This window comes from Myotis myotis, unplaced genomic scaffold, assembly GCF_014108235.1.
Source record: "Myotis myotis isolate mMyoMyo1 unplaced genomic scaffold, mMyoMyo1.p scaffold_m19_p_5, whole genome shotgun sequence".
Classification (NCBI taxonomy): Eukaryota; Metazoa; Chordata; class Mammalia; order Chiroptera; family Vespertilionidae; genus Myotis; species Myotis myotis.
The window spans coordinates 73,777,238-74,065,595 of NW_023416357.1; the positions used below are offsets into that span (position 1 = coordinate 73,777,238).

The 288,358-nt window shown below is 41.4% G+C and overlaps 1 protein-coding gene across 3 annotated transcripts; it reads left to right on the forward strand.

The window, feature by feature from the left end:
• Positions 1-4,264: 4,264 nt before the first annotated feature.
• LOC118656960 (synuclein alpha interacting protein) lies at positions 4,265-145,426 on the forward strand. 3 transcript variants are annotated; one of them, XM_036310781.1, is made up of 12 exons: positions 4,265-4,348; positions 76,576-76,678; positions 90,594-90,666; positions 109,557-110,431; positions 112,199-112,378; positions 117,791-117,904; positions 125,888-126,013; positions 130,184-130,353; positions 134,054-134,146; positions 134,736-135,801; positions 137,041-137,111; positions 144,903-145,426. In XM_036310781.1, the coding sequence occupies exons 2-12, from the start codon at positions 76,622-76,624 to the stop codon at positions 144,985-144,987; spliced, it is 2,910 nt and encodes a 969-aa protein (XP_036166674.1). In that variant the 5' UTR covers positions 4,265-4,348; positions 76,576-76,621; the 3' UTR covers positions 144,988-145,426. The 3 variants fall into 3 exon arrangements, with proteins under 3 accessions (XP_036166674.1, XP_036166676.1, XP_036166675.1); XM_036310783.1 differs by lacking the exon at positions 137,041-137,111; XM_036310782.1 differs by lacking the exon at positions 134,054-134,146.
• The last annotated feature ends 142,932 nt before the right edge of the window (positions 145,427-288,358 follow it).

Here is a 288,358-nt window from a genome sequence, read left to right on the forward strand (position 1 = left end):
AGGGGAACGTGAAAACGAGGGAGGAGTGTGCGTGGAAAAAGGAGGTGGAGAGAACATGTGAGCATGTCCTATTACCACGTGAAAAACTGGTTAAACCATATACCTCTATAATCAGTCCTTTCTCTGTGAAACTCAAAAATGTTCAAAAACTGGGTTCCTAATATTCTTTGTCAGTCACATTTTTTTAGTCTTGTTTATGTGCTTATTTCAGAATGTAAAACTGCTATAGCATTTATATTTCTGTCCAGCCTCTATTTCCATACTTAAGCTCTACAGCTTTCATGTAAAATATCAAAATGCTCTCTGTTTCATAAGATCTAGAGTGACATGTAATATGTTCATGCTTCCTCAGCCTATTATTTGCTGAACTAGAGGCCTGGGGCACAAAAATTCATGCACTTGAGGGGGGTGGTCCTTAAGCCCTGCCTGTGCCCTCTGGCAGACCAGGAGCCATTGGGGGATGTCCGACTGATGGCTTAGGCCTGTGCCCTGCGGGGAGTGGGCCTAAGCAGCAGTCTGGCCTCCCTCTGCAGGAGGCAACCCATGGGCTGATCAGGGGACAGCACCAGCCAGCGAGTGGCTAGCCCCGCCCCTGATCGCCCCTCCACCACCACCCCCTGATCGCCTTCCCCTCTCTGTGCCCGCTGGCACTTGCCTTGGCTGGCCTGGTGCCGCCCACTCGCCAGCCCCGCCCCCGGCCGACCAGTAGTTCCGCTGTTTGGTGGATTTGCATATTAGGCTTTTATTATATAGGATATTCTGGGTATATTGTAGGATGCACTTCCTTGTCCTCTTGTGATTGGTGGAGCCACATGACTGGTTCGGACTAATGAGTTGAGAGCAGAAGTGACATAGATAAGTACTGAGCTGGAGGATTTAATTCCGGTATGAGACCCTCCAGAGTTCTCTTTCCCTCACTGGAGTGACCAACAATATTGCTGCCAGTGGCTGCTCCATTAGGCCAGCCTGTTAAAGTGAAAAAGACATGAAGCAGGGTTGTAGGTGACCTGAAATTGTGATATAGTGAGAGTAAGACATTTTCATTCATCTATAGAAGTTTGGGGTTGTTGTTGTTTGTTACCACAGCATAACCTAACCTATCTTGACTGATACAATCACATTTACATACGAAGTGTGATCTGAGTCTTGATAAAAATACCTTATAATTACTTACATACATTCGCACAAGCAAAGGAAACAAATGACTCCAGAATAAAATATTAGTCTGGCCCAAATAAACTATATAGCTCCCAACCAGAAATCAGAACTTCAATGGCAATAAACAATCCGAGCCTTTAATATCGAGTGGGGTATTTTCTTACGCAAAATCGATACTTAAAGAATAGGAAAAAAAGATCTGCCTGACCACTGGCAGTGTTATAGCAGGTTTATCCAATTTTTGTAGCACCATAAAGATATATTATGGAAACTGGGTAAAATGGTGGAGGCAGATGTTTAATTGTAATAATTGAAAGAACCATTATATGACAGCTCTTTGGCAGATGATAAACAGTGACATGCACTGCTGTACTAATTATTTTCAGTAGTTAACTCTTGAGTTTAAAAATGTGCTCAGTGTTGGAAATCTAAATATAAGTACTATGAATTCCCTTGGCATCTTGATGGGATCCGACAACTGAATAGTAGGGGATAAGAAATGGACATGAAGTGGAAATATGCTAAGTGCTCTAAGAGGTGCACACTGCCTGGTGTGGTAGGCATGAGTGGGGGGTATTCTAAAAGGGGGTAAGAGGTCCAACAGCTGTGGCTGCTAAAGCATTTCATTGTTACTAAGATACAGTTGCTTGATTAGAAAACTGATGATCAGAAACTGATTGGTAGTAAGAAGCCCCTGGACCAGGCAGGGCAGTTTTGTTAGCTTGAGCAAAAGCCAGGAAGCTGGCTTTCTTACTATCCAATCTATAAATCTAGTGGCCAGTGTGGCCCACATGGTTGAGCATTGGCCTGTGAACCAGGAGATCTCAGTTCCATTCCCAGTCAGGGCGCATGCCTGGGTTGGGGCTCGGTTCCCAGGCGTGCGGGAGGCAGCTGATGGAGGATGCTCTGTCATCATTGATGTTTCTGTCTCTCCCTCTCCATTCCTCTCTGAAATCAATAAAAATGTATTTTTTGAAAAAATAAAATCTAGCAGCTCTGTTTCAACCCAAGTACTGGTATATCAATTTGTAGCTTATTATTTGGCAAGAGTTTGCATAAGGAGAAGCAAACCAACAAACAGTCCAAGCAAAAGCGGTCCAAGCCTGTGTAGGAGAGTGGATATAAGCATTTAAATCACAGTGTAAAAATAATCATGGAAACAATGATAAATACTGTAATCAAAAACATGTTAGAAACAGAATAAACCATAACAAAAGAACTGTAAAAAATGGGAAAATATCTGAAATAGCATCTCAGAGGTTGCTCTTTAATTCTACGGCATGCCATTCCTTTGGCTATGCAGACACAGACCTTTCCTTCCAGGGACCACCCATTTTCTGTAGATGCAGTATAATTGGGTCCCTTCTTGTTAAACCATTTAAATTAACACCTGGCTCATTGTCAGAGCTCATATCCATTTCTAATTCTCCAATAAGTTACTCTTTTAATAAATGAAAATTTGATTTTTAAAAAGCTGGCTGTCAAAATATTTAAGAGGATGACAATGAAAGTATGTTGTGTATACAACATACCAACGGTGACACCAATTCTATGCATATCTATTGTATGGAAGCAAGATGTGCTTTTCTCAGAGTTTACACTAGGCAAAAAAAAAAAAAAAAAAAAGCATTTTTATTTTAACCAGATGTGAACAAATTAAACCCAATATTTTCGAGTATTTTTAGTGCCATATGATGTCATCTGACTTTATATTTTCTACTGAGGGATAATGTGTGTTTTTAAAATTGTGAAGCCACTTCCCATGTATGTGCTTAAAATGTTACATATGATAAATTGCAATAAACAAATTACAACACTGCAGGACATGCTCTTGGCTGTTTATGTCAAAAAAGCAGAGAGAGAGAAATTCACTTTCTCAATAGGAAATGGAATTAAAAGCATGTGAATGTCTTTTTGCTGGCCTTCCAGGTAGTCCCCTCATTTCAGTGACTGAGTAACACTGGCTCATGATTATCTTGTCCAAATAGGTCCAGGGCAAGGATGACTCCCCAGCCATGCCCTCCTAATAGTACAACTGCCTCTTTCCTGAAAAAAACAAAAGAGCAGCCAGTGGAGTCCAGAGCCACTGCTTACATTAAATAGTACACTCACTACTCATCCAGGGACCCCCCAGATTTTAAACAACCAATCCTTTCTTTTTTATAAGTGACATATTTTCAATGACAGACTCACACACGATGCTCGTCCCCACTGTCCCTAATCCAGGTAGTGCTGAGTTTCCCAGGCGCCCCTCTGGTCCTCTGGAATGGGCCAGGAAAGGCGGGCGCCCCTAAACAGAAGGGCCAGAACTTGCTTCCTCACTCTGTTCTCTGGGGCAGCACCAGGCAAACAGCCACGTCCTGGAGCTCCGGTGTCGCCCTCCATGGCTTTGCTAAGTGAACTTCCACCGAGTCATCTCTCCTGGGAAAGAGATTTCTTACAAACCATTCAAAGCTTTCCAAAGGGCAAAAGCGAGATGGTCGCGAGCCAGTGTTACCATGCATGCTTCCACTCTCCCTCAACTCATTTCGGAAATAAGGAAGGAAAGAGACGGTCACCACTGCTGGCTTCGTCGCCTCACCCAGCGCGCCCCCGCTCCCGCCCTAATTAAGAAAGACGCTAAAAGTAAAGTTAATGAAGTGACGTTTTAAGCGTTGTTGAATTAAAAAGCCATCCTTTCAGACCAAAGCCTTCTCCATCATCCCCCAACACTTGAGCACAAAACCTTCCGGGCAGAACCCCTTGCCCTTCACTCCTTGGCCAGGTCCTCGGGGATGGGTGGGCGAGCTGGGGGTGGGGGAGAGGAGGGGAGGGGCAAGAGTGGGGGCTGGAGGCCGCGTGCCCACGGAAACCCTCTGCCAGGAGCTGGGCAGCCCAGCCGTTTCCCAGGACCTTGCCCACGCCCGTTCCCCCCCTTGCCCATCTCTCTCCCCGGTGCAGGCTGCCAGCCTGGAATGGTCTAGGGACCAATGAGGTGGCAGCGGTTGGCGCACGGATCCCGGTGAGGGGCGATTGCATTGCCAGGGGGCGAGGCCGCCAAGTGGGGAGGGTGGGGGCGGAGGGAAGCGGGGAAAGTGGGAGGGAGGGGACACGCAGCCGAGGAGAAGCAGGGGCGGCGGAGGCGGGCGCGGAAGGTGGAGAAGAAAGGGCAGGTTCGCGGACAGGCGCGGCGGGCTGGCCGGGGGTCGCGGTGAGGAGGCGGCGGGGAGGGGGGCGGGGGCCGCGCCGGGGGCGGGCGGGAGGGCGCTGTCAGGAGGGGGCTCGCCGGCGGGGGGCGGGCGCCGGGCGCGCGGAGCTGGGTGGGCGCAGTGGCTTCTACAGCCGGGGAGGCAGCGGCGGCCGCGCCCCCGTCCCCGGTGCGCTCGGCTCGGCGTCCTCCGCGCGGGCTCGGGTTCGGCCGCCTCGGGACGGCCCCCGCCCGCGCGCCCTTGGGGGGGCCCGGGGAGCGGCGCCGGCGGCCGGCCGCATTGTGACGTAGCGGGTCCGCGGCTGCGCCCCCACCGCCTGCTGCTGCCGCGGCGGTTCCGGCTCCCGCCGCCGCCGTCCGTCCGTCAGTCTGTCCGCGCTCGGGAGCCGCGGGCGTGCCGGGCGGCCCGGTGAGTCCGAGTGCGGGGTGGGCGCCGCAGGAGGCAGGGGCGGCGGCGCGGGCGGCCGAGCCTCTCCAAGTTTGCAGCGGGCGGGCGAGTCCGCGAGTGTCGCCCCTGCCTCCCAGCCCACGGGCCCCTTTGTGCCGCGAGTCCCGGCTGCTCCGGGAGCGGCGGCGACTCTGCAGGAAGGGTTGGGGGGGGGGGGGGGGGGGGGGGGGAGGAGAGGTGTCTCTATAGTAACGGCGGCGGCGGCTGTCCTGGGGGAATGGGGACAGAGCCCCCGCCTGGGTTTCCAGAGGATTGTTCTTCTCATTTGCCCGTTTCCTCTGCTCATTATTCTCGCTGCCACCTCGGACCGCATCCGAGGCAGGGTGGGCAGTGCCGCAGCTCCCGGGAGCCGAGAGGAGGACGGGTGCACGCCTAGTCCTGACGACAGACCCCACAAGAGTAATAGCCGCCAAAGGGACACCCGGGGCTGCCGCCGCCCGGGGGTAGCCCCTCGCCCGTCAGCACCGCGCGCCCCGTGTGCCCGTCCAGCCCGCGTTCTGACCGCATCCCTCCGCGCGGTCCTGCGTCCAGGCCGGTCCGCGTCCGTTTCTCTTTCTCCCGTGGCCTTCCCTGGTGATGACTTTCCTCCGCAGGTGGTAAGTGAGGTGAGCCGGTATACTGGCCGTCGTCCAAAGCCATGCTTTGTTTACCGCGTTTTGTATGAAAAGAAAAGAGGGAAAATTAGGAGCCACTCCTGGCAGCCATACAGTTTCCACAGGAAATACTAGCATTCTTTGAGGAACACGCTACTGCTTGCAAAGAAGAAAGTCTCGAGGAAACAAAAAGGCAGGAGCATTGTTGCTCATTTCCAGTGGGCCGCTAGGAGAGGAGAAACGGGGTTGTTTTTTCCTGTGGGAACATTGCTTTCCTTGGGAAAGTTAATTAAGGGAGCTCCCTGTCGGTGCCCGTTTCTCGCGTGCTGGTAGCTGGGCTCCACGCCTCTTGGCTGTTACTGACAGGTGTCCATCAAAGAGCCCGGAGGAAGGGAGCCCCCCCCCCCGCAGGACAGCCTCCGCGCACTGCACGTGTTGTGGAGCCCGGCCAGGGTGCAGTTTGCAAAATGAAGTAAGGGCTGTCTGGGGAGGTTTATGAGGATTACATGTGCAGAGTCTGTCAATTCTCCAAGGTGTCACTCTAAACACGTAATTTCCAAGCACCACTTTCCTTGCTGAATCCGCAGGAAGGCAAAAACCCATTTCTCTCACTGGACAGCTGACATCCCAGTTGGGAATGGGTTGAAATCTGTATTTCATTTGTAAATATTGAAATTTTAAAAGGCAAAGAAAAAGAACAAGGTGTAGGAAAGCAGTTATGCTAACGTGCTCACATCTTAGGAGAGAACGTCTACTGGGAATTTCTGATGCATCTCCATGTTAAATTACATGCGGCATGGTTAGAGTGCAGGGAGACCCCGTAAAGATGTCCTTAAAACTATTAGGAAAAGATGTGACACTTTGGTACCAATCGCAGAAGCTTCTCCGGAAGGCCATCCTAACTGAAGATTACTCCTGATCAAACCTGTAGGAATTCCCAGGTCTACAATCGGAAAGAAAAAGATGGGTGCTTGGCTCCCTCAGTTAGAAATAAGATATAAAAAAGGGATATAATTTTGAATATAAACTTCATTTTCTCCGTAGCAAGCATTTCATGAGAAAAGATGACAAGTTAGTGGATTTGAAATGACGATGCCTTTGTTTGGACATTGACCGTGTGTTGCCATCCAGAAGGTAGCGAGGAAAGCAAATGAATGTCTCTGTCTACTATGTCACAGCTTAGCCAATTCCAGGCGGTCGGTCGCTCTGGTGCAGGTGTACGGTGGAAATGTGGAACAGAGGCCAAGAAACTGTGTGTGCTGTTGTTTTGGAAGGAATCATAGCAGTGCTTTACTGCTCCTAAGGGGAGGGAAACCCACACAAACATCTAAAACAAACAAATGTCTTCGATATTATCAGAGAAAGCCTGGAGCTGTTTTTTCTTGCCAGACTCAAGGCATTTCTTGTCAAAAGAGGAAATCTCCCAAGGAGCAGGTGCACCATTATGAGAAACACAAGGGGATTTCTCTATTAAATGCAAAATGTAATTGAACAGTAAGGAGAGAGTCAGTGACATTCTTAGGATAGAAGCCTTGTTTTTGGCAGTCTGTCAGATTAGGGTTGTGAACCACATAGGAGAAATTTGTGTCTTGGGAGAAAAATAATATCCTGGTGAAAATCAAACAGTTGCTTCTGTGAAACTTTTACCCATAGTACATGCTTGCTTCTTCGTGCCCCTTTTTATTGGTATGCAGGTTCACTTGCAAGAAGTAATCGTCTGAAAATGAATCAATAAAATGGTTTCTAGGATGATATCTGCTATGCATGGTTTTTCACTTTATAGGTTAGATGACTAGATTTTGTATTCTATGGTTTGCATCTTATCAGATCCTTTTTAAGCTTGTAAAATTAATGATCGAAATATGCTTTGAAATGATGAATGTTAATTGATATGCTTGATGGAAAATACTGATTCCTAACTAGCCATTGTGTATTCACTTTGTGCCTAGGTGAGATATAAAAATATAAAGTACACAGTCTCCTTACAAGAAACTTAAAAGGGGGGAAATAGAACACATAAAAAATTAAATAATGGTACAAAACATGAAAGAAGGTATTTTAGGATTGAGTGCCCAAGACAGTAAGTAGTAATTGAAAGGAATTCCTAGGAGAAAGTGACCAAATCAGCTTAGATGTTTTATCAATCATCCTTGACTGCATAACAAATCACCCCAAAAGTTGTTGCTTAAAATAATGACTATAGGCCATCATTCTGTGGTCAGCAATGTGGGCTGGCTTCAGCTGGGTGGTTCTTCTGCTGGTCTCCGTTGGAGTCCCTCAGGCATCTTCAGTCAGCTGGTGGGTTCGCTGGTGGCAGGATGATCTAGGATGGCCTCGCTTATATCTGGCAGTTACTAGGTGTTGGCCAGGTTAACAGGTGACTGGGACATGTACCTCCCATTCCCTAGCCTACTAGCCTGGGCATCTTTACATGGCAACGAAGCAGTGTTCCAAGAGCAGCAATTCAAAAATGATTGTTAAGCCTCTGTTTGTATTGCATTTGCTCTTCTCCCATTGACCAAATCAAGTCACAAGGTCACCTCAGATTCAAGGGGTGTCCAAAGACCCCACTTATGATGAGAAAGAGCTGCATAAAATTATAGCCTTTTTTTTTTTCAATCCACTACATGTTTGAAAACACTTGTTCCAGCAAAAGCTTTCTGCTGAAGATAGTGTACTGTGAGATAGAAGAGAGAAGTGGAGCCTGCTTGTAGATAGCCCAGCATTGAGGTTAGGGAATTGCCCTGTAAATCATTGTCCTGTAATCTTTGTTCCGCAAGCCATGGGTAGGAGAGGAGTGACACAGTGATGATAAAATGGTAGCCATATCCTTCTGCTTGTGGCACCAGGTTGGCTTGGAGATGGTTGACTAGTGTCAGTCAGCAGACCATTGTTGGGAGGTGACGAAGGCTCTGACAGTTAGAGGCAGAGAGAATGGGAAGGAAGGGATGGATCCGGGAGATCCCATAGTTAGGATTAGGTGACTGATTATAGGGGGTTAGTGAAAGCCTAGAGTCAAAGTCATTCTGATATTTAAAAAAGCTTATGTGACTGAAAGAATGATTGTGCTGTTGTGAGAAATCAGTAAGTGATTTATTTGGGGGGAGGAGAAATATTGGGTTTCAAAAAGGTCGATTAAAAGATAAATTGGATGTGAAAGTACTTTATAAGCTGCAGAGTATGCTATGAATGTTAGCTATCGCTTAGTGATTAAATCCCAGTGGATTGTGTGTAGATAAGTTCCTCTATTTGTCAAGCAACAGAAAATGCAATGCCATGTGGAGGATATCCTGAGGGTCAAAGGAAGTCAGAGGAACTGTTCTCAGGATGGAAAGGGAAGTACTCTGGGCAGCTGGGGAGCAGGCACTGATGTTCTTTTTCCTGAGGCACCGCTGGGGGTTTGCCCTTGGAGTGCTCTGCCCTTGGACTTAGCACAGAAGGAAAGAGAACACTTGGGCGTAGTTTGAGTGGCATGCACACTGCTGAGCCCGAAGCACTGATTGACAGCACCACCGAGACAGCACACAATGGGGAGTAGGTAGCTACTTCCTCAGAGGACATGGGAGCACTATTGTCAGAGTGAGAACGGAAGTATGGTGGGGTGGCAAAACCACCAAACCCCTACCGGCGATGGACACGTGAAGATTTATTTGAGCCTAGACACTGGGAAGTATACAGGGTAGGAGGTGACAATTTAAGCGTATTTGGATAGATAGAGGTGTGGGTGCATTAATAAAGGTTAAATCGTGCTAGTGGGGGGTTTTTCTCATGGGGAGAAAGTAAAGAAAGAAAAGAGGGCCCAGCACAATGTGTCGTCCAGGCTCCTCCATAAATGTCAGTAGATATTTTGTTAGAGGGGAAGAGAAATTCAAATCATGTTCTGCTTTTTCCCCCAAGGGCTCAGTTGAAGTGCTGCTTCACCAGCATTGTTTTTTAGATGGCCAGTCTGAAATTCAGGTGGTGTCCTCAACATCCAGGACAGCTGTGGGGCCAGACAGAAACACCTGGCCTCTCTGACATGACACAATTAGGCTGAACAGCATACACAGCTGCTCTTTATGGAAGGGCCATGGATGGATCAGCTCAAACCAAGCACAGAGCTTTATAATTCCTATTGTATAAGTCTGAGAACCCTGAAGATATTCAGGAAATGTTAACTTAATGAGTGAATGTGCCATTGTTGGTGCGGTAACATTTTCTAAGGCAGCCTGGCTTGGCTTTTCATTATTCACGGTGGAATTTGCTATAAAGTCCCTACATGCCTTGTGCAGATTTAAATGTTTTAAGGTACTATTATCACAGTAATGTAGGCTTTTCAATCCACCACTCACAAAAATAGGCTCTTTTTTTTAATCATTTTTTGAAACACAATTGTCTTCACTTTTTGTCAGGACTCTTGGCAGCAGGTCACAGAAACCCAGTTTGTACTTGCTCAAGTAGGAAGGGCTATATCCTGGCTTCTGTATTGGAAAAGTTCAGGAAGGTTCCACTTCTTATTTCCTCTAATCTTCATGGTGGTAAAATGGTCCTCAGCAGCTTCAGGCTTAAACCCTTGCAGGAAAAGGGAATAATTCAGGATTAACTTAATTAGACCACTTTGATCCTGTGCGCATGCCTGAACCAGTTCCTTTGGCCAGAGGTGGAGCCTTTGGGAATGGGAGGGTGGTCTGTGTGCTGAGTGGCTTGGGAGGTGGACAAGGTGCACGGGAGTGTGGTCAGCAACCCTCTTAAACCAGTTGACCTGAGTGCAGGAGAGGCTGGTTTTAAAAGGAAATATTGGAAGGAGAGAGTGGATGCTGGGCAAGTAGAAACCACAGATACTCTTTCATCTGTCTCTCCTGGAGGGTATTCATCCTCACTAAGCCGCTGGGGCTTAAACCTGGGACTGATCCTGATCTCACCTGCTACCTTTCCTCCTCCACCTAACCCAGTGGTTCTCAACCTTCCTAATGCCGTGACCCTTTAATACAGTTCCTCATGTTGTGGTGACCCCCAATTTCATTGTTACAAATTGAACATAATTAAAGCATAGTGATTAATCACAAAAACAATATGTAATTATATATGTGTTTTCCGATGGTCTTAGGCGACCCCTGTGAAAGGGTCATTCAACCCCCAAAGGGGTTGCAACCCACAGGTTGAGAACCGCTGATAATCAATCTGCTGATTGACCGGGCCCCCTATGTAGCTCTCAGTCTTACTCTATTTCTCCTTTCCCTTAGACCCGCCCTGTTTTACTCTTTACAAGTCGTCTGTAAAATGCTCCCTCCGGCCTCCTGGCTTCCAGGCCATCCTCCTCACCACTGCCTGAGTGCTCTTTCTAAAGAACAGATGAAATGGAATCATGAATCCGTGGTCAGAAGGTACAAACCTCCAATTATGAATAAATAAGTCACGATGTGACACACAGTGTGGCCACTGTAGTTAATAATACTGTGTTGCATATTTGGAAAGTTGCTAAGAAAATAGATCTTAGAAGTTCTCTTCACAAGAAAAAAAAAAGTAACTGTGTGGGGTAAGAGATGTTCCATTCAAAACGTCATAGAGAGAACTAGAGAGAAGCTCACAGAACTGTTCCAAACCTCAAAGCCTTGGGGAAAGGGGCGCAGTCCAGGCTCCTGCCCTGAGATCGAGGACCCTCTGCCTCCTCCTGTGGACTAGGCAGATGGAGAGGAGGGAGGATGTCCAGCGAAGGCTTCTTCTTGTTGCCCACACTATCCCTGTGCTATGCCGACCAATACAACACCAGGATCCCCAGATGCTCTCATTTTTAAGCTTTTGCATGTGCTGTTATCTCTAGAATATTGTTTCTCATTTTTGGAACTAGTGAACATCTACTCCTCCTTCCAAACTAAACCCAAGTGTTGTTTTTTCAAGAAGCTTTGCGGAACACCCCCTCCTACCTAGCCCCTGCACCAGACTTGACCCTGTGGTGCAGTGCTGGCTGTACTTGTCTGCCTCTCCTGCTGCTCTGATCTCTCTTCTTTGTATATCCCTGTGCCTCTCACATCATATATGCTCAGTAACTTTTAAAAAAATATGTTTTTATTGATTTCAGAGAGAGGAAGGGAGGGAGAGAAACATCAATGAGGGGAGAGAGCCATCAACCGGCTGCCTCCTGCACACCCCACACTGGGGATGGAGTCTGCAACCTGGGCATGTGCCATGACCGGGAATCGAACCATGACCTCCCACTCAACCATGAACCACACCAACCAGTCTATTTTAAATGAATGAATGAAAAGATGTGCACGGAATCACTCATCTTTAGGGTTTGAAGTGATTGCTTTGTAGGGTTATGCTGTTTCTTTTAACTTGATTCTCACATTTGTAGCTCAGTGTTGGACATGATGATAGGTGCTCTTTGAAGTTACTGCTCAGACACTTTCAGGTGGTGTGTGCTCTTTTCCTCCTTGGTCACTAAGAGATGCCTTAGGAAAGAAACTGAGATGTTTTAGTGGCCAAACTCAATCTCGAGTCTAGAATCTGTGGCTCAGAAATCAGGTGAGGAATACTTTGTCTTCCTACCATAGAAGATATTTAATAGTTAATATTTATGAAGTGTTTATTCTGTGTTGGTTGCTTACCAGATGCCTTACAATTATATTCTTATTTAATTCTCACAGCAGTCCCAGGAAAGAGGGATTGTCCCTATCATTCCTTCTCTCCATATGAGGAGACTATGATTTAAATGTTGAAGTAGCTCTCTTGCCACCAAGCGTCCCCTTGCCAGAGACTGTCTAGCCCAGCCGTGGGCAAACTACGGCCCGCGGGCCGGATCCGGCCCGTTTGAAATGAATAAAACTAAAAAAAAAAAAAAAAACCATACCCTTTTATGTAATGATGTTTACTTTGAATTTATATTAGTTCACACAAACACTCCATCCATGCTTTTGTTCCGGCCCTCCGGTCCAGTTTAAGAACCCATTGTGGCCCTCGAGTCAAAAAGTTTGCCCACCCCTGGTCTAGCCACTTGACAGTCATCTGGGTTGATGAGTAGAATAATCAATCTTTGACTGGGCTCATCTATTTCATTCATTACGAATTTTTTTTGTTTTTCTCTTAAAATGAAGTGACCACATTCTAAGAATAAAACATTCCAGCTGCCTCCCTTGGCCATTGATTATGTCAAAAAGGCTATGAAAAAGATGCAGTTAAAGAGGTAAGAGCTGGAGTACAATTGTTGAAATTAGGTTGAATTTTTTCTTTAGAAATTCCAGTCCTATTCCTTTCATTCTGCTGTTCCAGATGTAAGAGCGTCTTACGAAGGTCGTGCTGCAGTGTATAACATGCAGGCCCCTTGAACAGCCACAGAAAAGTGAGTTCGGAGGGGGACTCAGACAGTTGTTCTGTAGATACGTAAAATGAGCTACGCACTTTGGAAGGCACAGAAGCTCAGTTGCTTTTTACCTGCTTTCAGTCTGAGAGTCTTTTGAGGTTGTGATAAAAGTTATGGATTCTTTCCTTCGAGAAGAAAAGGTGTGTACACACACACACACACACACACACACACACACACGTGCACACGCCACTTTGAATGAGTTCAGGGTGTTTCTGGGATCTGTGGAAGCCCATCTATGGATTTTCTGGGGCTCCAGGTTGAAAGCTTTGTTTGAAAACTATGGTCGAAAAGAAACATAGCCATTGTTGAGTGTTTACCATGTGTCACATGTAACCATTTATTGAGTGTTTACCATGTGCCGGTCCTTTGTGAAAAGTACTGTATGGCTAACAACCCTCTAAGACAGTGGTTCTCAACCTTGGCTGCACATTAGAATCACCTGGGAATCTTTTTAAAATCCTGATTTCTGGGCCTCATCCTCCGGAAATTCTGTTTCTTTGTTATGGGGTGAAGCCACATTAGTAACAAAGAAACAGAATTTCTGGAGGATGAGGCCCAGAAATCAGGATTTTAAAAAGATTCCCAGGTGATTCTAATGTGCAGCCAAGGTTGAGAACCACTGCTCTAAGACATGCATTATGAGCCATTTGAAGCTGTGGAGAATGAGGTTCAGAGAAGGAAGTGAGTCTCCCAGCTGCCAAGTGGTGAAAGGGGAATGAATCACAGAACCCAGATCTGCATCACTGCTACTTCCTGCTGCCTCCACGTTCTTTCATCTTACCACGCTGGGCAGGAGACCTGAGCCAGTGAAATTCTGAGCCTGTGTTAGTCCTGACTCCCCTCAGCCGTCAACTTCCTTGTTTAAAGGGTCTGCTTCTGCCAGAAAAGCCTCCTGGCAGCTTTCCAGCTCACTGTCCTTCACCTGGCACAACCTGCCACAGGTAGATAACATCATTAGAGCAATCCAGCACCAAGCGTGACCATTCCTGGTGGGCCCCTGGCTTGTTCCTGAGTGCAGTCTATATACCTGGAAACTTTAACCCAACAGTTGGATTCTCAACAACAAAAATGACTGCAATGTCTCTCCTGGGACCTGCCCAGAGGTGTTTATTTGGGACCCGCTGTATTTTGAGTTCTGCCCTGGAATCTGTGGTCAGAGCAGTGAGCACACAGTGTGGTGCCTGAGCTCATGGCACTTTCATCTAGCTTATATCTAGCAGACAAGGGGGCTAATTCAACTTCAATGAAATGCAATACATTGCATGAAAAAGGAAATATAAAGGATGTGTTCTGTGCACGTTTCTGTTCCTTGTGCAGCTCCAAAGTTCTAGCGACAAACCTCCCCCCTTCTCTATCCCTTTCCTCCCTCCCTCAGGCTGTTTAGAGCACTACAGATTTCCGGAAACTTGGCTGACAGAGGAAGGGGAACACACCTGCAGAGCCTAAACCTTAGCCCCCCCCTTTACAGATGAGAAGGCAGAGTGACCAAATGACTGGCCTCGGATGGGGTGAAGATAGGCCTAACTAGGTAGTCTGATCTCAGGCAGAGATGGCTCACTGTAAACCACAGGCTGCTGCTAAACTATTCGCAATGTGCTTATTGTCACTGTTTTTGGCTTTTATGTTGTGGCCTCTCTGCAGCAATGAATGGCAGGCAAGCACTCTTCAGGAAGCAGAGCGTGCCAGGTCTACCCCCTCTTCCAGGTCTGCCCTCCTTCGCAGCCCATGAGAGGTTCCCATGATGTTGTGTCTTTTCTCACTGTGGTCTTGCCTGCCCTAGACCGCCTCCCAGGTGTCCTCCCCACAGTGTTGTCCTGTGACTGCTTAGACCAGAACTGGCTGGTAGAATAATAAGATCCAGGAAAGTGAGCCACATAGGTCATTTCAGATGTTCTAATAGACATGTTAAGAAAAGTAAAAGGAAATGGATAAAGTTTTAATAATGTATTTAAATTAGCCCAATACATCCAAATTATTAGCATTTCCCCATGCAATCTATATTTAAGAATCACTAATCAGATTCTTTGCATTTTTTTTCAAACTCTTTAAAATTTGGGCTGTACTTTATTCTTAACTCAGATAGCCACTCTTGGAATTCTCAGTAACCACATTAGGCTAGTGGCTCCCATAGTGGTGGACTGTGGGCTTGGGCTCTGAGGAGGACCTGGGAGTCCCAGGGGCAACTCCGTCTCCCTCAGCTCTTTGCTTGCACTGTCACTGTTGCTCATGCAGAAGGTGTTGTAAATGGTAGTCTGTGCTCTTAAACCTGGCTCGTGAGGGTAGAGAATGTGTCTGTCATCTTTCTGTCTTCATTGTAGAGTGCAGTGTTCAGTAGGCCCTCATCTGGCATTTAGAACATTGGAAATGCATGAATAAGAGGGAGGATTCATTGGCAACCCCAGCTTCTGAAGGGATCAGCTTGTGGGGCTCACCTCACCAGCCCTGGCACCCATCTTTTAATCCCTGATGCTGCCCAGTGCTACAGAACTACATTTGAATCAGACTGAATGGAGGGGGGGGGGGGCTCTATTGTCAAAAGGAATACTCTAGTCTAGAATTGTACTGAATCTCTATGGGTCTTGTTTAGCTTTAGGTTTTACCTCTTCTAATATTGAATACTAAAGAAATTTATCTGCAATTTGGTAAGTTAAATCATATGGTCTTATTTAACAGGATGACAATAAAAAAAGACCAAACACCAAAACTAAACTCATCCACTGAACAACCCTTCTACTGAGCTTACATAAAAGACCAACTGACACCTAGAACATTAAATATACAAAGAAGGAAGAGCCTGCACCGGGAGCTGTTGGAGTCATCATGATATGCTTTCTCCATTTCCAGTGGTTTTAGATCATCACTATCCCCTTCCCCCCAAAGGGAGATTTATATCCCCGAGTAAATTTGCCCTTGCACATACAGTATTTAAATTTTGCAAGTGTTTCTAACCAACTAATGTGTATGTGCTTGCTTGTCTACTTTACCCCTAATGATAAATGTCACTTAAAATAATTCATACAACCGCGTCTGAAAGATTGGAACTCCCATAAAACCATACTAACCACATATTCAAATAAATTCAAAGTTTGGAAATAGAAGAAAATATGAGTGTTTGATCTGTGAAGTCATATACACATTTTTAGAAGGGATTCTTGTCTCAGAAAAAGAGTATGGTTACCTCAGGCCCACTTACAGAGCGCACTGAAAGAGAAAATGGACTGAGGTCTAGCCTCCCTGTTACCATGGTTTACCAGTTTTAACCTGGGAAGTTCATTGACCTGCTTGGGGTTTCTGTTTCCCGGAGTGCATACAGCTGTCGCACATTGTATAGGAGGACGATGAACGAAGTCTAGAAAATGTTTTGAACAGCTCCTCCAAAAACTCGTTGGAACAGTTGGAGGGCAAGGTAGCTTGCCAATATTTTTGCAAAGTCTAAAAAGTTAGAAAAATCATAGCATACATCATACAGTAGATAACTAAACACTAGCCATGTATACGTAACTTGTAGATCTCTTCTTTAGTAAGTCAAGACGGTACAAGACAGACAAAGCTTTGCATCTGTTGGCTCCACTGTTGGGAATGCTGCTTTCATTTTCGAGTCTCTTAAAAAAGAACCCGTGCCTCTCTGCAACTGTAATATACTTCTTCCAACACGACGGCTCTGGTGTGCTGTGTTGGTGTAATTGAAAACCTATAAAAAGGCTGAGAGCTACTTTTGAATTGGCTCAGTGAACTTGGACTGGATTTGTCAAAGTGGTGAAAGGTTTAAAGGAATTTTCATAAATGAGGTCTCCAAGCTGTGTTTTAACCAGAGAATTCCAATGAACTCCAAGGCCCGTGAACTTGGAGAATAGCGCCTCAGAGAAGAGCAGTCATATCAAGATGGAAATAGATGATTCATTTTCATTCCCCGAGTTCTGCCGACATAGGCACACTTAGCCGCTGATCATCGTAATTTAGCAGTACTGTTGTGCACTAAAAATACAATTTAAAAGTCTAATCTTTAATTAAGTTGAGTACTCTCAGATTAACATGGTTACAAATCTTGGGCACTGGATCGAGCACAATGTTTACTCATGTTGCTAGGAAATAGCAGAGCTCTTAGCGAGTCACAGATTGATTTGGGAAGAGGAGGGATGTGAACTACTCCCGGTAATGTACTGGATCGTTTCTTCTTTGTTTTGTTATAGGGTGTATGTAAATGCGTTTCATGCAGCAAAAGTCTTGCACATGCAGAGCTTTTGTTGGCAACAGAAGGCACAGTTGTGGGTACCTAAGTGAACCTTTGGAGGGTATTTGAAATAGTGATTTTTACCTAGAGCTCTTGGGTGCAATAAGCATTATGAAGTATTTGAGTTTTTAATTAAATGAATTTTTCCATGTGTTAGAATTATCAAGAAAATAGATTATTCCTTAAAATATAATTATAATGAGGCTGATAGTTTTACATTCTTGCCATTAGTGGCAAACTGTCCAGTGAGTATAGAAATTTGATCCAGGTTGATGGTTTTCCAAAATCATTTAAGCTTGCCTGTAGGAAATCAACTTTGCTATTCTTTTTTTCCTTTCCCTCCCTTTGGCAAACCTCGCTACATGACACATTGTACAATCGTTTTTTAAAATGCAAAGCTAGTGCGCGGCATGAAAGGCAGTAGCGATGCCAGCTCGTTTGCCTTGTCCCTGAAAAAGATGAAAGATTTCTATGTGCTGTTTCCGTCAGGACCAGGCATGAAGGAGTGCCTCTCCACGCTCAAAACAGAACTGAGAAAAAACCTGCAGGGACAAATTCCTATTTGATCTGTTTGAGGCTGGCCCTTGTACATGGGGCTGGTATTTCAAAGCAGAGGCCTTTCCTAAGAGATGGAAACGAGCGGAATACTTGATTATCTTGAGGCACACCACCAGGCTTGGGCTGGCTTATGCTTCTTAGAGGACTTTACCCTGTGTTCAAGCTCAGAACAACCTGGGGATAAGTAGGAGAGAGTGCTACTGAAGGGCAGGATCATGACTGCACTCCAGGATACATGCCCATGACCTCTCTTGGTAATTAGTATACTTTTAACTTCCCTCTGGATAATTATCAACTCCTTCCTGTAGAAAGCCAGTTGTTGATTTTGGTAAGAATTACTTTCTCAATCTTACCCAGCACAGCTCCAGGTATAGACTGCATGATCAATATTTGTTGGTTGAATAAATGAATCCTTCAACAGGTCTTGCAAGCAAATCTATTAATAATATAAGACCCAAGGCTTACTCTATTGAATTAAATGGAGGTTAAGGCCTTGGCTTGTCTTCTAAAAGATATCAGCATGTTACCTGTGTTATTTATATTCAGAACACCCTCAGAGGCAAGATACTGCCAAACAAGTGGGCAAAATGCCACATGATGGAAGGTTTCACTGCTTAGCTGCTAGATGGAATAGGTGATGGAATTGTACGAGGACTAAGACCTGCTTTTATAGAACTATTGATGCTGGAAGGGAATTGGAGATATGACAATAATGAGGTGGAAAGATAGAATAACTAAACTGGTACACAGATTGTAAGCTTTCCTGTCATTTCACTGTCTCCCAAGACATCCATCAGCATGTTTATAAAGGGTGTGGTATAAAGATGGTGGGTAGGGGGCAAAATACCATATTGGTTATGAGCATGGACTTGAACCTCAGAGCAAGGCTTACCTTAGCTTCTTCCTACGCTTGTGACCAGGGCAGCTTACGGAACCTCTTGATGTTTTGATTTACTTTTTCTTTCGCTAATAAATATTTAGTAATTGCCATATTTATTCAAGGAAAGTTTTGGATGCTTGGGATAAAATGGGAGTAGTGGATGTCAGATCCACTCTCTTCCTTTCTGCACCTTCTCTGTGTGCTGATATATTTGGACTGAATCAGCAGGATCCTTTCTTCTTTGGCTTCTGGTTGGGTTTGGCCAATGGGAGGCATTAGCAGGAGGTACAGAAAGAGAGTTTGAGCTGTTTATTTCCTGGGTTCCCTACTTACCAGGTCACCTCCCACTTCTGTAGGCTCTTGGCATGCAGCCAGCTCCCTAAGACTGCTTTATGAATTCTGGTGACTGTACTCTCCTCCAGATATTTCATGCTGATGACTCTTTCCTTTAGTCTTACTAGCTCACTATATCATCCCTTATAGTTTTTCCAAACCCTGCCCACACCTTTGCAAATGTCTCTTTATTAAACTACCCTCAGATTGCATTTGAATGTGTCTCCTTTTGGGAGCCCCACACAAGTGATGACCTCTCTGAGATCATGTTCAGAATGACATGATCGAATTTAGTACAATGATTGGCTCATAGGTTAAGTGTTATCAGTTTGTTTGTTTTTTACAAAGTATTGGATTTGCCACATTTGTTGTATTTCTTTAAAGTTTTAAAAATATGAGAAGAAACATATCATCTTGCAAATTTTAAAAATGGAAAAAGTGAAACATACACTCAAGGGCTAAAGTTGCAGTGCTTCAGTGGCAAAACTAAAAAGATATTTACCTTGTTTCTTTGCGCAGGGTATATAGTTACAACATGTCTGCAAAAGAAATTTATAGCATTAAAGTATTTAATAAATTAAAACATAGCCTACTGGTATAATTGGGTATACCTAATGTTATAAACGAATCTGTTCATGACCACTGAATAATAATTGGTTTGAATCACGGACAGTTCAGCATCTTCATTTCATTACTGTAAGGGGGAGGGCTAAGCATTTTCATATTTATACCCTCTTGGTAGTTTCAAGGCAGATGATTCCTAGGCCTGAATTTTTTGTGGGCTCTTGAGGGTAGATCTGTTTGTTTATAATCAAAGCTGAATAGGATACAGCACCATGGTGCTTGTATGGTAGATTTTCTGCACATAACACATTTTTCTAACTTCTGTCTTAAAAGTTCTCATTCTTTAGTCCCACAAAATAGGTCACTCTGTTATATTTAGAGTCATCTTGTCTATAACTTATAGTACACTCATGAAACTGTCGAGAATGAAAACTAATGAATTCCTGAAGAAGTAGTGGTTGGTTTGAAAAATGAAACATCCAGCAACTTATTTCCATTTTTTAATAAATTCGTCATAGTTGTTGAAATTTCAGACCATATCAATGTATCTTTCAATGTCTTGGAAAAATTGTATAAGTATTTTCTAACTAGAAAACAAATGAATTTCAGAAATGTCTTCTTTTTACAATTTAAGTAGAGTCAAGGGAGGAATAGCAACTTGGAAGGCCTTTTGATGTCAGTCCAAATAAGGATTTATAGATTGTCCCTTTCTATTCAAGGAGCTGAGTAGGCAAAAACAAATATCCTGTTGCTAGAAGAGTTGATGCTTCTAGAAGGAATGTTTGTCATTTGAACATTTGGATCTCTTTTTATTCTTTAGCATTTTCCTTAAAAGTCAACTCAGGTACGGCTCCTGTCTTCTTTTATTGTAAAGAATATGCTTATCATGTATTGGGCACTTATATGTATCTATCACCTATCTGTCTACCTATCTACCTACCTACCGATCTATCATCTATCATCTTTGAATTGTCCTTTCTGGAGATAGTACACCAAAGTGCCATAACGATCTCCTAATTGATCCTAGTGAATCGCCCTATTGCTTTGTTCCAGCCCTCTACTTCTGTTTAGATTTCATCTCTTCTTATTTTTGCCTTAGTGAAATACAGTGGCATTTTCGCTTAGAGGAACTAGTGTATTCATAGTAATTATTATTCTAAATGATTACACTATTTTCACCACATTAGTTATTTTGGCATGAGTTCTAACCTCATGGGATTAGAAACACTTCTTAGTAGAGCACACTGAAAATAGCACATTATATGCCTAAAAACCTTCTGTGGTTGCGCACCAAGCAGACGTCCTCATAGGTTTTTTAAAGTAGGGTAATTGGTGGTGTTTGCAGATAGAAGACACATCATGCAGTCATTCTATAACCATGCGTTGGTACCATTTACTGTGTAGATGCAGTCTTTTATTTCTAGGAAGGAACGTGTTCCTATCTAGTGGAGGAGAAAAGTTGTATATTAGCAGTACAGGCATGGATCGAGTGCAATATAGTAGGAAGGAGGAGGGAGCTATGAACTTCACCTGGAATTGAGAGGAAGGTGGTGAGATTATCAAGAAAAGGTGGTCAGATTCTCAGGAAAAGTAACATTTGATTGAGAGTGGAAGGCCAAGTGAGAGTTTACCAGGTAGAAAATTTAGGGGAGGGCATTAGATTCTGACAGACTTGGAAAATCGTATTTTGATGTGACTTCACAGTAAGATATATGGCATGGTGTTGCAGGAGATAATGTTAAAAGGACAACTGGAGCCAAATCTTGATCCATTTCCCACTACAGAAAGAAGGGAGCTTATAAATCGTTTACAATGAGTGATATTAATAAATAACCCTGCATAGATTCTTGTGTCATCCATTCTCAAGGCTTATGCTATCACCTGACCTCCAATTTTTATTTCTAGCCCTGGGCTAGAGATCCTTTCTGTCTTCTGGGTGTCCACATTTTGATGGTTCATCAGTTCTCACAGAGTCTACACCCCAGAAAATAAATTTATCACCTCTCCCTCAAAATCTTGGCTCTGTCCCAATTTCTTAGTTTAGTGAATGACCCCAATTTTCAAGGATATCATCCATAGTACTTCCTTCTCTTAAATCCCTCCTCTCAAAATTGCCTTATTTATTCATTTACTCTAAACATTATTGTTTTCTTTCCATTCCCTTTTTTAGTGTCTTTATTCAGATTGTCATATTTTCCCTTTGATTATTGCAGCAACCTATTTACCCAACTCCACCCATTTTTTATCAATTCCCTCACTGCTACCAAGTTGATCTTTCTAAGATTGATTGCATTAATGACCGTGCTAATATATTTTTAGTGAGTTTTCATTGCCTGTGGATAAAATCCAAAATCCTTAGCATAAAGCCCTTATGATTTGGGCCCTGCCCATCTGTCCAGCCTCCTGGATCCCATGACTTATCCTCTCCACTTCTCCAGACTCATGAAACAACTTGAAGCTCCCTGCAATTCCTACTAGTAGTGTACTAGTGTCCTGGGAAATTTCCTGTTCATATTCGCAGCCTTGTTACCCTGTCACCTCACTCCTCCTGACCTCTGCCTCCACTCACATTAGGATAAGGTGTTTCCACAACTGTGTGGTGATAGACTGTTTACTTTTCTCTGTTTCCACTAGACTTCAGGCTCCTCAGTGCCAGTTACCATGTCTTATTCATGTGCTTAGCTTCATGTCTGGAACAGAGGTATAGCAAAAATAATCGTTTTTTACAAAGCACTTATTACAGATGAGGCAAGGTGCTAAATTATTTCCATGCATTATCTCCTTTAAAGGTGAAAAACAGAATCAAGCCAAAATTAGGCAAGAGAAATGTTACATGGAGTTCAGTCAAGACAGTATTTTAGCAAAGCAAGTGACAATTTAAGAGATCTATACTAAGGTAGAGACAGTAGAAACCAAGTAAGAATTCATTATAATGATTTCTAGAGATGATGGATGGATAGATGGATGGATGGATGGATGGGTGAAAGGGAGGGATGGAGGGAAGGGGGGAGGGAGGGAGGGAGGGAAGGAGGGAGGGAGGGAGGGAGACTAGAAAGCCCAGCATGTGTTTTTTAGAATTTGCTGTAGAACTTACTGTATTTAACTTACAAATCTTAATAACTTCAGTGCAACAAGTTTATTGGACTAGAGGACCAACTATCTAGGCGAAACAAACCTTTGGAAGCTTAGGGATTGTAGGTAGAGAGTAATGGTTAAAAGTGTGACTCTGGAATCACAGTGCCTAGTTTGAATTCTTGCTCAGCCATTAACTAGCTATAGGACCTGGGACAAATTATGTAACCTTTAACATGGAGGCACCTTCATTGTTGGGGTGTGTTCATGATTAAATGAAAAAGAAAAGCATGTGCTACTGTAGCATAGTGGGATATAGCAAGCATTCAGTGAAATATGGGTTACCTCCATGTTCAGCTTCATTCCTTAGCAATAGTGGGAAAGGGAGCACTTACTGTGTTTGTCCTTCAGCTCATATTTTCGATTGGCCTTCATCGTTTTTGCAGATGTGTTATAACAGGAGAAATTTTGCTTTGTTTTATATTAAAAATGACAATTGTGTATACTAAAATCCACTGTAAGGAATTTGGTTAGGGTGCAGCCTAAGGGCATTGGGTCCCCCCCCCCCCCCACACACACACACACACAATTTCTGTAAAAGTTAGTGAGGAGAACAAATAAATGTTAGAATGTTAGTGGTGAACATTCACTTAATGCATACAGTGTATTAAAATATGGTACCTAGTTAATTCCTTTTTGGTTGGGATTCTCAAGTTCATTTGTTTTGAATGTTCATTAAGTAGTTCTTTTTACTAGTCATTATTTTAGCTATATAGTCAAACATCTTACCAGGAAGAACCCTTAAAATATGCTATTTTCCAAATGCTCAGAACATATCATTAATCCCTATGTATTTCAAGGTAAAAGTATTGTGTCCTTAAGGAGAATTGTCCAGAAATGAAAATAAAAACAAAAATAAAATTGTTGGCTTAATGGCTGCCCAACCAATAATAAACACTGAGTAAGCATGATAGTGAAGCTTTTATAGCTTCTTTGACTTCTCTGTTTTTTTTGTTTTGTTTTTTTATGGATACAGACTCAGTACATTTGGTGTCTCCTCTCAGTCTGCTGTCATTCTCTTTACTTTTACCTCATGTTATTTTTTTTCTGTCATAGCTCCTACCCCAGCTTAACATAGCCTATGTTTATTTGCTTATTTATTGTCTAACTCCCCCCACTGCTTGTAAGCTGATATGAGGACTTTTCTTTGTTCACTACTATATTCCCCAAACTTAGCACAACACCTGGCCCATAGCAGAAATTGAGTAAATATTTGTTGAATGAATAATGTACAAATATAAGCCTGTGCTTAGTAGAGAGTCCTAAATGGGCTGTGCTGCCAGAAGAGTGCATTTTGTGCACATTGTTTGCTGAACATAATGTAACACTTGTCTGAAAACAAAAAAACTTGGAAACTACAAGGAAGTATCAATAGAAAAATGTGAAATCACTCTTCAACTCTGAGACAGTGAGTTAACATTTTGGTGTGTTATCCCTTCTTGTATTTGATATCATAATTATGTGTCATCTGGATAGATTATTTTGTAGCCTGCATTTTTTCACTTAGTATTGTATGATCAGCATCTTTCTATATTTTTACAGAAGTTATACACTCATATTTTTAAATGTTGGAGTAAAAATATATTTCTTCTGCCTTTCACATAACAACAAAATAATGAAAAGCAGAGAAGAAAATCCATCTATAATGCAACAAGTCATTAGCAACAACCCTAAAGCACAAACCTTGGCATACACCTGCCAAGTCAGTAATGTTCACTTATAGGAGAAGGAAGACATAAGAACCTAGTCTCATATATTGGGCCTTGAGCAAGACCACAGATTTCCTCCTGTCAACTGATGGTCATGAGTGCCATTTCAAGCCAATAGGAATCCCCAATTTAGGGTGCGAAGAGGGAAATTGTACTCAGTGCAAAACAGCTCACTTGTGATACAGCAAGTCTGTGAAAACAGCATAGCTGTGAGGCAGTCCTGGGGCCAGGCAGCCCAGAGGCCAGGCCCCTTTCTGGCTAGGCAGCTCTGCTCTGCTCCTTTCAGGCCCCTTCGCGCTCCGCTGGTCTGCTCCACTGTGCTCTCCTGCAAGACGTCTTCTGTGTTTCAGCTCCAGCCAGGAAACAAAGTCTTCTGTGGGAAGGGAAAGTGCATTCTTAGAGCCAGAGGGTAGTGGCTGTTATGGACAGAAGTTCCCACCCCTGGTCTCTGATTGCTTTGTCCTCATGCAAATGAGGACTCCAAATTCTCGCAGTTTAATTGGTTCAAAAGGCACTGCTACCCTCATTGGTCAGAAAAGAACGGCTCTGGTTGGGTGGAGCTACACAGCTCCAATTGGATGGGGAAAGTCTCAGTCCTGTTGGTTGAAAGAGGATTCCAGGAACTCCTTAACAAGGGCTCGCTCAGAGGGTAGAAACACAGTACAGGCAGGCAGTTCACTGCAGAGGCAGGCAGTTCAGTGCAGGCTTCTCCCTGAAGGGCAGTTTGCTTGAGAGGCCATGTATAGAAATGGCTGCTCGGCTCTGTGTGTGTGTGTGTGTGTGTGTGTGTGTGTGTGTGTGTTTTGTAATTTGAGCCCAGTTAGCCACCAGGAACCCTTTTTAGTAGGTGTCTTCTTTCTCAGGGTTCACACTTCAAATTACATGCATTGCCATAAAAGACATCTCCAGTGTTCCCTGACTTGTGTGACAAGACCTAGAGCTGTAGATAGACTGTGGGTGAAGTTGGGAGTGACTCTAACCATCCAAGTGTTGCAGCTGAAAGGCAGACGAAATGGAACTGGAGGAGAAACCATCCTCCTGTGCCATTTTAATTTGCTGCTGCCTAGCCTGCTGGCTGTGGGAGCCTGGCGAAAAGAGGGAGAGCAGGCAGCACTGCCTTGAAGGCTTGCTGTGAGGCACGCTAGAGCAAGCCAGGAGAGGGACAGGGCCAGAAGGGAAGGGCTTTCTGGAAGAGCTAGCCAGGGAAATGCACTACTTATTTCAGACCCTGAGAACACAAAGACACCGACTAGTATTTGGTAAATTGAAAGAGTAATTTCTCTCTAACCTTTTTGGTAGAGAGACATGGCCACTAGGGAGAAAATAACCCATTAAGATTAGAAATAAGAATGAAATAGCTGAGCTCGTACAACTTTGTGTAGTTTACAGAAAGGGGTTAGAGCCTAAAGATAGGAGCTATAAATCAAAGATTAAGCAACATGGCACACAAGGGCATGTGTTTCTGTAATTGTAAAATGAGCTTTGCAGCAGAAGGTGATGCTGAGCTGTTCAAATTGCTGGGATGTCACTGTTTATTTATGAGCCAAGATAAAACTCACTTTTAGATAAATGACTAAATTGAAATACTATAATGCATCCCATTGAAGTGCTGCTATGGTTAACAAATGTGGCTATAAAAATGTCAAATTATTATGGAACCTCTTTGCGGGTTAGGCATTTTCTGGGGCCTGTCTCCTCAGTTTGTTGAGTCCCACTAGGCTTTGCTACAACCTGCCTTGTGTGGCCAATACACAGGAGTTACTGTAAAAACAAGACCTAGGGCTTTCTACTTCACACAGCCCTAAAGAACCTCTGGAACTCTTAAAACCAGAACTGTTATTGTCAATGATATTATTAATTAGATGAAGTAGGTATAAAAACACTCTGTTGACAGGGACCATACCTGATTGCCAGAAAAACAGTGGCTCTTCAAAATTCAAGTGCATATTTAATTTGCATCTTTACATCCTACATTCTAGTTGGTCTACCATTTCCCTTGAGCATGCAAACTATGGTATCTCTCTGCCAAATTTAACCAAGGCAGTGCTTTTATGATACTGGGTGGGGCAAAGCAGGTTTACAGTTGTTCATATGGGGAATAATATAATAATAAATAATAATACAAGGATAAACTGTGTTTCACGTACTCACAAGTGTAAACCTATGTTGGCTCGACCCTGTATAACTCATGAAAAAAGCCAGTGCAAGATGGCACAAGAGCAGCAGTCCTGCCTTTTGTATGTCTTGCAGGTTACAAATGGAAATCTACCAATGTTAGAAAATCACATTTTACATTTTATAGGCCACAGTGGGAGACAGATGATGATAATTCAGAAACAAGGGGGCAATGGAATATATGCTACGGTGGCTATGGAGGAGGTGGCAGCCACAAGAGAAAGTAGATCCATACAGAAACTGAGCTTTGTAAAGAAGAGAGAAGTTAATCAAGAGAATGGGTTAGGTAGCAATGTCAGAGGATGCTGTAGCGGGCTAGCATTCTCCAGAGAGGTTGTAAGAAGAGGAACTCAAGGAAAATGAACATAGAATGGCACACTGATTCTAGAGAACACAAACTTACCATGTGCAGGCACTGCCCTAAATGCTGTACGTAAGTCAACTCATTGAATTTTCACAATAACCCAGTGAGATAGGAATGATTAACATCACCACTGTACTGACGGGGGGAAAAAAAGAAGAAGCATAGAAAGTTTTTAAGTGACTTAAGTCACATAGCTAACAAGAGGCCCAGCTGGGAACTGAACCTGGAGACCTCAGACCCAAGCCCACACTCTTGATCATGACACTGTATTGTCTCTTTCAGACATGGGTTACAAATTAAGATGATTTGTCGGAGTATATTGTATAAAAAAGTGAGTTAGTCAAGTCTTTGCTTAAGATCAATACCTGAGTAATTGATACCAAGACAGATACAGCAGAGGTGACAAGTAAAAGGGCACACAGGTTCATGTTCGTGGACATCAGGTAGTAAAATTGAATGAGGGAAAATAATAGCAAAGGCCTCATCTAGGAATTTTGGATTTATATTAGGAAAATCCTTTTAAAAGTTTTATTCTGCAATTGAAAAGTATCTTTTTAGATATGCAACTTTACAGAGATTAAATAGAGTTTAAAATACTTTATTGTCACAATATACAAATGAATAAATCACTGATTTTGAGTAAGTGTCCAGTGAATGATTCTTTCAACTTATGCCCCTTGGTCAAAGTGATGTTGACCCTATAGGTGTTGATGTAGTGTCTGCAGTTTTCAGGAAATGTTATTGAATTGCCAGAGATGTCATTAAATCAGTGTAGATTTGGCTGGAAGATGCTTTCAAATGCATTTGGCAAAGCTCCTTCCCTTGTAACAACTATCATCATTGAAAAGGTGGGAGGAAGACTGAGGCAACATAAGTACATATTTTTAAGAAATTTTCCTTGTTTCTTTTTTATTGAAAATGAAGATTATGTATTATCTTATTTTAAAAAGAAACAAACCTAATGTTTTAGCATTCATCTTTAGTGAAATATAGTTGTTAAGGGGAAAACGTGTTTTATAGAGAAGATTGAGTTGAACAATTTCCAAGGACCCAAAAGAAAGGCTACTTCATCTGCCATATCTGAGCCATTGTCTCTACAATGTCCAAAACTGTTTAATTCAATTAACCACTCAATTCCCTGATCAACTGGGGAAAACTAACCATGTGGCTAAATTAACCTGTTTTTATTTTTTTTCTCTCATCTTCCTCAATTAAAAGTACCTATTTGTAGTTGTAGAGAAAGCAGATGCATCAGCTCTTATGAACAATAAAATGTGTTTTAGTTATGATGGTACAGGAAGCCAGACCTTAGTAACCTTTAAAGTGCAATGAGTTCGGGCAGATGGTTTTACTGTTGTACATCAGGTTCCCTAGGAAACAGACTCTGGAGGAAGTTAGAGAGTTTTTTGGGGTCAACACCTGTGGAAGGAGGAGAAGGAAGCAGATATGGGCAGAAGTTGGGCTCTGATTCTTTGTCACCAAAGGCCTCAGGTGACCTGTAGAGGGTGCTCCTCAGCAGTGTACTGAGTTGGGGCAAGAGGACCTGGCCTGTGCAAGCCCATGCCAGCCAGTCATTGGATACAGTGGGCCTCTAGAGCAGTGGTTCTCAACCTTCCTAATGCTGTGACCCTTTAATACAGTTCCTCATGTTGTGGTGACTCCCAATTTCATAGTGATTAATCACAAAAACAATATGTAATTATATGTGTTTTCTGATGGTCTTAGGTGACCCCTGTGAAAGAGTTGTTCGACCCCCAAAGGGGTCGCGACCCACAGGTTGAGAACCGCTGCTCTACAGGCTCTCTCTAGCTAAGGGCAATTCCCAGCGGAAGGTGCTCCTTCCCAGCAGCTGAGGGAATAATTTCTTTGGTCTTGAAAGGGAATCTGGGTAACACACAGCAGTATTTTCTATAGTAACCGACTAAAATGTTTTGACATTTTAAGAAAAAAATCGAAATAATAAAAAAATAATTTCTCCATTTTATTGTAGACATTTAAGTTATACTATATTCAGTTGTCACAGTTGTCTCATTTGTACAAAGGCAATAAGGCTAAAAGAAATTTTGTTACCTGAATAAGCCTTTTTTGTATAGAAAAGAGAAAGAGGTCATATATTTAGTTATGTACTGGTTATCAAGAGAAAATATGTGCTGTATAATAGATAAAGTGATTCAACTAATAATAGATAAATAAAGTGAGCCAGTTTTAGTCTTATGCACTGTATTAGTCTTTTTTTTATGAACTTAACATATAATTTAGTCTGTATTACTCCCCTGTGAGGACAGTACTGTTGTCCTGATTCTACTGGTAAATATACCAACTCAGAGAGGCTAAGTGACTTGTCCAAGATCACACAGCTACTTAGTGGTGTAGCCATGACTCTAAGCCAAGCCTGTCCAAATATAAGTTCTTTTTCTTGGTCCTATACCGTGTTGTTGGTTCTGACCCTTGAACCTTAGCCAAAGATTTTCTGTTTCAATAGAAAACTTTTCACCCTAGTTTTACCTGTTTCCTTATCCAGCATTTTGTCCTTAAAAAACTCAGAGATTTTACTTTAAATTTAGAGTATACTGCATTTGACCCTTGCCACAATTTCTATAGGTAAGAGGCATGTATTTTTATCTCCACTTAAGCAGGACTGTAGTGCTGATGACAAGAACCCAGCATCCTATGAAAATAGGTCTGTTCTGAGATGACTTTTGCCCTATACCTCTTCCCCCATCTAATAGATGATTTGGCAGGGAACAGAAGCTCCTGCTGCTAAAATGTGCTGGGAGACAGAGGTGAAACTGATTCCACGTCCCATGCTTACTTCCCCTTCGGTGAGATTAACATGCGGAAAGAAAAGTGTGTGTGTGTGTGTGTGTGTGTGTGTGTGTGTGTGTGTGTGTGTGTATTAAGTACAGAAACAAACTAGCCTTTGAATGACCCTCCATTATAATGATCTTATTTATTATGAGCAAATTCTGGAACCAGTAGAAAGAAACCATTTGAGTGGCTATTAGGAAAAATATAAGTAGATACACTTGAAGTATGTGACATTTGAAATGAATGTATACCTCATTTAGATTAGAATAACTTCCTGTGGGCTTCTCATTTGATTAAAATGCCTGAACTATACTGTGTTCTATATTCTGAGAGAGAATATGGTTGACTGACCCCCCCCCCCCCACCCAGTTGACTCAGGTTACAAATGATACAACACTTCCATTGCTCTGCATGTTGGCTTCCTCTGGTTTGCTGTTGACAGCACAATTGAAATAGACAAGGTTCTCTTGTTCCTTTGTTTATTTTAATAGGGTACTGCTTGTGGTGGATAACCCAGGAGAATTTAGAGATATTTGTCAGATTTTCAGATAATATTTTACCTTCTGTAGTAAAATATGGACTAAGGAGAGGCATTGTAGTATATGTAGTCACATGCATTTTTTTATATAATGAAGTAAATGTCAAATAATTACCATCTGAAGTATTTTATAAGCCTTTTCTCAAGCAGCTATTACTTTATTCTTATGTCTTTGGTTTTAGCTCAATATTAATTTAATGGGGGATTTTGAGAACAGTTGGGCGGAACAGATATTTCTGCGTCGTTGATTAGGTATATTAATGTATACATATATATATTGTATAGCTGCATTATAAATTATTTGGGACTTTAGTATTAAAAACAGATGACAGTATGTTTGCTTTTCAAAATGTAGAAATAAGGATATCATTATATAAACAAAGATTTTAATACATCATGAACACATATGCATGCGTGAGTGTTCATTAACAAGTCACTCAGCTTAAAAATACATATTCACAATTTATCAGCATTAATCTAAACATCTATAAACTAGATTATACCACTCGTGCTACAGTTGAGACCAACTAAGCATTTGTTATTTTTATTGTTCTGGGTATTAAAATGGCCACAGGCCATTTCGTATCTATGCTTACATATATTAGCTATGCTGACACTGACAATTATAACGGAGTGAAAACCACACTAAAGATGCCTTTGAGTTCTCTGTTTTCCTACAGTGAAGTCAGAAATCAAGTACTAATATCAGATCTTGAGAACTCATAACTGTAGAACGATTTAATAAAGACTTTCAGGTTTCAACGTTATTTTAGATCCCCACAGTATTGGAATGAGGTTTTGTGTGTTATTCGAGTCTGTTGGCCCAAGTCTTCCAGGGAATGCTCATTTCCTAAAACCTCTTTATGGGCTAAACATAAGCGTTTATAGCAGGATTCACACGCACCTCTGCTTCGAGGGCAGGGATCCTACAGTCCTGTGCGTACCGAGGCAGGAAGTACTTGGATACCAGCGGGGGACTTGGCTGTTACGACGACGTGGGGAGTGGTGGAAACTGGCACCAGCTGAATGGGTAGGCCTAGTCTGGAGGAAGCAGCTGCATTTGTGATCATTTGGGAAGGTAGTGCCACATTCTCCACATCTGATTTTCAAGAGGAGACAAAACTATGGATGTTTTTGTAAAATTCCTTATTTTTAGAACAAGTGGGCCACATCCATCCCGTATGTGTGCTCCATGTGGCCCAAAGGCCTCCCATGTTCACCTTTCCCTCTGAGTCATGGGAAACTGGAGTTCTGGGTCGTCTTCCATTTTACGTGCTTGGGTTTACGTAGTTTGAGTAGGAAACTGATGAACTTAATAGAGTCCTCAGAATAAAATCACACTTTGGTAAGCTTAAATTTTCTTCTTCAAGTGTGAAAAATATAGTGACCCTCCAGTTTTCTAGTTTAAACCATGTATATGTACTTTTAGCCAAAAGAGGGTGGGGCGGGGGGGTAGTTTGGAATCCTGTTTCATTTGGAATATTGTGTTTTATTATTGATGGTTCAAAATTGGATACTGAATTTCCCCTTTCCCACTTCTATCTCACGATGAGATTTCCTGTCCTGATTCAAGCCTTTGTGGCCAGTTTTTATCTGATCATTTGTCCGTCTGATATTCTTGATATGTTTTTATAACATTTTAAACAGAAAGGGTAAGTGCTATTTATGGAAAGCAAGCCGGTTGGCGGTGAAGGGTCTCCTGTGACTTCTCGAGTTGTTTTCACATTCGACTGATACTGGCTTCTAGAACAGAAGTCTGGGAACTAGCACTGACTGTTAGACCACGGAACATAGGTTTCTTTCCTTTCCAGGTCTGTCTGCAGGGGCAGAGAGGAAAGACGAATGAGAATGGAAAATAGATGCTTGCAGCTGAGCAGGAGGCTAATTATATTAATTTCAGACTCAACCCAGCTTGAAGACAATATAATAATCTATAAAAAATGGAATGCCAACAAGGAGCCAAACTACTATTACCGTGTTTTTCTTTTTTTCTTTTTAAGAGCACAATATGTTATAGCAATCAGGAGCTCATAAATTGCCCTTACAAGCAGTTTAGAAAAAGACACTGTGTAAAACCTGCTTAGAATTGGAAACTGTGGGGAGATTCTTTTCCCAGTTGCACCCGAGGTAATCTTTCCATGTGTTGATTTCTCAGTGGAGAACATGGGAATTCTGCTATGCTTTTTGAACATGGGATAGGTGAGGAGGGGTCAAGATGCAACTGAGTTATTTTAAATACAGGGGAGGCAAATGTAAGTAGTACCCTGTAGTTATGGTCCCTTATTGTATATGTGAGTACAGAGAAGCATGGTGTTTCCCCTCATTTGTACTAAGATACCTGGTATTAAGAAGTGAGATGAAGATGGGGATAAGTTAGAAGGGAGTCATGAAACATTCCAGTTTTCTCCAACACATACTTCTCCCTTCGTTCACTAGGAAAGCTTCGGTTCCTCTCATTCATCAAAAATACTAAGAATCACCCAGCTGGTGTTGCTCAGTGGTTGAGTGTCGACCTATGAACCAGGAGGTCATCATCTTTTGATTCCTGAACAGGGCACATGCCCGGGTTATGGGCTCAATCCCCAGTAGGAGGTGTGCAGGAGGCAGCCTATCAGTGATTCTCATCATTGATGTTTCTATCTCTCTCTCCCTCTTCTTCACCCTTCCTCTCGGAAGTCAATAAACATATTTCTAAAACATACTAAGAATCATCAGGCAAAAAGACCGATGAGAACTGTTGACACCTTGAAACAAAGGAATATTCTTCAAAATATTTACAGCAGCCATGAAAATCGTCTAGAAAGTAGATTTGTCCTTAAAGTATTCAACTTAGCAAAAATTGTGCAGGATATTCTTTATATTCAGTATGATTTTGTCCTGCAAACATACAAAATCATGTCAACGACTCCTTTTATTAAATGACTAGAGGCCCGGTGCACAAAAATTTGTGCACTTGGGGGTAGGGGGGTCCCTCAGCCCGGCCTGTGCCCTCTCGCAGTCTGGGACCCCTCGGGAGATAACGACCTGCTGGCTTAGGCCTGCTCCCGGGTGGCAGAGGGCAGGCCCAATCCCTAGGTGCAGCCCCTGCTAGGGCTCAGAGCAGGGCCAATTGGGGAGTTGGGGCGCCTTCCCCTGTCATGCACAGAGCAGGGCAGATTGGGAGGTTGCGATGCCACCCTCAGTCTCACTCAGGGTAGGGCCGATTGGGGGGTTGGAGCACCGCCCCCTGTCACACTCAAGGCAGGGTCGATGGGGAGGTTGTGGCACCACCCCCTGTCACGCACAGAGCAGGGCCTATCAGGGGGTTGGGGCTCCGTACCCTGTCACGCACAGAGCAGGGTCAGTCAGGGGGTTGAGGAGCTCCCCCCCTGTCACTCACAGAGTAGGGCCGATAGGGGAGTCGGGGCACTGCCCCCTGTCACACTCAGGGCAGGGCGGATCAGGGGGTTGGGGCGCCGCCACTGTCACACTCAGGGCAGGGCCGATGGGGAGGTTATGGCTCTGCCCCATCACACACAGAGCAGGGCCCGTGGGGGGGGGGGGGGGGGTTGGGGCGCCGCCCTCTATCACCCACAGAGCAGGGCTGATCAGGTGGTTGGGCGCCGCCACTCTCACACTCAGGGCAGGGCCGAAGGGGAGGTTATGGCTCTGCCCCGTCACACACAGAGCAGGGCCCGTGGGGGGAGGGGGGTTGGGGCGCCACACCCTGTCACACACAGAGCCACAGGGCGATCAGGGGGTTGGAGAGCTCCCCCCTATCAGGCACAGAGCAGGGCTGATCAGGGGGTTGGGGCGCCTTCCCCTGTCATGAACAGAGCAGGGTGGATAGGGAGGTTGTGGCCCCACCCCCTGTCACACACAGAGTCACAGGGCGATCAGGGGGTTTGGGCGCTGCCCCCTGTCACGCTGATCCTGGTGCCGGGAGGCCTCGCGGCTCCGCTGATCCCGGTGCTGGGAGGCATATTACCCTTTTACTATATAGGATAGAGGCCTGGTGCACGTGTGGGGGCCGGCTGGTTTGCCCTGAAGGGTGTCCTGGATCAGGGTGGGGGTCCCCACGGGGGTGCCTGGCCAGCCTGGGTGAGGGGCTGAGGGCTGTTTTCAGGCCGACTGAAGCTCCCAACTGCTCCTTTTTTTCTTTTCTTTTTTATTCTGGGCCAGCTTTAGCTCTGGCTCCAGCTCTGAGGCCTCTGTTGCTGAAAGAAGGTATCTGGTTTGTTTTGGTTCTATAATCGAAACTCTGTATCAACTCCAGTTCTGAGATCCCAGGCTAGCTGAAAGCAGGTTTCTGGGGTTTTGTTTAGCTTCTATATTTGTTACAATGTTTCTTAAACTGCAGGCTCAGAGGCCGGCAAGGCAGGCGGGGAATGTTGGAGTCCTCCGTCACTGAAGCAAGCAAGCCTCATGTTAGTTTCAAGCTGCCTGGCTGTCGGCCGCCATCTTGGCTGGCAGTTAATTTGCATATCTCGCTGATTAGCCAATGGGAAGGGTAGCGGTCGTACACCAATTACCATGTTTCTCTTTTATTAGATAGGATGTGAACACTTCTATTTCATTACTGCAAAGAAGCACATGATCCTACAAGTCCATGGAAATTTTCAAGTAGATTTTATTACCTCTTCACCTGTGTTCAGACAAATTTATTAGGTACTTGCTGATGGTGAGTAATACCTGTTTATTAAGCTGGTTTTCAGGCTGCTTACATGAGAGCTTTCATAAATTAGCTTTAGTACCTTAGGATTTAAGCTTAAACAGAGATTGGGCATCCATAAATTGAATCAAGTGATCGTGGACTAAGAGGGAAGAAAAATGTTTGTTAATGCATTTTTGGACCGCCACCCCTCCCTTTCCTTTAGCCCCAGGAGCTTCACCATAAGGAAGCACATATTTAGAGTTAGAACCTCTAGTGCCAGAAATTTCTACTTCATGTCTTGGCTAACCAGTGAGGATAATCAGCACCTTGTCTCTCTTAAAACTGGTGGGGCACATTTTTAAAGTGTTGAAAGGGAAGTATACAGAGCTTACAGGTTGAGCAGTCTCAATTCCCTGGCCTCCTGAAGATTGTGAACTTAAGTTGTTTTCAGTTGTCAGGGTAAATGAATTGGCTACTTTAGTCATTGAAATTTTCTAGCTAATACATACAAATTGGAAGTGCATACCTTGAAACATAAAAATTGGCATTATTCATAGCAACGTTCATTTTGTATAGTTTTATGGTATCTTTACTAAAAGAAAAATAAAATCTCCCAGTTTGGTAAGCCTATCAGCTGTTCAGTATATTAATGTTAAAAAGGCAATCCACCCTGGCCAGAGTGGCTCCATTGGTTGGACATCATCCCGTGCACTGAAATGTTGCCAGTTCGTTTCCAGGTCAGGGCACATTCCTGGGGTTTCAGGCTTGATCTCTGGTAGGGAGTATGTAGGAGGCAGCCTATTGACGTTTCACTTTCACATGGATGTCTCTCTCTTTCCTCCTCTCCCTTCTCTCTAAAAAATCAATAAACTATTTTTTTTAAAAAGGAATAGCTAAAGTTTACTTAAAAAAAGCAAGCCATTTAAACACTCAGATTTAAATTGATTAGAAAATAACCCAATCCCAGGTTTTAAATTAACTGCCTAAATTCAAACAACTGCAGTGAACCTCTAGTTTATTTTGCACTTTTAGTTGGAAAATAATAGGATTGTTTATGCCTTATGTCACTGTTGAAAACTGTGGTCCCTCCAGTATCTCCTCAGATGATCGGTAAGAGCTTCACCTTTTGGGGTTCTGTCGGAAACTCCATTGTCTTTGTACAGGCTCAATTTGAAATCTAACCTTAGTATCTTGGAAATGCTCAATGGGAGGAGATACTTTGGGGTATGGTGGGAATAACAGCACTTAATAAGCAAGACCCCATCCTAATTTAGCTGCTTCGAACATTCCTTGTTGCTCATAAATTTGCTTCTTGGTTATGTCATAAGATCAATAGTTAAAGAAGTATAAAATACACTTTAAGACAGTTTCTCTAGTGCACTTAAATAAAAATATGCTTTTTGTCTTCAAGCTACCTCTCTTTCTAGGAGAGTGGAACTGACAGTTCTGTGGATGGTACACTTGGGATGTTTTGGATTTTAGCTGTGGTTGCCCATCAGCTGTGTGTTTGCACACAGATCAGGCTGTAGATCGCCAGCCACTGATGGTAATATACCCAAGCCTTTAATATTTTTTTGTTATTTCCTTTCTTCCACCTCTCCCTTCTCCTCAATGGTTGGTCCATTATCATCTTGTTACCCAAGTACTTAGGTCAGAGGGCAGAGAAGCCTGAGCAGGGTGGTGTGGGGAATGGAAGAACGGAACCAGCATTGCTCTGCGCCTTCCCAGCAGTCACTGCTCCCAGTGCAAAGATCCTCAGGTAATGTCCAGGGAAGACAACTGCAGGTTTTCAGGGGCCTTTGGCAAGCAAAGATCTGAGATCTCTTTACCATGATTCAGATCGTTGGATATGGATTTTGATGCTGAAGAAAAGGCAGAATCATTTCAATCCGCATGCAGCTAATGACAGCACTAATAGCTGTCAGTCATTATTGAAACCTTATGCAGCACCCAGTGAAGTGCAAGTACTCTCAGATGTTGCCTTGTTTAATCCTGATGACAGTCCTAGGGGGAACTTTGATGACCATTACCCCCAACTGACAGATGAAGAAGCTGGCGCTTATGGAGAGCTTAAGGAACTTGCCCATGGTTATTCTTCAGGCAATGGGTGGTAAAAAGGACTCAACCTTGGCTCTAAAACTCATGCCCTTAACTTGGCCATGTGTCCTCCCAACTGTCTAATCCACTCACCATTATGTACAATGCATTCCACAATGTTAGCTTCTGCATCCTGTCACTCACTAGTTTTCATGGTGACAGTGTGATAAGCAGGCATTGCTCTTTTTCCAGTGGCAGAATGTTTAAGATATATTGCTCTTAGATGGTGTATAAGAGATTTTTGCAATTGATATGTGAAAGTCTATCTCCATGTTTGCCTTAAGTAAGAAACAAATAGAATGTCTTTTTCTCTCTCTCCTCTTAAACTTGTGATTACACTTGTATTGGAAGAGATGTTATGACAGATGGGATTTTAAAATAGTTTTCACAAATCTGTTCATGAGTTAAAATTATAGAAGTCCTTAATACCAACCAGATTTTTCAATGACACATTACAAACTGAATGTTAGTGTTGAAAACTACTTAGGTGCTTCGCTTTCAGACTAAATTAACCAGGTGCTATTTTCTGCTTGTTTCTTAGTGGTGTACAGCTAAGTATTTGCACAGGGAACTAAACTCTTGCCAGTCAAGTAGTTTTCTCATGGTCTCCCTTCTTCTCGCTATCCTAACAGTCATCACTGTCTGAAATCTTTCATTCAAACTGCTCATTAGAGCAGGAACACATTTTAAAAATTCAATGATTTGAACTGGGGACTCTTGAAGTTAGTGCACATTTTAATTACAGGATATTTGAAATAGCAATGATAGGGCTTTTACATGTAAGCAGTTATTTAAACTGAAGTAATAAAATATTTGTGAATATATCTTGCTTTAATGAATCACTGAGACATTTAAAAATAAGCTCTGCATAGATATCTTAGAGGATGAGATGCCCTTGTTTGTTTTCTCTGAGGGAGTTGTGGAGGGTTTGGGAGAGGCCAGGCATGCCTCGTCCTCTGTGGCAGGGTTTCTTTCTAAACCTTGTCCTATTGACATCTTGGGCGACATAATTTGTTGTTGTGGGGACTGTCCCTGTGCATTGCAGGATATTTAGCAGTATGCAAATAGCAACTTCCGTCCAGTTGTGACAATCTCGGGGCGGGAGTTGGGGGTGGGGTGGGGGTGGCAACAGAAAGAGATTAACCAAAGTGCATATATACATATACACATAGCCTGTGGACACAGGGCTGGGTGGGTGGGTGGGGCTGGGTAAAGTGGGGCAAAGGAGGGCGGGGAATGGGGGACATTTGTAATATTGTCAACAATAAAAAGAAAAAGAAAAGAAATGCTCAGACATTGACCAATACCTCCTAGGGGCAAAATCACTTGAGGTTGAGAACCACTGCTCTCTGGTTCTTCAGATGAGAAACCAGAGTTAGAGATGGATCAAAATATTAGCTCTGTTGATGGCGAAGCTAATGTGGGGAATATGGCTAAGGTCTAAGGCCAAAATGGGTTTGTTTTTTATTTTATTTTCACATGCATCTGCCCAGATGTTATTTTACCAAGTCTTCCATAACCACTCTATTCAAAAACAGCATAACCCTGTGACCGGCACTCTCGCCATGCTCTGTTTATCTGCCCAGCCCCCTTCTCAACCTAAAGTTGTGTATTTAACTGTGTATTATCTTCTTCCCCCATCAAAACATAAGCTAAATGAGAGCAGGAAATTTGTGTTTTATTTAATACTATAAACCCAGATCATAGATCAATGCCTGGCATGTAATTTGTAATGCATGAATAATTATTGACTAAATGAGTCGATTAGAGACACTTGCTATAAAAAGGTAAAGAGTGAAGATATTAAAGATCGCAAATATAGCTTAAAATAAATTGTTGAATGAAGAAGCACTGCTTCAAGTATGATCATTCTACCTAATGGTTTTAAAATTAATGATTCCATAATTGAGATTTAGGTTTTTCCTTCATCTGATGTAATTAGTTTTACTAGAGCCTATTTTTTCATGTCAAGCAAACAATGGCTTCAGATGAGAAAAAGCTTTGAGCTGTAAAGAAATGAGGGAAAGCCCAGATGATGTATGAAGTGAGAAAGCAATAGGAAAATACCAACACTTCTTATAAAAGCAACAACTGAAAATGTGTCAGTAAGCAAAAGCTTATCATTAGGTGGTTTCCCTGGAAGGTATGGAAGAACAAGCATCCTTTGAATGCTTGTTTTGTCATTTCAGAACTAACAACTGAAGTTTGGGATTTTAAGCAAATAATTTATGCATTGAGAATTAAATTTTTTTTATTTTAATTTTTTACTTGTTTTGTACTGGGTTTTCTTAGATCTCTAAATTTAATCCATTACAAATATTTTAAGTAGTTTCACACTTTTGAACTGAAGTAGTAAAACTATTTAAATAGGAACTATTTAATAGGAAATTGCATTTTATTATATAAAGATAGAACACAAAATCCTTCACTTAATTATAAGGCCCAGAAATGATTGGGTTAATACACTGTAAGCTTAGCAAATATACATTCTACCAAATGTGTTTTGGTCTTGAAAAGTTATGGACATGTGTAGTGGTAAGGTGAAGAATGCAGCACTTGCAGGCTGTGTACTGAACACCACTGAAATTTTACATGACAAGAATTACCAACCTGGCCATGGGAAGGTGCCATAATTCATTGGTATCATTAACAAAAAGGGCTGTGACAATTTATTTTTCAAAATATTAATATCAAATTCGTTGTTGTTGGTTGACTAGAGTGCCCTCATGTATTTCTTAATTACAATGCCTATGTAGCTGTTTCGGAGAACATAATGTTTCTTACTTTTAAACATAGGAGCAGCCGAAACCGGTTTGGCTCAGTGGATAGAGCGTCGGCCTGCGGACTGAAAGGTCCCAGGTTCGATTCCGGTCAAGGGCATGTACCTGGGTTGCGGGCATATCCCCAGTAGGAGATGTGCAGGAGGCAGCTGATCGATGTTTCTCTCTCATCGATGTTTCTAACTCTCTATCTCTCTCCCTTCCTCTCTGTAAAAAATCAATAAAATATATTTTAAAAAAAGTAAAAATAAATTAAGCACTAAACTTTAAAAAAAAAAAAAAACTTAGGAGCAATATATAGTTAATAAAAATACCGGATTTGGTTTTTTATTTCTCTTTTCCCCATACCTGCTTCCTGAGATATACATAAAATATGTCTGAAAAGTGTAAGACAGCCCCAGGGCTGTGGATTGGCATTTGTTTATTACAGATTTGTAACAAAACTGGAAGAATCAAAGTAAACATTCTATTATATTCCTTTATTTGCTGTGGCTGAGAGCAGTTGACTCACCCAGTCTCACCCAGTGCATTAGTGATAGATTCTTGATGGAGACCTAGACCTCATGGCCTCTGTTATTCTCATCTTCTGATTATGGCATAATATGACTTTATCTTATCCTTTGTGGAGCATAACATTGGCCAACACCTAGAGTCAGGGGTTTTTGCATAGTTTCATAATAATAATAATGGGATGAGTGGAGGTGACAGGGAACAAAGAAATTTCAGGGAGCCATTCTCTGAAATTCTGTTTGATAGGACATTTTAGAAATATGTTTAATCAGTAGACATGTTAAGTTGCTAAATATAAAACGTCATATAAGGTGGTATGGGGGATACAAAGATGAGTATGATCTGGCCAGGCCCTCCAGGAAAACACGCCCTCTAATGATTTCTTCCTTGAGATGGTCTAGTGCAGCCCATAGCTGCAGATCTTTCTGGAATGTTAGAGATTGAAGAAAAGCATGCTCCTGTGACTTTTGGATACTCAACAGGATGGCTTACACTGTGTGGTTTGGCTTGTAGTGTTTTTGTCGTTCTTTAGAATTCATCCTCTCAGAGACCTTTCCAAAAAAGTCAGACGTGTATTTCATTTATTCCATGATTTGTTCTGTGTGGCTTTATATTTTCTAAGTACATTAACATCACTAAAAGAGGTTAAAAGTAGGATTCCAATGTCAGAGATGAGGGAATAGAGCTTGTCTCAAGTAGCTGATGATTTTTCCAAAGATGAAATAAAACTTTTTTTCTTTTCATTCAAGTAGAAGGCAATGTGACCAGTATATTCAATGATAGCCTATCTTCTGCAAAGCATAGATTCATGGACTGATAGGGTTTTAGGTTGTAAAATTATTAGAGACTAGAGGCCTGGTGCACGGGATTCGTGCACTGGTGGGGGGGGCGTGGCCTGTGGGGATCAGCCTGCTGTGGGAGTGCCACTCATCCTGGTCAGCCGAGCGGTGTTGCACACTGACCACCAGGGGGCAGCTCCTTCGTTGAGCATCTGCCCCTTGGTGGTCAGTGCGCATCATAGTGACTGCTCGACCAGTTCTGGTCGTTCGCCATTCGGTTGCTGGGCTTTTATTATATAGGATACTCTCCTGGACAGCTGAATCAGTAGACACTTAAATATACATCTTCCTTTAAGTCATTGAATAATAGGACTTTCACAGTCTTCTCTAACTTATCGGAATTTGGGCAAATCAATTAGGGTTGAAATGATGTATTTGATCTATTTTGACATGTCCAGTTCATGGTAGTGTAAAGCTGAGAAATCAATTTTAAAACCTTTTAGTGGCCATATAGAAGCAATCATTTTATTGACTATTGAGCTATTTGAACTACAGACTTGTAATAGAAACTAACGATATGGATATAATTATGGATATAATGAAAGCAGTTGTCAATGGATTGTGTAGGGTTTTTTTCAATCATATTAACTATGGTACCACATCATTAGAGCAGAGTTAGAGGCAGGTTTTCCAGGAATGATTCCCAGATGTGAATGAGCTCATTCTTATCATGTGATTAGAGATAACCCAATGTTTTAATACTGCTGGAGCAAGAAACATGTCCCTCAGTAGAGACTTCAAGAAGCTAGTGTTATTTAATTTTCTTCATTTTATCCGAAAATTATTTGAAGAGGTAGACTATGAATTTTTTGTCATCCATAACATATTAAGCTCTCTGGAAGGCCTGTGTGAGAAATGCTTTTCAAAGCTTGCTGGGATAAAGTGGCAATCACAGCATCTGAACCGCAAAGAACATCTGTTTGCCAGCTCTGCTTTCTTTGACGGCTTGTAGGAGCGCTTTAGGGAATGATTCTTTCTGTCTCTTGACAGGCTTCTGTGCTTGAGGCCAGACTGCAAAGATAACAATAGGGTGTGTGTGTGTGTGTGTGTGTGTGTAGATCATAAGCATAGCCACATAAGACTATGTTCTGTTTCTGCAGATAATTTGAAAGTTCTTGGTACTTTCACATATGTGTAGATACCCTCAATTTGAAAAATTACTTATTTGTCTCTCCTTAGAATATTAATTTAGCACAGTAATTCTCAATTCTGGTCACACTTAAAAATACCTGAGGAGTCTTTAAAAATACTGATGCCTGCATTCCACTCCCAGAACAATTAAATCAGAATCTCTGAGGGGTGGAGATTGAACTATTTTTGAAGCTTCCCATGAGATTCTAGTGAGTACCACTCATAGTACATCAAAAAGGTATTAAAGCTTCCAATAATTAGCTTTACAACAAATAAATGAATACAGTTATGATTTTTCTCCTAGTCATATATTGAAAACATTCAAGGTTTTTCCCTTATATAAGTCAAATTAAAAAAATAATAATAGCATAGTAGGTCTTTAGTGACAAGAAATAATATTCTTAAGCAGACAACTCATTTCTGTATTTCTTCAAATTTTTTCTATTATTTCTTCTTTTAAATTTATCTTCATTGTTGAATATATTATAGCTGTCCCCATGTTTCCTCCCATTCACCTCCCTCCACCTGGTCCTGTGTGCTTCCCTCCCCCGGCCCCCTCCCCTCTGCAGGTCTTCACCACACTATTGTCTGTGTCCATGAGTTATGCATGTATGCATGTCAGTTCTTTGGTTAATCTCTTCCTATCATCCCCTCCCCACTTCCCTCTGAGATTCCCAGGTCTGCCCATGTTATTTCTTCTCTTTAGAGAAAACGTCATACATAGTACTACTTATGTTTCTGAGAGGTCAAGGACCTGCCAGGCAGGACCTCATCACACCTCACTCTTCCAATCTTCTCTGTTGTCCCCTCTCATTATGGATCCTACTCTAGCCACATGGTGTGCCCTTTATTTCCCAAGCCTGTGTAATGCTTTGGATGGAGCATTGCCCTGCTTATGGCTGGGCTGCTGGACTACCTGTCACAGCCCCTTGCCCCAAGTCTGTAGACTACCTCCCAGCTTCCACAGTCCTTTGCTCCCCTATCAGCTGAGTTTTCTTTAGAAAGAACAACTTTGTTGTATTCCTCCCTACCTGGATACTTTAATTTGCTCATGGTAGAAAGACACTCAGTATGTTCTTATTACTTTAGGAAATAGTGGAAAAGGAAATAATGGGGAAAATCCCAAAGTTTCATTCAACTGTAATAAAAGTTTACTCTGTAGATTTGTTTCAAGAATTGCATTTTCTTGGTCATGTCACATTTCTACATCTGAAGTAAGTTATGCATGATAATATCTGAATTCAGGGGTTCATCCCAGCTGTAAATCCATAGATAAGTTGCTGATGTTTATGTTTTAGAGGAAAGAGATATCAGAGGAAGTTAAATTTCTTTCAAATATGTAAGATAATTTCTTCTTTTCTACTAATTATTTAAATTATCAACTAATGGAATTATTTCTTTTAATTGGGATGACAGTTTTTAAATATTATTATGTTTTTTCCATAAATGGTAAATAGCTATTGTAATTTAGATTTGTGCATTTCTTTCATGCACAAAGAATAATGCCTCACAAAGGGCTTACAAGGATTAAAGAGTTTTGCCTGAATCATTGTTGATTACTAGGAAAATCTTATAAACTGTCTTACCATATTTTAGCTCAGACTCTGACTCATAGCTCATCACTGACCAACCTTAATTGCAAGGGTTTTTGGGCAACAACCATGTTATTTTAGGTTTTCTTTGTGCTGATGTATGCAATGAAGCCTGGAGGTCACATAATGTGTACAACGAGGTCATTAGACAAGTATCCAAACCACTCTCGGGCTGCTTCCTGACAAAAGCCTGACAAAAAAGGTGCATCCCAGTTGGGAAGATGGGATGAAAAGAAGCTACAAGATGAGTTTGGGGTGTTCACAGTGAAGTAGAGAGAATAGGTTAAGGTGGTAAAAAGGGATTTTTTTAGGCTTAACAAAAGCCAGACACCAAAGACCATGTAACAGTAAAGGTTCAGTATTTATTCTTGCTTACAGTATTGAGTGCTGTTTTCTTTCTCTAACCCTAAAGAGCTTTGTTAGAAACATTAACTCTGTGTCTACCACATCAGTCATTGTCACCCAGATCTTACTGCATTCTATCTCTGCTATAGCGCCAACATTTTTCTGTCGATTCAGCATCTTTTCTTTTTGTTCTCTTGGATATAAAAGTGTTACACTTTTTCATGCTTTTGTTACCCTGTCTAAGTTCTGTTCTGTGGTATCTTCTCTCTTCAGTTTACATCTGTTTCCCCCGTTAATAGGTATACTTTTTGACTCCAGAGGAAAATTAAGAATGTAAACTGATTAAAGACATATTATTTCTTCTGTAATAGTTGTGCACTGAGCATACCAGTAAGCAGGTTTTTGTGTTTTTCGTTTAATGTCATTAGGACTCAGGCCCGAACAAAGGGCAGTAATCAGCAACATCTACATCTTCTCTCTGTGTTTGGACTCAGCTGTAACTAGGATTTTTGTACTGACCTCATCGGGGAAAGCTGGCTGTTCAGCAAATTTGGCCAACTCTACCCTGAACCAAAGGAGTTTGTATAAAATATGTCGGCTGTGTACCAGAAGACCAGATGATTGCCTGGCCCAGAAGGAAGGATTGTTAGCAATGATGACCTCCTGTTTCCCAAAAAGCCGATGGTATGACCTCCCCTACTGCTATCCTCCGGCCATATCTGATTCATCTAATGGTTGTGTTGGAAACAACAATGCTAATGGACCGTAGGCAAAGTGCAGTTTTCAAAATCATGGATGCTTATTGTTTGTCAATGATGTTTTCACAAATGTATTGAATTGGTAACATGCCATATTTTCAGTGAAGTCACTTATTATCCTTCTGTCTCTGTTCCTCTCATTAGATTTCATCCAGACATTCCTAGAAAAAGGAGTTCCTTGTATATCAGCTCTGCATTGTCATCAAAGATTTACCATGTTCACCATGGTTTACATAGAAATCTCGAAGGTCTTTTCAAAGTTTCCAATGATTTCTTTTATAAGTATATGTTTTTAATACACCTTCTTTAAAAAAATTCCACAGATTTCATAGCTTCTTTTAAATTATTGAAGATTCTATTGAGCTCTCATTAATAGGGTTAAAATCTACTTTTTTGTTGTCTTCTCTGATTACTACATTTTCTACGTCTCTTACTGAAGGACAAAGTGTAAAAATGCCAGTGATTTTTTATTTTATTTTCAAGATTCTGATACCATAAATGTTAGAAACCTCTCTTTATGGTTTTATGTAGGGCTAGAAAAATAATTCCTCAATACAAAAAGAGGTTCATGGAGATTTTCTTAAATATATCTTTTAACCTCTTTAAAATTTTATATAGCTTTTTAAAAGTATTTATTGATTTAATATTAATGCACTGCATATTAATATAAACAACATATACTATTGTTTTGAGGTAAGATTAGACCTCCTGGACCTCCTGAGTCATTCTAATGATGGACAAAACATGGAAATTAAATATTATGTGCTCTGGCTTATATCTGGGTCTGAAAACAAAGTATGAGATTTTTTTTAAACCTTGGAAGTTTGCCCAATTTTGATGGTATTATTTACTTGGTTTACTAATTAACACTCACATATACAAAATCAAAGATTGTTCTTTACTTCTTTGTGATTTTCCTAGGTAGCAAAACTTTTTTGTCTAAGAAGCAGTTTATTTTGACATTAATATATATTGATTATTTAAGGGGAAAAAAGTTTCTCATTTATGAAATAGTTGTTTCTTAATTTTATTAATCATGTTTGATTATTTTAAAATGTTTTCTTGTTACTTTGATTAAAAAAGAAATCAAATATTGTTTGAAAGTCATCCATGACCCAGTCTTAATGATCATTTCTACATTTCTCTGAAAACGTATTTATTTTTTAATGGTTTTATTGATTTCAAAGAAGAAAGGAGAGAGAGAGAGAGAGAGAGAGAGAGAAAGAAACATCAATGATAAGAGAATCATAGATTGACTGCCTTCTGCATGCCTCCTACTGGGGATCGAGCCCGCAACCTGGGCATGTGCCCTGACCAGGAATCAAACTGTGACCTCCTGATTCATAGGTCGAAGCTCTACCACTGAGTCACACTAGCCAGGCTGAAAACTTTTTGAATTTTCCCTTTCCAAATTCATATCCTAAATACAGAAAAAAAATATATTTTTTTTGAGATTTCACACAGAGCCACTGGAAATATCACAGAGATTTATACTTTCATATTATGAAAAGAGAAGTTTGAAATGTTACTACAGTAGTTTTCCCTTATCCATTGGGTTTATCTATTCCAAGACCTTCAATGGATGCCTGAAACCACCCATAGTATCAAACCATATATATTCTGTTTTTCCTGCACATATCTATGATGAAGTTTAATTTATATATGAGGCATATACATACCTATGATAAAGTTTAATTTATAAATTAGGCACAATAAGAGGTTAACACATAACCAATGATAAAATAGAATAATTATAACAACATACTATAATAATTATGTGAATGTGGTCTTTTAAAATACTTTGTTATGCTCTATTCATCCTTCTTCTTATGATGATGTGAAATGATACAATGCCCACAAAATGAGGTAAAGTGAGGTGAATAATATAAACATTATGATGCAGCTTTAGACTATTTATTGTAAGGGTTGCTTGAACACAAGCATTGCAGCACCTCAAAAGTTGATCTGCTAACTGAAACAGCTAAGGGACTAAATGGCAGGTAGTGTATATAGCATAGACAAAGGGATGATTCATGTTTTGGGAAAGATGGAGTGGATTGCTGTGAGATTTTATCATTATATTCAGAACTACACTCAATATAAAACTTATGAATTGTTGATTTCTGGAAATTTCCATTTAATGTTTTCAGACCAGGGGTAACTGAAACCTTGGAAGGTGAAACCTGGGATAAGGGGGAGGGCTACTGTATGGTAAAAGTTCTTGGAAAAAGTTGCCTAATAAGAATAGTCTCTCAGCCTTCCCTATGCTATCTGTGTACATTTATTTTGATATAAGTATTTCAGAAATTATATCCTTTATGGGAAGTCCCTGGATATTTGTCAGTTCCCCATTTTCTATAATATTTTAATAGACTTCATTTTTTTAGAGCTGTTTTAGATTCACAGAAAATTGAAAGGAAGATACTGAGATTTCTCAAATACTTCTTGTCTTCACACATGATAGCCTCCCCCATTATCAACACGCGCCCCCCCCCCCCCAATCAGAGTGGAATATTTGTTACATTTGGTAAGCCCTCAGTGACACATCATTATCGTCAAAGTCAGTAGTTTTCATTAGGATTCATTCAAGAGGGGGCAGTGACTGAAATGGGGCAAGAGGAAGATGGCTTCAGTTTGTGAAAATTCATTATGCTGTACAGTTATGAGTTGTGTACTTTTTAACCAAAAGCTTAAAATAATTGAGCTGTTTTAAGGGAAAGACAACTGTTGTAGTTGAAGCAGGGATAGTTCTGAGCGCCCAAGATGGAGTGGGGTGAGGATGAGCCAATGTGAAAACGACTGCTGTAACCCAACCACCACATTTATAGCTAAGGGGTTGACCAAATTACACAGCTACCTGATGAAAAATAAATAAATAAATAAATATTCCCCCAAATGTATACACACTTATCATACATTATTAATCCCAATGGGTTAAATCTGGAAAGAATGGAACATCAATTGGTCTATCAGTTGTTAAAGTGTGTTTATATTTGGGGGGGATATATATGCCAGGATATACATGGGAACCAGAATGATGCAGCCAGATCCTGCCCTCACACAGTTTAGAATTCAGGTTTTCCAGCCAACTCATTTGCATGACCTGCCACACTCCAGTGACATTTACACTTCCTTGATTCACATTAATCTTCCTGTTTCAGAAAACTGGGTATTTCATTTTGGTAAGGTACAGACTAGCATTTCCTTTCCCTTTCTTGTGACATGTTTCATTGTGTTCAAGGAAGGATGTTTTGAGAATTGAGTGCAGTTTAATATTCCTTTATAAGGGATACTCTTCCAGATTGGCCGTGATGAGAGCAGAGAATTCTTGTTGTCCTCCTCTGGGCTTGAAAACTCTGGTCCCATCATTACTGTGCTGGCAAACTCCTTCACAGCACTGGACTCCCAGGCTTGTCATTTGATCAGGCTCTCATCTGCATGTCAATGAGGCTTAAAGCCCATGGAAAGAATTAACTGGTCTGGGATGTTTATGCAACTTTTCAGCAAAGGCAATTGAAAGGAAAGTTGCTCTGACTGAGCTGATTGTCTTGGAGCAGATATATAGTGAAGTAATCATGTTAATATTTTGTGACTCGGGTTATATGATATTTTCAATAATCAGCCTAGTAGGAGTTTAAACACGAGCAAAAACACAAACTAATCAAAAACAGTAAATGCAACATCCCTTTTAAAGCAGATCAACTGGCCTTTTATTTATTTTTTTATACTTTCATTCCAATTAAAGCATAGGGCAACTTCAGCTTTTTTTCAGTGTTTATGAACCATGTTTTCTATTGCATTATTAAACCAACAATATTAATTTTCAGTTGTATTTCTTTTCCTTTAGGACTAATTAAAGAAAATGTGTTTGTTTTTCTAGGCATCACTCCCAAATCAGAAAGTGCCAGGATATAAATTCTGGTTTTATGTTCCAAAAGGATGTTTAAGTTTTGAGATCATATAATCTTTAGTAGAAAATAAAATCTTTAGTGTGTGTGTGTGTATGTGTGTGTGTGTCTGTAGAGGGTCATATGTTTTTTGCTCAAGAGTAGCTTCTTAACATAGCCATTTCTAGAGAGGTAATCAAATTTCACGCAAAGACTTTCCTGTACTTCTCCTGAACACACAACAAATTCAACTTAGATTTAAAACTAAGTTTCAGGGGCCATAAATTTAATAGCTATAATCCCTCAAAATTTGTATATTCTCTTTTGTTTGTGTTAATGTCCTTCGTATAAGGATAGATTTCCCAAAAAAAACAAACAACCCACAAAACAACAACAAAAACTTGAGGAAGCTTGGTTTTCAAGTTCTTTCTAACTGAAAGGTAGTAATATTAGACCCTTTATGATTTTCCTTCTGAGAAAAGTCGAAGCCACTCTGTGCTAATAATGGTACACAGTGGACCCGCATCCCATAAATGGATCAGGTTAGAAACTCCGGGCATGAGGCAAAAATCATGTCTAGTCAAAATGACCCCTGATTGCCCATTAAATTGCCCATAAAATCCACTTTCCCACAAGCCCAGAGCTGCCAGTTTTCCCTCCAGCACTGGAAACAGTGCTTTGTCTTTGAGCATCAGATGAGGTGAGGCCATGTTATAGGAAAAAGTAACACTAGAAGGGCACCCGGCTTGGTAAGCTCTCCACACCATGAAATAAATGGGAACCAACTCAACGGGTGGAACGGCTAATTTCCTGCTAAGGCCCATGTTCATGATCAGGCCTATACACTCATTGAGGGAAATGGTGAATGGAATTTCCTATACTCTGTCAATTGCTTTCCCTTCTTTCTCCCCGACTCTGTAGCATTGAATTTAAGTTAAGTGCATGTGTGTAGTGATACCACCTTATTTATGAAACCCTTATAGGGCTTTTCTGTGCATAACACATCAGTGGACACAGGGAAATATGTTGTCAACTCCAGAGTTAAATGCTCGGAAACAACACCTGCAACGAGAGATGTAAGTGGTCTGCACCCTGCTGCTCCTGTAGCATTTGATGGTGGTTTAGAATGACTGGTTTTGAAGGTGGGTGGCATGTACCCTTGTTTAAATATATGTACATGGTGTTTAATGCTAAGCCAAAGTGCATTTTGGCAACAAAATGCTGCAAGAGTTGGCTTCCTTTTAAAAAGTTCATTACACAGTTTATATGCCTTAGATTAAATAAGTTCTTTTTGATCAGACTGAAATAATTGGGTACATTTTACTTAAAATTTTACACACACACACTCACGAATGGGCTTCCTCACATATGGATAAGGACTTTTCTGGTTTGACTACTTCTGGAAATTTACGCACCTTTTTTCCCCCTCTTACACTGTTCGAGGGTTCAAAGGTCATTCCCTCCCCAGAGTCTAATGATGTTGGGATAAGCTCTACAACTGACTTTGGAGTCATCCTCCTCGATCTCTCCCTTTTCCTGCTCGCACGCAGACATACTCTCACCACATGTCATCCATCACAGGCCTGCTGGCTCTGCCCTCGTAATACATCCCGAGTCTGGCACTGCTGTGGCCCTAGACAAGCCCCTGGAGCATCAGGCCTGACGAGGCAGTTCCCTCCTCACTGACCGCCGTTTCCACTCTTGCTGTCTGGTCTCCAACTAGCTGTTTGTCTGATCTTATTAAACATAAATCAGCTCATGATAATCTCCCACTCGAAGCCATTCACTGGCTTCCCTCCACATCAGAGTAAATTCCAGGCTCCTCATGGCCCGTAAGGCCCTGCCTGCTCACACTCTGCCGCTGCTCTCTCACTTGGCCTCCTCGTATCCGAGCCCTTCTCTCCGCCACACTGGCCTGGCTGTGTCTCTCTTCTAAGCTTCCTCTCACCTCAGGCCTTTGCACTTGGCAGTTCCCTCTTCCCCCACATTTTGTATGGCTTGAAGCCTTTTCTTGTGTAGAAAGAGGCCTTTCTTGACCCACTGAAATTTAAAAAGCCCAGCCTGCTTTCCCCCAGTCACGCTCAGCCTCTTCCCGTACCCCCCCCCCCATTATTGCACTTCTCCAAACCTGAAAAATTTTATATACTGTTTATTTAGTTGTTTTTGTTTATTCATCCATTGGTATTATGCTGTCCAATACAGTAGCCACTAGCCACAGGTGGCTATTTAAATTTAAATGCAATAAATGAAAATGGAATGAAATGTAAAATCTAGTTCCTCCATTGTACTAGCTCCCTTACAAGCTCTCAATAGCCTCTGTAGCTAGTGGCTACCACATCAGACAGTGCAGATAGAAACTTTCCCATCATCACAGAAAGGTGCATGGCACTGGAATAAAACAGGAGCTCCCGGAGTCAGCGAGCCTGTGTTGCTTGTTCACTGCTCAATGGTCAGTGGCCATGGTGCTCAACAAATATGAGTGGAAGGAGGGAAGGAGGGAGGAGAAGAGTAAAGAGTAAAGGGAGGGTGGGAAGGGAAGAGGGAAGAAAGGAAGAGGCCCTATATTTTTCAGGAAGAGATATCTTCATCACTCTAAAATTTATTTCCAGTCCTTCCATACCCCTAAATAGTCTTAAATTTCAGGATTAAAAAAGTTGAAATATGTCTCTTAACATATAAAAGAGACCTGGGAAAAATATTTAACTATCATAATGGAATGCTTTCTAATTCCCCTCTATCTGCCATCTTTCCTCATCATTTTAGATGTGAGTGTCACTGCGGGGACTCCAGTCTTCGAATAAAGATATTATGTGACTTCCAGGAGAAAAACACATTTTTTTCCTGGTCTCTATTTAGCACGATAAATCATTTTCCTCCCTTTATCTCCTGGATGTATGCACAATGTTTTTCTCTAAGGCTACAGTTCCAAAAGGTTAGAATATGGAATGTGTGTACCTGCAGGCTACTGGCGTGATTTTTCTGAGTTTACCTTGTCGGAAATCATACTTTTTCCAGCGCATCCTCACAGTGTATGAACTTGCCGCCCTGGGCATCACTCCGGACTGGCGGCATCTGCAGCAGGCCCCAGACTGGAGCTGCGTTTTGATTTAAAGCAGCACTTTCCCTCTGGCTTGCCTCAGAGCTAAGACCCTTATAAATTGTTGCTCTGAACTTTTGAACTCAGAGAAACTTCTGAATATACGTAATAAGAAGTAAGGTAATCCAGAGCTTAGGATTTGTGTCTTCCTTGTGACAAATCACATCTATTAAAAATAAGTTTGATTCTTGGCTCTTAAAGGTTTTATTACAATTAAATGTGCTGAAATTTATCTGAAACCTTTATACTTCATAGAAGGTCTTTAAAAGGCAATTTTTTTTATTGTTTAAAGTATTACATGTCTCCTTCCCCCCCCCAGATTGACCCCCCCCCCGCCACTCCCACCCCCGAGGGCAAGCCCCCACTGCCCCAGTGTCTGTGTCCATTGGTTATGCTAATATGCAAGTCCTTTGGTTGATCTCTACCCCCCTCCCAAAAAAAGCAATTTTTAATATACGATTGTCAAGATTGGAAATCATTCCATAGAGTAGATATGAAAATTATTTTCAAGTGAGGAGGGTTTCAAAAATAATAATTGGTCATTTTTGTAAATGACCAATTAAGCCCAGAATAGAAGTAAGTCATTTAAGCCCAGAATAATATACCAAACTGTGTTTTGAAGCCTAGATTTGAACTATCAGAAACCTGTCAGAAAGAACATTTGCATTTTTAGTGGGTTTCATGTAGAATGCTCTATTACCCTGAGTAACAACATAAGATGTTTAGCTTTAATAAAACAAATACAAGTCCACTATCCCTTTCTCCAGAAAGCTTGATGATAAGTGAATACTTTTATTTAATAAGATCTTATGGGAGAAATACATAATAGCTATTAGCGGAGTCGTATTAATTTTATTTTTATTGGAAAATCTAAAGCATAACATGTTTTTAAAAACTGAGTGCTAAGCAGCCCACGGATCTGTAGGCTTGAAGATCAAGATCTTGGCTTCTACCAGGTGTTGCTGGCCACAAATAACAATGCCTTCAGCTTCTCCTGGGGAGGATCCCATGCTGCAAGGATGCCTGTGGAGCGTGTGCAGGCCGGCAGAGCCTCCTGGATTTGAAGACCATCCTTGTGCAATCAGGGCTGATGATTTGCACTTGTGGTGGGGGTGTTCATGCAGAAGTAGGAAAACATTGTTCCAGGAGCACCTGTAACCACTTTCTCACAGTTCTTTTTGGACTTTAACTTCTTGATGTCAGAATTGCTTTTGACTCATTGAAACCTAAATATTTAGTGACATAGCCAGCCATTCTACCCAAAAGACTATCCCACTACAAGCAAATGCATAAGAGGGCTTGCAAGTGCTTCAGATGTCTGTAGCTGCACAGGTTAGACAGAATGCCTGGAACCCTTTGAAGCTATGGATCTTATACGTTCCCGACAGGCTGCCCAGCCAGCCCCAGAAACTACACTTTAGTTTCTTTCTTGTGGAGACTGGTACTGAATAGGGTTGTATTAGCAGCTGAACTGAAAACTACTGGTTTCCACCAACTCCAACATCCAGCGCCAGGTACACTGTTTCTTCCATATCAGGTGGAATGATCTTAGGCTCTCATTTGGTATAGATTGTAATCCTTTCTCCACCCATTACTTGCTCTGTGAACTCGTGATGAGTACTTAACCCATGACTCAGTTTTCTTATCTCTAAAGTAGAGATAACTATATCAACTTTGCAGAGTTGAACTTGGAAAATGCCTGGCATGTGGTAGTGGCTCAAAAAGCAGTACTGTCTCTTTCGTTTCATGAGCTTCATTAGCTGGAACTCTACTAGGAGAAGAGAGCTGTTGTTTTGGACTACATTCAGTTAGCACTTAAGTTTTATTTTGTAATGTCTCCAGGTGTACTCCATGAAAACAAAGTGTGATTATATGCACCAGAGGTCCTCATTATCAGAGAATAATCAGGAGAGGAATAAAAGACTGCTTAAACACAAAAACTCACAGACACAGACAAAAGTATGGTGATTACTAGAAGGAAGGTGGGTGGGGGTAGTGGAAGGAAAAAGGGGTCAAATATATGGTGACAAGTCGATTAGACCTTGGGTGGTGAACAGACAATGCAATATACAGATGATATATCATAGAAATGTACACTTGAAACCTATATAATATTATTAACCAATGGCACCCCAATAAACTTAATTTAAAAAGTGAACTCACTACAAACTGCCACATATTTTCATAGTAAACACTAAAACAAACAAACAAACTTTTCCAGTTTGGAATTTGACTTGAAAATTTAAACTGAAATTATGAAAATGAGACCATTTATGCCTATATTGAATGAGATTTACATCAGAGCTTTAGAATGAATTGACAGTCATTTCTTTCAACAAAATTATACATTCGTATTACACAACATCATTTTGTGTTTGGCATTGTGGTACATAATTATGGTCATTTTTGACCCCTCCCCCCCCAAAAAAAATGTCCATGGGCTTAATCAACTTACCCAAAGCCTCTCTTTATCTTTTGATAGTCAAATCATTCTCTTGTGAAACATCTATTACACTACCACCCTTGTTGATGTGTTTCTGAAATTACTAACCACTCTAACTTTTCCAATGACTTGATGTGTATTTCCAGAAGTTACTCAACATCACTGTTTCTGCATGAATCTTGCCTCTTTTGCATACTTTGCTATTTTGCTTCCAGTACACTTACATTGTATTTGTGTTGCATTAAAGAGGTTTTGAAACCTCCCACAAGCAGTGTGGGACTAACTTCCAAAAACGTTGATTTAATGAAAGATGCTGCATATAAGCAGGGAGGGAGAGGTTTTTTGGGGGGGAAGGGTGTTTTAAAATGGCCAATTCATGAATATTTTCAGGTTATGATGACTTTTATATCCCATGTGACCTTGAAACTGTGGGAAGTTGGATAATCAGGCCTTCCTGGGTAGAATTATTGCCATCCCCTGATGAAGAGCTGTGTCATGACCCACACATCCTTGGCATGATCCTTTCCAGCATGTTTGTTCATGCTGTCCCCTGGCTTTGCCAGAACAGCTTTTCACATCAGTATCATTTGATCTTCTGCTTCCACATAATCAGTTCCTAATGGCAGGCCAGACATAGGGAAGGGGGAAAAGATCTTTCATGCTTCCTCAGCCCCGAATCAGCACAATCATCTTTTAACTAGCAAGGATTTTAAAAGTATGACCCTTGTAATTTTCCCCTACTGGAGGATGGGTGCAGTTTGGAACAACGGAAGATGGAAGATAATATGTGTTGATGTTGTGAATTTCACATGTGGAGTCCTGTTTCCTGATCATCATTGACCCTGTGCACTGAATGATTTTATCATTTGAGATATTGTCTTTGATCTAATAGGAGAATGATAATAAAAACAGGAACAGCTAGCATCTATTCAACACTACTCCAAGGACTTTGCTTATGTGATCTCATTGAAGCTTCATAATACCCCTAAAGTGCCCATTTTACAGATGAGGACACTAGGTCTCTGTCACTTAAGTGCCTGTGAACATTGTGTGATGGAGTAGATATCTGGTAAGAGTGAGATGAATCTCGTTGCTGCCTGCTGAGGTACCAAGATTACCAGTATGAGTCACCACAGTGGGCATGTTGGAAATTCAGAAATCTGGGTGTTTTCTGACTCCAGAAATGGAGCAAATGGAATGAATAATGGTGGATAATCAGAGATATGCAGAGGAACTACAGAATTGATTTGAAGTGTATCGTAGTGGATTAAAATGGGGAATTTAGGGCTTATCAGTAGAAATGAATGTTTGAAGTCAGAGAACTCATAGGAATGTGTACTGGTTACCAAGTGCAGATCAGATTAAATGGAGGGGGAGGAAACTGGAGAATGTCTACATTTCTGCATTTCACTAGATAATAAGCATGACGTAAGCCAAGAACTCAATTGGTGTTTAACAAATGAAGGCGAGAGGCCCAGCTGAGGCTGGACTGAGCGTGAACCGTACTCAATGGCCTTGGCATGGCCCCCTGTCTTGATGATAATATAATGGTAACAAGCACATTCAAATAAATTAAACAGTGCACAACACCCGCTCCAACTTGCTCTGCCTGGGGGGATGGAGTTTGAAGAGTGTAATAAGGGTTTGAGTCCCAGACAAAACATGTGGTCAAGAGGGAAAGAATCTGTGTTTAAAACATCGCGTTTCCATTGTTTTCTCACTGACTTGGTTGCACTTAATGCCAACAGTTGAAGTAGTCACATGTTGTCTTACCTATCCTACCAGTTGGCATTGCTTCTTGCAAGGGTCTTGCTCTGGATGTGACAGAGCTCTCCTGAGACCCTGTGTAAGCAGGTTCTAGTGGTTGAGATTGGCTCACCTGGAAGAGTTCAGCCAGGAAAAGGGAAAATGAGTGTAGAGCTAGAGTTAAACTCAAGTGTTTAAACTGAGGATCCAACATCACTTGGCTAGAGAGGGGAAAAGGAAGTGAAGAAAACACACAAAAATCATTATTTTCCATAGCACCTAGACTAGTTCTAGAAACTGGTGAGGAGTTTAAAAACATGTCTTGATTGATTTAAATTTGAAGTTGAAAAGTTTCTTAAAGACACATACCCTCTATAATGCATCTGAAAAAATAAACATGTATCTTCAACTTCTTATTGTTCAGACATTTGACATAGATGTGAAACTTTTGATGCATATTCTAAATAATTGAATTCAAGCAGGTGTATTATTTGTACCACCATGTCCTTTGCCTGCTTGTGATGAACACGGGACACCTGTGTTCTGACTGTCTCACTAGGTGCTTTGGTATGAATGCATGGGCTGCCAACTGGAGGTCAAGTCAAAAATTAAATATTTTTAATGTCAAAAATTAAATCTTTTTTTTACTAATTTTATTTCATTTGTTTTGTAACTATTGTTTATTTTCCAATAAATTTGAAAAGTGTGGCAGGCAGAACAACTCAGTAAATCTTGTCCTCTTCCCAGCTCTGCCATTAGAAAGCTGTGCGGCCTTAAGGAAGTCACTAAGCCCTTCTAGATCTAATTTTTCTTAAATTGTCAACTTATAAGATTGTGCTAAATAGAATTTTTAAACGACTTTTTAAGAGAATTTTTATGTTCACAGTAAATTTAAAAGGAAGTAAAGAGATTTCCTATATTCTTCTTGCTTCCACACATGCATAGTCTCTCCCACTATCAGCCTCCCCCACCAGAGTGGAATATTTGTTAGAGTTGATGAGTCTACATTGACACATTTCAATCATCCAAAGTTCATAGTTTACCTTGGGGTTTACTCTTGGTGATAATGATATTGTTATGGTAAGTATATTGAATGTAATTTGCACAGGAATTTTGCACAGAAGAAGAGGCAGGTAGATAATCTAAATGAAGTCAGGTGTAGCCATGAATGCTTCCTTAGGAGCAATCCCTCAGGCTGAAAGGACAAAGGAAAGAGGTCTGTAATCACCTGCAAGTTAGGGCCTTCTAGAACATTGGAGAATGATGCCAATGATGTTGCCTTATAGGAGTGATAACATACAGGAGACACTGCCTGTGACAGGACAAGGGAGTGTTTGAGAGAGAGGGAGAAGGAAAGAGAATGAAAATGAGAGAAGGGATGGAGAGGGAGAAGGAGAGAGACTTACCTTCTCCCTGCCCTCTAATCTTTCACCCCAGCCTGCCCTTGGCCAGACCTATGAGGTAGTCAGCCTGCCCTTGGCCAGACCTATGAGGTAGTCAGTCAGCTGTCAAAGGAGCTTAGGAAATATAATTGCTGGAGTGAATAGGCAAATGATTGCACCATTCATTTGCAAATGGAAAGCCGGTGGTGGGGATTTGGGAGGCTTGGGGTCATAATGAGAAAAGATGGATATACACGGAGATAGCAGCATAAGCCAGAACCCCAGGACAAAGAACAGCATGGGCTATGCACAGAATCTCCATCAGTATCATTGAAGTTTCCAGTGTAAGTCAGAGATTGGTTGGAGCTGAACAGCATGCTTGGCTCTATGTAACTGGTGGAGGAACTGACCAACTGTTCTGTAGGCAGTGGGAAGACACTGAAGCGTTTTCAGTAGCAAAGTGGCAAGGCCATTTTTACGTTTTAAGTCACTTGGAGAGTTGTATAGACTAAGTATTTTTGAAGAAGCAAAAATGTATTAGTTTCCTTGTCTTTAGTCTTTTCCTTCTCAAATTAATTCCAGAAACAAACAAACAAACAAACAACCCAATGAGAAGCTATAATAAGAAAATGGTAGGAAAGATGAAAGGCTAAAAATTTAAGTGACAGAATGATTATAAATTTGCAGGGGAGGGAAAAAGGGGCCAGGGATAATACCCAAGTCTGTGACCTTAGCTGAGTGGAGAATGATGGTGTGGCCAAGTAAGGTTAAGTTTGAGCTGGGCAGCCTATGGGCATCCAGGTGGAAATGTGCAGGAGCAGATGGATATCTGCACATATAGGGGTCAGTGGCTGAGTGAGAAGAGAACTAGACCAAGACTTTTGATCTATAGGGAGGAAAAAAATAACAGAGGCTTAAAAGAAAGAGAGAAAGAATGTGAGACAGCACCAGGTGCTATTGGACTTAGTGGTAGGAGCTAATCTTGTTCTAAATAATTTTCAGAGGAAAAGAAGTAGAAACAAAACTGTGGTGGGTTAAGAAGTAAAACGAGACAGAAAAGTGGCAACAGTGAATATAGATGCCTCCTTCGGATGAGAGGGGGGAAAAAGATGTGGTGGGTTTTATTTGTAGGGTTGATGTAGGTTGTCGGTTGTTTGTGGTCAGGTGCAAAAAGCCAGAGATGGGTTTAATCTTTAAAGGATAGAATAGAGATAGAGACCAAGGGGCTCAGGGATGGACTCTGGCCTGGAGAAGGTTTGGGGAATTTTCCATAGCTGCTTGCCAAGTAACCTAGCTTATGCTGCAGACAGTGTGTTTAGAATTTCAGCCTTCGGCAAAGAGCCCATGTAGCACCTTCCAGTTACAAGCAGAAAGCACCTCTATGACTGTGTGATTTTAGGAAATAAATACAAAAACTAGCAATTGTATATAATACTTTGCAATCTTCAGACTGGGTTCACAATTTCATTTGCTTCTATGATCACCTCGTAGCTGTGGGTGTAAACATAAACATATACATGCCTACAAACATATGTCTATATGTCATGTATATGTGTGTTCATATGTATATACACACACTTGTATATACTTGCGCATACACATATATGACTCTATAATATGTCATTGTCTGGGGAACCCGAGGTCAGAGCAGATATGACTCGACAAACCTTTCACAGTCCACATATGATATAACCTCGGTCTCCTGGCTTCAGATTCCTAGGGGCAGACTTTGTCACTCTTATAGTTTGGCCTAGAGAGTGCCATGTAGGCACTACTCCCTCCACGTTGCTTCCTGGTTCACCAGGCCTTTCAGCCTCAGACATCCGGAGTCTCTGCTCTGGCACCTCTGGTGTAGGAAGAGCTCAGTGGTTTCCCTCTGCACCATAAAGCCACTCCTCCTCTTCTGGAAGCTTCTCCCCTCCTAGCCTCCTGTGTTCTGACTTAGAGGCTTCCCCAACTTCTTACTCACAGAGCTTCTCCAAGTAGGCTCTTCCTTACCTCGCACTGGGCTCCACATACTTGGAGGCTTTAAGGCTTGATTCGCAAATTCCCTCATTATTCTCTGCTACCCAGTTACTGCCAGTGTTTTGATTTAGTGTTTCTCCCCATTCCTTCTCAAGGCCCTGCCAACCTACTCCTCTTGGGGGCCACAGAAACCTGTGAGACTCCTGTTTCAATCACATACCAACTGGAACCCACTGGGCAAGTGACTCAACCGTATTGAAACCAGTAATACCTCCTAGGCTACTGTGTGGGTTTCAGGAGAGAATGTATGTGAAGGGTCCAGCTCAGTGCCAGGCTTAATCAGTCATAGCTCCCCCTACCAGAGAGGCCTGGAGCTCGTATGCACGTTTCCCAGCACTGAGCACACTAATATAATTAGCAACACTAGTAGACCTAAAAGGCAGTTACCATTTAATTGCTGGGGCCCCAGCCAGCCTGGCGTTCCTCTTCACTCCTAATTTGGAGCTGGGGGTGTTCAGTCCTACCCTGGCTGGTCACAAAAATCACTGCCTTAGAGAGAATTGAAAATAACTTCAGGCAGCCATTGATTACGAGATAAAAGATTTGGTGATTCCCTCCATTTTGTTCTATATAAAAATACCAGTTTGCTCCTGGCCAGGGAACACATCAGATAATTTTAAGCAACATCTTTCTTTGAAACATTCTTAGTAAATCGTCCAGCTTGGTCAGACCAGCCTGCTCTCAAGAAGGCACACCCTCCCCCAGATGCTCTATACTGATCTTCATTAAAATGAATTAGTGCCCTTCTATAGATTCAGAATCAAGTTTCAGGCATCTCTTCTTAAAAGACATTTACTTATATTACATACCCAGTTTAAAGGAGTAAATGCCCTTCCCACGGGCTGCAAAGTTTGTTTATCTTTGCGCTACTGTGAGAACCTGATGCCCAAAGGAAGCCGTGCGCTTTATTTCTCCTCAGCCAGCCCAGCGTGGCATGAAGTAACAGCAGCCTCTAATCAGGAGGAACCCCAAGAACTTTAAGATTTTGAATCCGCAGCCTTCCTATAAGAACAGCACATGTGCATTTGAGGGGGCCTGGATCGCCCTCAGCCACGCGGAAAGCATTTACATCTGAACCACTTTACATGTGATTGGGACTTAAAGCAAATTCTAAATAACTTCAGCAGTTTGCCATTTGGAAAACAGCCTGGGCCATATACGTTCTCCCTTAGTTCTTTTTCTGTTAAATCGTATGCCAAAGTAAATGGAAGCTGTGGAGAACCTTTGAACTCCTCGGTTCTCAAACGACTTCAGTGAAGTTGGATTGGCAGAGCCTATGTTCAGTGTCCCAAGGCAGATTTTTTTTCCTTCCTCCTGGAAGCGTACGTACACATGACCATTGCCTTCCTCAGCGGAGGATGCAGCATTGCCTCCCGGGCCCTCGGGCGCCGGGCCCTGCTGAGAAGTGGCTTTCTGCTGTCAGGGGCTCAGCAATTGCACCCAGGTTTCTTGTTACCTCTGCTGCACAATTCAGTCAGCTTTGCTTTTCCCTGCCCCTTTATTTCAAGAGAGCCTTGAAAGCCAGAGGTCTGCAGAGTTCAATGCCATCTCTTCCCGCTGGTTAGGGCAAGTGGTTTACCTTCTCCAAGCTTCGGTTTCCTTTCCTGTGGACTGAAGACTAAAAATAGTCCCACCCATATGAGTCCCTTTCTTGTCGGAATGTTTTATTTTTGTACTCACGACCAGACAATTTATTACACCATATTATTCATTACTTATTAATTTTTAATAAATAACTATTTAGGTATACCTTATAATAAGTGACATAAATAACACATGCATTATACATCACTGTGTTCTTACAACTAGACCATGTGCCTCTTGAAGGCAGGGACAATGGCTTCCACTCCTGTGTGTCATTCTTAGAGTCCAGTGTCTTGCTGAGCACAAGATAGATGCTCAGCAAGCAACCAATTGAGTGCAGTCTTACAAAGATAACTCTGTAGCCCTACTTTGCCATAGTTAACAAAAGTATTATCCATCAATCAAGCCAGAATTCACGACAGTTATTTTTACTTCCCTTACATTTTAATGTATGTTATTTCTGAACCCTATAGGGGGAAAAATAACATATATTGTACACTTTTGCCCTAATGCAAAGGAACATATTATATGTTTGCTGATCCTTTGAAAAATGAATGTTTATGTAAGCCTTTTTGGGGGGAGGTGGGGAGAGTTTACAAAACATTTTTTTTTACCCTTTTAGCCCTGAGAAGTCAGTATTATTTGCCATAAATTGTTTGGGCATATTTGAGAAATAGCATCACACAGACAATTTCTTCATTCTGCTTATGGGGGCAGGAAGGGGGCTCCTGAAAACAGTCTTTCTCTGTTTCAAGTAAGGCATCTTGAACTGTGTGCAGAATGTTTAAAGATCTTTCCAAGACCCATCGTGTGTGTTATTATCATTGGAGGAGGAGGGAGATGACTAATTGCTATCCAAAAACATGCATGACATGTATATTATAAACCTAAGGACTCACTTCTCAAAAGTTTATTATGGCCTCTGTATGTTGAGTGTACAAATTGTAAGTCATTAGGGGAAGATCAAGAATAGTCAACAGAAAATCCACCATCTGACAGTGTATGTGGAGAAGCTGTGAGGATGAACTGGTGGCTTGGGAATCAGTCGTACCTTGCTTTGATTCCTGTGTCCATTACTCAGTACCTTTGAGCAATCTACTTTTCCTCTCTGGTTTTCTGTTTCCTCACCAGTGAATTGAAAATGATATTAAGGATTATGTAAGGTTAACTTTATAAAGCCAAACATCAACATAGTGTCTGGCTCACATTGGAGTTAAATGATAGCCAATATGAGCATTATTATTGTCTTATTCCTATTACTATCTTATTGTTATTATTATTATCATTAGAAACTTAGCCTTTTTGACTGACTACAGTTGACACCAAGGTAATCAATATTTTTTCTGAAAGAAAAATGTGGTGTCAGGTCTCTGAAATGATTTCCTGTCTTAGTAGCCAGTGAGGGATCAAGGGTTTAATAGGAAATGTTAGCCCCCCCAGGCTCATCCTCCCCAATGGCATTGTGGGGCCCAGCCTTTTTAGCTGCTAACACTGCCCTAAACCTTTTACACATGCCCTTACTTAAAGGGTTGGTGGGTGCCAAATACTGATCTTACCCTTATGTAGATAAAATACCAGCTAATTTTTTATAACTCTAATCTTTTTTTTTTCTAGGCCAATGTCCTAGTAAAACAACTGTCCTTTCCCTCAAAAGCCCTGATTTGTAGCATTTGCTCAGTTCCATGGTGTAAATATTCCAAGCACACCCAATTTCAAACTCCTAACTGCAGAAGTTACTGACTGAAGAGTTGGAAAGAGATGTGCACAATTGCTCAAGTCGGTGCAAGCTGACTCCAGTACACCACTGGGTGGACTGAAGCATGTGTTGTGACAGTATAGGATAGGATGATTGACAGCAAAAGTTATGAATAGAGGGAAAGTAGCTTGTCCCCAGAATGGATCATTATGACATGCTTGGCCAAGAGAATTCATACAAAAAATGAGTTAATGTCAGATTACTTGAGCAATACCATTTTTCTGTTCTTGGTCTGTACTCTCCAATCATACTAAGGACAGAAATCTTTTGCTAGCCTCTTGTGTCCTTGGGGGTGGTAAGAGTCTCCTTAATCGATTTCTTCCTTTATTTCTCCCTTTGTTTCCTTCTCTACTGCCTTCCCAAGTAGTTTCTATCATCTTTTTTGTAACACTCACAATCGCTTGAGATGACCAGAACAGGTAAGAGTATTCATACTTTCCAAAAATGGTAGAGAAACTAGAAAACTACTGTACTTGTTAAATCTCTATCATATTATTACTGTCATTGGTAATTTGCAATGTTTTTGGTTATTTGGAAATCTTCATTGTTATTCAGAAACACTCACTTTACTTTTTTTCACGAGCGAAAAGGGTCACTTTAGCCACTGACCACCTTTCCTTTGCTGTCACAAATTTATTTTTATTCTCTCCCTCATGGTTGTTGAAAACCCTATGACACTCATCTAGGAAATTGCATTACAGTGTTATAAATACATTTCTGAGAACTTTTAATTAAGTGATGATACCTAAAACTTTCTCATCACAGTTAAGTCCTCAGAGAAGATAAAACAGAATCCTCTTGGAAAGCTGTTCTGTTTTCAGCAGCTCATCACTGGAGCAACCTCTAACAGACCATCTTTGAACTCTTAGGGTGACACCAGTTGATGATTTTGTCAACATACAGTGGATTTAAAAAAACACAGTTCTTCTCACTAAAAACCTCTTACAAGTTATTGGAATGCCTAATGGCTTAAATTGAAGAGAAGACCTTTGAGATCACCGATTCGCCATTTACCATGAAGCCATCTGCAGACGTGCTTGAGATCATCGCTTGTGCCACCCTCATCCTCATGAGCTTGGTTGAAAACATGTGTGTATTTTACCAGGAAATGCATCACTGGGCATTTACAAACATCCTCTTTTTTCTGATTTTTCAGTCTTATATTTGTCCAACTCATTAAAAACTTAGTGGTGAACATCATGAAGATTGTTTATTCTTCTGGTTTCATGTTGGATTCAGCTGGCTGCAAGGTTCTGCACTTCGCAGCAGCCCTGATGACTCACTGGCCATCTGGCTCATGTTACACTTTGCATTGCTCTACCTCCAGAAGCTTCACCAAACTGTCCACCCCTTGAGGGAGGCTCAAAACCTGGACTGTCAAAAGCATTCCTTGAAGGTGGTTGCTGCACTTTGGGTGGCTGGTGTGGCTGTGTACATCCCAGTGTTAATTTATACTGGAAAATCAGAATACTCGAATGCAGGGAATGGTCCATACCCCTGGTCCTGTAACAGAATTTACTTGGATTGCCTAACTGACTTTGGAAGCAAGCAGGTAGAGTTTTACTATGGGAAAGCATTTTTGACTCTGATTGATATGCTTCCTTTAGCCATTTTAGTCTTTGTCTGTTTCAGGATGTCATGTCTCCTTTGGGAAAGAAAGAAGATGACATATGGCGACATGTGGATTAGAGAGGATGACTCAGAAATTCTTAGAGGGGCCAAGTTCAGTATTTTATTAATGTGGCTGATTGCTCCACTTTGGATTTCTCACTTTATCTTCATCTGTTTCTTAAAAGACTTGGCAGCCTGTGCCTTTTAGCCAGCTGTTTTCATAGCCCTCTCTTCAGGCTTCTCTACTTTCAGTCCTTTCCTGCTTATGTTGGTGAATTACAAAGTGAAGTTGGTGTCATTCTGTGGTGCTAGAGAGGAAAAGCCTACACCAGAGCCTGCAAATGTTATTCTTTCTCCATATGCTAATTAAAAAAACTTGGTTTTAATTTGTGGGAAATGAGCCCCATCATTGGAAAGTGCAGCTAAAGTTTCCATGGCTCCCATCAGTGGACCATTTCTGAAAGGTGGGGCGGGAAGATGATTGACTCCTCCACCAAAAATGGGCTTCTGAGGGAAATTGTGTAAGAAGAAGATATATGAACACAGATAGTCATCACAGCATTTGCTGTTTAGGACAACACTAAGATTGTTCAGTAGAACGTATACAATGATTAAATGATCACAGTCTGGATATGAACTCAATGTAAACAACATTATTAAGTGTTTACTCTGTGCAAGGTATTGTGTTAAAAATGGCACAAACTGTTGGTCCCACTTCCTAGCTGAATTCCTACAGATACTCAACAGTAACCTTGTGTTTTCCTCTTATGTTTTTCTTGAAATGCTTTGCCACATTGGAAATGCATTATTTAAGTATGCAGTGTGCAGTTTTTATGCTGTTAATCATACTACCTCATACAAAATAGAAGTGTATTTTATTTATTTTCCTTCTTTTAAGTGTCTTTAGTAAATTAGGGCTAGATAAAAGCATTGGATTAAAGAATTAGTGTTTGCTAAATGACAATCTCAGTGTATGCATAGATGTGCCAGTATTGTTATTACAGACATTTAGCCCACCATGCTTGCTTAATCACCTAAATATCAAACTATACTCATCTTCAGGAAAAAAGGGACCCTTATTTTATAGGGAGTTTATTTCCTCTTTTGGTTATTAAATTGGAACGTTTTAATGGAAGGAATTGATAAAATCTTAATCTGATTTCTGGATTTGGATTCAATAAAAATAAACACATCCTATATATTTTAAAAAATGCCTAATATACAAATAGACCAAACTGCAGAACGACCGGTTGAATGACCAGTTGCTATGATGCACACTGACCACCAGGGGGCAGATGCTCAATGCAGGAGCTGCCCTCAGCCCGCAGGTCCCAGGCCAGCCAAGGCAGGTGCCAGCAGGGGGCCACCCCCATTGCCCCACTGGTTGCCCCACAGATCAGCCCTGATCCCGGCCAGGCCTAGAGACCCTACCCATGCACTAGTTTCATGCATTGGGCTTCTAGTTATAATTATAATTGAAAATACATTGGCAAGATTTTATTTTTCACAGCTAATATAGGCATTTGAACTGCTCTAGATTCATTGACTATCTTAAATATCTTATGATGCATGCATGTTGTGTAAGCATTGAATTTTAAGCTAATTGTTATTAGATTCTTGCATTTTTCTATTTTCCTCCTTTATTAGCACACATGAGATTTGTTATATTGTTACATTGTAGTTCTGATGAATGGATATCCCTACATTGAGATTCTTGCTCTAAAAAGGCTGCATATAAAATTATAAACCTGGATCTCATTAACAGGAGAAACTTAGAAAATATTTGCTGTGATGAAGTACTATGGAGAAAGGAAATTTTAAAGTAACCAAGGCCCAAATTTTGTAGGGTTTTTACTCCAGTGTCTGTCCCTTGTATAGTACTGGAAATTAAGCACGCATGCGTGTGTGCACTCACACACACACACACACACACACACACACACACACACACTTGAGACCTTCTGAGGTTTCTGGGTGGTCTTCATGGGAAATGCTTGGTGAAGTCCACTGAGGCAGTTTAATCAGAAGGGCACTAGGCATGGATCCTGCATAATGAAGTTACCATCTGTGGAGATGGGGGATGTGGGGAAGAGGTCACCATCTTTTAATTAAGTGCAGATGTGGCCAGAGTTGGGACAAGTCATCGATCTTAGATAGCAGTTCTCAAATGTGGTTCCGGGACCCGCAGAACCAACATCACCTGGAAACTTGTTAGAAATGTACATTCTCAGGGTCCAACCCAGATCCACTGAATCAGAAACTCTTGGAGTTGGACCCAGCAATCTGTTTTAATAAGCCTTTGGGATGATTCTCATGCATGCTGAACTTTGAGCACCACTGGTTTGGTGTTGCCCAGAAGTTTAGTCCTCGCAAACGCTGAGACGTATGAGAGTGAAGCCAAGACAACTGACTCTTGATCTGGGTAGTCTTTAATGCTCCCCGTGCATTTTGCTGTTATGTCTACTCAGCTCTAAAATGGGAATCTGGATTGTCATCTGTACTCCATACATTCTCAATAATAATTGCCAAACAAATCCACTGTAGAAATCAAGCAATCTTTGCAAAATCAGGAGTAAAGCATGACCACTTCAGGTGTGCCAAAAATTTGGAACTTGGATTTGGATAGTTTCCTGTACATGACTGTGTAAGGGATCCAGTTCCCAAGTTATTCCATAGTTCCTTTCCAGAAGCCTGTGCAAGACACAGTTGGCTTAAGCCCAGGCTCAACTTCCTAGTGCTAGAAATGTTTCCTTTTTCTTCCCAGATACTTTCTTTTTGTTTGGACGGCATTAGGTCATAGTTTTGTCCTTGTGGAATCAATAAGTTTCATCTATAACAGAGAGTAAATCATATTCTCATTGAATGAACATTTCAGTTTTCTTTTTAAAAGTATTTTCTCTCTCCCTCTTCCCCTCCTTCTCTTCCCTCCCCTCCCTTAACCTCCATATTTTATTCACATTCCTGGTGGGATCAGGATGGCTGATGACTTAGGATAAGGGAAGTTCAGCAGAGAATGTCACTGTAGCACCCTGGAGAGGGGTTGACGTGGATTAGTACTGTCCTGAGATTCTGGTTTTGATTCAGGGGTGTTTCTACTGCCATCTCAGACCGCACAGAATCTTTGAGTTAGAAGGTAACATATTCCTCCTTCCCAATGCGTGATCCTCTTTTTCCTCCCCCTACGGATCCCTCCAGACCTCTATATGAACGGGTTCTTAGTGGGGTGATGGTGATCTCATAAAGCTGCCACCCCATATCAGCCCATTCCAGGTGTCATTAGTAGGAAGTCTTTGCTGCGTTTGGCATCCCTAAAATTTCTTCTAAGGTCTATCCTTGAAGGCAAATTCTCCTTTCATCTGATGGCTCTTTAGATCCTTAGAGCGCGAGAAGAGTGCTTTTGTCTCTGCAAGTTAGATGTTTCCTTAGCTGTGCCACATGAGATATTTTTCCAAACACAGCTTGTCTTGACTTCCTTTCTGTCTTAGGACATTCCAATTTACCTGTGGCCTTCTTAAGAAGTGGCATCTAGAACTGAACACAGTATATTTTATCTTGTGTTTATGTGTATGTTTATAAAAATTTTTTTTCTGTTGTACATTCTTTTTACCTTTCTTGTGCAGCTACTGTGAGCATGGATATTTTTCCTCCTTTCCAAAAATAATTTTAAATATGAAATCCACTTTCAATCTCACACACACACAACAAATTCAGAAGTATCTCTACCTCTAGGATTACAATGTAATACTTTCAACAATAATAATAAATTTTAAAAAAATAAGGTTTTTTTCAAGCTCTGAACTTCTAGTATAAGTTGGTTCATGCTCAGTATTGAGATTTTAGAAATAATTAACTAACCCCCAAATCGTTTGCAAGTATTTTAAACTACAAGCTAGGGCTGCAAACTACAAAAAGGCCAACCGCTATAGGGATTTGTCAGAGCAGTCCTGACCTCTAGAATGGGTTTTCCAGTACAAAATGTAAGAAAAGATTGTCATAATCAGATTTTCTCTTAAGATGACTTTTAAGTGTTAAATGATTTGGCTATGGAATATAATGTTCCAGAGACTAGTTCAGTGATATCTGTGGGCAAGGTATGTTAGAGACATAGAGGTCTATACACATTTCTGTCATGATGATGATCACTTCTACCATTTTTATTTAGTGTCTGCCCGAGAGAGGAAAGAGCAGTTCATTTGGAGTTACAGTTGGTAAACACCAAAAGCAATACAATGCAGGGCTGAGGATGTCTCTGGAATTCTGACCTCTATGACTGAAAGACATGCCCACATTTCAGAGAAATCTGGGCGGGGGCGGTGAATCAGAAGAGCTCTGAACTTGTTATTGGGCATGGGTTGTCTGAGCTGATGTTGCCCCTACTTGGTGTAGTGCACAACCTTGGCCAAACATTTCTGAGCTTTGCCATCTGTAAAATAGTTAGAATATGATTGCAAACGGCAATACAGAGTTGTAATAAAGTCAAATTTAAAATATAGTGAAAGTGATTTTAAAAAATGTTTAACACAGGTAAGGTATTACTTTACCATTGCAGTTTTGCATGCTGAAATAAGGGAGAAAAGCAAATTTAACATCGGAACTCCTGGCTGTGTCTGTGAGGCAATTATAGAACCTCTCTGAGCCTTGGTTTCCCCACGAAAGACATTATAAAGGTATTTGTGTCCCAGGGTCTTTGTGAAACATAAATAAGAGATTATATGTAAAAGCACACAGATCCAGACCCTAGTGCAAAGTTTTGCTTCATGAATGTTTCTGTGGGTGTTCAAACAGAAAATATAAAACCCCTTCCTCAGGAGCTGGTTCAGGCTCAATACATTACATTGAAGTCTCCTGTTTGATAGCAAACATGCACTTGTATTTTCTCCAAACTTGCCAGAAAATTTGATATTCCAAGAAGATGTGCTGTGTTTACACTCTGGTTTTGGAAATACTCCCCCAACCACCCCCGCTTATCACCCCAGTGTGGCTCTCACAATTCAGGACACCCTTTTGTAGATAAAAAGAGCAGTAGAGGCTAAATAAGTGTTATTCATCTTTCTGGAAATTCTATGTCAGAATTCTCACCTCTGGGCCTTTGCGCATGCTGTAACCATTACCAAACTCAAGGGATTCACTGCTTGGAGTGTTCTAGTCAAGAATGAGACGTGGTTGTCATTAGGTAGTTTTATTTACTTGCAGCAAGAAAGCTCCGTCTCCCCGAAGGGAGGCTTAGCCATTGCTTATGTACACTATTTGGTTAATTACATGTTGATTTCTTCTTGGCAGTGGCTAAACTTACCAGGTTGGGTTCTGGTCAAGCTCATCAGGTTACAGCTGCATCTGCAAAATACTGTGCTGCCTTGTAACATAGCAAGACTAGCATTTACTAGTAGTAAGAACTGCCCAGACCTTGAGACCTTTGTCCTAACATCACTACTATCTGGAACACTTCCTTCTGCCCCTACAACTCCCTCTCCATCCACACCCTCATCCACCAGCTTTCAGCTTAGATTTCACATCTACTAGGCAGACTTCCCTCATTGCCAAGGTCTAGGTTAGGTGTCTCAGACTCCTGTGCATTTATTGGTTTAAGCAAGGACTGCATTATATTGTAATGGCTTGTTTTCTTGTCTATCTCCCTTGTACTGTATGCCCTGTACAGCGTGGAGAGTAGTGTACGTCTCCTGCAGCATGTGCACTCAGGAATATTCCATAAGTGAGGAAGTGGGTGAAATCTGACCAGCTTGTGCTTTCCCTCTGGGTCCCCCTGTGTGCTTCTTGGCTCTCCTTTCGTTGCCTCTTTCCAGTAGAAGTTTCTTGCCTCTATCATTTTTCTGCTTCAGGACTAGACATTTAGCGACTGCCATGCTTCTGGCCACTGTTAAATCAGAGAGTGAAAGAAACTGAATCTAACATTTGGAATGAGATGCTTCCTTGCCAGCCAAGCTACTGAGCCAACTGGGGACAACATTTCATATATTATACTTTTTTCCACCCAAATATTCCAGGACTTAGTTTGTGATTTTTTTAGAAAAGCTCTTGCTATATTAAAGAAAGTTCGGTATCTTCTGTGCAGGCTTTCAAACTGAAAATTTATCCCAATAAAAATGTGGCTCTGTGTGTGTGTGTGTGTGTGTGTGTGTGTGTGTGTGTGTAGGGGTATAGGGAACTACTCTGTTTTCCCAAGTATTGGCGAATTAGAGAGTAAAGAGAGAAGTTGCAATAGAAATCAGTTGAGGTTACCTCACCACCGAATGCACTCTGCTCATTTATTTTGACAAGCCTTAACTGACTTTTAATTGCCGGGCCGCCTAGTTTACTGGTAAATGTGGCAACAGCGACTTTGGCAAAAGAGGAGAAATCTGTGTAACACGAGCCTTCAGAACGAGACCGTGCTGACTCCTTGTAAAACGGAGTGAGGCAATTCATGCTAAGAAGAATTTCATTCGAGCCATTTATGTGATATGTGACTGTAGTCACAATCAGGAAGCCCCTTTTTTTGTGAGCCAAGCACACCAGAGCATGTATGTTAAAGGCGTGTCGTTTCTCAAAGAAATTTTGTTGGCCACTCCAAGCTTTTTCCAGTGATGCTGCCATTCCCCAACAGATTTTTGGAAGTCTCCGTTTGGAATTATTTTCAGAGTCAATTTTCAAGTCACAACCAAAACAATTTTTAAAACATCACCTGAATATCAGACTAGTAGAGGGGGAGGCTATTTTTTAAATTGCTTGTCTGATTTTTATTATCCGGTAGGACTCATAGTTGCTTTGAGCTCTTTCCCAAATTGAATCTTCCCTTAAAGGAAGCTTTTGGGCCATCACTGAGGCCACTCATGAGAAGGTGACATGGTGTTGATAGACCCATTAAGGCTAAGGAGCCCCTCCCACATACTTTAACAGGCACTGGAGGGACTTCTGTTCTTGGCAGTTTATCAAAACTCAGTGGAGTAGGAAAAACCCTGCAGACATTGAGTATAGTTGATGCTGCTTATTTTGTTCTTTGTTTTCTCGAGCCAAGCATCAATTTGGAGTTTGGGTAAAGTTTCTCCCAGCCCTTTGGGCACATCAAAAGAAGGGGGGGCAATGTGTCACCAGCAGAATCTGCACAATATGCAGGTCCCACCACCTAGCCCTGTGTCTGCACGTTCCTACAAACTTTCTTACCCAAATTGGTAGAGCTGAAACATTGGAAAATATTTCCTTTACTTTTTTTTAGTCTCATCCCCTGCCCAATCTCCATCTTCACCTCTATCCCCTAATGAAAATGTTAAACACACAGCATACCTGCCTTATTGAATGACAAATTCAAAATTGCCGGTATCAGTGAAGAGCAATTAAAAGCTGAGCTGAAATGGACTCATGGGTACTGAAGGCAGGCAGACCTCGTGATAGGTCTGTTGGATGGTAGGGGTAGCAATACAAAAAAAAGTCCCAGGGACCTCAGGGAAACTGGGAGGACAGACTGCAGCTTGTAGGGCCAGGGCTGAGAGGGTGGGGTGCAGCACAAATTCATAAATGACTGGGTCCTGGGATCCCAAGCAGTCCGAGGCCAACTATGATGCGCAGTTATGAAATCTCATGTAAACGGTTTTAAGCTGCACTGCTCTTTCTGGGGAGGCTGAAAATATTTTCACATAGGTGTGAACCCACTCTTGTTGGCCTTGAATAAGGTTGGTTCTCTTGCATCCAAGCTGCTGGTCTGGCCAGAGGAAGGATGGCTTCGGTCTTCTTTTGGGCTTGCACTTGGCACACAGCTTCCCCTCTACTCACAGCAACAGGGAGGTGGCGCCATGTAAACCCACAGTGCCAATCACAGGCACGATCCCTTCCTTCCCCTAGTTGTAAAAGGAGGGAGACACAACCTCCACCTCGTAACACTTTATTGTGTTCCTGAGGGTTTTCTTTTTCTAATACTATGAGATAGAACGAAGGCCCTGTAAAAGCACAAATTGTAACATGGTGCTAGTTAATTTGTAAGAAATTTTATTTTATTGCTATTGTGGTATGAGAATTTAAAACGATCTTAAAGTACAAATGAAGTAAACATTACTGGCAAGAGGCACCAGTAAGAAAAAAAGCAGGAGGAGGGGGATGCTTATTGTTTAATACTGAATTCCTTTGAAAGGTCCTAAACTCAAATGCCCCCAAGGCCAGGCAGGGCCTGTCCATGAGGAAAGCAGATGGGAGGGGCTGGTGGACTGGGGAGAGGCCTCCTGGCCAGGTAGGGCAGCTGCAGCTCCGCTGACACCAACTCTCGTCATGCAGAATGCAGACCTGTGCTGCCACAGCTTCAGATATTTTTAAAGTGAAGCCAGAAGTCCAGAATTCAATGTGAAATCACCCAAGGTCTACATGTTGGCAACTGATCTGATTATTTTTAAAACGCTGTTAGGGCCAGACACATCACATCTGTGGGCCAGACTCGGCTGGGGTGTATGCCCTCTGTAGCTGTGCACTCCATCAGAGCTTGTGTGTCCTCGGTCAAAAAAGGGCCTTGCTGGTTTCCTGGGGCTGGTGTGCAGGGGGGAATGGTGCCAGCCAAGCAGGATGAAAACAGCGCCCACAGTCTCGCTCAGTGTCCTTATCAGGTTGGATTATTTGCAGCCGCTGTGCTAACCTAACCTCATTCATCTCTTCCTATCACATCCTTAATTCCTCACCGGAGTACCCGAGGGTGCCTGGTGCTCAGTGGATGGGCAGATGAGGAAGGAGGAAGCAATGACCAGGGGACAACTGTGGACTCACCCTCAACTGAAAAGAAGCAATCAATGTTGGGAATGTGGCTGGGATTGGTGAGCCACAGGGGTTTTTGCACATTATAAATGAGAATGTAATACTTTAAAAGTGGCACCTTGCAAGAGAGAAGCTTTAAAACCAGACTAGATCCAGAGACATGGAAGCATGGAACTGGACTGATGAATCTCAGAGAATTTATATGCGTAATAGGCATAACCCCTGGGCACAGACAATAGTGTGAAGAAGGCCTGGGTGGGCGAGGAAGTGGGGTGGAAAGGGTCAGTGAGGGACAAAAGGGGACAAGTGTAATACTTTAAACAATAATGATTAAAAAAAAAAAGACCAAAGAACTGGGCTGTAGAATAAGGCATCTTAAAGGAGATGGCTGCATTGCACATGGAGGCCCATTAGGAAGTAAAAGAGGGTCCTGGATGCTAGAACCCTTTATTTTGAGGTAAATATGAACAGTGGCCAGGGCTTCCAGCAATGGACTATAACTATTGTAACTCTTGTGTTCTGGACTATCGAATAAAGAATCTCACTGTCATCCTCCAACTCCAAATGTAAAGATATTCTGCTTTAAAATCATCCTATCTAATAAAAGAGTAATATGTAAATTAACTGTCACTCCACAACAAAGAGGCGGCGCCCATAGTAGATGGGGCGGGGCACTGGCAGCATCACCCCGGCAACGCGAGCCCAGTGTCCGCCTGGCCACACAGAGGGAGAGGAGGGGAGGGGCCCCAGCCATGTGGAGGGAGAGGAGGGGCCTCGGGCCAGAGACCTGGGCGAGGGACACTGGCATCATTGTAGGCCGGGCTGAGGGACCCCTCCCATGCACGAATTTTGTGCACCGGGCCTCTAGTCCATAATAATAAAAGTGTAATATGCAAATTAACTGAATGACCGAACAGCAAAACAACCAACCAGACAACATTCTGGACAACCATGCTATGACACGCGCTGACGCCAGGCCAGCCAAGGCAGGTGCGATGCGATTGATCAGGGGGCCCCGCCATCACCCCACAATTGCCCCACAGAGACCACCCTCTGCAGGGCAATTTATGGGGGGGCTATGTGACCGATCTCCCCAAAGAAGGAGGCCCAGATCACCCTCTGTGTGGTGATCGATCGCGGAGCCCCATCCGGGTGGGTGGGGCCTCCCTCTGCAGGGCAATCAATCTGGGGGCCCTGCGATTGATCAGCCCACAGAGAGAAGCCCAGGCCACTGGCCAGCGGCGTTGTGGCAGGTGTGTGGGGCCGGCCAGTGATCGCCCCACAGAGGGAGGCCCAGGCCAACCAAGCGATTGCACCCCATGCCTGTTGCCTGCAAAGGGGGGTGATGTGGTGGTGGTGGGGAGGGGGAAGCACCACATAGATGGGAAGCAGTGGCAGTGGTGGGGGTGGGGCCAGCTGCTGGCAGCATGGGGAAAGAAAGCCCTGAGAGGCCCTGATCGCCGGCCAGGCCTAGGAACCCTACCTGAGGGGTCCCAGATTGTGAGAGGGTTCAGGCCGGGCTGATGGGCAACCCCCCACCCCCCCTTCACGAATTTTGTGCACAAGGTCTCTAGTTATTTATATTATCCACTGGATACGTCCCATGAGAATGGCTACACTTTAGTGTATGTTGCTCTTTATATTGTCAGAACAACTCAAACAGGGGCTCACTGATTTCTTGTTAATTTGCTTGGTTAAGACGTGTTCATTTGCATTTTGGGTTTCATTTTGTGCTACCATATAAGTAAAGACTCACTCAGTCCCCGCTTTGAGGAGTGTTTCTCTGCTTCATCTACCTGTGTTTCCATGTTTCTAGTGATATTTTATTTGTCTGCATCCCATCTTACACCCAGCATCATCTTTGTGTTCACCAAAGCCATGAGAATAGTCTGTAATTCAACAGTTCATTGTGGAGAACAGACTTAGTGCAGAGAAATTGGATTGGAAGGAAGTCTATTACTGACAAGCTGGAATCCAAAGAACCTGGATTGTCTCAGAATCCAGCAGAATGGAGAAGAACATTATTTTGAGTAATTTGCAAATACGAGTGTATGTGTTTTTCTCTGAAAAGCTTTGTGAGGATTAAGAGAAAAAGTATTTTTTTTTTGTAACAAGCCATGTGTTTAAGACCTAGTTTTAGATTTCTAGAAATAATAAAATTTCTGGATATATACATATATTTATAAATACATATTGGTTTTTATCTTAAACCTTATTGTGATTTCAGAAGAACTTTCAATATTTATTTTAAATGGATAATCTCATTTGAACATGGTAGTAGGATTCCTAATCCTTTCTTAGACCAATTCTGCATCTACCGTAACTTAAAAAAATAAAAAATGGTACATTCATGTGAGAAGGGAAGGAGAGGAAACACTAAAACTCAAGTCAAGTGATGGGTTTGAGGTATGGGATGGCAAGCAATCAATTTCTCCTTTATTGTCATCCTCCTATTTGTATAGCGTTTTAAAAATGTAAAATGAAAAAGCAAGCCTTCAGAGTAAGAGTTTATTTTTAGGGGAAGGTATTTTTACATTCTTGTTCTTATATTGATGAGCTCATTTTCATTGGCCTGGATTTATTTTCACTTTCCAGTAATTGATTCCTTACTCCTCTGCAAGATACCCCCTGATTAGAGGAGAAAACAAATTACTCCTCTAGCCTGAGTACATAAGGCCGTTTTTATAATCAGGAAGACAGGTTGCGGGGAGGGGAATCTGCTTCTACGTCTGAGAGTTGCTCTGGGGAGATAACTGCACACCAAGGCACTGCCGGGAGGTCTATATTTCTGTCTTGACGTCTGTAGGTGCCACTGCCACCGCCAATGGTGATGATGATAAGTGATGAGAAAATGAACTGGGAGGTGATGCATCTTCCTGACAGATGTAAGGAATTGCTGCAGGCAGCCCCGAGGCAAGTGCTGGCTGCGGCCACGCTGGCGCCTGCCTTGGTCACTCTGGCACCGGCAGGCAGGGCTGCGAGAAGCAGGGGCAACGCAGTCATAACTCTGTGGTTTTAATCTGTTCGTGGAGCCTCTTTTAAAATGTTTTTTTTTGAGGAATGAACTGGAGGTTGTGCTACAAATTCTGTATCGTTACTGTTGATTCGATGGTGTCTGTCTCATACTTGTGTTATTGCTGTGGAGATCCAGTGTGTGTTGCTCCACCAGGCAGCGATGTGCACCCAGGGATGTGCCCACACAGACATTGGAATATGGCTGTCCTAAGATGTCAGGGCACCCCATTCCTGAAGTCCTCCTTTCACCCAAGGCGTCGTATGTGCTGGGTATGTGCTGGCTCGGTGCTAATACGGACCACAGGGGATGAGTTAGACCTGAGCTAGTGCTTGCGGGGGGCAGTGTAGGGGGGCAGGAAGGAGCAAGTGAAGTGAAGTGGAGGACCACAGGTACCCCCTGGGGAGCCACGCTGGGGGCCAGGAGGAACTGCACTGGACGTTTCTGGATAGCCAGTCTGGGGACATTCGAACAAAGGAAATGCACTCAAAGGCAGCACTGGCACCAATTACCTTTTTTATTTTGTTTGTTTAAATATAGATATGATTTTTGTTTGGAAAACAATTCACCTTTTTGCCTTTCTTTTCTGTCTTGTCCAGGAATTTATGAGTATTTGACCCAAATCAAAATGTGCAAAGAAGAATAATGGAAGCCCCTGAATACCTTGATTTGGATGAAATTGACTTCAGTGATGACATATCCGTAAGTATTGCTACTTGGAAGTAATGCTTTCGGGAGATTCTGCCTTCTCCTACATGGGCTACTCGCTCTGTTCTAGTCTATATGTCCTAAACTCTCCCAGCCACATTAGAACTTGACATCCTGTGGGGCAGACAAAGTGTGGTTTGGGGGTCTCCTGGACCAAGAAATGAATTCCACTTACTAGTAATTGTGTGTGAGTTTGGGTGAGATTTAACTTGACTGAGCCTCCCATTCCTAATCTCTTTCATTGTTGCCAAAATTATTCGCTGAGGACATTTATAAAGTGCCTGCCGATAGTAAGCACTTTCATAGAGTTACTTATGCACATAATTAACCCTATTCACTTAGTTTTCTTTATGGCTGTGGAGCAGCCAGCATTCTTGGCGCCCATAAGCAGATGGACTAAAGGATGGCCAAGTTAGGTTAGCTGATGAACAATAAGAGGAAGCCTTCCAATCACTCTAGGCTTCAAGGCGCAGATTGGATGCTTGTTGGGAATATTGAGGAAGAGCCATGCAGTGGTAAGGACTGGACCAGCTGACCTCTGAGCCCTGCTTAATCCTGTTGGCTACTGAACTTCTCAGAATCACAGCTGCTCTGGGTGGGGGGGGCGGGGTCCTCTCCATGCCCCTCTGCTCAGAGCTGGCTGTGACTTGTTCTGGGCCACACAATTCTGCCGCATGTGGGCCTCTCATGCCCTCCCAGCCAAATGGGGTGCTCAGAGTTTGTGATGAGAAGGTTGCCGTTTCTGAATGAGTCATGTGACTTTTCTTCTCAAAACCTCCAGGGTCACTTTTTTTTTTTAATTAAGAGAAGTAAGGCTTTATTTCCTTGTTGCAGAAATAAAGCTGGCTGCGCAAGTTGCTTTTTGGTGATTAGTCAAAGAGACCAAATCCCATATCCTCATCTGACTCCCCCCAGTCCTCCTCTGCTTCCCTAGGCTAGGGCTGCTGGAGCAGCAGGAGCCTCAGTGGTGGGGCCGGCCTCAGGGGCAGGTGGGCACAATTTCTGACCTTACTTTGCATTGACCTTTCATAGCATAGAGCTTTGGGTCACAGCTAGAAATTGTCTCAAAAAGATAGCTTACTTTAACATGCCTCTGGCAACAGCATTAGTCCTCTCCTTTACTCTCCACTTTGAAGTGAAATCCACATACTATACACAAGAATTGAATTATTGGGATGAGTTTGATGAATGACCTATTTTAACCTTAGATGAGTCTTTGTAGCAGGGAAAGGTAAATTCAGCCTTCCCTTACTTCCACTTCCAGACAGTTTTTTTAATCCTTGTGAAGACCAACTGAAGTGAGTTTCTTCCTTTCTGTAATATCTTTCTTTCTGTCTTTTTCTGAGTTACTATGCTTGGCTTAAGAGTGTGGCTCTTGTATAACCACTCCTGTCAAGGTATTTTGAGCTGAGTGGGGAAGAGCAAAGAGAGTGAATGATAATGTGGGGAGGGGTGAGGAGGGTGGCAGGTGTTTATGAAAGGGAAACTTGATTAGGAGTTTGGGAGTGACTCTCTGAGCTTTGCTAGTGAAGTTGCCTTTTGAAAACATAGGCTTTGTGAAATAAGCCAGTCAGAGAAAGACAAGTATCACATGATCCCATTTATATGTGGAATCTAATGAAGAAAATAAACTGATGAACAAAACAGATCCAGAAACATTGAAACATGCAACAGACTGACATATCTCAGAGGGAAAGGGGGAAAGGCCAGAAGAGATTAACCAATGAATTTATACATACACGCACACATAAACACACACATATATATATATACACTATATATACTATATACACACACACACACATATATATATATATATATATATATATATATATACATACATATATATACACACACACACATATGTATATATATGTGTGTGTGTGTATATATATATATATATATATATATATATATAGCCCATGGACAAACAGTAGTGCCAAGAAGGCCTGGGAAGGGGATGAGAGTGGATTGGAGGGGTCAACAGAGAAAAAAAGGGGGACACCTGTAATACTTTCAACAATAAAGATTTTAAAAAATAAAATATGCACAAAATACACAAAAATAACTAACTAACTAAGTAAATAAGTAAAAACATAGGCTTTGAAGGCACTAATCCGGGCTCCAGATGTGCTCTGAACTTTGCTAACCTCTCTGAGATACCCACCTAACTTTTAAGGTGTTTTTTTGTTGTTGTTGTTGTTGGGGTTTTTTGAGGATTGAGTGAAATAATATATATGAAGCACTTAGCTTAGCACACAGTAAGTTGATCTTAAAAATGGTAGCTTTTGTTATTATTTCCATGAATAATACAGTAATATTTATATGACCATTGGTGAAGAAAGAACTCGAGGGAAAAGACCAGGCATCATGTCAAAAACTTTTTTTTAACACTGTAATAGAGCAGTTGTGTTTACAGAAGAATCATCTGGCAGCAGCCCATAATTTTGATGAATTAGGAATCTCCACTTAAAAGATAATAAAATATGTTAAGCAATAACTGAAGCTGTTTAGCAAGTTGGGATGCAGGATTATGCAATAGTTGAGTTTCTATAACTTGACCACTCTGAAACATAAATAAAGACATCCATCTGTAATTGTGTAACTGCACTCAAACCTTCCCTCCTTTAATTGTGTATGTATTGTGTGGATCTTTGACCTACATTTAAACGTTTATCAGAAGGAAACACAGGAAGGTGCATAGAATTGCTGAAACAATAATAATGCTTACCATTTACTGAGCACTTGCTATAGGATAGGCATTATACTGTTTAATTCTCACAACAATCCTCTGAAGAAGGTACTTATTATTATCTCCATTTTACAGATAAGGAAACAAGTTACATAACTTGTCCACAGTCACCCACTTAGTTAGGGACGCTTTGTCTCCAGGATTATACTTTTATCTATAATACTGCTTCTCCAAGATAAAAATAGTCTATTGCAGTGGTCCTCATAAGGACGATTTTACCCATCCTCAGGCGATACCTGGGCAATACCTGGAGACATTTTTGATGCTCATACTAGGGATATGCTGCTACTGGCATCTAGTGGGTAGAGACCAAGGATGCTTCTAAAGAACCTAAAATGCACAGGAAAACCTCCTACAACAAAGAATTATCTGGCTTAAAATGTTGATAGTACTGAGGATAAGCAATCTTGGCCACATGAAACTAAAGAAGCTCAAATTTGACTGGCAACCTCTATAACATGGTAGATTATTCTATTTTAGTCAATCTAATCCAAGTTCAATACCTTAAATGTGCCGGAATCATACTGTTCTTACATAATGATTTCATGGGAAAAGATGTAGAGATAACCTCCTAAATACTGGAACAGTTGTTTCAGCCTATTTAGGTAAACTAAGAGCAATAAATGTTGTAACCGTTTTAGGGGCAAAGTGGAGACTATTCAGGTGCTAACATTGAAAACTGAAGATGTGTTGAACTTGCTAATTTGCTGGCATAAAGAGAAATGTAGTCTCTCACAAACATGCCTTTATTGTTAGGATTCTGTAAACCTCCATCCACACAGTTCTTAAGTCTCTTTTGAAAAAGATGTTTACCAAAAAGATGCCCAAGTTTAAAACCGCTCTTCTTCCTCCCCAGCCATAGCCATCGGCTTTCTATTTTGTGATTTCCCCCCTCTAGTTATGAGCCTGGTTCTTGTTTTAATTAAAAAACAAGCTGTATAATGGTTCCAAAAAAACAACTAGAACTTTTTTTTGCCTTTACCTAATGAGACAAAACACAGAAGGCACTTACATTATTTTGAAGTTTCCCAGACTCCAAAATAATGCTCATCCTTTGCAAAATGCAGGGTTTAAACTATACATTCTTGTAATCCTGCCATCAAAAAGGGCAGAACACTGTGCACTGGCTGCAGATGTGCGAGGGAGAGATGACGACACACGTAAACACAGAGGGTCAGAGCAGGGCCTTGCTGTCACTGCACACGGGTTTACAGATTTCTTTATTCCTATGGAAGCCAGAGCCCTGTGTCTGGGAAATGAAAAATGCTCTGGAATACAATTTTACCGTGAGGTTCTTAGTAGCCGTGGTGTGTTTCATTAAGAGAGGCCAGTTTGCTGTCCTCAGAAATAGTATGCACAGGATTGAATAATGCAGAGGCCAAACACCATGGATCCATTGAAGAGCCTGACTCATTGGCTGTGCCACACACAGCACTGAACTCTTTAAGTCCGTTATTTTGTTTAAGCCTCACATCTACTCCACAAAGCAGCCCCTATTTTAATCCCTTGTTTGGCAAATGAAGAAAATGAGGGTTAGAGATGTCATATGGCTTTCATAAGGTTACAAATGGGCAAGTGGCAGGTCAGGATTTATATATAGAACTCTTTGACCATGTGACTCTCCCCCTCTGAGTAACTTAGTTGAGTATAATGGGCCAGTTATCTCACCCATTACTATCCCCAAATAGGCACTGAAAAAAATGCAAATAACTTTTTGGCACCAATGTAGTTGGTATATATATTTTAAATAAAGTAAAACAAGCTAAAGAGAACTTAGGAAAATTTCTTCATTTTACTGTACCTCAACTTTTCCATCTGCAAAATGATAATAATCATATCTGCCTATTGCCCTGCTTTTATGGAGAAAATTTAAAATTTTACATATATATATACACACACACACACACACACACACACACACACACACATACTAAAGGCCTGTTGCATGAAAAGATTTGTGCAATAGGCCTTCCCTTCCCCTGGCTGCTGGCACCGGTTTTCCTCCGGCACCCAAGACCCAGGCCTTCGCTCTGGCCAGAGCCACCTTCAGTCTTAGCTCCGCCGCTTCGCACCTACATATGCAAATTAACCACCATCTTTGTTGGCAGTTAATTTGCATATCTCGCTGATTAGCCATTGGGAGGCGTAGCAAAGGTATGGTCAATTACCATGTTTGCCTATTAATAGATAGGATATATATCCCATATGTATATGCATACACACATACACATATGTATACGCATACCTACATATACATATACATGTAAATACACACATGCTGCTTATGTACACACAAATACAACTAAGGAACAAACTCTATTTCCACGCACAGGAATTTTTGTTGCTTTTCTGTATCAGTGTGACTGCATCTTTGATGAAAGTTGACACTTTTTTGGTAATTGCATAACCTATTTTTTTGTGCAAGTCAGAGATCTAGATAAATAAGTGCCCTTCCACCTGTACTATCCCCTTTGACCCAAGCCCTTGAAACCTATAGTAGTAAGTAGCTCAGAATTCATCTTCCTAAGGTGCTTAGATTGCTGTCTGGTAGAAAAATAAATTCTATGGCAAACAAATCTCACTTGCAATGAGTTTTCACTTTTTTCCACCCTACAGATGGGGCAGCAGTTGCACTAAAATATCTACCCACCTCTGTTTTGTGTGCACTGCCTTTTACTCAAGTCAACCTATTGGTACTTCCCAGATTTTATTACATTTTTTAAAAAGTTTATTGTTGAAAGTATTACATATGTCCTGTCCCCCCCCCCCCCATTGACCCCTTGTAACCCTCTCCACTCCCTCCCTAGGCCTTCACCACCCTATCATCTGTGGCCTGATTATAGGTGTGATAAAGAGTACAAAGATACTAAAGGTATAATGTACCTGGCTCTAGCAAGCAATCTACCTGAATAAGATCCTCTTATACTTTCTTCTGTGCTTCCTAAAAGGTGACAAACACTTTCACATGGCATCTGTCTGCCTCACTCCCTTCTTATCTCATCTATCAGTCCTATTCTTTCTATTAAACTTTTCTTAATGCTTCTCAGTATGATCTAGTTTCGTCAACTCTTCACCTGTTCTTTTTGCAATGTCCTATACTGAAGTCTAAATTACCTATCATTCCTTTTGTAAAAAAAAAACTCATGCCTTATTCTAATTACATGTGTCATATGTCTTATCTGTTTTTCTTATCCCCTGCCAGGAAAGGACTTTGGTGTAATCTAATCCAGACTAGATGAATTGTAAATTCATGTCCTGTAGCTAGTGTCAGAGCCCAGGACTAGAACACAGGTCCCCAACTCCAAATCTTGGACTGGCCATCCCTTCCTAAGAAGGTAGAGAGCACCAAAACCGGAAAGTGGAAAGGTCCCAGGTTTGATTCCGCTCAAGGGCATGTACCTGGGTTGCGGGCACATCCCCAGTGGGAGATGTGCAGGAGGCAGCTGATCGATGTTTCTCACTCATCGATGTTTCTATCTCTCTATCTCTCTCCCTTCCTCTCTGTAAAAAATCAATAAAATATATTTTTAAAAAAAAAGAAGGTAGAGAGCAACTTTGTGAATAGAGTGTTTTCCAAGAAGAATGGGAAACTGTTGGATTTTTATATTTGCTCTTCTCTGCAGATAGCCCTAGAAGTTTTTATCTTGCCTGACATTCATAGCACTTATTACATTGATGCAGGTTATTTACACAAACTATTTACCTGTTATGCATAATTATTTATTAAACACGTGCAGTGTACTAAGCATGGTTCTAGGCCAGTGATGGCGAACCTATGACACGCGTGTCAGAGGTGACACGCGAACTCATTTTTTTTGGTTGATTTTTCTTTGTTAAATGGCATTTAAATATGTAAAATAAATATCAAAAATATAAGTCTTTGTTTTACTATGGTTGCAAATATCAAAAAATTTCTATATGTGACACGGCACCAGAGTTAAGTTAGGGTTTTTCAAAGTGCTGACACGCCGAGCTCAAAAGGTTCACCATCACTGTTCTAGGCTTGGTGTGAATGATACAGACTTGTCTGTGTTCTCACAGAGTTTATAGTAATGACCAGGAGCAGACTATGAATGTCAGGTTAACTTCCTAGTGGGTCACATGTAATTACAATATTGAACTCCATCCTTGACAGACAGTATTTATATTTTGATGGCTATTGATTATTGGCTCACAATTAAAATTAGACCATCATTGAAGTTGAACAAGTATTATGTCCAGCCATCTGCCCTACTGCAAGGTACACTTCTTTTGTAATTTGTAATTTCTGCCTTAGTAGTTAGCATTACTTTGGCTACATTTTTAAATGCTCATTTTTGATATATTCCAATTTAAATAATAATACTAATAGTGAATATTTATTGAACACTTACTATGCATCAGATACTAGTCCCCATGATTTACATTATTAGCACACGATCTTCACTGCCACATTCTGTTGTAGGCACTGTTATTATCTGTTTTACAGATGAAAAAGCTGATATACAGAGGTTAACTAACTAAGATTAATTAGCCAGACAATGATGAAGCCAGGATATGGTATGTGCAGTCTAGCTCTAGAATCCATAATGTAATCAGTGCATTGAAAATGACCTCTGCTGGGCCCCTTGGTGACCTCTAGTCATCCCCTTCACCCAGGTCTCTTCTCATTCATGAACACTTCTGACAGAAGAAGGGGGCCATCAATACTGTGATCTCACCACCTTAACCAACGTGCAGCTTCCCTTTTTGCCGGACGATACATGTTAGCACTACAGTAGAGTAGTTCCTTGCATACTCTTTCTATGATCAAAAAGTTAGAGTTTTCCCAAATACCAATCCCAAGCAGTGTCTTAGCATAAAAGAATTTATTTCATTAACTTTAAAGAAAAAACACTTGGAAAATAGTTTGATAAAAACAAGAGCAAAAATCAAATGTATTTGGCAATAGGATTATTTGTAATAATGTTCTTTAATGGAGCCTGAATGGTGGGAAGAAATGTATTTAAGGCAGACCGGGAAGGATATATGAAAGTGTAGATCACTGGTGTCTGTACTTTGTGAAGGGGGTGGTTGAAATAGTGGAAGCCAGTGTACTCACCTGTGAAACAAGGAATGTGGGACGAGAAGAACGTTCCAAGGAAGGAACTGTGCTTAAGTGTGTCTCACATGCTGGGAGAGAGTCTTCTACAAAATAGACTGGCAAGCAGTTTTCAGAGATATAGGAGGACAACTAAGGGAGCTAAGAAGGGGTTAGGGATTTAAGGAATTTAAAGAAAGAAGTGGGAAACAGTTCATAATAAATAAAAAGGTTGAAAAGTGCCCACTGGATTGTCTTGTTAAGACTCACTGGTGGCCATAATAAGAGCAGTGCCTGTGAGGGACAGAAGACATAGGGTAGTAGAGTAAATACAGAGGTGAGGAAGTAGAGGCAAAAACCAAGGCAATTCTTTTTTTTTATTTTTTATTTTAAATATATTTTTATTGCTTTCAGAGAGGAAGGGAGAGGGAGAGAGATATAGAAAATCAATGATGAGAATCATTGATCTGCTGCCCCCTACTGGGGATTGAGCCCGCAACCTGGACATGTTCCCTGACCAGAAATACAACCATAATCTCCTCGTTCATAGGTCGATGCTCAACCACTAAGCCACACTGGCCAGGCAAGTCAATTCTTTTTTAAAAAAGATGGCTGTGAACACAAGAGCAGGAAAGCCCATGGTGAACTGGAGAGGCAGATGTCTTGAGGTGGTGGGGGTGCTGTTTGTTTTTATGAGGTCAGAGCAGAGAATCGATGTGGAGAGAGTGGCTGAAGAGAAGGAGATCTGTCCACAAGCCAAGAGCTAGCAATGAAGGGGTGGACTGTTAGTACCACATCCTCAGAGAAGGTGCAATGAAGCAGGATCTGTTGTGGAGGGTGTGAAGTTCTCATGCCCTCCTTGAATTAGATGGGCAAGCCATTGGAGAGGTCAGAATTTTAGAAAAACATTATGTTTCTGAACATCTCATTTCAGCTGTCTATCTTTGCTTTCACTACCAGCTTTTTTGTGTACACATATTTTGTCATTTTACTGGTATTGTGTGTCTGTTGAGACATCTGCCTGAAGTTTGGAAAGCTGTGTGAAAAGTCATGAACTTCAGGATAGTTGTTTGGATGATTGGCTTAATTGTTTCTTTTGGAAACTTCATGGGACCTTAGTTGTTTGAAAGTCTCTAGCTTGAAAAGGTGCTTGGGATTTTAGTTCTTTCATTCTCTGTGGCTCATTACCATTTGAGTAATGTCTGCTTGTTCACCCAACTGGCTCTAGCTTTCAGGAATAAGGGCCAAAGCCTTTCAGGCCTGAACAATAACTAGGGTGGTCAGAGATCCCTGTAGTCCAATGTAGAAATCACACGCTGTTATTGTGAATCCCATGTATGTTCAAGCTATTTTGCATGGCAGAGAGACAAAATTGACTGGTGTTGTCTGGGATGTGTAGGATTGTCTATATTGTTTGCAAAGCTAAATTTCAGTGTCAGCCCTTGGCCATGGATTATCTTGGATGAGGAAAGACCAAAGGGAAGCCAAATAACGTGCAGGGATCAGCTGAACTCTTCTTCCTTTCCTTTCCAGCCCCACCTCAGGCCCCCTCTTCCTGCCTCATTAATTCTCTAGTCTTGATCTACTGAGCTTAAAAACGTGAGTGGAATGAAGATGAGAGGGAAGGGCTGTGGGACACACATGGAAAACAGGTTGAAGAAAAGAGACAAAAACATCTAACACCACTTTACAGCTTGCAAGTTGATTTCATTTACATTAGCTTGTATACTTATCTGTTTAATAGGTAAAGAAACTAAGCGCCAGAAATATGAAATGACTTATTTGTCCAGAACCACAGAGTTAATCAATATCAGAACTGGGACTTGCATCTAAGTCTTCTCACTCCAAATCCATTGTTCTTTATACAAAAGGCTAAGGCATCAGCCAGCACTATTAATATATTCGAAGTGTTTTTCCTTTGAAATATACCATGATTACATTGCTAGACTTGAAATTATGGATTTTTCTAAGAAGATTAGTGCTATGTAAATATTAACTACTATCATCATTACTATTATTATTGCCACTAAAATCATCGGCTATGTAGGGGAATTCATTTTATTCTGTTCAATAGCCTAGTGTCTTTGGTCAATAAAATATTGTACACATGCTCAGGAAGCATAGAAAGCAGTTAGGTAAACAGATGATGAAACATCATGTGATGGGTTCTGTAATGGACTTATGCCTAAGATAGGAAAATAATATAGAGCAGTGGTTCCTAAACTTCAGCGTATACCCGAATCACCTGGATGGCTTGTAAAAACACAGATTGCTAGGCTCTGGCCCTCAAAGTTTCTGAGATGGGGCCAAAGAATGTGAATTTCTCACACGTTCCTAGATGGGTGATGCCACCCATCAGAAAACCATAGTTTGAAACCTGGTACTACTTCCATCTGGGAGGGTCAAAGAAGATGTTATAGAGGTGATACCCAGGTAAAGTGTAATTAATTAAAAACAGTTTGCCTAAAAAAATGGGTGGAAAGACATTCGATGTAAGTGGACCAGCATGCATAGAGGTATAGACAGGTAAAACAGGAGACAGAAATTTGGTATTGCCACCATCAAAAGATAAGTAGACAACAATGACAGATGAGTCTGAACCCGTGGAGAGTTTCATGTGCCGTATTCAGGCATGTGGTTTCTGCCCTGTAGGCTGTGCAGAGCCAGTGCAGGATTTGAATGAGAGAAGCACCTTGGTTAAGTTTGCATTTTAGAAAGTTGATGAATTCTAGTGCAAGTAAGGAAGCATGGAGGAAATTTCCACTTACTTAAATACGAAAGAACTCCTTTGAATATTTCTAATCAAGCCCAGAGATTAATCAGATGTGTGTACATCTTGGTATTGCAGTCAAATAGTTAATACGTCCCTGTGTGCCATGCATGCAATATATTAAGTCAAAGATGTTGTCCTTTCCCCCAGGCGCTTGTGGGAGCCAACACTAACACATAGGAAACATCAGAGCATAAGGCAAGGCAGCTTTTCCAACAGCAGAAAAGTGGAAGGTCAGGAAGGGACGAAGCAATCAGCCGGGGTTTCATAGAGAAGGCAGACACAAGCTGGCCTTGCAGAAAAGTTCTTGCTTGGCCAGAGGGAGGCATGGCAGGCAAGGGGACCCCAGAGTAAAGGAACGGAAGGGGAACTAAACTTTGAATGCACAGGGACATAGAAGAAGCAGAGGCAGCTGGTCAACCTTTGGCAGAAGCTTTTCTTAAAACATGATGGAGGAGTGGATCCAAAGGGCTGTTTCTACAAGACAACCTTTGGGAGTTTTTTAGAAAAAGAGTACAAGAGAGCAACATAGAGGTAGGAAATATAATGCTTCTCAATTATCGGCAATCCTCTTTCAGTGTCTTATCACCCAAGGATAATAGGAATCCAGGGAACAGAATATAAAGGCTTGTGTTGGGGGCAAGGGACACAGGGAAGATATATTGAGCTTTGGCTCTGATAGGGCCAAAATGACAACAGTTGCTGCCCTGGGAGTTGGCCATTGTCTGAGAATGTGGTGGTTGGCGATCTGACAGCTTCATATAAAAGGCCATCTGCCCTGTGTGCTGGGATGAAGGCCTTGGATGCCCTCCCTTTCAGCTCCCAGATGGTAACACAGTGCGTTCATGCAAGGGTAGACTCCCTGGGTCAAGTGCTTATTCTCATATTTGCAAATAGGGAAATGATTTTGAATGTTGATTATGTGAGTTGCATGTTTCTTTTTCATCTCTTCACATCAAAACTTAATCATCTTTGCAGCATCCCCTACGTACTTAGCTGAAACAAATCTACAAATTGATTTTTTTCTTAAAGTATCTTTATAAAAAAATGGTGGATTTTTCCACAGTGTAAATTGGAAGTCATTGCTAAATTTGACATTTATATACCCTTACAATTTTTCAAAACTTTGATTTTTCTGGCCAACACATCATCCTTTTCTTTGATTGCTGTACTTTTAATTTCCATTACCAGGAACAGCACATGATTTTTTCTTCAAGGTCATTGTTCCCAAAGAATTAAGATGTATGTATGCCTTCACAGAGTGACTTCCTGCCTGACCGTGGTGGAGAGGCAAAGCCACCATGGGTGATGTAGGTTGAGGTAGTGGACGGGCATCAACTAGGCTTGTCTCTGCCTGTCGCTCAGTCCCCACACCAGCTAGGCAACCATGCTGTTCAAATTTAACCCTCATCAAGTTAAATGTTACTGTACACTGTAGAACTTTGGGAAGAATTGAAGTACAGCTCATAAATGTGAGATTCTGACATGCTTGACTTTGGGGTAGGAGTAGCAGTCAGGATGCATATGGCTGGAAATACAGATAGCAGCACACCGGCTTATTCAAATATAGGTCTTTAAGCCCATTGAGCAACTTTATTGGATGTATCATTAAATTACAGTTAAACACAATCAGTCTTAAATTTCCTCTTTCTAAAATTTTGCTTTGGAAGGAGAAGGAGAGAGAGAGAGAGAGAGAGAGAGAGAGAGAGAGAGAGAGAGAGAGAGAGAGAGACTTTGCCAAAAGATGCTTTCATGGGCACATGGCAGCCAAAACAAGAGGCCTGATTTTAATTGAATTATAGACTGTGTAATTATTTAACCTGTACCAGCTGGTCTCAGGAAGCTACCAGATTCCTTGGAGACCTTGTACTTCGCTAGAAACATAAGGTACCTTATTAGTAACTCCCCCCCCCAAAAAAAAGTGCCTTCTGTACCTGTGTATCTTCAACCTCCAAAGAACATAATGTAGGAGGAAAAAAATCCTTGAAGTTCATTTTTGATTTAAGAAGCTCTCCCTCTCTCTGAGTGTGAGCGGATTTGCTAAAGCACCCGTAGTCCTCTGAGGAATGGCCAACACAAACAGGATGTTATTGCATCAGACAGGTAAGAGTAATTTCTCTAATTAGTCATTTGAGGTTTTATTTTTCACTTGGAAGGACTGGACATTTAATTTGTTTGTGATATGAAATTGACAAATTGACAGTAGCTACAACTGCCCCTCCCTCTGCCTTGCTGTCCGGATACCCTGTGGAAAGCACTGGGAGAGGGGGGTGTCTCCATGAACACACTATGCTTCATCTATCAGCATCAAGCTAACTAAAGTACCTTCTTATTGACAGATGTGCCCTAATTACACATTCCCCACTTGTAATGCTACAATAACCCTAATGAGTTTCCATGATCATTTTTCTTTTAGATTAAATGTTTTTTCTCAATCCTCCTAAATTTTGCAACAGTGAAATAATTCATAATACATTCTCATTTACATAAGAACTCGTTTCCTAAAGGTACAGGGCAAAATATTTCTAGGAAGCTGTATTTTATGAATTAAGATATGATTGAAAACAGCCCCTTGATTAAAGAAAGGGTTCATCCTTTAATTTTGTTTTAGAGCGCCCTTCTCTAAAGAAAGATTGATTGGCACCAAGCATAGTTCCCATAAATCATAGCTATTGATTTTACATTTGTTTGAGCTCTTCTGATTTTATGCCCCCTTCTGTCATAATTTGTTATCCTGAGTTGGTACTGGGAGTGAACCTGCAAGGTGGTTTCTTTCAGTTTAGTCTAATCTATATGTGAAACAGATGAGCTTTCAAACACAGAACCATGCTCCCCTAGCTTTTTATAACATTTCCCTGGGCGATTAGTAAAATCCTAGGCGAGTGGCAACATTAGGGATGTTTGTGTAGTTCAATCAGTTTAGACACAGCGGTGGCCCCTGGCAGCCCTGGGTGCGGCAGGAAGCTGGATGCTTCTCCCCCAGGCTTTTCACACATAGATTCGCTCTTAGGCTTCAGAATGCAAGTACAGTGGCCACCTTCTGGAAACCCTCAAGGGCTGAGCATCCTTCCACCTTCCAAGTAGCATAGTGATAGGAGATAGAACGTCCAGCCCTCTTTTTAATCTGCATCTGCTTAGATGCTTGTAGGTAGAGCTTGGGATCTCCCAGATCACCAAGCAGCCCATTTAGGGTAAAGTTAGCTAAACATTCTGGATGTACTCAGGTATCATTTCTTGTGTTTTGATTTTTCTGGCCAGTTTGAATGAATGTCATGCTGTCATTTTAAATTGTTATTTTACCCCCTTTCTCCTCTGGCTTCCCATTTAGTACTCGGTCACATCCCTCAAGACCATCCCAGAACTGTGCCGAAGATGTGACTCACAGAACGAAGACAGATCAGGTAGGTTTCACCTCTCACCTCTCCTCCTTATCCTGGCTCTCAAAGTGTGGGAGCTGCTCCCTGCCCATTGTTTGCTCTGGCTTTCTGTTTTCATTTTTTTTATGGCTTTTCCACCCTAGATGCTAGGTCTTCCTCCAAACGCTGACAGGACAGGGAGGCCCTGATGAGGACACGGCAGTATACAAATAAGTGTAGGCGATCGTCTCGACAGCCCAAACCACAGTGTTCACAGCAATTTACTGAAAACCCAACAACCATTGGTGACAAAACATAATGATGCAGGCGCCAATGAAAAAATGTTGGATGCTTTTGCTACCCATATGGCAAGGCAGCCTGGGGGATGGTGCTTGGCCAAAGTCTGAAACCCTATCAAGGATGCGACATGATAGAATCTGCAATAAGGCATACTGTAACAGTTAAGATTAAAGCAAAGCTTTGGAGTTTAATAGTGCAAACTAAACAGAGAATTATGGCAGATAGATGAAAACCAGCTGCTTAACCTTTTCTCCTAGCATAGCCCACCACCCCCGACCAAAAAGTACATTCAGGTTTGTTTTCCCCTCTGTAAATCAAATTAAACTTCCTCCTTTTCTCTCTGTGATGGGCAAAAATGAAAATAAGGATATCGATGGGAATGATACCATAGCATCAAATTAGGAAATGATGTTTATTATTTTTCCAAGTAATTACTCTAAGGCATCACCATTAACCTTGTCAAAGCCAACTTCCTTGGATAGTAACTAGAGTCCTGAGAACCATGGGTGATGGAAGGCTTAAGATAATCCTTGAATTATGTGTATTACACTTAAAAATAAATAGATGGTCCTTACCTATGCAGCTACTAGATTTCCAAGACTTTCTCACTGAAAGGTCTTATACAAAGCTAATTTGCTTTTCTCCTGGCCTGTTTGTTTTCTTTTGACATTTTGCTTAGATGAGACAGGGAAAATAATTAGTCTTTCTAGGTTTGTTTATCTCTGTGTTTGTGTGACTGTATGTGTGTGTGTGAGTGAAAGTAATGCTTCAATCTTTGGGTCAGAAACATCATAGAAGATAGTTTTAAAGTTCAAATAAAACTTTTCATTTACCTTCAACTTATAAAAAATATTTTTTTATTTCAAACATACTCAAGTTTCTATCCGGCTTAACAGAGGCTTTGGCCACAAGGCTTATCTGGGTGTGTCTCCTTAAAAGGCATCACTGGGGTCCTGGATGGTGTTGCTAACTGGTTAGAGCATTGTCTCACAGTCTGGTCAAGAGCACATCTCGCAGTTGCAGGTTCAATTCCCAGTCCTAGTCTGGGCAGGCACTGGAGGCAACCAGTCGATGTGTCTCTCTCATAGCAATATTTTTTCTCTCTCTCTCTCTGTCTGTCTCCCTCCCCAAACCCCCACTCCCTTCCACTCTCTAAAGATCAATGGAAAACATATCCTCCAGTGAGGATTTTTTTTAAAAAGGGTTCTGAGTTGAACTTCTTTGACCACAGTGGACAGGCCGCCAGCCTCTGAGTCAAAATACCTGGTTCAAGTTAGCATTCAGCCTTTCATCAGCTATCCGACCCTGAGCCTATGACTAATTGATCTATAAAACAAAAAAGAGACTTGTTCTGCCAATGTTACCAGACTATTATTGGGATCAAAATTATGTAATATATCTGAAGGTACTTTGTAGATACAATATTTTCTTTTTTCATTAATTGGGGTTGGGGAGTAAGGGAGAAAAAAAAGAATAGCAAACACTTCAGTATTGCTTCATGTGTGTGCTTAGGTGTGGTTGTAAGCACTTGACTAACATTAGCTCAGTTATGCATAAAATCCCTGTGAGTTAAGCACTAAATTGTTTGTATTATATAGATGGCCAAACTGAGACACAGAACAGAGAAGTTAAATATCTTGCCTAGAGTCATACAGCATTGGAGTTACAAACCCCAGAATACTGACTCTGCCCTCTAGAGCCTGTATAGTACCTCTCAAATAGTGGGACTTAGTGGCATTCATTTAATTTTAGGATATTATCCTTTTAAAACTTTAAATATCAGCATTCCCCGTTCATCGATTAAGTGGTGAATTTCTTTTCTCTGTTAAATCTCTGCTCTTGCTTACCAAGTTAAGTAACTTAACTGAAGCTTTTAAAAATAATTTTTCCTGGTACTTGTTAATTCCATTTCTCTAGGTCATGTGACTTCTAGCCACTTCCACAATAGGTGTTGTTAGACATTTCTTCTCTGGTCGAGAAGGAGGCTAGGTTCAAGTTCAGTAGCTTTAAAACTTCACCCAGAGTGAAGACCCAGTGCTCAAGATAATCAGAAATAATCAGATCTGATAGGAAATAGATAGATAGGGGAAAAAACTCTCATGTAATCACACATACAATCGAATTTGATAGCCATTTTGCGGCTGGCGAACCACTTTCTAATAGAGAATGGGCCTAGAAAAAAAACAGGTGAAAATACCTGCCTCGCCATAGCATTGTGTAGAATGGCCTGGGCTCGTTTGAAAGAAATCTCAACATAGCAAAGTTTTCACAGCACGTGTCAGAAAGAAGTGAGGCATTCTCCATGAGTTCCATGGGCATAGCCATCTCCTGCAGCCCTCCAGACTTTCTGTCAGACACTGCTCTGGGGTGCTTGCAAATTTCCTTCTTTATGGTGGTTTCCCCGACAGATGGCAACAGAAAGCACATTGGCTTCTGAGAAGAGCCCACATCTTTCTTCTGGCTGGGGCACCCTCTGCAGAAACTTTTCCCTAAACCTCCTGGCACTTAGAATTCACTCCACCTGATAAAGACATCTCTCTTTTCCTTTCTAATGTTTGTTAAGCACTTTCTTCTTTGTGTAGGTTGTCAAATGTTAATGTCCAGCCCTGTATTAACAGGTTCTGACCAGATGGTCTTGGATCCATTTGTTCTTTTATTTATTCTTCAGCAAATAGTGGTTGAGTGTTCTCTATCCTGGGCACTGAGGACACTATAACAACAAGATGTAGACAAGACCTCACACTCTAGCAGGAGCTTACATTCGAAGGCAAGGATGTCAAACTCAAAGGCTAACACGGGCCAAATAAACGAGGCCTGCGGCCTGTGGGCTGCAAGTTCGACATGCTTATTCCAAGGGGTGACAGACAAAAGGCAAGCAAATGAGGAACTAAGCCAGATCATTTCCGAGAGTGATAGGAGGTGACTTAAACCATGTGATAGAGTAATTGTGGGAGTCAGGGAGAAGGGGAGGGGGTGCGGGCCAGGCAGTGTTAGGAGGACCCAGCCACATCGAAACCAGTGAAGAACACTGAAGGCAGAGGAATGAGTGAGTGCAGAGTCCCTGAGCCAGCAAAGAGCTTCCCATGTGCGAGGGAGAGAAAGAAAACCTATGTGGCTGCAACCTATGTGCTCAGAGTGAGGACAAGGTCAGGGTCGGGCTCTACAGGGCCCCGTCCATCACACATGTGGAGTTCAGATTTATGCCAGGTACTGGAAGAGAGCCGCTAGTAAGGGTACAATTTTTCTAAAACCCTATTACCTGGAAAGAGACCTCAGCACATAGAATCATAACTCGCAAGGGAAGAAGGGACCCTAAAAATCATCTAGTCTGAGAGAGAGAACGAGTGAGATTGCCAATAATAAAGCAAATGGGTAAAATGTTGACAATTGATGAATGTAGATAAAGGGTATACTGTGTTCTTTGTACTATTATTCAACTCTTCTATAAATGTATTTACAGTGAAAATTTTAATTATTTACAAATACGTTTTATAAAAGGCAGAAAAACATTCATGTAGTCCTAAGTCCATCAGATCTTCGAAGGTGATCCTTACTGTCCCTCCCGGGGGGTCATCCAGCCTGTACTTCATCACCTTGGTGACACGGAGCTCACAGCCTCATGAGGCTGCCCACCCATAAAGGTTCATTTTTTAAAAATTATAGCTAATTATTCATTGGAGTGACATTGGTTGATAAAATTATATAGGTTTCAAGTGTACAGTTGTATAATACATCATCTGTATAGTTCATTGTGTGTTTACCACCCAAAGGTAAAGAGAGTCAAATATATGGCGACAGAAGGTTAATATTTTAGTTCAGCCAAAATCAGTGTCTCTCAGATTTTCATCCCTTAATCCCGGTTCTTCCTTTGGAATGATAGATAAGGACACTCCTCCTGGGCAAAGGTGCCTCTAAGTGGAGATGGCAGTCGTTCTCAGCCTTGTCTTCTTCAGGTTAAAATTTCCCTCCGTGGTTTTAAGTGTATCCTGCTCATTCTTCTTGCACTTTCATGGATGACTGTGGTTTATCAGCATCCCTCCTAACAGTGCAGCACCAGAACTGAACCCGTGGTATCTCCATGCATGGTCTGATCAGAGCCAGTCAGCCCCACAGATCAGCCCACGGTGGGATTTGAGAAAGGCCGATGCCAGAGTGTTGTCAGAGTGTTACAGTGTCTCTGTAACTTTAACTAGCTCACCGATGCCCAACGGGTCTGCCCTGGAAGTGCCCCTCCTCTGGCCAAAGGCTTTGATTCCTATAGAAATCTATATTCTCCCTTGGCATTAATATTTTAAATTGTTCTTCATCAACTACACGGGACTAGGACTGGGTTTCAAATTGTGTGAGAAATGAAGTTTTGAAAAGAAGTGTGAAGGTAGTGGAAATACCACAAGATGATGGAAGGGAGATAAAGAGGAGTTAGATGCATGAGAACAAATTCTGCCTCTTCTTGGAGCTGCTCAGGTGCTATTGACAGTTCCCAGTTGTTTCTTAGGGCTGTAATGTTCCAGGCATGTTGCCAGGTCCTCAGTAAATAGCTTATTTGTCCTCAAAACAGTTCTCTGAGGGAAGACCATTATTATGCCCATTTTATTGGTGTGGAAACTGAGGCTCACAGAGGGTAGCTAATTTGGCCATAGTTCTACAGCCTAGCAAGTGCATTTGAAACCATGTCTACTGAGCCACTGTGAAGTTGAGGCAACTGAAGAGTAATTTTAGCCCAAGGAACCTTGTATGGCTAGTGTTACGGGACAAGAGTTAGCAGTGTGGAAGGTGCATGTGAAAAAAATTGCACCTCTAAAAGAAAGTTTTTTGTGAAATGTTAGCATGTATTCTCTGCTTAATCCCTGCTACCCACGTAGGAGAAGAGGACAACACGAAACAGTGGGTGTGAACTCTGTTGTACGTTTTTGCCAAATGAGGACTAAAAAGGCTCATGTTGACATACAGTATTCAAATCAAACATATTCAATTACATTGACTTTGAAAGAAATTAGACATTCAAATGCACATGTTTTTCAATTCATTAACTGTCTGTGATTTTTCAAAATGTGTGTCTGCTGAGCTCATTGTATCATTTTCTTATGAAAGAAGGAAGATAAATATTAATTTAGCTTTGCATCTGAGTACTTAGATGAGCTAGGGTTACAGAATCCGGTTGTGGAACAGTAATAAATGGCTTTGGGATGTGTTTGAGAAAAGATTCTGAAAGAACATACCCCCATTATACTTCACTTGGATGACAATGAGTAAGGGGCACAATACTTTTTAAACTTAGTATCTGGTAAAAGTCATTTTGGATGTGTGTTTAACAGCATTACAAATTTGCTGTATTTTTAGTCCCTGTGCATGTACATTTTATGACAAATCCTGGACTTTAGAAAACATAGAGTGTTCTAAAATGCCCAAGGCTTTCAGCCAACACCAAAGATAATAACTTGCCATGAAATTTATCCTTTCAATGCTGCTGTGACGTAGCTGATGTTTCTAAGCATGTAAACCTCCTGTTTTCAATTTTATTAAGCTTCAATACTGAAAGCATGAAATGGAAGGTTGGCGTGGCAGTTTAAATTGAAAATCCTGCTGATTGGTCCATTTCACATGATGTAATATAAAATAGACTCCAAAGAATAAGGAAACACAGTTTCTAACATCTCAATCAAGAAAACGAACACTCCAACCTAATGCAGTAAAGAATCTAACATTTATGACATAACTCTCAGTTTATTTAACCCCAGTAAAAATTTACATACAGTAAAACATCCCCATGAGAATGTTAGTCAAATAACACAATTCTCTTTATCTTTCTTGAACAAAATTATTATACTTTATCTGTTTGAAAAATTATTAATAACGTGATGTTGGTTTAAGATCAATTTTCTCGCATAGACTAAGTAAAATCTCTTTGGGGTAATGTTGTTCATTATAGTATCTCCAGTGCCAGGCACTGGTGCTAAATACATATGTATTGAGGTACGGCTGGATGAATGACTGCATGAAGAGGTGAAAGGAAGCCTTGCTTCTTTGCGTTTTGTATTAGAATTGAGGAAAGGGACATACCTTCTCTTCATTTGGCTTTACACCTTGATCCTTCAGTTAGCTCCCCTTTTAGCTACACCATCAATGTATTTCTCTGTATGGGTCATTACCATCATACAAACAACACTCTCTGATTATCTCCAGTCTTAAAACACCAAGCAAACAGTACTCCTTTTAGTGGCTTCCACCTGATTCTTTGCTGCTTCCCCTCTCCCCTGATTTACAGCCAACCTGCTTTAAAAAGATAAGGGAGCCTCCATCTCTAGTCTTCCACCTCCCACTCACCCTGAGTATCTACAGCAAGCATATCGAACTCAAAGGCTAACACAGGCCAAATAAACAAGGTTTAAATTTATGTGGGCCGCAAAAAAACAAAAGCTTCAATTTTCATAGAAACGTGGGTTTATTTCGATAGAGACATGCTTACTACAAAGGGCTGAAATAAATGAGTAATCATTAACATAAAATAATAGAACATTTTAATAAAAATTAATATTTTTTCTTTTTTTTAATCAGATTTTATTTATTTATTTTTTTAATTAAATCTTTATTGTTCAGATTATTACATTTGTTCCTCTTTTTTCCTCCCCATAACTCCCCTCCTCCCAGTTCCCGCCCCACCCTCCGCCCTCACTCCCTACCCACTGTCCTCATCCATAGGTGCACGATTTTTGTCCAGTCTCTTCCCGCATCTCCCACACCCCTTTCCCCCGCAAGAATAGTCAGTCCATTCCCTTTCTATGTCCCTGATTCTATTATAATCACCAGTTCATTCTGTTCATCAGATTATTTATTCACTTGATTCTTAGATTCACTTGTTGATAGATGCATATTTGTTGTTCATAATTTGTATCTTTACCTTTTTCTTCCTCTTCCTCTTCTTAAAGGATACCTTTCAGCATTTCATATAATCCTGGTTTGGTGGTGATGAACTCCTTTAGCTTTTCCTTATCTGTGAAGCTCTTTATCTGACCTTCAATTCTGAATGATAGCTTTGCTGGATAAAGTAATCTTGGTTGTAGGTTCTTGGTATTCATCACTTTGAATATTTCTTGCCACTCCCTTCTGGCCTGCAAAGTTTCTGTTGAGAAGTCAGCTGACAGTCATAGGGGTATTCCCTTGTAGGTAACTGAGTTTCTTTCTCTTGCTGTTTTTAAGATTCTCTCTTTATCTTTTGCTCTTGGCATTTTAATTATGATGTGTCTTGGTGTGGTCCTCTTTGGATTCCTTTTGTTTGGGGTTCTCCACGCTTCTTGGACCTGTAAGTCCATTTTTTTCACCAGGTGGGGGAAGTTTTCTGTCATTATTTCTTCAAATAGGTTTTCAATATCTTGCTCTCTCTCATCTTCTGGCACCCCTATAATTCTGATGTTGGTACGCTTGAAGCTGTCCCAGAGGCTCTTTACACTATCCTCGCATTTTTGGATTCTTTTTTCATTTTGCTTTTCCGGTTGGGTGTTTTTTGCTTCCTCGCATTTCAAATCATTGACTTGATTCTTGCACTCCTCTGGTCTGCTGTCGGGAGTCTGTATAATATTCGTTATTTCAGTCTGTGTATGCTTAATTTCTAGTTGGTTCCCCAATATAAGATCGAGGGTCTCATTAGTTTTCTTGTAGATCTCATTAAGTTTATCGGCGGCTTCTAAACAGCTCTTGAGAGACCTTAAAAGTGTGGTTCTGAATTCAATATCTTCCATTGACAATTTTGTCCTGTTTCTTTGTCTCCGCATTTTGTTATGCTTCCTTGGTGCACCCCCTAGTGGTCTTTGTGCGCAGTCTTATAGTTAAACCTTGATTGTTGTAGCTAATACCAGGGAGGGTTTGACCTCCAGGCCAAGTGGCTATGAGAATCAGCTGTGTCTGCAGTGAGAGAACTTCTGTCCTCTAGGGAGGTGCTAATCTAGCCTTTGCCTGAGGCTATCCGGCAAATGCCTGTGTGCAGGGCTTGGGCGGGTCGGGTCACACAGGATCAACAGGGTGGGCCAGAGAGAGCAGTTATGGCGGCTCTCAGTCCTGTCCCCAGGGGCTCTGCCTCTCTGAGTCCCAGCACCCGCTGCAAACCCTGGAGAGAAAGCTGCACTCGCTCTGACCGAAGCCAGACAGTCCCGCTTCTCCCGTTTGAGTCTGGGTCCCTAAAGACTCGCCTGTATCTGGAGCTCAGAGTCTGTGACTCCCTCCCGATTGAAAACAACAACCGCGCCCTCCGCAGCCAGCCCGCTCCGCGCACTCCGCACCTCAGAATTTGACTTCAGCACTGCGCCTCCTCTGAGTGTCCGTATGCGTTTCTCTTTCCTCCTAGTTGTAGGACTTCCACTCAGCCAGCGTTCCTGTGGTTCTGGGTGATGTCCGTTCCGTTTTTTAGTTTCACTTTTGAAGTAGTTGTTCAAGGCAGCAAACTCCGGCGTTAACCTATGCCGCCATCTTGGTTCTCCTATTTAATCAGATGTAAAAAATTAATATTTTTTCTTGAACGTTAACTTACCAGACACTGAATAACTGCACAAATTAATAAGCATAATGCAAATAAACCCATTTTTCTTGTTCTCCAAAAGTGAAATATTTCCTGTTGTGCACACCAAACAAGTCAGTCCAAGACTAGTGACGTGGCAGTCGGCTGCAACACAATTATAGTAGTCAGTGAATGTTGTAGTTCATTATTAATAATTATGTATAACAGGATATTGTAAAAATTAAGTTACAAAATTTTTATTAAAACATTTCTTACATACCATTATATTGGCTGGGCTGCAAAAATATTCATTGTGATGCGGCCCGCAGGCCACGAGTTTGACATGCTTGATCTACAGAATTACTTGCACCTCCCTAGCAATGGTCATAACTTCCAGGTCGTCAAACCCATTGACACTGATATTCTCATCTTTCTTGGTCTCTTCATATTATTTGAGACTTGGTTATGCCTTTATGGAAACATTCTCCTCTCTTAGTTTTGGGATACTATCTCTCTCCTCATTTTTCTCCCAATACTCTTAACATTTTCTTAGCCTCCTTTGCAGCTCCTTCTCCTTCTCTACTTGACCTTCAAATATCTAAGTGGGACTCAAGTATTCAATAGGACTCTGTCTCCCCTCAATTTCCAAGTCTCTTTGAGTTGATATTTCATCTATTCTCACAACTTCATATATCACCTACATGCTGCTGCTACTGGCCTCAGCACTCTAAGTCTCCTATTTAATGGCCACTCAGTGTCTACATGACGTGCCTTATGGAATTCTGAAGAGAAAGTCTTGCATCTCCTTTCTGTACACGTTCCGCCTCTTCTATCCCCTCGGTAAAGGTACTCAGTTTACTGAAATATCAACTCAGTGGCTGTAGCCAGAACTCTCCCTCCAAATCACCTTCCATCTCTGTACCAGGTCCTGAGTTGTCTTTGCTTAAAGTGACTCCCCCTCTGTCCAGTTCTCTTCATCTCAACAGCCACCAGTTCATCCAGGTCCCCTTTCTGTTTCATCTGAGTTAACAGTCATGAACTAGTCTCACTTCTTTGTTCACCACCAGTCCTTGCACCCCTATTTCCCACAGAGTAGATAGAAGGGCATATTTTATCATGTAAAGCAGATCATTTTGCTTCTCTGTGAAATCCCCCCAGGGATACTGCATTTCAGTTAAAATATAAACCAAACTCTTTGTTGTGGTCAATAAAACACCCAAATGAGCTGGCCCCTGACAACCTCCTTGACTGCATTCTGCCTGGCTCACCCTGCTCTAGCTATAAGAACTTTGAAAAAAACAGCCAGATTCTCTCTTGCTTTAGCCATTTGAAATGTGCTTCCTTTCACCCAGATCTTTGCAGAATTAACTTTCCTCTCGTATTTTCCCCCAGATTCTCACATAATCAGCTTCTCAGTCCCTTGGTTTTAGCTTAAATGTCGCCTCCATAATGACACATTTTAGCCATTCTCTAATCCAGTACACTGCTTGTCTCTCTCAGAGCACTTTGCATTTTCTCATTCCTTATCCCTCTGTATACATGCTTTGCTGGTTGGTTCTGCCTTTAGGCAGGGACTTTGTCTGTTTCATTCACTTCTGCATCCCTAAAGCCATGTACAGGGAAAGCATTCAATAAATGTTTGTTGAATGAATAAACCCCTAAGAGTATTTTAGCATTCTGCCAATTACTTGAACACCTCTGAACAAGCTTTATAACATTTTTGTATCTCTAGCTTACATTAGATAGAGATTGCCACCCCTACCCAATTGAAGGAATTGGCAGCTGAGAGAACAGATTCTCAGTGATAAGGGGACTCTAAATTTAGGCTGATACCCTAAAGATAAAAAGCAGGGAAATTCTTCTACTCATTTGTTTCTAAGAAAAATTGTTTTTAAAAACCGTTTTTTCTAATTTTGCTCCCACACAGAAGCTTCATAGTCAGTGGTTGCCAAAATCTAGGCAGAGAGCACAGTTTGGGGTTTAGGTAAAAATGAATCCGAAATGAGTACTACCGGGTTTTGCCACTGGTTTCTGGAATCTACTTGCCTACGTCTGACCCAGAGAAAATGTAAATTGCACGTTTCAGAAATAATTTTCCTTAAGGCGGTCCTTAATGAAGCTACAGTGTTATGGAGAGAAGTTGGAGTCAGGGAACCTTAGTCCTGGTTGAGAAGTAAGCGTGCTCTGTAATTTTCCACATAACACTTAAAATTCTCTGGGTCCTCATTAATTGTCAAATAAGAATACATGAAAACTGCTCATCCATTCTCCAGAGTTCTTTTAAAAACTTAGATGGCTTTATAGAAATATATTGTATTAGCAATTCTAAAGTGTTAAATGGAGGAAATTTTAGAATTTCAATTAAGAAATGCCATTTTGAGGGAGTATTAAACTACACATCGTCTTTTTCCACTGGTTATGCTGGTGCCTGAGGAATACACACTGAACTGCACCAGGAGCTGGAGGCAGAGTGGCTCCTGGGACTAGCCTCTGTCTGCTCTTGGCTTCTCTCAGCTGCACCTGCCCTGCTCTCTCTGGAGCCTTGTAACTGAGAACTCTGGCCCAGGCAGGAGCTCAGTGCGCCTGCCAAGAGGAAGAGAGGCTGCAGGCCAGTGCTGGTTCTTCTTCCCATTTCTCCTCCCCCTTAACGTGCATCCATCTCAAAATGGGACCAGCGTCACAGACTGACCTCTTTGTTCCTCATATAATTCATTTAACTTTTAGCCCTCCCCCCCCAAAAAAAAATAAACACAGTAGGAGAACCATGAAGATGTACAAATATAGTTGATTTCTACAACTATATTTCTAATGTGGATATATAACTCTATATTTAGAAGCAAAAGAACCAGCCATCAGTTGGGGATGGGGAGTAGAAGGGAGAGGGAGGGATTCTCCATACTCCCCCTGCCCCTCCATTTCCTCCCCCCCCCCGCCCCCGCACACACACACACACACACACACACACACATACACTCCTCTCCATCTGCCTCTTGCTCTCTGACAAAGGAGCTGTAACTTGCTGTTCTTTGTCTTTAACTTTAGATCAACACTGTAAAACATCGCCACCTTCAGTTAGAACTGGTAAGTGTGTTTCTGCACTTTCCACAAACCAACTGAGCTTGCTAACACTTTGCAGAAAACACACTGAGCAAGTTCTCCCATTTCTGCACTTCTCTGCTTGATGTCTCTAGATGTGTATCTCTCTTCAATTCAGCACAAAGAGGGAGGGAATGGAGAGAGGAGGGAGGAGAGGGGAGGAGAGGAGGGGGGAGAGGGGAGGAGAGGGGAAGGAAAGGGAGAGGAGGGGAGAGTAAAAGAGAGGGAAGGGGAGGGGTGGGAAGAGAAGGAAGGAAGGAAGGAAGGAAGGAAGGAAGGAAGGAAGGAAGGAAGGAAGGAAGGAAGGAAGGAAGGAAGGAAGGAAGGAAAACAAACCTGGAATGAATATTACTTAATCCACTTACGAGGTTTTGCTAATGTCAAAGTGAAAGTCAGCATATTTTTTAGATGAAGGAATAACTCTGAAACCATCTTTGTTATTCTATGTGAACTGTACTTTTGAAGTCCAAAGGTTTAAAGTTGTCTAAATATTGAGTCTGATTTCATGATAGAACATACTGTTTTGGTGAAGAAGTATTATTTCTACCCAGGGTAGTAGGAGTTGAGTATGTCTATGAATATTCACAGCCCAAAGAAATAGGTGCAGGTGGGGTGCAAATTTAAATGAGCACGTCTCGACAATTCTGGGCAGAACTGGGAGAAGTGATATGTGAATCCGATACTTGCAGCAGCTGCTTGGTATCAGTAGCAACTAAAAGTCAGGAAATTTAGATCCAAATCATGAATCTTTTCCAATAGTATTTTAATGTCTTATTATGAATAAACCATTGATTGGTATTTTTGTAAACACAGTATTACAGTCCTCCGTACTTCCCCTGCAGCCTCGCAGTACTCTCAGTAATGGTCTGTGGCATCAGGGAAAGGGATGAGCAAGCAACACCCTGGGAACGTTCCAGACACACATTCATCATGCCCAACATCATGGCCTGAACACAATTCTCCTACGCTAAGGCAGCCCTTTCTTGGATCAGGTTACATCTAGGACGATACAGAAGAGCATTCAGCGAACAGTTCTCACTCAGACTCCATATCCCTCCTCCTATTGTCGTGAGATGGTATAAGTCACCCATCACCACTTCTAGAGCCTGTGGTGTTTGCAATAAGTGGGATCACTGGAGATTCCTGTTTTTGTTGGGTTAAGGAAACTCATGACATTAGCATTGGCACTCCTCACCTTTCAGAACGTCCCTCCCTTGGGTGTATAAATGGAAGAAGTGGAATGCTGGAGAACTTAAAAGGTATGTTCTTGAAAGTGCCTGGGATGGCAGTAGTTATAGATGTAAAGTGTACTGTTATGTACATTTAAGGCAATTGCAGTTAAAAGTGACCATTTTGTTTCGTGGAATATAGAATTCATGAAATCTTAAACAATAAACAGTAGGGAAACACCATTTTATCCTAAAGGCATACCCCCTTTCTTTCTCTTCTTGATATCCAAAGTTCAGATTTCCTAATCTGAAATTACAATTCCATATTTAGAAGTAAAGTAAACGGGGCTTTGGGGAGCCAGCATTGACGTTCAGTCTTAAAAATTGGAACCACCATTGCAATAGCAAACTGTACATTATCTTCCTAAGAAAATACTAATTTATCAGTCCCAAGAGCCAAAGAATTGTTCTGTGTCAGCAATCAGGTTAGCCTCATAATTATAAATTTGTAAGGATCTGTTGAAAGACATGGAATTATAGTGTTTCATAGTGAATCACTCAGAGTAAAGAGCCCTGTTATTTGTAGACATTCCATACAGTCACAGAAATTTAGAGGTGGCTCAGGTCTTAGCAATCATGTAGTCTAACCCCTTTATTTTACAGATGAAGAAATGGAGACTTAGAACTTGTCGGAAATATATGGAAATGTTTCCATATGCAATGCATCTTCTGTCTGAACATCTTCAATAGCTTACTAACACTCTCTTTGAAAGTCATCACAAAGAGTATGTCCAGAATGTAGCAGGAGTGCCTCATCGTGAGCAGACTCCTATTTATTTACTACACTTTGCATCTTTAGTCTGGCATATTCCTTTCTCCTTCCTCCCTCCCTGCCTTGCCTCTTCCTTTCTTCCATTTCCCCCTTCTCTTCTTCCCTTTATTCATTTATTCATCAAACGATTTAGCCACTGATTCCCAATATCTGTGAGATTTTGTGCTAGAGAGAGGGCTGGTTATAAACACAAGGAGATTTACAAGACATCTTGCCCTTGAGGAAGTCTCAAGAGAGAAGGTGAGACAGATACATGAGTGAATAGTTGCAGCAGGACTTCAGAAATGCCCAACTCTGTGTATGGCCAAATATAATCAGGGCACTGAAAAGCTAGGAGCCACAATTCCTTGGGAAAGTTAGTGATGTGGGAATGATGGATGCTGAGATGAGAAGATAAATTAGAAAATATGTAAAAGAACTGCTACATACCATGCTAAAGAATTTAGGTACTATCCTGGAAACCTGGGATTCCCAAACCCCAGTAATTCAACTATTATTTCCATAATATGTGATATAGCCTGCATCTCCCTCTGTTATTTTTGCTTTACTTGCATATTACTTGTATTATTATTTAACATATTTTTCTAAAGTAACTTACTTTTAATCACTAATTTTTAAAAGAAACTTTGTCAGTGTTGTAAATAGAAAACCAATGTGACTTGCAATAATTTTAAAATGAATGTGATGGAAATAAAATATGTCTGCTAACCCTTTACCTATGAAAATTTCTGAACCTATGGCCTGTTGTCTCATTATTCCAAAGGGAGATTATACATTTTGGAGAGGAGTAAAATTCATTGTCGACCCCTTAAATTAATTAGGAGGAAGAAAGAGAGTTGAAAGGTGTATAGCTTCCTCAGTCTCTCAGGGGATATGGCATGGACATGCATACCACATAAGGAGGAAATCCTGTTTTAGACAGTCCAGGGCAACCTGAGGTTTGTGAGCTAAGAAGTAACAAAATCAGACTTGGCTGAAGGAGTTGACTTAGGATTGGAAAGGAAGACTCAAAAAGGAACTAGAACTTTGCAGAGGCTGGGCGAGGGTCCCGGTGTGGCCCCAGTGTAATAGGATGAAGAAAGAGGATTTGAGAAGGATTTAGGATCAGGCCACAGCAGGTATTGGTTCCTGAGGGACAACGGGCAGTGATCAAGGAAAGAGAAGGGTGAGCCAGGAGGTTGAAGTTCGATTCCTGGTCAGGGCATATGGCCCGGTTGTGGGCTCAACCCCCAGTAGGTGGGGCATGCAAGAGGCAGCTGATGGATGATTCTCTCTCTTGTCACTGATGTTTCTATCTCTCTCTCTCCCTCTCCCCCCTCCTCTCTCTGAAATCAATAGAAACATATTATTACAAATATATATAGAGAGAGAAGGGTGGGCCATGCCTTGGTGATGGATTGCTTGTGAGACTGTGAAAGCAGGCACGACTGGAGAGGGATAAGACCCCTAAACCAGAACGTGCTGCCTGTGACAAATGCTAGCCATTCCTAGACTCACAGTAAATGCTTGTTGAATAAATGGATGGTCAGCAGGCAATTGGGAATATCTTGCTGGTGATCAGAGACATTCTAAATGCCGGCTAGATTGGAAGAGATCATTGAGGCCTATAAGTCAGCCTCACATACACTTCCACTTACCTACTGACCATTTTAGAAAATTTGTGACCTAATCAGCCAACAGATTTAAGGTGTATTGGACATGTTTACTTTGGTAAGATGTTAAAAAATGAATCCATTCAACCAAAAGTCATTAGGAACCTACTTATGTAAGGAATAGAGAGATTAATTACTCACAGGCCCTGTTCTCACAGAGCTTGTAAAGATCTAATAAGATAACATAAAATTTTCAGGCATTTAAAGTTTGTTAACATGTGCAGTATTTATTCATGATTCTCAGGAAACAAATTTAGCCTCAAAATCTTCCTAGTAACCATAGTTAGTCTGAACTTTGTTTCCATGTATTATAAGAAATTTATTATGGTGTTGGGGTAGAACTACAGTAATTAATAGCCCCTTGTGTTGTGCTTAAAATACCCTTTTGCCCAGCTTAGGAGAAATAAACTCATTGAATTTTATCTTTTGCACACATGTAAAATTGTCCTTCTCAGATGAGGATGTGATATAGTAATTTAGAGTATTCTCATGAAGACCTGTTAAATAATCCATTTCTCATGACTGGGATTTGTTCCCAGTAGTCGAGACACAGACTAGAAAGCATAGATTTCACTTTTGGCCTAAAAAAAGAGTCATCCGTTTGAGTAAGGGGAAGGACAACAAGCCTAATGTTGATACCCGTTCTTCAGTTTCTAGACCCTTGTGTGGAGAGAAGTGTTTTCATAAGACTCAGACAGAATTCATTTCCATAGAGCGTTCTTAATGGCTCCTGTCAGAACAAAACAGCTGGGGAACATATGGTATCCATTTCCCTGTATCACTTGGAAAAAATTTCACATGTAAATAAAGCCAACATAAAAGAGTAGCCCTTTGAACCCACGACCTTATGCAATACATAAATATATTGGTACAATGCACTCGTTGTACTGGCCCACTAAGTTATGTGCCTTTAAAAATTCTTTATTACATCCTGAGATGCACATTTTCAAGAAGTTCCAAAGAAATTAAGGTAATTGGCAAAAATATTAGCAAACAGCATTATCAAACAAGTATGTATCTCAGAAATGTGAATACATATATGTGTGTGTGTGTGTGTGTGTGTGTGTGTGTGTGTATATATATATATCACTATATTTAAAGCACTTCAGAAAATTAACGGATAAAATTAAAGGCATATTTACACATTATAAACTCTATGTTCATTATCTCTCTGTCCTTTTAAATAAGTAAGTAACCATGTGTTCTTGAAAGGAAGAGAGAAAAGAAAGGCTTGGCAAAAATTTTGGGCAGACTTTAGTTTTTTCATAGCTTTACATTTTTAGGTAGAAAAGTACATAGAAAGGATAGAAAAACTTTTAAATTTATAATGGACCAACTGGAATTAGTCTTTGCCTTTTGCATATTTACATTTCATGCATAACTTCAGAAAATCCAGCTCTTAGTGGTAATTAGTGCTCCTCCAAGTTATTAGCAGAAGTTCTTTCCCTTGTGAAATTAAGCTGTAAATCCCTGGGAAGGATGCACTTTGGGCATTTAAAAAGGAGGCTTAATGTGTTGTGCAAAGTGAGATTCAAATCCAAATACTAGCGTTTGTTAATTGTCAGCTCTGTGCCAAGTCCTGTGTACAGCTAAGAGCCAGAGCCAACGAAAGGGAAGAGACGCAGCAGCACAAGAGCATGTCGATACCTTCCTTCCTTCTGGAACATTCCCTACCTGTTCTGTACTGGACAGAATCCAAGCCTCACCTCACAGCTTATAATATTCTCCTTTTAGATTCTAAAATGCCAGAGCTAGAAGGGCCTCAGAGGAGGATCACATAGTAGAGACCCTCTGAAAACCCCTGCCTAATTGAGGTCAGTCTTTGGAGAAAGAACCCACCTACAGTTGTATGGCATTCAGGTTCAGAACATTCACTCTCTTCTCCTTAACTTTGTTCCAGAACCCTTCTGACTCCTCCTAGAACACATCCTAGCAGGAGGAAGGATGGCCTTGGTTTAAATTTTGGAAACTTTTATAACTCCTTCCAAACTTTTAATAACTCCCACTTTCACCCTCACAATCAGTGGTAGCCGGAGACTCTTGCAGAAGTTACAGACTGGGGTACACATACCTCCTGTCTCTTTTGTTGTGCCCAACAGCAAAGAAGAGACACAAAAACACGCTTTGGGGTTAAAACCTTCCCACTTGCTGTTGTCCCGGAAGGATAGCTAGATGAGAGGTCCCTGGTTAGAGGGCATGTCCTGAAACCTCACTCCTTCGATGGGGGATGGTGTAAACTGAGTGGAAGGGGAGTAGGGATCTATCAACCGCTGGCCTCCGGTTTCCAGCCTCCCGGGTCATCTGTCATCTCGTCAGGGGAGTCTCCCTGAGAGGAAGCAGTATCCTGGTGTCTGAGGATGTTGCTCCACCGTCCTGCACCGAGACGCTAACTGGGAGAAGTGGTGGTTCTTACCTTTCACCTCCAATGTGTTGCTGTTTCGCGTTATACTCCATCTCAACCAGACACTTACTCAAATGCAAACCGTATAGTGTTTATCTAAGCTTTGAACAGAAACAACACACACACACACACACACACACACACACACACACACACTAGCCTGCCTACCTCACCCTCCCTCTGCAGCGTCCTTCTGCTCCTGTTTATTTCCAGCTTTTCAGACAATGGAGGCAGCATTGAATCCTCAAGAGCTCAATTCAGCTGCAGAGTGTCCGTGCACCATGTTGCTGTGTCATGTGCCGGGCAGCACCGGGAAATGCCCGAGCAGCGGTGGACTGGGGTGCTCAGGCTGGGGGGAGGGGGAGTTGCGAACCCACTGCTTATCTCCCAGGGTCCTGTCAACTCCTCACCCCTGCGTTCCTCTGTGTTCTTTCCCGCATGCATCTAACCGATCACCTGGTGAATCACCCAATCGGCCATCATTTGCCCAATATTAAACAATGTAGCCCTCCTTTATACAGGCCTTCTTAGGCGACAGGGATGTCCATAGGCATGTGTGCATGTGTGTGTGCATGTGTGAATGTGCGCGCTTACATCTTTCCTCTCCCTAAACAGTCTGGAAGTGCATTTAACCCAGAGGACCCTGCCCTCCCATTCTACTCTCCAGGGTGGGAACAAGTATCCAGATCCTTGCCAGGCAGGTGCAGCTGTCCAGGGAACAGACCTAAATACCTGTCTGGGTTTGTTTTCTTCAGCTGTCGGCGTTCACCATTCCCACCGCTTTAATTAATTCTGAGCCGACATATCATAACGGTCTTTTCTCTTTCACTGTTTTCCAATGGTAAGTGCACTGTTTGTTTTATGATCCACGTTCTAAGTGGCCCCCTTACACAGGCTCTTACTTTGAGCATCACTTGAGTGGGCCGTGTCTGCCTGCCTGGCCAAGATGTTTTCAGTGTTTCAATGGAATAATCTCCTCTGACTTATTTTAACACAGTTTCTAGCTCCGGCTGGAATTGCAGCGTCACAACGCTTATTACGAACGCGCAGAAGCCCACAGGGATCGCGGACGTGTACAGTAAATTCCGCCCCGTGAAGCGCGTGTCCCCGCTGAAACATCAGCCGGAGACTCTGGACAACAACGAAAGTGATGACCAAAAGAACCAGAAGGCAGAGTACCAGAAAGCGGGGGACACTGACGCAGACCCCCAACCCGAAGAGCTCGGCCCCGGAGGAGACAGAGAGGGCGGCCCCCAGACTAAGACCGCGGAGCCCAGCGCCTTGCTGGGCGAACTGGAGCACTATGACCTGGACATGGATGAGATTCTGGATGTGCCTTACATTAAATCCAGCCAACAGCTCGCCCCTTTCCCCAAGGTGGCTGCAGAAAAAAGAGTCTTGGGCTTATGCACAACCATCAACGGCCTTTCTGGCAAAGTCTGCGCGACAGGAAATGCTGAGAACTCACCGTCCAACACCACACCCTTCTGTGTCCTTTCTCCCGTGAAAAGCCCTCACCCGAGAAAAGCATCCTCTGTCCTCCGCGACCAGCCTAAGCTCTCCCCCGAAGACGCAGAGAGCTCGCCGCCGCTGGCGAAGTGTGGCTCTGCTGCCTATGAGCCTGAAAGCCAGAGCAAGGACTTCCTCAGCAAGGCCTTCAGTGATGCTCACGGCAGAAACGTGGAGAAGCCCCTGCCGGACTGCCAGCTCAGGGCCTTCCACCTGCAGACACCATCAGCGGAGCCCAAACTGGAAGAGCAGGTCAGCGGCCTGAGCTGGACCAGCTCCCAAGGCCCCGAAGAAAGGAGTGAGTATCTGCAAAAAGTAAAAAGCATCTTGAACATCGTTAAAGAAGGACAGATCTCTCTCCTGGTAAGTATGATCGCATTCAGCATCCGTAGGAGTCATTCAGAGGCTAGTGTGTCCGCTCCATTCGTTAATAACAGAATGAAGATACATTGGTTCCCATTCTTTTTTTAAAATGTACCTTTATTATTGAAAGTATTACAGATGTCTCCTTTCTTTCCCGATTGACCCCCTCCACCCTGGACCCACCCAACACCCAGGCCTTCACCACACTACTGTCTGTGTCCATGGGTGATGCAGTCTTTACTTGTGGTGTTAGTTAGGTGGTTTGACTTTAGAGTTTTAAAATAAAAATTTGGAGGTTAAGACAGGGGAAAACAAATGACTGTAGAGGGAGTGTTATTTCACTTTAAGTTTGCATAAATTCAACCGGAATCAGGACACTTAATCTAATACAAAAACAAAACAGAAACGCCCAGCACTTTCTCTCTCACTTGAATCTTAATGTCTTTCTTTTGCTTTCCAATGGTTTCCAGTGCCCTCACTCACTTCTTTGTGGGGATGTCAGTTTCTTGCCGAAGGTGGACCTGCCAGATACGTGAACAGAGGGTCTTCTGTTTTATCCTGATTATTATTCCGGAGAGTTGGACCAGGATGTTTGGAAGCATTTGCAGATAGATGCTTACCCTAGAGCTTGATTGCCCTCTGAGCCACATGGGGCTGTGACTAGTTCCAGCTCTGCATGTCTAGGGAGCATGAGGAAGCTTTTTCTAAAGACTCTAGACACAGAGTAACATGATGTAAGAAAAGTCTGTTCTGCTTAGGCTCAGGGAGCTGAACTGAAATCACACTCCATCTGCCTGCCTTGTTCTTTTCTGGCTTCCAGGCTTGGATGAAACAGTAGCAAGCCTGGGCTAATACAGTGATGTTAATTGAAGTCTCATTCAGGAAAACCATCACATCTTGGCAGTGTGATTCTACTTAGGCTAAAACCATGGGTAGATAAGTACAGTGTGTTTGCTGTATTGTCACAAATCTTCCTGTTATAATAGGATGATATGATTGAGTAATTTTACTAAATAAAGTAATACTTTTTTTTCCTCCTAAAAATGTCTTTTCCATTTCTCTTGGCTCTTCTTCTCTATTTCTCTTTGGTTCATTTCTTTCTTTTGTCCTTCCCATATTTCCCAAATGATTAGCACCTCTCAATTTAACAAACGGTCTTTATTGACCAGTTTGTACTCAGGGGATGAACTTAACAGGAGGTGAGAAAACCAAAGGCAGGCAGCCTCCCGATGCCCCCAGAGCATGTCTGGGGATGGAAGTGTCTAGAGGGACCCTGGGAGCACTAGTCACAGCAGCCACCAGCCAGCTTGCAGTCCAAGCCAGTTCTCCATGGTTCAAGGCAAAGAAGATGGTTGAGAGATGTAGTTCATCCTTTCAGCAAATGTACAGCAGGGAACGTAGCACAGCCTGGCCCTCAGGACTTAGCAGTGGAGTGGAGGAGACAGACAGGGAACCTGCCAGTTACTATAAATGTCATCACAGTGGTTTCCAGGCCAGCTTGGAACCTCCCCAAGCTTGCGACCTATCCCTGTCACCAGTCTCACATGAAAATAAGTCTCTTGAGCTTTTATGTTCTGAAGCATGATATAACAATGTAATGGAAAAGCATTAGAATTTATAGAAGGAATTCTGACTTATCGGGCTCCAGTGACTGTCACCAGGGCTCCTGGAAGGTTTTCTCTTCTTCTCAGCACCCAGATCAAAACCCCCAGAGTGGGTCATTTGGATTTATTGACTTGAGTTTTTCCCATCTTCCTATTTGTACAGCCACACCTAGCTGCCGACAATCTAGACAAAATCCATGACGAAAGTGGAAACAATCTCTTACACATTGCCGCGTCGCAGGGCCACGCGGAGTGCCTGCAGCACCTCACTTCTTTGATGGGAGAAGATTGCCTCAATGAGCGGAATGCCGAGAAGTTGACTCCAGCGGGCCTGGCCATCAAGGTGAGTGGTTGGGGGCTGGGCTCTCCACAGCTAAAAGTTAGATTTCTATTTTTTAAGATTCCTGGTGAGCTAAAGTGCTGGGATGGAGAGGGAGAGAAGAGTGCGATACCAAGCAAACAGCAAATGCACATGTTATATTTAAGAGATGAGTCATTTCACTCCCTAACTGCTTTGAGATTTTGAGACTGCATTCCAATTTATTGTGCAATGAGGGTGAGCTTCAAATCAGCTAGTAAAGAGAAAAGGCAATGGTCTCTTGCATTGCTGAGAACTTCTGTTATTCATGGAGACTGCAGTTTAGACTCTGAACTGTACCTGGATCTATTGGAGGCCGTTTTATTTTCCCCTGATGTGAGTATAATGAATAAGACAAAGAGGTAGTAGCCCTCAGGAGTATTTTAGACAATGAAGTGGGCTTCTCACAGATCACATCTGAAGCTTAGGTGTCTTCAGGATCAGGAGTTGTGTGGAATATCAGTGCCGAGTGTGTGTTTAGCTCCTGTAGAGCGTAGTAGGCTCTGTGTCAAAACTACACAAATTAATGCCGACTGGGACAGAGTTAAACCCTGGAAACTGTGATACAGAAAGACATGGTCTTTTTTAGCCTTGCAGTGAGCACCTCTGTGAAATATATCACACATCACTAGGAGGTTAGCTATTAAACTAAAATTACTTTTAAGGACTTTGGCAAATAAATGTGGAATTCAGTCATATTTATTAAGAAGCTAGAAGTGAAATTTAGGGAAATATAATACATCTTGTGCTTCTGCACATGTACTTCACATAATAATGTCTTCTAAAAGCTGAATAATCATAATTTTTGTTAATGGAATTATATTGAAATTTATTAGGGGAACTTGCTAGCTAAAGAAATCTACTTATGAAATCACCAAAGCACATATAACATTTTTTAAAATATATTTTATTGATTTTTTAGAGAGAGGAAGGAAGAGGGACAGAGAGTTAGAAACATCGATCAGCTGCCTCCTGCACACCCCCTACTGGGGATGTGCCCGCAACCAAGGTACATGCCCTTGACAGGAATTGAACCTGGGACCCTTGAGTCCGCAGGCCGATGCTCTATCCACTGAGCCAAACCGGTTACGGCCATATAACATTTAAAAGCAAGCCATTGCTGTCTTACCCCTAATATATCTTTTATGCAAATCTAAATTTTTATACCTTTATTTACCATTTAGTAATGTCTTATATATTAAAATTTGTTTTCTGTTTTATTTAGTTTTACCCAATTATAAGGTATTATTTCAAAGATAGTGTAAAAAATATTTTTTTGGTAAGACTACAAGCTCAGTGAATATCATTTTTCTTTAGTTGTGATACTATGTCAAATTAAGAGCTAACCTGCAGGCAACCATCATGAAGAAAGAGAAACCAAATGTGAAGTCAAGGTTCAGCATAGTTGAGTTCAACAATATGTACCAAGTCCATTGGGTACTGTGTTAGGTGATGGTAATAAAACTTTGAATGAGACATAATCCCTTTTCTTAAGAAGCTGATAGCCCAGTGGATAAAGTGGGTACATTATCATCAATTCAAGTGTAGATGGAAAATTTAAGATCTAGCCCATTGTCAGAGTCCTGTGGGAAAATAGGGGTTGGGTCTCGTCATCAATGGGCACGTGCCAGCGATGAATAAAATATTCTTGCAATGCCAATGAACATTGACATTAGAACACTACATGTTTTAGTGTTTATAAAATATTTATAACTTCTAATGTATAGTTTTCCTGACTCATGCTAGATTATTGAATATATTCTAACTATACTAGTACAGTTGGATGAAAAATGTTTTCATAATTTATATGCCCTAGTCCTGTTTTGATAAGTTAAGAACCTTTAAAGTAATAAGGCACATAAGAAACTTAATGGTCATTAAGCTAACCCTGGACATAAACTCCCTCTGTGGTATCCATAGTAAGTGTTATTCGTTCTTGAACTCCTCCAGTCAACATAGTATTGCCATAACACAATCAGTAGGCAAAACCTAGCACTTTTGTTTGTTTTAATGAAGAACACATACAAACCCATAAGACTCAAAAGATTTTTATAGATTTGGGGCCCCAGGCTTTTCTTCTGGACACGGAAGAAATGGAAGTTTTCTTCTATGCTTTCATTCAACCTAGATTTCACAAAAGCAGTAAATACAAATATTTTATAACCAGTGCCACCCTCTTTAGAAATCTGTCTTGACATATGTCCTACTTCGGTGTATTCAGTGTAGTTGGAGAACATGAATGTAGAGAGAGTCCTAAGAAGTCTGCATTTTCTGTTTTAGGAGCTTGTTTTGAACACCAGTAACAGGCTGGTGGTGTTCCACCTCATGAAGCACAGTTCTGACAGCCCTGTTGTCATTCAAGCAAACAAACTTGGTAAAAGGGGCAGAAGTTGCTCAGATCATATGACTTGAAGCAGACAGGAAGCAGAGGCAGAGACAGAGTATCAAATAAAAAGATTACCTGAGGGGGGAAAAAAGGAGCTTTGAAGAAATACCAAGGCCTAAGAACATCTCTCTCCCACTCATAAACTCCTTAAATGGAACATCATAAATTCTTGCCACTTACATGCAGAATTTATTGGGTGTTTTCTGGGGGACCCAACACTAGATACTGTAGGAATTCAGAGCATTACTGAGGGCCCTTTGGAAAGAAAATTTCTATAAGGTGTAAGCATTGTGTTTTCTAAAATGGGGCTGTAACAAGAAATTATTTTAGGAGCTAAACAGACTGGGAATGAAATTAATTACTTTTTCTCATTCAGTCCCTCTGATGAAGCTCTAAGAGAAAACGTTGGTTTGGTGAGAAAAATGACTTCAACTAACTGACATTCCTTTATAACATACAGTGAGTGACCCCAGGCTCGGAGACTAGCAGGCAAAAAACTCCCACTAGAATTTAATAACATTTTTTGTTTTCTTGGTATTTCTATTTGTGGCAGGTGATATTGCTTTCAAACCCATACTAGTGATATATTTATTTTTGCCCTATTTAAAGGTTGTATTCTTGAATAAGTCTACCTACTAGGCATGTAACAAAGCATTCTACCCAACAACAGCAGAGTTCTTCTCAAGTGCACATTGAACGTTTTCCAGAATAAACCGTATGTTAGACCATAAAACAGGTTTCAATAAATTTAAAATGATTGAAATCATATGAAGTATGTTCTTCAACCATAATGGAATGCAATTAGGAATCAATAACAGATGGAATTTTGGGATATTCACAAGTATATGGAATTAACTCTAAAATAATCATTGCATCAAAGAAGAAATTACAAGGGAAATTGAAAAATAATTGGAGATGAATGAAAATGCAACATTAAGGAGCTAAAGCAGTGCTTAAATGGGAAATTTATAGCTATAAATGTCTATGTTAAAGAAAGAAAGAGAAAAAAGATCTCAAATCAATAGCCTAACCTTCTACTTTAGGGAACTAGAAAAAGAAAAGCAAACTAAATTCAAAGCAAACATAAGGAAGGAAATAAAAACATCCAAGTGGAAATAAGTGAAATAGAGAATAGAAAAACAATAGAGAAAATCATCAAAACCAAATTTAGTTCTATGAAAAGATAAAAAAAAATTAATAAACCTTTAGTTAGACCAAGAAAAAAGACCCAATTATTAAAATCAGAAATGCTGCCTGTTATTTCTGTGTTCTGTGTAAATGCCAGTTTATATAAACTGTCTTGCCTAGTAGATGCTCAATATGGTCCCATTCCTTTCTTCATCCAGAGGGAATGAAGCACATTATATCAGTGTGATTTTTTAAATCCTGGTAGAAAACACTTGGGAATGTTCAAATTATATAACTTAAGGAAAGTCAGTAATGAAGGATTTATATACAAGAGGAGAGTGGGTAGGGTGTAGGGAGCCCACGATATCTGGGGGGGGGGGGGGGTCACAACCAGAGCACAGTTACCACCCCAGAGCCTGAAGGGATTGGGGAAGGACCTGAGAGAGAGATGGCTGCATAGAAGACTGGCTGACCTTTGACCTTTGACTGTCATTGGTTCAGCCAGCCAATGACAACCCCATAGAGGGGTAACGGGAGCCAGGAGCAGAGGGAACCTCAAACTCACTCTCCTTTCTTGGTCTCTTGCCACAACTCTCCATCAATCAAAACGAGCCAGAAGCCAGGGGTCACGGGAGCCAATGCATTCAGATCAGCCTCCCCAGGCAGCAAGGAGGGCAGAGAGGGAGGCAATAAATGTGAATGAGGCACCAGGAAGTTGTTCAATAAACCCCCGGTTGGTTATGCTAGATATTCCAAATAGAGGGAATAGACTCTGCGTGTGTATAGTTGTGAGATGACTACTTGAAACTCTGTAGCAGTAAATGAAGAATGAGCAGATTACCTCCCCTGTCTTGATTTTAGAATAGACTTCCCTGAGCTCATGCGACAGTAGCTCTTTATTCCTCTGCTAGGTCCCACACCATGCAAACCAGGGAGGCAGCTGAATGCCTCATTTGTCTTACAGAGTGAGTGTCTCAGAGAGCGCTTTGATAGGATAAGGTGGCAAGTGTTGTGTGCTTAGTAAGCTGACGTGCTTCGTCTCATTTGATCTCCGCAGCACGTTTATGAGGTGGTTACTGCTCACCCCGCTGTTTCACAGAGGAGAAAATTGAGTATCAGAGAGGTGACATAGCTTGATCAAGGTCTTGTAACTAAGTGGTAAATTAAGGACTTAAATCCATTACAAAGTCTGGGTCTTGGTCACTAGGTTATATATCTCACAACTGCATTCCTGGATCGCACAGTGTGGGACCTCGACACTGGTGGACACAAGTCAGGGAAGCCTTCAGGGAAAGTAGCATTGGGGCCAGTAGGCTGGGATTACTTTGTCTTTCTTTAGTTTGTTGATGGGTATCCAAAATGTGATATATGCATGTAATGGAATACTTCTCAGCAATAAAAAGGGATGAATTATTAATATAAGCCATAGCTTGGATGAATCTCAGAAGCATTATGCTGAATGAAAGAAGCCAGATGCAAAAGAGAGATAAAATTTTATGGTGATAGAAACCATACCAGGGGTTGCCTCGGGCAAAGGTGAGGGGAATGAGAGCAAAAGGCTAGCAGAAATGTTTTGGGGTGGGGTGATGGAAATGTTCTAATCTTGATTGGAGTTGTAGATACAAGTGAGTATGTATTTGCCAAAATTCATCAAACTGTATATTTTAAAAGGGTATATTTTATAGTATGCAGATTATACCTTAATATAGTGACTTTAAAATAACTGATGAAAATGTGCTTAAATAAATTCTATCGTTTATTTAGATCCAGAGCCACATATCAGAAATATAATAGGCGATATACCTATGTTGTAAATAAAGTCTGATACAAAAGTAAAAATTAAATTAATTTCTTCTTCCCTTTCCCTTTTTTCTAAAATCTAGAATGGTCAGTTAGAGTGCGTGCGCTGGATGGTGAGTGAAACGGAAGCCATTGCAGAACTGAGTTGTTCTAAGGATTTTCCAAGCCTTATTCATTACGCAGGTGGCTTTGGCCAGGTATGAAGAATGTTTAATTATCAGATTTATAAGCAATCACATTCACTAAGCATTTTAATGAAAAAATGTTCTAAAACAACTTAAAATTCCATAGTAGGATATTAGATAAATAATGAAGCTATATTTATATGATGAAATTTTATAGGAAAATGTCCATTATATAATATTTAAGTTAAAATTTATGATACAAAACTGTTCCTGTAATTGGGTACCAAATTTGAACTTTGGAGAGAGAGAGGAAGAGAAACAGGTAATAAGACTAAAAAAAAAAAATTGTGTCACTGCTATTTATAGTAGTTATCACTCAGAGTGGAATTACATGTGGCTTTTTTTCTTTTGTATTTTTAAGTGTTTTCCAAATTTTCTACAATAAAAACATTTAACTTCTGTCAAGAAGAAAGCTGATATTCTCTTTTTAATGATTAGAGAGAGAGAGAGAGAGAGAGAGAGAGAGAGAGAGAGATGGAGATTTATTGTTCCACTTATCCATGCATGTATTGGTTGCTGCTTGTATGTGCCCTGACTGGAGATTGAACCCACAACCCTGGCATATCGGGACAATGTTCTAACCAACTGAGCTCAAAATATGATATTCTTGAACCCAAAATTAAGAAGAAAATATTTAGTAAGACATTGATCAAGGAAGTCTCCCTCAATGAACAAGCACGCTTACTAGATGAGTCTCAGTGATAACCAATTTTTACAGTAGGAAAGCCCAGTGTGAGTAATTGATATACACAGATCACAATCCAGTGCATGGAGTGAAAATTCATCACTAACTCCCTTGGAGGGAATGAATATAAATTATCTTTTCTTAAAAAGTTGGACCACAAAATGCCAGTCCCAGTCTTTAAAAAATAAATAAAGTCAGCACTATATTAAAATAGATTCACTCATATTTGTTTGTGGCAAAGAAAATTGCTTCTCATGCATATAACCGTATCCCCTTTGGCTTCATAAACTTTCCCCAGTGGCAGTAAATTGTGATATTGTCAACAAGAGATTATGCTTTTTCAAGCATGACAATTTCAAGTTCAAAAAATTGACTTGGAGAATATTACTACAGTCTTTTCTTTTTAGTGGGAGTCTTCGTGACTTCAATTAAAATATATATTAATATGTACTGTTTTCCATATGTTACCAGGCACCATGCCATTGGAATTTGTGTACATTATCTACTTATTCCTTAAAACAACCCTGTTAGGTCATGTTTTTATCCCCACTCTATACTATAGAGGAGACTGAAGAAAGACAGCTTAGTGACTTGCCCACGTCTCAAGGCTAGTAAGAGCAAAGACCGGATCTCAAGTCCTCTGACTTCAGGGCTAGATTCTGTTTTGTCTCTCTCTGTAATTTGTAAAACTCGCTCACAGTGGCATTGATTTAGCTGCAGAAATCTTTTTTACCATTTTATCTAACAATACTTTGTGATATATAGAGTACCTGTTGCAGCTCATTGAAGAAGTGAGCACCTGTACTAAGTTTAGAAAATGAAGAAAAGAGCAGGAAGAGCATTTAAAATTTGTAGAAGCCACTGTCTTTGAAAGGATTACTCCATATTGTGTATTTATTGTACAGCCATGGTATCCTACAATCATAATAGTTAATAAGCATTTGCTAAGGCTGTCCCTCCCCCATTTTTTTGACTTACACTGGCAAAGAGCAGAAGACAATTTTCAAATGACCAAAATAATTTAATCACTGCTAATCTTTAGAAATAGTCTTCAGTATAAAACAGAATTTAATTTATTCTCAAATTATTAGCATAATTGTCTCATGTCCCTGATTTGATGTGCTTATATAAAGTCTAACAAGGAATTTTGATATTAGAGAAAAGCTGCCTGCACTTTTGGTCGAGTTTGCCAAAGAAAAGGAGGAAAGGATCGCATGCCTGTTCTGAGACTTTAAGTAAATAATTGGGCATCCGGCCTTCTTTGTCTTGGGAAATGTTGCTTATATATGCCAGTTTCCCTGCTCAACTCTCACAGCAGGTTTCTCATAATTTGGAAGCTATTGGGACAGAACAAAAGAGAGTGCCCTTTCTGGGACTGGTTGGGTGATAGCATGGCTTACTTGGCTGAATGAGAGGAAAAGATGGAAATTACTGACCTATGGAAGAGCGGTGTCAGACATTTGCCTCATGCTAATATCAATCTTCAGGTTGTTATTTCAAGCTGATAAGCATTTTTAATGACCTCAAGTACAGCTCTGAGCAGGGCAGCCCAGCAGCGCCCTCGGGAGAGTATTCCTACCCGAGGGGAAAATGGAGAAGCCCATTAGATCTGTGAATTCTGTCCAGCCATCCTACATCGCCACAGCGACTTACATAACAGATAACCTGCAGAGATGCTGAACTTGGAACTGTTACAAGGCTAATATTTTCTCAAGGAAGACTGTTATTGAACAGTTTTCTAATGGATTCAGCACATGCAAGTTTTTCTACATCAAGCAGGCACTTGAGTGTGCTCTGGTTTTGTTTCCTTAGTAAATACCTCTGAAAAGGATAGTACAGAGAAAAATTCCTCTCCTGGTTTATTTTAGTTGCCCTCTGCCCCTCATATAGATTCTTAAAGAATGGGCTCCCTTTGACTCCCAATTTGTGTCCTTTTTTTTAAATAAAAATTTACCGTTAAAGACTCCAGTACCACAGGTAGGCAGCAGTTTTTAGTGGTGTCCTGCAGTGATAGAGCTTTGGGTGATAGGAATTGATTTTCCTCATCTTGACACATGAAGTCTCAGAGGGTGCAATTATTTCATTGCCTGATTTTCCTAACAGAGCCAGCCCAGGGAGCGTGAAGGTGAGAGCCTCGGGGAGGCTCAGGAATGAGCAGGGATGTCCTCGAGAGGCCTGCTCTGCTGTCCCTTGAGACTGAATTGTCTCAAGTCAAGGCTACCACCTGTGTAATTTGGGCTGTTTTATTCGCACATGAAGGTTCAGATGGTCTCATCCAGCAAAGCTCTTGCCCTCAGCTGCTTGGGGCTTCAGCCTGTTTTGCATTGGTTGCTGCTTCAGTGGGCTGTTATGTTCACCTTCAAACCTGTGATCATTTTGTTTCTGAAGCATTCACATGACTTTTTTAGTTAAGAGATTCTGCTGCAAGAACAACCTTCATCATAGCAATGGGCATTCACCAAGAGTACCTTTGTCCACACTCTGGTGTTCATTCTCCTTTTTAAATGTTTGCCCCTTTGCCCTGACCGGTTTTGCTCAGTGGATGGAGCATCGGCCTGCAGACTGAAGGGTCCCGGGTTCGATTCCAGCCAAGGGCATGTACCTTGGTTGAGGGCACATCCCCAGTAGGGGGTGTACAGGAGGCAGCTTATCGATGTTTCTCTCCCATCGATGTTTCTAGCTCTCTATCCCTCTCCCTTCCTCTCTGTAAAAATCAATAAAATATATTTTTTAAAAAATGTTTGCCCTGATACAGATTTGGGTGGGTGGGGGCATGGGCACTTTTTGAAAAAGAAGAAAAGGCCCAGCAATTCCTAGGAATGGTCGTGAACAGTGATAGATGCTGGTGAGGGGGAATGCTTCCACAGGCTGTGTTACTGTTTTTCCACAATTTACTTTTAAAAGGGGAAGTAATCCTTTGACTTTATTGTTTCACCATCTTGGGGTAGAAATAAGTAAACACACTGAGAGTGCTGCAAGGGCAGATGAAAGCAAAACAGAAAAACCTTTGATTAGCACGAGCGTCCATCTGCTCTCCAAGGACCAGTCTGGGAAAAACCATAACCAACACGGAGCCCCATGACACCACAGACTGACAGGCAGCTGGCCATGCTCTCTGGGGCCCAGAGGGTGCAAAGCAAGGGTGTCATTTACGGAGCCAGGGCTCACGGGCATTGCGTAGTTGTGAATACTCATACTCAGAAGTTAGAAAACAGAGTTATGGAGAACACTGACTTCTGAGTCAAGTGTCTGTGTTTAAACCTTAGCCTTACCACTTACTAGCTCAATGGCCTTAATACTTTTTTTTTTTTTAAAGAAAAGGTCTCCCTGGACCTCAGTTTCTTCATCTTTAAAATGGAGATAATAGCCCTGGTTGGTGTTCAGTGGTTAGAGCCTCAGCTCTAGGACTGGAAGGGTCAAGGATTTGATTCCAGTCAAAGGGCATGCACCTGGTTTGCAGGTTCGATCCCCAGCCCTGGTCAGGGTACCTGTGGGAGGCAACCAATCACAATCAATTAATGTGCCTCTCTCACATCCATGTTTTTCCATCTTTCTCCTCCCTCCCTTTCACTCTCTCTAAAAAATAAATGGAAAAAATATCAAGTGAAGATTTTTTTAAAAATGGAGTTAATAGAAGTTTCCTCACAGGGTTGCTCTGAGGACTAAATGAGAAAAGCCACATGAAGCTCTGCCCATTGTGGACATATAGTAGATAAATGTTGGCTATTATGATTAGATAGCTTCCAATTTATTATTCTTATTGCTATCAATATTACTTAGTTTATTTCGCCATAAGTAAAATATAAGAAAAATTTACCAAAGAATTATTCAGTTCTTAACCAATTCTTATATGTACTTCCCCCCCCACACACATTTTACTATCTCTAGATTCTACATTTATCTCACAGTAAATGACATTATGAAATCATTACTAGCCATTTACTTTACATTTTAACATCTTAGACCAGAATGAATCTTATAAGTGAGGCTGTATTAGATTTGATGATATATGACCACAGGGAACGCTCATCCGTCAACAATTATGGTTGCATCAAAAACTGCAGGGATTTTATTCATTCTAATAATAACCTGAAGCATACTTTTCAACTACATTTTTATTAGACTTTGTTCGGCAATCTCAAAAATTACATATATTAATTAATTGCCTCTTTAAACAATTGCATTGTCTTTAGGAAAAGCATAGACATTCCCAGAAGATGAAACTAGTAGATGAATGAAGTTTTCAGTCAATAATGAAAGTTGAATGGCTATAGATAGATGTGTGGGTAGATGGGTAGAATAAGTGGGAGAGGCATGCTGTTAAACAGAAATAATACAGAAGAACCTCTCTATCCATATGACTGCATTGAATGCTCTCTGAAAGCAATACTTTTAGGAAAAATGAAGCTCAGAAGCTGCATTCTTCCTCTAACATCTTCAGAGGAGCAGGGGTAGTGATAGGTAGGTGTTAGATGTTAAAGGTCTTAGAAGAGGTGGACACCATGGTAAATATGCATTCATCAAGGGCTTTCTTAATTGGAGAAAACAGCTGTATTTGTTCGGTTCTCCTTACTAGATATTTAAGTTTAAATTGTCTAAATTGTAGGATCTCTACAATGAAATAAGAGCAGAAAGCAACTTTTCTCTGAAAGCGGATGCTCAATGCTTTTACCAAAACCAGGGATTCTAGCTATCTCCATGTCCATATCAGAAATCCTAGATGTTAGAACTGAAATCCTAGATGTTAGAAATCCCAAGTTGTTAGAACAGGTATATAGTCATCTAGACCGTTTTGGTAATCGTAGAAGACGATTCTATATAATATCTCAGTGGACAAGACAATGGCTTATTTTTTTATTAAAATAAATTGTCCAATGCAGAACACAAAACTGAACTTGAGGTGCTGGGCAAAGGCCTGTCTTATATATTGTGAACAATCGAGTGATGGTCCTTCCTTTGTGTAAGTCTTGCCTATTGAATTGGATGAGATCTTTAATTGTAAGGAAGAAAGAGTTACCCATGCTATCACAAGAAGACAGGTCATTGTAACAGTATAGGCTGAACCTGACTTGGAGAGCCATCAGGAGCCAAGGCAACTCTTGCCTCACACAGACTTGTCTTGTTCTCCCAGATTATCAACCCCTGCATTCATCAAGGGCCTTCTTAGTTGGAGAAAACAGGTGGCTAGATTCTTTCCCAGATTTCTACAAAGGAAAAATTCCTAGTCATATGAAATGCAGTATTCCATTTCCTACCACCCCATTTCTGAAAGTCAGAGCTCTGTGAATTACTGTAAAGTGCATTTTCCATGCTTGTGGAATAGACATATCCACTATAACATCTTATTGAGTCTGAAAAATATGAAAATATGCCTGACCAGAAGGTACCTATAAAACATTTCTAAATATCTTGAACTCCTCTGAACGTTACTTTCTAAAGAAAAGAGCTACTAGAATATCAGGAAATAGTTATTTTTTTCAGTTTTCTAATTCATAAAATAAGAGTGTGTGAGTTGGATGAGTCGCTAACTCTCTCACACTTGGCATATGATGATCCCATGATTTAATATTGTGGAGTGAGCCCAAGTCACCACAGGCTTGAGGATGACCTGCTAGAGATGGCAGGACTGCCTTTTGCATCTGCGAAGTTGCAGCAGCCTGCCCTCTTGATGTTTCTATGCCTCAGCCATCGATTTTGAACCGGGTGGTATGTCTTTTACCCCAAGACACGTCCACTCATCAGCATCTTTTAAGGAGTTAAGTTGATCATATGGTGCAATCATCTGTCTCCAAATAACAATCAATTAGGAAACGTAAAGCAAATTGTCCTCCTCTACGCATGTGAAAGATCACCTGCTCTGGTTCAAATTTCAGCTCCAACTTTCCCCAAGTTGTCTCTAAAGAAGAGGGTTGAGCCTTTCGGTAGATCCTCATCCCAATTCTACCTCCCAGCCTGGCCTCGAGGCTCTGTTCCACCTCCTGCTCTAGGGATGCGGAAGGTTTCACTTTCTGCAAGGTCTGTCTGTTTTTGCAGCTAACACTTCACTCTGCTTTCCTGGGGTGCATTCTTGCTAGGTTGTAGGCATTGGTTACATTTTTCTCTTCTTGCTCTTTAGGGGTCTTACTCCCTGCTTGCTCATGTGGAAAAAGTGTGGTGCACATGTTCAGCCTGTCCCCGATGCCCCAGATGCCTTCATACACAGTGCCCTGCTCCCCACATGACGGGTGAAACATTAAAGGAGCTGGCTGTTTTTATCCAACATTCCTTTAGCAGATTAGTTGGCATGTTCAGAAGGTGAAGGCAAATTTAATCCAGAAAAGTATAAAAGTTCATGACCAGCCCGAGCAAATAACTGGAAATAAAGCCTTTAAAAGGCTAAGGAGAGGTTCAAGGCTCTTTCAAACACATGATCATCTTTTGAAATGTCAGATTCCACTCACTAAGCTCCATGCTGTTGTTTTTACCACTCTCATATTTTTTTTAACATTTTATTTCATTTTTCTATTTTAAAACAGTGAAATCCCATCCCCCTGCTTTCTGCCTGGGCCAAACATAACATGAAAACACTACAAAGACTCCGTGGGTAAAATGCAAAGGGATTCTGGTAACACACACCGACTGCTCTGTGTCTTTGCTTTCGAAAGTTTGTGTTCAGAGCCATCGGTGGCTTCCTTTGAATGTGGAAGAAGAGAAAGCTTTGCCTTCAAAACATGACCGATACGTGGTCAGAAAAATCAAGAGGGTGTCAGTTGCATTTTGGTGGGGTTCTCTTAGACTCGGCAGCTCAAGGTGTTGCCTCCTTTCGTAAGCCTGTTGATTGCAGGAGCTTTGGGATTAGGAAGGTCTGGTGGAAGCATTATAAGCTTAAAAGTGGGAGCTAGCTGTCTCACGAGTTCAACGTTTTATAATAATATTCTGGAAGCCTACAGACAGTATAACAAAGTAGCAAAAACATGGCCTGGGGCTCAAAAGACCTGGATTCTGGTTTCCACATGGGATCTGTCTAGCGGGGGGACTTTGAGGAGGTCCTCAAACTTTCAGCAAATCCACTCTCCCATCTATAGAACAGTAAGTAAAACAAGAGCAGTTCTGAGATAACTTCCTGCTCTTACACTTTGCTGAGCATTCCTCTTTCATCGACTTCAGAGATCCATAGATTTTTCAGTTCACACTATATGGGAATTATCTCTTGATATGGTAAGGGTGGTTATGTCCTGTCTTCACAATTTGGGGCTTTTGTTTCCCTCTGACTTCATATTAGATTTCTCCACATGATACTCCATTAATTCCAACTCTCGTTGTGTTTATAGGAAAAGATTCTTCTGTGGCTTCTTCAGTTCATGCAAGAACAAGGCATCTCGTTGGACGAAGTGGACCAGGATGGCAACAGTGCAGTCCATGTAGCCTCTCAGCACGGCTACCTCGGGTGCATCCAGGTACACAGGCCCTGCTGCTTGGAAGAGCAGAATGCATTTATCAAGTAATAAAAAAAAGGAAATTTTGTTCAATCCATTGGGAGAATGGATTAAATCAGCTTTTCCTATTGTAGTAGATGATAAGAAATTATATAGTTATATTTGTATTTTCACAAATCCACACAGATATAAGCAGAATAGCCCTATAAGATTCTCCTTGAATGTCACAGGATGCTGAGGACAATAGACATGAAGTACTTCCATGTCCTCAAGACAGTGGGAAATCAGTACCAGACTGACAACTCTCAGTCTCTCAAAGGGCAGACTGTTCTTGCTACCATTGGCAAATAAAATAGGACAGATTTATGAAAAATAGGTATATGAAAAATAGGACAGATTTTTTAAGAATGGGTTAGAGCAGTGGTTCTCAACCTTCTGGCCCTTTAAATACAGTTCCTCATGTTGTGACCCAACCATAAAATTATTTTCGTTGCTACTTCATAACTGTAATGTTGTTACTGTTATGAATCGTAATGTAAATATCTGATATGCAGGATGGTCTTAGGCGACCCCTGTGAAAGGGTCGTTCGACCTCCAAAGGGGTCGCGACCCACAGGTTGAGAACCGCTGGGTTAGAGGAATTCTTTGGAGAAAGAAAGGAGCAGTGGGTTAGAGAGAGTGTGCTGTAGTCTTTCCCTGTAGCAGGACTGAGCTTCTCAAATGCATTTAAATGGGCCCAGAGTTGATAACAGGAAGGACTCAGCTGTGGATCCCCTCAGCTGTTGGGCAGACTAGCTATGGCCTTGGTTGACCAGCCACTCTACCCGCGGGCCTCAGGGGGCCTCATCTTTTTAGCTGAGTATGCCTTACCAGTATTACTATAATCTATGTGTGCAATGATGTAAAGAGGTTGGGGAACAGAGCCACAGGAGAGGGGAGGGAGGTTCTCCCCCTGCCCCAAACCACATGAGGGGCATCAGAGAGGGCTTCTTAGAGAGGGTAGGATTTCCACAAGAGGAGTCGGCACCTTATCCCTCAGCCAAATGCAGAGCTGCACGAAATTGAGCTTGACCAGGTGCCGCCATCATAATAGCACACAGTAAGAGGTCCAAGCAAGGGTCTTCATGCGAATGGAAAAGCCAGATAGACCTCTTCACCCAGAAAAAAGCATTCAGACTTCAAGTGACAAAGCAAAGAGAGAGGACAGCTGAAGAGTCGGGAACAGCAGGCAGAAGAGGAGTGACAGTGTGACGGGAAGAAAGGCTGGGAACCAGAAACGGGGTTTAGATGTGGCCTTGAATTTAATTTATGAACAGGAATCACAATTACCAGAATCAGACCAGTAACACCATTTTTACCATTGAAAATGACTCAGCACCTGTGGCTTTGTTCCCACTCCTTGAGCAGAGCCGTTGAGAGCATGTGGTTGACAGCCAGGATGAGAGAAAGTACTTCTACTTCACAAGTTCACACAGTGCAAATACGTTATGTGGACATAACAACTCTAAGAAAGCAACACTCTTTGTTGCCTTATGTGTTGTTTCTTTTATTACAAACTTAATGTGCTCATTTATTTAGCAGGTATTTATTAGGGTCCTACTGTGTGCAAGGCAGACTGTTTCTGATAAGAGAAAACTGGGCAGTGAGAACCAGTTGATCAGGAAAGTAGAGAGGACTCAGGAAATGACATGAGAAGATATGGAAAAGCTATAAAGTAAAAGGCAGAGAATGATTTTTTTTTTAAAGCAGTTCTCTAGAGTTTCCACCCACATACAACTGCTGTTTGGAGAGCTAAATTGATAGAAAATATTCCAAGTGTTCAAAAGTTCCCCCACTAATGTTGGCAAAGGATAAAACTTCTAATTTAAGGCCCCAAGTTGTAAAAGGAGTGATGAGAAATTGGAGAGAAATTTAAATTATTACCAGGATCTGCAGGAAGATGAAAGGAGTAGCATTATTTTTTGTGGAAGAAAAATAATCAAATAAAAATGGAAAACGTTATTTTTCCATTTAACAAAACACTCCAATATTTAATAGTCTTGAAATAAACTTTTTTATCAGCTAATAAATGGCGAAAGCCAAAGAAAACCAGCTGATATCACCAATTCCGTTTGAGATTTCAGTTATTTTTCTTTTTAATATGTGAGGAGAGGCAGTCTGTCCTTTCAGAACATTCATCACTCCACTTAGCACAAATGATACTTTTGGCGCTCGATACCATGGATGTGGAAACTTGGATAATCTTGGAAGCAGGTCTGTGTGTACTGGGTGTGATATTTTAAAAAAATACAAAGAGACTGAGAGTAGAAGAGGGAGTGACCAAGGTTCCTTATGAGGTGGGAAGGGAACTGAGCTTGAAAAACATTGGAAAGAAAGCTGCAGAGGCCTGAGTCAAGGGAGTGATCCAGGCTGTGTTTGCACTGAGTGTCGGAGAGCTGGGAGAGCTCGGGCGAGGTGGTCCCCCTGCCTCTTGGGAGGGGGACGGGAGGCTTTCTGGCAGATTGACCTTTCATGGTGAGTGATCATAAGCTGAAAGGAAAACGAAGCTCCTCAATGACCCCTGAGTCTAAGTAGTCTAGGAATTTAAAAATTACAAGCATTGCTTGTGGGAAAAACATTACCTATTACCGAAGTAAATCCAGAAGTCTACAATCTCATGTTGATAGTGTCAAAGGATATGTCAGACTGTGGCAGTGGATTCGTGTTGGTGCCACAGCTTTTTGTGGCATCTAATGTCATCACAGTATAATGTGAAAGAAGTTTGCTGTTGGTTTTTAATTAATGATGTGAACCATGCTCGTTCAAATCTCTCTCTCCTCTACTAATGATACACTGGCCGGATTCCATAACTTTTTGCTTGCTTTTAACTATTAACATTTAATCCAAACCAGTTTAAAGTCTCAGTCTTATTTCTGATTGAAAGCATTCTCATCCCCAACCCAGATTGGACTCAGGGGTCAAGGGACTTGGCATGGGGGAGTGAGGCATGATCGGCTGTTTACTCGCCATGCTAGCTCCTATTCTCTCTCTTCTGGGCTCCAGTGCTGGGGAGAAAGTGGAGGTATGGAGAGAAAAAGCCCACTGTCTCTTTGCTTACCTGGGAAAGATCATGGCACGCTTCCTGAAAGCTGTCACTGCTTCCTCAGCTCACCATGGTTCACTACTGATGCCCTCTGTGGGCAGCCTTCAGGGGCTGACTTCTGAAGGGCACTGCGGTGGGGTATTCATAGGGCCCTCTGAGCCTCCCCACTGATACCTGACAGAGGAGATCTATACCCTCCTTCTTTCCCCACACAATTCTCTCTACTTGTGTTGCACCCCACTGCCTCTTGCTGCTAGAGAACCCTCCTATTTTTTTTTTATCCTTACCCCATATGAAAGACAGAGAGAGAGAGAGAGAGAGAGAGAGAGAGAGAGAGAGAGAGAGAGAGAGAACATGGATTGGTTGCTTCCCTCCCGTAGGAAGGTCAACCAGGGATTGAACCCAACCCAGATATGTACCCTGACCAGGAATCGAACCCACAACCTTTTTGGTATATGGGACTTGCTCCAACCACTTGAGCCACCTGGCCAAGGCTGGAGAACCCTCCCATATTTGATGGGGTAATAACAGCCTGGCACCAAGCTCCCTTCTACCTCATCTGCTCAATCTATGAGACATACGCTTGCCATGGCACATGGTGGGAGTGCAGGCTGCTGCCCAACCCCGGCCATGTCATTTCATTCCAGTTCTTTTTATTCTTGATCAGGATCATTTAGGCTCAGCAACATGTCAAGTGTGCTGCCCAAGTCAATCGGCACCGATAAACAAGTCCCACTCTCCTCCTGACAGGCATCCCCATGTTATGAGCCCACCCATTGAAAGGGATGAAGCATCTCCTCACAGACACCACTCTGCACTGCCCTGTGCCCTGCATGCCTCATAAAGGACAGGACCTGGCAGCAACCTCCTCCCCTCCCAGGCTCCTCCTCCTCCAGAACCTGGGTGGGGTTGCTGGTAGTAGGGCAGGAGGTGTCCGATATCGATATCGACTGCTGAAAGCTTGCCAGGTTGCCCCACCCTGTCCTGTTATGGGCTCTGGGAACTGGTTTTGGAATAACAGGAAATCTCCATTCAACCTTCTGTTACAGTCATTAAAAATGTTGAGAAGGAGGCCCTGATATGACCCCATGTCTCTGCCTTTCTGACAGACCTTGGTTGAGTACGGAGCAAATGTCACCATGCAGAACCACGCGGGGGACAAGCCCTCCCAGAGTGCTGAGCGCCACGGGCACACCCTGTGCTCCCGGTACCTGGTGGTGGTGGAGACCTGCATGTCACTGGCCTCTCAGGTGGTGAAGTTAACCAAGCAGCTGAAGGAGTAAGTGCCTATTCGCTCGCTGAGAACAAAGTCTGGCCCGTCATTCCTGTGCTTAGGTTTTAGCAGGTGCTTTGGGAAGCTCCCCGTGTGGGTTGCATGGGGACTTCCTTGCATTCTCATCTTCTTCTCTCCTTCCACCCCAAATCCTCACAGCCAGCGTTCATGCTGAAGATGCCATCTCTGCAGAGGCCAAATGATGTTCACACAAATAAGAAAAGTGCAAAGCAAGTTTTCTAAGCCAGGAATTTAAGCTGTTGGACAAAGAGAGAGAGCTCTCTCTGTGTGTTCCCATCTCAGGGCCAGATTAGAGGGCAGGCATGGAATCATCCCCCAACTTCTAAAGTTCATGAGAAAGAAAAGTCTAGAGATGGGCCAGTTTCTCAGCTTTCTCAAAAAGAAAAATATATAGTTGGGAAATTACAGACAGTTAATCTGGTAACCATTACTAGTAAATTGCTATAAAAAGTAATCAGATGATTCATAAATCCTCAGAACATAAAATCTTATTCAGTCAGCATGATATTACTCTGTCTAGCTACAGTCAGTTCTTTCACTATGAGATTGTTAAACTGGCACACATTGCATACCTCACTGTCAGGGAAGTTTTCTGGGATTGTTGTCAGGATAGGCTTGGATAAAGGGGGGCTGGAGGACAGATAGGTCTTCGATGGGTTGAAGGATTAGGAGCAGACACCCGCCTGAGACCAAGGTCAGCCTTTGCAAAACACAGCGGTCAAGTTAGAGTTGCCATAGTGGGGACAGAATCACTAAAAATCAGAATCAGTATTTGAAATAACATTAACAGAATGGGATGATAAGCCTTAAAAATTAAATTTTAAAGGAAAATTATGAAGTGTATGCTTGGTGGAAGGCCTTAACTTATTACAAGTGTAATTTATAAAAGCATGTGACAAGGCCTTGGACCCTTTGGCTCTTCTACAAGTTTGGTGAAACCTTGATCTCCCTACTTGTACTGTCTTGCCTTAGAGGTACAAGTTTCTGCATCCCTTCACCCCACCCCCTGCCAGTACATAGAATACTCTCTTTAAAGAGATTAGGCTTTTAATAGATGAAATATCCTATATAATAAAAGGATAACATGCAAATTTACAATCATGCCATCACACAAGATGGCCATCTCCATGTGGTCACAGGATGACCACCACAAGATGGCCAGCAGGGGAGGGCAGTTAGGGGCAACCAGGATAGCAGTGGAGGGCAATTGGGAGCAACCAGGCCGGCAGGGGAGGGCAATTGGGGGCGATCAGGCCAGAAGAGGAGGGCAGTTGGGGGCAGTTGGGCCAGCAGGGGAGGGCAGTTTGGGGCAATCGGGCCATCAGGGGAGCAGTTAGGTGTCATTCAGGCTAGCAAGGGAGTGGTTAGGAGGTGATCAGGCTGGCAGGCAGAACAGTTAGGCTCAATCTCTGTGGGATCGGGCCTAAACCGGCAGTCGGACACCCCCCGAGGGGTCCCAGATTGGAGAGGGTACAGGCTGGGCTGAGGGATCCCCCCCTCTCCCATGCAAAAAATTCGTGCACCGGGCCTCTAGTATAATAATATTTTTAAATAATATGATTCCTTGCAAGCATTCTTCACCCAGTTCCACAAAAACAAAACTCCCGTGGGGCAAGCGAGCTAAGTGAGCTTGAAGGGCTGGCTGTAATTGAAGAGAAATGCACACAAATTTCTAACTCAGTAAGTTATCTTCCCACAGCGAACATACATGTCTTTTTGTACACATCTTTTTGTACATGTGTAGGCATTCCTAAAACTAAGTTCCTAGAAAGGAAATTCTAGAACATAAGACATACATATTCAAAATATAGATAGATGCTACCTAATATCCTTCCCAAAATGTTGTGCCCATGTCCACTCCCCTCAGTAGTGTATAGACATAACCATAAAGAGGAAATTTAAAATGATCTAATAAAATTCTTTTTTTAAAGGTTCATAAGAGAGAAGAGCTCACACAACATTCCCCCCAGACTCTGTACCACAGAGCCTGAGAGGCTTTCATGAGCTGGAATTGCTGTTTTATTGGGGAACTTTCCCGGTCAGAGTCTCAGCTGTTCTCTCTACTGATGATCCTGGGATAAAATACATGTGTACACTAATAGGCAGCAGTTCTTCCATTGTGCCCAAAGCTGAATGCTGTGGGCAGTTGTAGTTAGGCCAATGACAAAGTAAAATAGGATAGGTTACATGTAGACCCTAATCCTTTTCTCACCATGTGCCTCAGTGAGGCTGGCAAACTAGAAATGAGCAGAGATAACCACTTTGTATAGCCAGGGCACACTGTACCCTTCAGGCTCCAAGGCAGAAGGATGGATGGAAAACACTGGTTTTTCCAGTTCAAAATTCTGAGTGGGAGACATTCTTGAATGCTTTCGCCTATCAGGATACTTTTACCACTTCTAGTTAACAAACACAGTTACTGTTCAGCTCTGTTAGAAATCCTTATTTACAGCCTAACTATTATAGTTTGAATTGTGACCCTCTCAAAAATCCTATGTAATAAAAGCCTAATAGCTAAGTGTCCGGTCGGCCGTTCAACCAATCAAAGTGTAATATGCTAATGATATGCTCAGCCACTTGCTATGACATGCACTAACCAATAGGGGGAAGACAGTCAACCGGTCGACCAATCACTATGATGTGCACTGACCACCAGGGGAAAGACCCTCTAACCGGTAGGTGAGCTTGCTGCTGGGGTCCGGCCAATCGGGACTGAGCAACATGGGCCAGACATGCCCTAGAGCCCTCCCGTGGTCCCATCCCAGCTAGCAAACCTCCCACGTTCCTCCCTAGCCCTGATCATGCACCAGTGGGGTCCCTTGGCCTGGCCTGCACCCTCTCACAATCCAGGACCCTTCAGGGGATGTCAGAGAGCCGGTTTCAGCCTGATTCCGCAGACCAGGCCCAGGGACCCCACTGGTGCATGAATTGGTGCACTTGGCCTCTAGTATATGATAATATGTTAGAGTCCTAACCCCTAGTACCTTAAAAAATGACCTTGTTTGGAGAGAGAGAGAGAGAGAGAGAGAGAGAGAAATATATGATAATATGTTAGAGTCCTAACCCCAAGTGCCTCAGAAAATGACCTTATTTGGAGAAAGAGAGAGAGAGAGATTTATAATCTTAAAAATGAGATCATACTGTACACAGTAACTTCCTTTTTTACTTAAGGAAAGTAAAATACACTTTATAAAGTATTCTCTCTCCTCTCTCTTCCTCTCTCTCTCTCAATATATATATATATATATATATATATATATATATATTTTTTTTTTTTTAAATAAATATGTATATCTATTTTTTTGAAATTTTAAAAAGTTTCCCTAATTATTAAGTAATTAGGAAAACTTTTTAAAATTTCAAAGAAATAGATATCCAATGTGTTATCATTTTAATAGCTCCCTTTATAGAAATAATTACAATTTTTTTAACTCAGTCTTATCGATGAGCATTTAGGTTACTTACAGTTCTCCACCATATGAATAATAAATTTACATTCATTTTGGGTGCTTTTGATTGTATCTTTGGGAAATTTTCTGAACTGTAAGGATGAAGATTATGCACATTTATGAGGCTTTCAGATTTATAGCAACTTATTGTAAATTATCATGAAAAAATTTACACCTGATGATTCATAGTAGACACTGTGTACCAGAGAGTTTACTGCCTTGGTCTGTTTTCCCAGACAAACAGTGGAACGGGTCACACTACAACACCAGCTCCAGCAACTTCTAGAGGCCCAGAGATCCGAGGGCAAGTTACTCCTTTCTTCACCCAGGTAATGCCAGGAACATCAGTGGATGGAGTCCTTACATCTCTTAAATCTCAGAGCCTTCTTTTGGACTTCCTTTTAATGTCTTTTAAGAAAATGACAACAGAACACATTTTAGCTTTATAAAGAGGAATAAGAATTCAGTAACCCAGGGAAAAGGCACTGGGCCTGGAGTCAGATGACCTGGTTTGTCTCTGCTCTGCCATTTCTTCGTCCAGTGACTATGAACAAGTCATTTACTCTTTCAGGGTCTTTCATTTCTTCACCTATAAAATGAGAATAAGGATATATAGGCTCATTAGGTTGTTGAAGATGGGATAAATTGAGAAAAATCTGTGCAGGATTCATGTGCAAATAGTAAAGTAGTAGACAAATTTTGTCATTGTATGAGGTCTGAGGCATACTATACTTAGGTTACGGTTGGTCCTATGGAGTATTTGTGAATTGCTTTGAACAAACATTAAGTGATTATTCTTATTCCATTCTTACTGATTTGTAAGTTGTTAGTGGTAGTCAAGACCATGCCATGACTTGTGGCCGAGTCATTTTAACCCAGTCGGAAATCATCCCAATGTGTCCTTCCTCCTCTTTTCAGTTCGCCATGCTCTCCCGCTTCCAGAAAGTCCCAGTGGAAATCCCCAGATATCGATGATGAGTCTGTAGCCAGAAGCAAACCAGGAGTCCAAGAGGGGATGCAGGTCCTTGCCAACCTGTCAGCATCCAGCCGGGCCAGGGCTAAAGCAAAAGATGAAGATTCAGATAGAATCCTTCGCCAGTTACTGGGGAAAGACATCTCTGAGAATGTCTGCACCCAGGAAAAGCTGTCCTTGGAATTCCAGGATAATCAGACTTCCTCTAGAAATTCCAAGAAGATCCCTCCGGAGAAGAGAGAACTGAAGTTAGCCCGACTGAGGCAGCTGATGCAGAGGTCACTGAGTGAGTCGGACACAGACTCCAACACCTCTGAGGACCCCAAGAGCACTCCCGTGAGGAAGGCTGAGCGGCCCAGGCCGCAGCCCATCGTGGAAAGTGCGGAGGCCATAGACAGCGCAGAAAGCTTACACTTGATGATCAAGAAACATACCTTGGCGTCAGGACGCAGGTTTCCTTTCGGGATCAAGGCCTCCAAATCTCTGGATGGCCACAGCCCATCTCCCACCTCAGAGAGCAGTGAACCAGACTTGGAATCCCATGGTCCAGGCTCAGGGACCACTCCCCCAAACCAGCCCTCTGGAGACCCCACTCTGCCCAGCGCTGACAGCACGGCTGCCCAGAAAGTGGCCACGAGTCCCAAGAGTGCCCTCAAGTCTCCGTCCTCCAAGCGCCGGACATCTCAGAACTTGAAACTCAGAGTCACCTTTGAGGAGCCTGTGGTGCAGATGGAGCAAACTGGCCTTGAACTCAATGGAGAGAAGGACAGAGATAAGGGCAGGACCCTCCAGCGGACCTCCACAAGTAGCGAATCAGGGGATCAGCTAAAAAGACCTTTCGGGACTTTCCGATCCATCATGGAGACACTCAGTGGCAACCAGAACAATAATAATAATTATCAGGCGGTCACCCAGCTGAAGACTTGCACACTGCCCTTAACCTCACTTGGAAGGAAGACAGACACCAAGGGAAACCCCATGAGCTCTGCTAGCAAAGGAAAGAATAAGGCGGTGAGTGCTATTTGGAGGATCTCTCTCTTTTTCCTTTGAATTTTGTCATTCTTGACATTGCAGATTGCTGGCCTTTGTCACCTTGAGGTAATCCCCAGAAAAATTCCAAAGGAATGGGTAGAAAGCCAAATTTATGTGTTTCTCATGAGATATGTTAGAGAATAGACCCTTTGCTATTCCTCTGGATAATACTCTGAGAGAAAGATTAAATAAGTCACAGGAAATTACATTCTGGTCTCTAAATTTCCCGAAACAGTTTGATCCTTGAGTATTAGGAGTCCTTGACCACCAGTTGATGGGAAACCAGGCCCTTCCTGGGCATGGAGTCTGCCTCCGGAAGAGTTTGTTTTCCTCATGTGACTGGGTGGTTTATTCCCAAGCCCAATTAAAGGGCGCATAAATAGAAACTCTATTTCTAAAGACTTAACTATTGAACACTGGAATGATCTTTAAAATAAATACACCACAGGGACCTCCACGTTGGCATTGTATGATGCGGGCCGCTGCGTGTGGATCAGGAGGCCGGAGCAGCTGAGTGCTTGCCAGCACACAGGGGGTGGCAGAGTGAGCCACGAACTACGTTTTATAATTGCATTTGTTGGAAAACCATGCACTATAATCTGTGGTTTAAATCCAGTGAATAAGAAACACGAGCATCTTTTTAGGCAATGTTTCCAGCATGCTCTGTGCACGCCATGCCCTCAAAAATGGTATGGCAGCCAAAATGCAAAACTCAGGAATGGAAGGACCCAGAATATCCATCATGCAATCTAGAGAGTCACACCCACATGATGTATTATTTGGTACAAGGTAAACTCCCAGCCAGGACTCAGAATTGTCTAATTCTTCTTGCGATAGCAACGTCAAGTTTTGGTTACTATCTCTCTAATTAAATAAACCCCAATTGGTTTCCATCGTGAATTGCCTTCATTATGAAGAACTTCAGCTGTATCTGTTTCCTCTAGAAGAGTCACACTTGTGCCCCTTAGGCCCTTGGGGTTAAATATGAGCAAACATACATTGCTCATATAAAACTATTCCAAGTAACTGAACGGGTTCTCTTGCTCAGGAGTACAAGGATGTTCTCAACAGTTCCCCACCACCACCACCACCATCAGCTCCTTAAAGTGCACACAAAGCTTCTAGTCTGCTCTCTCCCCTGCATGCCTCCCGTTCATTGAGACTTGCATGTGCTGAGCTTGCTGCATGTTTTCAGATGATGTTTAATTGCACCTCTAGGAGAAGGCCAGCCGCTGCGTCAGCCTTCCCTCTAACACGCTGACTGAAGAGCATCTACAGAACTGCACACGGTATGTGGGGTAGGGGATGCATAGCACAGGGGTGCCATGCCTTCGCTTTGAATTGCATGGCCTTTTCTTGTCTATTTATTTTTTAAATATATTTTTATTGATTTCAGAGAGGAAGGGAGAGGGAGAGAGAATCATTAATTGGATGCCTCCTGCTGGGGATCAAGACCACAACGCAGGCATGTGCCCTGACCGGGAATCAAACCGTGACCTCCTGGTTCACAGGTTGATGCTCAACCACTGAGCTATGCTAGCCAGGCTGCATGACCTTTTAAATCATGGCCCTGGAGCCACTTAGCAGGGCTGACACAAAGAAAGAAGAAACCTATAGCCCTTCCCCCGAATAGAAGCAGGCAGACTTGTAACTGGCCCTTAGAGAGGGAGCAAGTGCCCTGTAGGAGGGCTTCATTCCAGCAGCCGAGGGCCCAGGAGTCTCCTCCGCTCACACACATGCTGTGTTTCCCAGTTGACTTTGGTTTTCAGTCTTTGTTTTCATGGAGTCAAGTACCAAGTAGGTATAGAAATTAAATTTCCTGTCATGGGTGAAATGAGTCAACCTCCAATCAGAATCAGAACTTTGAAGCAGAGCTGAGGGTTTCTTTTATTGTTGATCATAGACGGAAAGCTCATTTCATCGCTATTCTGCTGCCCCTGGGAGCAGCCGGGCCCTGCCATTCTGAAATTGCTCCAGTGTAGCATTCGGAACCACAGTGCCAGTCAGTAAGCCGGTCTCTTTCTCAAACAAAACCGTTACAAGTCGAAATGCATGGACTGTGCATAAAAGGGTCATGTTGAAGGTCACAGGTGGCTGGACTGCTCCTTGGGCAGAGTCCTCCCGTAGCCTAGCTTTGTTTCATCTTCCTGGGGGGGATATGCATTCCTCCCTGACAAGGTGGGGAACGGGGCAGGATAAGGAGAGCAGTGGAGGGGAGTCAATGCAGGCAGTGCCCTAACTGGTTTATTTCAGAGGAGTTAAACCCAAACCCATTTTAAAGGGAGACTGTCACTTTTAAATCATTTAAATTTAATTTAAAATTTAATTTAAATTAAAAGTATGACACACCTTTTAGCCCTCTTCCAAAATCCTCCAAAATGTTTGTGTGTGTGTGTGTGTGTGTGTGTGTGTGTGTGTGTGTGTGTTGTGGGTATGAATTTTAGTTCCGAATACTAAGACAAGAGAAATGTCACTCTCCTTCCCTCCTCTCCTCTAAATCAAATGTAATCTTCTCCAGGTCTCTATTCAGGCTAGTACATCGCAGTCATTTTAGTGGGTGCCCCTAGGGGTCTCATTAATTCAGTAAATTGAAGGAAGTGCCTTGAATGTTCAGCATTTACTGGTCACCAGAGTTCTGCTTGGGGCAGGCTCACATGTTGCCTACGGCAGGGCTGCTTTGGCCACACAGGGGCCAGGAATCTTGGCCAGTGCTGACAGCCCAGTGCCTGGGGGTGGGGAGGGAACAGGAAAAATATCAGCTCCCTTCCCAGAAATTGGCATTGGCACTTCTGTTTCTCCCAACCTACCTTTCCCACCCACATACCTTTTCTGCCCCCATCATAGGTTGGGTGTGTCTTCTGGTGCCTAGAAAATTCTGTTTTTGTCCTTGAACAGAAGTCCCCAATGATGCCCTGAAGGAATGAAGTACAAAGACTGACCAACTCCTGTGGGTAGGGGGCTGGGAAGGACCCCTCATTTCTTCCAGGCTTCTTTAGCACCTGGAAAAAAAGGACAGTATCACAGTAGATTCTCCTACCAGAAATAGTTCATCCTGTCTTCCTAGTACCAAGGGAATGAAGCTGAACAATGTACTATAGCAAGATGACAAAGATCAGAGCACAGCACGAGGTTGTGGGGCTACTTGGATATCTAACATGGGGTTAACAGTTCCCTAGTCAGTTTAAGAAGCAAGCCTTCTGAGGGCTGTTTCGAACCTATCAGATTCCCAGGCTTTTTAAATTAAATTTGGTTTCAGTGATAAATAGAAATCCAAAAGTAAACATATTCATTGTATTTAAATAAGCATCCTGGCTATTTCCATCCCTGCCTTATAAATTAACCTGCACTTTATTAAGTTTTCAGTTTGACTGCTTTGTTCATGCCGGAGAGGGGAGAATTCTCTGTTTCACTCATAATCACCCAGAGGCAGAGACAACCAGCCCAGGAAGGATGGGAATCTCTAGTTGAAATAAGGATTCCTCTGAGAAATTAAGACTAGCATGGGAACATGGGCATGAAAAACACCTGATCAACTAGTGCCTGCTTCATTTTGCCTGTGGGGCCCACAGAGAAAGCATCCCATAGAAAGATGCAAGAAGGAAAGGAACCCAGGTGTTCATCCATCAGTGATGGCTTTACATCTTGTCCCTAGAACTTGCTTGAAGGCCAGATGGTCCCTCTCAGGTAGCAGGATTGCCAGGATCATATAACTTTGGAAACCAATGGCAGTCAGTGGGTTAGCATTGGCTCCACACATTATGCCACTGAATGGCCCTGTCAGTATAGCCCTGGGAGGAAGGGTGAAGCAGTGGGCCCCATTTCCAGGCATACACTGGAATCACATTTCAGTTCCAGAGAAATTTTTATTTTTCCTGGTAAATAAAAAATAGGGGCAATAAATGCAACATTTTAAAGAATGTCAGCGCTGTGAGGGGGTTCTGTTTGCTATTTATTTTTCTAAATTGGTCACAGCTTGATAGAAAGAATATAAATTTCTTTTCAATGCCTTTTAAAATTAGATTCAACTCTATTGCTTTGAACAGCTTTCCCAGTGTGTTTCAACTGCAGAGGATGACTTTGTTTATAACAGTCAGATTTATCTCTACTTTTTATTACAAAGGACAAATTGGTTTTGAGTTATTACAACTCCAAGGGAATGTTTGCAATTACTTGTCTTAAAATGTCAATAAGCCATCCATTTCCCAGAGTTTAAGTCTATCTGAGATCTGTAGCAAATGAAATGAGTATTGGTTCCAGTTATGAATGGGCAGAGGGCATTAACCCTTGACCACTACCAGTCACACTGTCTCTGACCACGGTGGCACTGTGCCCTGAGGGGTGAACATCAGGAGACTCGTGATCCTAGAACCAACTTGATAATATACTCTCCTTTAAGACAGTAAGCAATAAACACCATGAGTGTGGATTTTACTATGAAGGAATTAGTCATACTCAGAATTATACATGTAGAGCCAAGAGCTAGCATCAAATATCAAGGTCGTTCAGCAACCACAACAAACAGAGTGATATGTTTGGCCTGAGATAACGAGTGTGTGTGGCAATGGTCGTCTGCTGTGTCCAACAGGAGATGAGTTCAGGGTTCCCACCCCCACCAGTTGGCAAGCATGTGCACACACACACACACACACACACACACACACACATTTCTGTCCTTGTTATATTATCAGAATATCATTCTAAACAGCAAAATGAGCAGAGATGTGGAAGACACTGGGAATGTAGAGGTGAGGCCCCGGCTGAAACCTGACCCTCAGCCCCACTGAGCAGCATTTCCAGATCCCGATGGAAACACGCATTCGGCCCAGAAAGGAATCCCTGATCCTACTGAGCAAGGGCATCTTTGCCATAATGTCTCTGGATATAATACAGTGGCCACATGTTAATCTTGCCTTAAGTGTTTGACCTCCAAGTATTTATTTTTAACCCATATGCTTTTTAAGATCCTTGTCGGGGATGATTATATAAGTAGCCATGGGTACGTTTCTAGGCTCTCTGAGTATGTGTTGATTGCATAGTTCTAGAGCGCTCCGGAAAAGCAGACAGAATCTTCCCAATGTAACCGTTTAGGAAAGTTTGTTAAAGTGCTATTACTAAAAGGGTATTTTGTAACACGTACAGACATTAGACTTTCTGCTAAAAAAAACTATAGTTTCTAATTCTAAGCTTCATCTGAAGTATTTGTGTGTGTTTTTCATTTCTAATATACTAGCTCTGGGTCCAGAGCCAGTCAGTCAGGAGGAGTTGATTCCTGACTTGAGGTGATCAATCATCTTTGCTCCAGAACCCATCCCTCCCCACCCCCACCCCAGAGCCTATCTGGTCTCCTTCCTTTCTACACCTCCCCAAGTTCCCCAGTGTTCTGTGTTCCCTGCACAGCTCTTGTCCCTCCCACCCCCATCTCTGCCTCCCTAGGGTTCAAATTTGATTCCAAGAGAAAATCTGCATTTCACACCGAAGCTTTGTCCATATGACTTGGAGGAAGGAAGGAGAGCCCAACCTTGAACCATTCCTCCAGACTCCATTAATTAACAGGATCTCCTCTGAAAGGAGCCACAGCTGTACATTGCCGTTGGCTGTTGCCCAGTAGGATATTCTGTGTAGAGAGAAATGTCCGTGCTATGGGGAATGTTTAAAATGACTGGATCTTTCCAGCATCCAAGCACAATGTAGCAGACGCTTTCTGAAAGCTGCCAGAGCTCTCACGATGGATGAGAGCATGATTCACAAATGCAGCTTCTTTTCATAAGCTCCTTGCGCCCCCTGGGAAAAGGGGAAAGCATATTCCGATACAGAAAGGCAGTGAGTTTCATATAAAAGTAGGATGAGTTGAGACATAGGAAAAAGAAAAAAAGCTATTACAATGAAGATCCTATGTTCTGTCTTAAAGCACTGCCCTCGGAAGGCAAGGAATGAACATGCGGAACACTCATGAACTATAGGAAGGAGGGCAGGGGGAGACCTGCCTTGGAAACTAAAATCCTCCCACCGGAAATGCATTTCTTCCAGCATGCTAATCCTGATTTCAATGTAGTCACCCAACTTAAGAACAAAACTCCCTTCACCCAACTCCACTCTCCTTGCCTCACTCCCCCAGGGTCTGGTTTTGAACTGTGTAACTCCAAAAGGGACACGTTCTAGTATGAGTCCTCACGGTACCATGTCTGCCACAGCTAGGATATCCTTGCACACTAAGAGAGCAGTGCCTGTCTGTAAACTCTCTTAAGGCTGGAGTTTTAAAGAATCAGCAAGTTACATGAGGTTTAAAAGTACCAGACAGAGACTTTACTCAGCACCGTCCAATACCTTCACCAAGCATCCCTGCTCCAACCACAGTCACTTGGGATTTTCCTTCCCACGCAGAGACCAGTGCAGACACGGGATGTTACTGAGTTGCCAGCGCACTCATTTCAACAACATCGTCAGCTCTAAGCCATGCATTTTGCTGGGCCACAGTAAGGCATGGTCCCTTCATTCAGCGAGATCATAATCAAGAGAGAATTAAAAGAGGATACCATTAAAAAATGGTGACTTCCATGAAAGGTCTAAGAACTTCATGAGAACAGGGACCCTGATGGCACTACCACACCCCCAGATGTACTCCAAGGTTCCAGCATGGCGGCTGGCACACGCTAGGAACTTCATACGTATTTGGAGAGAGGGAGAGCTAGTGGGAAGAAATGGAAGAAGAGAGCAAAAGCGGAGTAAAACAGAAGGATTGAGGCTGTCATCTCACGGAAAGAATGGTGCGCTCTGTTTAAAGCCAGGCCTTCTGATTGCAAGTCCACCTACCAACAGGAAGTGTTGGTTTGGGTAGGGTTTTCATTCTTTGAACCAGAACCCCGTTTTTTAGTAGCTGGAATTTGTAGATACGCTCTCTCACTAAAGCTTGGAAGGGGGCCACAAAAGTAGCAACGGTCCCCTATTTTGGTTATCAGTGGAAATGTAATGCATGCCCGTGGACCAGGTAAGACTAACCCTCTGAGTTGCTGTCTGGGCTATGGAACATGTAGTCAGCAAATTCAAGTACATGAAAAACTGTGATTTAAATTCAAGCCTTTCCTTCTTTCCAATTTTGGGCACTGAGAATGTGATTTTATATCCAAAAATGAAATCAAGGACCAGCAAATTATCTGAATAATTCATGCTAGAATTACTGAAATACTTTTGTTCTTTAGAATACTGGTAATTAAGGACTGAGTAATTGAAGGGTTCAGAGATGCTTGAATTAGCCTGATATTATTCAGATAAATGCCTCAAATTAACATTTTTCTGGGTGTATATTCAGCTCTAATCATTCTGGATTTGTCCTGCAGAAAGTGTTCTTTTTAGTGTTTTTGACCACAGTGTCTCTTATACTAAAGCAGAAATACTACACCTGTCTATTCTCCTTCCTGTTTCTGAAATATTATTGGCATTTTTGTTTGATATCATCTCCTCTCCCATTACCTTTATTCACTTAGGTTTATGCCTTTTTTTATGTCTTTCCTTTTTTAATGTACTTTTGTTTTGTAAGAAAATGTGTATTTAATCCACCATGTTTAGTTGGAAGTCCTTAGAATATCTTTCAACCAGCTGGGTTTTTCCTTCTCCCTTTCTTACCCATGGACAACTCTCTGTAGTTCTATTCAGAGGAATACATAAAATTAAGAATTACATTTTTCATATTGTGACAATAATCAAGTACTTATTAAAACACTAAGAATATGCCCTAGCAGGTCTGGCTCAGTGGATAGAGTGTCGGCCTGCAGACTGAAGGGTCCTGGGTTTGATTCCGGTCCAGGGCCTGTACCTCATTTGCAGGCTCCTCCCCGGCCTGGGCCCTGGTCAGGGTTCAGGCAGGAGGCAACCAATTGATGTTTCTCTCACATCAGTATTTCTCTCTGTATTTCCTTTGCTCTTCCACTCTCTCTAAAAATCAGTGGAAAAATAGCCTTGGGTGAGGATAAAAAATAATAATACGTGATTTTGAGACTATAAGACCACAGTTGGGGTTCTCCATCCAATTATGTCCTCTTGTTAGCAAGGACCATTATTACCAGAGAGAGTTTGTTTTTGTCTGATGTAGCAACAAGGAGGAATTGGTAATATGGAGGCTTTCTGGCTCTCAAGAGATCACTCCTTTCTGGAAGATTTTATCCCGAGGATGGGACTAATATCCCATGAAAATGAATGCATCTACCCAGAGGGCAATTCACCTAAAAAACAAAAATGTTCCAAGTGTTCAGCTGGTACTTCTTTGCACAGACTTACTAGGTATCAACTATTGAGGGGAAAACAGCATTATTGTTCCCTAGTTTCTTCTTTTCCCTATAGATTTACCTAGTTGTGTTCTTCTAACATATACTACTCAGTAATCACACACCCACAGAAAAAAGCATCTTCTTTAAATGATTAATAACTTTAAATTGCCCTAGCCAGTTTGCTCAGTGGATAGAGCGTCAGCCCATAAACTGAAGGGTTGCAAGTTTGATTCCATTCAAGGGCATGCACCTGGGTTGCAGACTTCATCCTGGCTGGCTGGGGCACCTGCTGGAGGCAACCAATCAATATGTCTTTGTCACGTCGATGTTTCTCTCTCACTGTCTCTCCCTGTCCCTTCCACTCTCTCTAAAAATGAATGGAAAAATATCCTCAGGTGAGGATTAACCAAAACAACAAGGAGCTATTAAACTTATTGGAGAATAAAAGGTGTCATCAGTGAACCCATGTAAATAAAATATAAATATTTCATGTTTCCACTAAATTAGCAGTATTATACATACTTTCTATTTTGTTTGTGATAAAATTCACTTGACTATAGAATTTCACCTGGATTCCAATCAGCAGTTGGAATTGAGAATTTAAAAGTGTTCACTCCGTGTGTTATGACATGTTTTTTACTTATTTTTCAAAGAGTGGTTTATATGAAAAGAGAATAATTTGCCTACTAGAATGAAGTGTTCTTCAGTGTGGTTTGTGTGAGGATAACTTCCATTTTTGGTGAATTGGTTAGTGGTATTGTCTTGTAACTTGACCGTCGTTTTATCTAATTTTGGCCTCGTGGTTTTTCTTCTGCTTAGGCATAATGACCTCAATAGAAGAATGAAGAAATCCTACAGCATAAAGCACATTGCTGAGCCAGAGCCAAAAGAACTCTTCTTGTAAATCACTTTTTTATCATCGCTGCCCTCTGGACACCATTGGAAACTGGACTCTCCTCTGTGGAAATAGAACCATGGGAACAATGCCTCCCCAGCAGCAGAACAGAGTATCAGGATGCCTTAAATCTATAGTGGTAGCCTATAGAAGACACATTTTGGGGGGTGATATTTGTATATATAACTTGTTTTTAAAGAGACATTCACTGACGCCATTTTGTATTTCATCAATTGCATGAGTGTTCGCTAATGTTGATTGAACTTCCCTTTCTCCATAATATGGGCAGTTTGGGCTCGACATCTCAATGAGACCAGGCCAGTGGTATTGTTTTCTGTCAAGAACGTTTTTCTGGCATTTCTACTTTTTGTGTAAAGGAAATAATGTTAACAGCCACCTATAAGCTGGGGACACCTACTTTCTAATAAATCTCTGATCTGATTTCTAAGGGACTCTGAGAGTATTTTGATTGCTGCTATTTTATTTCAGGAACAAACTGCCCAGTTTAGCTGTGTTCCCACAGGGATCAAATAAAACATTCTAGTTTTCATTAAGTACTAAAGGATCAGACAAGTATATAAAATAAGTCAATTCCTCTGTCTGTTCAAATCGCAGCGTTGACATGAGAAAATACTAATGACAACTGAGGATTTAGCCCCTTCTTGGGTCGCTTTTTCTTCTGCCTCTCGCACATTATGAAGCCAGTCTAATCCCTTTAGGAGACAGCGTGGAGCCTGAGTTTATAACAGCCCTATTGATGTTGCTTTTTCAGTCCATGGATGGAAGCAGTAAGTTCCATGAGATTTCATCCTATCACGTAAAAATATGTTTCTGTTGAAACTTCAAGAGTTTTATTTGCAATGTGTTGGCAGAGCCTGCCTACAAGAGGCCCTGTCAGATTTTAGTATTAATGTGCAATATAATCTTACCAGTAGGAAGGAGCGCTGTATGCCATGAATAAACAGTTACTAGCAATGTCACTGCAGTCAAATGTGGAGCATTCTGTATTCTGTGGACAAAATAAACCAAGGGACCAAATTAAGAGGTCATTATGCATATGTGGGCCATTTGAAAAACTTGGTCTTCATGAGATGCAGTGAGGTAGGAAGAAAGAGCTAATATTTAAGTGTCTTTTATGCACCAACCTCACTTATGTGCAGACATTACTCCCATTTTATGAACTAGAACATTAAAGTTCAGAAAGTTTAAGTCCTGTGTCCAAGGTAAATGGAAGAATTGGCTTTAGTACACATTTTCTCACCATCTCCATTACACTTTATTCATCTGTCCAGCACTGTGCTATCTCCTTAGTACATTGCCCACTGGACTAGCACACAGGGAGCAGGAGTTGTGGTGTTGGCTCTACTTGTGGACAATTCTTTGGTCTTGGGTAAAAGATACTGCCTCCTTGGTAAACCTGGGAAAGGCGAGCCTGGACTACATACACGTAGGTTCCTTCCAGCTTACAGAGCGGCATGTCTATAAATGTTGGCCCATTTGCTGTGTTCTTGTCCTGTGAGTTTCTGTTGTTGGAACCTGGTTCCATGTGTGGTTGTGCGTTTCTCACATTGTCTTTTTGTCCAATGAGATGCCCTGTTCTGATTTTGGCCCCTGGGCCTCCTGTGCCCCCTTTGATTGCTTCCTCAGATTTCACTGCTCTGTTCTAGTGCTTGAGCCTCTAATAGAGAATATATGGCAAGCACACATGGAATTTAGGTTCCTGTGTTTTCTGCTTGGTACAGAGGAGGTGATGCTGGGATCACACAAGGGCCAACCTTAGGGACTTAGCTCTAGAAGGGGGCCCACAAAGAAAGGACACCCTGCGAGTGCTGTCTCCCCCAGAGGCCCCAGTTTTGTTCTTAGACAGTGTTTTTGAACTTGAATGTTGAGGTTGGGCTGGGTATCCTGCAGATTTTATAAGCCAGACACAGAGTTCCCAATTAAATATAGCAAAGAGCATCTCTAGAGTTTGAAAGAGAGAGATACCACCTCAACTTAGAAAACTCTGGCAATTTGACGATTAACACTATAATTTAAAACACCACAGTAGTAAACAAAGAAAAGCAAAGAATTTGTAAAAGGTAAAACAGGGAAGTTGAGCAGATTCAGATGAGCCAGACTGCAAGACAATGCACTGAGTGCTGGATGCTGCTGCTAGGACACTAAAAAGGCAGGGCCTTAAAGCTTATGCGGAAAATATCCTTACCATCCAAGTTCCTTATGAAGGGGATACATTGTTTGCTTGAACTTCATAGAAATGATAGTTTCCTTACTGTAAACCTAGTTTTATACAGAATTTAAAAAAATGAAAACATTTCTTTATAGAAATCAAGACATTCACATGTTAAAAGTGTTTCCTTTTAGTAAGGAGAGCTTTGCGGTGCCGGCCCCAACCCCTCCCTTTGGGGCAGTAAGTTGGGGAAAGCTCTGTCTGCATGTCTAATTACATGCAGTGGAGCAGGAAACAGCTCCATTGTAAAAAAAACTATCACAACATCTGTCAGCATCTTTTAAAGACTGGCTTCTTTTATGTCACTAAAGGGACTTGTATTGCCAAAGTTCAACACATCAAATGAAGAATGTTTCTTAGAAACGATAATGAGAAACCAAAAACCTTCACCACTTTGGGTGGATTGAGTTCCAATTATTTAGTCTCATAAAACATTTAGTATCAAAACGTCAATCCTTGTAAGAATGTTCTAGATGTACAGCACAGAGATGGGAGCGGGGACCATCAAAGGGTATCTCCAAGCAAATTTTAAGAATTGTGGTGTTTTTTCCTCAAAGTGGATATTTATAAGCAACATCCTAGATGGTCCAGGCTAGAGGAAATAACTACAAAATAAATATTGAAATCATTCTCTGAAAGACTCCCTAATATAAATTAGGTTAAATGTTATTTCTTCAGATGCCACCTTTATGCTTAATGTTAAGTTGATAAAGTAAAGATAAGGAATTCGTTTCAACAGGGTTATTACCATTTCTCCCCATAGAAATAATGTTCATTCTGTCTATTGCCTATAACTCTCATTTGTTGATAGGTTTGTCTTTATGTTCTGTGTTATCTCTGGTATTATTTTCCTTTACTCTTCTACTATTGTACAGTTTTCTATAATTTTTCCTGTTTCCTATGAGACCATAAGTGTGTTGATCTTTGTGTCACCCCTTGCAGAGGATGTTAATTATCTAACAATTTTTTTCAATACCCTTATATCCATCTTTTTTTCCTTCTTATTTCTTCCCAATTTTTCTTCTTCTACCCCTTTTCTCTCTTTCCCTCTCCCCTGCCTTCTCTTATTCTCTCTTCCCTTCATATTTGCTATTATCTCCCCTCCCTTCTCCCCTCTCTCTTCTCTGCCCTCAGTTCCCAAGATCTCTAAATCCTTTATATAAGCTCATCCTTGGAAGAAGCTGGCAAAGGAATTGCAGTAAATAGAAATATGCTGGACCCATGTTTTTTAAAAATATATATTTTATTGATTTTTTTACAGAGAGGAAGGGAGAGGGATAGAGAGTTAGAAACATCAATGAGAGAGAAACATCGATCAGTTGCCTCCTGCACACCCCCTACTGGGGATATGCCTGCAACCAAGGTACATGCCCTTGACCAGAATCGAACCTAGGACGCTCTATCCCCTAAACCAAACCTGTTAGGGCTGGACCCATATTTACAATGAAAAGCAAATCACCTCTCCGCCTTCCCAGAGCCTGTAAGTAGAACAAGCATCTTTCTATATGCTGATATATTCAACAGACTTCTATCAAGCCCATACCAAGAATGCAGGCTCTCCTTGGATAGAAAAGCCCCAGACCTAGGTACCAACCATAGTGGGGCATATAAGGATAAATACGGCTACCAAACTGCATGTGGAGGGATAGTGGGGGAAAACTATTCTAACTGGTGTTTACAGTGGTTCTCAAACTTTGCTGCACATTAAGATCACCTGGGGGAGCTCTTAAAAACCTGATGGCCAAACTGAACCCCATAACAAATAAATCCTGCTCTTTGGGGGGAACGCAAGTATCTGCATTTATAAAAACTTCCCCAAGATTCCAATATGCAGCCAAGTTTGAAATCCAGTGTCTTGCTACTCAGTGCACTTAGGCACTGTCGGCATTGACATCAGCTGTGAGCATGTTAGAAAGGCAGAATCTCCAGGCATTCACCTGCATCACTGTTTTTTAATTTAACACGTTAAGTGCCCAGTCACCCGTGACTGACACTATACTTTCCGTCCAGAAGACAAAACAGGCTGGGTGCTTAACGTGTTAATGATGCCGTGAGCTGTCTATTGAGAAAATATTTGAGAAGACAGTTTGGTAAAAAGGACCCATCCTCAAGAAGAGGAGAGAATGGTGTGCCCCTAAACCTGGGACAGAGCATGGAAAGAGACTATTGTGCATTTTAGGAAAGTGTCACTGGAGATATGACACTCATGTGTATTTAATGTGGCTATAGAGTGAAAATCAAATTCAATACTATTCATATGAAGAAAATTATATTTAAAAATAATAATTATTGAAAGTGAGGCATTTTTCTGGATGAGATAGGTAGAAGACAGAGCAATAATTTTTTTTAAAAAATAAAGGATGGGGTCATTGCACTTCTACGGTTAATCATAATGAGGCTAGCTTTTCCACTGGTATTTCTCTAAATTTCCTAAAATCTATGTTTATAAAAGTGAAATTAACAGAAAGTAACCCATCTGGCAGTGGCATAACCAAGACAAAAGCACACCAAAGCAAAAGCTAAAACCCATCCCCCAATCACCGCTTCAGGGGCTCCCCATAATATGCCAGCAAGATACATGATATAGTTCATGACCTCATTACACAGTACAGTGCTGTATTGTATACCAACACAGCCCTCTGTTGACGCACACACACGCGCACTCGCACATGCACACGCACACACACTGAATCCCTACAATGTGCAGAGCTCTGTCCCAAGCAGCAGAAATGCAACCGTAAATCTCTGGTAACACATGCATAGTGATTTTGATGAAATGAGGAAAATCTGCGTTAAACGGGATAAATTTGCAAAGTAAAACAATCTGTTGTGATGTTGCGCTCATATTTATATCTATATTTTATAATCATGTTTATCTTTTCTTTCTATGGAATTTGTTCTTGCAGTTGTCCAGTCAATTAGGACCAAAGAAGGAAGAATTTAAATTCTACTACTAGTGGTAGGCAGTGCTAGCTGCCTTCTCAATATCCTTCCTCCCTTTCTTCCTAATCAGAGGAGTCAGCTAAATGTTCTCAGGTAAAATTACTTCCCCAGGTGCCCTTGATTAGGAATGGTCATGTGACCCGGCTCTAGCTAATGAAAAATCAGTAGAGATCAGTGATGCTTTAGAAAACTTTGTGAAGCAGGAAACTTGCCTGGCCCTTATCTTTCACCCCTGCCACTTCACCCTGGGTAGAGCAGCACTCCTTGCAGCCATGAGAACAAAAGTAACCATGCCAAAAAAGCGAGACAGGAGGAGAAAGAACTTCGTTCCGGGAGCAGCTGCATAAGCCCTAGACTGTCCTGCTTGTTATTTACGTGAGTAAAATGAGCTCTTTTCACTAAGTCACTGACTTTCTGGCTTCTGGCAGGAGTAGCTAAATATAAAATCTAATTGATGTTTTCATCATACAGAGTAAAGAGTATACATCCAGGTTATTAGAATAAAGCAACATTTCACAAATTTTATTCTATCCACCATTCAGTCTAGAGCAGTGGTCGGAAAACTCATTAGTCAACAGAGCCAAATATCAACAGTACAACGATTGAAATTTATTTTGAGAGCCAAATTTTTTAAACTTAAACTATATAGGTAGGTACATTGTTATTAACTTAATTAGGGTACTCCTAAGCTGGACTTTGCTAAAAACATCCTCAATCTGATTGAGGTACGTTTGCTGAGGTCGATCCCTCCCAACTCTCCCATCCACATTCTTCTTGTATACTTGTTTCGGATAGATGAGTGTGGATGGGAGAGTTGGAAGGAGTCGACCTCAGCAAACGTAACTCAGACCTCAAAACAATGTACCTCCCCCGCGCTGCCTATCCCGCGCCCGCCTGCGTGAGTCTCCCATAGCCCGACCAACCGACCGACACCCCCCACTTCTTCTAACGCCACTTCTTCAAAATAGACTCGCCCAGGCCGAAAACCGACTTCTGCGCATGGGCCACAAAGTTTCAATCGCACTGTACGTGCACGCCCGCACATGATATTTTGTGGAAGACCCACACTCAAGGGGCCAAAGAGCCGCATGTGGCTCGTGAGCCGCGGTTTGCCGACCACTGGTCTAGGGGATATTTGGCTGTTCTCCAGGGTTAAAGTAGGTTTTGCTAGTATAGTAAACAGTGCATACAAAATTCTATAATACATTGTGATGCACGCACCTTTCAGAAACAAAGGATTTATTCCCCCAGCTGCTGTCACTGATGCTGCCCAGAGCCCTCAGGTGTTGGCCCTCAGGGAATGGCCTTTGGCCAAAGAACCTCACGTTGCCCAAGAGCACATCTCTTCCCAAGGCAGCCTGTATCCAGTGACTGGTCAGTGTGGGGCTATGCAGGCCCAGCCCTTCACCCAGCTTGAAACAACTCCAAAAACTTTCCATGGGTGTGGCCAGCTTCTTCCTCTGCCTTACCCTGTTCCCTCCCCTTTGCCTCCATAGGTATTGATTCCTGAGCACTAATCTCAAGGTCAGAGCCTGCTTGCCAGGGTACCCAGTCTGTGGCAACACATTAGCATGCTCAGGTCCTGAAGAATCTCCGAGTGCAAAAAGAAACTTGTGTAAATGCTTTCGGTGCTTAAACTGATTTGTAAATGGGAAGAACACTTTTCACATCCTCCAGTGTGATTTCTCAACATAACTAGAGTCAATTTTGTATGGAATTTAGACTTTTCTATTATGATGAAGGCCCAGTGTCAAATCAAAATGTGTCAGTGCAGAACTGTTTAGCCAAATTTCAAGGAAATGCAGCCAATATATTCTGTTTGAATACAACTTCATTTGTTTGCTAATGTCAAACTGGTACTTAATGCAGTAGCCTGTGGTCATTATTATTGTAACATACTGCTCCCAGGATCCTTCCATAGGCTGTAGGCCCAGGTGTAATCCATCACCCTCATTTCATTGCTGATGATTGAACAGCATTCTACGTCCCCAAAGAAATGTCTTCTCTGAAATATGGCATTTATCAAAAATCAATATAAGAAATAGCCACATAGAAAAAAGTTTCTATATATTTTTTATAAAACTTATTGAAACCATCATATGTTTAAGAAGCCAATGGTTCTATAAGGGGTCATAAAATAAATGCTTCTTAGACTTAGTGCTAGGGAAAAAAAATCTACTCCTATAGAAAAACTGGCATGTTCTTTTTATTAGCTAATAAGAACCTTATATAACTTGTGTTTTCCTTTTGGTCTCGCCGGCTGGGAAAAGGTCAAAAGCAAAGTTTGCATTCAATCTTGGTAGCAATCCTTAGCTTCATTTTCTTCAGTATGCCACTCTCACTCAAATCCACCCCCTTCCTTTGTTCTGACTTCATTATCCTTTTTTAAGGGCTGTAACACATCTGTGTCTTCTATTATAAGCCACCCCTAAACCTTTTGAAAATAAGTAGATGGAAATAAATGTTCCCATCATTCCTTCCCACCTTACCCCCCTACCTGCTCAATCCTGCCCATTCTATTTAACTGGTGTTGAAACCTACACCAATTGTATGTACAAGGCAAAGCTGATTTAAAGTGTAAGACAACTGTTACCTTTAAGTTATTTGTTGTCTTCTGAAGACAGTAGAAATCATATGCACACACATGTAAGGTGCAAGACAAGGGGCAATATGAGGTGAGGGCTCAGGGAGGGGCGTTGTTGAAGAAGAGAGAAATCACTTTTGCTTTGGCTGAGGCCGGGCAGGGACCCTGTAAGGTTCCCATTTAAAAGAGGCAGACAAACAGAGCACTCAGATACAGTGATTGGCTGCCTATGCCCCATGTAATGAGATGGCGTCAAAATAAGAATCATAGCTCTGAACATTATATATCCACAGCCAAATGGCCTTCCTGGTAGTTTGTCCCACTCAGAGCATTTTGGAAAATGCTGATTCAGTTCTTAACTTGGTCAAGCAGTATTTTCCAAACCACAGACAAGAGGGCAGAGATTCCAAAGTGAGTTCTTGATGTTATTCAACTTGTCTTCTTGCTCTAACCCAGACCCAGCGCCTTAGTCCTAGACTCTCAGGGCCTTCTAACTCCTGTGCCAGCATCCTGTGTTACTCCTTGGCGTGGCTGTGAAGTTCACCCTGCTGAACTTTTTTCAAAATCCTGCTGTGAGGAGCACCTTCAGCTCTGCTGTGGCAGTCACCCCAAGGCCATGCTTCCCCCGAATTTTCTTAGCCAGGTACTGAGCACAGCAGAGGTATTAGAGCCAGGGTATATCCTCCCAGGGTCCTCTCCTAAGGGACACCTGTGGCCTGGGACTCCCCTTAACCTGGCCAAAGCTTGCTCCAAAATGTGCTGCGGTCTGAGGAGCTTCCTGCCCAATTCCTCCTTCCCCCTCTCCCTTCCCAGGTGTCAGCCCTGCCTCGCTGTCTGAAGGCCCTCTAGCCTACTCCTGTCCCTCCCCTTTTGCCCTTCATAGGCATGTCCCTCAATAAGTCCCTTGCACATCTATCCCATTTTGATGGCTGCTACTTAGATGGCCTTAACTGACACACCCTTGACCTTCCTCCTCATGCCCTCCTCCTTTTATTCTCCCACCCTATTCAAGGTTCAATTACCTGTTAAACACTCAGCATTGATCTATCCTTTTCTCTCTCCTTTCTCTCCTCCCCTTGCTAGGTGTGTTGGGGGGTGGGGGGTGGAGTGAGGATGGTGCTTAGGGTCCTAGGCATGGAGGTGGTACAGGCCTTTTGTCCTCCTGGCTAAGATGAACTTAGTGCTGGTATGTATGTTGCCTGTAACTTATGCTGAGTCTTTATTTTCTTCCCCAACTTGAGTTATATCACAAAAAGCCATAATCTGTTTCTTTATGTCTCATAAATTCCAGACTTAAGGACTAGCTTTTGGCTTAGTGGGAGAGAAAGAGGGGCCAGCCAGGCAGGGAGAGATGATAGTGATCAAGGAAAACTCATCCTACAACATGGGTAAGTGTTATCTGAGTTCAAAGAAAAGAATGATCAATAAAAGATGGAAGAGAGTTTCCATTTTTACATTAAGCTTTCCCAGTTTTTCTTTGCATTTGTTGTCCCCTACTCAAAAGCTTTGTTGGCCCTAGCCAGTTTGGATCAATGGATAGAGCATTGGTCTGTGGACTGAAGGGTTCCAGGTATGATTCCAGGTTTGATTCTAGTCAAGGGCACATGCCCGAGTTGCGGGCTCAATCCCCAGTAGGGAGCATGCAGGAGGCAGCCAATCAATGATTCTCTCTCAGCATTGATGTTTCTATCTCTTGTTCCCTCTCCCTTCTTCTCTGAAATCAATAGAGTATGTTGGGTTTTAAAAACAAAAACAAAAAAACAAAAAAAAAAACCTTTGCTGTTCATAGGTAAATAACTCATACTTCCCCCTGTCACCTTAGGTTCCTTCTTTATGTCATTTTTCTCCATTTTTAAGTTAATTTAGCACAAACAACATGTAAGCAAATTACTAAAGTTATCTAGCATTAATCTATCTTGAAAGAGATGGATTCTTAAAAATAAACATACTTAAAATTTTCGCAAACTTGCTATAGGCAGTAAATAGCTGGTACCAGGGAATAAATATTAAGTTAGATTGAGAAATTCCAAGTCATTATGTTATTGACGGTGGTTGCCTCTTTTGGCCCACCTGCCAGATTCATTGTACACAGCCAATTTCCAAAACTTGTAAAGACTTCAAGGAGAAAGGAACGGTTTTGTGGCTCATCTGAATGAAGTCCTGGCATTGTGGCTGTGAGCCTCCAGGTTTATCCGGATCTGTCCACACATCTGCTAGAAACATCCTGTGAAGTCACATCCCAATAATGGCTGGATTGTAATGATAAATCTCCAGCAGAAAGCCATTCTTCCTTAAACTTCAGAGTGATCAGAAGAGCAAGAAAGGCCTTCTTTTTGCTTTTTGTACAAGAACAGCATTCCCAGTGAATTCCTAGCTATTCCCCCACATCTCCCCCCCCCCCCCCCACACACACACACACAGATTTTGACAACTACAAAAAATCACACCTCTAATTCTGGGACTCTTTTTGTTAGAATTTACCTTGGCCCAGTAGACACAAGGAGCTACGTTAGTCCTGGCCAGTATGGCTCAGTTGGTTGGGAAACATTCCAGGCACCGGAAGGTTGCCAGTTCGATTCCCAGTCAGGGCAGAGCCCAGGTTGCGGGCTTGGTAAGGGACGTGCAGGAGGCTGATGTTGAGTGCTCATATCGATGATTCTCTTCTTTCCCCTTCCTCTCTCCCTAAAAATCAATAAACTATTCTTTTAAAAAAAGTTGCTTTATTTGACTATCTTTCAGGCCCCTCTTGGACATGTTTAAAAGGCTGAGCACCCCTCCCACACCCCTTTTGTTTTCCAGACACACCACAAACCCTACGGAGCGCCCGGCCTGCACTATACAAAATGTTCAGTACGTACAGGGTTTCTTGATTGGCTAACTAATTAAGTAAATCTCCTCGCCTGGAGGAAACTAAGTTAAAATAACATTGAGGTCCATCCCTAAGCCCGCAGAAGAAAAGAAAATTAAAAACCAGGGCTGAAATTTTCCTCTGTTGTGCAATGAGTATTGGATACTGGCTGTCAGATGAAGTTTCAGATATGTATTAACATTTTCCTAAACACAAGTGAAAACCTCACAGTCTCCTAATTGTTGCAGGCGGGGCTGATGTTAGTTCCTGGAGGATTACCTTGTTGGAAACCATCAGCAATGAAATGACTCTAGCAACTCTCCTTATTTTAAGGTAAGAGAGCTCTTTCTTCTGCCTTTCAGTAATAAACACGTGGAGAAGAAAACCAAGGCATGCTGGGCAGCGACCTGAGAGACCTGCTGCCTCCCAGCACTCCTGGAAGTAGCACGTGTACACCCTTCCAGACAGAGGAAAGCATACACTTTGTTTGTTAAACCTCAGAGAATCAGATCCCATCATCCCTGTGTGTACTTCTTTAGGCTGGTACACCGTCCATGCCAGGCATTTCCTCCTTCAGAATTACTGTTTCTGTGGTCCTGCCTTCCCAAGGACACTTCTATTCAGACGGACCCAGTTGACCATTTGCAATCCAGTGCAAATATAGAAAGATAGGGGAAGAGTCAGCTCTGGAAATGGAAAACAGTAAGTGAGGAATTGGTAGCTTTTTGAGTGTAAGCATCGGCACTTCATTATTTAAACCATAATAGTACTAAAATATATCTCCCTCATAAAGGCATTTTCATTGGTATGTATGTGGTTCAATAAGATGAGAACCATGTGAGGGAAAAATAAAATAAAATTTTAAATATGATGAGGGTAATATATAATTTGGCTATTGATTTTGATATTTTGAATTTGATCATAATATGTACTTTCATCTTTCTTAGTCAATCTTACAACAAACATAAGTCCAAAATATAACTTGTGTCAGATGTTTTGTTTAGAGAACGTGTGTGACATTTATATATGCTACGACAACTGTAATTTGTAAAAATGAGCTGTATAGTACAATAAACTTTTGGGAAGAAAAAAATATGAGAACCACTTTAAAGCTAATAAGTTGCTCATATTTACTTTGACCCATGGAATAAATACTCACAAAGAACAGACTTCTTGGGGTTATACATCATCTTTTGGTTTCTTTGTAAACATTCAATGTTTAAGGCATCACACCAACAGCTGGCACTATCAGATCACTAGGGAGAGAGACCCTTGAATTAATTTAGCACATCTGCAATATCAACAATAAAAAATATATTAAAAATAAATAAATCACGTTTAGGTACACCCCCCCCCCTCACAGCCCCCACAAAAATCTATTACATTAGAATTATCTGGTTAATTTCCATATCGTGTGCTATCTAAGATGGCTAGTTTACATGGCTTACCATATTTTCTGGGCATAAGTGTTTATAGGAAAAACTTCAGATTTATACAAGGTTTTGGACATGTGACTCATATAAACTAGAATAAGAGCATTGTTGCTAAAACCTGAGGCTTGCTTTGAAGCCTCCTCATACTGTTCTTGGGAAACCATTAAGCAAAATGCCCCGAAGGGTAGGAAAAATTGCATTGAGCAATAAAATGTCAACAGACTGCAGAATTTGAACATCAGGCACTTTCATCTAAACATGCCCTTCTCTCCTTTCACTTGGCAGGGGTTTGGTTTTTAAAAAGTAATAAACTCTAGCACTCCAGTTGACCTGGGATGTGTTTAAGAAATCAAATCCTAGAGCCAGAAGCATTATGACCTTTAATGGGGACTCCCCAACTCAGAAAAACCATAGAAGGAGAAATATAAACAGGAAAGGAGGAAGAAATATATGTCTCAATTGTCTAGGTTTGGGGATTTTTTTTTTTAAAGAAAGGTACACAACAAAGCTCTTGGCCAGAAGGAACAAGCTTAAATCTGTTTAAACAGGTGTCCAGTACTCACTGTCTCATGAACAGCCAATGAATATAATCATAGCACAATGTAAGGATAGGAACAAGAAAAACCTATTCATAAGCCTGGGTAGCCTTTGTTAACCTAAAGCAGACAGCTTGGTCTCAGAGCAGGTTTGCAGTCAGTCAAGAGAAAGCATCTCACAGCCAACAGTAATTTCAGAATAACTCAAAACCTTTACTTATGTTTCTTGAAAACCATAAAGAGGGTCCAAATTCGAAGACCATAAAAGTATTTATTAAAACCCCCTTGCATCTTCTAACTCTCCTAACACTCTGCCTGCCAATCTAGAGCATTTCAAGTCACAATTCCCCACAACTTCTTTCAACAGAGCATCCTCTTCTCCCTGCCTTTCCTCACAGCCTCTTTCCTGTGTCACTTTAGTACCTAGATTGGCCTTATCTCTTTCTGAGCAGAAAAGAAGCCCTTTTTGTAGGAAAAAAAAGAATCAGGAAATTGATCTGGTAATTAGTGCATTCTCTTTGGCTGGTAGCATAGGGCAGGGGCATAAACAGTGACTATCCCACATTAATAATTTGGTCCCAGCAGAACTTCGTCATAAATTAAAGACTGATGGGCTGGTTGAGCATCAACCTATGAACCAGGAGGTCAGGGCACATTCTGGGGTTGTGGGCTCAATCCCCTGTGTGGGGTGTGCAGAAGACAACCAATCAATTATTCTCATCATTGATGTTTCTATCTCTCTCCCTCTCCCTTTCTCTCTAAAATCAATAAAAATATATATTTTAAAAAGGCTGATGGCCGAGACCTATATCTTCAATATACCCTTAAAACTGAGACCTGAAAAATTGGAGAGACATTATGTTTGCTTAATTCTAGAGGTAATGTTTGCCTAGAAAGACTCATGTTTATTGAAGCATAGAGATGATCTCTGTTCTGTGTCTCAAAAAAGTGGAGTTTCCTTTTGGAAGGATAAATCTGATAGGGTACCGAATGGGAGTGTAGAATTTCTTGGAGAAGGAAACAGAAGGAGACATAACAGAATACTAGGCATGGACACTGGAAAATTTCTATGTCCACATATAGAGAGCCTGTGCCAATGGTCTGGAATGATAAGTCATGGTTTGCCTATACATGACTAACATTAGTTTTCTAAAAGGCTCTATCCTATCAAATCAGGGATTGTGAACCCAAATACCTCTGTGTTGATCTGTATTCTAATCAATGGCAGTGACTGAGTGAGAACTGTACTGAAATGGAAAAGGCAAGTGTATCTAAAGTAATTACTTCTTTCCCACTAATCCTGACCATGTAGGAATGCTGGCCCAGTGTTGCCAGATTTCCAGTTTGCAAGAACCTAAAAATCCATAAGCTTTATATAATACCCACCCCCTCAATTTCACATGTTGGGAGTTTCAATATTTTTCATCACTGTGAATGCCAAATAGCCACAACTATGAGCTGATGCAGTCTATGGGAATAAAAATTTACCAAGAAACAAATATCAATATTTGGTCCCTTCAGTACGAATATTTAATACAATTTTCTGCAAAAATCATCTACCAACAAATAAACAGCCTTAAAGAAAATTAAACAAGCAGAAAGTTTGCCAAATAAATTAATTCAATCATGTAAAAGAATGTAGGCTTAAGCCCAAGAAGTCAATATGAAATTGGGAAACTGCCTTGAAAAGGGACATCATTATCCAAAAATTCAACTTATAGAAAATAATACAGACAGCAATTCTTAGTTGCACAATGATTAATATATGAGGATATTTATCATAATAATTTGTAACTATGAAAAATTGGAAACAACCAAGCTATCCAACAATAGGAGCTTCGTTTAAATAAATTTTGTATGATATACCTATAATGTGCAAAACTATGCATTCATTAAAAATGATGCTGCAGAAAATTATTTAATGGAAAGATTTTCTTGATATTACTGTTAAGTAAAAAAATAGGTAACAAATAAAGTAATATTTCATTTTCTTATATGTTTAAACTTTTGTGTATATATATTTAGATCAAAGAAGATATAACAAAGGAAATTAGAAAATAGTTTAAAGTGAAAACAAAATATCAAAATTTGTAGGATGCAGCTAAAGCAGTGGTAAGTGCGAACTTTAGATTATAATGCTTATGTTAGAGAGGAAAAAATGTTTAATATCACATGTAAATTTCCACATTAAGAAGCTATAAAAAGAAAAGCAATTCAACCCAAATAGAATGAAGGAAATAATGAAAATGAGAGCAGAAATCAATGAAAAAGAAAACCAACAATAGAGAAAAATCCATGAAACAAAAGCTAGTTATTTGGAAAAATCTATAAAATTGATAAACCCCAAACTAATCAAGAAAAAAAAGACATAAAATATCAATATCAGTGATAAGTCATTATCACTATAGATTACAGCCACTTTAAAAGATAAGAAAATAAAATGAACACGTTTAAACAATATATTTGACAACATAGGAAAAATAGACAAATTCCTTGAATGACAAAATTACCAAAATTGACACAAGAAGAAATAAAAAATCTGAATAACCCCATATATATTAGATTCCTATATCAAATAAATAAATTGAATTTATGATTTTAAAAATAATATGAGCAATGTCAACCAAATCATATGTAAGACTGACAAAAAGCTTTGGAGAATAGAATCCTTTTAGTAAAGAAGATACACACACACACACTAGAGGCCAGGTGCACAAATACGTGCACTGGTGGGTCCAGTCGGCCCACCCCAATGGGGGCTGATTGGGGGTGGGCCCAGTTGGGCGAGGGGCTGTGGTTGTTCTGGTTGTTCTGCCATTTGGCTGCTGGGCTTTTATTATATAGGACACACGCGCGCGCGCATGCGTGTTTGTGTGTATATATACATATGAGATATATATATATATATATGAAAGAAGAAAGGAAGGAAGGAAGGAAGGAAGGAAGGAAGGAAGGAAGGAAGGAAGGAAGAAAGAAAGAAAGAAAGAAAGAAAGAAAGAAAGAAAGAAAGAAAGAAAGAAAGAAAGAGAGAAAGAAAGAGGAAACTTCAGGTTAAGATGGTTTCACTGGTGAACTCTATCAAACATTTAAGAAAAAATAATACCAACCCTTTCTAATCTTACAAAAAGTCAGAAAAGACAGACGTGAGGTACATTTTCTAATTTATGTTTATTACCCTGATATCAAAACCAGATAAATACACTTTAAAAATGTAGAAAAAGAAGCCAAAAAATTTTAACAAAATTTTGGCAAAATGAACCTGGCAAGACAAAGAATAATACATTATGACCCAGTGGGGGTTATTCTAGGAACTCAAAATTTATTTTCACCATTTTAAAAGCATTCAATGTAATGTACCACAATAAGACAAAAAAAGAAAACAGTGTATGATTATATTAATGGATTTAGTGAAAGCATTTGACAAAACTTAATACCTATTCATGAATAAAAACTTTCAGCCAACAAGAAAAAAAGGAAACATTTTCAACATGATAAAGAGCATTTTAGAAAAGCTTGCAGCTAATATTGTATAGCATGATGAAAGATTTACTGCCTTCCCTAAAATTGGAACAAGACAAGGATGTCCCCTCTCATTGCTGCAGTTCAAATTGTAATGGAAGTCCTAGCCAGTATAATAAGACAAGGACAAGCAATAAAAGGCCTGCAGATTGGAAAAAAATAGTAAAATTGTCTTTCAGATGACATGATTATGTACACAAAAAATCCTAAGGAATCTACAAAAACTAATAAGTGAATTGTGTAAGGTCTCAGGATGCCAGGTTTATAAATAATAATAAATTGCATTTCTATATATTAGCAGTGAATAATTGTAAATTTATAATAGCCATCAAAAAATAGAGACTACTTAGGACCAAATTTAACCAAACACATGTAAGGCACACTGAAAACTAAAAATAAACAAACAAAAAAAACTATTGCTGAGAGAAACTGAAGACTTATAAAAACAGAGAAAACATTTTTAATTGCAAATTTTAATATTGTTAAGATGTTAATTGTCCCAAATTGATCTGTAGTGTCAATAAAATCCCAAAGTCTTGACAAAATTTTATTCTTTTTAAGAAATTAGCATGCTGATTTTAAAATGAATATAGACATTCAAAGGACATAGAAAAACCAGAGTAATTTTGGAAAAGAAAAAACAAGTTGGAGGATTTAAAGTCCTTGAATTCAAGGTTTGCTGCAAAATTGCAGAAATCAAGACAGTTGTACTGGTGTAAAGATAAATACATAGATCAATGAAGTAGAATAGAGCCCGAAAATAGACCCATACATATAGGGCCAATTGATTTTTGACAAATTCAGTGGGAAATGGATAGTATTTTCAACAAGTGACCTCAGAACAACTGGATATTTGTGTGAATGTGATGGTTAATTTTATGAGTCAACTTGGCTGGGCCGTGGTGCTCTTGAGATCCAGGATTAAGGGTAAAATACTTTAATGGCAAAGTGAGAATAAAGGTCTCTGCTCTGGCTCTATGTCAAGGTGACCCTAAGGGATCCTTTCGATTTGACTTCTGCTAAATCACAGAGTATGTTTTTCTGTAATCTGTGCCACTACAGACCATAAAAATTGTAGTGGTTAGGAAATCCTTTTCTCTGAAAACCATTGTTTGCTAGTTTGGTTTAATTTGAAAAATGTTGAAGATTGTAACTCCAAACCTATTAATATGAGGATATTTCTTCCAAAGCAAGGTTTTGTTTATTGCCTCCTGGCTTACAGCGTAACTTTACAGAGAAAAGTGTGTGTGTGTGTGTGTGTGTGTGTGTGTGTAGTTGTTCCTAATCCCTTGAACTTCAGGTCCTAGAAGACCAGGTAAGACATCAAACCATTTTTTTTTTCAAACTGCAAATGTTTGTTAGGCCTTCTTCACCCTTTAATATAAATGTTTTTAATCAATTGGGCTACCATGAGAACTCAGGGAGTGGAACTCTAGCTGGGTGAGAATTAAGACAGATCTCTGTGCAACGAGTCAGCAGTCAGGGAGGGGAAAGATTTAGAAGGCGAATGGCAGCAGGAGGAAATTCAATAGCTAGAGTGAAATAAATGGGGTGGAAGAAAGAGGTGGGCTGGAATGTAGAATGCAAGCTTGACCTTCTCTGCATCTTTCCTGGGGCCCCTGCTTCCCACAAGGTAGACAACTTCTCACGTGGAACTGTAACAAACCCTCCTCCTGAAGGGATAGCTGCCCAGCACAACTGCACCAGAGTGAAGTTTACTGAGAATAAGTCATTAGTAACTGAAGTTTAGATATTATGCTTCCCAAGAAATTAGTCTAGAAGGAGGAAATTCCAAGACAATTACAAATAAGTAAAAAGAAAAAAATAGCCCTGCCAGTGTTGCTCAGTGGTTGAGAGTGGATATATAAAACCAGGAGGTCACGGGTCAATTCCTAGTCAGGGCTATGCTTGTGTTCTGGGCTCAATCCCTGGAGGCAGCAGATCAATGATTCTCTATCATCATTGATGTTTCTCTCTCTCTCTCTCTCTCTCTCTCTCTCTCTCTCTCTCTCTCTCTCTCCTTTCCTCTCTGAAATCAATAAAAATATGTTTTAAGAAAAAATAATTATATATATGTATATACTTTATGTGTAATCATCTTAATTTTTTGAGTACTGCAAAAAAAAGGTATACAACTTTTATTAATGAAAAATCAATCTTCTCACCCCTACTAAATAAAAGTTAAACAAACATACAAGGATTGTATAAATTTGAAGGAATTCCAAAGTATTTACCTTGGACAGGGCCCCATATTTCTGGGTCCAGGCTTGCTGTCATGTACTTTCTTAAATGTGCCCACATCTAGGAATCTCCTCCCTCTTGCTCTAAACGGAAATAAAGACTTGATCCTGGTTGATACTAAAAACATATTTGGGCAAGAATTAACAGTTCTAGTGCCAGCCAATAAGTAACTGAAAGACTTAGAGTTGGACATGGATGTTTTGTTTTGTTCTTTTGTATAGGAACAGTAATATTTAGGGACTCATATATGAATCTGAGAGTCCAAAAGAGGTAAGCTTAGGACTAATATGAAGAATTACTACTTACAAAGCAGGTAGTGACTTAAAGAACTTACAGCCCTACATCGAGAGAAATTGATGGGCACCAGTTAGACTGGATAAACAAAGGCACGTCTCACTCTTTCTGGTTGCCTTTTAGGAGGACAGCTGTGCCCCTTTCTTCCTTAGATGTGCGTTGGTCTCTCCATCAGATGCAATACTCACTATGTAGGCAAATCTTATGCTTACATTCTAAAGCACAGGGTTTAAGATGCTAAGAGACAATAGTTCGACAGACCTACATTAGCTTGATGTTTCAGGGAGCTCAGAAGAGAATTCTAGCAATTCCAAAGAAATCGTGTTTAGTGGAATGTTGCCTCATGAGTATTTATCTCTTAGAAATATTTAAGTTATTAGCTAACATGAGGTCTCTGCTTTTACTCACTACTTGACATTTCATATGCCTCTCCATGTTTATCTCAAGGAGTTGTCTCTGAACAACCCATGCCCTGGAATCTTCTCTAAATTCCTAAACAATGATCTGTGCCCCTCATTTGTCAGTTAATATATACTACTCTATAGGGTCCTTCCTTCCTTCTTCCTCCCTCCCTCCTTTCTTCTTTTCTTCATTCTCTCTCCTTCTCCTTACAGTTTCTCCTTCTCTTTTTCCTAAAATTTGTTAGCCACTTATTCTGTGTGAACACTGTTCTAATCTCTTTTCAGTCAGTTTTCTAATTCAATCTTCATAACAACTCTATTATGTATTCTCTCCCAATTAGATTCCTTACTTCTTGTGATAGAGATCGCCTTACTCCACTTTGGATCCTAGGTATCTAACACTCAAATGCTTCCAAAGGAGTACCACTTTGACCAAAATCTATATACAATTAAAGTGTACACTTATATTTGAGTGTGGCTCACTCTAGTATACTTGAACAATTAATTTTGTCATTCTTTTTTCAGTTAGGACTATGCCCTAGATTTGTAATAATCATCAGGCATAGCAGGTCCTAGAGCAAACAAAAAATGATAGATAGATAGATAGATAGATAGATAGATAGATAGATAGATAGATAGATAGATAGATAATAGATAAAAAGAAAAGAAAGGAGAGAAAAAAAGAGTGAGACAGGAAGAGAGAGGTGAGGGAAGAGAGAAGAAAGGAGGACTGCCATATTGCATTTTTTTATTAAACTGTAAAACATATCTCCTTTTTGTATGCCTCTCCCACTCCTCTATTCTTTTAAATCAGCCAAGAAAAGAACATTAATTTCTTGAGGAATACTTTTCAAAGTAATTGCCTAAAAATGTTCATATTCTCAGAAGGAGAGAGAAAGAGAAGTGGGTAGGTGGCAGGGTGGTGGAGGTAGAGGGAGGACATTCCTTAAACCCTGATCAGCAACCCTGAAAGGCCTTTTTCTCAAAGTTGTAACTTATTTCAAGAAATGGCTCTCCCTTTACACACCATTTAAAAACTTTACTACTAAGTCTGTTTGTATCTGACCTAAGCCCTGAATCCCAAAAGCTGGGAATTCAACCCTTGGCTTCAGAAACCATCAGTGACCTACATGCTCATAATGGGAAGTGAAGGTGGAAGGTCCAATCCCAGAGCCCACAGGAACGAGGCCCAGGTCTCCCCATGCTCATGAGGCTGCTGATCCCACTCTACAGGAATGTTGAAGACAGCAGCTTTCCTGGAGAGAGACTCCAAACCATACATTTAGGTAATGCAATCTAAGCCAAGTTTCCTTACGTGGCCAGGGACAGAGCCAAGGAAATTTCTGTCAGTTCCACAGCTCTTCTTGAACTCTTTAGTCACCAGAAATTACCACAACAAAAAATCATCTAGGAAAATGCACAGAGAACTGAAATGTTATTAACAGCTGTCCTTTAAGGACCTACTACATGCCAGGAATTAAGCAACTTTTAAACTTTTCTCACTGTTATAACAACCATAAACAATATTAAATGGACAAGGATATCAGGGCTCAGACACTAACTAACTTCCTGAGTGGCAGAACCAGGATTTGAGCCCACATCAATCTCAGTGTTTCTCAACAAAAGGCAATTTTGCCCCCTGGGGAACAGTAAATAATGTCTGGAGACATTTGTGGTCACCAAGCCTAGAAGGCGTGCTACTGGCATCTAGTGGGTAGAGGTTAGGGATACTGCTGCACATCCTGCCAGGCACAGGATAGCCCTACCACACAAATTATCCAGCCCCAGGTGTCAGTGGTGCACAAGCCGAGAATTCCCAGTCTACCTGATTCTAAGGCTGACATTATTGCTTTGCAAAACATCCAGCATTTAGACACAGAGACACAGATGAGACTGTGATGGTGTGGCCGGGGGCAAAAGAGGATGATGGCGAGTTGTTGGCTTGAGGTAGAGATTTCCATTCATTTGTAATGGAGAGATGGGGGATGAGCAGGGAACAGAATTCAAGCCAATAATTTCCTATCATTTAAATTAACTGCTCCCTTTGTCGACTGGTGAACATCACCCAACATGATAGAAGATACAGAAGACCCTGCCAATGGGTCTGGATGAAGCCAAGCATTCCAGTCTAGGGAACCTTTCACTCTAGCTGCCTCCTGACCATCATCTGCCTGCCTTGATATTGACAGAGGAACCAAGGCAGCCCATTAGGCGCACTTATCTCAGCACCCCTTGGCTGGCTGGGAATGAGCTCCGCCAATGTCTACTTCATCATGGGACTAGCCTTTGGCTGTCAGCACCTGGTGCGGGGCCAGCAGGGGCTGGGCGGAGTGGCTGGTACCAAACACCCAGGCCTGTTCTTGTCCTCCCCCTACTAATAAATGACTTTCTGGGCGCTGCCAACTCATGGATCACGGACTCCCTGTCAGCAGGACAGCCATTTTTTCTATGCCTGATTGGAGCAGGAAAAACAGGAAGCTTTCTTGGATTGTAGTTTAGTGTAAATGCTCTCTCACACATTTTCTCCATCATTAAGCAGTCATAAATCAACCCACTAAGCAACCTCTTTACCCCTTGGTGAAGGTTTCTACAACCCCTTCTGGAATTGGGCTGTGCTGGAGGAATTGCACAGGGAATTCACCATGAGCCTTCAACCCTTCCCAGCATGCCTTCCCTTTTGCTCCCAGTGTAAGATGCAGCTTTGTCCAGCCCTCTTCCTTGCTCTCCCACATGACCCCACAGATCCCTGTCTGTCCCCAGAAAAGCACTCACCTCTCTGTATCTAGTTGCTTCCCAGATGGCCTGTGAGCTGGCTGGGGACTCTCTTACCCACAGTTGTACTCTCAACACTTAACAAAGGACCTGGTACTGGTAAGCGGATCAGATTATATTAGTGAAATAAATGGGAGTGATGTCCGTACAGATAATCTGTATAGCAGTTGTCTTACTGCATCGTCATTTCTAGGTGTCTGGTTCCTTTACAGAACAGAAAACTCCTTGAAAGCTCCTTGTGCTCCTTTGTAGTCCCAATGTCTGGTACATAACAGGGGCTGAAATGGTTGAATGAGTGAACAGAATAAGTTGAAGCAATTAATGAATCTAGGTTTGAGGCTGCCTTTATATTTGACTTCCTACATCAAAACAAAGCAGATTACCCAAACTATATGGTTGTCAGAAGTCATAGGACTGTATGCAAAAGAGGGTGCTTTTACTATATATAAACTAACTTAATTCTTTTTAAAAATGTTTATATGATTTATTGATTTTAGAGAAAGAGAAAGAGAGAGAGAGAAAAATGAGTGAAAGAGAAACATCAATTGGCTCCCACCTGCACACCCCCTACTGGGGATGGAGCCTGAAACTCAGGTGTATGGCCCTGACCAGGAATCCAACTGGTGACCTCCGGATGCATGGCTCAATGCTCAACTACTGAGCCACAGTGGCCAGGCTAAACTAACTTAATTTTTAAAAATAAAAAAGTATATTAAAAATGTACCAGGAAAAATAAATTCATTTTCCCTAATATGTAATTGTGGGCATTATAAAATTTTAAAGCAATTTTCTCCCTTAAAAATGTTATTTAAAAAAAATATGCAGCTATATCAACAAATCAACAAATGACAAGTGCTGGTGAGGATGTGGAGAAAAAGGAACCCTTGTGCACTGCTGGTAGGAATGCAGACTGGTGTAGCCACTGTGGAAAACAGTATGGCATTTCCTCAAGAACTTAAAAATGAATCTCCCATTTGACCCAATGATCCCACTTCTAGGAATATATCCCAAGACATCAGAAACACCAATCAGAAAGGACATATGCATCCCTATGTTCATAGCAGCACAATTTACAATAGCTAAGATTTGGAAACAGCCTATGCCCATTAGCAGATGAGTGGATTAGAAAACTATGGTACATCTAGACAATGGAATAATATGCTGCTATAAAAAAGAAAGAACTCTTACCATTTGCAACAGCATGGATGGACTTGGAGAGCATTATGCTAAGCGAAATAAGCCAGTTGGAGAAAGATAAGTATCACATGATCTCATTTGTGGAATATAATGAACAATATAAACTGATAAACAAATACAGATCCAGAAACAGAGAAGCATCGAACAGACCATCAAACCTCAGAGGGAAGGCAGGGGAAGGTGGGGCGGGGGGGGGGGGGTGGTAAGAGATCAACCAAAGGACTTGTATGCATGCATATAAGCATAACCAATGGACACAGACACTAGGGCGGTGATGGCATGTGCTGGGGGGTGGGGGTGGCCGGGAGAGGTCAATGGGGGAAAAAGGAGACATGTAATACTATACGTAATCTGCCCCCCCCAAAAAAGGTGCTTGTTATTATAGAAGCAGAACTTCACTGTCATAGAAAAAGGAACATTTCATAGCTATCTTTGGAATGTCAATGTAATCTTGTTTCATACACAAGCTCTTAATAAACATGAAGCATTTCCAGTTCCTTAAGGCAACATTTAACTGCAGATATGTCTTCTGAGAGTAAATGGGGTTTTTTAGCTGAATGTCATTTTTTAGATTAAAAAAAAATGATATGTGATAGGATTCCTTTTTTAAAAATTGTTTTTTGCCTGGGGGATTTATTTACGCTAGACCAGCGGTTCTCAACCTGTGGGTCGTGACCCCTTTGGGGGTCGAACAACCCTTTCACAGGGGTCGCCTAAGACCATCAGAAAACACATATATAATTACATATTGTTTTTGTGATTAATCACTATGCTTTAATTATGTTCAATTTGTAACAATGAAAATACATCCTGCGTATCAGATATTTACATTATGATTCATAACAGTAGCAAAATTACAGCTATGAAGTAGCAACAAAAATAATTTTATGGTTGGGGGTCACCACCACATGAGGAACTGTATTAAAGGGTCGCCGCATTAGGAAGGTTGAGAACCACTGCTCTAGACCAACATATGACATCATAAAATACCACACAAAAACTGACAGGAGCAGCACTCTAGGGACATACAGACTTAACAGGATATTTTCAAAATTAAAAATATTTTATAATATTCAAAAAAAAACCCCAATTTTAGAATGGTAAAAAAAATGCATAAGCAGGGGGGACCAGAGATCATATCTTTGGTACAAAGCAACAGAATTGGCACAGACCTTTTTGCAATCTTCTGTGACCCGTCTGGCTCATGCCAGAATCACCCATCTGTAAATCCTACTGGCACTTTCTGTTTATTTGTATCTGTTGAGACTGAGATCATCAGCCTAAGGCAGATTTTATCTAGGCCACATGTAGAATGAATGTACTACAAGTTTGATGTGTGTACTAGTATGTTATTGTGTTTGACTTGCAGGTTTGTAATTTGTTAACATTTCCAAAATTGGCAAATTTCCTGTGCATATCCAGTGTTCTAATTTCTCTTGAGAAATCAGAAAGTTCTGGTGATGATCGATCCATATGCCCAAATTGCCAGAGCCAAGTGGTGGCTGCTTTCTGTAGAAGGAGCCTGTGCCCTCGGGTTTGCGTGTCTCCACAATCATTTGTGGTACCCCCTCTGGCCTGTGGACTTACAACATGTGACCCCAGGCCCTAAGGAACAGCCTGGTATAGGCCATATTGGTGCAGGCCCACTCGGTGTGGATGAACAGGCCAAGGCAATGGCTGAGAGCCTGCTGACAGTGTTGGGCCAGAGAACTCGGTTGTGAGTACAGCTAAAGCCACAAAGTGGAGGGAAGGCTCACAGGCTTAGAGAATCAGGACATTTCTGTGGAGGTTGCAGATGGCCGTAGGATGGTCTGGCTGATAGTGGACAAGTATTCTTCAAGAGGGGGCAATGGCAATTGTTCTAATTAATGATATGCTGGTATCATCTGGGCCCCACAGGTCATGACCTCTGCCAGGCTATGCTGTGGCAATTTCCTTCTGAAAAGGGAACCAGCACCACATGGAAGCAGGGGTCCCATAAGAGTCATTACACCAGGGATACAGGTGCTCATCAATGTCATCACTCTCTTCTGAGGCTGAGTCAGGGGCTCTGGCTTCAGAATCCCTCACCAAGACCTCATTTTTATAATCACTCAGATCCTGTCTCATACTGGCTCTCAGTGTCTATTTTGCATCTTCAATAAGAGAGTGACTTTCTTGTGGGCAAGTGAAATGCCTTCTTCTATGACAAACCACTGTGTGTTACTCAAACAGCATGTTCCTTATTCCAAACTGAATCAGGTCATCTTTAGTGAGTAAGATTATAAAGACAAAATGGCTGAGTGATACTGGTGGGAACCGCCTGGGGCCATGGAACAGTCAGCATGGACCCTGCTTTGTTCTGTGAGAGCTGGGACCTGTTTGGCTCCTTCCAGGCTGCAGTTCCACAGAGAGGAGACCCTTTAAGATGTATATCGGGAAGCACTCCAAAGTAATTATCATATAGTAATGAGAGTATGAGAGTTCGCACCCCATTACACCTGGGAACAGGTATTGCATGGTTGCAATGTTCCCCAGGAGGTTTTTGAAGCTAAAAGACTTCAGAGGATAAGTCTTCTCCCTGAAGATTGCATCATTTCAAACAACTCCCAGCCAACTATCAGAAGAGATTTGTTCCTCCATGCATATAAGTTTCCAACAGAAATGAGCTCCAAGAGCCATGGGAAGGAAGGTTGTTCTGTTGGTGTAAACACTGGTTTATCAGCCTTGCTGTCATTAGCATACACGCTGTCTGCTAATTATTCCCTAATTTGTACTGTGCAAACATCTAACAATTCCTCCACCAACAGCTTTTCTAATTAGTAAGAAAATCAGTGGCAGATGTGAAATTCGTGGGATGCTGAATGTAAAAGTTAATTAATTTTTAAAACTTTGAAGCCTACAAAAAAGCCTTTTCTGAGAAAACTTCATGGGATGTCCTCATTAACAGAGACCCTGAAAAGCCTTTTCTTACCACATGGACTCTTCTCTGGATGGTAGCTATTTGGGGACTTTATTCACTATGAAATCATTGTTTAAATTGGACCGGGAGTTGGTTACTCTGAATCTTTGACCAAATGTCTAACTGTCCTGACTCTGGTGATCAGTGGGGCCCTGCCCCTCCCACCTCAGGGCAGTGTGAGAAAGGCGATGAGGGCCTGGGTCTCTCCTTGGGGGCTTCATCTTGTTTCACATTCTAAAAGCTCCCAAGACCCCTGGAGTTCCTCTTGAGAATGTGTGTCTACCCCTTTGTGCAGCAGAATTGTCCCCCAAGATGCTCCAGTGTGAGCAGTCACTCTGCCCCCAGGTTTAATAGGCCTCCTGCTTCAGGGACCAGCTGGGGACCTAACAATGAGATCATCATTTCCAGTCACCCCTACAGTGAAGTTGCAAGAAACAAATTCCTATCTCCTTGTGACACAAATTTCTCTTGGGAGGCAAAGGGGTTGTAACCGAGATTGAGGGCTTCCTCCACACAGCATCGACTAGGTTCATCCCATGGGTGGTCCCACTGACTCCATCCTCCCAAGAACACGGTTGAGATGGAGAGCGAGCTTACTCTCATTTCACAGAGGAAGGGATTGTGGCTCAGAAAAGCCGAATCATTTACACAAAGTCAAACAGCTAAAAAGTGGTGGAATCAGGATTTGATCCAACGAATCTCCCAGAGATAGAAATTTCTAAATTCTTCTGGTGACCAGAATCTGGGGAATGTTTTATTTGTTTTTTTGTATATGCTTTGTACCCTCTGGGATCTGACTTGAAAATACCAGCTGTGAATTCCTGCAAGGAAACTCACTCCTAATATGGTATATACCCCCAGCCTTTCATAGCTAGTAACTCCTTTGCCTATGCCTTAGTTTTGCTGGAGAAGCCACACTCTCTAAGGACAAGTGTCTTCATGGGCCCCAGCACTGCAGTAGCCACAGCGCCCTCTGCCAGGCACAGCGCAAGGGCTGATGGGAGTTCTTGTTCACCCCCCACAGCCACCTGTGGTTCTCGAACCCTCATTGTACAGGTGAGGGAACGGGCACAGCGTTTCAGTAATGCCCTGGCTGCTTCATGGTAGGGGGCAGAGCTGGCTCTCAGGCCCAGGAGGTTGAACCAGGAGCACATGCCATTCATTACTGGCAAGACACAGCCCCAAACTGGAGCTCCCATTTGTGTCTTCAAAGGGAAAGAGCGAGCCTGTTTATCAACAGAGGCTTCACCTCCTCAGGAAAACAGGGCCAGCTGCAGCCTGTGCGGGAGTCCAGACATAGTAAGAGTGGTCACCAGAGGGAGACAGAGCTTCAGGTATCACAGGCTCTTCTGTTTCCACAAGGAACTCTGCAGGGCTTCGTTTTGGTTTAATTTCTTCTGCTGTTGCTGCTTCTGCCTCTTGTTCTCCTCATCCCGCCCCGCGCCCGCCCCCTCCCCCCCCCCCCATCTCCTCTTTCCTCCAATTTGGTATCAGGAACTTTGTCCACCCACATGGAATGAGGTGAGAAGCTTCCCACTTTTCTTGCTCTGGAATCATTTTTGAAATGCATGTTTGGTAAGATCTCTCATCAAACCAGCAGGGCTCTGCCATGTTTTCAACTATTCCAAAATTCTTTGTAGGTTCACGTGTTTACTTCTTAATTTAATCTTTAGTATATTTTGGGTATGTTCTCTAAGAGCCTAGAGCTTTATATAAAAGGCTTCATGGTGAAAATACTTCGGCAGAATTGTAGTGTAGAAAATAGAGAAGAGCATCTGCCAAGAATGGGGAACGGTATATATAAGACTATGAACTTCGGGCTCCAGACAACAAGGAGTTTGGACAAAAAGTAATGGCTGTCTAACCACAATTTAGCAAAAAGGCTAGAAAAGGAGAATTTATAATCAGGAAAGACACTGAGGTCTTAGCTCTACTGATCTCTCCAGATGTTTCCTCTTAGGAATATGGAACACAGTATTGGAGTGAAAAGAAAAGCCGCCCAATACTGTTGAAGACTTCCAGGTTAGACATTCTGTACTGAGATTGTACTCTGCCTTCTATTTTCTACATGGTCTTGGTTAATTGAGAGTCTCACTGAGTTTCAGGGCACTCATTTGACGAATTTTTATGCCCCAGTTGCTAAGATACCTACAGAACGATTCATCCATGGCCACAGTAGCATTTGCCATATCCTTAGGGATACATAGCCTCTCACATGCCACCAATTGGTGTAGCTATGCTTAGCTGGATTGACAAGGATTCTGGGTTGTGCCCAGGACTAACAGAACTGAGCTCCATGATTGATTATAGCTACCTGCCATGAAGGAATCTTTCATTTGCCACTTTCGTCCCAGATGAAGAAAGCACTTATGACAGTTCAGTTTCCCATTTTGTGACGGGGTAGCTTCTTCCTTCACAGATCACATAAGAATATCTACATACTAGGGGCCCAGTGCATGAAGTCGTGCACCTTGAAAGGAACTGTGGGCCCCGAGGCTGTGGTGGGCACAGGGACGGGTCTCCGCCCATCCTCCACGCCTCAGCCCAGCCCCTCCTGCTGCGGCCCCCAGTCCGCTCTCTGCCAGCAGCCCTACTCCTACCACCACTCCCACATGCTGATGGCACTGGCTCCGCTCACACCCACTGATGGCGCAGAGCAACTGGGGCCGGTGCCAGCAGCTGATGTGAGCGAGGCTGGCATCATCAGCGGGTGCAAATGGTGGCTGCTGCCCCAATTGCCCCTCAGGAACAAGGGGAGGTGGAGAAGCCCTCAGGGGCGATCAGGGCTGGCAGTTGCCACTTGCACCCACTGACAGCGCCAAGCGATTGGGGCCAGTGCCAGACACCAGCAGCGGGTGTGAGCAGGGCCAGCACTGGCAGCAGGTGCGGGCACCGGGTAGGACAGCAGCGCATGGGAGCAAAGAAATTTCAGTAACCACCAGAGGCGCTCCCAGATGACAGTAACTGGCACCCCACCTTGGTCTGGCGCCTCCGCTCACCTGCTCCACCATCCCACCACAGCCGACGCCCACCATGTTCTGCACACACCTCCTGGTGGTCAGCGCACATCATAGCAACTGGTTATTCAGTTCTGCTGTTTGGTCTATTTGCATATTAGGGTTTTATAAGCATAAATATGCTTTACCACTCCCAGTGGGCGGGTGGTAAGACAGCTCTAAGCATGCCCGTGGCATTGTGCTTTGAGCCAATGTTGAAAAAGTGTCCATGTGTTAGTTACTCCATAGATATTTATAGGCCATCCTTTTTTGTTTTGTTTATTTATTTATTTATTTATTCACCCAAGGATTTGTTTTTTATTTGAGATGAGAGAGAGAAAAAAGGAAAGAGAGAGAAAGGGGAGGGGGGAGAGAGAAGGAGAGAGAAAGAGAGAAACATCTATCTCTTGCCTCCATATGTGCCTGATTAGGGATGAAACCCCCATCTTTTGGTGTACGGGATGCTGCTCCAACCAATTGAGCCACCCAGCCGGGCTAGGCCATCCTTTTTAAATGATCTCACAGTAAACCTTTTCCTTCTCAGTCAGGACATCCTCCTCATGACAATATTATAGAAGTTCCTTAACAATGAAGACTTCCTGGGCACACTAGGTTGACTAGGATAAGTTAGATAAACATTGACTTCTTGTTGCATTTATTTGACTCTGATTAATTTTTCTCAGGTTATGAAAAAAGAAAAAAAAAATGACTCAGACTAACATTTGACTCCTTGGTGATGGGCGAATGGGAGGGCTTTATCTCTGTCTGCTTGCCCTGTTGTGGTGATGCTATGCTAGGAAACCCCACCCCAGCACAGAAGTGGCAGGTAGAAGACATGAATAAAGGAGCTGGGGCAGAAACAGCAGCCCGAGATTCAAGATGATGGGAGCAGCTGGAGAGCAGAGTTGCATCCCAGGGCAACCCCTTCAGTTCACATTGTGGCTGGTGGTTCTTTTGGGGCTGGGGGCGAAGACCCAGTGAGACAGTCCTCTCATGAAGGATTATGGTATGGAGGCTTCCCCCAAGTCTTCCTTCAGCTCCTTCACTTTACCACTTACATGTATAGTTGGTAGATTTTGATCATCTACTATGTGCCAGAAATTGGGCTACCTGGGGATTTTAAAAATGAATTAGCTGACTGCTGTGGCTCAGTGATTGAGCATCGACCTATGAACCAGGAGGAACTGGGAGGTCAGGGCACATGCCCAGGTTGCAGGCTCTATCCCCATTGGGGGGCATGCAGCAGGGAGCTAATCAATGATTCTCCCTCATCATTGATGTTTCTATCTCTCTCTCCCTCTCCTTTCCTCTCTGAAATCAATAAAAATATATTTTTAAAAAATAAATAAAAATGAATTAGATCCCACTCAGGGGTACAGAGTTTAGAGAGGAAGGATACATATAGAGTAGTAAGTTCTATGGAGAAGGGATGGTTTCTTAAGGAACAAGTCCTAATGCTGATATACTTACAGGGTATGTACTAGTATACATATATCACAGACTAGGAGCTGAACAAGAGATAACAAAAATATTTATTATGAGCTTTGGTTTTCCATAGTTATTAGATCATTGGATTCCCAAACAATTTTTATGACTCAGAAAGCAAGTTTTAAAGGCACACTAGCCAGCATATCTAGTTTAATTCTAGTCTCATTTGCTTCCTGACTCTTTAGATAAGCCTTAGCAATATTACATTCACATTTAGCTAAGTAAATATAATTTGCAGAAATACAGGTCGCTTTATGTGAGACCTGTTCATGATTCTGTCAGTGCTTCTTATTTCTGGTTTATTTATATGTTTATCTGAGGCCCCTTTCCCCCCATAAACAGAATTATTTGCTTTGCTGCCATTTCAATGTTTCTGGGGATATATTTTGTTTTACCACCAGCTGTTTATCAGTAGGCAAGCGCCTGCACTAGAGTAAACCATTCTCTATAGTCCCATATAACTACTTAGCTCTCAAATCTTAAAACAACATTTATAACTCCATCGTACCTGGTGGAATTTTTCAGGTAAATGAAAGGGATGATATCTCAGTCCTTATTTTGCTTCAGTCCCATATTTTAGACCCAATTCATGGCTTTTCATCCTGTTTATCTGATTTTGTATAAAAACAAATGCCAGTAACCAGAATTTATAAAGTTATAATCCAAATTGTAGAAACCTGCTTAAAGGGAATCAGGAATTTTCTCCGCACCAGTTAAATGGTGTTGTTAACACTGAAGCTATCTGGTGTAAGCTTGACTGCAAGCTACTGGAGACAGGGCCCTGTGCACCCTCAGTGCCTTGCCCTGCAGCAGGCATGTGATATAGATGCCAATGTGTGCTGACCTGATTGTCCTCTTTCATTATGTTTTAACATATTTCATGGCAGTGAAAAATAGTGGAAAGAATTTTAAAGCATTTGTTTTACTATTTCAGCTCAAAATGCCCTGACAAGTTGTTGCTTTTTGGTCTCTATAATAAGACAATTGGTACCTTTAGTCTGAGCTTACACTTATGGAGTCATTTTAGAATGCAATCATTAGCGCTTTTGTAGTAAGCATTATACTCCTAAAATATTTATTTGAATCAGAATGTCAAGGAAAAGCTAGAAGAAAAACATCTGTTTAGGAGCTATTTATTAGTCCTCTATTACTGAATAACAAATTATCCCAAAGCTTAGTGACTTAAAACAACAAATATTACCTCACAGATTCCGTGGGTCGGGAATCCAGGCACAACTCATCCTGGTGCCAATGGCTCATGGTGTGTTACTGGCTGAAATCAAGCCACCCACTGAGGCATCAGCCATCTCAAAGCTTGACTGAGGAGGATCAGCTTCCGGATTCACTCAGGGCGCCTCAGATCCTCATTGGCTATTAGGGAAGGACATCAGTTCCCTACCCAGTGGGCCTCTCCATAGGGCAGCTGGCTTCCCTCAGGGGAACAAGTGAGAGAGTGAGAAAGTACACAAGACAGAGGCTGCAGTCCTTTTGTAAACTAATCTTAGTGACATCTCCTCCTTTTTCTATTTGTTCAAATCACTACGTATGCATATATATATATGCATATAAATATGTCTGTATGTGTATATATACACATAAATATACCTACACACACAAACGCACACACACACACACACACACACACACTACCACACCACACATACATACATACCATACATTTCAATATCTTCCAAAACAAGACCCCCCCCTCTGATCAGGGAAGGTGATTCCTGTAGCTCCATTGGTCTGTTTTATGTCATCAAACACATTCTTGATAGATTGGTTTGCATTTTCAGGAAGACTCTCTGCTTTGTAATATTTCTCGAGTTTAAAAATATTTGCTTCTGAGGAAAACAGGCAATTGATAACTTGAGTGTGAAGCCACAGCCAGCATGGCCTCAGGTTCAAAGACTTGGAGAAAGGGCTGACATGCAAATTAAAATACAAGGCAAGAAATGTAAATTTGAAATTATGGGGGAAGCCAGTTGTGAGCCTGGTATAAGAGACCAAGTTCCACTGAGTCTCTTTCCCATCTGCTTTTATTTACTAGAATACACAATTGCCTTTTAGGAATGCAAACAGACATTTCAAAGGTGATTTTTTAGTAAAAAGATTATCAGGTTGGAGTTTGCTTTAGGCCATTGAATCAGCAGTAGGTAATAAAATGCAAATATTCACCCTGTGAATATCAAAGAGCCCAATTCAGCCTTCTGACCGGACTTCTCACATTTATATTAATTACTGTTGATCTTGGTTCTCAGCACTTGAGTTTTTGTTCCTGAGAAAGGTAAATGTGGCCCTTGTGTTTATTGGATAGCAAATAATCTGGGTGGATTTTCTCAAAGCCTAATCAGTGGGGTTTTTAAATGTATAATTAAACCTTCCTGGGCAGTAAATAAAATAAGTTATTCTGAGGAAGCACCTAATATTAATAACAATGGTATGAATCACAGTACTAAACAGAGAAGACAGAATAAATGCTGGGATGGAGTTTATTCAAATACCTTCTCTAGAGCAGATATCCCGAGTTCCAGTTCTCAGGAATCACTAAGTTCTCCAGAATCAAGAAGTCCAATGGTCAAGAAATGGAATGATTTTCAAGGTTGCTATTGGATACAGATATTCACCTATGACTACGCCAGGCACAAAGAAGAGTGAATGAGAAGCCAAGAATGAAAAAACAAAACAAAACAAACTAGTGGCCTTGAGTGATTCTTTGGCCTGCCCACCTTGGCCATTCATCTGCTGGTCCTTCCCAGGGCCTGGAAGATCCCGCCAAGGAGATGCCTCCCAGCCACCCCTCTGACACTCTCCTTGCCCCCTCACTCCCGCCATGCCCACCCGCTGCTGCTCCAAAGTCCAAGTGCACACCTGCTTCAGAGCCTGGCATTTACCGATCCTTCTGTTTAGAACTCTCTTCCTGTGAGTATCCCTCTGGGCTTGTCTCCTATACTTCACTCAGTTCCCTTCCCAAATGCCATTTCTCAGAGAAGCCTTCCCTGTCAGAGACAGAGAGAGACAGAGAGAGACACACAGAGAGAAAGACCAAGAGAGACAGAAAGACAGATGCAGAGAGAGAGAGATGAAGCTTTCCTTCTGTCAAAAATAGTGTCCATCACTGTGTAGCTCTTACTCTGCTTTATGTTACTTCATAGCATATCGCTCCAGATATATTACATCTTACAAGTTTACCACCTGTCGCCCCCAACGAGATTGTGAGCCCTCTGAGAGCAGGGAGTTTGCTGTTTCATTCATTGCTGAATCCTCATAGCGTGGATCAGCGCCTGGCACATAGTAGCTGCTCACTTAATTTTTGTTGAATGAACGAGTGCATTGAATGCTTATTCTGGTGAGTGGGTGGCTGATGTGGGTATGAGCCCAGGACTGTCTTAGTCTGTGCTCTTAACCAATTGACCTCTTCAAATGAAATGATTATACAAATACAGTCAGCCTTGATGTAGTAACAGAACTCCTGTTGAATTTCATACATAGACCTTGCCTCGTCCCCATTGGTCATTGGTGAAAACACCTCCTAAATAAGACAGAAAACCACATGCCGGCCAGTATGGGCAGGTTCCATCAGGCTGTGATTGCAATCCTTTCCTCCCAGGAGCCTCATCCTCTCTCTTGTTCAGGAAGAGAGCTATCGAGGAAAAGTTTGGCCGAATTTTCTCTAATTTGAAAATAAAGGGCAGAAAAAGCAAACTCTCTTGGTAATTGCAGAAGGATTGATGGGAAGGATATTTAAAATAATAAGTTTATTTCTGGTGCCAGGAAAAGGCTGATGGATTCCAGCATCACCCAGGGCAAGTGACTGGTGCTGGGAATGGAATGCGGGCAATCAGATTCTCATTCCTAAAGCCTGACAATGCCTAATCTCTAGAAGGAATTTGGGAGATTAAAGAGCCTGTGCTGGCCTTGGGAATGCAGCAGCTTTGTTTTGTTCTTGTTCTAGTGATTCTTTATTCCTTGCTTTGAGTCCCAGGCATCATGCATTGCTTGCAATGTCCCCTCAAACCCTTCGTAAGAGCAGGAATTTGATACCAATGTGTTTAGAAACACTGACCTTTGCTCAAAGCTTTACTGACTGGGTATGGAGTGGTCGCCAAACCCTGTCTATCCGACCCCTGGAGTTAGTTGCCAGGAGATTCTGGGTTCTTCCCTACACAATGTATTCCTAACCGTTCGTTGTATGCAGAAGCACAAAGCCCAGGTTGGAGTCGCATGTGGTGTATGTCTGCACAAACTGGTTCTCCCACTGACGTCAGCAGCGCTTGGGATAAAAGGGACTTCACCATAACGCCATGTCTGTTTGTATGCTTGTGGGCCTTTCACTCGCATTCACTAGCACACCCCGTTTGTGGCATGGGGTACAGTACTCACCCAGGCAGTGAGTCTCAGGGACGGGGGGATGGGGAGAACTTGCTAGAATCCTATAGGAGGGCTCCTAGAAAAGCAGAGGAATCTTCTAAGACTGGGTCCACGCCCCTCTGGGCAGGCGCACACAGTTTTTAAAGACCAGGATGGCTTTCTAGTAAAATATAAATGAAAGACATAAGGACACAAGGATGCCCACTAAAAAAAAGTGGGGGTGGTAATGATCAAGGGATGCTGCGGTAGAAGGTCTGATGGCGAAGAAACGTTTCAGCAAGGAGTAAACTGCCAGGTGGCCCCTTTCGGTTCTCTTAGGAGCCAGCAGAGAGCGCTGTTGTCCTGCACATGTGATTGTTCTCGGCCTGCCTCGCCAAGCTTCAAGTTAGTCTTCCCAGCAAGGGATTTGATGCAGGGAGGGCCTTTCAGGGTAAGATAGAAAGCACCAGGCTCAGAACCAGATTTACATTTCAACCCCAGCCCTGTCCCTTGGCAAGTCACTTTCTGGGAATCAGTTTGGGGTCCACCAAGTAAGGGGGTGAGCTGGACTAGTAACGAATAACATTCTCCATTTACTCAATACTTGTCAGACCCAGTGCTAGGTCTTTCCATCAGCAGGCCTTTGCAGCACATTTAGTATTTGTGTGATTTGGTGATTTGGGGTAAATTCAGACTTAATCTCCTTAAACTCTGTTTCCTTATCTACGAATTAGAGATAACAATCTTTATGGGATTATTCTGAGGATTAATGTATAGAAACCACTCAGCACAGCATCTGGCACATTCATGTCCATAAATGGCAGCTGTCGTCATTTGCTCATGTTATTTCATCTTCACAGAGTCCTACAAGGTAGGCATTCTTTTCTATTATGAAAGTGAGGGCAGGGCGGCTCAGGGCGGCCCAGCTCCAGGGCGGCATCACCTGTATCTAGATCAGCTGTGAGCTTCCTTCTCCGCTATGCCGAGCCCCCTTAGCCAGCACACACTGCATGTTGACAGTCCCATCTCTCGGACCATAGCTTAGCAATGGAAATAACCCGGGTGGAAGCGGGGACAGACTGGCTTCTCACACTGTGTGAAGCTAAGCGAGCCTCCCCCAGGACCAGAACAAACTCGCAGGATAAGCACGGGTGCAGGCAGCTCTGAGACGGTGCTGGCTGCTGTAAACGAAGCTCTTGGCAGCTTTTTCCTGTCTCGGCCCACTTTCTTTCATTCTGCAAAGTACGTGTTGAAACTCGCTCTCTAAGAGGACATAAGCCACATTTACCTAAAGATCTCCGAGGAGCAGTGTGACATCAAGGGCAGTGGAATAAAATCTGACAACATGCCTTTCGGGAAGTTTCTGCTCCACCAGTGTGTCTGCCAGTCTTGCTCTTCATCCCTCCAGGCGGACTGACCTCCCGTGTGGGCGGGGCCTTCCCCCCAACCCCCCGCTGGGCGGAGTCTGGCCTCCAGGCCACCTGAGGAGGAATAAGAAAAGCCACCATTTAGGTCTGCTTTTACCTTCCAATCTCTGTGCTCAGCACCCTTCACATGCTGGGTGTAATTCTCCCAACAAGGCTGCAGTGTTTGTATTTGTATCCCTCTTTGCAAGGTAAAGAAAGTGAAAGAGTGACGAGGCCTTTAAGTAAGACTGGAGACTTGAACTCAGGATTTGCTGGGCTCCAAATCCACTGCCCTTCCAGTTCTCAATTTCACTTCCCGGCCTGACCTCAGAGGTGGATTCTGTTCTGCACCTGGGACTACCCCATTTCTTTGGAGAGTCGCTGGGCTGTACTTTGGTTCAGTTTGGTTTGGTTTGGTAACCAGCATTCATTCTCACGCCCCTTTTATGCTTTCTAAGAGAAGCCTGGCGTACCTTTCTCCCTATTCCCTTGCTCCCAGGTTCTGGATAGAATTTGTGCTCTGGATGCGTGAGGTGCACTGCCCTGGATTTGGAGAGTGGAACTCCTTCCTGTCCCCCAGCAGCGGGAGCCGGGGCGTGAGCGCAGGGGGAAAGTTTGTGCAACAGCCTCCCTGCCCCCCTTCTGATGGCCGCCTCAGTGCTGAGCTGTATTTGTGAGACTGCAAACAGCTTTCTGCAGATCCTCGTCCTCGGGTGGTGGCAGCAGCTCTGACTGTGTACCACAGCTGTGGCAGGGAGCCTGGGAGCTAAGCAGAGGCCTAGCCTTTTCAGTCATTTTGTAGACACCTAAATCTCTGCTTGAAATGCTTCAAGTTGTTTCTGGTTTCCTGTCTGATCCCTGACCAGTGTTATTCTTAGCTTCTTCTGCATGCTTCTCTTCTAAATGCTCCTTAAATATATGCACTCCCACAGATCCAGACCCACCCTTCTTTTCTTCTTACTTAGACACTTCCAGGGATAGTACCTCCATCTATCGTTTCAGTTATAATCGATGTGCTGATGACACCCAGTGGCCATTTCCAGTCCAGAAAACCATCCTACAACGTAGCGGCGTCCAACAAGCATTTTATTATGCTCATCGATTCTGTGGGTCAGGACCTGAAAGAGGACTTGACAGGGATGACTGATCTGCAGTGCACTCTGTCAGGGGCCTCACCTGGGAAGGTGGGGTGGTCCACTTGATAGTGTAGACCTGGAATCATCTAGATACACCTTCTCTCGCACGTGTGGTGGTTGGTGTTCCTGTTGGCTGGGCCCTCAGCAGGGCCGCTGGGTGGCAAGCAGGGTTTGTCCATGGGGTGCCCATCTGGACTTCCTCACAATATGGCAGCTGTGTTCTGAGAGCAAGCATCCCAAGAGAGAGAGGGAGAAGTGCAAGGCGTTTTGATGCTATGGCCTGAGAAGTCATAGAGCACGAATTCTATGGGTCACAGCAGTCACAAAGGTCCACCCAGGTTCAGGGAAAGGAGCACAGGACCCCAACTCTCAGTGGAGGACGTACCTAAGTCACAGTGTAGTGAGAGCATGTGGTACGCATGATAAGATCAGGACCATCTCTGATAAATACGATCCGCCACACACCTGAAACTCAGCATGTTCAAAACCCACATCATCTTTTCTGCCCTCCAAATATGCTCTCTCTCTGTTTCTTCACTGCAGTGAATACCATTATTCCTGAGTTGCTTGAGCCAGAAACATGGGAGCTATGCTAGAATCCTATTCTACCCCATTTCACAACATCTGATCTAAGCCCACTCAATTTGTTACCCAGTTGCCCCACTTTGCCATCTAAATGTACCTGGAACCCATATCTTCCTTTTATCCTCATAGCCCCAATTCAGGGCACCTTATTAGGCCCCTGATTCTCTCCTTGTTCTGGCTTCTCCCTCTCCATCAACTGCAACCTCAAACCCACTGAGAGTCATTTTCTAAAATTTAAATCTGATCAAGCAACCCCTTTGCTGAAACCCTTCACTGCCCCCCCAAATTCCCTAACTAGCTGTGCCAAGCCATCTACGTCGGCTCCTGATCCAGCTCCACGCTGAGGCTGATCACTCCGGCAGACCCAACTTTGCTGTATCGAGCCATTGCCAGTTCCCCAGCTCACCAAGGACTCTCACTGCGCAGGGCTCTCTGCATGGCGCTTCAGCTGCTCTCCTTTCTCTGTCCACCTCCTCCTGTCCTACAAGACTCAGCTAAGGGATTCCCTCCCCCCGGGATGTCTTCCCAATGTCTCTTTCCCCAGACTGAGTTGTTGTTGTTGTTGTTTTATTTCATATATACATTTGGTTAAACCAAGAGCTTGCTTTGATTTTAGTTACCCTCCAATTCTTACTGCCCTGAGGAAATTCTGTTATATAGAACTTTAAAACTGGAAGGCTCTTCATCAATGATAGAATCTGACTCTCTTACCCACTGGCTCCTCCCACAAAGTGAGCATCTACTCATAGTCTATCTCCCTAGCACCTGGCCACCTGGCATGGAGTAGGTATGTAGAATGGTACCTATTTAGTTGAATAAATGCCCAAACTTCTACAGCCAAATCTGAATGTTCCAGTTTTGGAAGCATACTGACTTTTAGCCTAGTGTGAGTGGAGAATCAGACGTCTGGCAGGCTGAGAACTTTCTCTTTGGACCCCTAAGAGAAGGGGGAGAAAGAGAGAGGCTTATTTATTTTACCTATAAAAGATCTTCAGTTTTCTTTTACTGATTTTCCAATGAAAACATCATTCATGAATGACTCGGGCATTTTGTGAATCCACATAACTTTTTTCTTTCCAGTGTTGTCTTATTTTATGTCTTCTGCCTAAACTGAGAGCAAAAACCATCACAGGATTTGTGGTATTGAATACGTAACTTCAAACATCCAAAGCAAATAAAATCTTATTTTCTCTCTTCTCTTCTCAAGAGTATTTCATTCCTTCTTATGATGTTGCTGAAAGCAGTAGTTTATATGGTCCAAGGCAACCACAGCATACCTTCCAGGTAAATGTAGATGTTTTCATATTTTATGAACTAGTCACCCACCTCCCTAGTAAATAAAACTTTTATAAGCCTTTAAATTCCCCATCCAGCTTTTTAATCTAAAAGCTTTTTTGAAAGAGGCAAGTGTTTTAATAGCAATGAACAAGAGATTAAATGTTAAAAATAGAAGGAAGCTGATAGAACAAGGAAATGCTGTTTCCTCCCCTCTTGCATTGGGGTAAAAGCACAGACGGTCTCTAGTGGGACCACCAGCATTTATCAGGTTTGCCTACTGTCACTACAGTGATGTGGAGAGTTCTAAAAAGGAGAATCCCAGGACACTGCTTAGATCACTTTCTCCAATAGAGTGAAGTAGGAGGTGACCGCTTTTCCTATGGCAAGTTCCAACCATGCTTGAAATACAATGTGCAGGCAATATTTATTTCTTGTAAAAAGTGAAGGAAAGGCCAGGAAGTGTAACTGTGACTTCTAAAAATATTCTAAATACTTAGCCTCTGTAATACAAAAATAAGGCTAACTCATTGTAGAAAATCTAAAATATATGAATAACAAACAGAATAAAAATCTCCCACAATCCCACCGCTCAGAGATAATTATTGTCAATATTTTAGTACTTACCAGTTTCTCTCTTCCCTCTACCCCCCTAATGTACATATGTGTGTGTACACATGTGTGTATAAACAAAGACTCAAATATGTGTTAACCAAACAAGATCATGCTCCATATATTGTTTTGTAACCTGAGTTTCAGCCCATTTTTGTAATTTTTATACATTATAGTTCATGAAAGCATAGTATGTCTGTGTGAAAAGGTAGAGAATTTAACCAGTTTTCTGTCTTTGGTGTCAATGGCTTTTTAATGAGACTTTTTGGCATCAAGACTCTCAGAAGGGGAGCTACTTTGGGTGAGGGTTGGGAGGAGCCCGAACAACTTGGTGAGACAAGCCCATCCATTTCCACCCAAGGTGACTCCTCCAGGGAGCACTTTGTTCAGAGCTCCTGCTGGTGTGGGCAGGGATTTTGTCAATGGGACATCACCTGCTGGTGCTCCCCTGTCCAATCCAGCTTCCTTCCTTTCCTTTCACAGGTTTCGCTGCAAATAACCCTTTTGTCCTCCTAACTCTGCCTCACCATCTGCTTCCTTGAGGACCCATGATACGTTCCCTCTTCTGAATCCCAAAAGAGCTCTTGTTTTCAATTGGCTTCTGAGCAGGATTGCCAAATAAGACACAAGACACCCAGTTACATTTGAATTTCAGATAAACAACAAATGATTTTTAAATATATTCCCCATTCAATACTTGGGCTGTACTAAAGAAAATCATTCATTGTTTATCTGAAATTTGAATTTAATCGAAAACCTTGTATTTGTAAGGAGCCTGCCTTTGGAGTCATCTTTGTGCCTATATAACTTTTCTCATCAACTAGATCATAAGGTTCTTGAGAATATAAACCCCAGATCTTAGAATTCTGTTTCCCCAAATGCTCATGGAGATATGCTCTCTAAGGGGGAGAAGGGGTCTCTGAATAGTTTCCACAGACCCAGAAACCTCCCAGAAAACAAAGGCAATGTATTTTATAATATAGAAAATTCACATGTCTTCAAGACCAAATATTCTTTGGTCTTCACAAAACTGTGAAGTAAAGCTCCCTCAAAATAAAAAAAAAGTATTGCTCCTCCCACTTTACAGGTTGAAATTATGCAGAAGCATATTCACAAGGACATACATAGGTGAACTAAGTATTTAAGCCATGTTCTTAGTTAGGCATTATATTCCTGCAGTCCTTCCTTTCTATAGAAATAGAATTTAACATATAACATTATTTTAATGTATATAATTATAATATAAAAAATGTAATTTCTCACCTGGCCGGTATGGCTCAGTGGTTGAGTGTTGGACCATGCCGGCCATTTGCCAGCCAGGAAATGGGTCCTCACCAAGAACCAAATCTGACAGCACCTTGACCTGGGACTCCCAGGTTCCAAAACTGTGAGGGAAATGCCTACTTTCTAAGCCAGGGGTCCTCAAACTACAGCCCGCGGGCCACATGCAAATACAAATATTGTATTTGTTCCCGTTTTGTTTTTTTACTTCAAAATAAGATATGTGCAGTGTGCATAGGAATTTGTTCATAGTTTTTTTTTAAACTATAGTCCGGCCCTCCAACGGTCTGAGGGACAGTGAACTGGCCCCCTGTTTAAAAAGTTTGAGGACCCCTGTTCTAAGCCATTGAGTCTGTGGCATTTTGGTATAGCAGCCTGAGCTGATTAGAACAGCGAGTTTGTTTCTGAATCTAACCACCACAGCACTGAAGCATGAGACATTTGTGGGAATAAAACAGAGATGAAATGAAGTAACTTGGGAAAGATTTCTTTAAGTCTAGACATGCTGATTGGGCTATTTGCCACAAGTCCACTTGTAGGCCAGCTCTGTCCCAGCGTCCCTGCGTTTTCTACCAGTTACATTGGATTTTCCAGATGATGCAAAGAAGCCAGGAGCAGCAGCCCAGCTGGCCACCCCTCCGAGTTTCTGTCTGCACCCTAGGACATAGGCAAAGTCTTTGCCTATCGTCTAACTCTGTTGTCAACATTATTACAGAAAAAGACAATGTCCTTCTTCCTTATAAATACAAAGTATCCTATTTAAAAAACCCAATAGACAAAAGCATAAACTCATAAAACATAAAGTGGGAGATAACTATTTGCATTACAAAAGTATTTTTTGTTCAAATCACTTCCCTCTGAAAAACCTTCCTAATGCCCCTTGCTCTTGGTACAAAACTCCTTAAGCTGGCATAGGGCCTTGACAATCAGTGTTTTCTCCAGCCACTCCCATCTTCCAGTGCCCAGTACCCTTTGTTTAAATTGCAATCAATTACTAGCTTTTTCTTTAGAAATGCCACAAACATTTGTGCCTTTGTTCATGCTGTTTCTGTGCCTTTTTCTCCCTTTCCTTTGCTCCAATGGGAACAATTCCACTCATCCCTTAAACCCAGCCTGGTGTACATGTAGTAAAGAGTTTAGCCTTGCCCAAAGGACCTAAATAGACACCTTTCAAAAGAGGACATTCAGAAAGCCAAGAGACATATGAAAACATGCTCAAAGTCACTAATCATCCGAGAGATGCAAATCAAAACAACAATGAGGTACCATCTCACACCTGTCAGACTGGCTATCATCAACAAATCAACAAACGACAAGTGCTGGAGAGGATGCGGAGAAAAAGGAACACTTGTGCACTGCTGGTGGGAATGCAGACTGGTGCAGCCACTATGGAAGACAGTATGGAGTTTCCTTAAAAAACTGAAAATGGAACTCCCATTTGACCCTGTGATCCCACTTCTAGGAATATATCCCAAGAAACCAGAAACACCAATCAGAAAGGATATATGCACCCCTATGTTCATAGCAGCACAATTCACCATAGCTAAGATCTGGAAACAGCCTAAGTGCCCATCAGTAGATGAATGGATTAGAAAACTGTGGTACATCTACACGATGGAATACTATGCTGCTCTAAAAAGGAAGGAACTCTTACCATTTGCAACGTCATGGATGGAACTGGAGAGCATTATGCTAAGTGAAATAAGCCAGTCAATGAAGGAAAAATACCACATGATCTCACTCATTCATGGATAATAGAGACCATTATAAACTTTTGAACAATAATAGATACAGAGGCAGAGCTGCCTCAAACAGATTGTCAAACTGCAGCAGGAAGGCCGGGGAGGGTTGCGGGGCAGGAGGTAGGGGGGTAAGAGATCAACTAAAGGACTTGTATGCATGCATAGAAGCATAACCAGTGGACATAAGACATTGGGGGATAGGGGAGGCTAGGGGACTGTCTAGGGCGGGGGGATAAAATGGACACATATGTAATACCCTTTGTAATACTTTAAGCAATAAAAAAATTTATATATATATATATAAAAAAAAAAAAGAGTTTAGCCTTGCCCAGAGAGAAGGATGGACTTTGCCCTCGGTTTCTGGGAGGCAATCTCTTGTGTCTTTATTGGCCTGGGGCCGGGGGAGCCTTAGGTCATGCTGGGTAGTTGTAGACTGTGATTCCGAGTGGGGGCCAGCCTCACCAGATAGTATTTAGAATGGGGACTGACCAGAAAGCCCAACAATAGAAGGTTAAGTGGAGGTTTTGAGTAACACAGTATCAATTGACTTAGAAACTGAGATCAATCATGCCTTCATGATGTAGCCCAGTAAAAACTCAAGCTTCGGGAGAGCCTCCCTGCTTGCAATACTCCACACCAGGGGTCCTCAAACTTTTTAAACGGGGCCAGTTCACTGTCCCTCAGACTGCTGGAGGGCCGGACTATAGTTTAAAAAAAAACTATGAACAAATTCAGCAACAGACAGCGGCGGCAAAAACACCTGGCAGGCCGGATATATGTTTTCAGCCGGCCGCATGTGGCCCGCGGGCCACAGTTTGAGGACCCCTGCTCCACACCATACTATCAACGTTGTCACACATCGATGCCAGGAAAGTGAGGCTGCCCACGACTCAACAAGGAGAGAACAATGGGATCTCTGTCTGCATTTGGTGCTTCCCTAGACTCTGCTCTATGCGCTTTTTCCTTGGCTTGTTTTAATCTGTATCGTTTCCCTATATAGTAAACAGAAACTATGAGTGTAACAGCTCTTAGTAAGTTCTGTGAGGCCTTCTGGAGAATTATCAAAATGGAGGGTGGTTTGAACTTAGAATTGTTGTTGGAAGTGAGGGCAATGTTGTGTGGATGGCATGCACAGGGGGCTGGCTCGCACAGGGTGGCCTCCTCTGAAGAGGCTCTCCTGACTCCTCCGGGGCCCTGCTCTGGGCTCCAGATTTTTCATACCATATAATAACACTCATTATATCAAGATTCACACTTGTATTGGTTTCCTATTGCTGCTGTAACAAATTACCACAAATTTAGTAGCTTAAAGCCACACACATCTATATTATAGTTCTGGGGGCCAGAATTCCAAAATGGGTCTCACCGGGCTGGAATCAGAGTGTCAGCAGGGCTATTTTCCTTTGGAGCCTCTAGGGCAGAGTCTGCCTTTTGCTTTTTCTGCTCCTAGAGACTGCTTGCATTCCTTAGCTTGCAGCCCCTTCCTCCATCTTCAAGCCAGCAGCATAGCATCTTCCAGTCTTCTATTCTCACAGTCCTGCCAACCTCTTATAGGGACTCTTGTGATTTTGGGGAACCCAGTCAGATAATTCAAGACAATCTTCCTATCTGAAGATCTTTAGTCACATCTGTAAAGTCTCTTTTGCCATGCAAGAGTCACAGGTTTGGGGAATTAGGATGTGGATGTCCTGGGTGGGGCATTATTCTGCCTACCACAATGCTTGATTGGTTTTATGCAAAGTCCATCTCAAAGTTTTTAAAAACATCAAAACCACCTATTTGCATTAAAGTAACTAACAAGAATGATAATGATTTACTTAGGAATTATTGATGGAATCCCTTAATTAATCTATTGATAATGGCAGATATATTTATTAGTGATAATAATTATAGGGTCACTGTGAAGATTAGTTGAGACAATTCATATAAATCACTTAGAGCAGTGCCTTGTGTATAGAAACCATATAATAATATTAGTTTATTGTTACAATTATTAGTATTATTGCTATTATCATTAATACACATACATATCATGGGGCAAAGTATGGTAAGGGTCAAAATATCTTCCTGCAAGAGAAAAAATATCAAATGCTTATTATAGATTTTAAGAGGATACAAGAAGCAATTGGAGCTATGAAAAGGGAAAAATTACAAGTTGGAAGCATTTTATTCAGTTAAGAATTCATCTTTGAGCTTCTGGCCAGGTAGCTCAGTTGGTTAGAGCATCATCCTGATATGCCAAGGTTTTGAGTTCTATCTCCCATCAGGGCACATACAGGAATCAACCAATGAATGCATAAGTAAGAGGAACAACAAATCTCCTCTTCTCTTCTCTTCTCTTTTCTCTTCTCTTCTCTTCTCTTCTCTTCTCTTCTCTTCTCTTCTCTTCTCTCCTCTCCTCTCCTCTCCTCTCCTCTCCTCTCCTCTCCTCTCCTCTCCTCTCCTCTCCTCTCCTCTCTCTCTCTCTCTCTCTCTCTCTCTCTCTCTCTCTCTCTCTCTCTCTCTCTCTCTCTCTCTCATCTTTCTCCCTCTCTTTAAAAATCAATAATTTTTAAAAAAGAATTGCTCTTTTGAATAGATTGTGTGTGGATTTTTCAGAGAAGTCTGAAACCAATTCTGAAGGAAACAGAAGGTGGAGGGATAGAGAACAACTTTCCGGTCCTGGCTGGGTCTCAGGCTGAGGAAGGGAGCAGCGCGCCCCCTGTGCAAGTTGGTAACAGGTGCAATTCCCACAGCGATTTCAGGAGCTCACCCAGGACCGCCAGTTACTGTCTACCTCACTGGCTGTTCAAAGTCTAGGAGCAAAGTGAATAAGGATAATGATGTAAAAGTAAATACAACATGCTGGTAATTACTTCTAGGTTCTGCCCTTTCATAAAACCTAATAAAATTGGACTTTAAATGTCCATCTTCATAATGCAGCTGTGATATGTTTGTTCTGGTATTACTTTTTTATCTGTCCTGAATGTAAAAAAAAAAAGAGGCTCATTTCATTGAAAAACAGTACATTTTTTTATTTTAAGTGGAATAGAAAAAAATTGATTTTTTTCTAAGCCCTAATTGCAAACATGTCAAATAACATGTCACATTTAAAGGCTGTCATGGGAGCCCAGCAGTGTAATTGTATATGGACAGTGCTATCTAATTTAGCTGGGTTTGTATGATTTACTAGGCTATTTTGCTATTGGTTGCATTATTTAGATCTTTGATAATCTCCTTTTTTTCCCCTAGTAATCTAAACCTGGAAATTTTTCGCTTCTTTTTCATTAGGAGGTCATTTTTGTTTATCAAATTATCAGGATGCAGCAGGAACTGAGTCCCCCACCGCGCCCCACCCAAAAAAAAGGTGAACAAAGCAGAGTCCCTGAAGCTTTATAGTTTATAAAGCAGGAGCTGGTGTTTTGGGCGCAGGAGCAATGGGCTAGTCAGGGCTTTCAGCGGGTTGTTTGCATATGTTTTGTGGAACTCTGTTGGAAAAAGTCCTTGCCAACATTTTTTTGCCTCTCAAAGCTCTTATGTTGTAATATTTCTTAATATAATATAAATTCAGGTCAAAGCGTTAATTTGCCTAACTTAGATGGGGTTGTGTTGTTGTTGTTTTTTAACATAATTTGTTTTCAATAAGAATTGAGAGTAAACTACTTTCAAGTCACTTCTGTGTGGTACACTAGACAGGTTTTTAAATCTTTGAACTTGATTAGTGTGGTGGTACACTGTCCAATGGGTCTACTGCCCTGTTAGGAGACCTCTGAGCTTATACTATGAAAGTACCCTTTGCCATAGTTGAGGTGCTCATAGAATGCAATCCTTATAGCTGTGATTTGAGACTTTCACATGAGGCCATCCACATCCCCTTTCATGGATTCTAGGTTTCAAGCCACATGCAGGGAGGTTGTGAACCCCCCTATCAGCTGTCTGAGGAAAGAGTAGCAGCTGGTACTTCATGAAAAGCTCTGGAAAAACACAAGAAATTGCATTAAAGACCTACTGTAGCTAGTAGGACCCTTTCTTCTTAATTTGTACTGGACTTTTTATCTAAAAATTGTCATGATATCAACAAATATCTCTCAGGAGCTGGAAACTTGCTCTTAAGGTAGCTAGGTGTGACATTGCCTGCAACAACCTGAAAAGGGGCCTTTTTTTTCAGAGGTAGAGGAAACATGGCTTCAGAAAGGAAAGCATTTAGAGAATTGGGTAATGTGGCTCTGAACAGCATGTAGCTATCATACTCTTTGCTGAGACACATTCTTTGGAAAACAGAGGGAGAGAGTCTAGTTCCGTCCCACTAGTGAGGCTACCCATGGATATCATTTGTTGATAAACAGCTCTTAAAAAGGAAGGAAAGTAAAATAGTTGGAACTACAACTAATTGAAAAGGTGGGTTAAAGCATTGAGTCCGAAATGTTTATACAGACCTTCCTTAAATATATTTTTAAGACCTCTAAATGTGTCTTCACTTGCCAATCTTTTCATTGAGTGCCTTTCGTTTACTATGAGTGTGAATATACTAACGAGTTGTTTGTTGACTTCATTTCTCAACCCAGAAAGCATCATCTGCGATTTCTATTTCCAATTTCTTTAAAATACAGTGAGAACTTTAATAATTTGTGATGAAATTTTAGCACGAGATCCATCTACATTTTAATGAACTAATTGTGGATATTTTATAATTACTTTTCCTGATGTGGCTCAGTGGTTGAATGTTAATCTATGAACCAGGAGGTTAAGATTCAATTCCCAGTCAGGGCACGGGCCCTGGTTGTAGGCTGGATCCCCAGTTGGAGGTGTGCAGGAGGCAGCCAATCGATGATTCTCTCTCATTATTGATGTTTTTATCTCTCTCTTCCTCTCTGAAATAAATAAAAATATATTTAAAAACAGTAACAACAACAATATCTTTGTGTGCCAAGACCTTGACTTCCCATTTATTTACGGTTGTATATGCAGCAACTTTGTCAGATGAGACCACACTCTTCCTGAACAAAGGACAGACTTGCTTACAGCTTGCTATAAATAGGTAGATTCCCCAAGTCCAATGTTCCTCAATTGAAATGCATCTGACTACATGTATAGCACCTATTGGGCCTATCACACTGGAAGTTCCATTTGGAAGAATGGGGAACTAATGCAAATATGCTAATGCTCATGTTGCTTGCTATGTCATGAGTAATAATGTTCTTAGTCTTTTACCCAGGAGGCTTGGATTTTCTGCCAGTATCTATAAAGTAATAGGATAATTGATTAGCTTGCAAGTAGGGTAAAATCAAATCTCAGACCCAACACCTTTCAGTAGGCATACAGCTCAACTGGTAGTTCTGAAATGCACAAACGTATTGGAATATAACCTGCTACCTATGTGTATGTGTTGTGTTCAATGTGCAATAGACTTCCATTAGAATGTTGGCTTTTCAGTGAAAGAAGTACATGGTTATTCTGCACAAGTCAGTTAAGTCAGAACATACTATGTGAAGAAAGGGCAATATTGATCTAGTTTTAGTAAAAAGCTGGTTGATTACATCTATAATAATAAAAGCATAATATGCTAATTCGATCGAATGTCCTTCTGGATGACCTTCCAGACGAAGCCCGGGCTGCGAGGAAAGCCCAGGTCCCGGGTGCCAGAGGGAAGCCAGTGCCAGCAGCTGGGGGGAAGGAAGCCTACTCTTGCACGAATTTTGTGCATCGGGCCTCTAGTATATAAATAATGACCATAATAAAAAAAGATAATAGCCACATAGTTGATATCTAAAATAAAAGTTAGTGAATGGAAAAGTGGATATGCTCTTCTGTCCTTAGGTTCTTCACCTAATAGTAGATGATTCTTTATACTTTCCAGAGTAGTTGGACAGCCATGCAAAGTGATTTTTAGAATTGTTAAGAATTCAGCCTGCCATAGTTATTTGCTTCATCAAGTTTCAATTTAGATTTGATTCCTATTAAATAGCTCTCACACACACACACACACACACACACACACACACACACACACACACACACTTTTTGAATAATCCTCACCCAAGGATATGTTTTCTGCTGATTTCAGAGAGAGAGAGAGAGAGGTCAGTTGCCCCTGGCTGGGGATTGAACCCAAAACCTAGGTATGTACCCTGACCAGGAATTGAACCCACAACCTTCTGATATACTGGATGATACTCCAACCAACCGAGCCATCCAGTTTTCCATTGAATACAATCAAATTAAACTGTGATAAAAGAAGATATTTTTTTCCTCTTCCCAACTACTTATAATATTCTTTAAATAGTATTATTGAGCAGGTGCTTTTATTTTTTTAAATATATTTTTATTGATTTCTGAGAGGAAGGGAGAGAGAGGGGAGAGAGAGAGAGAGAGAGAGAGAGAGAGAGAGAGAGAGAGAGAGAGAGAAAGAGAGAGAGAGAAACATCAATGATGAGAGAGAATCATTGATTGGCTGCCTCCTGCACATCCCCTACTAAGGATTGAACCTGCAACCAGGGCATATGCCCTTGACCGGAATCAAACTCAGGACCCGTCAGTCCCCAGGCCTACACTCTATCCACTGAGGCAAACTGGCTAGGGTACTTATAATATTTTATGAGCATAAAAAGCATCCATCTTTTGGATATCCTCAATACTCTACACCATCAAACTATAAACATTGAATTTAATTTTTATAATATCAAAATTGTACATTTTATGTATTAATTACAAATGTTATATGTATGCATTATAGAAAATGAAGACTATCCAGAATAATTTAAGGAAGAAAATTTGAATTTTCAATGATCTCCATCAAGTAGACTAGACGCTGCAACTTTGTTAGGTATTTAGGTTATTTCCAATTTTTTTTTTTGCTGTTATAATAGTTTTTGTATATTGATATAACACTGTAGCAGATAAACTCTGGAAATCTGAACTGATTTTAAACAGCTTACTTATTGCTCATGTGTAGTCTAGACCAATATTCTTGATCATCATGTAGCTTTCCTTCACCTGGTGATTCAGGGAGGCAAGATCCTTTCATATTATGTCTCCACCATCATTAACATGTGGTTTCCAAGGTTACTATTGGAAGAAAAAAACATAAACAATTACCAAGGACACTGGAAGTGACACATATCGCACATCACTTCCACTCACGTTCCATTGGATACAGCTTAATCAGGTGGCTACCTCTAAATATAAGGGAGGCTGGGAAATATGTATTAGCTGTGTGACCTGGAAGATGAGGAAATGAGTTTTGTGATTAGTTAATAGTTTTTGCTACATATTTATTGTAGATAATCCCTGTGTGAGTAAATCTTCTCACATTCATCATTATTTCCTTAAGATAAATTTCCAGACATGGAGAATAATTGTATTATTTTACAAGTATGTTGAACACATCAGATTTCTAATTTTTCATCACATTCCTAAGAGGTCAAATATGTTTGTGTTCTTATCAAGAAGCCTAGTTTACATGAACTTGTTGGAAAAAATTATGGATCCACAATGTCTCTGCACTGTGATTATTTCCCTAATGATATGCCATTCATAAAAAGCTATACTTCTCTAGATGAATGTGTGTGTACACATACACATGTATGTATATGCTAGAGCTTAGCTAAGTATAATGTGCAAATATAGTTCAGTTATTTTTAGAAGCACATTCTTGTTTCTATACTACAAAAGGACAATTTACAAAATTTTTGGTTGTCAGAGAGTCATTTTCTTAAATACAAATTTCTTTTTAAAACCAATCAAAAATTGTATCTATCTTGGATAACTTAAAAATTCAAGTAACATATTTTTGAATTTTTATTGTTTCTTATTTATACAGACCAAAAGTTACCCCAAATTATTTCTATTCACTACTTATCTCTCTACCATTCATAATCACAAAAAATAACCAGTGTAGAAGGAAAATTCTAACATGGGTGAATATAATTTCCTGGAATCTAAAATATAAATTTATGTTAGCAGTGCTTAAATGTAAATGCTTGCTTGTTACCTCTAATATATCATGTCATAAAATTTGTTCCCCATGGAATTTTCCATTTATCACTTCATAAAGGTAATTTGTATTGGTTCCTTTCCAATTCTTCACAAATTTAATCATTGCTTTTTTTGACAATTCCTCTTCTGGCTTCTCTTTGAATGATCATGTGTTTACTTAAATTATTTATAAAATGGATACTTTTCACATATTTACTGTATATTTTTCATATCTATTCTCAGTACTGACTATGGCATTAACTTCCCTTCTGTGTTTCCTTTTTAAAGTGGTGGTTAACACTTAACAATAATCTTGTCTTAAAATAGAAAATATGTTTCAAAGACTTGAACCAAATGAAATATCGATTCAGGTTGGAGAATTATTTTGATGTTTTAGTTTTGTTATAGTTCAGTTGTTTTAGAAAATATGTAAGTTTGGATTTAGTTCAGGCTAGCTCAGTGGGTTTTTTGTTTTTAATGGATTTGATTTATAGTTCTGTAAAAAGTTTAATATGGGGTTGAAGTTGGAGAGGACACATTCAGCAAAATAGCTGTTTGTTTCCTATTTTGGTTCATGGGTGATTACAAGACCTTGGTGTTGTAGCTATTTCCAAAGCCAGATCATGAAGTTTGCACCTCACCCTGGAGTCTTCCTCCAAGAGGACAATAGATGCCATTCACTCCCAGCAGAACTGTAGCCACTCACGGTGGACCTGACACGATCACATGAATCCTATGTGAAATATGGCGATATTAAAAAGTCCCAATTGGGGGATGATTTGAGTTTAAACTACGACCAAATTTTCTTTTTATTTTTCTACATGTGGATAGGAGGCTTCCTATAATTTCAAAATTTATACCTTTCACCTCAATTTTTAATTGATTTCTTCAACCATGCTGTTTCGTGGGCTTCGCTTTCAGGATTATTGCATATTTCCAGGAGACTTAACTGGAAGGCTGGTGTTTTAATCACTTCCATCTTTTTCACTTTGATTTTAATGCAAAATGTGGTGAAAGATGCTCAAGTTATTGAGTATAGCTTTGGTCATATTTTTCCAGCCTAGAAATGTTTTACACAAAACTGCACTTAAAATATTGGTGGGGTTGTCATTGGGTAGAACAATACTTAAGGTGAAGAAAGAGAGCAAAATCCTCTCACTAGAAAAACTCTTTAAAGGCTGGATAAATAGTAAGGAGTGTGTTTAATACAACTAATGTATAGATAAATGTGGTGCCAAGCTAGAATACATTAACCAAGGCTTCAGGGTCTGTAGGTAAGATAATATATTGCTTTCATTAAAAAGCAATCTGCATGGACGATATCCACCAGCACTGGAAAGTCTGCAGCTGTCACCTTTATCAGGGGAACAAGAGCAAGCCACTACATTTTAATCACTGGAGTTTGTCAGGAACGAAAAACAGCCAGCTTCCCACAAATCAACAGACATGTATCCTGATAAGGGAAGTGCGCTGGGAAAGGACAGCTACATACCACATGACACCACCTATTCTAGGGTGATCAAAGCCCAGTAATTGTTGAAGATAAATCTACTGAATTAGACTTAAGGATGAAACAGTTGTCTTTAAACGAAGCAGACACATATTTATATGAATTATCCACGACTTAGAACATGTTTAGGTCAGAGTATATTTTTGCAGTGTGGAGAGGAATGGACCATCAAACGGTAAAGCATGAGGCACAGGCATCCTCATGCTACACTTGTTCCGATAACTGGCTTCTGGCTGTGTTATGCTTTGGTTACATTGAGAAGCCATCAGGAAAAAGTTGGAATAAGAGTCAATCAAGACAGGTATATCTGAGTAGATGCAACCTGGACAGATGAGACAGGGATGAGGACTACTTCCTACCTGCTCATACCTCTCACATGTGCACTTAGGGAAACAGAACCACACTAGCCCAGGTCCAACTGTTGCCATTCCAACCCTGTTCCAGTTCAACCGAACTAGGGTCCTCACAAGAGAGCCCCTTGCTCAAGATGTCTTGAGAAAGTCTCTATGCTTTTAATATAAGAATTAAAAAAAAAAAAACTTTACAGAAGGTTACAAACAAAAACAAAAAGGTGAATATGTATAAATGTTACCATTTTTTAAAGATAGAGGCATCATTATGAGAAACCATGACATAGGAATGTAGAGCCAATCAAACAGGGGTTAGATTTAAAAGTAAGAATGCCTTGAAATCAACGACATCATAAAGATCAGTGAAGTGTAGGAAGGTGAGACATACGAGGATAAACATGGCGGCAAAAAGGAGGCCATCTACTCACAGGGGGAGAAAAATAAGGGGAAACTGAATTCCATTTTTGGAAGCCATCGAGGGACACAACCAAGGCGACTGTGATCTATTTTTCAAAACCCCAAAAGGATTATGGTCTCTGGTTAAAATTACAGTTAAAATTCAACAATGCTGGTTCCCCAAATAGAAGACTACCTGTTAATAACATTCAACAGTTTATGTCTTATCAAGGTAAGAGAACATAAATTTAATAGACTTTCTAGTTACTTGGGCAATAGACTCTTGAAATAGTACATTTATGATATTGATGACAATGGAATAGTAAAGTCTTGTTAAGATAGACAGCAAGCTGTGTTCTTATACCACAAGAAATGAAAATACATGAAAAATGATGCATTTGGGGCCAATATCGGGGGCAGAACTGCTTCTGAACCATTTCAATCACTAAATTCTATAAAGTAAGTTAACCAAGATCTGTCCATATAGCGCCTCTAATAAATGATAGGTCCTCTGGGGGCAAGAATCAGATCTGTCAGTCCTTGTGTCACAGCAGCTTAGCAAATGGTCTAGCACATAGTAGCAGCTTCCCCAAATCTCTCAGAGTAATAATATGATATTCTTGTAGTGGTGATCAAGCAAGCATTCACCCCAATATATTATTTATTTGGCCAATAAAAGAGAGCACCACTTTAAATATCTTAATTTACTGGCTCCATATTATCTATGCCCATGGGAAGCTATTCTATCGAGTAATAAACAATGATCCTTTGCAGTTTGGCCATTACCCAATTTCTAATAAGATATGGGAGAAGTTGCAATGTCCTTGCAAGGTAGGAGCTAGGAAGACTAAAATAAACTTGGCAGCCAGGCTAAGTCTTCAATAGCTGATGCGGCCTGATGACACAGAGCATATTTATAATGAGAGTTTCCTGTAATTAAAGAAAAACTAACTGTAAAGAACTAGAAAGAAAAAATATTGTATTCCTGCTGCCTTTGGATCGATCAGAAAGAATATTGTAAAAATAAAGACTTGTCTATTTATTTTCAAATAGAAATAATCGAAACAAATATTGCACTACACAAGGAAAAACATATTTTGGCCCCATACCATGTATATTTCTGAAATCCTTGATACCGTTTCTAAGCTTAAAGAGAGTGCACTACTTTACCTGTCTCTAAGAGTGCCCATGGGGGAAGAAAGTAGAGTTTTCCCAGACCATTTGTCTTTGAAGAACAGTGCTTGTTTTAGAAGCAAAAAGAATTACCTTTGCTGAAAATAATGAATATTACTTCAAATAGATTTTTTAAGGGGATACTGAAGTATAAAAGTCATTTGCCTTTTTGCATTTCACACATTTTTAAAATTGTGGTAAGATACACATAACCTAAAATTACCTATGGTAACCTTTTTTAAGTGTTCAGTTGTGTGGCATTAATACATTTGTATTGTTGTGCAACCATCACTACCATCATCTTCAGAACTTTTTCATCTTTCCCAGATGAAACTCTGGATCCATTAAACAATTCGTCCTTCTCCCTTCCCTCCAGCCCCTGGCAGCCACGATTCTACAGTCTGTCTCTATGAATTTGACTACTCTAAGTATCTCATATATGGAACCATATAGTATTTGTCTTTCTGTTACTGGCTTATTTAACTCGACATAATGTCTTCAAGGTTCACCCATATTGCACAATATGTCAAAATTTCCTTCCTTTTAAAGACTGAATAGTATTCTGTTGTGTATATAGGGTGTCCCCCCAAAATGTATACACACTTTGCATAATTATTAATTCCAATGGGTTCAATCTGAAAAGAAAAAAATCAATTGAGATATCAGCTTTATATATATATATATATATATATATATATATATATATATACACACACATATATATGTTTTTATTGATTTCAGAGAGGCAGGAAGAGGGAGAGATGGAAATATCAATGATGAGAGACAATTGTTGATTGGCTGCCCCCTGCATACCTCCTACAGGGATCGAGCCCACAATCCAGGCATGTGCCCTGACCAGGAATCGACTGAAGCCTCCTGGTTCCTGGGTTGATACTCAACCACTGAACCACACCAGCCAGGTGAGCTACCCGCTTTTAGTAGTGCATACATTTTTTTGGGACACCCTGTATATAACATTTGTTTTACCTGTTCATCCATCGATGGACACTTGAGTTGCCTCCAGGTTTTGGCTATTGTGAATAATGCTACTATGAAAATAGGTGTGCAAATATCTGTTCAAGTCTCTCCTTTCACTACTTTTGGGTATACATCCAGCAGTGGATACTATACTACTTTACATCCCCCCTCAAGAGTACATAAGGGTTCCGCTTTCTCTACATCTTTGCCAACACTCGTCATTTCCTGTGATACATACGTAATATGTAATAACCATCCTAATGGGTGTGAAATGGTCCCTCAGTGCTATCTTCTGCCCTCCTCTTTCCCCATTTTCTTTTCTTGTTTGTTTTTTTCAACACTTTTTCCCCATTTCCTCTGTCCTTAATTGAATAAGAAAATAAGCTTTTAAATACAATGAGTACATTTTGTTTTAAAGGGGAGGAAAACGGTACACAGCAATTACTAAGATTCTGAGGTTTCTACTGAGATGGCAATGACCAACATTAACTATTCAGAATACTTATACATATAACTGAGGAAAACATTTTAAATTGTGTCTCTTAAGAGGGGAGGCAAATGTCTTTAACAGGGCTCATCGGGTGTTTTAAGGAACACAGTACAACACTCTACTTCTTGTTTACCCTGATTTTGCTGTTACAAACACAGTAAGCAGGGACCATCCCTGCATTTACCAGTCATCTGTCACTAGGGTTCTATCCTACCATAAACTTTCTCACTGGTCTTGGGCAAGTGCTTTCAAAGCTTCGTTTTCTGGATTTGTGAAATGAGGGTATCAGAGTTTATTACCTCTGACGTCATTTCTGATCCCAGAGTCCTTTTTAACATGCAATAAATCCTCAGTAGTTATCTACAGGGATAACATTTTAAAAGTCAAGAGTTAGGCAGCAATCGCTTAAATAACAGCAATGTAGAAAATAAAACCAGTCAAGTCCATTCATTTAAAAAAGAGTTTTCTGTTTCATGTAGCTTTCGCAGATTGAAAGAGAGATTACATAAAACACACATCAGAATATAGCCCGTGACTTACTCTGATATAAAACCACAGAACTGTTTCATGATAATATTGACAGTCATGGAAAAATCTGAATTTTATCTTCTCTTATCTAGCTCTCTGTCATCCAGAGCCCTCTTTGTCAGCAAAGGTTATGGAGTTTGAGTGATTGCTGAGTTATCTGAAATTCTTGGTTAATGAACCAAACAAGCACCCTGGATAATTGTAGGAAAGTTATGGGAATTTCAAGTCAGGGGCAAATTTCATTCCCCAAGTACCTAGGCAGTGATTCTTCTTTGACTATGAATAATAAGACCGCTAACAGTTAAATAGAGTCCTTTGAACAAGAATCCTGATCTTCTGATATGATTGAAAATCTGTGGTTGAAATGGTTCAGGAATATCTAAATCATCAATTAATCAGAGGATTTTTCACTAATTATAATTTCAATTCATGAAAATTCAGTATTCTTTTGTTTGTGTTATTTTCATGATGGACTTAAACATATTGTTTATACACTAGGATGTTGGAGCAAGCTGGTAAACCACAACTCTACTCCCTTGGACAAGCAATTTAGCCATTCTAAACTTGTCTCCATGTCTGGACTGAAATCGACAATGGATATTTATGGAATGAATGCATGTCTTGTCCCTATTAGACATTCCATGTTCTCCTTATGGTCATCACTGATAAATGGTTCTGGGCAGTATTTGGTCTCCTTTGGGCCATTTTTGCTTTGCAGGATGTCACTTGCACACATGCTATGTGGCCTCTTTCTAGGCTTGTTTTCCACGCAGAAAACCCTTCTAACTAGCACAGATCTTTAAGATAGGAACTTTGCACTTCTCAGCACACCACTAGAATACTATAATAGGTGGCAGCCTTATTTTTTAAACTGCTCAACCAAATTTTGACTGAAGTTTTAAAAGAAAGAGAAGCTCCATCCAAACCCCATGCTAGTCAAGGATGCATTTCTCATGATTGTGCCCACTAAAAACATACGTGAGCTCTGTGTGGTCCTGTGTGCTCCATCTAAATCCGTTCTTTGATATTACAAACTCAGGATGTTTACTAGGATATGAGGGTATACTTTTTGCTAAAGTCTAGGAAAGTCAATAAAGAGAAATTGTGCATTACACACCCATACTTAAGAGTGGTGTTCCACTCTGATATCCTGAGTAGAACAAGAATTAAGAGGTTTTCTTTGACTATCATTTTCTCTTGGAATAAAAATCTCTGTAATCCATCATCCAGAAAACTACTTAAATACCATCGCCAGTCGTCTGTCCGCCAGGGAAGAAGCCACATTGTCTTTTCGTTTTTTCTTGTACTTTTCAAGAGAGAATCTGAGTATTTCATGTTGATTGCTTGATTGGCTGCAGAGGGACTCTTTAAAAATACTAAAAAAAAAAAGAAAATCAGGAATCCAGTACAAATCAAACATAAGCGACTATCAATCATGTGCTCAGGGCATTATGTGAGGTTTTTACTCAGAGAGATGTCATTAAAAGTTGCAAAAATTAATTGGTGCCATTGAATGTAATGGCCTTTCCTGCCATAGTTTCTCAAATGTAAAGAAAAATTATGGATAACGTAAATTCCTCGTGGGATTCTTATAGATGTCTGCTTTGTTCTGTTATTGTTTATTGCAAATGTTATTACTGTGATCTATGGCCCTATCACGCTTTGTCTGTACTGTGCTGCTATTCTGCAGCCCACAACAGCGGAGGGCTTTACTCATAAGCTGAGACCGTGTTTATTTGGAAATCCTTTCCTTTTATATATTCCAAAAGTGTCTCAAGGTGTTCATTTTGTGTGTTTAAATTTTTATATGAAAACAGATTTGTTCTGATTGATTAAATATTGACTTACACCATTTTTAGAACAACTCTGAATCTTATTTAAGTTCAGGGTTTGTGTTCTGCTTTCCCTGAAGGTTTGAATTCAGTGTAATAATGGCTATTACTTTGTGTGAATCGATGGATCGAGATCTGCAATCTTTCCCAATAACAACATTGGCTTAATTAGTAGTGGTTTAAAAATTTGACTCTTAATTAAGGAGCAATTTTGTATCTCTGAAAAGTTTAAGGAATGGAACTTCTTTTTTGCATATCAAATGTTGTCTTTGCTGCATAACCTGTAACTCCAAGTTATATTAAATTTTTATCTGCACCTCTAAAGGTTAACCTTTTGTTTCTAGGTATCTTGAAAGCAGTTATGGATGCCTCGTTATTTTTTTCTGATTCTATAATACAAGATTCTAGAAATGCATGTAAAAGGACGGGATGCCCCTTGGAACATGTAAAGAATTAAACTTACAATTCTAGTTTGTTCATCTTTTGGTTGTGTTTAGTGAAAGTTTAGAGTTTTCTGTCTTAAACTCTTTAAGACATATCTTGAGAATTTTAATTAGTTGAGATCATTCAAATGTTGAAAAATCAATAATAAAAAGTTACAGTCAAGGTCAAGATGGCTTCTTAGGTTCACATACTCTCTTGCCCCTGACATATAGAAATGGTAAGGAAAAGAGTTAACAGATTACTTTAAAAATTAGTCAAAACAAATTTTAGCATATAGGAAAATAATAAAACTAAATCTCTGGGAAAAAGCAACAATATTTTGTTTTGGGCTGTTTAATAGTATTTAAAATCTGTTAATTCCATGGTATGTTAGGTAAGAGGCTATAAATACTGAATAATTTTATGTTTTGTTATTAAAATATAAATAAATATAGATATAATATAGTAATGACCCCTAAAAGAATGTGGTGCATTATAGAGGTTTTAAACCACCAAAGGAAAACAAAGACATTTGGAAAAATGTTTAATAATCCAATAAAATGCAGAATGGGAGGGGGAGGCAGCAAATAAAGTTAAACAGAAAACACAATATTAGATGGTGTAAATAGGTACAATATATGACTGATTGCAAAAATACAAATACATTATTGACTCTATTAGAAGACAATTTATTAAAGTATATTTTTTAAATGCAGCTATATCTTGCTTAGAAGAAACAACTTGAAATATTTGTTTTTCAAAAGTTTTGTGGGCTAAGATATGTGTATGAAAAATGAGGCCAAGGTTACATAGTTCAAGAGAAAGTTAGTGTGAATGACCCTATCAGGAAAAGTTCAACAGAGAAGCAGAAGCAGTAGGAGATATATGTGAAGAGATTTATTACAAGGAGTTGATTTACGCAGTTGTCAGGGCTAGCTGGGCAGGTCAGAAACCCACAGGGCAGGCCATCTGGCCTCTGGGAAGGCCACTGGTCCGGTATGAGGAATTCCTTCAACCTCAGGAAAGTCTCAGCTCTGCTTTGGAGACCATTTAATTGATTGAGTCAGGTCAATGCAGATTAACTAGGACACTCTCCCTTACAACCAACTGATCATAGATTTTAATCACATCTACAAAATACCTTCCTAACAGCACCTAGATTAGCGTTTCATTGAACAACTGGGGTCTGTAGACGAGCCAGCTTGATACATCAAAAAGACCATCAGAGTGACCAAGATCTGACACTACTGAAGGTCAAAGCAGGTGTCTCCCTAACTCTAATGCTGGAGACCATTTCTCTCACTTTAGCTTCTGAATTGAATCTCATCTTTGTGCCCAGATACTAACACCAGTTTGAGCTTCTGCTAAAACCTCCTTGAATGACAAGTCAACTGCAAATTCTAAGAGCACAAAGATTTGATTTACCAGCATCTCCCCATTCTTGTACGTCATTGCTGTGAGTGGCCGCCTACTAGGCAACTCTGAGCCATTGTTTGTGAACATTTTGTGTTTGCTATCTCTCTTGAGGCTACCACAGTGCTGGACGACTGTTCCTTCTGCAGGCCTTGGTGAGAAGAAGAGATTGCATACCCCAGTTGGAATAGAAATTAAACAGAATTATTTAAACAGCCAGTTTACCAAAGAAGATGTACAGATAACAAATAAGGTTATGAAACATGCATTGGTCAACATGATTAATCATCAGAGAAATGCAAATTAGAGCCACAAAGTAATATCACTATACACTTGTTAAAATGGTAAATGTTTTAAAAAAGAAGAAAGAAAACTTCTTACCACATGCCAGGCACTATTCTAAGTATTTTTTTCAGGTATTATCTTATTTAATACTTTAAAAACCCCTGAGATGGATGCTATATTTTTTTCCCATGTTACAGAGGGAATGATAAAGGGTAGAGCTGGGATTAGACTCGGCAGTCTGATTTCTGATTTCTATGCTTTTAACTATTCTGCCTAAGACTTCCTTTAGGCTTCTCTCTCACACTACAGATCTTCTTTCCAAAATATCAATAATAATAAAAGGATAATATACTAATTAGATCGGACATCCTTCCAAACGAAGCCGGTGCCGGAGGGAAGCTGGCCCTTAGATTTTTATCTGGATAGCACATCTTGATAGGGCAGAAAGAAATGTATAAAAACTTAAAACCAAGAATTTGAAATGATAACACCTAAATTATATGAAGAATAAGCTAATGCAGTTGTCTATATTCCAGCTTGGTTTTCCTTATAAAGCAACTAAAATTGATGATGCTGAGCTTTTAAATAGGCTCTTTAAATAAATGCATCAGTTATTTCATAGCAGTCCATAGCAGTTCTAAAGAGTATCGTTCTCTTAGGCATGGCCCTCACAGTGGACAGCCGGGAGTGTCCTGAAGAAGAGGTCTACATCCATAAAATAATGCCATATTGCCCTTCATAAAGAGAAGTCTTTTAGAACACACTCAACACACTCTGACTCTTCTGGCAGGAACTAAAGCGAAGGGATTACAAGTTAGCCAACTGTGAAATCAGCCCTTTTTGCAAGCATTGCATTTCTGCAAGAATTGAATACAAGCCTGATATGATCCCCTAGGCTGTCCTCCAGCATGCCCTATTAGCTACTGGGCTTGGGATCGTACATGTCTCCTGGGTGTGGCTAAGTCTTATTGGCTATATCTGAGTCTCTCAAAGTGTGGTGTGTCCCAGGACAAACTAGAAACTCAACCCTCGTGTTTGATAGTGGCATCTCTCTTGCCAAAGTAAGCACCCCATGCTTTCCTAGCCACCAGGTCAGGAGCTCTGACTCCAGATACCCAGCGCTTCCTTTCCCAGAAGAGAAGGAACAGCCCTGCAGGGTGGGCTCTGTACACTTTCTTTTCCCCTTTTGTCCCTTCTTTACTCCCTCATTTCTCTAGCCGTATACAGTACATTCCCTTTCTAAAACAGTATCAGCCACTCTCCAGAATTAGGACCATCACAAGTTTTATCTGTCCACTGCAGACAATGTGGATCAAGTTCACATCTCCCCCAAACACCTGAAGGAATGCTTGTCTTGGCATCTTCCTGGAGCCATTCTGTATCATGTGGAAAATATAATCAACTATACCACCAAAGAGGAAGGAGCTTCTATCTTCCTACCTACTCTTACATATTATCATTTTTAAAAATATATATTTTTATTGATTTCAGAGAAGGAAGAAGGGGAGAGAGATAGAAACATCCATGATGAGAGAGAATCATTGATCGGCTGCCTCCTGCACACCCCACACTGGGGATCAAGCTGGCAACCCAGGCCTGTGCCCTGATGGGGAATTGAACTGTGACCTCCTGGTTCATAGGTTGATGCTCAACCACTGAGCCACGCTGGCTGGGCACATATTATCATTTTAGGTTAAAATAGTTTTAGAGTTTGATAAATTTTAAAGATAAATTTTAGAAAACTTTTTAAAGCATTTAATCCATGTCAGTTAAAACTAAGATTTGTAGCTCATTTATGCATCAAACAAAGATCCATATGTCTTCATAGTGCTTTTTTTCTGGATTAGTCTTAATTCAACATAAATTTTTGTGGAAAATTCAGATCTCTCAACTATCTTGGGAATCTGAAAGCTCTGGCAACACTGGCCATGCATTCCATCATGATAACTGTCCACCCACTGGAGCTGAGCCACGCTGCCCTCAGCATGTTTCCATAGTTCCTCATAGTCTCCCAAGAGCAGGAGTGAGTTTTGCTGCCTTTTATCATCTCACGGCTTGACCTTCTGCAAGCTGCCTGGCCCTGTAGGCATCTGAGTTTGCAGCCTTTGGCTGTAATTATTCACATTCAGATGGAACCAAACCCCATCAGGTCAGATCAGTAAGGGGGCACTTATCTATCCACATTCAGAATCAAACTTTTGGTGCCTATAACTGGGCAGTATCTGTCCTGTTTCACATAGTGATGTGGGAAAACTTAGAAGGGTCTGTGAATTCAAGGTAATGAAAATTAAGAAACTAAACGAAGTGTGGAGAGTGACTTATTGAGTAAGGCAGTGTACATCGCAAAAGAGCAATGTACTTACCTATGTGCACAATAAGTATTAAAACCTTTTTTTGGGTTCTGGCCTCAGGAAAAAAATGCACATTTATATAATAACATCACAAAATTTTCAAACAGTTTTCAAGGTTCCTGGTCACCTTGAGCCCATTGAAGACAGGTCGGGGTTCACGGGTCTCAGCTGTGGACCCCGTGCTCTGAAAGCACCATACAGAGGTGCTGATGCCAGAGTCCCTTCCCTTCCCATTAAAGAGGCTGCAAATGAACCTTTACCTAGTGTGACTAGTAGACATTTCTGGGTTGGTCTCATCTAATCCGCATCCTCCTTTGTGTTCAAGGTTTGCTTTCTTTGCCTTTTGTTTCATACTATTCATCTTGCTTGTTCTCTTAGCCAAGACATGGTCGCGGTCCTCCCGGGGCTAACCACAGAAGGCGGAGCTTCTCCCAGTGTTCACTGTAGGGCTGTGCCCACCACCTCTCCCTGCAGGATGAGAGTTCCTCCACAGGCCAGCATGAAGAGAGAAGATTTGGTCTTCTCACCCTGGAACCAAAGCTAAGGACAGCTCTGTGGGCACTATTGCACTTCCTGAGAGATACTGTGGGACTTCCCCTCAGTAGCAATAGCTCAAATTTGGCTGCTGAATTACTCTCCATTTAGCGTCCATCTGGATGATACACAGATAGCCTTAGATGGGTGTGCCCTGCCACAGACGCTGAGAAGCACTGCTACTTAGCCTGTCAGTTTCTGTAAAATGCAGTGACCCTTGGACTGGTTTGTGTTTTTAATATTTTATGATGATGTATCCAGTGGTGCCACATCGAATCTTAAGTCCACACCTTTCCTACCAACCAATGCCCAGTCTCTTCTTATCCTGGTGTCTCAGTGTCAGCACCGTGGCTCGGCAAATAGGCTATGAGGTCCTGGGAGAAATGACACAGATAAATAATTCTTAAAATTGTTGACAACATATTTTTCCCTTTAGCTTTTTTCCTTCAGAAAACTGCTGCCAAGAAATTCTGTATAAAGTGAGTTACAGAGAAAAATCATAAAAAAGACCTCAGAAGAAAAAGGGAAAAAAAATAATGTAGTTCTTCTATTTTCCCTGAAACATCAAGCCTTTCATCTTTAGCATTCTAACGTCTTGCTGTGTGAGGGTTGACATAGCTACTGTTTGATGATGGTGCCTGTTGAAGGGTCATGGCCAATATCGTGGTTTCTTCAAGGACTCAAGATTGCTTGTCCTTTTTGATGTTTTACCTCTCCCAGGCCTGGGAAGCAGATAGATGACCATGATAAATGTGTATCATGGGAAAGTGATAAGAACTCAGAGGTTTGGCATGAGTTATGTCCCCACTGATACAGAAGTGAAGATTCTCTTATCTTCCCTCTTTAATTTCTTAATTACAAAAAAGTTCCTATCTAAACAGCGAGAGTTCACAAAACACTTTGTGACTGTTGTCTGATATCAACTACTTTGCTCTAAGATCTTTCTCTTGTTCAAGTGTTGTTGTTGATAGGGGTTTTAATAAAAGATAACATGCCCCATTAAATATTGAAGATGTTTTCCTTTCATAAAACACTTCCTTACTGAAGAAGCAACAAGCAAAAATTGCCATTGAATGTAGGCATCAGGAACACACTGTGTATGTAAAGATCCCAGGCTCCTCCCTCCCTTCCTCCCTCTAACCAGCCCCACTGCATAGCATGCTCATTGTCTCACTGCCCAAATCCTCAGCTTGCACACAAATGTGGATTCTAACTCAAACCTGGCCCCTCATGCTTCCCTCCTGCTCCAGCTTGCAGAGGGAAAGGGCTTGAATCCACCCTTACTATTATTCTCAGGCAGCAAATGTTCCCCTGGCACAGGGGTCTTGGTAGAGAAAGAAGACAGGAGCATTGTCAGCCCTACACAGTGTCTGTGCCTCTGAGCATCACACTCTTCCCTCATCCCTTCTTTCTTCTGGCCACTGGCTGCCAAAATCATACTCCCTGCGGTACACTCCTTTGTGAAAAGTCTTCCCTTCTCTTTGATTGAAATTATTCATGTTTCTCGAATCTCCAAGGTACCATCATTCTTTAGCAATGATGAAGGAGAAGAGCATGGATACTAGGGTCTTCAGATCTGGTTAAAATTCCGGTTCTGCTATTTATTAGCTATGTGATCTTGGGCACATTACTTAACCTCTCTAAAAATCCAATTTCATCATCTGTAAACTGGAGATGGTAACACTTATTTATAGGACTGTCATGATAAGTACATGAGATAAAAATATACCAAAGTGCCTGTGACGATGTCTGGCACATAGTACTACTTGATCAATGTTAGCTCCTCCATAAACATTTCATTGGCAGGAACACACACCTCCCTGCACCAAAGTCCCACAAGGCGAAATATGATAACACTATTACATGTACGTTAAATTGGCCACTTAAATTATAAAATATAAAAAAATGATGTGTCTGCTTGTTTCTCATCTCTTTTTCATTGGGAAAATAGAGAGAGGCAAGCACGTGTACAACTTGAGTACCTGTCACTTCAATTCCCGCCACCCCCAACCTGGATGTGTTATTCACTAACATAAAAAGCCATTAACTTTTTTCTTGCACAATTTAGATCCACTAATGAAGAGAGATCTTATATCCAAGTAATCTAGTCTCTTACAGTATCTAGCTACCAACAGCCTGCGGTTATCTCCTGGACTTCTTTGATGTGCACTGCAGCTGGTCATTTGCACATCCATTTCATCCACTCGTACGTGAGCTTCCTGAGATCGTGTCCCAGTCTTCTGTTTTCTCCAAAGCTCCCTGCACAGTGGTTTGTACACAGTGGTTGGTAAACTTCTCGGTCACTCCTGTAAAACAGAAGACTCAGAGCAAGTGTGTTAGTTCTCCAAGTCCACGTATGTTGGCAAAGAAGTGACTCTCCTAAACAGGGAAGGCTAACGTTTGCTTTAACATGTCAAGCCTTCCCTTTCTTAAATGCACTTTCTGGTTTGCTTTATTTTTATTTCATTAGAAAGGTGGTCTACCAAGTCTAGAGTTAGTCCTCCTGACTTTGTAGGACCTAAGTCCCCCTCCCAGCACTCTACTTTATTTCCCATATGACCTTAAGAAAGTCGCTTACCTTTTCTAAACCACCGGGTCTCCACTGTAGCCAACTCTGTCCTTTTAGAGATGGTTTCTAAGATCTCTTAGTTCTGACACTTCATGGCAAGCATGAAAATCCCCCTTGCAGGTTTGAGGGATGCTACCGAGCATGGCCTGACAAGGGCCCCTCAACAGAAGCTCTAGGGAGTCACATCAGATACTTCTGTGGGGGGCAGCAAGGGAGTGCCGGGACTTCTACAGACAGCAAGGGCTTAGAGACTTTCTCCTTCTCATACAAGCAACAGTGACAGAGGCTGCTCCAGTCTGCAAATTTCTACCCACCTGTTGTTGACAAGCCCACCCAAGTTGTCTTGGGCATCACATAATAGCTCAGAAGCGGCATCTTCTCTGATGGGTCCAGAGAGAAATCAGAGAAGTCAGGCTTATTCTGCATTAAGAGAGAGCAATAATTAAAAGACTTTCATCATGATCACCTAGTTTGGTCTGTTTTCTACTATTGTGATGATACTCTGTGACTTATCAATAAAAACAGAGACTTCATACAAGCCAGTTTCCCTGGATTGGTCAGTCCCCCAAATGAAAATTATTGTAGCCAAAACCTAGCCTAGTTTTGGGTACATGATAAGCCCATTATAAAGTTTTACTATTAAGATAAAGAACATACTCCAACCCTGTTTTCATCACCTAAATGTTCACGTGCTTCCAAGTCTTCGTGTGGCTAGAGATTTTAACTCTACTTTAAACTGGAACCTCTGTTTTCCCTATAAACATCAGTTCTCAACATCCTCTTCTTTTAGTGTATAATAGTGCTGAATTATTTCTTTTAAAAAGTCTTTACCATTTACTCACACAGGTCCTTAACTGTGTGAGTAAAATATTGCATGCAGTTCTTGGTTGTAATTTGGAACTCGGACGCATTTTCTAAGGCAGTAAGAAAAGAAGTATGGAGGTAGGAGTAGAGAGATGAGCAACCTTTATATAAATGGTACCTTCAGAAATGCAAAAAGAGAGCACTTTGCACCGTGATTATTCAGATTTCTTCAGTCTCCTTTCAAACCAAGATTTGTTCACTAGAGGCATTACAATTTAGTGAGACAAATTAGACTAAACTTTTTTATCTCGGGTGGTTTGCACATGCACTGATTGAACTAGTATTTCTTCCAAAGATTTCCTGGGAAGATAAATGAACAGAAGGAGCAATTAGGGTAAGGAAAAACTAAAGATTGGCTGACATGATTTAAGTTTACCACTAAGGCTGTTTGTCATTTTGTCTCTATAATCTCTATCAGAATTGACTAAAACAGTAAACATAAATCATTATACTAATTTATTTCACTACACTGTGTTCTGGGAAAAGAAGATTTCATTTTTTTCTGAGAGGCTGGGGATTCAGGCAACCACTTTGAACTAATTTTCATTTATATATTGGGGAGAAGTGAGAAAATCAAAGATGAGCACTTTCGGTTCCTTAAAATGGTATTTTTGGTGGCAAGCCAAGTTATTTTTACTAATATGTCAAAATAACGATGGGTCATGCATTAAAAGCAGCTCAACATTGATTGTATTCATTTTTTAAAAAGCAAAAATTAATTCTTAAAGTAGAGATGTAATCAAATGCACAGCTGAAAGGGATTTTTCAAATAGTAGCTAATAAGCCTCTAAGTTTTTTTTCTCTGAAGAAGCCTCTGTGACCAGAATCAAATCTCACAAATGAAGAGTTTTTATGAGACCACCACTCTTGATAATTAGGACTGAATATAGAACGCAGCATTGCTGACTCACCAAAACAGAAGCATCATCAACAGGCCCTGAGACATGATCCAATTGGCTTTTTGAACAAAAATGAGGCCATTGGTTAAGTTATGGAAGTAGGGTATTGTTTCTAGTTTCTTTATTTTTTAGATTAAAATTTTTCTTTTGAAAATAAGTCTCATTGTAAATCCGTTACAAATTAATATTTCCTTCTGAAATTTTTATATAGTTTTTAATATTTTTCATGTGTTTGTATACATACTTACAAATATATATGTATGTATATTTGTATACATACTAGAGGCCCAGTGCATGAAATTCAGGCACTCAGGGGAGGTGTGGGGGTCCCTCAGCCTGGCCTGTGCCCTCTCGCAGTCCTGGAGCCCTCAGGGGATGTCCAACTGATGGCTTAGGCCCGCTCGCCACTGCCTCTGTGCTTGCCAGCCATGAGCCTGGCTTCTGGCTGAGCGGCACATTGAGCGGGATCAGGCCAAAATTGGCTCTCTGACATCCCCCGAGAGGTCCCTGATTGCGAGAGGGTGCAGGCCAGGCCAAGGGACCCCACCGGTGCATGATCAGGGTCAGGGAGGGATGCAGGATGTTGGTCAGCCAGGGAGGGATCGCGGGAGGGCTCCAGGGCATGTCTGGCCCGTCTCGCTCAGTCCCGATCAGCTGGACCCCAGCAGCAAGCTAATCTACCAGTCGGAGTGTCTGCCCCCTGGTGGTCAGTGCACATCACAGCAAGTGGTTGAGTGGCCTTAGCATATCATTAGCATATTACACTTTGATTGGTTGAACAGATGACCAGATGACTGGACACTTAGCATATTAGGCTTTTATTATATAGGACTAGAGGCCCGGTGCACAAAAATTTGTGCCCTCGGGGGGGAGGGGGGTCCCTCAGCCTGGCCTGTGCCCTCTCGCAGTCTGGGACCCCTTGGGAGATAACGACCTGCTGGCTTAGGCCTGCTCCCTGGTGGCAGAGGGCAGGCCCAATCCCTAGGTGCAGCCCCTGGTCGGGCTCAGAGCAGGGCCGATTGGGGAGTTGGGGCGCCGCCCCCTATCATGCACAGAGCAGGGCAATTGGGAGGTTGTAATGCCACCCTCAGTCACGCTCAGGGTAGGGCCGATTGGGGGGTTGGGGCACCACCCCCTGTCACACTGAAGGCAGGGTCGATGGGGAGGTTGCGGCACCACCCCCTGTCACACACAGAGCAGGGCCAATCAGGGGGTTGGGGTACTGCCCCCTGTCACTCACAGAGCAGGGCCCATCAGGGGGGTTGGAGCTCCGTACCCTGTCACGCACAGAGCAGGGCCGATCAGGGAGTTGGGGCGCCGCCACTGTCACACTCAGGGCAGGGCCGATGGGGAGGTTATGGCTCTACCCCATCACACACAGAGCAGGGCCGATCAGGGGGTTGGGGCGCCACACCCTGTCACACACAGAGCTGCAGGGTGATCAATGGGTTGGGGAGCTCCCCCCTATCAGGCACAGAGCAGGGCTGATCAGGGGGCTGGGGCGCCTTCCCCTGTCATGAACAGAGCATGATGGATAGGGAGGTTGTGGCCCTGCCCCCTGTCACACACAGAGCCGCAGGGCGATCACGGGGTTTGGGTGCTGCCCCCTGTCACGCTGATCCTGGTGCTGGGAGGCATATTACCCTTTTACTATATAGGATAGAGGCCTGGTGCATGGGTGGGACCGGCTATTTGCCCTGAAGGGTGTTCTGGATCAGGGTGGGGGTCCCCACTGGGGTGCCTGGCCAGCCTGGGTGAGGGGATGATGGCTGTTTGCAGCTGGTCACACACCCTTCAGGGTGGGGGTCCCCACTGGGGTGCCTGGCCAGTCTGGGTGAGGGGCTGAGGGCTGTTTTCAGGCTGGGGGTGACTGAAGCTCCCAACCGCTCCTTTTTTTCTTTTTTTCTTTTTTTATTCTGGGCTAGCTTTAGCTTTGAGGCTTGGCTCCAGGTCTTAGGCCTCCGCTGCTGAAAGTAGGTTTCTGGCCTTTGCTTACAATGTTGCAATCCTGCTGGCTGAAGCCCGGCGGACTAAAGCAGGTTTCTGGGGTTTTGTTTAGCTTCTATATTTGTTACATAGTTGCTTAGAGTTGCAGGTCAGAGGCCTGCACCGGCAGGCGGAGAACGTTGGAGTCCTCCGTCACTGAAGCAAGCAAGCCTCATGTTAGTTTCAAGCTGCCTGGCTGCCGGCCACCATCTTGGCTGGCAGTTAATTTGCATATTGCCCTGATTAGCCAATGGGAAGGGTAGCGGTCGTACGCCAATTACCATGTTTCTCTTTTATTAGATAGGATATGTACATATACATACATGTATATTTCCCGTTATAATAAATATGAATTATGATTATCACAATTTTCTTTAAGGTTTCAAGAAATTTTGAAGCTATAAGAAATACACAGAATTTTTTTATGTAAATATTTTAATGAGTATCCTCTCCATCAACCCTTTGTATGAGGAAAAAGTCAAATAAGTTTGTCCTCGGGGTAATTACAATCTAGAAGAGAAAGTAGATGTAGACACAGATGTCTATAGCATCAGGCGGAATCTGAAGTGCCCTTAGGCTTGATATTAACAGGCTGCTGGAGGCAGGGGTGAAGATCACTCTGACTGAGTAATTGGGAGAAATTCTACCAATAGGATGTCAGCTGAGGTGGGTCTCACAGGGTGGTATGATTTCAGCAGCTCTTCCAACGCAAAAGCAAAAGCAGGAGTGACTGGTACAGGGGATGAAAAGTTTGAGATACTTCTCAGAAATGAAGGTGAACACTGGTTATGCCAGGACTCGAAGGAATTGTCACTCTTGGGAGCTACCCAGAGCATGAGGAAAGATTGGTTGAGATTGGATGAGAATTTCTACCTAGTTCAACCAGTTCATGTGAGCAGCGATGAGAGCTAGGGGGTGGTCCCAAGATTTAGCTTGGAAAAGTGGGATCACTGATTCAATACAACACACACACACACACACACACACACACACACACACACACACACGAATAAGTTTGTTAACCACCGAATAAAACATTGGAAAGTATTAACTCTGAAAATAATGTTGGATCACACTTGTCAATAGCCTTGAATGCCAACATAAAAGGAGTTTTGAACTTTATTTAGGAAAGGATAGGGAGCAACTGAAGATTTTTACATAAGGGAGTGGGAGTTTTAAATTATGCTTTATGAAGATTAATCTAGCAACGGGGCTTGATATTAAAGCATTAAAGTAGCTGAGAATCTATTTGCAGTAGCCTTGAAAAAGGGCTATAAACTTTTTAAGTAGGATGGTGATTGTAAGAAATAAAATAGTAAATGGATGCAAGACATATTGTGGGTATAGAATCAGTACCAAATTATGCAATAGGCTAGGGGAAGTCACAGACCAGAAGAAGCTTGCCATGATTAGTAAAAATACAACTTCAGGTAAAGCCGAAGATTTGGGGAGGATAATAAATTCACTTTGGAACATTGAACTTGATTCAGTGTTCCAGGACATAGATAGAGATGTCTAGCAGAAAATAAAAATTACTAGATAGAGACAGGGTGTATGATATATAGAGCTGGTCATTTTTGTGTTTACTGAATTTATTTAAGATCTGCCTCTTTCTATAAGGAAAAGCAAAAGGGGAACTAATATTGTGAGCTCTGATTCAGTGCCCACATCATCCTGAACAGTGCACATGTTATCTCATTTAATTGTGAGAGCAATCCACCAGTAGGTATTATTGGCCACATTTTACAGTGAGAAAATTCTCAGTGGCATAGGTAATCTCAGTCTGGCTCCAAAACTGGAAGACAACTTGCTACCTCTGATAAGTTATAAAGCAGTTGCTTATAAAGAAAAAAGATAATCTCTTTAGGGGTTGAAAATGTCAGCAAGTGAAGATGCCAATGGGAAAAGTGTAAATAGGGAATGGTTGAGGGTTAAGTAAAACTTGAGGGAAAGACATACAAAAATAGGGATGAGTTATAAGCAAGAAGGGGTGGCCAACATCTTGGTGTACTACTGAGAGGTTAAGAAATATGACAACTAAGAAATGCCATTGTAGTTGGTCTATAAAGATTTATTAATGACTTTTGAGAGGAAGTTTGCTTATAATAGAACAGAAGCCAGATCACAAGCAGCCTGAGATGGGAGAAGAAAATTAGATTTAGTTACTATGTAATATTTTTCCAAAATGTTTAACACTACAGAGCAATGACGAGCCATTATCTTTTAAGGGAGTAGCCGAATTAACAAAAGGAATATTTGTTGTTATTTTTTTGTTTGTTTTCTTTATCAAAAGGAGACCTTAGCATGTTTTCATTCAGAATGGAAATCAACAGATTAAGTGCTCAAAGGTCAGAGGGTAATTGACAGAGCAAGATTCCAGAACAGCAAAAAGAATTAGATTTAGAAATAATGGTAGTGAGAGCACATCATCCTCTGAAAACAAAGGCCTCTGATGGCGTAATAAGTAGAAAAGCCCTCAAGGTACAGAGGAGGAGCAATCTCTGCTTATAAAAACCAGAGGGGAAGGCCATGTCTTAGCGCAGCCTGTCCGAGTTACTATAAAGTAGACAGTGTAAAAACCAAAAATTGTAAGCCCCAAATATTTTGACTCAGCCTGGGTTAAAATTATATGTAAGACCATATTCCCTAAGCCACCACAGTATTTAGTGATCAACGATGGAATACTTAAGTATTTTAACAGTGCAAAGCACTGGGTTGGTCATTAACCTATCTTATAAATGTAAGACCACAAGCTGGTGACTATTTATAAATCAGTTTCCATAAACGCAGAAAGATTAAATAAGGTCATTAGCCGGGTGGGAAGACAGTCCTATTTAAGTTAGATCTAAACATATTCTGTATTTGTCACCAAAGGGACCTCATATCTGGTCTTCAGTTATTCGTTTGCTGAGGACGACAAACTTTTCTGTGTGTTTTCTGCTTTTTTAAACAGAAAGAGTTAATCTTATCTGCTATGGAAAGTAGCATTAAACTCAGACCTCAGCTGTCCTTTGAGGCATGTAATTATACTAATGCACACATGTTTTTGTAGGAAATTGTATTTGTTTTAACATGCTTCTAGTAGGAAATTAAGTTCAGTTACCTAAGCTTTAATAGACTCTTGTGCACCAAGATGGTTATTTCACTAATGTTATTCCATAAATCTACTCGTATATACTAGTAAGTGACACAAATTCATTGTCATATTTTTTTCATTACAGATTCTTTTTAAAAGATCACACAAAATTTTGTGACTCAAATTCAGTTTTGAAATATAACACAAAGCCTGTTTCTTTTTTTAAAAAAAAAGTCAGCATATTTTTATTCAGGCATAAATATTGAAGACCTGCTGATGCTCTGAGAGATAAAAAGTAAAATAACTCTCACCTGGGGCAGGAGTGACCCCAGCCAGAAGGAAAAAAAAGTGTTTTTTTTAATATTTTGGAGATAAAATATTAAATAAATATTAAAAAATATAATAAATATTCAGTTTATTAATTAATACTCTATATCTGTAGCTCTAAAATATACTTATTAAAATGTATCAGGTATTATAATGAGTTTGGTAAGGCACACATTTGGCTAACTACCATTTTTTAATCCTACCTTTAAGGTAAATAATGAACAAACAAATCCTTCAAAAATGTTACAATTAAAACTATAAAATGAAAAAGTCTTCAGAAAAATTTGACTCCAACATTAATGAAAAGTAATCATTTAAAAAGTTACATATTCATATATTGTACTTATTCTATTTTCAAAGCTACACAGTTCCCTCACAGGTTATACACACAGATACAGATAGAGACATACACACAGATATATATATAAGTGCTATTTTTCTCCCCTTCTTTTCTTTAAGCCACATTTTCCATGGCAGTCTTCAGCCTCTTTTATTTTCTTAGAAGGTCTACTTTTCACTCCCTAAAGAGGAAACCCCTGGAGGGGAGGGGAGGCGTAACACGTCAGCTTTCTATGAGCTGGAGAGAAGCTCAGATAGGAAAACGGATTTGATTCCAAATTAATGCAATGTCAGAACACCCTACAAATTGCAGAGTGGAGGCTTGGCCCACACCATCAGCCATTGAATGAGAACTCAACTCTGCCTTTTTCTGTCATGAACGATAACACATCCATCTCTTTGAACCCTTTGTATCTATAAGCAAGAACATGGCAACTATGAGGATGAGTACTCGGTACAAGGGCCAAGGCATGGAATTCTATTTCAATTCTGTTCCTTATCGTGTAATTAGATCACCAGTACTTACTGCCCAAATCACTCTCAGCTCCTAAGTAATTCCCCTTATACCTAAGATTAACACAAATCCATTTATGTTCTAAATAATTTCAAATGAGACCCTGAAACAGGTAATGATTTGATAGGCTTTTGGGGTCCTGATTTTCCTAATATCAACCCAGAAAGGATGCATGCAAATTCAAATCTAAATAGTAATTAATGCTAAACTTTGTCATGAACTAAAACATTCTAAGCTACAAAAAATCCTGGCATTTGGTCAATATGTAGTAACTCACTAATCCCTACAACTCTTTACTCTGAGTTGTAGAAATTCTGCATCTAAGTCTCACTCATTACTTTCTTGTTTTGGCTTAATAAAATTGTTACCAGGAACTTCCTGTTAGGTTTTATTTTCTAAGTCTATGCTGAACTTTCTTTTTTACACAATAGACATGTTCCTCTTTGGAGTAAGCTAAGCCTCTGAATTTTAATTATATTTGTCCTAATCTTACCAATCCTGTAGTCATAAAACAATAAATTTTAACCTTCTGAAAGTTACAAACCCTGAGAGAATCTGAGAAAAGCCATATACCCTATTTCTAGGAAAATGTGTACACACACACACACACACCTGTATTTATGATAGCCATATAAACGAATAGTTCAGAGTTTAGGCTTCGGAATTTCAAGTTCTATCCCTTGCAAGCTGTAATGTCATCATTTGTTCAGTCAACATATTAAAGTTGTTAAAATCTATATGGGCCCATGAGTTGGTTATAAATAAGAACTTTTGCCCAGATTAAGAGTATGCTTTTTGCATGAAAAAATCATTATAAAGGACCTAATCCTTGAGTGAGGTAGGAGGAAAGAGGGGGTTTTCACATGTAAGCTGGTTATGAATATTTTACTAAATCATTTCTTCATGATTTTTCTATAATTCCAGCAGAGTTTTTTCTATGTAAGCCTAGCCAACATTTTAGAAACATCTATCAATCTAGTATGTAGACACTGATTGTCTCTAATGAGGGATGGAATTATGGGATGCCTAATTGAAAGCAGCCCCTGAACATCATGAAGATTGTTCTCCATCCCTGGCAATGGAAGTTAGCAATATGTCACTTTCTCCGCAACATGTTATTATTCTTTTTAAATATGCTTATGCCATAGAATGTTTTTATTTTGCTGTAGATGTGCTCTTTGTCTGTATCTAAACATATACAGGTATCACACTCAGTATCTTAAAATTTGCACAAATGTGAATTTTTGGTAATTCTCTTTTCAAACAGAGTTTGGATCTCAATCAAATAAATATGGCTCTAACGACAAACTCACTAGAACAAAAACATTATCAAGTCCCAGCCAGTGGCCAGTTAAGGTGACTTCATTATTTAAAATTTTAGTCTTTACCAAATATTGCTTTCTATGGCAGTGATTTTCAACCCAGTAGTTGCAACCTCAACACCTGAGTAGTATGACACATGCCCAAATCACAGCAGGAAATCTCATCTAGCTGGGAGATGGTGGAGGGTAGAGGAGGTACCACACATGAGAAACGCTCTTCTGTAGTAAAATGATATTTTCTCATGATTCATATCATGTTGTAAGAAGGAACTTAAGGAATTGGCTAATCATGAAAGGAATTTCACTCTTACACTGTGCCCAAAAGAGAAATGAGTCAGGGCCTTGCCTCAATTATAGTAGGCCATAATGTGTATGTGGTAGGGGGATAATAATGTGTCTTTCAAAAAAATCTGTGGTTTATATGTCAGGAAGCTTAGTTGATCATTCTTAAACTAAGACTATGTATACCATGTCTTTATAATTATTATTAAGTGTCTATTGGAGCCTGTACACAGAATTATTTCCAAGTAGCCCACACCTTACAGTTTGAAAATAAGCTGAAAAACAAACACCGTCTGAACAGAAGTCAGGATTAAGTCATCCAGATGTAGACATACCTTCTCTGGGAGATGATATGTATATTTGTACCTGGAAAAACTAGGTAATCTTCCAATCCAATCCAATCTCTGAACCCAGGATATAACTTAATCACTCAGTTATTTGGTAACATGTCAGGCATGTGGAGATGATGAATGGGAACTGGAGAGGAAGAATCAATCAGTTTTTTCCTTCATCCTGTCTACTGAAAGGTTCAGGTTCAAATTTACAACCAACCTCCAAGCATGCAGGATTTCATAGACCTCAAGTTATCCCCCATCACCACCACCTCCCACCACACATACACTGTTTTTTCTTCTTGGATTTCATTCCCTTATTTAAAATTTAAAAACCTTATCATAATATATTGTGTGTATTATTATAAAAAATTTAAAAATATATATTAAAATCTATATATATATATAAAAGCCTAAGCAACCGTTATGACCGGTCGACCGAACGACTGGTTGACCAGTCGCTATGACACGCACTGACCACTAGGGGGCAGACACTCAACACAGAGGCTACCCCCTAGTGGTCAGTGTGCTCCCACAGCCAACCTCTAGCGGCCGGCCAACTTCCCATGGTCCCTCTCCTGGGCTGGCCACCCTGATCGCTGGCCAGGCTGAGAGACCCCACCGGTGCACAAATTCATGCACCGGGCCTCTAGTTATAAATATATGTGTTTATATGGCTCTGTACAGGAAGGAGGGTTCTCTAAAGAGCAGATGTGAGTATTTCTATAAGATGACTCTCCAAATACCCAACACTATTTACATCCCTGGAGAACCTGAACACTTCAAATCCTCAAACCTTGATTCCGATGACATTATCTTTATGCAACTACCTACTGGACTCTTCCCAAGCAGCCACATAAGACAAATTGAGCTGACCGGTAGACATGAGTATTTGGTATGCTTGCCCTAATTTTCTTTGTAAATTTTAAAGTTCACATCCCAGTCTGTTAATTGTTCTCTTCTGAGTTTGATTCACATGAGGCAGTCCTATAACACCTTACTAACTTAATGATCTGGCAGATTTTGGTTGCTGACCATATGCCTGAATAAATGGCCTCTGAAGCCTTTGTTCTGCCTCCATGGGGCTTCCAGAGCAGCCAGAGAACCAAAAAAACTCCATTACACCTTTACATTCACAATTCACCATTAATGCATTTTGAAATGCCCTTAAACTTAAATGTTTCTCAGCACAAAATCTACTATTATGCCATTGGTAAGGAAAATGGTGGGACTTCCCCCAGACACCACAAGTACAAAGCGGTTGAGTTTAGGTCTGCAATCTACCAAAGTAGCCCAATCTCTGGCATTTTCTTTTCTTTGCGAAAACCTTATTTATTTTGGGCTCTTTTGAAATATTAATCAGATGCCTTTGACTAGTAGGCTTATCTGTTTATTTAGTCCCTCATCTAACAAGCATTTATTGAGTACCTATTATGTGTTAAATGTGGTGCTAGGTGTTAGATCCTGCCTTATAGAACAAAAGTGTAGTGTTGAATACAGATGTTTTTAAAGCATATAAATCAATGTGTCCTTACATATTGTGATGAGATATGAGGAAAAAATAATTGGCTGCTAAAGTAAAAAATAACCAGGGGGAGTACTAGTGTTTGATTGTAGAGCCAGAGCACACTGCCTTCCACACCATGAAATCACCTTTTAACTGGGTGAGCACAGGTGCCCGTTTCATTGGGATGGAACCGGGGATTGCCAGTTGCCCCCACATAATTATTAATAGAGCCTCCTTGCCACTGAAAGGATCCTGGCCAAGATAATAAATTACAGGGTTACACTAATTTTAAACAAAGTGGAAACTTAGTAAACTGCTAGATCCTCTAGGGATAATGACTCTTAAGTACTTTGGAAAACATCCTGAGGTGAAGAGGAGCATTAGTAGTGTAATGGGCTGAGATTAGCTTTGTTCCTGGCTCGATTTCAGGGGGAAAAATCACAGCTTCAAACATAATGCATTTAAGGGCATGGAATCAATGTTGAGTGAAGGGAAATGAAGAAAGGACTCTTCAGTAAATAAAGCTTGACCCCTTTTCAACACTGTGCAGACAGAATTAGCAGAAGAGAAAAACCCTCAGCCATCAGCATAATGGAAATCTGGAAACTTTTTTTGTCTGAAAGCAGATGGCAGAATGTAGCCATAAAACGCATCAAGTAAGGGACCCTTGGAAATCAGCTCAGGAGGCTGCCCCATCTTAGAGTAAATGATGCCGCGGGACATGAAGGTGAATGGCACACGTGGAGGCTGACAATCACCATATTGTACGATGGGAAAAACAAAGGCTACAGACACAGGTCACTTGTGTTATAGTCCCAATTCCTCAGCCTATCACTTATTTTTTACTCTGCACCACAGTTCTTTCAAATGGAATCCCAGAATCAAATCCCCTGCCCACAACCTCCTGGGGTTGTTGTGAAGACTATAAATAAAATCATATAAGCTTTAAACGGCTTTGCAGATTTAGTTGTTGTTAGTAACATGTTCATTAGCCTAGTGGCTAGGCCCTAGCCCAGCCGTGGGCAAACTATGGCCCGTGGGCCGGATCTGGCCCGTTTGAAATGAATAAAACTAAAAAAAAAAAAGACCGTACCCTTTTATGTAATGATGTTTACTTTGAATTTATATTAGTTCACACAAACACTCCATCCATGCTTTTGTTCCAGCCCTCCGGTCCAGTTTAAGAACCCATTGTGGCCCTCGAGTCAAAAAGTTTGCCCACCCCTGCCCTAGCCCATGTCCTAAGCAAAAAGCTCCGAAGCTACCATGAAGTGGTTGCAAGAAGTGTCCATGTCCTTTCAAGTTGGGTAAAGGGAATTGTGATTTGGCTTTTGTAGCTCTCATAGTCCTCCCTTCTCTGATCCCTCAAAATCCACCAAGTCAAATACAAATAAAGTGCGGTAATTAGGCAACTGACAAAAATTGGGGCTTTACACATACTGTGGTGTGGGCTGAGGAGGCTGTATCTATAAAAGGTAGTATACACCATGGATACACAAATGTCTTCCCTTTTAGGATTGGATTACTACACACTTAAACAGGTTCAGCAACAGTTGCTCAGAAACAAATAAACACATTTGAAATGAGGAATATAAAACTGAGAGTGATATGTGAACTTGTAAAATGAGCATGGTTATTATTCAGAATGAATAATCCAGCATGATTACTATAAATGGTAGCACTAAAATGGCAAAAAACTGGAGTCTTGAAAAGTTCTACACAGGTGGGCTAGTGTGTTTTTTTTTCCAAGCTGGACAAAAATATTCTTGAATAAATACACGAGATCTGTCAGAAAATTCATAAGGAATGACGTGAATCTGGTGGACATATTGAATGAGTTCAGGTAAGGGAGGCCACACACACAAAAATGTGTAAGACAAATACAATAGAAGTTTATCTCTTGCTCATGGAAATATCCAAGCAGGTGTCCCTGGTTGGAGAAGGCCCTTCTGCACTAGGCGCTCAGAGACGCCCCTCTGTGGCTCTGCCTTCCCCTAGGGCAGTGATGGCGAACCTTTTGAGCTCAGCGTGCCAGCATTTTGAAAAACCCTAACTTAACTCTGGTGCCGTATCACATATAGAAATTTTTTGATATTTGCAACCATAGTAAAACAAAGATTTATATTTTTGATATTTATTTTATATATTTAAATGCCATTTAACAAAGAAAAATCAACCCCAAAAATGAGTTTGCATGTCACCTCTGACACGCATGTCACAGGTTCGCCATCACTGCCCTAGGACCTCACCATCAGTTGCATCCAACCCATTCAGCCAATGCATTGGGGGAAAGACTGGAGGAAACACAGGTTATTCTTGAAAAGCCATTGCCCAGAAGAAACACCACAGCATGTCCTTTAATTTGACTGTCTAAAATTCAAGCTCATGGCCACACACAACTCCAAAAGAGTCTGGGAAAGGGGTTCTAGTGGGAAGAAAAGAAGAGCATGAATTTTGATAATTCCCTGCTACCAATAAGATTTCTAGTTACATAAATGTTACGTGAGGACCAACATTAAACTGTAAATAAAAATACTAGTAAGGGAAAAAGCACCCCTGCTAAGCTGGTTGGAGTGTTGTCCCATACACCAGAAGGTTACAGATTTGTTTTCTCAGGGCACATACCTGAGTTGCAGATTTGATCCCCAGTCTAGGGCAGGTATGGGAGGCAACTGATTAATGTTTCTCTTCCACATCTATGTCTATGTCTGTCTCTCTCTCTCTCTCTCTCTCTCTCTCTCTCTCTCTGTAGGTGTGTGTGTCCCTTCCTCTCTCTAAAATTAATTTTTAAAAAGATTTTTAAAAAAGAAGAGAAATAGGCTATGAAACGACCCACCTTCATTTGCAGCTTTGCCTACCCTGCATCGTGCCTAACACTTCACACAGAGTTCCTTACGAAGCTGACAAAGCATGAACAAGGAGCAGACGGTTACGCCTCTGTGGCAAATTCTTTATGTCTCATACTTTGCTAACAAGTGAAAGGGATCCATTTAAGGCATTTGGGCCTGTGATAGCATTAGAGAAAAGTCTTTGGCCAGAATGTGGGCAGATCCATTCCCAGTGACCTATACAGCACCCTGGAGTCCACAAGCTTCCTAGAATTTTTCACTTGAAAACTTTTATACACCTTGGCAATGATCTGCAATGAGCACAGTTTTCAATCACAGGGTTTTAGGAACTCTAGACATTGAGACCTTTGGGCCCAAAACCAAGTTAAGTTGTGCTCCTACTTCTCTCATCATTCTGGAAGGTGATCCCTGACTTAGCCACAAACTACTTTGAAAGTGGAGAAGCCATTGGGAGAGAAAAAAGTAAGGCTTGGCTGCAGGCTCGGTATTTAACTGAAAGGCAATACCTCAGGAAATTGTGAAACCACCCGCAGTTAAGTAGATGGTGTGAAGATGGAGAATATTATCTAAAAATACAAGACTCTGGCAGAAAAAGTTACTTTTCAGCTACCATTTGTATCTCTGATTGTTTATTTTTCTCTTTCTCAAAATAAGAAAGAAATTGGATTCCTAGATGTAATCTTTCCTTAACTGGGTAACAACAGATTTATCATTTTGATCAAATTATACTTTTAATGCAAGGAACAGGGTATTTTTAAGAGACTTAATTTTAATGATATACCATGGACTTTAAGCCGAGCAAGAACAGAAGTCTGAAAGGGTTTTTGGATAAAGCACGGCAGGAAGTGAGGGGATGTCAATGGATTGATAATTTTTTGTTGGAGTCAGTGAAGTGTCAGTCCTAACCCTTCTCTTACAGGGGAGCCAGAGCCAGATATAGGCCTCAAATAGCAGAACAATTTCTAACAATGCTGGATTGGGAAACACAGCTTTGACCTATAGCCAGAGTGGGTTCCTTAAGACTACACACACCCTGATGCTGACTGACTTGCCCGTCCACCTGTAAGATGGCTGATCTAAGAGGGAGTTCCCAAGAGCACCCTGGAAGAAGTTTGGAGGGGACAGGACGAGAGAAATGTGGGTATATGAGAAGGAAGGGCAGACATGTGAGAGTTTGGGTAATGACAGGTGACATGAAAGACTTGCAGTCAATTGTGGAAACAGATCAGAGGCAGAATGGATTTGGTCCTGATTTTGACAATCAAAAGGCCTTTACACACGGGCTTGTGAGGGTTCAGCTCAGGGCAGGCTGGAGGCACACTAGCCCTGTCTGGTTTTGAGTCCCACATTGAGGAGGGTAAGTAATAGTCAACAGCAGGGAGCAATTAACCAGAAGCATGTGATTTTCACTGGGAACCATGGGATTGGCAGCCGCAGCTGGCCTTCTTCATGGTTAGCAGTGTTAAAAAAAAAAAAAATTGTTCGTGACACTTGTTAAAGAACAGAAAGGCAGACTTTATTTGGAGGGACTAGTGTGGTAAGTGTAGTGACCACGGCAATGGAGTGTTGTTGCAGTGGGACATCATTTTGGGCTCAACTCCAAATTCAAGGAGAAATGGGAATTTGTGATCGAAGAGGAGGATGGGAGTCAGTGGGTGATAGGACACTTGCCTGCTGTGATTAATTCAGTGACCTAGTCAGATGGTTAAAGCCTGAAATAAGCACCCCAACTCCACCTGCCTCACTCTTAATAAACAACCTTGCCACCTATTCTCAGAGAACAGAGACTATCAGGTGAGAATTTCCTCAACCCTCACCTTGACACTATGTATTTGTCTACAGCTAAATTCAGATTGATTATCTGGATATCTTTGGGTATATTGCCAAAGAATCAACTTGGAAACATTTATTCTGATTATATTATATTGAGCCACAAAACAAATAGATAGCAACTCACAGATATGTAATGGTTACGTTCTTGTACCGGAAACTGAGGTCCCCAACCCATCGTCCAAACTGTCGCCAGGGTGGTCTTACCAAAATACAAATCTGAATGTGTAATTTTTGTGATTTAAAGGCATCAGGAACCCCACTGCTCCCTACTTCTCCAGCATTACCCCCTCAAGCAGCTTTCCTCCGCCTTGCCCAATTAGTTTGCTTCCCAGAATGCATCGTGCATTCATGCTTCTGGGTTTTCCACATGCTGATTCTTCAGACTGTAAGTTTTCTTCCTGTCAAGACTTTACTTGGTTTACATTTTCTCCCCTCTAAGAAATATTTGAGTAAGATGCCCTTCTCAATGTTTCCGTATCCTCTTACACAGACCTCTTTCCTTGCTTTTATCTTACTATATGTTTAGTCTTTGTTTACCAGCCTCTCTCATTCAGAGGGCATTATATACAGCATTAGGTGGACACAATGCATTTTGAGTAGGAACTACATGAAATAGCATGTGCTCAAAATATGAATTAATGAATAATTATCTACAAATTTACAACTTAACTCCCTAAATCATAAAAATGTAAGAATGTATCTAATTTTTAAAAAAATTTTGTAGTGTACTTTTTAATTTTTTTATTTTTTGTGGGTTTTTTTTCTTTATTGGTTAAGGTATTACATATGTGTCCTTAACCCCCCATGCCCCCTCCACACACACACCTTATATTTTATTAGAGGCCTGATGCACAAAATTCTTGCACGGGTAGGGTCCTTAGGCCTGGCTGGCGATCAGGGCCTATTAGGGCCTTCCAGCTGCTGGCCAGGGCCTTCCTTCATTCCGCACCACCCCCTGGTGGTCAGCACCCATCATAGAGAGCAATCGAACTCCTGGTCTCCTGGTCGAACTCCCGAGGGGACACTTTGCATACTAGCCTTTTATATATATATAGATAATAACTGAAAAAGTTCACAATTTAATTTTTTGCTAACTATCTTGTGCATTAAAGCCATCCTTTTCAATAGCTTTGGTAATAGCTAACAATTACTGAATACCTATGCTCAATCAGGCACCAAGCTAAGGGCTATATATACCTTGCTTAATCCTTAAAACTCCCCTTACAGTTCTCATTGTAAAGATGAAAATCCATGGTAGAGGTTTCCTTCAATTTATTTGGTTGATAAATGTGGATTTTACACATCCTGTTTGTTTTAAATAGTTCCCACTTGAATTCTAACTGAAGAACTGAAAAATAATATCTGAAACGCATCACATTTTTGGACAAAAATATAAATATTTTGAACTAGTAATTCAATTTTTGTTTACCTCTATTTCCATTTACTACTATTTGTATTTGCTTCAATAAGCCTCTGGTGACAATTTTCCTAATTCAACAGTCCCTCTTTGGATCTTTCTTTTCCTTCAGTTTTATTAAGAGTCTCAAAGCTTAGACTCACTAAACAGCAATTGGACCTATGGTGCTATCCAGATCACTCAAAAGGTATATCCCTGCCTGGTGGATTTTCGATAGGAATAAAATAAGATGACATGAAAGGAGAGAGAAGATGAATGGCTTGAGCTGATGGGCAGCATTTGGAATTGGGTTTTGTTTTCTTCGAGAACTACAGTGTCATTTTTCTTCTTCTTATCCTGTCTCTGCTGATTCTGTCTTGGGGATGTCTTTTAATGTGAAAAATTGAGTAATAGCTTCATAAGAAGAAGTCCTGGGAAAATGCCTCCTGGATCCCGGGTGAGCCTCAATTCACATAACCTGCTCCCACCGAGTAATGGGCTTTTCCTTTTTTATTATTCAATTAGGCCTCCATTATGACCCAGGAAATCAGTCTCCGGACTAAATGGGAGTAAGAACCAGGCAAGACCCACAAGACACATCATGCTTTGGCCCTGGATGGCTTTGGGTCAGTTGTTTCTCTTTTAAAGAGTCCTGGTGAGGTAAGTTTCAAGTTCTCAGAATTTTCACTTAAGTTATAAATCAGAAGTGTCCAGTGCCTTTCTGTTAGGACTCAAATTGGTCACAGGTGAGGTTACAGCATGCACACACATCAGCCAAGGCCTAAAAGGAACTCAACCAGCCAATACTGATTCTTAAAAACCAATAAATCTGAGTGCTACCATGCTTATTTTGCAGGCATGAAATGGTAGTGTGCATAAGTAAAGTTATAGGCTGAACTCTGCTACACCGAGCTCCTCTTCGCTCTCCCATGCCCACCCTTCTTTCTCAGCATAGTGACCAAGGATCAGCCCACCTGCCTCCTCCTAGGTGGGGCTTAGCTGGTGCTACCTGGCTGGTAATTGAAGTTATATGTGGAGCTGTGTAAATATGAATATTCACCCCTACATATTCTGATTCTTGGTCTAGGAGAATCCATATTTTTGAAGTGCTCCACATATGCCAAAATCAGAAAGGACCTGCAGAAAGTTCTCTTTTCCATTGACCCCTACTCTCAACTTCAAAAAAGATTCTAGGATCCATGGCGAGTCTAGAACTGGCATGAGTCTATTTTACAGAGAATTCTTAGACTTTCTGGTGCTTTCTGATACTCAATTTGCCTTGTGAATTAAGGCTAATTTTGTAAATCAGGTTTCCCCAGCCTGCAGCATGGGTTCTATCTTCTTGTCCCTCCAAGGGGCCTTGGCATCACCTAACAATATCAGCATCTTGTTAGAAAGACAAAATCTCAGGGAATTGGCAAATGCTACAACTCAAGGTTTTCCTTCCCCCATGAAACACTTATCAGCATACCACTGAAAACAGATGATAGATGAGCAAAAGAACCTGGGACACATGTCAGAAAGCTTCTGCAGTTTTCTGGGAAAGAGATGATGGTGGCTTGAGCCAGGGAGTTACCTAGGGAAACATACTACATAGCATACTACATGTGCTGATTGTCTGTGTCCTTAAGATGTGATGCCAGGAGAGGTGAAGGATCAAATGTGGGGATTAAGGAGAGAAATCAGAAACGACTTAAGGAAGAGGGGATGAGGAACAGGGTATTTTGATGATGGTGGTGGTGGGGAGATGCCTGGAGCAAGGGTTCCTGTCTGGTTTGTGATGCTCATTAAATATGCACGTGGGTAATTATAATAAAAGTATGGTAGTGGTTATTTTGTGGGGGAGGGAGGAGGGTGTGATTGCACAGGGAAACAGGGAAGGTTCCTGGGGAGCTGGCAAGGCTCAATGTGACCTGTTTGTGGTGACCTGGAATGTTTACTTCATGACAGTTCATTAAACTGTTCACTTATGTTTCAAAATAATAATAATTGCTGATATCAATAAATTGACAAGCTAACTAGAGATTCAGGGCTACCATAGATAAAGAAAAGCAACGAAGCCCCACATGATATGATGTTAAGTGTTAGAGCAAGAGGAGGTTGGCGATGGTAGGTGGGAACTTTCACAGTTTGAAGCAACCAGAGACTTCTACGTGGCAGGTGCGGGCTGCAGTTGGAAAGTGAGGACAGCCTGAGGAAACTAAATCCCCAAACAGCTAAATCCCTCCAGCTGACCATGCTGCCCCAGCTACTTCAATCTGTGCATTTGGCCCCTCTACCCTCCCGCCACACTCTCTCAGAATGGGGAGGGAAACAACTTTCTCTTTTTGAATTTTCTCTTTCTCCTAGTTTCTTTTAATGGGAGAATGGGAGAGAGAGAGAGAGAGAGAGAGAGAGAGAGAGAGAGAGAGAGAGAGAGAGAGAGAGAGAGGGAAAGAGAGAGAGAGAGAGAGAGAGAGAGAGAGAGAGAGAGAGAGAGAGGAGAGAAAAGCTGTTCTTTGCCTTTTAAGTGTACTGCCACAGAGGTAGGAGTCTTCTCTAAACCACTACCCTCTCACTGTGTGAGCTGGTCCTCCTGGTTTTTGATATGGAGGGGGGGGGGGGGGATCTGTAAAATACCATCCTGGTTACGCTCCCTGCTGTACAATTCTATTGTTCATGTCAAGAGCTGACAGTTTCTACTCGCGTTCTTTCTGTAACCAAACTTAATTTTCATCTAGGCAGATGCACTCCTCAGGTAGATTAGGGCAAAATTAATGTGCTCAAGGAGACTACGAGACAACACACACTAATAAAATACTGTCTTTAAGAACTCTTTTAAGATCATGGAAGAATGTTGATATGCCGAAATGAGAGAAATTTACTTCCCAATGTGATTGTTAGCCCAATTCCAGTTACTCCTTACCTGAGACAGAGCTGCCAAATTAGGGATCTTCCCATCAAAATGAAAAATCCCCACAGTCACCACATAACACAGTCACACTTCTTTAATATAATGCATGGTATTGCCCATTCACCTCGGCTCAAATTTTATATCTAGCCTAACTTTGCAAATAAACTCATATATATATATATATATATATATATATATATATATATATATATAGAGAGAGAGAGAGAGAGAGAGAGAGAGAGAGAGAGAGAGAGAGAGAAGAGAGAATGTGTGTACTTTTTATCTATCTTGCTCATTGTTTGGATATTAAGATTAATTTTGAGCAATTCTAATGTTGTTAGTATGTTTGAGCTTTTTTTCTCAATGATGGATTTGAATAATTTTTCAATCGTGAGCTGTTAATTAAAATTTCTGGCCCATTTATTTGTAAGACTTTCTACTTAAATGGACCTTTTGCCAAATCTGTACCTGTTCCATTTATTTAGAAACGAGAGCCTACTAGTATACGTTCATTTGCGGTTCTTCTGCCAAGTTCGCCTCCTGGAGTTTTTTAAAAAAACGTGAGTCTCTGGGCAGTGACAACACAAAGGCCGAGCCTAAAAAGGGAGACGGGCTCTGCGCCCCTGGCTCCTTATTAAAGCTGTTGGCAGCCAAGATTGTCCAGACGTGGGTTTGGCGTCGGGGATTTTGCATGTGTGTGTGCGCAAGGCGATAAGGGGGGGAAAAAAGTACAACGTTGGAAAGTGGACACCGAAAGGGAGTAAAAGATGCACCAACACAGTGTGCGGTGGTCGGAGGCGCCCGCTTCCCGCACCACCCACCGGCCGCGGCGGAGCGCACACATTGGTAAATGGCGCCCAGCGCTGGGAAGCATTAGGTGTTTAGAAGTGAAGTTAAACTGATAAATTAGACCTCATTTATTGAACAGCAGTTAGAGCCGATTGCCTAGGGAGTCGTTTGACACCTTTGAAGACCCTGCTAACTTAATTGGTGATAGTTTGGGGGCCGAAGGAAACATTTAAGCCGGGAGCAGCAGGACACCGGCCGCATGAAAATGGAGAAGACAGGCAGTCTCTCTGACAAGGGGAGTCATCTATAGATTTTTGTGTCCATTGTTTTCGCTTATTTGTGTGTGCGCTTTCCTCAGTCAATCAAATATAATTGACACCGCTGGGTTCTGTTGTGTGGTGGCTGACAGGAGCTAATGCGAGGGAAAAATGCTGGGAGGAGGGTCCCCCTAAAAGGCTGTGCGAGGCTTCTCCCCGGGCCGGTGGCCTTTCTTGCTCAATTGTATTAACTGATGCAGTGACAAGGCGCTGGGAGAGATGATGGATACTGATCACTCCCGCCTTTTTAAGGCTGGGTTCTATCTTGCGATTAGCATAAGCACTTGTTTGTGCAAGCAGCCAACAGCCGCCGGAGAGGACAAAAGGGGAAATGAGGCAGCGGCTGCCCTGCGATGGGCACCGGACAGCAAGAGCTTTGGGTGGGCCGCGTGAGGGGGTCAAGGCTGCACGGGAGATGGGCGTGTGGTCAAAGACGAGCTCCCAACTTTGAACTTAACATCTGCTCCCTTAGACCTGTGATCTTTGAGGAGGTTCTGTCCCAGCTTTCTAATCGTTTGCTCAGACCCTCAAATGAGTGGAAGAGTTTTTCTGAAGTCCTGGTGCCTAAGTGCCAAGACAGAAGACTGAGCAGTCCGAGGGAACTCTCCCGCCTGGGGTGCACCCTGCGACTAGTACTGCCAAATCATTCAGGCTAAGGGAGCTATAGGCCCAGGCTGCTCATTTCTCAGAGTTAGTGACAGTGGCAATGATGTGTTAGAGGAAGCCACATGGCTTAGCAAGGCAGTGCCAGGGCGGAAATGACTTTGACTCCTGAACAGAGCTTGTTCAAAGGAAGCCATGAATACTCAAAAGGAGAGGATGCAGAGGAAAGAGTTCTTGTATTTGCAGAAAGCTACCTGAGGGTTGCACGAATAAAGGTTCATTTGAGGTACCTGGAATCGTGCAATGTCATCTCCAGTCTTCCCTTGGGTCATCTCTGGTGTGTAAATCACCTTGAGTGGTTTGAATGAATCCTAAATTCACAGTGCAAGTGAATTATCCTAGGAGGACTCCTTTAATGAAAACATTTAATTGTATTTGTTTATGGTGTTCCTTCATCCAGTGGTTTCCATAATTCCTATTGTTTGGCATTTAAATTTTGAATGGCATCATTCAATAGTATGAAATTTACAGGGTGGGCTGGGATACAGATTAAAGAAAAAATGTTCGTTATTCAAGTCCTTCAGGATGCAATGGAAAGTGGAAACCCAGATTGCACTTTTGTTCCACAAGCATTTCAAGAAAGCATTTTTATAAACCTCATCACAGGAGAGTTTCCAACAGTACATCCTGAGCAACAAGTGAAACTCAGTTATCCCAAACATATCCTGTTACCCTTACTATTTTTTAGGCGTCTGTAGATAGTCATGGCAAGAATACAGGAGAAATCCTTGGAAGGTATAGCCACAGTTGGGTATCTCATGCTCTTTCTCAGAGAAAATCCCTGACTGAGTCATTCATAGATCCATCCACTCATTCATTCAATACATATTTATTGAGCACCTGCTATGTGCCAGGTACTGGGGATGTAACAATGAGGGGGTAGAAGGGAAATAGGACCTCTGACCTCCCGGATCATTCAGTCTAATATGAGAGGCAGGCATTAGTCAGATGATATAGCCATCTGATACATGGTACTATGCAAGTTTATAGCTCGGCGTTCAGGGAAGGCTTCATTAAGGAAAGAATGGCTGAGCTGAGATCTGAAAAACTGGGTTACTTACACATGAAGGAAGGGAAGGGCAGGGAGGAAAGAGGAGTTCAGTCATATGCATGTGACAGGAGGGACAAAGGCCATTCTAGGAACTCCTGTAAGCCGGAGTGGCTGGAACACAGAGAGTAACAGGGAGTGTGGTAGGAGGTGGGCCAGAGGAGGCTAGACCAAACTGGGCCAAACAGCCTTAAAATCCAGACACTCTGTAGGTATGCTGTCCCCTTCCACAAAACTCACCTCCTTACTAACCTTTACCTACATTTGTTTTTGAGATCTCTGACTAGTAGAAATAGTTTATCAAAATAATGGCAAAAGTCTGGAGGCTGCCTTTTGCAGATTCCTAAAAACACCTGCTGGAGCAAGAGTCAGAGCAAGAAAAAAGGTAAAAGGAGTAGATCGGGCTACCTGTGTCTAGAAGAACCTTTGATAGCAATGGGTCAGCTCTCGGTGTTGCATCTGGAGTAGAAAGAACCCTTATTATTGGGCATTATTAACTCTCTGCATTAACTTCAATTGGGAAAAGTTTCAGATTATTTGATGATGAAAAAGTTTGCCAGAATGGTGAGATTATGCTGCAGTAACAGGGACCATTCAGTTTGCATTAAATCTTTATTGTTCAGATTATTATAGTTGTTCCTCTTTTTTCCCCCCCATAGCTCCCCTCCACCCAGTTCCCACCCCAGCCTCTGCCCTTATCCCCCCACACTGTCCTCATCCATAGGTGTATGATTTTTGTCCAGTCTCTTCCCACACCCCCACACCCCTTTCCCCCCCCCAAGAATAATCAGTCCATTCCCTTTCTATGCCCCTGATTCTATTATATTCACCAGTTTATTCTGTTCATCAGATTTTTTATTCACTTGATTTTTAGATTCACTTGTTGATAGAAATGTATTTGTTGTTCATAATTTGTATCTTTACCTTTTTCTTCTTCTTCCTCTTCTTAAAGGATACCTTTCAGCATTTCATATAATCCTGGTTTGGTGGTGATGAACTCCTATAGCTTTTTCTTATCTGTGAAGCTCTTTATCTGACCTTCAATTCTGAATGATAGCTTTGCTGGATAAAGTAATCTTGGTTGTAGGTTCTTGGTATTCATCACTTTGAATATTTCTTGCCACTCCCTTCTGGCCTACATAGTTTCTGTTGAGAAATCAGCTGACAGTCGTATGGGTACTCCCTTGTAGGTAACTGACCTTTTTTTCTCTTGCTGCTTTTAAGATTTTCTCTTTGTCTTTTGCCCTTGGCTTTTTAATGATAATGTGTCTTGGTGTGGTCCTCTTTGGATTCCTTTTGTTTGGGGATCTCTGTGCTTCCTGGACTTGTAAGTCTATTTCTTTGACCAGGTAGGGGAAGTTTTCTGTCATTATTTCTTCAAATAGGTTTTCAATATCTTGCTCTCTCTCTTCTTCTGGCACCCCCATAATTCTGATGTTGGTACACTTGAAGCTGTCCCAGAGGCTCCTTACACTATCTTCATATTTTTGGATTCTTTTTTGTTGTTGTTTTTCCGGTTGGGTGTTTTTTGCTTCTTCATATTTCAAATCCTTGACTTGATTCTTGCACTCCTCTGGTCTGCTATTGGGAGTCTGTATAATATTCTTTATTTCAGTCAGTGTGTGCTTACTTTCTAGTTGGTCCTTTTTCATATCCTTGAGGGTCTCACTAGATTTATCGAGGGTTTCACTAAATTTATTGGCGGTTTCTAGAAAATTCTTGAAAAACCTTATAACCATGGTTTTGAACGCTATATCCAGTAGTTTGCTTTCCTCCATTTCTGTCATTCGTGACCTGTTTCTTTGTCTCCGCATTTTTTATGTTTCCCTGTGTTGGTAGAGTGGCTTTCTGTGCTAGGTGTCCTATAGGGCCCAGTGGCTCAGCCTCCCCAATTACCTGGAGTAGACACTCTTGGTGCACCCCTTTGTGGACTGTATGCACAGTCTTGTTGTAGTTAAGCCTTGATTGTTGTAGGTATCACTGGGAGGAATTGACCTCCAGGCCAATTGCCTGTGAGAATCAGCTGTGTCTACAGTGGGAGAACTTCTGTGCTGAAGACACCCTTCTGGGGCACGACTTGCTTCAGTGGGGCTTTGGTGCTCACTGAGTCTGCCTCCTGAGTGTGTCCCTTATGTATCTGAGGAGTTGTAATCTGGATGGTCCCAATCTGACCACTGGGTACACAGGCTCTTGGATCTCTAAGGAGGTGCTAATTTAGCCTCTGCCTGAGGCTACCCAGCAGGAGCTATGGAGAGATCTGCAGATTCCTCTTCTTTGTTTGGGGTTTGGAGGTGCCCAGATGAGGCCCAGCTGTGAAGCAATTCAAGCTGCTGTGGGGCCTTGGGCCTTCTTTTGAATGTTCTGTGTCTCTCTGACCCAGCTGCAGTTTGTTAGGTAATTTTAGATTGCAAAGGGCCAGGCCATTCATATGCAAAAGCCTCTGCACACAGCTTGGGTGAGGCAGGGTCTCAGGGAATCAACAGGGTGGAGCAAACAGCTATGGCTGATCCTCAGTCCTGCCCTAAGAGGCCCCAGGTCTCAGTGTCCCACGGTAACTGCTGCAAGCACCTCTGAGAGAAAGCTGCCGTTGAGTTCCACCTGATGCCAGACAGTCCAGTTTCTCCCTGTAATAGTCTGGGTCCCCAGAGACTTCCTGGAACTGGAGTTCAGAGCAGTCGGGAGCTTGAGACTCCCTCCCGATTGAAAAAGACAACCGTGTCCTCAGTTGCCAGCCCTTTCCCCAGGCACCTCCATACCTCTGCACTTTACTTCTGCACCTCCTCTGAGGTGCTTTTCTCTTTCCTTCTAGTTGTAGAATTTCCACTCAGCCAGCCTTCCTGTGGTTCTGGATGATGCCTGTTTTGTCTTTTAGTTATAGTTTGGAAGTGGTTGTGTGAGGCAGCAATTTCAGGTGTTTACCTATGCCGCCATCTTGGTATTTTGGTTTGCATTTTTAATACCATTAGACAATAATACACTCCTTTAAAAATATAAAGAGATAGATTTTTTTTTTTTCTGAAATCTTTGCTACCACAATGCTACTGGAGAAAATCTATAGGCAGAGGAACAGGCCTTGGCCATCACTGACTGCTGGCACCCTGGCCATGGCAACAGCAGTGACAGAATCATTTCCTTATAGGGAAGCTGCTTGCTCACACCAGTGGCCCTTTACCCACTTTCATCTCTGAATTCCTACAGAAAAGCAAAATGTAAAGGCATGAAAGTCATTTATGAGTTAGTTTGGTTCTGAAACATACTGAACAGGAGCATCATCCTCATGGTGGGGACGCTCTGAGGAGTCACATCCACCTCGGAGAGAGTGCTGCCCTGGGCTGTGCCCTTACAGCCTCCAGCCGGAGAGTCCAGAACTGACAGTTCACAAGTCCACTTGCTCAGACATTTCAGAAAAAGAATGAATGATCAGAAAACTATCAATGGAGATTAAACCAACAATATGCCTTTGGCAAAAGCACATGGTTTCATGTATGATTGGTCAAGGTTCAGTTGTTCCCCTACACACACACACACACCCTACCTCACAGGCCTCTGGGGTATTGTCCCGAAGCCACTCATTCCAGGGGCACCTATGTGGTCACTGTCCACCACCCACACTGTGCTCTCATTCCCACCTCCACACATTTACCTGATTGCTGGCATCCTGGCCATGGTAACAGCAGTGACATGTGCTTTCCTTCTTGCTGGAATGACTGACACCCACTCTTCTTACCCCTCCCTTCCACTCTCTCTAAGAATCAATGGGAAAATATTCTCAAGCCCTAGCGGGTTTGGCTCAGTGGATAGAGTGTCAGCCTGTGGACTGAAGGATCCCGAGTTCGATTCCGGTCAAGGGCACATGCCAGGGTTGTGGGCTCAATCCCCAGTGGGGGGCATGCAGAAGGCAGCCAATCAATTATTCTCTCTCATCGATGTTTCTATCTCTCCCTCTCCCTTCCTCTCTGAAATCAATTTAAAAAGAAAAAGAAAAATATTCTTAGGTGAGGATTAACAACAACAACAAAAATGCAAGGTATTTATTGGGGAAAATATAGAGGGAAGGAGAAGAAAGCTGCAAGATGCCCATCATGATGTAGGTCTAACCCCTTGGAAAAGGAGAGGGAGAAGTGGGGAAGGTGAGGTGGAAAGAGACTCAGGCTGTGGGCAGCTCTGAGGAAGTTTCAGCCAGGCTATGGGGAGGGAGCCTGAGTAAAAACTGTCTGTTTGAGAGGTTCCAACTCCAGGGCCCCTGCTGTGCTGAGTCCTTAGCTGAGAGCAGCCTGGGGAAAGCCTGGCCTCAGATCAGCCCCCTGCTGTGGCAGCTGCAGACCCCGCCAGCAGGTTCTCTCTGGAAGGAGGGCTAAGTGGCACCCCTCGTTGGCTGACACAGTGGCTTCAGAACTACTTTGTAAATGTAGCTCAGAATGCCAATCATCTGGAAACACTTTTCCTCAGTGTTTCCACTTGGGGCTAATTTTGCTCCCTAGGGAATAGTTGGCAATGTCTGGAGATATTTTTGATTGGGGTCGGGGTGGCCTCTAGTGAGTAGAAGCCAGGGATGTTGCTAAATACCCTACAATGCACAGGACAGCCTCCACAACAAAGAATCATCTGGCTTAAATGGCAGTGAGGAAAACTGCTCTATAGCGAACTGAAAACAAATCAACTATATTCTATAAAAGAACGCAAGGTGATGAGCGTGGGGAAGCTGATCATACATGAGGCACATCACTGCCCATTCGGAGAGCATTGTAAACCCAAAATTCTACCTACAAACCCTGCTCATTCCCTACGTCAGTGTGGATAGTCTATGGAGTAAATCGCGCACACATTGAGAAGATAGTATGAAGGCCAAATGCCACATACACTCAAGCAACCTATTTCTACAAGCTGTGATATGTAAGTCCTGTATATTCTCCTTGACTGGAGGGTTGAGGAAGGATGACCCTTTTTGTTAGAAGATAAGAAAATGGCCCCAAATTGTACCTTTCTATGCAGTGTTCTTCACAGAGTCACCATTCTAAGTGAAAACATAATTGTTTAACAAGTTTTAGTTATAGGTGGGGACAACAAAACCCTCAGTTTTCTTTCCTACGAAGGATCCCAAACACTGCCTTGGTTATCTCATTTCTGAAAATGTCTGTGAAAATGTACTGTCCACTGAAAATGACCATCCACTGGCAGAACTCTCATGGCCAAGAGCGGAATTTCTCAGAGCAGATAATGAGAATAAGAGTCGTGGAAATAATTTATTTGAAAATATGAAAGTATCCCAGAACATGAGATCACTCTTGGCAGCCTGAAAAAAGAAACAGAGCTGACTATTGCACTCAGAATGCTCCAACCCATGGTCTGCCTCCCAAGAGCTCCTCTGAAGGTTGTGGGAAGAAACCAGACACAGAGAAATTTTAAAAAGAAAAAAAAGAAAGAAAGAAAAGAAAAGAAACCCATTTGATCCCCAGCCTGTGGCCTGCTCTGATGCCCACAGGAGAAGGAACAGTAAGTAGGTTACAGTGAAGCAAAGTAACTTCACTTCTGGTAAATAATTCTGGGGAAAGATGAGTTGGAAAGGGTGGGCTGAATAGAGGGGGACAGGTTATCTTTGGATGCAAGTGTCTGCTCCACTCTTGTTCCATTTTATCGTAAATAATTATTAAGTGACAGGAAAGTTTTGTGAAAGTCTCTAAAAGAATGAATAGAAGCATTGGCAGAGATATAAGATGCCTTTTCTTGGTTTATGAAATTGTTTGAAAACCAGGTATATGGTCTTATACTTAACACTAGAGACCCGATGCACAAAATTCGTGCAAGAGTAGGCCTTCCTTCCCCTGACTGCCGGCACCGGCTTCCCTTTGGCACCGGGGACCTGGGCTTCCCTCCAGCCCCAGCTTCCTCCGGAAGGTCGTCGGGAAGGATGTCTGGTCTAATTAGCATATTATGCTTTTATTATTATAGATAGTATGAATGTCCCACACAGCTATTACAATATGATAATAAAATTATAGACTGACTCTCCCCTCTATTACTAATGTAAGCTTACTTACCAAAAAATAAGAAAATCAAAAATACACCCAGTATCGGCTTTCCATGGGAACCTGGCTTCCACGCATGGCAACGACCCAAGGAACAGAGCCTCTGGGTTTGAGCTCCTTATATTATGTAAGGAAATTCACAGAAGAATATGCACTGAGTTGAAACCAAAGTAAGGGTTTTTTAACCTGCCTGGCCATTTACATCTTTATAACTGTCGTGGAAAGGACTTGCTTTCTCTTTTGGAAGTCCACGGGAGAAAGGATGAGGTCCACATGTTCCAATTTGGAAGTTGGAGAGTGTGGACCCTCTTGTGTTACTGACGCCATGACCTTGCCAAGGAAGCTCAAGGTTGCCGAGCCTCTTGTGTACCTGCCTGTCTTACCTCACTTAACAGAAAATCAATTCAATAACAAGAATAAAATCCTTTGGCTCTTTGAAAAGCAAGATGCCCTGGAAGACTTTCTGGATCATCTCCTCCACTGTGATGGGCATAGATCTGGGACACAGAGACAAAACTGCCGTGGCCCCGACTGTGTGTTCACTCACATTCACTACCCAGGGCTTCCCACTGTGATTGTTCCCTTGGTCAGAAAACATGGAGCGCAAGTGTGTGCTCTTAGATGCAGGAAAAATAAACACCCACGAGCTTCAGAAACACACATGAGGAGCCTTCAGCCTGCAGAGCAACGGCCTCAAGTAATAGCCCGCGATGTTTACATGACTCACAACGGCTCCTGACACTCTTCACAAATCAAGTCTGATTGGGGTTCTCATTGAAGCGAGCTGACAGCCTAACCAAGGCGCCTCCTGGGGCTGCTCCTTGTTGTTTTTTCTAAGGAATGGATAAAAAACGAGCCCAGAAGACACTCAGTTTGGAAATGGTGGTATCCAAACTTAGTTTTCTTTTTCATTTATTGTCATGCAATTGCTTCTTTCCCCCACTCTATTGATCCTGAGTGGGAGGCAGACAGGGTTGGCAGGAAGAGGAGCATTGCTCAGTCAGGCATTTGTGGTTTGGTCCTGAGGGAAGGAAATAAATAGTCCCAACCTGGAAGAAGCAGGGGAGGAAGGGGAAACCCAGAAGGTTGACTGGTTTGCGGCCGGTCCCAGTGGATTCCTGCTTACACCAGAGCATCATTGAAGCCTATGTTCTCCCATCTACCTTGTTTGCAGTAAATAGCTGCCCATTATATCGGGTCAGGCAAGTGCCAGGGTGTCACAGCTCAGTGGCCTTGATCTGCCCACATACAGCAAGAAAGATGCCCCAGAGAGCAACCGCGAGTGTCCAGTTCTGGAGCCGTCGAGTGAGCCGTCTTGAGGGTTTAAAACACGCAAGCTGTCCCTGCTTGCTTCTCCCCCCGGCCACCCCCACTCACCATTCTCACTCCTCTCCCATCTCCTCCCCTGTTCTCCCTCACCCCACCGCCTAGTCTTTTTTCCTCTTGACAATCTGCTTGAAAGAAGACAGATGCTGGAACAGTTTTCCTTAAGTCGGCTCTAATTCCATGAGGTGCAATCCACCACACGCAACTCTGTCCATCTTCTGAAAAGGCTACGATCCTGAGGCAGCCCCATTTATTGTCTTGACACGAACACAAATATTTTCAGGTGGGTTAGACCCTGTCACGTTACTATCCATACGTTCTTTGCCCTCAATAAATAAGACACATTAAAGTTCTTCAAGGCAAACAAAGAGCTGTGTCCTGGGCACCATTTGTCCTGCAGTTGCCATGTCTAATTGAACATTTTATAGCGCTCTAATGCCATGTCAGGTTCTTAACGGGACATGTGTTTCTCTCTTACATTATCAGGGGCTGAGAACATCCCAGAATCTTCCTCGGCTTCGTGTGTATGAGAAGTAAGATTTATCCTGCTCACTTCACTGAATCATTTATGAGTTGCCTTATCTCACACAGGCAATTTTATAACTCGTAAATGGCCCCTCTGGTCTGCTGTCAGGGTTTTGTTTACTGTAAAAATCCCAAAATAGTATGACTATTTTCAAGATGGCATGCTACATTTTGCTGCGGTGTAGAATTACCCTGTGTCTCTCCTTTACTTTGCCATTGATTGGTCCCAGATAGGAGGCATGGAACCAGTGGGGAGGGGCGGGGTTACTAATGTCTAGTATTTGGAGATATGTGGTCCTATAGTATAAGGATAAAGGCAGGGGCCTGGGAAACCTCATAGAGCAATTATAGGGTTAAGCAGTTATGTCTAAGGACCTGCCCTGGTCAGAACTGAATAACGGCAGAACCTCTCATTGCTACCTCCTGACATTTATCAGCTTTTTCTCAGGAAGATGCCTATATCAAACCCATCTGGAAAAAGTACAGGACAGCCCTAGCCAGTTGCTCAGTGGATAGAGCATCGGCCTGCGGACTGAAGGGTCCAGGGTTTGATTCTGGTCAAGGGCACATGCCCAGGTTATGGTGAAAAGGCTAAAAAGGGCTAATTCCAATGTAACCCTGAATTTTTTTTTTTGCGGGGGGGGGGGGGAGGGAGGGAGCTAGCAATCTGGATCTGTGCCAGAAAGCCCAGTGTGCATTCTTGATCACCTATAATTAAGTCACTGCCTCTTTCCCAGAAACTGGCCTTGCAAAACTTGTTATCTAATACAGAGGCCATAAACTCTGAACAATGCACAGCCCCAGGGAGGGGAAGGGGGTTATTAATGCTGGTGCCAGGTCTCAAGACCCCGAACACCTGGGGCCTTTTTTCAAAACCCATGAAAAGACAGGAAGCATAATCCATATTTGCAGGACAAAGACCCCAAAAGATATAAAAGAGAAGCTCCCTGCATGTTACTTTACTCAGATTTGGGAAGTTATTCCCCTGAGTCTGCCAGCATAAATAAACAGTGTAACTCATTTTCTCTAAAAGCCTTGCTTGGTTTTTCTTTGGTCTTCTGCAACAATGGGCTCGCCCCCTAGTAGGGGACGTGCAAGAGGCAGCTGGTCTATGATTCTCTCTCATCATTGATGTTTCTCTCTCTCTCTCTCTCTCTTCCTCTCCCTTCCTCTCTGAAATCAATAAAAATATATATTTTTTTAAAGTATAGGACATTGGATAAGCCAATAAGGGATTACTATGTTTTAAAAAGAGGGGAAAAAACATGAATGTGAAAGGTGGGTGATATAAGGAGAAATATGGGCAGTTGTGTTTCGTTGTGTCATTTTCAATGAGGGAACACTTCATAAAGTAGATAGATTCATGCAAGTTTGATCTGTGAAACCCTAGAAAAGACTGTGTATAAAATGTGTCATTTTATTACTGTCTTTAACTTTGCATCATAGATCATGGTAGTGGCAGGATAAGGGTGGGTCAGTTGAGTACATTCAGTTGTTGTTTCCACAAATATGTATCAAGTGCCTACCATGCACAAACATTATGAGAAATGACAAATGAGATGGCAAACACTCCAGTTAAGCAGATGTGAAGGCTGAGTTACAACTGAAAATTCTAGTCCTCAAGTACATACAAAACCTCCTGTTCAGTTTTTAAGGGGAATGTGAAGTCCTGGATCATATTCATCTATAGTGCACACCTCATGGGAATCCACTAAATCTACTCATTCAGACTTTTTGGTCAAAAAGATCACTCCATTTCTATAGATTTATTTAAATTTCCACCAATACCATCTTAACATAAAAACAATGTTGATCTTTTAATTGAATTCATCATAAAGGAAGGTTGTCAGACCCATTTTTATCTCTCCATCTTTCCAGTCATTGTAGAAACCTCTGTTATTAAAATATTTTTACAGATGGGCAATTCATATCATGCCTATAATAAATCTTCCCATTTTCCTCAGGATGCAAATGTGAAAACATCAAAGAAATTCAATTATAAAAACCTATTTTCATTCAGTTAAGGACAGGAAAATTTATTATGGGTTGCTGTTTGCCATGTTTCACATGGGCATAAATGAATTCAATTTCAATCAATGTATCAACTTTGTCCTAAATAGGTTTTGACTGAGCTAGACACAAGCCTCATGGCTGGAGAAGATGCAGTTTTACAAATATACTTAAAGAATGAAGATTTTATAAAAACAACTTAGATACCTGGATATATTTAGGATTCGGTTCTGGGCATATTTATTTAAGTAGCATGTATATAGGAAGTAGCACAATTATGATTTTGATGGGTGACTTTTGTCCCACTTTAACAACCTAGTCTTACCTGAGTGAGGAGATGTCCACTACCATTCTACTGGGCACCCATTTGTTTCTCCCAGACGTGGGCATAGTTCCTGTGCTTCACGCTGCTGAGAAAGAATCTTGAGGTGTACTCAAGGATCTAGATATCTAGGGTCCTGTCTTCTGTGTAATATGCTGGATTACATATGGGCTAGTGGTATATCCTTTCTCTAAAAGGCTTCCTCCCTCTGCTCACCTATGACAGGAAGCAGCATGATAGAGAAGTTTTACTCTCTCTTTTAGCCATAGGATCTGAGTAAAGTGTAAAAGTGAAGTTGTTCCAGATGAAGTACGAAGCAGGTTACCACAGCACCCCCATCCCCCAGGTGGGTTTCCAGCTGGAGAGGGCATATGGTACAACCTCTTGTAAAATAATTTGGTGTTACTTTTATATCAGTCAAACTGCACGTCTCAGGTATATACCCAATTCCATTTCTGGATATACATACAGAGACATCACTGCTTATGTACACCCACAGAACTGTGCATGAAATATCTTACCAGCCCTGTTTGTAATAACAAGAATGGAAAGTGCTCCAAGGGTCTACTAAGAGTAGAAAAACGCACTGAAAGTGAATACATGGTATCTTTATGCAACAACAATATTAAAAACACTAGTGGCCTGGTGCATGAAATTCATGCACAAAAGGGGGGTCAGGGGTGTCCCTCAGCCTGGCCTGCACCCTCTCCAATCTGAGATCCCTCTCATAATCTGGAACCGCTGGCTCCTAACCGCTCACCTGCCTGCCTGCCTGATCACCCCTAACCACTCTGCCTGCCGGCCTGCTCGCCCCAAACTGTCCCCCCGCTGGCCTTCTCACTCACAACTGCCCCCCTTGCTGTTGCCTTATTGCCCCCAACTGCCCCCTCTCCGCCAGCCTGATTGCCCCCAACTGCCTCCCCCCCCCCCCACCAGCCTGCTCACCCCCTACTGCCACCCCCTGCTGACCTGCTTGGCCCCAACTGCCCCCCCTCCAGCCTGATCACCCCCAACTTCCTTCCCCTCCTGGCCTGATCGCCCCTAACCACCTCTGCCTCAGCCCCACCACCATGGCTTTGTCCAGAAGGATGTCCAGAGGGTCTCCCGGAAGGTCTCCCAGTCTAATTAGCATATTACCCTTTTATTAGTATAGATAATGGGTATAAAACTCAAAATCATGCAAAAACAATCTAAGGTAGCATTTACCTCCAGGAGTTGGTATAGGTGCAGGGAGGAGTGCTTACGTAATAATAACAGTATTAGTTTCATGGTCTTTAGTTGAGTAGCAGGTGTGCTAGTGATTGTTTTATTACTATGCCTCATGATTTACATGTGCTTTTGTGTGTATGAAATATCACATGATAAAAAAATTCCATTTTTAGTCTTACCTAAAACAAAAGGTCAGTGGACTTTAAACCAAACCACATATACATAGACCTCATCCTGATAGATAATGTCTGAGCACCGGACAATGGAGAGATACATGAGTAGATATGATTAGGACATGACACACTACTACTTTAGGGTTTCTCTACAAGTCTTGTTTTAAAGTTGCCAGTGTTATTTATGGGCCTTTCTCCCATCTATCAGAGCTCACATTTACTTGATACAGTTTCTAGGAACTCTCTAAAATTGTCATGCTTAACATATCAAGGGCAATTGTACGTATTCCCACTTGGAATCTCAGTAGCATGTGGGATTTCACAGAGCTTTGCATGCAGGCTCACAGAGTAAGGAGGTATTAAAATAACAACCCTATAGTAATAAATTCCTATTCATTACTTTTTGAACTCAGGAGACAGGTGTCATTCAAAGTCATGAGGAATTGTAATAATGAGCACATTTCCATTCCCCATACACATAGTTGAAATATATAAACATTAAAAGGTAAAAAATATGGAAAAAGAAATATGGGTTAGCCATTCTAACTTTGCAGCTGGTATCATAGTGAAAAATGTTTCATCTCCTCAGTCTGAAACATCAGGAATTGCTTTCATTACATCCAAAATGCCAAAATGGAAAGAAAATGTTAAGGTCAAAATCCAGAAAAAAGATCTTAAAGATCCTGATGGGGCCCTGTTATTGCAACTGTAGTTATTTTCACCCAGTGATTAGGAAATGACATTATGAGAGAAATTATTGGTTGTAAATCCATGACAAAACATGTTGACCTAAAGGCTATTCCTCAACGGAAGTCCCATTGTTCCAGGAGCTTCTCTTATTGATTGTTGTTTCCACGTGCACCTCTAGGGACAGAACAGCAAGGAAATGTTTTGATCGGAGAGAGTGACCTTTTCCATGGAAGCATTTTAATGCTGTGATATGCTGAAATAACTAACCGAAAGGATAACAAAGGAGAGAAAAAACCTTATTATTTTGTAACCCATGGGGAAATGGGCATTTTTACACTTTTTTTGACAAAATCAGGGCTCTGACAAAATTCTTTAGGCTACTTCAACAATGCGGTATTCTTGACTGGAGTAAGGTTTAATATCTTTACATAACCAATGAAGGAGCACGCGCCAACACTCAAGGGCCCATGTATATGCTTCTCTACAGATGCTTAGAAGAGGAGCATGCATACCGGGGCAGAAATGGGAGCTGCTGTCTCAGATGTGCCCACCACTGTGCTCTGTACTTGCACACGCATTATCTTACTTCTCACACCTAAACTCACCAAGTGTCTATTGTTATCTTCATCTTACAGCTGAGGAGTCTAAAGTCCTAATTGACTGCTCCCCAAATTACTAAGTAATTTGTTTGAGGTCACACAATGAGTGTGTGGCAGAGTCTGATTCTATGCCTTAAGCAGAATTACAGGGGGTGATCAAAATACCTGTGGTTTGTTTATCTTATGAAAGAATTGCCAAGTGTTAAGTATATCTGATATGAATATTTACTGAATAGCTCCTTAAGAAAAAAGTATTTTTCTGCTTGCAATCAGCATTTTCCTTTGGTTTTCTTTGTGTAGGGATTTTATCTTCTCTTAAGATAAGAAGCATTTCTTGGTGTTAGCAGTTGGCTCTACTTATCAACAATTTAATTTAATAGATCTCCATATTCAGATCAATCATATGGGAGGACAAAAATATGATAAATAGCTCCAGAAAAACAAAATATTTAATTTATAATGAAATAACCCCTATATGCCTATTTGAGCCTGCCATCCTCATGAGTGATTTGCTAATACTGTTTGGTGCTGGCATGAATCATGAGGGAGCATACAATCAAAGACATGCTTTCCCCAATTAAAGAACATCTAAAAGTTATCATTTTTGAGAAAACATTTTAAAACCCATGGACATTAAGAAATGCTTGGGTAACACAAATAGCTGGTTAGACCTACAGTTTCCACAAATGAAGAGGATGCTGTGTACCCAAAGGGCAAGAAATATATGTCTCTCAGAGTTTCTCAAATATAAGTCCAATCAAACAACCAAATATTAGTACCTTACGGAGTAAAGAGTATGGGTTCTGGAGCCACACTCCCTGAGTTCAAATTCTGCTCTGCTGTTTCTAATCTATATGACCTTGGGTAATAGTTGAAACTTTTATGCCTCAGTTTTCTCATCTATGAAATGGAAAAATAATACTCCCTACCTTATAGGCTTATTATGAAGATAGATAATTTAATCCTTATGTACATATAGTCCTTATGTGAGTGCTGGACACACAGTAAGTGTTGCTGACATGTTTTTCTATTATTAATAATGCATTCAAACATGCTATATTTAAAGAGAGCTATGAAACTTACTTTTTCAGCAAAGTGGCAACTGCAAATATCTAGACCAGTGGTTCTCAACCTTCCTAATGCCGCGACCTTTTAATACAGTTCCTCATGTTGTGGTGACCCCCAATTTCATTGTTACCAATTGAACATAATTAAAGCATAGTGATTAATCACAAAAACAATATGTAATTATGTATGTGTTTCCTGATGGTCTTAGGCGACCCCTGTGAAAGGGTCATCCGATCCCCAAAGGGTCGCGCCCCACAGGTTGAGAACCGCTGATCTAGACACAAAACTACAATTCCACCGTGGTCTGATAAAAGTATATAGGGTCAGCCGTAACCGGTTTGGCTCAATGGATGGAGCGTCGGCCTGCGGACTGAAGGGTCCCAGGTTCGATTCCGGTCAAGGGCATGTACCTTCGTTGCAGGCACATCCCCAGTAGGGGGTGTGCGGGAGGCAGCTGATCGATGTTTCTCTCTCATCGATGTTTCTAACTCTCTATCTCTCTCCCTTCCTTTCTGTAAAAAATCAATAAAAATATATTTTAAATAAAAGTATATAGGGTCAATAATTAAGCAAAGCATAAAATAAAGTTTGCCTTTAGTATTTCAGTTTTATGGCCTTCTACTTCTCTTTTTTGTCTATGCCCCTGCCTTATTTTAAGAGGCTGATATTTTCTGGAACCTCATAAGAACATATTCATTCATCTAGTCAATCAATGTTTATTGAGTATTATCTGGAAGGCACCTTATACCTACAGGAGACAATAGTGTCTAAGATAATAAAATCTTTTCTTTTCTGAATTCTAAATATGTATTCTGGGGGAAGGGAGGAGAAATATGTAAATAAATTAAAAAAGATGATTATAGGTTGAGACAAGTAGGATTGGAAATGACAGAATGAAGAGTGAGGGAGGGCAGGGTAGACGACTTTAGTTGGGATATACAAGTTTCTCTGAGTAACAACCTGTAAAATGAAGTCTGAAGGAGGACACAGCTATTCAAACACCTCGGGGGGGCGTCAAGTGCCAGGCTCTGGGGCAGGACAGAGCTGGTGCTTTGAGGAAGCAGAAGCACACTGTGGTAGGAGTTGGTGTGTGTATGAGGCTGGATAGGGAGGCGAGGACATTTCTCCCAGGTCCATGTAATCCAGGGTCAAGGGTTTGGATATTACATTTTACTTTAAATGCAGTGAGAAGCCATTGGCAGGCTTAATTGGAGGGGTGATGCAATATGAATTATATATTTTAAATATTATTTTTACTGATCTGTGAAGAGCGAGTGAATAACTAAATTTAAGTCTGAATGAGTTTTAGTACAAAATGACCACTTCTAGGCCCTTTCATTTGTTTTAGCCCAAGCTCATTGGAGTGGAATTTCTGGCCTCAGAAAGCAGCTGCAGGCAGAAGCTTTGCTCCTGAAATCACTAGTGAGAAATAGAATTCTTTCTGGGTTTCTGATGGATACAGTTTTCTTCCCTTGGTAGGGCAGTCTCCCAGCTCTGGTTCCTTAAGCCCATTTCCTGGAAATGGCTGGGGCATTGGAATATGTGCTAGAACATTCTCTTCTTTAGCTGCAGGCCTCAAATGGTAGGCTACAATGACCACCCTCTTTAACCCAGACCACCATCAAGCCTTTTCCTCTTCCTTCTTTCTTCTACACCAGTACTTCCAGATGCTGAGGGTGTGAGTCCACTTCGGCATCCTCTCTCCCACCCCAAGCCCTGCTATGAATGGTGCACAGCGGTTATTGCTCCAGCACCCAGCTAGGCAGGCCATGTTTAGCTCTTCGGCTCATGCTGCAAAAGAAGAAAAATATGTTGTTCTCAGACCCTTCAAACTGAGGTATGGGAGACACCCATCACCGGAACTTACTATTCTGTATCACTTTCATTCTGAGGCAGTTAACGGGGGCAAATGCTGTGAATGCTAACACAATCGTGCCTAGACAGTGATTTTCTGAGTGAGGAGATGGTCCCCTTATATTGAGCTTCAGGAGAAAATACAAGGGGCAGTGAGAAGAGAAGGGAACACAGTGGCCTCAGCAGCCAACCTTGAAAATAATAACATTAAGAGGCAAAGGCATCTGAGCACTCAATCAGCGGCAAGCGCAATTATCCTACGTGCATATATGATTGCATTGAATACTCACAACAACCTCTGAAGTAAGCACTATTGCTCCTATTTTATAAATAAAGAAACCAAGGCTAAGAGATGTTAAGTTGGACAAGGTCACACAGTTTTTAAAGAAGAATCATAGGTCATGCCCAGGCAGTCCGTCCTCAAAGGCTATATTCTTACTCCAATTCCTTTTAAAATTATGAAACATTACACCTAATTACATGGCACTACTATTCAGAAATAATGTTCAGTGCTTTGTAGAAAACCTAGAAGATTTTATAAAAAAGATGTAATAATTTTAATTATAAGCTACATCTTATTCAAATTTACATCATCCTTTCCTATTGTAGTGCTTGTTGAATCTATTGCCTGTGCACTACATTTATGACACACCAAAAATACTTATCTCAGAGACAGTCAAAGATGGTTTTCTGGAGGAAGCAATACCAAAACTGAGTTTTAAGTGAGATTTAGCCAGACAGAGCTCTTACAAATTTAAGCATTAGAGTCTAGGATTAGTGCAAAATAGCATTTCTTTACAAAATGAAAACCTAAGAAGTGAAAGGAATGGGGGAGTGGTACATCACAATGGCAAGGATCACACTGCTAAGCACAGTGGGTCTTGGGATCTTCATTGTATAGAAATAAATATGGTTATTGGGGTCCTCCCATTCTTTGAGCAAGTTGACTTCAGTTCACTCTTAAATACATATATATATATAAACAAGTGATAGATAATGTCTGTCAGCCTTGATACAGTCTAGTCTATGTTGGTTCCTGATTAAAGGAGGCCTGCATCTTCGAGAGCCACATTCTATTGGGCACTGCAGTGGCACCAGGATAAAAATCAAGTCTCTCCAGATTACAGATCACTATTTTTTAAAGTCTCAGCACATATTAATACAATAAATCTAGCTACCCTAGAAGATAAGATTGTATCCTGGCAAGATTCTTTTTTGCTGTTGTTATAATTATTATTATTTACCAAAATGGCAGGATTTTTCTAAAGGTTTCTGTTTTTGCAGGCCTTTAAAGACATAAGAGATGTGCACCAGCATGCGTAAAGAAGTGCCGTTTTGTTCTGTCCTCAAGAAAATGAGTGTGGACTGTGTTGATGCTAGATATTTTCGAAAGCATGTGGACACAGAATCAGTCCTTAGGCTGTGCCTTGCTCAAAAGCTCATTACATCCGGGTTTCTGAGGCAGCCACACAGAGCTAGTCTGTGGGAGAGCAACCTTTGAAAAAGGTCTACAAGTTGCATTTTAAAATGCCAAAGTCAAGGTGCCAAAAATACTCACTAAAACAACTACTGTGCCAAAAATGCACACAAATTAAATTTAAGTTGCAGAGTAACTCAGTAAGGCACTTAAAGTGGAGTTTCCAGCGGCTCATGGGTCTCAGAGAACAGGCAGACAGTAATCTGAGATTAGACATATTTTCTTTTCTACTTTTCTGCTCAACATGGCTCTTTTATGAGTCCAGTTATACGTATTTGGGGCTCTGAAAATGTGGTGGTGATGAAATGAGAAAATTAAGTGTGTGGGAACTACATTGGCTTGTCTTCTGCAAAGATGGCCCACAAGGCCAGCGTTGGTAGAAGATGGATAAAATATCCCTTAAGAGCTCCACGTTGTTAAGCTGTCATGCCTACTATTGCCACCTTAGCCACAGAAGATCAACTTTCGCTTGAGCACATGCCCAGCATTCACAGCTTTTCCTTGAAAGCCCTCACTCTGGCTCAGGCCTGCCCCTACCGTTGTGTACCCAAAGTAGCAGGAAGACAATTATGCAGGTAATATTGACACCCTTAAAGTTGATGACAGTTGACAAGAGTCTCCCAGACATACTGCCCTGCCACTGTTCTCCGTTCCGGGCTATGAAGAGACTTCGAATAAGCTGTAAAAGCTTCTAGATTAAGCAAGAAATGTAACCCTTTTAAGATTGATCACCAACTCAAGATTTTAACCTCTAGTTTATTGAGCAGTTTTAGAGCAGGCATCCTGTGTACCTGAGGGCCATAGTCCCTAGGAGGTCAATCGGTGATATTAAATGTGTCTGTGTACCCTGAAAACACAAGAAAAAAATGTGTGTCGCACACACACACAGCGTGTACAATTTTCAGGGGATTCTCAAATGAATCTATACTAAAAAAAAAATAAAGACCTATGGATCTATAGTCACTAGCATAATTCTTCTTACTTGAGAATCCTGGAAGATCTTTGAGCAATCATCTAGCACACCATGCATGGGGAATTAATTGCTTCCAGATAATTCCAAAAGGTTAGAGTGAAAATGTTGGACCGATTCCAGAAGTAGCATGGTGATCTAAACCTCAAATACAACAGCATGTCAGGAATTGTTGGGCTAATTTCTGTGGCACTTCCGCTGTTATTAGGAATGAGATAGGGTGATAAATAAACCCTTTGAATTTGACATCTGACTTGCACCTACCTAGGATAGGTAGGACACTGAAGTGAAGTAGCCATCCCCCAAACCATCCTTCACAGAGCCCCCATAGCCATCTTCGTGAAGCAACAATGTGATAAAAGAATACTGTGGGGGGGGGGGGGGGGGGGGGGGGGCACTGGCAAGCACAATGGGGCATTCTTAAAAATATTGTCAACTGAACCCAGGGCGCAGGCAGAGCCACACCCTGCAGGCAGTCCTAGCCAAGAGGCAAGGACGCCACTCAGTCTGACCTTTCCAGTCCAGGTGCTAGGGGGTGGGTCCCATTATGTCGCCAGGAACTCAAGGCCCACCCAGATGTGATGTAACTTCCTGTTACTTCAAGTATAAATAAACTTCCCACCAGTGTGGGAGGGTGCTCTGTTCAACTATCAGAGGGCAGACGCCACACCCAGACCTAGCTTTTTCCTCTATTTCTGTCTCAGTCTTGTTTTTTCATTTTTCCTTAACTTTCATGCATTCTATTCAAGATTTCATGAACCCCTGTGTTCTTTCTTTTGGCGCTGGTCTCGGGAAGAGAGAATGCACCCCCATAGAATACCCTTCTTGCAATCTTATAATCATGGCTTTAACAACTCTAGTGAGGAGTTCAAACATGGTTCAGGGTGCTCCATGAGCTATTCCTACCATATCATCAGCTTCACCTCCTACCATTTCTATTCTGTTACCCATGCTCCAGCCAGATCAAAATATTTTATGCCTTGATGTTTCCATGCTCTGTGATCACATACACAGCAGCCTTTCTCAAAGTCCTTACACCTCACAAACTCCCTCTCATCCTTTGAGGCACAGCTTAGAAGGGTTTACTTGAACTTTCCTCAGAGAGTGACCCATTTTCTCCCTTGTCCCTCAACTTTTGTTTGGCACTACTACCTCTTATCACATGGCACTGAATATACATCTGCCTCCCCTATAGGTGTTCAGAAACTGTGTTATTCCTCTGTTGGTCTCCATTGTCTGATACATGATAGGAGACCAATAAATATTTGGTGAATTGATTTTTCTGTGGCAAACAAGCTATCCAGGCCAAGGGGTCAAGTAAGCTAGAAGTGAACAAGTGCTTCAAATGAATGCCAAAGATCAAAATCTCTACCTCTGATTCTGGAAGAGGATGCTTGCATTCCACCCCAACTGTATGAGCCCCGAGCATGGGATGCTGGGTGTGGGGCAGAAAGGAGGCAGATGTGGGTGTTTGCACTGCGAAGAAGTGTCTTCCAGGTGCTCTGCAGGCACAAACCTGGGCTTAGGAAATCGTCTTTAAGTGTACGTGTCAAGGACATGATCCTATTCTTATTATCTGACTTATATTGATTGGTTTTGACTCCAACATAGCTTGAGTACTAAAAGGAGAGATAGGAAAGGAGGGCACAAAAGCTTTTTTCTTGTCTGTACCCTTATGAGGTAGCTTCATATTGTCTGGAAATTTGCCTCGCACATATTTAAAGATGGCTTGTGCTCTCTTGGGCACTGTCATGTCTTCTTCAGAGGGCCCCACCGCGAGCATGCTACTTACTGCTGGGCTGCAGGGACCCTGTTTTCCTCCTGCTGCTGCTCTGCTCCGGTCCCTGATTTTTCAGCATGTCACTCCTTGCAGACCCCTGGGATCCATTGCTCATCCAGGCAGTCTTCTTAAACAAGATGTGAAGGAGTTCCCATCCAGCCTTCTCTCCACCTGGCCCACATCTGATCTGTAAGAAAGCTCGGGCATTCTTACTGCCCACCATTGGAGAGAGTGTGCTTAGTTCTCCCCACAACATTCCACTGTGCCTCCCAACTCTTAGGGACACATACTGAGCTCTCTGTAAGCTTCCTTACGCCCCTCCCACCAGACTGAGGGTGAGGAGCAACCTCCACTCTTCCTCTTTGAAGTGAAGCTAGAAATAATAGCAAAGGTCTTCCCCATTCTCAATCTCCCTTTTCCCTTTTCTTTTTATATCCTCCTCTGGAAGGCAGCACCTTTTGCATCTTAATATTTCAGTTACATGTTCCCATTTAGCATCTTATTATAGTAAGAACCATAGGGTTTCTATGAGAAATGAATAAAATAATCCAGGTAAAGCCCTTAGCACAGTATTTATTAAGCCCTTTGGGAGTAACCATATTATTATCACTGCTGATATGAAGACTATTACTTTGAAATATAGATCTGTGTAAGAACCTGTCCTTTTTAGCTTTCTTTGTTACATATTTTCATTTTCTTTAGGGAAATATACCTTTCTGGTATATATGAAAGAAGAACATTTGCTAACTTAAAAGAAACACAGTTCCATTTCAAACTTTCAGCTGTCAATTTAGGAGTGTGTTGACATTAAGGATCCGTTTGCATTTACCTCCCACTCACTGAGGTGAAATGAGTCAAATTCCTATTTCCAATCCAAGTTCCCATTGGAGCTGGTGGTTCTTTACTTCATATTTACCTACCTCATGAAGGATCCAAAGCTCTTCTTTTGATGGGAAAATTCCTTCTGATTTAGTGTCTGTAGTTTATTTTTAAACTAGAGGCCTGGTGCATGAGATTCGTGCACTGGGGGAGGGAGGGTCCCTCAGCCTGGCCTGCGCCCTCTTGCAGTCCGGGACCCCTCGGGGGGATGTCTGCCTGCCAGCTTAGGCCTGATCTCCCTCCCCGACCCCCGGGCCTAAGCCGGCAGTCAGGCATCCCTCTTGCAGTCTGGGACCCCTCGCTCTTTACCACCTGCCTGCAGCGGAGGTAGGAGAGGCTCCCGCCACCACCGCTGTGCTCACCAGCCGTGACCCAGGCTTCTGGCTGAGCAGCACTCCCCCTGTGATTTCGCACTGACCACCAGGAGGCAGCTCCTGCATTGAGCGTCTGCCCTCTGGTGGTCAGTGCATGTCATAGAGACCGGTTGTTCCAACATTTGGTCAATTTGCATATTAGGGTTTCATTATAAAGGATGCTGATGTTAACATTTTCTAGCACCCAAGCCATTTAGAGGAGGTGGCACTCATTTCATTTACATGTATAGTAAGACCTCATTCAGTCTGACCCCCAAAATTCAAAATTCAGCCTAACCAATATTTGCATACAAGATAATATGTTTTAGTGGAGTGGAGGAGATAGAGTTTGTGGCAATATAGCAGAGGACCTTACCCACTAAAAGAACATAGAAATCTGCATAGAGAAAGCATTTTTATAAATATCTGAGGGTACATGAAAAGGGAAATCTAGTGTACTAGGAATGAAAAGGGAACATGGTGATTTTAGCTGACACTGTAGAGGCCTAGGGTGGATATCAAAACTGGAAGAGGATCCTAGTGGGGCCTACGGCTTGGGAGCTCAGTAAAGAAGCTAGGGTTTTAATAACTACAAAAGGCCAGCAGGAATCATATGTAGTCCATGTAAAGCAGATAGCTGGTAATGAGATCCCCATGCTTGGCAAATGCACATGGACCAGTACCTGATATTGGCCATGTGTTAGCCCATTAAACAACTCTTAATGGATTTCAAAGCATTTAAATTATACAGAACTAGAGGCCCAGTGCATGAAATCATGCATGAGGAGGGGGTCCCTCAGCCTGGCCTGCACCCTCTTGCAATCCAGGACCTCTGACTCCTAACCACTTACCTGCCTGCCTGCCTGATCACTCCCAACCACTCTGCCTACTTGCCTGATCACCCCTAACCACTCTGCCTGCCTGCCTGATTGCCCCAACCCCTCTGCCTGCCTACCTGATCGCTCCTAACTGCCTCTGCCTCAGCCCCCACCGCAGGAGCTTCATCAGGAAGGATGTCCGGAAGGTCGTTCAGCTGCCTGGTCTAATTAGCATATTATGCTTTTATTATTATAAATACGTTCTGTGAATATGCCAGAATTGAGACATAAATATAAGTAAAAATAAATTATGGCATCCCCATACTTTTCAATAATAAGAAAAATAACATCTACATTACCATTGGGTCAAAAAGGAAATCACATGGAAAATTAGATATTATATTTTTTTAATGAATAGTAATAAGATACTACATATCAAAATGTGTAGATGCAGTTAACACATTTCTCATAGAGAAATTTGTAGTCTTTAAATTAGGATTATTAAAATTATCAGAAAAGAAGAAAAATTAAAAATCAAATAGCTAATGATTCATCTCAAGAAGTTAGAAAATTAAACCCAAAAAACAGAAAAAGGAAATAAATAAATAAGTAAACAAACTATAGAGGAAATCATCAAAACTAAAAGACAGTTTTTTTGAAAGACATGAAATTGAAAAAATAATTGTATCAAAACTATCAAAAATGAGAGAAATAACAAATAATCAATATCAAGAATCCTGCGGATATTTTTAAAATTATAAATAGATAGCTTTTCTCCTGATATGATGTGATGAGAATGGTACTTTACTTCTCATCTCTTCCTCCCCAAAACACAAAACCCCAGTTTGATGAGAAAACATCAAACCCAAGTTGCAGGATATTCTATAAAATACCTGACCAGTACTCCTCAAAATTGTCAACGTTATCAAAAACAAGGAGAGTCTAAGAAAGTAGAATATGACAACTAAATGTAATGTGACACTGAAAGAAATTCTAGAACAGATAAAAAGGCATTAGGGGAAAACTAGTAAAATCCAAATAAAGTATGGAGTTTAGTTAATAACAATGTATCAATATTGATTCATTAGTTGTGATTAATAATGTAATCATGAGTGGATACTGAAGGCAACCAATAAATGTTTCTCAATGATATTGCTCTCTCTCTCTCTTTCTCTCTCTCTCTTTCCTTATTTCTCTCTGAAATCAATGAAAAAAAACATATCCTTGGGTGAGGATTGAAAAATAAATAAGTAAATGAAATAAAAAAGAAAAAGAAATCTATAGACAAAATATTAGAATTAATAAGTAAGTTTACAAGGTCACTGGATAAAAGATCAATATAAGAGATGTAATTTTATTCCTCTAGTCTAGGAACCAGCAGTTAGAAAATTAAAAAATTTTAAGATACTATATATAATACCATCTGAAATTCCTAAGTACCTAGAAATTAACATGATGAGACATATAAAAATCCTGCACACAGAAAGTTCTCCTATGACCAAATGACAGAACAACCAGAACGACCGGTTGACCAGTCACTATGACGCACACTGACCTCCAGGGGGCAGACACTCAACGCAGGAGCTGCCCCCTGATGGTCAGTGCACTCCCACAGTGGGAGCACCACTCCGCTGACCAAGATGAGCAGCGCTCCCACAGTGGACCTATCCCTGCAGACCACGCCCCCCCACCAGTGCACAAATTCCATGCACTGGGTCTCTAGTAAAATATAATTGAAGGAAGTTAAAGGAAACTTATTGAATCCATCTGGAATTAAGTTAGCATAGGATGGGAGGTAAAAATTTAACTTATTTTTTTCCCAATTAATGAAGCAACTTATTAAACACATAAACCAAATATTCTTTTACTGATTTGAAATGTCACATTTGTCATACACTAAAACTTTATTTGTTTTGGGGGCTATTTCTGGAATTATTCTGCTTACTAATCTAATACTATCTATAATAATAAAAGTATAATATGCAAATCAACCGAACAACTGAACAGCAGAATGACCGTCTAGATGACCTTCCGGACAACCATGCTATGACACGCACTGGCACCAGGCCAGCGAAGGCAGGTGTGATGCCATTGGTCAGGGGCCCACGCCATCGCCCCATGATTGCCCCATAGAGGGAGGCCCAGGCCACCTGGCCGGCGGCCACAGGGGAGGCCTAGGCTACCCAGCCAGTAGCACTGTGGCAGTTGGGCAGGGCATCCTTCTGCGGGGTGATCAATCTGGGGGACCCGTGATCGATTGCCCCACAGAGGGAGGCCCAGGCCACTGGCCAGCGACACTGTGGTGGGTGTGCAGGGCCGGCCAGTGATCACCCTGCAGAGGGAGGCCCAGGCCAGCCAAGCGATCGCACCCCATGCCTATTGCCTGCAGAGGAAGGCGACCGGTGGTGGTGGGGATGGCCCTGATAGGCCCTGATCACCAGCCAGGCCTAGGGACCCTACCCAAGGGATCCCAGATTGCGAGACAGCACAGGCCGGGCTGGGGGACACACCCCCCATACACGAATTTCATGCACCGGGCCTCTAGTATTTATATAATTTAAATATGATAGCTTTACAATGTTCATTATTCAGTAAAATAATTCCTTCGTTGCTGTATTTTACATTCCTTGGCCATTCCTGTGAGCTTACTCTTTGAGATGAGATTTAGAATTTCTTTGTTGGTTCTCTCTCAAAATATTAATAAGAATTTTTACCAAGCCTAGCCAGCATGGCTCAGTAGTTGAGCATCAACCTATGAACCAGGAGGTCACTGTTCCATTCCCAGTCAGGGCACATGCCCAGGTTGCGGGCTCGATCCCCAGGGAAGGATGTACAGGAGGCAGCCAATCGATGATTCTCTCTCATCATTGATGTTTCTATCTCTCTCTCCCTCTCCCTTCCCCTCTAATATCAATAAGAATATATTTTAAAAAGAATTTTTACTGAAATTGCAAAAACAACAAAATACCTATTGATTAATGAGAAGAGGGGAGGAATTGAGGTTTGTTTATGATGTTGAATCTTCCCACCCAGTAACACAAAGTATAACTCATCATTTTTGGCAGGCCTGTGTAAGCCATAATAAAACATAAACTTGAAATAGATAAATCTTTCTTTGTAATAAGAATGTTTACTAATTCATACAGGTTTGGGGTTAGAACCAGCGGTTCTCAACCTGTGGGTCGTGACTCCTTTGGCAGTCGAACGACCCTTTCACAGGGGTCACCTAAGACCATCCTGCATATCAGATATTTACATTACTATTCACAACAGTAGCAACATTACAGTTACAAAGTAGCAACGAAAATAATTTTATGGTTGGGTCACAACATGAGGAACTGTATTTAAAGGGCCAGAAGGTTGAGAACCACTGGGACTGTCCTAGGTTCAAATCACAACTCCATCTCTTTCTCTCTCAGCTACAACTTCCTCCCAGAAAATCCTTTTTATAGGATTTCTCTGGGACTTGAGAGAGACTATAAATTACTTAGCACATTGCCTAGCACATGGTTCACATTCCAATTATATCAGTTGCTCTTGTTGTCGTTGTTGATATTATTATTCTCTACAGCACCTGATTCAACTACTTTTACATGGATGCATGTTTGTTGATTGAATGAACAAGCATGTATTTTGACCATTGTCATTTTAAATAAGGAATTAAAATGATCTTTAATCTACTTGTGAAATAATGCAGGAAGTGAATGGTGTGCTTTCTTGATAGCCTAAAAGGAGAATCTACTACCACTCAGCCTAAGTGGTGCTTGGGGCAGACACCAATAAACTTCAGCTTAACAAGGAGTGAAAAAAGTCCTCTTGCCTTTTTTAAAAACACACTTCCATAAAAACAGCTGGGGGAAAGGGGGGGCAAATGCTTCTTTGGGGGACTATTTGGGGGGAAAAATTATCTAATTTCAAAGAATGACTAACAGTTTTCAGGAGAGATTCATTTATTTTCATCGAGTTGCTAGCAGTGAAAACATAAATCTATTACCATGCGTATGGAAACCTCACACACTGAAAAATATGTGAAGAACATCTAAAGAAGTTCAAGTCACAGAAATGTGATCAGGAAAACGGGGCTTTGCTCATCCTGATTCCCCAGCTCCTCCGAACAGAGCACGCTTCTTGCCTTTGTGAGGGAACTGAGAGAATGGCATCTTCAGATTAGGCATGCGCTGGTAACAACAACAACAAAACCCTCAGCTTCATTCTGTATTCAAGGTGGGCTGCTGCAGAACAATTTGTTTCACAACCAAAAGTTGACAGAACAAATCCACAACATTTCTGTGTACATGTTTACATGTGCAGCGATTGGCATCCGCGGTGGGTCTGAAGGTGTGCCTGAAGTCCCTTATGCTTTTTGTAACATTTTCAAATTCATTGCTGTCTTCCAGATGACAGGAAATTCAGGTCTGCCTTCCTCTTGGGAGATCTTTATTCACAGACAAGTCAAAAACCCTTGACAAAAGGCAACCAAGGGAACTTGTTGACCTTTTAGCTGTCTGGCTAACATCAGTGCAAGTATTGTTCCCTGATAAAACAAGAAATTCAATTTAAGGGGAAATTTAGAAGGCATTTGAGGCACTCTCATTTTATTTTGCCTCTTGGGCTGTCTTTCAAACTGAGAACAAATGTAAATAAACAAGAGCTGTGCTCTTATTTCATAGATTCAATAACAAATATCTGGTCTCACAGTTGGATGTAAATGAGACATTGTCAAGCTCCTTATTTATCTCTCCCTTCAGCTATTTATTTAATTTTTTTCTCACCCATTCTCATTACACTTACACACACACACACACACACACACACACACACACACAATTTTTAAGAAATTAAAGCTTCACTTTTTGGCTTGATCATTTGTTTTCTTTTTCCCATATCATTTGTTACATTTTGAAAAGCTGTATTCTTTTATAAATGGGGAAAAGAACAAATTATATTACAATGCACTCTCAAATATTAATTCCTGTGTGATGTATCCAAAGTGGAGATATTCAAACAAAGAGCTCGATCATCTGGTTCCATAGTGGTTTATTTAGTTTATAATAATTTTTATTTTAACAGGCATTATTATAATAATTTTTTTTCTATTGGAGTCAGTGAAACATTCATTCATCAACCAACTATTGTCAGGCACTGTCGTAGGAGTATAAAGTCAAATAGACAAAGGTGTTGCCTTCAGAAAGGGAGAGCCTGAAGAAGACCAATATAGGCCAAATCTAGATGTTTACCAAGGCACATGAATTGCACTCATAGCTATAAAAGGAAGCTCCCCTACACAAAGCTCTCACAAAGTATTCTATTTCTGCTTAATAACATCTCATGTTGCCATAATTTCTACAGAGACCTTACATTTTAACCACTCCCGCTAAACTCAGCACTTTTGAGTAATAGAATAGTTCAATGTGCTAGGGGGGTGCCTTGGAAGACGGTGGAGAAGAAGGGAAAGAAGTCTTTTTTAGATCTATCAAATGTTACCTTCTTAAAGCAGGTCTGAAGTGCTTACATGACATATTACAGGAAAGGATAAAAATGGGAGAGAATCTGAGACCTCTTAAGATCTATAGAATTACCAGTTACTAAAAGGTGCGTACTGTTGGTGCCTGCCCCAAAAGATTTCTACCTTCTAAAGAGCAAAAGCTGTTGGGAGAGAGGAGGCGGGAGACTTATGTTATCTTCTTACTTTTGCCTTTTACCCTCCATCCCATCATGTCTTGCCTACTAGGATGTAATCATTTGTCATAGTTTCTAACAACAACAAAAAAGTCTTAGAGGCACACAGCAGTAATAGCCAGGCTAGAAAACAAAGAAGCGTTTTTTGGTTTGGGCCTTCCAGTGAACCCAATTCTTTGAACTTGGGAAAATTCATATAAGGAGTGGATACATTATCACCCTGTTTAACAACACTCCAACTTGCCCACTAAGAACATAACTCAAAGTTACATAAGCTGGGAGTGACTGGGATGGACAGCAGGGGCCAGATGGAAAGTTGTTCTTTGTAGAATTTACCACTGAGTGACTCCTAAAGACCTCCCGTGCAGCTGGGAGCCAGACTCTCGGAACCAACCACCAGATGGCAAAGGAGAAACTAAGCAAAAGTACCTATGCATCACTATTCACACATTTCAGTCCCTTTAAAATATAATTCCAAAAGAGCCATGGCCACTCTACTCTCACTGCAAAATTCTGGAATTTTTAAGCATAATTCTCAAGGGTTCACAATGTTGTGATTGGGACGTTTGCATAGTAGCCCCATCCTGTGATTTCCAGCTCAGGTTTCCTATCTATAATGATAAAAGCATAATATGCTAATTAGATCAGACATCATTCTGGAAGTCCTTTAGGATGATCTTCCAGACGAAGATGGGGCTGCGAGGGAAACCCAGATCCTGGGTGCCTGCCAGCAGCTGGAGGGAAACCCAGATCCCGGATGCCAGAGGGAAGCCGGTGCCGGCAGCCAGGGGAAGGAAGGCCCTCTCTTGCATGAATTTCATGCATCAGGCCTCTAGTCTATAATAATAAAAGCGTAATATGCTAATTAGACTGGAAGCCCTTCCAGATGAAGCCAGGGCTGCGAAGGAAGCCTGGGTCCCAGGTGCCGGAGGGAAGCCAGTGCCGGCAGCTGGGGGAAGGAAAGCCTACTCCTGCATGAATTTCATGCAAGAAATTAGTATTACAGGCCTCTAGGCATGTAATACTAAGCCTACAGCAGTAAGCATGACATGCCCTTGGCATGGCCAGACAACAAGACCACATACCTCATGGTAATAGAGCAAAGCCCCAGACCTGCTTTGGAAACTTTACCAAGAGGGTTGACACCAGGAGCTTCCAATATGTATTTCTCTTGACCCAGTAAGAAATATTTTACATCACAATTTAGTGCACTCACATGCACATGCACACACACACACACACACACACACACACACACCTTACTTTCTCAGTAGAGTTTTGAGTCTGATGATAGAGACTAAGTCCATGGAACAGAGTGAAGTATGTAGTATAAACACTGAAGTGGCTACTACTTGTGAAACTTTATATGCCCATTTAGAAGTAGACCAGGATGCTCTGATGGTAAATGTCTCAACAGTAGTATGAAGGAAGTAGAACATCACTCTCTAGCTCTAACTTCTACCCATAGATTAAAAGGAAGAGAAGTAATCTGAAATGCATATTCTCTCTGTCTCTGTTTTCACCTCTACCCTTTCTCATATATTATATGTGTGTTCATATGTATGTATGTGACTTAACTATATTTTCTCTTTACAATAAGGCTCACAGCTGAAGTCAAACCTTCCATTGTTTGTGATCCCATTAATGAATCATCCTGTTGAATGTATCTATTGCAGCAGACTTAGCTACCGACATTTACAGGTCTAACACTGTGTGAGGCATACTTACTCTGTGCTCTCATAGTAATTTGCATATTCCTTTCCCACTGCCCTCATCACAGTGGTAGCAAGGGTTGCAGCAAAACTAGGTACTTTGTGAGGGTAACAAAGAGTAGGGATAATGTCTCATATTTGTATCTCCTAAATTAATATAGCTCAGAACCTTGCATATAGCTGTTGCTCAGTAAGTGTTCATTGAGTGGATGAAGGGATGGTTGAATGGATGGATGGATGGATGGATGGATAGATAGATAGATAGATAGATAGATAGATAGATAGATAGATAGATAGATAGATAGATAGATAATAGATAGATAGATGACATCAAAAAGCCCTTTCAATGTTTTTACCTCAACCAAACTAAAAATCGTATGACAGTTTCTCTTTGGGAAGAAATCTGCCTTTTAGAGAAATTATTTTGTTTAGTTTTAATTGTATGGACTTCTTTGTGATTACTCTCTACTTGTAGAGTTGGACAGGCAGGACTACAGATGTATATTCATTTGTTTAATAAATATAACTACCCCCACTATACACATGCTTATCCCTGTGCTAGTAAAATACCTGCCCCGAGCCCTCAACATCTACTTGAAATGGATCAAAGAATTAGTCATGTGCAATCCATATGTGAGATCCACATACAAGCAGATTGTAGAACACACTGCTTAGTCCACCCTACATCTTGATCATCACCCAAATCACCACCCACAACAGAGGTGTTCTCATTGATGCTGTCAACTTTTGCTTGAAGAAGTCAGTATCACAATGGGATTCAATTTTAAGGAGATTTCTTCCCCTCACCTTCTCCCATAAGCTTTTAAACATATCCCAGCCTCACACAATTATAATGTTTAAATTTCAAATAAGGTTGTATAGTTTATAAAAGGCAGTCATATACATAATCTCAATGAATTGCTATTCTCGTAACAATTCTGTGTGGTTAGAGGAACTCTGCAAGTTGGACCTTGTCGTCCTCTTGTCTTTCTGGTCATTACTAGTAATCGCAATCATACGTTTTGGTGAAATTCAGCTTTGTTCCTTGTATTGTTCCAGGCTGGTTAGTACTAGTAGATCGCTGGGTAAGCTTCATGTTGGCCAGCTTCTGACATCAGCTAGAACTTATTCCTGACAGCATTCTATAAATTATAAAGTTATTAATTAAATTTCTCTTACCATCCATATGACCCTGATTCTATTTTGGAACCTAGCCAATTTGTATTGGTCACCTCTACTCTAAAGAGCTACAATATGTTCAGGCTTTTATTTTTCTAGGAAAACCTCCTAAAGGAAAGGCATATTTGTGGAGTTGGACAGGCAAATATTTTATTGAGTATTTAGTTCATAAAAGAGAGCAAGAGATTAAGAGGTTTGTGTAAAAAGGCCCCCTCAGAGGAAGCACAGGGGCAGGGGGTGTAGAAGAAAGGACTAAAACATAGACCTGTCAAACTCCACTGAGCCATCAAGGGGGCTGGTGAAATGCTGGTGAATAGAGCTCTTTCTTCCTACACATAATGCCCTGATACTGACCCCATCCTGACTGTAGCTTAATGTAGTCTATACCTACCAATTCTAGGGGAAATTTTCACCACTTTTGAACTGTAAGTCAACTTTAGCTAAAACTTTTGATATAGTGATTTTGAATTGATTAAAATTGACAGTGTCTGAAGATGGCATGCCTTCAACAGACTGGGAGATGAGCACTAGTGGGTGATGCTGGGCTTTCATAGCCCGTGTGGAGACTAATTTGTAGACATGCTCTCAACATGTAAGGATCAAGTTTAGCAGTCTGCTTCAAACTCAGCTCACTGCCTGGTAGCTAAAAGTGGGAACTGCCCTTTCAAATTGGGGTGGCTGGTTGGTACCCTAGAAAAGAATACAAGATGTGGTTGTAGAGCAGGTTATAAAGGATCAAATGTCCTTTTAAAACTATTTGTTTCTTTGGCTTTACAGCCGTTTGGAAACTGCATTTTGTAGACACAGTAGGGAAAGAAATAAAAGTTTCTTATTTGATCAGCTGCTCTAGATTTCTCTAAAAGTTGGCTCTGTTGACATTAGACCTCACTCCTACGGTGAAGGAGCCATATTGTCTTCCTGGGGCCCTTGGGAGTCTCATGCAGACAAAACCCTGTCCACATTCTCAATGCAAACACTCGATCCAGCCCACTGCACTGCCTGTTGGAAGTGGGCTTGCACATTTGTGTAAGACCCTGAGATGGATTCCCATAAAGCAAATGAAGCCCAAGCTTTAGTACCGCAAGGCCCTGGACTTAATATTTTATGTATAGTTCTATAGCATTTTGCTTTAAAAAAAAAAAAAAAGGCCCCAGAATTGTGTAAACTACAGGTTCCACAAAACCTGGATCCACCTGTGGCAAGAACAAAGTCACTGGGCAAAGGGGTAGATACTCTCAATGCCAATAAAGCCTCAGAGCCCATCATTGATGTTCACCTTTCAGAAATACGTATTTTCAGGGAGGCTGAAAGAGAGACTGGTACTTAAAGTTTCTGCCACATTTGTGATTCTATGGCCTGAAGAGCCATCTCATTGATCCTTCACAAATGTGGATCAAGCCCCATCCAGAAACCCTTTCTGGGAGAGGACCGCTAAAGGAATTAATAGGGAAGATGGGCATTTTTCACATTTTCATGTGAGATCCCAAAAGATATACTGTTTCCATTATCCCTACCCTTTCATTTGCTAACCTCATGGCAAGTACAAAGTGAATACTCAGATTGGCTACTAAGAGTCTAAGTGATTTAAGAAAGCTGACTTTCAGGCAGGGGTAAGGGAGGGGGAATGGGGGATGTCTTCAAAGGTAGTATCATTTAACTCCTTTTATTTTAGTTGTGAAGTGCCAAAGTACCCAGGTTTTTTTGTTTGTTTGTTTGAGAAAGCCAATAATCAATAGTAGCTTATTAAATTTGAAAATAGCAAAATCACCTGCAGATTTTTAAAAATATGGCAGCAAATTCCTATCTACCTTCAGATACACAAAATAGGCACATGGTGCTTTGGTTTTCAAAGAAGAGTGGTTCACTCTTAATTGAAAGTCTGTGGAACCCAGGGAGATTTTCACATTATTTCAAAGACCCCTTGTGTGAAATGTGCAGTTCACTTTTGAAATATGCCTCTGTCACAGCTGCCCTCCGATGAGGCTTGGGTTCCAATCTGTGCCTCCCCAGCAGTCTGTGCAGCCAGGGCTGCCAGGTGGCATCAGCCTCCTATAGCGTCCTCCTCCTGTCTGCCATGAGGGAATAGAGCCGCATGACCCTGGGAAGCTCCCACCGGTGGCTCAGAAGAAATCTGTCTGCAGAGACGAGATGGCAGGCGTACTTGGAAATGTGAATTATTGCTGTCATCAGCACATCGCTTCCCCCTGGTATTGAACCTTTGACATTGACACAGTTTGCTTACGTGTAGTTACAGTATTTGTCATTTGCCTTGGGCTTGTTGAAACATATCCATGGCTAGCTGTTTGTGGCTTTGTAGGAAGTGAAAGATCGTTCTTTGTAAACTTAATGAAAATGAAATTAGCAAACTGATACTCAAGTAGGTTGCCTTAAAAATATTTGCAACTACCAGTCTATTTGTTTAAGACACCAGTCTATTATTTGTTTTAAGAAAGTACCATCAGAAATAGCTATTTTACCTGAACAGAGGCTAAAATCAAATCAAAACATAGCAAACATCTGCGCTGCTTCAAAGAAAAGTAGAGAATCCTTGGCTCAATGCTAAGCACACCCCCAAAGAAGAAAAAATGGGAAGGGAAAGGGAAGTGCTGAGGGCATCTGTAAACTTGGGCTGTGTCTTCTGCATTCCAGAGACAGTTGTGCAATTGTGCTGATGACAGAGAATTTATGGATGTAAGTCATTTGTGCTGATATAGCTCTGGCATATATAGCTGTGGGTGCAAATTGGTGACTGCAAAATCAGCCACTTGCAAGAAAACATGTTTTCACCTTCCGAAGATCCTCAAAGGTTTTCCACCAACTTTTCACTATTAACTAATACGCATTGGACTTTTTTCTTCTTAGAAAATTGGGAAGACATTGAGGAAATCCTTGATCAATTTATATGCCAACACAGTATGATGTTAAGGAAAATATTCTTATCACTTTAAAAATTATTTCTTAAGTAACTGACTTGGCTTTATTTTAGGGCAAGAATTTATAAAGCAGAGTAAAATAAGCGTGACTTGAAATCAATTTGTTCTCTACCCACAATCTGCAGCCATTAGGGAAATGCTAACAAAAATAGTTCTTTGGAAGAAATTTTAAATAACCATATCATAAAGTCATTTTTCTACCATTGGTTCTGCATCAACTCCTCCAAAATAGCATGATTTTATTTTTCTTAAATATTTAATTTATTTAACCTGAAACTTTTACATGGTAGAGAAGAAAATTTAACATAGTACAGGATAATATAGAATAATTAATTACAATTTCCAAGGCCATGCTTTGTTTTCATTTTCAGATCTCTGACTTAACAATCTTCAACATAGACAGTAGATTTAACTCGTATAATTGACTAGTGGCTTGGTGGACGGATTCGTGCACGTTGAAAGGAAATTAAAGAAAGATTCGTGCAGTAATGACATTACCGCAAAAAATTACATGTCAAAATAGTATATATAATATCTTATCTAATAAAAGGGTAATATGCTAATTAACCTTCACTCTGTCACAAATATGGCGGCACCCATAGCGGCCAGGGTGGGATGCTGGCAGCATTGCCCTGGTGATGCAAGCCCAGTGTCCCATGCCCCAACCTCACAGAGGGAGGGAGGGGCCTCTGGGGGCAACGCGAGCCCAGTGTCCCACACCCTGGCCACGGGGAGGGAGGGAGGAAGGGAGGGGCCTCTGGTTAGAGGTCGGGGCTCGGGATGCTGGTGTTGTAGCAGGCCGGGGTGAGGGACCTCCCCCACTTCCCCCCATGCACGAATTTCGTGCACCAAGCCTCTAGTAGTATTATAAAATTAAAACACAGGTGCGATTGGCACCAGCAAGAGCTTTAGATGCATTGGGCATGCCTGAGTCAATGTTTATTTTTAAATTTCCAGTGCGCGTCATATGTACAGGCTGGTCAGTCCATCGGACGATCAGAAGGACAGATGGTCAGTCACTTAGCCTTTTATATATATAGATTTTTCTCGCCAGGACTGGGAAGGGAAGGAAACATGAAAAAGTTAAGGGTCAGGCACTCCCAGGGTCTTGGGAGTATATTTCAACTCTGTGCCCTGGTTGCCTTACTTGCCTCACCCTAGCCCAGGCGCTATTGTTCTCAGCCCCACAGTAGGAACTGCCAATGTGCTAAATGTTCATTCAAACGGCTGTTACTTTGTCCAACCACAAGCGTATGGTCCTAACTCTCCATCCAGGTGGAAGTTAATGATAATCCACGGCCCTTCTTTCACATTCTAATCCCAAACTAAAAATTATATAAGTAATTTCTATTTTAAATGAACAGGAAACTCATGCCATTTTACTAAGACAAATTTCTTATTTTTGTGTGGAAAATATCTCAGGTGTCAATTATTGTATGATCCTGTTTTCCTAATGGCTTGGGGAAATAGATGGTTTATGTAAAAACACTGAAACATTGACCATAAGATTGTCACTTTTTTCCATCACTGATTATGAGTGAAGCAATATAATGCCATGGCTTTCAAAGCCTTCTACATTCTTACAGATTTTTTTTGTTGATCCATATTCATGCCTTAGTTTTAATGCTGTAACATACTTTCTGGACTTGTCTCTACCACTGAATTACCTCAGATAAGGGACAATCTTCCTACACTTTGTGTTACCTGAATAGTGATGAGTTAGGAAAAGATAAATATTTTTTTTTGCTGTAACAATATGTTAAATAATAATATTGAGAGCATGTAGAAAATATGACAATCAGAAACTATTGTTTGATTTTAGTAACACATATCAAATGATGGATTAAAAATTTATTGGTAATACATTGAAAATCCTAGAAGGGACCTCTAGCAATTGCTTAAATAGTAGCTCATCATTGCTTTTCAATCAAAATGTAAGGCCCAGTCAGGGACACAAACATGAAGTAGGATTTCTCTATGTTGTGTGTTCATTAGTAAAGGATTCTGTGGAGAGAAGTATTTAGAAGTTTGTTTCTGGAGCTTTTTAAAAAGACTAAAAAGGGGAGGAATGAGCTATTTTCCCATGAGAAGAACTTGGACTTCACTAGAGTGGGCCTGACAGCCTCAAGCAAGGGCTTGGGAAACCAGGCTACCTCTAGTTGCTGGAGATAACTGAGTCTCCATCACCTGTCCTTTCCTGCAGAATCCACCTGGCTAAGCTTCCTGCTTCCCTTTCACCACATTATACCCTCCTTAGCATGTTCATGAATGCTGATAAAATACCCGCTGGTAGAGTTCATTCTGCATTGAATGACTTGAGTGGTTACAGGCTTAAAGAAATTGTCAAAGAATTCAGCCAGAATCCCAGCTAGGGGGTGAGAGAAAAGAGGCCTCTGTGTGCCCCCAGGGTTGTCTGAATGCTCCTCACACCTCCCAGGATGCAGGGAGGCCAGTTGGAACACTCTCTCCATTCCTGACCTACCCCCCCCCTCCTCTCCCAACACCCCCCCCCCCCCCCCCCCGCCTCAGCTAGAAACTTCTGGAGGCTCCCCCAACAGAAGCACAGGCTCTCTGGAGACCGAGGGGAAGCACTAAACTTTGAGAGCATTATCAGTGAGAGAGATGAACAAGCCCTCATAGCAAATCCAGCAGAAACCTCAACACCTTTTTCTTTCTTTTTTTTTCCCTGAAGACCTTTTCAAACCCTTCCCTAATCGCCCAGTAGAAAGCAGTAAATTAGAGCTGCAGGCTCAGAATTTGGAAGGCGCTGGCAGGGGCGGGCTGAGTGATTGTTTTCTGTAACCCTCCCGCCTGCCCTGGAGTCATACATAATGGAAAAGGACGTAAATAAGAATTGAATACCTGAAGTCTCTTTTTTCTTCTGTCCTTTGATGACACTGCTATTTTATTTATGATTCCCCCAAGAGAAGGAAACTTCCCTTATGTGCCGTTGCTTTTGTAAATTGTTAAAGAATCGCAAAAATGAAATACTTCACAGCTGGTTTTTCTCTATTGCCTCTTTCCTGCTGTCCTGGCCCCTTTAATGTGATGGTTTGCCTACCCCTGCTTCCCCTTGTCCACAGCCATCCTATCCCGCCCACCCCCCAGATAAACCCAGCCTAAGTTTCACTGCACCCTGTTTACCAGATCGAATGCGTCTTATGTCCACGGAGCTTGGTGTAGTGTGCACTGCACTCTCCGGTTTCACATTATATATTGTTCTGTCTCAGGGGCGTGTTTCAGATTGACAGTCCATTTTCTCTGTTTCGTGTTTGCAAGAGAACTGAGTGAGCAACTGCACAGGGTGAACAGTGAATATAGGAAATGCGAACAGCTCAGGTCTGGTTTGCTTTTAAATACGATTCTCAATAGCTTGGGTGGAAGGAGGGAGAAGAATAAAATGTTTATCTGAATCATCTGTGCAGTCCCTCAAGGTTTCACATTTCTTCGCTCAAATAGATAGAATTTGATATAAGGGCTCTCTAATTCAGAATCTAGTTTCTAGCATTTGGTGGTGTTGTTTTTTTTATCTCTAAAGGAAACTTCAGGACTTTTTTTTTTTTAATATCACCCACCACCAGGAAATTTAAGAGACTGAGGATACGGGTTCTTCTGTCATGTTACCTTCCAGCTGGAGGGGATTCCTTTAATAGAAAGGATTTGGAGTGTGAATAACAGGTTAGGTCAGTGATGGCGAACCTATGACACGTGACAGTTCACCTCTGACACGTGAACTCATTTTTTTTGGTTGATTTTTCTTTGTTAAATGGCATTTAAATATATAAAATAAATATCAAAAATATAAATCTTTGTTTTACTATGGTTGCAAATATCAAAAAAATTTCTATATGTGACACGGCACCAGAGTTAAGTTAGGGTTTTTCAAAATGCTGACACGCCGAGCTCAAAAGGTTCACCATCACTGGGTTAGATGATGTGAAGGAAGAGACCAACAAGATGCTGGAATGATGAAGGCTTCATGTAATAATTCTTAACAGATTTAAGGGGGGAACACAGTGGGAAATAAAACCTTCCACACGTGACAGGCAGGATTCTTTTATGACTCAAGATTACCAAATATTCTGACTTTCTACCTTTGAGATTCTTTTGCACACACCACTCCTGTAGAGCAGAATGAAGTGAGCTTGAGGGAGAAATAAAGGCCAAGAGAGAGGACAAGTTACACTGGAATGGCATTACGGGGTACGTCATTCATGGCAATGAAACTCTAAAAACTCAAAGTCAGAAAAATTGTAAGTTTCTTTCACATTCATCCATTGAATTCCCTTAAACTGTACAGTCTACCTGGCAGGAAACCATGGAGTGTGTTGCCCCTGGATGTCTCCAGCCCCTGTGTCCTCAGAGTGTATGCACTAGGTTTTTCCATAGGTAGTCTTTATTTTATACTATACATTACTATGTGCATTATATATGTATGTTACAATATGCTACATGACACTGTATCTATTAGAGATGTATCTATCACATACATACAGAATTGTATACCAAAATCATGCCCTGTGGGGGCAGTTTAAGAGATTTCAAGAGTCCTTTTGTCTCTACTCAATTTTCACTTTATACACTGACTCTACAAATTAATCCCCATGTATGTCATAATTATGTTGTTTTAAGTTTAGGTGCCTTCACTCAGACAAATCACATCTGTGGTAACTGAAAGTCTGCCACAGAAAATGGGAGATATGCCAGAAGAGTGGGAAATAGAAAAATGTACCAATTTTCAAAAGGACGATAAAGCCATGGTCCAGAAGTCAAAACCTATAAAATTCATTTTACACTGATCTCCAGCAACAAAGAACAACTTTTGGATATTTAAATAATTTGGAAGCATTTAGGAAATGATTGCAATTAGCCAACATGGTTGCAATAAGAATAATTTATACCAAGCAAAGCTAATTTTTTTTAATCATACTATTTACCTGTTTTTAAGGAAAAGTCATAAAGATAATAATTCTCAACTTTGTGATATTCTAATGGAAAAATGAAGAATAACATTAATTTATGAACTGGCATCAAATTAGAGGGAGATTTCAGTCGAATCCTTCCTTAGTTTGCACTTAGTTCCATCTTGTTCATGTTTTTCTTTAATATCTTGGATGAAAATTATAGAACATTTTGTGAATTTTGTGAATTACAAAAACATCTAGACAAGAGAGCAAATTCAGACAATTAGTATTACAAAAAAAAAATCCTTAGCAAACTGAATTTGAAGAGCAATCTAATAAAATATTTTTTATAAGAGAAATATAAAGCCCATCACTAAGGTGAAAAACTTAATTTTGCATGCACAGAATTAGGCAGAGCTGTCTTAAACCCAAATCACGTGAGAAGAACTGGACTTTTCAATGATTGAAAGTGTAACATGAGGCAATCATATGATGTATCTAAGAAAGCCACTGCAGTCTTTGGTTACAGTTCCATCCTCAAGGAAAAGTCTAATTATCTTCCCATTGAGATCCCTACAAGTTGACCACACATGGAGTATTGTATTGACTTCAGGGAGACACATCTTAAATCTAATCCATCTTCCACGTGACAGCCTTTCAGCTACTCGAAGACAGCTTTCAAGCTGCCTTCTCCAAAGTAAGTACCCCTCTTCTTAATAGAATGTGTTGTGTCACCAGGACAATTCCTTATTAATAACAATGCCCTCTGCACATTTGTCAACAACTTTCTATAAATGTGTCATACAGGATTGGACGGAATGTTCCAGATGTACCCTCACCTGTGTGGTGTAAATTATTCTTATATTAATAAAGTCTAATATTATAGTGAATCTACATCATACATGCATTTAATTTGCACTAATACTACTACACATTTCAGAAAAAATAAATAAAAAGGGATACTGCCACCCAGTGAATATACGCTCCTGAGTAAACATGAGATGAGAAATGTGAATCTGGACACTCATGGCCACAAATTTAATATTTCTGATAGTGAGGGGTGATGATGTGTATTTTCTATTGTTGTTTAGACTCATTCCTAAATACACTGCATGTGACTTTGGATAACTACATAAGATACAATTCATATGTATATTTTTTCCAGTTACCTCACATCATTGGACTTACAGCCAATTTTTCACAATGTCAAATGCTTGGTATATCAGTTCTACTCTATCTTATACTTGTACTGTTGTTTTGTTTTATTTTGTTTGAACTTCAGTATAGGGTTTTATGTTTGTTACTATTACATTGCTTCCTATGAAATTTGACCCGTCATTCCAGACTATTGTTTTGGGGATCAGATTGCCTCATACTCAGCCTTCTGTCATCTAGTGTCCATGATAACCAAGACTTGACCCCTTCTTCTTGGTTGCCATTGCTGGCTCCTTAAGATCTTTGCTTAAACTACTTACTATGTTTCACTAATTTCTAAAATGCATATTTTTCACATTTTTATCTATTTGAAATTATGTCTTAAAATCAGTGGCATCTTGAAGAGGATAAGACAAGTCTTAGATGCATAGAAAATATTTGCAAAAGGCACATCTGATAAAGAATTACTATCCAAAATATTTTTTAAAAAAACCTCTTAAAACTCCACAATAAGATGAACAACCCGATTAAAAAATGGACCAAACATCTTAACAGACATCTCACCAAAGATATACCGATGGCAAGTAACCATATGAACATATGGGCAATGTTCAATGGTAATAGGGTATTGCAAATTGAAACAACAATGAGATACGACTACACACCTATTATAATGACCATTGGCAACAGCAAATGCTGGTGAGAATGTGGAACAGGAGCTCTCATTCACTGATGGTGCGGATGCAAAATGATAACAGCTACTATGGAAAACACTTTGATGTTTCTTACAAAACTAAACATCCTCTTACTAGGTGATCCAGCAATTGCCCTCCTTGATATTAACCCAAATAAACACACAAGTGTTTATAGCAGCTTTATTCATAATTCCAAAATTGGAAGCAACCAAGATGTCCTTCTTCAGTAAGCAAGTAGATAAATAAACAGTAGTTCCTTCAGGCAATGGATAAAAAGTGCCAAATAGAAATGCACTATCGAGCCATGAGAAGACATAGAGGAAACTAAAATGCATACTAACAAGGGAAAGATGCCTATCTGAAAAGCCCACATCTGTATGTTTAAACTACATCATTCTGGAAAAGGCAAAACTATGGAGACAGTAACAAAAAAAAATTAGTAGTTGCCAGGGGATAGGAGGTAGGGAAGGATGAATAGGCAGGGCAGAGATTTTTAAGGCAGTGAAAATACTCTGTATGTATGACAATGGTAGATATATGTCATTCTACATTTGCCCCAGACTCACAGAATGTACAACACCAAGTGTGGATTCTGATGTTGACTGTGGATGTTGGGTGATAATGATGTGTCAGCGTAGGTTCATCGATGGTAACAAGTGTATCCTCTGGTATGGGTTGTTGATAGTGGAGCAAGGCTGTACATATGTAGGAGCAAGGGGGTATATGGGAACTCTATTTTCCAATCAATTTTGCTATGAATCCAAAAATTCTCTTTAAAAATGAAGTTTATTAATTTTTTTTGAAGTTTATTAATTTTAAAAGATCATTAGGATCTTGAAATTCCTGTTGGCCAGATGGCAGCCAGGCCTGTGTATGCAAAAATGTGGTCACTGCTGCTCATAGAATCTGCACTTCAAATGAGTTAGGTGCACCTTGGGGACTTTTCATATTACCTTTAAAATATCTTCAAAAAGATTACACTGTGATTCAGCTTGTGAAACAAAGAGCTATTATAGATGTGAACAGCACAGACACAGAGCAGTTGGGTATATATTTAATGTTAATGCAACAAATGCCATTGGATTAGTGACCAAACTATATTTTCTTGAGAATGCAGGTCCTAGGAAAGGATGGTCACCAAAGAGCACAGAGCCATACTATATTTATTCCTGGGATAAGCACTAAAAGACTATCAAAGGCAAGTTATGTATATAAGAGATATTAACAAATCCTGATAATAGATTTTTTAAAAATTATGCAGGGAGGGCCCTAGCTGGTTTGGCTCAGTGGATAGAGCGTTGGCCTGTGGACTAAAGGGTCTCAGGTTCAATTCTGGTCAAGGGCACATGCCTGGGTTGTGGGCTTGACCCCCGGTAGGGGACATGCAGGAGGCAGCCAATCAATGATTCTCTCTCATCATTGAGGTTTCTATCTCTCCCTTCCTTTGTGAAATCAATAAAAATATATTTTATTTTATTTTATTTTATTTTATTTTTAGCTTAAGAGAACAGAAATTTATTGCATCACAGTCCTATATCAAGGTATCAGAAGGGCCACCACCCTCTGAGACTCTGGGTAGAATCCTTTCTTCCTTGCATCTTCCTTCTCCTCTCTTGAGTATCTATTGTAGGTTTTTGGCTGTGTGGTTACTGGAGCTTATATAAAACTTCATCTAGATATAAAAGTCCATTTTACACTGACTACAACTTTGATTTTGTAACTTCCCTTTCATTCCCTCCCCTTTATGTTTTGGGTTTGTTTTTTTTGTTTGGAAATACACAGACATTTTTAATGGAAGCAAAATGGGGCAACAGCGTCACAGCTAACAGGGATTGAGCTCAGGCTACGCAAGGCAGGTGCTGTGCCCTGGTCATGGAAGCCACAGCAGCCTGGGGAGCGGGGTGTGGGGGGGGTGTAAGGGGTGGGAGATGGGGCCTGGCCATGGGGGGCCTTCGAGGAGCCCAGGCTGCGAGCTTCATCCCTGGGGAGGAGCAGAGGCTCTGGCCCAGCTGGTTCTGCGAAAACCTCAAGGGTGGGCACCTGGCGGCTCCCAGAGACTCCTCAGCTTAATTAGTTAATCACACCCAGCGAGTAATCAATCAGCCCACAAGTCTATAACCATAGCACGCTACAGTGGTGGGGGCTCAGGGAAGACATGGCCCTTGCCCCTCCCCAACTACCATCCATGAGGGAAGGCACAGGGCCGGTGATAACAATTGAGAGAAGGAAGGGTTGATAACACCTGGGGAATGGGACTCAATAGTTTCCCAACTTTTTTTTTTTTTTTTTTTTGGAAATACACAGACGTTTTTAATGGAAGCAAAATGGGGCAACGGAGTCACAGCCAACAGGGATTGAGATTAGGCGAGGCAGGGCGGGTGCTGTACCCTGGTCATGGAAGCCACAGCAGCCTGGCAGCAGGAGGGTGGGAGTGGACTGGCCTTGGGGGCCTGCAAGGAGCCCAGGCTGCGAGCTTCATCCCTGGGCAGGAGCAGAGGCTCTGGCCCAGCTGGTTCTGCGAAAACCTCAAGGGTGGGCACCTGGCAGCTCCCAGAGACTCCTCAGCTTAATTAGTTAATCACACCCCGCGAGTAATCAATGAACCCACCAGTATATAACCATAGCACGCGACAGTGAGCCTGCGAGCTGAGTGGGCCGGGTGCGAGCTGGAAGGTGGGCCGCGGTGCCTCGACCCATCACTCAGAGTGCAAAGAACCATCCTCCCCCAAAACCCTTTCTCAAGGGGCCTCAGAATTAGTTTCTGTGGAATCCTTAAAATGTGTCCAGAATAAAGAAGTGTATAAATATCACAAAAGTGGGCCAAAGTTTTCTGTTCTCCTATAAATAACCCTGCCAGCTGAGTGGGGGATTCCATCAGTGGTGACGAGCTGGCTTGGCTGGTGAGAGCTTGTTGTGTACCTCTCTTCCCAACTCCACATTCTGTGATATCTGACAGGTGGCCTGAGATGAGTCTTGGTAGAATTATGTAGTGTTTATATCATAGAAATATGCAAATGATGCAAATCAGAGCCTGCTTTTTGAAAAATACTTCCAGAGAACTGGATTTTAAGTATTTGTGAACATGCCATTGGCTCCTAGACTCTTCGAGCGAGCTGGAGGTGGGCCGGGTGCCAATAAAAATATATTTTTTTTAAAAATTATGCAGTGAGGAAAAGCTGGTGTGACAGTGTCATGTGACTTAAATGATAAAAATTTTCATACAAAATAAAAATTGTAAGTTATTAGAAAGCAGCATGTAGTTTAATAGACATCACTTTTTCTTAGCAGTATATATAATAATGCTCCATCTTATAATCAATAGTGTCTCAAGGCAAAAAAAAAAAAAGATTTTATCCACTTATAGACAATCTATACATTCATTGATGACAAAATTTTCATAGTGCCTTAGAACCACTGATGGACCAGTGAACTAGCTGTGAATATTTTCCCTTGATAGATGTGAAGGGAAAACAAACACCTTTTGAGGTCTACACAGGATAATAAAAGAGCCTTGTGTGTGGTGGATGACAGGTGAATACAATCAATGGAGGCAGGCTAATTCAAATAAGCAATTCCATGAAGGAAACTTGATGCACCTGGAAGCATATGAAAGCACCAAAATCATCAACATCGTCATCATCTTCTTAATAATCTCAATAAATGTCAACAGATTAAATTAGTTTATGAAGTCATAAAGACTCTCGGGTTTAATGAAATACAAAACCAACATGGCTAGATCTTTGATAAATAATGATGAGCTAAAAAAAAAGTTGCAGAAAGAGAATAAAACCATTCCTGTAGATTTTAAAAACTCACGAAATAATTCTGTATGTAACGTGTAGATACATTCATATGTACAAGAAACATGGGCACATACCTGCTTCAAGATGGTGGCTGCCTCTGAGGACTATGGAAATGGGATTTGAAAAGAGTACAGAAGAGCAGGGTGGCTTCTTTTATGCTTATCACCTGCCATGACAGGTGAATCCTATCTGCAGAGCCATCTTTCTATACCGGGGTTCAAAACAAATTCTTCGTGTCACCTGTAATGGGTTAAGAGATGGGCTTTACTGAGCAAAGAGAGAACTCCTGTACCAGCAGACCTCGTTTTATTTTACTTCACTTTATTGTGCTTCACAGGTGTTGTGTGTCTTACAAATTAAAGGCAAGACCTTCCCCTAGCAAAAGGATTACAACTCGCTTTATTGTGACATTCGCATTACTAGGGTGGTCTGGAACGAAACCCACAGTATCTCCACGGTACCCCTGCAGAGAGAACCAGGATCAGCAAAAAGAGGAGACTCGGGGTCTTCATCCCTCCACCATCGCACAGAGACAGGTGAGTGTAGGGCTAGTGGATGGATACTGCCCTCCTGTTTTTCTGCCTTTTTTTATAGGTCAGGGTGAGAAAACATTCATGTTGATGAGGGGAAGTGCAGGCTGCCTGGTGCCAGGAGGTCAGCATTTTGGATGTCAGTTGTTCATAGACTTGTCTGGGGAAATCAGCTGTCCTTCACTTGAGGATCGTGGAGCCCATGGAAATTTGTTGAACCCCTACCGGGGTTAGAAACCACTAGTGCCATGGGAAGCTGAGCTTGGGAGTAGCCCTCCAACAGGGAGATGGGATGCCCTTAGTCTCAGCTGATTTGCTGCACAAGCCGCCTAGAGTGAGTTCCACAATTATTTTCAGGAAACACAAACCAGTGCACCATGGTATTTGTAATGCTTTGTGTCCTAAAAAACAAAATGAGGGGAGGGAATCTGAAGCAAAGTCCACGATAGCTAACAGTTGTTGCATCCGAGTGGCATGTATGTGAGCGCTTGTCACATTACCTTCTGCACTAAGAGGTACAAAGTCCTATTTGAAAGCCCCTTCCCCATCCCCCAATCCCACTGTTCCCCAATACTGTAATCACTGCAATTTTGAAATTGCTGGGTTGCTCCTGCTGTGTTAGGAGTGTTGCTGAGAAGTCTCTCTTTGTTTTCTGCTTCTAGTCTAGAGATTCTGGATTGCTTCATATTGCGTTGGCTTTGTTCCCCTTTGAGACTATAACCGACTGGGGATTAGTCTCTCATAACATAAATGCAACAGAGTCAAAAGCCAAAGTATAATTCACACGGTGTAAAAAGATGGTTAAGAAATGTTTTTCTTGAGGGTGGCTGGGTAATCAGTCCCTTCATTATCATATCATCCATTAGAGGTCAGACATGTCCCCCGAAGGTGTAAATTTTTCGTCCACATAGAACCTAGTTTGGGTCCAACATAAGAAGGGTGTTGTGACTAACCTGTTTTCTGTTCTTTGACTTTGATTTTAATCTTTACAAAAAGCAGCAAGTGTGTTTTGAGTGTGTGCACATTCATGCAGTTGGTATCTATCCATTCATCTATCTATCTATCTATCTATCTATCATCTTTCAATCTCTCTCCTGATGCATTATTATCTCTTAATCTGCTGGTTCCTTTTGCTTCCTTCAACACTGAGAACAAGAAAATGGCCCCTTTCCTCCTTGGTTGAAGCACTAATTAACAATCTTTTTACTTATCGCTTTTAAGCCAGTCCGAGAATGTCCCCCTTTCTCTCCATTATAGAGGGATAACATAGAGTCCCTCGTTTTACGCCTACTAAAAGTAATTTTTACTTATACCACAACCCTGAACTTTCGCGTTATTTTTTCAAAGGAATCTCCCCTGGCCGCCCCCTTTCCCTTCGAAAGGCCGCTTTTTGATCTAGTTACATTTTTATATGGAAAACATCTTAAGCAGCTCCAGTTGCTGATTTTAGAAAGAATAAAAACAGAGATGATCTGAGCATTTGGCAGGAACCCTAGACCTGAGCAGCGAGCCGCTGATGCATTCCTGCTGCAGAAGTGATTTGTTTTGTTTTATGAACTTGTACAAGCAACTCTTTATTTTTCACAGCAAAATAGTCGGTAAAGGGGAAAAGACCAGCACTCTGGGGGGGAGCTCACATTCAGTTCTTTAACCAACTTTTAAAAATATGTTTTATGTCAGTATCTAAATTACATAGAGCAGACTGACACACTCTCTTTTTTTATTGTTGTTTTTGTTTAAACTCTATTCTGAAAGTGGGTGTGAAATAATTCCTTTACTCTTATTTCTGGATCAGCTTTGATGAGTTAGATATTAAATATGACTGGTTCAAATGTCACATCGATGCAGGGCATAAGTGTCAGCATTTAGATGGAGAATAATTGGATTCATATCTGTGTTATGTTTTGAAATTGCTGGGTCAGTTCTAAGTCTCCTGCTGTAAATTCTTCTCGGCAGGCCCAAGTAAAAGGAATGTGACAGATTTAATACCTAGAATAAGTTATTAACTGTAAGGAGCATAAAACAGTGGCACTGCTGAGCAGAGTACATTACACTGCTCATAATTCTGTAAGTGAAAATTAAAGTCTTTTTTATATCAGTGAAATATTTTTCTTCATTAACTCTCTTGCTCTACTCAAGTAAGTTCTTTGTGTCTAATCTAATGTGGAACAATCACTTTAATTTGGCCATTTCACTCATGGATGTTTAAATTTTAAAACCCAAGTGTGAGAGCAAGGATTTGATAAGAGAAGGGAGTTGTTTTAATGTGCCACTTCCCAAAAGGTCAAGTGGCTACTATTGACTGCGTCCATGACCTTTTCAGAGAATGAGTTCTAGACCAAATCTCACCATAAAGACCATGAAATATTTTTTGTCATAGTGTAGACTTTCCTTTCTGTCATGGCCAAAAGGAGGGAGAACTGAAGTTTAGCCTCACCAGTTAATTAGAAAATTATTAGAAAAAAACAGAAGGCAGGGGAGCGGAGGGCAGGAGATGGATCATAGAAAGGAAAAGGGAAAGGAAAAACCCAAGAATCCAGGAGGAACAGACTGGTGTTTCTCACCCTTTCCTGGCAGCACCAGGATCTGGAGTAGTGGCTGGTGCTGGCAGACGGCTTGGATTTCTTTTCTGTGGCAGAATGTCAGCAGTGACCTGCCTGTGGTTGTGTGTGCCAGGCCACTCCCACTGCAAGAAAATTCTCCGTTTCTACAGCACCTTGCCTCATAAACCCAGGGTAAGTAGGGCAATTTAACGTCACAATTACATTCACTCCACCATTCATTTTATTAAACATTGACTCGAGTACCCCCTATAGAAGGAGTCCCTGTTAATAAAGTGCATTACTTATAAGCTTTTCTCAAACTTTAATCATTCAATACCATCTTCTCTATTTTGCACACATCTATACAGGCACTGCTTAAAGCACTTTATGAATATTAGCCCATTTAATTCTCATAACTGTCCAGGGCCCCCTTTTGTTACAGATGAGGAAGCTCAAGGAAATTAAGTAACTTGCCCCAGGTATTTCAGGGATACTGCAAATATTTTATTTAATTTATAAACTAACTATTCACAAATTTTGTCATATACACATCTCATCCATATATTACTTATCTACTATTTTCTTTACATTATTCACTTGTGTCTACTTAAATAAAGTCATAGTTAAGAAATCTTATCACTTCCATAAATGGAAAATAAATAATACCATGAGTTTAATGTGATAATTATATTTATGGAGATAAATACATATGCTACTTCATACTCATGAGTGTGGCTATAACAAGTGTTAGTGAGGATAGGGAAAAATTGGAACTCTCATATACTGCTAATGGAAATGTAAAATGGTATAGCCACTATGGAAAACAGTTTGATTCCTCAAAAAGTTAAACATAGAGTTATCATAAGACCAAGCAATCCTACTACTAGGTAACATTACCCAAAAGATTTGAAAACAGGAACTCAAATACTCGTATGTGGATGTTAATAGCAGCATGATCCCTAACAGCCAAGAAGTGGAAACAACCTAAATGTCCATCAACTAACTGATGGATGGGGGAAGAAAATGTGGTACATCCACACAATGGAATATTACTTGGTTATGCAAAGAATCAAATACTAGTGCCTGATACAAATGAATGAACCTTGAAAACACTATGCTAATTGAATAAAGCTAGATACTAAAGACCATATAAATATTTATTCATAATAGATATCCAAAATAGGTAAATGCACAGATACAAAATGTAAATTAGTGGTTTTTGGTAGACTGAGGGAATGGGAGACTGGGCAATGATTACTTAATGCCTATGGGATTTCTTTTGAAGATAATGAAAATGTCCTGGAATTAGATAGTAGTGATCAATATACTTGGTGAATATACTAAAAGTCACTGAATTGCACACTTTAAAAGGGTGAATCTGATGATGTATAAATTATTTCTCAATAAAGCTGATATTTAAATAAAAATAATAAACAAATATTCCAAAGGTGCTTCAGGAATACTGCAGCTATTTTCATTTACTTACAAGGCAATTGCATTTCTTTGCAAATAGGACACAGGAAAGAATGGATTGTGAGGCTAGTAGAAATAATTATATAGATATGCACATATTTATGCATTACATTTTTTAAATATATTTTTCATTGATTTCAAAGAAGAAAGGAGAGGGAGAGAGTAGAAACATCATTGTTGAGCCCTATCTGTTTTGGCCCAGTGGATAGAGTGTCGGCCTGCGGACTGAAGGGTCCCAGGTTCCATCTGGTCAAGGGCACATGCCCAGGTGGCCGGCTCGATCCCCAGTGGGGGGCGGGCAGAAAGCAGCCTATCAATGATTCTCTCTCATCATTGGTGTTTCTATCTCTCTGTCTCCCTCTTCCTTCCTCTCTGAAATAAAGAAAAAGAAAGAAACATCAATGATGAGAGAGAATCACTGGTCAGCTGCCTCCTGCATACCTCCCACTGGGGATCAAGCCCACATCCCCGCCATGTGCCCTGACTGGGAATCGAACCATGGACCTCCTGGTTCATAGGTCGACACCCAACCACTGAGCCACACTGGCCAAGCTATCCATTACATTTTAAAAGCTGTGTTTGTATTTCACCTAAAATAATTTCATATATGCTACCAGAGGTAAAGGTGCCAAAGTTTAGGGAACACTATTGAATATCATAGTAGTTAAGCTCCAGTATCAACAGCCTGGTTTTGAATCTCAGTTCTAACACTATGTGAATTAGGAAAATTTCTTAATGTCTTTAACCCTGTTTCTTTATCTGTAAAATGGGATAACAATTCCTGGTGGTGCCAGTATCAGGGAAGTTGGGTATATTAATTTTTTTAAGAGAGCAACATTCCTTGAGCCCCTACTGTAAGCTAGCAAGGCAATATGCTAGACACATTATATTTAATTTATTAAATCCTCACAGAAACCTCATGAGATCCAATTTAAACATAATAAGCAAAAGGATAGTCCTCACTATGCATAATTTCACTAACTGCTATTGAAAACATGCCTTCTACTCTAATACCCACTCACAAGATCTGTGAATCAGAATCACCTTCTTCAATTCTTTAAATTCAGATTCTATTATCTTACAGACCATACTTTGTTTTTAAGATTATAAAACATCAATTTATGATAAAATTAAAAGATTATGTCATTATTTTAACCTCTCATAAAACTTGTACCAAAAACTTATCTGTATTTTATTTACACTTCATGATTTACCAGTTGCTAGTGTTTTGTACATACCTTCAACAGGATTATATCTTAGAATACTGAAAGAATTTGCCCCCAAATCTATAAAAGTTGCCAAACAGAAAAGAAAAATAAATACAGATACCATTACTCAACTTTTAATTGACACTAGGGTCTTAGTATACCCTATTGGCGTCTGAGAGGCCCACTCTTGTACTACAGCATTCATTAACTAAAAATAAATTTCAAATGTGCAGATTCAGTGACAATAATAATAAACAAATGCCAAATTACTGAAATATATTATACCCTTGCACCAGCAATCAAAATGAGCTTGGAGTCTCTGAAAGTCCATGTGGCAATGAAAGTATGGCCCCTACTGAATCAGAAACACAAGTGTGAAAACCCTTTTCTTTTAAAGAGTCTATATAACATGTCCTGGGGTCATAATTCAGATACTAAGCATACTATTACTTCTATCTCTTAGTCTCATGTTTGATTAAATGCTTAGGAACCTACCTCACAGGGAGATGCTATGTTGACCAGTCAACTTTGCAAAACAGTCAAGGTTACTAAAACAGGCTGTGTTTATAAGACAGGGTCAAAAAGAATTTAAACAACTCCTAGTGCATCTGAGGTAATCCCTAGTTTAGTTTTTTTTTTCAAAAGTTCCCAGTCTGTCCTTAATTATTTCTATTCAACTCGCCCTTTACACATACAGAGCCAAGTAGGAGAATTGGACCCGTGGGTTTTGCATTTTCATTAAAAGCCAGGGGTAACATATAACCAACTTGAATTGTGGGTGGCAGCTCACTTTATGATTTCTTCAGAGGAAATTTGACGGAACACATGGAGCTAGGCTGTGCAACAGGATCGCTATTTGCTTTGCGAATGTGTGGGTGTAAATGGTATTTGGCAAGCATTCACCAAAACTTCTTACATTGGCCACAGCTGAATTATTGTCCTTTCTGCTCCCTTTCAGTTACCAAATAAAAAGGTCAGATTCATGACCCTTTAAAAATAGTACAAATACTTTTTAGTTTGATGTAGTCCCATTTGTCTATTTTTTCTTTTGTTTCCCTTACCCTAGGAGATATATCAGAAACCAATATTGATATGAGAAATGTCCAAGATTTTACTGCCTGTTTTCTTCTAGAATTTTTATGGTTTTGAGTATAACATTTAAGTCTTTAATCCATTTTCAGTTTATTCTTATGTGTGGTGAAAAAAGGTGGTCTGGTTTCTTTTCTTTTTCTTTTTCTTTTTTTTTTTTTTTTTGCACATTTTTGTCTAATTTTCACAACACAATTTATTGAATAGACTATCTTTACCCCGTTGTATGTCCTTGCCTCCTTTGTCAAATATGAATGGACCCTAAAGGCCTGGGTTTGTTTCTGGGCTCTCTGTTCTGTCCCATTGACCTACATCTCTGTTTTCATGCCACCATCATTCTGTTTTGGTTACTATGGCCTTATAGTATAGTTTGAAAACAGGTAATATGATTCCTCCAACTTTGTTCTTCTTTCTCAAGATTTTTGCACAGCAAAGGAAACAATCAACAAAATGAAAAGACAACTTACTTGTAACCAAAATAAAGCTAATTTTAAAAAAGGAGAGAATTTCTTTTTACTTAGAACAGTCTTAAGTATCTAAAAACTTATAGTACCAGGTACTGGTGATTTATCTCATTTTGTGGGCCAGGGGATGAAGCAGCCATACCTTTCTGGAGAGCAAACTGACAATATTGATGGTTGCCAAGTGGGAGGAGGCATGGGGGGGATGGGTGAAAAATATGAAAGGGATTAAGAAGTACAGATTGCCAACTATAAGAATAGTCATGGAGATGTAAAGTATAGCATAAGGAACATAGTCAATAATAGTATTATAACTATGTATGGTGTTAGAAGGATAATAGATTTATTTGGGTTATAACCTCATAAGTTATATAAATGTCTAATCACTATGTTGTACACATGGAACTAATGCAACATTGCATGTCAATTGTAATTGAAAAATATTTTCTTAAAAAGATGTAAATATGCCTACTTTCTCATGTGAACCAAGATGGCGGCATAGGTTAACGCAGGAGTTTGCTGCTTTGAACAACTACTTCAAAAGTGAAACTAAAAGACGGAACGGACATCACCCAGAACCACAGGAACGCTGGCTGAGTGGAAGTCCTACAACTAGGAGGAAAGAGAAATGCATACGGACACTCAGAGGAGGCACAGTGCTGAAGTCAAATTCTGAGGTGCGGAGTGCGCGGAGCGGGCTGGCGGCGGAGGGCGCGGTTGGCGTTTTCAATCGGGAGGGAGTCGCAGACTATGAGCTCCAGATACAGGCGAGTCTTTAGGGACCCAGACTCAAACGGGAGAAGCGGGACTGTGTGGCTTCGGTCAGAGCGGGTGCAGCTTTCTCTCTGAGCTTTGCAGCGGGTGCTGGGACTCAGAGAGGCAGAGCCCCTGGGGACAGGACTGAGAGCCGCCATAACTGCTCTCTCCGGCCCACCCTGTTGATCCTGTTCGACCCACCCCGCCCAAGCCCTGCACACAGGCATTTGTTGGATAGCCTCAGGCAAAGGCTAGATTAGCACCTCCCTAGAGGACAGAAGTTCTCTCACTGCTGACACAGCTGATTCTCACAGCCACTTGGCCTGGAGGTCAAACCCTCCCTGGTATTAGCTACAACAATCAAGGTTTAACTATAAGACTGTGCACAAAGACCACTAGGGGGTGCACCAAGGAAGCATAACAAAATGCGGAGACAAAGAAACAGGACAAAATTGTCAATGGAAGATATAGAGTTCAGAACCACACTTTTAAGGTCTCTCAAAAACTGTTTAGAAGCCGCCGATAAACTTAATGAGATCTACAAGAAAACTAATGAGACCCTCGATGTTATATTGGGGAACCAACTAGAAATTAAGCATACACGGACTGAAATAACGAATATTATACAGACTCCCAACAGCAGACCAGAGGAGCGCAAGAATCGAGTCAATGATTTGAAATGCGAGGAAGCAAAAAACACCCAACCGGAAAAGCAAAATGAAAAAAGAATCCAAAAATGCGAGGATAGTGTAAGGAGCCTCTGGGACAGCTTCAAGCGTACCAACATCAGAATTATAGGGGTGCCAGAAGATGAGAGAGAGCAAGATATTGAAAACCTATTTGAAGAAATAATGACAGAAAACTTCCCCCACCTGGTGAAAGAAATGGACTTACGGGTCCAAGAAGCGCGGAGAACCCCAAACAAAAGGAATCCAAAGAGGACCACACCGAGACACATCATAATTAAAATGCCAAGAGCAAAAGACAAAGAGAGAATCTTAAAAGCAGCAAGACAAAGAAACTCAGTTACCTACAAGGGAATACCCATACGACTGTCAGCTGATTTCTCAACAGAAACTTTGCAGGCCAGAAGGGAGTGGCAAGAAATATTCAAAGTGATGAATACCAAGAACCTACAACCAAGATTACTTTATCCAGCAAAGCTATCATTCAGAATTGAAGGTCAGATAAAGAGCTTCACAGATAAGGAAAAGCTAAAGGAGTTCATCACCACCAAACCAGGATTATATGAAATGCTGAAAGGTATCCTTTAAGAAGAGGAAGAGGAAGAAAAAGGTAACGATACAAATTATGAACAACAAATATGCATCTATCAACAAGTGAATCTAAGAATCAAGTGAATAAATAATCTGATGAACAGAATGAACTGGTGATTATAATAGAATCAGGGACATAGAAAGGGAATGGACTATTCTTGGGGGGGAAAGGGGTATGGGAGATACGGGAAGAGACTGGACAAAAATCGTGCACCTATGGATGAGGACAGTGGGTGGGGAGTGAGGGCGGAGGGTGGGGCGGGAACTGGGAGGAGGGGAGTTATTGGGGGGAAAAAAGAGGAACAAATGCAATAATCTGAACAATAAAAATTTAATTAAAAAAAAAGAAGAAAAAAAAAAGATGTAAATATGCCTACTTTCTGATTCAACAATTCCAATTCCAGTGATAAATCCTAAGGAAATAATCAAATGAAAGAGCAAAATTGTATGCATACACATATCATATAAGCATATACATATGTATATGTGTAATATGTGTCTGTATGTATGTGGTGGCATTGAATATAATATAAAAAACACCTTGAAATAACCCAAATCTCCAAAAAGATGGGAATAATTAATTCATTTATTATGATGCTCTATTTCAATAAAAATAACTATTAAAAATGATGATGTAGAAACCAAGATGGCGGCATAGGTAAACACCTGATATTGCTGCCTTGCACAACCACTTCAAAAATACAACTAAAAGACAAAACAGACATCATCCAGAACCACAGGAAGGCTGGCTGAGTGGAATCTCTACAACTAGAAGGAAAGAGAAAAGCACACTGAGACTCAGAGGAGGTGCAGAAGTAAAGTGCAAAGGTACAGAGGCCCGAGCACACACGGAAAGGAGCTAGCAACGGAGGACACCGGTGTCTTTTGCAATCGGGAAAGAGGCACAAGCTCCCGACAGCCCTGACTCCCGATCTGGGCGAGTCTCTGGGGACCCAGACTCATACGGGGAGAAACTGGACTGTCTGGAAGCAGGCAGAACACGAGGGCAGCTTTCTCTCAGAGGTGCTTGCAGTGATTACCAGGACACTGAGACCCGGGGCCTCTTAGGGCAG

Coding starts and splice junctions, on each gene's coding strand:
- LOC118656960 (XM_036310781.1), top strand. CDS start 76,622: ATGGAAGCCCCTGAATACCTTGATTTGGATGAAATTGACTTCAGTGAT. Junction 90,667..109,556: donor ACAGAACGAAGACAGATCAG/GTAGGTTTCACC, acceptor ATTTTAACACAG/TTTCTAGCTCCGGCTGGAAT. Junction 112,379..117,790: donor CAGCGGGCCTGGCCATCAAG/GTGAGTGGTTGG, acceptor TCTAAAATCTAG/AATGGTCAGTTAGAGTGCGT.